The following is a 281,451-nucleotide window of genomic DNA, read 5'->3' as shown; positions in this document are numbered from 1 at the left end:
ATCGCCGCTTTAGCGGCAGTTTTCTGCCGCTAAACCGGCGATAACTTTTACCGCCGTCCTTGATAATATGCCACTCGATTCCTCATGTTATGTATAAACGTTTAAACGTTGGGACCCAGATTTACTTTGTGGCAGGTTGATGTTACTTTGTTTTTGCACAGGCCCAACGCAAACTCCAGGTTGTTATTAACAAACGCAAATGGTGGCTTGCATTGTTTTGTAACCAAAAGTAATGCAATGCAGCTCATCACTTTGAGTCAAGCAAGTGTTCTGTGGGTGGTGCATGGGAGTTTTGGTGCATACACTGATGGAATTGATTGCAAATACCTATCTATAAAGATTTGTAGACATGAATGTGTGCCAAATTACTGCACCTCCCTGAGGCAGGCATAACGAGGAGAAATGTTATGTTTTTCCTTGTTTTTATGGTCTGGCTTGACACCCAGACACTGATGTGATACTCATTTCCAGGAGAAGCGCTTTGACTCCACACACATGTTGGTAGTCAAGGGTGTAGTATTTGACTGGGCAGAAGTAGTGCTTTTTCACAGAAAAAGTGTTTATAGTTCATTCCTATTGACTCATTAAGGTTTCCATTACCATAACATGGCCACCATGTCAAAGCATAGTGAGTGAGGTGGTGGCAAGAAATGAAACTCCCCCCAAACCAGAAAGTGCAGTTTAGTTTACCATTTATAGTCCCTTCTGTGTAGGTGAATCAGGAATATATTGACTACAATCCATCATGCCCAGCACTGCCCCTACTTCAGTTGCCGATCTGTGTGCCAGCTTTTTCCCCACTTACGTTTTACTTTTATATTGCGCACGTCACTTGACTTTTCATGGAGTGAATTAAGTGATGTGCCCAGAAACTCAGGACATCAAGCTGGCGCTGAGACTTGGAACTGGTTTCATAGGTCTAAAGTCAGCAGCTCTGGCTGTAATGAAACATGCTCTCCACCACCCCCAACCACTGAGCAAAAGCACACTGTGGAGAGCATCGACATGAAGTGTTACAACAGAGTGGAACATCAGCATTCCCCTCTTATTCATTTTATGGACAATACTTTTATGGACAATACTTAATGCTCAGAACTCTCTCTCCCTTACTGTGCTATCTTTTAAATGTACAGTTTCTTCATCTTTCCAATTGCAATTCCACTCTCTTATTGGTTCTGGAAATCTCTTTGTCCATCACCAGCTCAATGTGTTTCAGCATTCCTCTCCCAATCCGTCTGTTTCTATGTCTCTTTTATGCTTTTTAGGTTTCACCTGCTCGGCGCTTTGCTGTACTTGTGAAATCTATTGTAATCAATATAAATCTTAAAACAGGCTTAGATCCCGCCCTTACTTTTCATTTGCTCGTGTGCTTGCCACTTACTTTTCCTTCGTTTCTGTCGGTTGTTGCATGCTATTTCCTGCTGTTCTTCATGTGCCTTGCTTATCAGTGGAACTTGGCCAAAGTACTACCTTTTATCCGCTTTCTTCAACCTACTCTGTTATTGGTGAGCAAGCGTGTTTGGTGGCACTTTTGTCCTCCGCCCTTGACCTAATGTCCCTGTGGCTGCCTATATTTGTTTTATGTTTTACAACCTCCCTCTCCCCTTGCAACATTTTTTATCTCTATTTAGCTCCTTCCTCCACCTCAAGTTAAAGACGCTCTAGGACAACTTTGATGACCAAGACCACAGCACCACCTCAACCCCCACCTCGAATGCTGCCACCCAACAGACCCTTCTCTCCTGGACCCCTCTCACCACAGAAGGCACATTAAAGAGAATGAAGAGCATCCACTCCAGAGCACCTTCTGACCCCTGCCAACCACACATCTTCCACAAGACCCCCATAGACATCACACCTGAACTACGCTGAACTAACAACTGCTCCCGCGAGACCACCACTTTCCATCTGGAAGCATGCCGAAGTCAACCTACTCCTAAAGACCCGACGGACCTTAAGAGCTTCAGGCCCACCTCACTCCTTCCTTTCGCAGCCAAGACCATTGAAAAGTCTGTCAACACTTAGCTAGCTCACTTCATAGAAACCAACGACATCTAGACACCTCTCAATCTGGATTCTGCAGCAACCACATCACCGAGACCGCCCTCCTCGCCGCCTCTGACGACATCCACATCCTCCTCGATCTATCAGCAGCTTTCAACACTATCTCCCACTGCACACTAGCCACCAGACTCCACGACGCCGGCACCCAAGGAAAAGCATTAAAATGGTTACGATCCTTCCTCTCCGGCAAAACACAGAGAATAAGACTCCCGTCCTTCCTCTCAGAACCGACAGAGATCAGCTGTTGAGTCCCCCTCAGCCCCACGCTCTTCAATGTCTACATGGCTCCTCTCACAACCATCATCAGACACCACGGGCTCAGCATCATCTCATACGTCAATGACACCTAGCTCATCCTCTCCCTCACCAAGGAACCTGATACCACGAGTCACAATTTCCAAGAAGGAATGGAGGCCATCGCGACCTGGATGAGCAACAGCTGCCTGAAGCTCAACTCAGAGAAAACAGACGTTCTCATCCTCGGCTCCACGCCCTCCGCTTGGACAACACCTGGTGCCCACCGCCCTAGTAAACCCACCCACTCCAATGGACCACACATTGAATCTTTGCACCATCCTCGACTACTCACTCACCATGAATCGCCAGATGAACGCGTATCCTCCGCATGTTTCAACAACCTCCGAGTACTGTGCAAGACGTTCACATGGATCCCCCCAGATTCCAGGAAAACCGTCACCTATGCACTCATCACCAGAAGACGGGTCTACGATAACGCCTTCTATGCCGTAATCAGTAAAAATCCTCCGCAAACTCCAAACGGTATAGAACGCTGCAGCCAGACTCATCCTCGATCACCTAACACCTCGGCGACCTTCACTGTCTCCCCATCAAAAGAAGAATAACGTTTAAGCTGCTCACACACACCTACAAGGCCCTCCACAACATCAGACCACAATCCCTCAATGACCGAATCTTCTACCATGTCCCCAAGAGAAACCTTCACTCAGCCGACCTTGCCCTAGCCACCGTCCCACACTATCACAGGTCCAGAGCAGGCGCAAGATCCTTCTCCTACCTAGTAGTCAAGTCCTGGAATGAACTCCCACTTCACCTCCGAGGGACCCTGACACTGCACTAGTTCAGGAAGGACCTCAAGACCTGGCTCTTCGACTAACCACAACGGAGCTGCCCACTCACTCCCCCAGCGCCTTGAGACCCTCATGGGTGAGTAGTGTGCTTCACAAACACTGATTGATCGAAGTGATTCCGGAATATAATTCATGGTTTTCCTTAACAGATTTATTTTACACTTGTTCAGATTTCTCCCTTTCGAATTGTACAATGACGAATCGAAGAACAGTGTAGTGGCCCCTCCATTCTATACCCAAAAAGCTCTACCCTACCTGTCTAATCCCGCCACCCAACCTCCTGCAGTAGAGTAAATCAAGTTTCCTTTCCTTGCTTACTGCTCAGTGAATGCATTTGTTGTTAATATGTGGTGGTGGGTGAGGCCACAGAGTAAAGTGGGAGTAAGTGCATGATTTGATATCAAGTTTGGCGTATGGGATACACAGTGATGAATGTGGCATAAAAAATCTATATAGCCTGTTCCTTTCCCTGTAGTGCAGTCCATTAGATTCATTTTCTTCAACGTCTCCTTACGGCAGACAGGAAAATATATTAAAGTCGTAATTTTGGATGTGAGGTGTGCAACTTAATATAATTATGGTTTTTGTAAATATTGTTGCACTGTGTTGTTTTTTCATGCACATTATTTATGTTTGAAAATCACTTTTTGTATCCAATATGTATCGTATTTCAGGCATGAAGTCAATGTTCATAAGAAATATGTTTGAACCAATTTTGAAAACAATGTAATTTATATACTATAAGCATATGAACCAAGTGGTCATTGTTTTTTCCGCCGAAAATAAATAGCGGTAAAATCGACAACCAGGTATTCCTCCTCTTTTGTAGTATTCAATATTCGTCCATACCTAGGTGGCTGAGGACGAGAACCCCCCTTTTTGTACACGTACTCATTAATGAGATGTAATTTATTTTCAACTCAAATTGTCTGACTCTGTTTAAAGTTACTTGAAAAGTCTTCTGAGCAAAAAAATTATCAGATCACTGTTTTCTTAATCCAGTGATGTTATTCTGACTGTGAATACTTTTCTGCCACACAGTCAGTGCTTTTTTATGTTTGGCATGTGTGGGTAAAACATAAAATTGGCCTTGTGACTCTCCTAATCATAATCACATCAAATAAATTCCAATGGCCCTAGGGGACCAGCAATGCACTGCTACTGTGCCACCCAGTAATTTAAAACATTGTTTGCACAGAGCATTAGTTACAATGTGTATTTTTTGTTTTTTTCAACATAGCTGCTCTTGCTGGTCCAGCCGAACCACACACCAGGCATGAGATAGTGGCCCATTTGCAGCGACAGAGGCTGGAGCATATGCAGCTGGAATACCAGCGACTGGTGATCCTGCAAGAGGAAGAAATGAACGCAGAACAGCTGGGCCCCAGTGCAGCCGGTTCCCCCTCATTCTCCAGCCTCCCAGGCATCCCATCGCCGCCAGCCAACTGCTGCCACCCTTACCACACAGACAAAAGGCCATTGCTGTGCCCCATCCTGCAGTGACTGAACACCATCAAGGGCTGCAATAGAACAGAGCCTGGACTAGCTCTGGACCAATATCCATAAAGCCCTCTCCTATCCCTTTTTAATTTTTTTCTTTTGGTGGGAGGTACTTGCTGTTTGTTGGAGCTGGGTGGAGAGGGTGGGAAGTGAGTTGGGACTGGAGAGACATTTACCATGGACATTTTGAGTTTTGGGACTTGGGTCAGTTTTGTTTGGGGAGACGAGTGGGCATGTTGTTTCGGTGGAAAGGGCGAGTTTCTTTGTAAGTAAATAAAGGTGAAACCTACTTTATTCAATCTAAATTTAAGCCTGAAGGTGTTTCTTTTAGTTTTACTTTGCACTGCTGCCTTCAAGTAGTTTTATGAAGCATGTTTTGATTAGTTTTCCATCGAGGCATTTAAATGGAAGTGGAAAGACTGTTAGTGGGTTATATATTTGTCAACGATTAACAAAGAATTGACACCACCTGAGTACTACATGATGCCTGATTGTGCTAAAATGCACACAATAGCAATATTAGTATGGTTTGGCTAATGTGGAGCTAGTAGTATTATTTGTAAAATCCTCAAGTTATAAAAAATGAACTCAAAGTCTAGAGTGGACAAGCTTATGTTAGGCGTTTATGGTTACGCAACACAAGGGCTGAATAATGATGCTGACGACTGATGTTCTTCATTCTATAATATGGATCATTTTTAATGCACAGGTTGGCAATGGGCTTGTGTGGGCTATTGCTTAGAAGATTCTACAGTAAGTTAATGTTGCTTTCACCACATCCGCCCACCAAGTGTGTGATCCATTGATTAGTGTATATTAAGACACACCTCAATAAATCAAACAGCCCGGGGGAAGAGGGTTAGGGGTTTGATGAATGGATGGGAACGGGGATTTGGGGAATGGTTTAACAAAGACAAACACAACAACAACAGGACCACTTTCATCTGGGCAATAAGCAGCAGCACATCATTCGTCATCAATCTTTTGATAGAAGGAAACAAAGGAATGAGTATGACAGAGTACAGATAAATGCATTGCACATAGTCCTTCTACACCCGAGACCCAAGTTATGTTCTGTCTTCTAGGTTGAGGAGTGTACCCTCCCACCAAGGATGGTTAAAAGAAAAATGATACTGTATTGCAAAATTAGTTGGTTCATCTGCATTTTCCAAGGGAATGTCCATTCTTTCGTGCCTGTCTGGAATGGTCCGGTAGGTAAGCAGGAGTATTGCTGAGCTCAGCAAGCTTTCGCCTTTCATTCATGCAGGAGACTAGAGGAAGGCCTGCAGATTGTAAAAGAGAAACTGTATTTTAGTGTCAAGGAGAAAGACAGAAGGACGGTAAGCTTCATGAGGCATGTATCAAGGAGACTCAGAGGCAGAGCAAAAAAACCAAGAGGCGGACTCAGAGTCTCACTTTTGCCACAAGTCCAAACCACACATCCAACCCACACACACACACACACAGTAGCATTTCACAAATGCACCTCTCAATATTCCACATAGCTGAGTACTAGGCCTCAGACTCTTGGTTTACATTTGAACTGAAGTCAATAACCAATAACTTCTTGCTTCTAGCTGTTGATGAGGTAGTCCTGCAGCTCCCACCCTGAGTTCTTCCATTATCCTCCTCCTGACTCCGAGTAACTCCATCTCAGACCAGTCACACGTCCTCATGATGACCCGAGCAAGATAGACGTGGAGTGCACTGTTGTGGACGAACATGTAGAAAAACAAAATTGCACTACTTTGCATAGGATTTTGTTTGTTAATTAAAGTGACTGTTCTGTTCTCTTAAGAACCAGAAAAAGAGGACAGCACGCTGCAATTAATTCTTGCTAAATGTGAAAGGGCTCCTTCACCTCCAGGGAAAAAAAACTGATTGCCCATCACTAAAAGCCCCAAACATTTCAAATCAATAATCATCTTAAGAAATTTACCGTATTACAGTTCAACACACCCTCCCTCACTTTCAACCTCCTTGTCAATCATCACAGTGACTCGATAATCTGATCACTTATTGTTGCAATGGTTACCTGTTCCACTCCAATCACGGTGGTAGGTGCACTATCTGCAAGCAACAGATTGGAATTTGTCAGTCTTGTAAATCAAACGATTGTCCTGGGCAGCCAACCTAGATGATGAAATAAAACAGAAGGATCATAGGAGAGGACAATACAGGTTAATTCATTTTCTCTAATTAAGTTTGTGAAAGCCAATCACCTCCAGGGAAAAAATGATCACCTATCACTCAGGCCCCAAACATTGCAAATCAATCATCTCAGGTTATTTGCCACATTACAATTCAACACCCTCCCCCACTGTATACCACCACATGAATCATCAATCATTATCTTCACTCACAGAATCAGTCAGTCACCATTGCAATAGTTGAAGTTATCTCTTCCAATCCAAGCATGGGTAGTTTAGGTATTAGGTATTCAATCGTCTTTGATCCAGGCTACACATTACAATTTGGTATTGGCAGGAATTCTTGTGGATAATAAATGATCTTATGGGGCAGACCTTCTAGTGCTTAGTGATGCAAAAATAGATATGAGTTAGGCAATAGGCATGCAAGGAGGGCAGGCATTGTCCCTAATGTCATGAAGGAAGTATGGAGCTTTCTTCAAAGCACACTGGTCTAACTGCAATCCAGCAATATATAGGACTAATAAAAAAAGTAAGAACTAAGTTCATTTCTATGGGGGCACTAACATACTTAGTCCGGGAAATAGAGTTTGTCCTCAAACTCAGGTGGTTCGCCCAGAAGTTGGTCAGCTAACATATTTGATTCAATTTCAGACCAATCACTCTTCTCCTCCTCCTGTGCTGCTGTTTCAGGAACGGTGCAATTGTGTGGTATACAATGAAGGTTAATTTTGATCATAAGACAATCTCTTCACATTTTGAGGCAAGAGACTGGTCTTTCTCACTGTAACAACCGCACCAGCTGCACTGAACTTACGTTCAGCAAACAGACTGGTAACAGGACGAGCCAGATACTTCATTGCCAATCTGCTGAGGTCTGGCCATTGGTGCATCTTTCAAACCATTACATCAATGGATTTCGAGTCACATAGACCTCTATTGGATCATCCAGACACTCCTGGAACATTCCGTGGATGGTCATTGATGCTTCCACTTGCCCAACTTGTTTTGCAATTGCCTCTGCACTGAACTTGAGCCCTGCCAATTGAAACCAATACATTGCACAGGTTTGGTTGGTCCTTCTTTTGCTGTTGTTGCCGGTGTTTTGATTAATGGCGTTGTTGGCTGCAGTGAGCCAAGACTTCCCTCTATGGAAGTTGAAGATGGCACCCCAGAACTGCGGGGCGGAACTCGAAGTTCCAGCCATTCTTCTTCCGAGTCTCTGGCTTGCTCTACAATCCACTTCTTGTATTTTAAAACATCTCCTTTAGAAAAAGGAATGAAAGTGGGCAGAATTTTTTTGTACGGTGGATCAAGTTGTGTGGCACAGATGTACTCTTTGGACTCAATGATGTCATGTTGCAGCCTTGTATTACAAACAAAGTGAAGGACTATGAACCCAATTAAGGCATGAGCTTCTGTGTTTTCTTTAACACCTGCAGGTGCAAACCTTTCAGACACCTTCTTTACCTGTTCTTGTAAGAGATGCAACAACGTGATAGCTTGGCCCATCGTATTATCCTCCTTGCTAATTTCCTGTGTGAAAACCTCAAAAGTGAGGTTTTCACACAGGACCTAGTCCCAGTCACACTGGCCTAGTCAAATGCCAGTGTGTCTGGCATTTGACTAGGCCCCATTTGTCTGCAGCCTTGGTCATAGCTTTCCCAACTGCATCTCCTATTATTTGAATAACATAGTCATTGATCTGTTTGTACTACTCAAACAGACATTGGAACATGTAAAAGGCTGAGTTCCAACATGTTGGCACCTTCTGTATCAGGGCTTTAGCTGGTGCTCTATTAATATGCTGAATAATCCTCAACTGTTTCTGGGCTCTATAAGAATGGCTGAAATGATTGCAGATTCTTCTGCAGGAGATAAGTATGTTGCTGACCGTGTCTTCCTTTTTGAGGAAGTCTCGCACTACCTGGTTAATGCAATGGGCGAACACAGGAACCTGAGAACCGTCTGGCATGGCCTTGACTATGTTACTACTATTGGCCTTGGCAATAAATCCAATTCTGAGACCTCTGGGTCACAGCCATTCATACACCTTGCTGTTAAATGCCTCCAAGATGTTTACAACTGTATGTGATTTCTACGTGGCAAACATGGTCACTGTTGCATTCCACCGAACGTTTTCAAGACTTTCTTCAGGGCCAAGATCTGAAGATATCTTTTGATTTACCCCTGCAAAAGAGATCCAGTGTGCAGTGATGCACATGTAATCAGTCGCCTGACAACTGGTCCACATGTCTGTCGTCAGGTGGATGGTGGGAACAATACTTTGCTGCAAAGCTTGTCCAACCAGCTGCAGCACATCGTGATGCAGCTCTGGAACAGTTACTCTGGCAAAATAGGTCCCACTGGCTCCTTTTCATTTTGGGCAGATGGCTGCCACAAATTGTAAGGATCCCACTCCTTCCACAAAAAAAAGGAGGAGGTCCAGCACTAACCTTTTTGCCAACTTCCCATTGTACAAATGTGCAGTTGGGTGGTTTCGTTCGTAGGGACTCTCCTGCCTAAACATGTCCGTAATAGTAGCCTAGACTTTCTTCTTTTCTTGGGTCACTTTTAAGAAGTAGATGGTTGTGGTAGACTCAATGTGCATCGCGGAGGGGCAGCTCTGTGTGAAGCTTTTTCCTTATCATCATCACCGTCCACTGTGAGTGGACTAATAGCTGATGTTCCCCAGGTCTCCTCACCACCATGTTCAGCAATTTGTTTAAGGTGCTCCTCCCATTTGATTGTGTGGTGTGTTTCATATGGGTCGTATGGCCTCCAGTACCATAATGTGTACCAGGCTTTCCTTGATAAACATTTGTATGGCAAATGGTGCATACTGCAATGTGCTCCCTCTCTTTGCTAACCATAAAAAAGTCCCAAACTGGGGCAGAGTATTTTTTTTTTTACTGTGACACTGCCAATGGCTGAAGAAGAATTGGAGGTAGGTGGGAGTATCGTCAATTGACTCTCTGCTTCTCCTGAATAGCAATGTCAGACTCCTCTGTGTCACCTTCCACCATGACTACCTCATCGTCATCCTCCTCATCATCCCCTTCAATAAGTCTAAGTCTTTTGAGAATTTTTCTTTTCCCCTGCCTCTCTTGTTGTCTCCTGGTCTCAGGGTTGTCCATTCGATGTCACTATCATCCTCATCATCAGAAGTGGTGCTGGGAGAAAATGGTGCCGTAGTACCCTTCCTTGTTCTTGCTGGAGATATGGGAGCCAATGATTCTGAAAGAGGAGATTCAACTTCTTGCTCACAAGGAAGCTCAATCTCCTGTTCTGCTCCAACATCAGACAAATGTACTGTTGCTGTCTGTGGCTGCTGTCCACTTTTCTCTGTTTCCTGAAAGTAGTATGTGCTACTTTGCGAAAGGGACAAATCCAATTACACATCAGTACTCGTTATCGTCGACATGATTGCACTGCTGCCTCACTGACGGACATGGTCCTGGGCTTAGGTTTGAAGAATGGTGCTGTTAATGCAGGAATTGTGCTCTCAGATTGCTCGCCAGAGGCTGGTGCGACAGGCACAACTTTGCCGAAAAAGGTTGTGGTTGGCAGGCCAGTGGTGGAAATCTGCTTCTTCTCCTCTCCACTAGCCACTTTCTTGGCAGCATCTTTCTTTGAGACCATCTTGAAGCTGTCAGTTGGCAGTGGCACTTAGCTTCACAAGCTGAAGAGATGCCTGTGTTGCGTACTCAGTCACTCATCACGTCTTGCACAGGCCTTCCGTCTGGCAGTACTGTGGGCGATGACTCTTTTCTAGTGCACCTAACAGCAAACAAGCAAGAAGAACATCAGCGAAACATGGCATTGTTGCAGTTCAAGTAGTATTACTAACAAACAATATCATTTAGTGCGGTTAGTTACATTATTTTATAGAATTAGCAATACAGTCTACCTATCCACATCAACATAAACCTTCATTGTGTGCAGTACGCTCAGGAAGAATCAGAAAGAGCAACAACAACAACATACAGATGTAACTTTTTGCTTTATGTGCATCACCTTGGGATGTGGCAATCAGGGAGGTGCAGGTGACAATGGAATAATCCTTAGACAATGAATGATGTTTTGCAGTGTACTTAAGCACAGCGCTAAGAGACCTGTCGGTGTACAAGCGCTATACAAAAATAAAATACATACATACATACATACTTATAGCAGTCATGGGCTTGATGCCAGAAGTTAAAATCTAAATTAAATAAAAAAAATGAAAATTAAAAAAGATATCTTTTTTTAGAAACAAATGTACAAACAACATTTAAAAAAGAAAAATTAATACAATAAAAACATTTTTTTTTAAATTTAAAATTAAAAGTAAAAAAATTAAAATTGAAAAAATTTAAATAAAAAAATTCAAGATATGTGAAATTATCCACATATTAACTTATTAAACTGCTATCATTCTCAACCATCCATGCAGGCCTATGGCAAAGGGCCACACTGTCTAGATGGCTTGGACACACAAAATGGCTGCCAGCCAGTGCCACATGTTTATCAACAACAACTAACACTGAGCAAGGAGGCATGGCCACAAACAAAGAAGACATGCAGGCCTATGGCAAAGGCACACTGGCTGACTACACAAAATGGCCGCCAGCCACGTGGTCACAACAACAAGCAAAAGGGCTGGAAAACAAAGAACACATGCAGACCTCTGAACACTGACTATACAAAATGGCCCTTGGCCACATGGCCCGGGTAACAAAGACAAAGGGTGGCCTATGGCACACACACTCACACACTGGCCAGACAAAGGAGGCATGGTAACACAGAGAATACAGCATTAGTTAAGCAATGCCAAAAACGAAAATTAGCAGGGCTAAAATGTTCACAATAACACACATCTTCCAAAGGCATTACCCCACCTATACACTGTTTGAATGGGGAAAAAGATGTGAAATACCACTAAAAAGCACATTTTGTATGTTAATCCAATGCCAACCATGGCCTAAATGATGTTTAAAATCAAAAGACACCACATAAACAGTTGTTTCATGCACCCATGACTAGTACAGGGCCTACTGGCTGGAAGGCCCATTGGCTGACTAGGCCATGTAGTGAATTAAATCAATTTTGCAAATGTATTAAAAAACGTGGAGAAAATGTAGTAAACTGGGCAACATTATTCCTTTACAAAAGAAGAAAAATTAAAGGCAAAAAAACAACGACAACCAGTAAGACAGCATGGCCACAACAAAGAAGACATGCAGGAGAATGTCAAAAGCACACTGGCTGGCTATACAAAATGGTCACATTAACAATCAAGAGGCCTGGAAAACAAAGAGCACAAACAGGCCTATGGCAATGACTATACTAATCGGCACCTGGCCAAATGGCATGGGGAACAAAGAGAAATGGTGGCATATGGCACACACAGTCACACTCACACACTGGCAAGAGAAAGGAGGCATGGTAACACAAGAATACAAAGCATTAATTCAGCAATGCCAAAAAAAAAAATTCCCCGAAGGCATTATCCCACTTATACACTAATTGCAGGGGAAACAAAAGGGTGAAATACCACTAAAACACATTTTATGTTTTAATCCAATGCCACCAATGGCCTAAAAGATGTTTATATTCTGCAGACACCACAGACACACTTGCTTCATGCACCCATGACTAGTACAGGGCCTACTGGCTGGAAGGCCTATTGGCATACTAGGCCACATAGTGAATTAAATCAATATTACAATTTTATTTGAGAAAATGTAGTAAACTGTACAACATTTTTTCTTTTACAAAGGAAGAAAAATGAAATAAAAAAAATAACTAGGCCCCTACTGAAACTGCTGGCCACACACCACAATACATTTTAAAAATCGACTAGAAGTACACATAAATCCAGGTGCATCCCCCAGTCAAACAAACAACACTCTTATACACCAGTTATTCTACTTACTGAGATCTCAAATACAAAGTCCTTAAATCCAATGGTATATATGCAACAGAGAAGGAGAGTGATCCTTCCAACTCCAAATCCCAATGAAAAGTGACTAGGAGAGGGGCAAAGCACTGAGAGGAGCCTGCTGGACAGGAACAGGAAGTTGCAGTCTCTGGGGCACTTCCTTTCTGTTTGAAATAAAAAGTTTTAAAAAATGGCTTCTCACACACAAAAAACAACTCCAACTGCCTCTCAGCTGTATCTCCAGAAGAAAAGTTGCTCGATCGCTCTATTTGCGATCGCAATAGTCACTATGAATACTAGATCGGCGCCATCGCGACCTGAAGCTGTGTGAGTGAGTGTGAAGTCTTGCGGGAGCTCACTAGCAGTGCAAGAAGTCTCATGCGGACTCGCAAGAGGCCGGAGACTCTTGGCGCTTGCGGTTGAGAGGCAAAGGCAAACTGTGTGAGTGGAGCAGAGTTTACCACCCGGTCCTACCCTCAATGTTTTGTGGAGTCAACGCTTACCGTACTATTTGGTGGCGAACACTTTTCCTCCACCTTCATAGTAGAAAGGGCACACAGGTCTTTAAGCCCATGCCCACTGCCAGGAGCGTCCCCTCACTCCATTGAGGCACGTTTCTTGAATTATTGGGACCTGGACACAGCTCTTTAAATGGCCCGTGAAAAGTCTCTCCTGCAACACCAAGCACCCATAGTATCAATTTATCCCGACTTCACCAGTGCTGTACAGGAGGCAAGACAGAAATTCACAGATACTAAAGCGCAGCTCAGGAAGCAAAGACTGAAGCACAGTATGTTATATCCAGCTAGACTCTGTGTGGAGTTGGAAGGCAAAGCATGCATCTTTGAATCCCCGGCTGATTTTCTCGCTTTCTGCAAGCTGCTGGGACGTGGCTCTCCCACACGGACCCATGCCACCCTGTAACGCTCCATATGTTAACATCTCTGCCAGTGCCAAACTTTTCAACCCCAGCTGAACAGTTTCGATGCCCCTATGTTGGATGTGACACTCGTTTTTTTTTATATTCGACAAAATGCTACAGCTTTTATATTACTCTACGCCTTATTCCTCACCGCAGACTGCTGGCTTCTGCCCTTCACAGTTAATTGTTGTATTTTCAAAAAAGAGCACTTAGTTCCATTGCATTGCCCTCTCCGCTAGGATGATCCCACTTTTTGATCAGTTGGAGACTTTCTGTGTGGGATGGGTTCTATTGGGATTCACTGGGATCTCTGCACATGGTGTGGGTGGGCTATTTTTTGTTTCTCTTGAACCGCTCTATTTCTCTTTTTGTTCGACGATACAGCTCCAAGTACTGCATATTGCATCAGACTATACATGAGAGGCACGATTTCACGAAACCCTGATGGGGACACTAAATGCTCGGCCGGCCTGACCCTCCGTACCTCAAAAGTATGTGGGTTTAATAACCATCAGAATGGCAAAATGGTACTATCATATCTCACAAGACATGGTGTCAAAATTGTATTCTTACATTAGACACACCTGCCTCCAAAGTCATGACCGACTTTCACCTCACCCTGGGGGGACCACACCGATTTTTTGCCAGCTATAGTTCTTACTCCAGGGAGGCAGCATACTCATTCATAAAACATTTCCATTAAGCACCATGCTACCATCACAGATGACCAGGCCATTACCTCTTGATGACAGGAACAATGCTGGGGGGGAGCTCCTTTTCCTACACTTATATGCCCCTAATACTGATGACTCCCTTTTCTATCAGAATGTATTCACTCTGTTATACAAATGTGAGGCCGATGGTTTTCATCATGGGTAGCAATCTGAAGATACTCCTAGACCCTGCCATTGACTTCTCCAACACTCGCACCAGTGGCAAACCCCACTAGTTCTGCATCCTTCAAGACACTATCCATAACTATGCTCTCAAGAACATTTGGCGCCATCACTATCCCACCACCCTTGGCTATACCTTTTACTCTGCACCACACACTGTGTGGACGCTGCTGGATTATTGCCTCCTCTCGGCATGGGGTGCACCCAGGGTCCAGGATATAATGGTGCTGCTGCACACTCTCTCCGACCACCCACAAGTTAGGCTACAACACACCCGTCCATATGGTGGGGGCTGGGAGCTACGTTGGTCCTTTTCTGATCTGAACTTCAAAGGGCCATAACAAAATACTTTGAATTCAACAAAGGCTCTGTCACCGACCACACTCTGGGCCGCCTTCAAGCCATATATTTGTGGTAGCGGCATTTCAAAACATGCAGGGGTTCTGCACGATATTCATGGCAGCCTGGCACGTGTGGAAGATGTGCTTATGGCTATTGATAGTAAGGGTGCCCCACACTCCTCCCCAGCATTTCTTCGTAAGTGCTCAGTTCTACTGGAAGAATTCCACAATTTGGCAAAGAGGGAGGTCTCCTTCCTTGTTATGGTGAGGGCAAATGCCCCAGGCGAACAATAGCTCACCTCCTGCAATGCCCACGAGACATGGGACACATTATAGACCTAGTCCTGGATGATGGCACAAGAGTCACACAAAATGAAAGAATAATACAAGAAATGGTCTCCTATTACAAATCTCTATACACTTCCATGGGTCACCAGTCCTACCTTGAGGAGATCGCCATGGCCTGGCCCACTACTGGCCAATCACAGTTCCTGAATGAACCATTCTCAGTGGAGAAAATAGTCCAGGCGATTGACTCTCTGGATGGCACTACAGCTCATGGCCTTCATGCCCTCACCATCATCTTTTGCAAAGCGTACAAAAACATCTTGATGCTCCATTTACTGGAGGTCTACATGGAAGCCCTTGAGAGGGGACCACTTCCCCCCACAATGCGTGAGGTGGCAGTCTCCTTGCAGTTTAAATCTGAAAAGGACCACACACACACGTTTATCCTATAGGCCACTCTCACTGCTCAATTTTGACAGTAAAATCCTTGCCAAAATGATGACTAATAGACTGTTGCTACTGCTTGAACAAGTGCTTTCGCCGGTGCAATGGGGTTGTAACACCCACACATCCACCTTGCTCAATCTCCGTACTGCCTTCTCCGTTCTGAACAGGGTGTCCCCAGGTGTTCCAGCATTGGTCGCAATTTTGGACGTGGAGAAGGCACTCGGCTCCCTGGAGTGGCCTTTCCATCATGCAACTTTACAGAAGCTCTCATCTCCTTGTTATACTCCAATCCCATAGCTCGGGTTTGTATTAAGGGCTCCATCTCCAAATCCTTTTCAATTTCACGAGGCACCAGTCAAGGCTGCCCACTTTCACCTTTTTTATTTATCATAGCCATAGATCCTCTGATACGCCACCTTCATGAGCGTCATATGCACGAGGCCTTCAATTTTATCCCGGACCACTCCTTATTTTAATGTATGCCGATGACATACTACTGTTTATATGGCACTCCTCTGAAAACCTGACCCCTGTGGTGCCAGAGATAGTCTTGTTTGTAGCCCAACCATGCCTCTGCATCAATTGGCTGAAGTCAGAACTATTCCCCCTCACAGCTAGCATAACTCCCCCCACATAGTAATACTAATTTAGATGGTCCGCCAACTCCACTAAGTACATGGGCAATGTTCCACATAGGAACAGGGAACAGGTCATCCGCCTAAATTATAGACCTGCGATGCCCAAGCTCTCAACACAGGTACATCGATGGATACCACTCCCCTTTCCATGGCAGGCCTCATCGCTATAATTAAAATGACATTTCTTCCTCGCATTTTGTATTTATTCACAAATATTCCTATCCTATTGACAAAATCTTCCTTTCTAGCGCTTTGTAGCCTACTTTTGAAGTTGGTCTGGGTTGGCCGTAGACCACGGATTGCATGGGAAACTCTCACCGCCCCCCATATGAGCATGGTGGCTTCACCGTCCCCAATTTCCATATCTCTTTCCTAGTCGCCCAAGCTCATTTTGCATATCATTGGTTTCACCCAGATGCCAGACTGCCCTATGCCAAACCGGAGAAGGACCTAGCAACCCCGTCGCCCTTGAATACCCTACTGCTGCGGGGTCCTTATTAGGACCCTACTGACATCCAAGCTGTCCACTACCTGCTGGGAATGGAAAAAACTCAGTGGCGTACCTTGCTTTGCCTTTCTATATTGTGGACTCCACATTCTATCAAACCCCTGGCTACCTTTAACAGTTGAAAAAAGTAGTACAACGCACCTTGACACGGCATGGTCTTCACACCTCTGGGGATCTTTTCCCCGACGGCCACGCTTTTGATACAGCACATACAGCTATCACATTTATGGATAGATTTTGTTTTAATAGATTACATGACACATTATGATCATGCATCCCTTCCTACCTCCCTCACCCCAGATTACTTTCCCCCTCACTCTCTTGATTAAGGACCTGGATGGATTACACTTAATCTCCAAACTATACAGTTCATGCATATATGACTTTAAAATACAATAATGACAGGAGGTGTAACGACATCGGGAGGAAGACCTGGGCCACCCCATCACTGATAAAAACTGGGCTTTCAGTTGGGCACAGATGAAATTAGTATCAACAAACCACTGCCATAAATTGTTTCACTTCTGATTCCTACATAGATCTAACATCAGTCCAGCAGGACTTGCCAAGGTATGATCCCTCCAGGCCATCACTTTGTACTAAGTCCCAATTCACTGAATCAGACTTCCCGCACCTGACCTGAACCTATCCAGCTATTGCGACGTACTGGTGAGAAGTGTTTGGTACCCTTTCTTGAATGATCCCCCGAGCCCTGGACCCCTCACCTTCCATGGCATTGATGGGCAATGCATCATCCATCTCTTTAACACATTGCCGCTTTGCCCCATTGCTCTCTTGTTAGCAATACAAGAGATCACAATGTGTTATGGCAATGCCAAGTGCACTACAGTCAAGGCCTGGCTGCGAAGCATGACATACTGTGATCTAACTAGCGAGGTTTATGCCTCCCTACAACCGCCCCTGTCCAGCCTAGGGACATTTGGTAGCCTCTCCATTCATATCTCCTCACCCTGGACTTGGACTCCCCAGAATCTACTCCATTAGCACTTACATCCGCCCTGTCCTCAGGTCACACTAACCAAGATACTAATGCATGACTCTTCATCTTCTGTTGCTTCCTCTTCCTTTCTTGATACATTCCCATCATTTTCCTAATCTAGTCCCCCTATTGTGTTTTTCTGGTTTTCCCGCTGTAAGAAGCTCTCTCTTTAAAGGATATTGCTGCGAGGTGGCAATACCGTGCACACAGTCCAGGGGTTCCCCAAAAGTGTACAGGGCTCAATGTAAAAGCCAAAGTGCTCTATTAGTGGTAGTGTGGGTGAGCAGCCTTAAGTCTAACACAGAGGAGTCTAAGACATTTATTGCACAACAGTGATCAATAATGGACTCACAACTCAAGAAGGAGATCCAGACCAATTTTTGAAATGATAGTTTGTTTGAACTTTAATTTAAGACCCAGTTCTTTGTAATAAGGTAAGTATGCTTTTAATTAAAACTACTTTTCACTTTGAAAAATCGACACTTAGAAATGTTTCAATACAGTCCAATGTTATCCTATGGAGAAAACAATATTGCGGTTAAACAGGTAAGTACTGAATTTACAATCCCAGTCTACAGAGCCACAAGTCATCAATGGCCAGGGGTCATGTGAGTACCAAAACTGTGCCACCCTCGGCACGGGCAGCTGGGTTCAGAGGTCAAAATTGGAGTTCGGCCCAATACTTTCCATTGGAGACCAAGGGTGTCTAGAGCCACTCTGCTTGCAGCTAAGTATATTGGTCGCAGGGGCCAAGCTTTGGGGGTTATGTTAAGCACAGAGGAGGCCACAAAGAAGCCCCAAACATACACCACCAGCGGCAGAGATGCGGTCGGGTGCAGGGTGCAATTTCAATGTTGGGCACCCAATTCTCTTCAATGGGGATTCTTCTTCCAGCAAAGAGGCTGATGGCATGGCACTGAAGGTAGCAGGAGGAAGAATAATGACAGCAGGAGTAAGTAGAGATGTAGGGGGTCTTAGGAGCACTGTTGGTTCAGCTCACCATGGCCTAGGCGCTTCATTTGCAGCGGTGCCTTTCGATGTCGGAGTCTTCTTACTGGAGCCACTCACGGTCGGTGGGAGCCTCTGTATTCACACTGCAGGCACAGTAGTGGAGGCCAGAAGCAGTCAGCCAATCCTAAACACGAGGTCAGATCGCAGTGGAGACCTCACTGCACAGTTGAGCCACTCAGACTCGGGCCTTGGGCTTCAGGTGCAGAGTGGGCAGGAAACGCGGATCATCCTGGAACCGAAAGCTTGGAGTAGGTTTCTTCTGGCCAGGTTTGCTGTCCATGGTAGATTGGAGTTTTTTTTAAGGCAGCAGTCCTCCCAGGGGTTTCTGAGGTGGCAGGCTGCAAGACAGGTCACAGGGTCGTCAGCTGTAGACAGGCCGGTAGGGCTGGGGCGAAGGCAGTTGTCTTCAGGCTTCTGATGCAGGGTGTCTTCATTCTACGTAGGTCATTGCAGGTCTTGGTTCTAGCTCCGGGGAGCCACCTAAATACTAAATTTAAGAGGTGTTTTAGGGGAGTAGTATGTAGGGCCATTGGGCACCATACCTGGGGTGACTACATCCTCTATTATGTCATCCTTCTGTGGGAGGGGGCATACTCCTAGCCCTGATTGGAGGGGTTCTCCCACCTTAAAGATGGCGGGGACTAAAATGTGTGCCTCACCTCACCTCCCCCACCTTAGGGATTGAGTTGGCAGAGGTGGGCACACCTCCTATTCTTTTTAAGTTTAACCACCAGTTTTCCAGTCCAAAGTGGGGTTGTAAGATGGGGGCTACCATATGCTGCTAGCAGCAGAGGCTGGGGCTCTCGATCCAAAGGTGGCAGGCCTTTGAAGCTCCCCTCTTTGAGCACTGGTCTATCCTGGGGGAGGGGGCATGACACCTTTGCCAGGGATGTGCATTGTTCCTGGTCCTAGAAAGCAGGGGCTCTCTATCCAGGGGTCCAGAAACATGTCTGGTGGTGGCTGGCTGCCTACAGATGGTCAGAGACCACACCAGGGTTGGCAGGTATTCAGGGGGCACCTCTGAGGTGCCCTCTAGGTACATGCTACAATAAATCCAACACGGGCATCTGTGTGGATTTTTTGAAAGGAGTAGTTTGGTAACAAACACTCCTGTATTCAGTAAAGCCACCATGATGCTGTGGAACTCGAGTTGTCGAGTTTCCAGCCCATGCACTGTCTATGGCTTCCCTGGCACTTACAATGTATGGGAATGGACCTCAATATTGTAGCCGCATATCTGCTCATGCAGATATGCCCTTACCTTTGGTATAGAGCACCCTGCTTTTTAGGGCTGTGAGGCGTGCTACAGGGGTGACTTACCTATCCCTTCAGGCAGCATTAGCTGCATGGCACTCAGACAGGGTGCCATGTTGACTTTGTTGTTTTCTCCCTCACAAGGGCATGCAAGCTGCAAGGGCAGTGGCATGGTCTCAGTGAGGGGAGTCCCAATGGACCCTCTTCAGCTCCCAGTCCCTGGGTACCCAGAGTACCATTTACTAGGGACTTACAGGGAGTCGAAGTCACAAATGGGGGTTTGTTTTTAGGGACGAATCACTGGCAAAGGGGACCTGGTTGGTGTATATTTGGTGCTGCTTTGTGTCCCCCCATGCTTGTCCTAACACCCAAAACTAGGCCCCTGTAACCTTTCCACTTACCTGCAAGCTGCATGACTCCAAGGACCCCCAGTCTCTATTAAAACGCATTGAGCCAAACTCCGATTTCGACCTCTGCACCAGACCGCCCCTGTGCCGCTCGTTGTGCAGTGTTGCCCACTGATGACCTTTGGTGCCAAATACTTGAACTGTACGTTGCATACTTACCTGATTAACAGCAAAACTATTTTCCCTATAGAATAACATTGAACTCTTCTGAGACTATTTCTAAGTAGCAATTTTTCAAAGTGCAAAGTGTTTTTAATTACAAATGTACTTACCTAAATACGAAGATCTTGGTCTTAAAATAAAATAAAAACAAAGTATAATTTTTTTTAATTGGTCTAAATCACCTATTTGAGTATTTATATTCATCACTTGTGTAACAAATGTCTTACACTCCTCTCTGTTAGGCCTAAGGCTGCTCGCCCACGCTACCACTGACAGAGCACTTTGGGATTTACATTGGGCCTTGTACACTTTTGGGGAATCCCTGGACTCTGTGCAGGTTTATGTGTTATGTCTGCCTGACATAGCCTTCCTTCATCAGCCCTTTCTGCAACTTTTCCATGGGTGTTGGGGATGGCTTCTTTGTTACCATTAGAGTAGTCATCAACTGGTACAATGGACAGGCCTTTTCTTGAAGCTAGATTATTAAACATTGCACAACAAGTATTATTTTCCATGCTTCTTCTAGGGTATACTCCAGAGCTCTGCTACTCTTGTGCAGGCACCTGAACCTACTCTTTAAAAGTCGAAATGAGCATTCCACTTCTGACCTTGTACACCAGTTTACTAGGTGAGGAATAACTGTAATAGTGTTCAGATTTGGGATGAGCAACAAAGGTCATGTGGTAGAGATAAAACATTTATGCCTGTTGTAACATGCACTGAAACATTTGGTGGAGAAATAATGGCACAGGTAAAGGATTTACCTAATATGATACCCTCACCATACTCTTTTATGCCAAATGATTGAAGATGCCATACTATGTCTGAACAAGAAGGAATCATGTGAACTTCCATGATAACAAGGCCTGTAATAATATAATCTGCCTTACCTACAACCTGGATATTTAGTGAAAGTTTAATCTACAAATATGGTATAGGATCTCCATTGCTTCAAATAGACAGATGAGGTCTTGTATACTATCTACACAACCTGTAGAAATTGTGCTATTGTATATAAATCAACTTTAATGTGTGCCAATTTGTAAACTGACTTTGAAAATTAATATGGTTTTGAATCCTTGAAAACATTGCATCTGGAAAATATAGAAAAATCCTAGAGAAAGCACTAATTGCCAAATGCCAATAGATGGAGGGCACATAACAAGTACCTTACATACTTAGGAATGGACTAGCTTCTGTGTGTTTCCCTTTCCAGTACTGCAACTCATGGTGATTTAAAATCTAATTTAGTAGTACATAGGTCGGCTCAGAAAATCAGAACTGATTTGGAAAAACTCTGTTCACAATTTGCAACCTCTTTTCGTACATCGATTCTTAGTGCCTCTGGGTCCCAGATCCTAAAGTTGAGGGATTCAAAATGAAAGTAACATAGCCAATCCATTTAAAAGTCATATGTATAAAGGCTACAAATACTGCCATCTGTTCCCCAATCTATATTTTACCCTCGTGTCGATGTAAAATAACCAAGTCAATATAAGCAAACCATGACTTTCTGTGGATATATAAACAATTAATTCTATTTTAAACAACTTGTAAGATTTTTATTGAGATACTGTAATAGCTTGCATCATTTATTAACATTCAGCATTGATGTCATTGCATCATACTCTAAAAGCCCAGCTACTTGGAATACAAATGCTCTGAAACTCACAAATACTTCATTCACAAAATCAATGCTATCTGCACAGACCTTCGCTAATGCTTCACCCAGAATATTGCACTCTCCCCTTCGGTACCTTGGTCTTGCCTAGCTTCTGTAATTCAGACACCTGCTTCACAGGGCCAGCTTTTAGAGCGGTGCGACCGGTGAGGCCACACTGTGCGCTGACATGGAAGAGGGGCACTGTGTTTAGCAATAACTTACAATTTAAAAACACCTGCTGCAGAGGCCCTTCTGCATCTAGCTTTCAGGCAGCTATAATACTGTCAAAGTAACTATTGTGATTAATGTTCCTGCTAGAGAGCTAGATCTGACTTTGTCTAGTGGCAGTTTTGACTTGCCATAAAGTAGCGCATAGGGTTAAGATGCCTTAACAGATCTATATTTTTTGTGGCTAGCTGAGTGGATATGTGAGCCACCCTTTACCAGTGCTTTAAAACAACCGAAGTGTATGTGAGAAAGGGGCTATGGAGAGATATGGGGCACTTTTTCAGGGTGGCAGTGAGGGATCCTGAGGAGGAGGTCATGGGGAGGGCGGGCTCCAGTGCTAAAGCTTGTTTCTGAACATGAGGACCTCTGTTTTGTCTGAGTTGGGTTTTAGTCAGTGCTCCTTCAGCCAGGTGGCAATGTCGGTTATGGTGTTACGGAAGTTGGTCTTGATGGTGTCAGCGTCTTCTGTGAGGACGAGCTGAGTGGCGTCGGCGTACGAGTTGATGTTGAGTCCATGCATGTGGGTGAAGTCTGCAAGAGGTGTCATGTAGGTGTTGAAGAGGATGGGGCTGAGGGAGGAGCCTTGGGGGGTGCTGCAGACAATGGGGCAGATTTACAAGCCCCTTGCGCCTGTTTTACGCCGCCGTTGCGTCACTTTTGTGACGCAACGGCGGCGCAAAACCAGCGCCATGCTGTGGGGTATTTACAACGTGACGCATCTGGGAGATGCGTCACGTTGTAAAGCCCTGCGCCAGAAGCAGGCGTTCTGGCGCAGGGGGGGTGTTCTAGCGCAGGGACGCCTCCTAAAAGTGGCTGAGTGAAATCTACAAGATTTCACTCAGTCACTTTTAAGGCCATGCTGCATCAAAACCCTGCGCCTGCTTGAAGCAGGCGTAAGGATTGACGCAGCATGTTAGGGATAGGGCACCCCCAAGCCTTGCTGGAGCTGCGTCGCGCTTGCGAAGCAACTCAAGCAATGCGCCGCCTTTCCGACAGGGGATGCGTCAAGCATCTGCCCATCCGAGTGCCACGGTGCGCCGCATTATAAATGCGGCACATCACTGGTGGCGCACGGGTGGGCAGATGCGTCGCAACTCTTCTGGCGCATCTCTGCTGATTAGAAGAGATGCGCCAGAAGTCATAAATCTGCCCCAATGTCTTTGTTTGTGGTGGAGAAGGGAGGCAGATGGATCCTCTATGTTTGGCCGGAGAGGAAGGAGAAGATCCAGTTCAGTACGTCGCCTTACATACGTCTCATCTTTTTAAACAACTCTACCAGATCCACCCCTGCTGTCTCCAACATACATCCACTGAATGCAGAACGCCATGCCACCATTTCCTAACACAAACTATCATCCTTTTGCACGCTCGCCTTGCCTGTTCCCTTGTAAAGCGCTCTTTTGTGCTGGAATGTGCATTTTTAAAATATATACTAATAATCTACCGCAAAATCTTTGAACTCTTAATCTCCTTTTTATCCGTTTTCCTCCTTGCTTCGATACATTTGAAGCACCGACTTGTCTAATCTAAGTGCAAAATTACGCGTGCATAGAGTACCAAGGTTGTTTACCCTACCAACAAAGACAGTGAGTGCATGGTCAGGCTGTGAGAATCTGGCATAAAGTAAGCATGGGTATCTCACGATGTTTTCATCCTAGGAGCTACAGTAGTTTGATGAAGCATAACTTACTTCTAGATTGAGACCATTTAACCTGCGCCATTTTGCTCTGGTTTTACACAATGTTAAACCGATTTTCTGCAGTGAAGGCCACGAACTGCGCATGCGTGCATATCATGAGTGCAATTTCTATGATTTGGAAGGGCACACAAAAATGCCGAATTGTGGGGCACGTGTCAGCTGCCCCGTAACTGGGCTCGCAGCTTCGTCGGCTACTGTAGAAGAACGGCAGGTGGTTGGATGGATCACGAATGTCATGCCAGCCCTGTGGAAATGCAGCTGACGTCTCGTGTATTCTTCCCACCAGCTTTTTTATTGTGCTCATCTGAGAAAGCGAGCAGGTGCAACCGACCATAAATCACCTAATATTTGATATGACTGGTAAAATTAACTAACGGTGAGATTTCTGGCTCTTCCATGCGTATGCTTCAGTGATGGATCATCGATCATCGAACCGGGCTCACATTGGAGCAGGGTTCAGCTTTGCAATTGATATTATAAATACAATTTTCCCTGCAAACTTAATTAAATGTAACGTGGAAGAATTAGTGTTAGAAAAATTATCACAAAAGACTTGGCGATAAAATTATCGCCGCTTTAGCGGCAGAAAACTGCCGCTAAAACGGCGATAATGGGCTTGATAATATGCTCTATGGAATTCCAATTGAAGCCCATGTTAAATGTGAAGGAGTCTAACATGGGCTTCAATTGGAATTCCATAGAGCATATTATCAAGCCCATTATCGCCGTTTTAGCGGCAATTTTCTGCCGCTAAAGCAGCGATAATTTTATCGCCTGGCTTGATAATATGCCCCTTGCTTTGCAACCCAGAAAGAGGTATGTATTGTGTGACGCAACGGCAGAGCAAAAATGCGGCCTATTTACAACGTGACGCATCTAGGGAGATGCGTCACGCTGTAAAGCCCTGCGTCACATTATACCTGCGTCAGGTGTAATGTATGCAGGGTGGCCGTTCCCGTGAAGGAAGGCCTCGAAAAAGTGAGGCAGTGAAATCTACAAGATTTCACTGCGCCACTATTAGGACGCCACTGCGTCAATACCTTACCCCTGCTTGAAGCAGGAGTAAGCAGTGATGCAGAGTAGTGGAAATAGACCTCAACACGCATTGCTGGAGTTGCGTCGTGCTTGCAACACGACTCCAGCAATGCGTGACGTTTGACGCATCTGTCAATCCTTGCACCATAGTGCGCCGTATTGTAAATACGGCGCATCTATGGTGGCGCAAGGGTTTCTAAGGGTGGCGCAGGGAAAGTGACGCATCTGTACAGATGTGTCACTTTCTTGTAAATCTGCCCCCAGGTGTATAGTATAAAAGACATCACAAAATATAACGCAATCATCCTTCAGGACTGAATTTGAAGGAGGGAACGAGGGGAATGGGCCATCGTGAAGGTCACCCTCCAACCACATGCAAACAAAAACAAAAGCAATCCCAATGCATTTAGGGGCATATCAGCAACACCAGGCGATAATTATTGCTCAGCGCTCTTAGCGTGAGGATAATTATCGGCGGGTAACGTGGATTTTTATCGCTGAGATAGTGTGTTATTAGCAACGCTTATCTCCTCAGTGATAAAAATCCTCACGCTAACTACCTAACCTGAGATTATCGCTGGAAACCCAGCGATAATCTCACGCAATGTGGCGTTAGCTTGCTGATGGGGACTCACAAACTTAGCCATGATATCCACCTTCCATAGGATATCATGGCTAAGTCAGTCCTGAAGCAGGCGTAAGGAAAGTAGCGATAACAGGGGTTATCGCTACATTTCCTGACGCTATGCTTCATAGAGTGGGGCTTGATGATAGGAGAAATGTCGCTTAGCGACATTTCTCCTGTCATGTTAGGTCAGGAACGCCCACTTTGCATCTCATTAGAGATGCAAAGCTGGGCGTTAAAAATCCCCACGCTAAAGCAAGGTTTCACGCGTTAGCGTGGCCTTGCTAATTAGGCGATAAAATTATCACCGCTTTTCAGCCGAAAACGGCCGCAAAAGCGGAGATAATTTTTTATCGCCTGCTTGTAAATATGCCCCATAGTTTGACAAGAATTTCTTTCAAAATTGTCCGTGTACTATATGAAATCCAATGTGTATGTTCAATAAAAGGTATAGGCAATTCAAGGAATTCTTAGATAAGCCCTCACACACATTACTGGTGTCATGCTTCATCCTCAGGCTTCCTCATTCCTTAAAAATGCTCATAATGAAAAATGGGTTTCTCGAACCATAAGTAGTACATTATTTGGAGGCAATGAAAGAAGGCGATTCGGAAATAAAAACCTCCAAGATGTCTCAAGTACACACTTACTTAGTGTTGCAGGGATTCTGTACATATACAGAACTACGCGCAAGAAACCAGGATCTCTGTGTACAGTGGTGTACCAACTGCCCACCTTTGTGCGCAGAACCCCAATCCGACTAGATATAGTGTCTCATTCGTTCTCCATACGACAGCGAAGCTACCAATGATTAGACATTCTAGAACATGTAACTCAGACTCTCTCAGTAATCACAGGAGCAAGAACACTCTCACTAACTCACTCATACTTGTCCACAACATAAGTAATCAGAGTGAGCATAGTTACAATTCCATAAAATATGAACAGGGATATAATTTTATAAAGCTAGTGGAAAAAAGGCCTAATGTGCCTTGCCACCCTCCCCGTGCTAGGAACTAGTTTATAATAATTATAGAAGACCTCTGGGCTTTGTCACGGGACCCCATACCTCCAGATTTAGATGCAAAGATTTACATCTCCAGACAAATGCAGCTCTTCTCCTCTGAAAGGTTTTCTTTGAGTGTCTAACATGCGTGCGATGCCATATTAAAAGCACTCGATTTTCAGTAGTACAGCTGTAGCAGTATTATATGTCTAACATGCGTGGGACTGACCAAGGCAGGTTAACAGAGCACATTGTTTTTTTACCTTGAACACGCTGTGCAGACGAAGACCACAGAGGTCAGCAAAAAACGTGAAAGTTCCCATGTGAGCGGGCATAAGCAGAGGATTCGAGAAAACAAAGTCATGTAGACAAGAAATGTGTGCAAAGCGGCAACATGGCTGCCAAGCATATACTAACTTATGGTAACTTAGCAATGCACTCATTGAATCCCATATCCTCACTACATTTGCAAGAAAATAGTAGCTGATGCCCAGGCGACAACTACTCCTGTCCCGTTCTGGTCAACATGTGCCTGCTTGGTGGCCCCAGCGGGGTGCATCGAATTCATCACCACCAGGATCAGTGTAGTATACCGATTTGAGACCCACAAATTCAAAACTACACTCATACAATTCAGAACGTGTGCATGCTAAATACCTGGATGAATACTCACAAATGGCAGTCTCTTGTGGAACCTAGAAAGGAATCAAGATACAAAGGGACAGACACACAGGACAAAATCATACTTTGAAATTAAATGTACATAAAAGCAAGAAAGGTATGCAGCATTGAAATCGTATGTATTGCATGCGGACACAGCAAAGTGCACACAATTTGATTAATTTGCATCCACTCATAGCTTAACCTACATAGCAATTAGCTCAGACCCATCAAGGTAAACATGGGAAACATCTTGTAGTCACACACTAGGCAGCGATAGGTAGAAATGCCAATAATTAATCAAAGAAACGGTAATCTTCCCAAGTTTATATAAGGCACCTGATCTAATTTAGATCCCCGCAGTCAGCACCCACTTGTGGGTGCGTCTTCTGCATATTGCTGTATGCCAGACAGCTCAGTATTTGTATTGCTTTGCTTGCTCGCAGGCAGTTGTGTGCTACCAGTTTATTTGGTTTTGCCTACACATATCATGCATAGAGGTTCTTCATACAAAGGTGTGATTTTAAAACACCGCAAGCGGAGGCTGAATGGAGTTCTCCCCCCTTTGTTCACAATTGTTGGACTTGGACCTCTTGGCAGGGTCTCCACCAAATGGTTTACCTTCTCTCCACCTGTTTTGCTGAATTAGTTTTTGTTGGCCTTGGGACTCCATGCACTTTACTACTGCTAACCAGCGCTTAAATGCTTGTGCTCTCTCCTTAAAACATGGTAAAATTGGTGCAAACCTGACGGGCAGATTTAGTTTAGTCCCTAGTAAAATGGTATACTATACAGCCAAGGTTGGTAAACTGAATGCTCCTGGTGGGCCCACAGCATCTATTGTGCCACCCACTTAAGTAGCCTCTTAAAACATGACTTAGGCCTGCCATTTCAACCTGTTTTTTCGAACAAAAGGGGCAACCCAGTAACCCAGGGGCCTTGGCTGTACAATTAATCTTAATAACGTGGTATCTATGGGGGAAGTGTAGCCCTTGATTTCCACTGTAATAGTATTACAATAATTAGAGAAGAAACAACTTCTTTGATGAGTTACTTTCAGTTATACGTTTAGTGCATTTATTTATACATCTTCCATTATCAAATGTAAAAATCCATGTTAACAGTATAGTATAGTATATATACCTTTCTAGAAACAAGCTGCTCCTAAACAGTGACGGCGCAATGAAAGTGATATATGGTGAAAAAAGTGCACTTGTGCTATTTACAGAAATATATACATGTGGCTGATAGGGACAATTTAATGTTTGAAGTCAACACCAGTAAAATGATTGTCAATATCCACATTCACATTATAAAAGAACACATTCCACAAACATTGTTTGACGACGTTTCGACCCCTGAGTATTGGTATTTAAAGCTGGGTCATAATCAGGACATAACATATATATATATAGGAGACACCAAAAGGATTGGGGCAAAGAGTGCCCCACTTTTATGTCCAATTTTTAAAAAGTATGATATTAAAAACAGGATTCAAGCAGTAAACCTTTTTTAAAAAATAAATACATGTTTAATTATTTTTATACAGAGAACAGTCGCAACAGCGGTTACAGGGTTATCATAGGTTGAAAAATTACCGTTTATACATCGGTGTTTATATAGCTAGCCCCCCATGTCATTATTTTGAAAGCGAGAGAAAAGCAGGGAGGAAAGGACAGAAAAATAAGTGGGGAAATAAGAGGTAGGGGACAGTCACTGAGGGAGAGGGAAAACATTTGCTGTACATTACAGGAGAAGTGTGGCTCAATGATTAGAGCGGCAGACCCTGATGCAGAGGTCTAGCACGGGACCAGGGTTCAATTCCCCGCCTCGGCGGGTCTTGGGCTCAAAAATTCCACGGACCTGATAATTCTCGCCTCGGTGCCTATTCCAATCATGGAGTCCCACTCTGCAACTCTGGGCAATAGCTTGCTTAATCTCCACAATGGCCCCCACAACGCTAAGGATGCCTGGCCTCCACCTTGGGTGTGCCCAGGAGTGGACGCCTCACAGGGTAAAGCCAGGATGGGTTACACAGCGGTGTTTGTACAAGCGCCTTGAGACCCTTGCGGGTGAGTAGTGCGCTATACAAGTATCAATTTTCAATTTTTACATCTGACAATCAGTGAGGATGTTTGAGCATGCATGCAGGCCCATTCGGACTAGAATTGGATACGCCCCTTTGGGTCAAGTCGATACATATGTCTTGGTGACCTTGAAGACTCATGGGGGATCATAGGGGTCGAGGTATGTAGCCAGAGAGCTCCACTTCCCTCTGGTAGCCGGTTTCCAGGGTGAGTTCTGTAGAGCAATATTGTCCGCTCCCCTGAGATGCATGATCCAGTTGATCCAGCCTTTGTAGTTAGTCTTGCGTGTGTCCTTCCAGTTGGCTAGGACCATTTTCACTGCTGCAGTCAGCAATAGGTCTAGTAGGTCCTTATCTTGTTCCATTCTCAGTTTCATGATCATAAATGCAGAGGTGAGGGTGGAGAATTCCATCGCTAGTGTGCAGTCAAACAGGTTATATATGAAACCGAAGACTTTCCCCCAGAAGACATTGAGTGCTGGGCATTAGAAGATAAGGTGTGATAGGTCCCCCTTCTCTTGTTACAGTTCCAGCATAGTGCGTCCTCCCTGAGTCCTAATGAAAATAGTCGTGCAGGGGTCCAAAAGGCTTTATGAAGCAGCCAGAATGTTGTCTGTGCGAGCACTGGGGTGATCTTATTGTGTGAGGTTGATGCCCATAGTGTAGCCCACTCTTGTTCGTTGAGTGGAGTTTTATGTTGATTATCCCAGTAGGCGACTGTCTTAACATTGAGTTTGGCAGTTTTTGGGCGAAGGAGTTTGTAGATCTGCGAGACTTGGTGTCCTAGTATGTTAATGTTTGACATGTATCGGACAATTGAGGATTGTGGGGAAGATAGTTTAGTTTTTGATATGGCCGATCTGATTTTCAGAAAGTTCTACAATTCTATGTCATTTAAGTGGTGTCTTGACTTGAGGTCTGTGAATGTAATGAGGTACTTTTCGTTCTCAAATTGGTAAGGGTCGTAAATACCTTTCTCAATCCATGTATCGAAGGTAATGCTTTTCCCTTTATAATGAACCCTACTATTAGCCCATAGTGATTCCATTTTGGACCCTTTGATACTGAACTCCAGCTTCTTGTCTACTTTTAGTAGTGCAATTGTTGTGTTTTTAAAAATGGGTTTCGATGCGTGGGGGTATCTATCTGCTGTTAGTGGGGCCAGTGGGCTCAGATTGTTCAGGATAGCCCTCTCTACCTGAAGCCATGCAAGTATGTACCCAGCCGGCGGTAAAATCCAGTATGAGCCTTGTTTTGCTTGAAAACCTAACTGGAATAGCCTAAAGTCTGTTAGATTTACCCCTCCTAGGGTTTTGTCCAGTCTTAGTTTCTTAATGCTTATACATGCCTTTTTCCCTCACCAGAGAAATTTTTAAATCAGGATATCGACTTTCCGGTGGAAGTTATCCGTGAGGAGGAGTGGGAGCATACTGATCACATAGTTAATCATTGGGGTGATCATCATTTTAATAGTTTCGATTCTACCCCATCACCTTATGAATTTTGAGGACCAAGAATCAAGGAGTTTCTTAATCTTTTCTAGTAGAATCCTCTCTTTGTAGTGTAGCGTGTCTAATAGATCACTACAAAAGTATATACCTAGGTATTTAATATACCCTGTCTGCCAGGCCAGACCCAACCCCCCAGAATGTCTTTTGTGCAGTGAATGTTTAGTGGTTTGCATTCAGATTTCTCCTTGTTTAGCTTCCTGAGAGCCTGTTATATTCTGCTATCGTAGTCATAAGGGCCCCAATTGAGGCCTTCGACTGTTCCATTACTATCAGTATATCGCCTGCGAAAGCATCTAATTTTATTTTGACGCCATTGATATTGACCCCCTTTATGTTATTGTTTGGGCTTATGTCCTGGATAAGGGGTTCTAAGGCCAGTAAGAATAGCCCGGGAGACAGTGGGCATCCCTGTCTGGTTCCTTGTTTCAATTTAAAGGGGTCAGAGAGTGAGCCATTGACTATGATACAGGCTGAAGGTTCACGATAAAGGGCCATAACCATCGTAAAAATCTCTCCCCCAGGTTGTACGATTGCATGCAGCGTTCCAGGAAGTCCCAGGACACTTTATAAAAAGGCCTTCTTGGAATCTAATTCTATAGCTACTGCTGGTTCTGGTTTGGTGGCCACCTGCTCCAATATATGGCAGAGGAGTCAGGTGTTGTCGTTAGGCAAACGGTTGCGTAGGAATCCGACCTGGGAGTTGCTAATTATTTTGGGGAGAACCGTGTTGAGTCTAACTGCCAGTATCTTTGCATAAAGTTTACAATCCACGTTAATGAGGGATATGCGTCTGTAGTTTTTTGGTGAAAGGTGGCCTTTACCCTCCTTTGGGATGACTATTATGTTAGCCTCTGACATGGATTGTGGAACTGCCCCTTTAGATGCGGAGAGGTTATAAACCTTTTTCATGATTGGTTTGAGCTGGTTCAAGAAGGTCTTGTAAAAATCGGCTGTGTACCCGTCTGGCCCCGGGGCTTTGTTACTTTTCAGTGATTTGACTGCCATTTCAATCTCGGTGTAGCTAATTTCTTGACCTAACCTGATTGTGTCTTCGGTGCTTAACTTCGGGAGCCCTATTCTGTCAAGGTATTTTGTACAGTCCTCTTGGATCATATTCTGGTCTTTTTTGTAGAGATCTGAATAGAACTCTTGGAATGTCTTAAGGATGTCTTTGTGTCTTGTGTGGGTTTTGTTGTTTGAGCCAATACCATGAGGTTGTTTAGGGGGAAGCTATCTAACGTGCGCGACACCTCCGACCAGAAGGATGGGTCATCTGCATTGGGGCTGTACATGTTCGCTACGTGGTTCCGCTCCTCCCCCCTCCTCAGATGTGTTACTAGTAGCCTGCCCTCATTATTGTGCGAGTGTGATTATATTGTTATGTTTGAGATTTCGGATATCAAGGTCAAAACCCCATGCTTCTTCTTGTCGGCTGGCACGCAAGCCATCTGTGAGATCCACTTACCTCTCACTAGTTTGGCATCCTCCATGGATAGTTTGGTTTCCTGTAGGAGGACTATATCACCTTTAGTTTTAGCTAGGTAGTCTATTATCTTCCAGCGCTTAAGAGGGTGGTTAAGACCTTTGACATTGAGGAACACTATGTTGAGGTCCGTTGAGAGGGCGAGTGTGTTACTAAGGGCCATCATCTATAGTGTAGTGCAGCGGTTCTGTATGACCATTTCTCCAGTACACTATCTCTGGGTATGAAAATTGGGAGTGGCCCTAATTGTTCTACCTCCCTATTCTTCCGGGTCTGTGTGTCTAAGCTCCCCAGGCGTGCTGCGAGCAAAACAAAAAATTCTCTCACCAGATGTGTGCGTATGAGAGGTTTCCCACACACGTATGTTATGATGATCTGCCAGATGCGATTTGCAGAGAAAAAAGGTGTGAAACAGGAAATGGAGATAGAGAGTATGAGAAGCAAAGAACTGAGAAACCCTAGTGCCAATTTCTCCCGACCTCTCCTCTCCACCAACCACCCCCCCCACCCCTCCCCATGTAAATATTCGTATGACGGAGGTGTGACAGCAGGATCGCCATTCCGCCTCATGGAGAATTACTGTCCGGTAGTTGTCCCACGGTACTCCCTAAGTGGTTGAGCCCATGCATTTAACAGTATATTTGTCTTTAAAGGATACGATGCTGTGCTTCCAGTGGCTTCCCTTCTTGATGTTGGTTGTCGACGTGGTGTACATGTTGGGAACTGTTGGTGTGAGCCGCTCGAGGTAGATGTTGTACTGTTGTTGACGTAGATAATAGCTGCAATATTTGGTAGTGTGAGGTAGTTTGAGGTAGATACTGGTTGTCGGTTCCTTCCTGAAGCCGCTGCCTTAGAGCGGCCTTACTAGTGTTGTGTGAAGCTCTGTTTCAACTGGTGTTGGGTGCCGGCGACTGACTTCTTTTATTGGAGCCGGGTTGAGACACATCCATGTCTTCTGCTGCCGGGCCGTCTAGGAAGGCCGATAGATCCTGGGGGTCTGTGAAAAAATGTTGTTTACCTTTGCCTGTTATCTTGAACTTTGCAGGGGCCACAAATGAGAATTGGATGTTTTTGTTCCTGAGCCTGTCACGTAAAGCAAGGAAACCCTTCCTGGTGTCGACAGTAGGCTTAGAGTAGTCCTGTGTGAGGATGATTTTATGGCCTTTCCAGTTAATTTGATGATTTTTGCGAGCATAGTTAAAAATGTCTTCTGTGTGCTGTGATCTCAATGGCTTACAGATGATAGGTCGTGCTGTCTGAGTTGTGTAAGGTTTAAAGGTGGGTACTCTGTGTACCCTATCTAGCTCAAACTAGATAGGTTTTAGGTTGGTAAGTTTGGGGATCAGATCTTCGAGGAAGGCAGTGCAGGAACCTGCTGCATCTTCCACGCCCTCCGGTACACCTAGAATACGGATGTTCCCGCTGCGACTGTGGTCCTCAATATCCGCTGTCTGTTTTTGGAGTGATGCAGTGATTTTGGATATTACTTTCATCTCCATACTTGAGCTGTGGGCAGAGTCCTCTACATCGCTGATCCTTTGTTCAGCTGCTGTGAGTCTGATGTTCACTGAGTTCAGGTCTTCTCTGATCGCTGCAATCTCGAGCTGGATTGCGTCCGTGGTGTGCTTTGTTGTCTTAGCCAGGTTGTGAACCTCACCCAGTCTCTTTAGGATAATTTCTAGGGTGCTGTTAATGTCCGGCTTTTGCTTGATCGGTGAGTCCGATATGGCTGACTCCCCTTTGCTCTTCTTCTGTTTATTGTAGTAGCCTCGATTCTCTGTCCGTCATCTTGTTTGTTTGCCTAGTTTACCTTGTTATCACCTTGGTGATCGTCAGTGCACCCCTCGTTTTGCTTGGCGTCCCCCCTCCTTCACTCCTAGCTGCTATCACCTTGGACTGGTTTGTTTCTACCTTTTTTCTGGTATCTTTCTGTGGGCGAACCTTCACCCTCATCGACCCGGCACCAGCCCCCCTCACCCTGAAATGGGCCACCAAGTTCCTGTGGCTTTCGTGAGGGAAAAAGGGGTGTGAAGAGACGGCAGTGTGCGGATCAAGAGCTGTGTCTCCTTGTGTCAGCTATCACTGTGGGAATGCCCTGGGCACTTTTGGGCCCCCTTAGCTATGACACCTTGCAATGTTAATCGGGTTGAACAGCATAACAGAGCACCTCAGAGATCGGTGGGTGCTGTCTGGCTTCTGCTGTATGGTGCTGGAGTTGTGCGTCTTTGGCTATTACTTGCCGGTTTTGCTTACTGCCATAGCTGTGTTCTTTTAGGTTGACTTATGCTCGTACATGTGGGCGGACACGGTGAGGGTAATTCCCCCTAAGCTTTTATTAGGGCGCCATTTTGGAGAGTGTGTTGGCGGAAATCGTTATCGTTATCACTGTCCCTGTAGCAGTTTCGTTTTTGTCGGGAGGTTCGCCCGTTATGGTGCCCCACTTCGCCCTCCTCTTCGTGCTGTACTCTCTTTGTTCAAGCTAGTTTTTGAGCTTGCTAACTTCGTACAGGTGAGGTAATTCAGTTTTAACTCCATTCTGTAATCTGTCGCCATTTTGTTGCCCTCACTCAGGCAGCTTGGTAAACCGAGTGTTTTTGCCCTTTGTACTGCCACGTGTCATATAACCTTCTCTTCCTTGTTGTGAAGCCAATTCCAGGAACTAGCCAGACTGACTAAATACCTGCCAGTACTTACTAATCCTTGTCCCTACTATTTGTTGGCCTTCAGTATTCTTTCTCCGCATTATCCTATTTTGCAAGTTGTCCTTTGAAGCACACAAACATGTCCTGCCATTACTGATTGACCTATAGGTGCTGTCATTGATTGACTTATGGGGTTGGGCAAAAACACGACTCAAGGGGGACGATCTGGTTACATGATGCCTTGAATGTTTTCCTGTTGGCTAATATTTGGCAGATCTTGTATGTCCTTATTGGCATTTTGCATGCTTGCATGAGCCAAGACTGCCCCTTTCTTTTGTGCTGAGTATGTAACCCTCACATATATAAGGCCCCAGTGTTCTGCTCTCTTTGGACTGCCTCATTCAGTTGCTGCGGCTTCTGGGTGACGTAGTCACACTCATTTTGAGTTTAATAAAGACGGTCTTTTATATTTCAGTTTCTGTGCCAATTTCTTTTTTTTTGTTAGTTTAACCCTGAGAAGGAGTTTTGAATTTCTTCAATTGGTGCCCTCTCTGAGGATCATCAGGAGTGGCTATCTGAGGGAGCGATCTTGTCAGGAGACTGAAATCTACTGAGGAGGACAGAACAGGACTCTACTAAGGAGGTACTCTGTGCACGGATATTCTGGGGATTCTTTGTCTCTGCAGCCCAGTATATTTCTGATCTTCCTGATTTTGATCCTCCACATGATATCACTCCTGACTGAGAACTTTTTTTTTGGCGTGAGTATTCTAAAAAAAGACCGTTAGGTCATTCAGAACTTGGCAGTTAGAATTTGGACAACCTTTTTTATTGGTAAGAGTGGTTATGAATTTGTGTTGGCCAACTTTGGATTTGTATTGGATTGATATGCAAATTGCAATTTGTGTAGGCAGGTCATGAGGAGATTTTTCTCTACTTTGTATAAAATTTGAACGGTGCAACGTACGGAGAGTACCTTAAGCACTACTTTGATTATAAATACTTGCATATTCTGCAGTATTTTTTTGGCATGCCTGTTTCAAGCTCACATCGAAGAATGTGTTGCTTTTTTTTTTTTTAAGGTACCATAGTGAGATGTGAATTAAATTAGCCGGCTCCCATGAGGGAATACCTAAATAGGTTTAGGTATAAAAACATATTTCTTCCTTGGTGATTCTGTATCCCCAGGGAATTAAAATATGGACATAATACATACAAGGATCCTTTGTTCTGCGCAATCTTATGAATGGAGTGTATTTTGGCTTCTTGGACATATAGCAGTCTGTTGGGCTGTTTTTTTTGCAGTTTTTTGGAACACTATTAAGAAGCGTTTCTTGTAAATATGACTTGCAACTAGTATTTACAAATGGTTTGGTTTAAGAACAGTCTGTGGGCTGTCCTTTGTTTCTGTCCTAAGTGTTGATCTGTGGGTTAAATGTGTGTTTCTGTGGGTTAAATATATGTGTCCTGAGTGTTTGACCCCTTTCTGTTTATGTCTGAAATGAGCTCAATGTGTGTTAGTGGTTTTTCTTGATGTTTTCAGTCTGTTAAGCAAAATGTCAGTTAATTAATATTAAGTAGAAATTAAATAAAAATCCAGAAATGAACCATGTGATATGCTAAATAGCTATATGTTGCTATATAATTTATAGAGTAAGCAATTATGCACATGTACAAACTGTTAAATGCTTAAAAAATAAAATTCAAATTTACATTCACTAGGAATACAATGGCCTCAAAAACGAAATTGTGTGTTTCGTAGAAAAATAAACTTATAGTATTTTTTACTTACATACATTGTATTAGATATTAACAGACAAACACTTCAGCTGAAGTAAATTTTTGCTGAACTCAAACGCAACACGCATTGATATGTCTTAGTTTGAAAAAGACTGCCACCGTGCTCATGTTACAACACTGAGAGACAAGCTTTTATTGTCGCTAAGCAAGCAGCTCTAATAGACAGGAATGTTTACTCAGCCAGGACTTCGCCCTCAGTTGAACACGGGTGAAACTTTGCATTTCAAAATGTTGTTTCAAAAAGGTTCCAAAACTAAGGTTCATTATTTTGTATTACAGGAAGACATTTCAATTAAGGGTTTCCTCTCTTTAAGCATTTTTATAAGAATATTTTTGGTTCTAATGTTAAAATAATTGTTCTGTTAAAAAAAAAAAAAAACGTGGCGAAGAAACTTTTTTTTGTCATGTTTTAAGTTAGGCTTCTGTGCTTAGGCTTATAAATGAATGCATCTAAAGTGATAGGCAAGGGATGCAGCTTGCTTTTATATGTGAAATTATCAAAAATGATTGGGTTTATCTAAAATAATTATTAATTATGAAAAATAATTATTAAAAATAAGTGCTTCTAAATTCATTTTTTTACTATTTATAAAGCTTAATACTCATACTGTAACCTCCTAGCATTATAATTTAATTTAAGTTGTGTTGTACGGCATAATGAGGACATTTGTATATGGAATTTCACTTGGCGCAGGCTTAAAAAAACTCATTTTTCTAAAGAATTTGCAAGAGATATGTCTAATGTCCAATATCTGCAATCTTTAAAGAACATTCTGAGGATGATTAATATGTAGCACGATTATAGGATATTTATTTTTAAGTGCCCCAAATATCAAAGTCGAAATTGGGTAAAATAGACTATTTAACAGCATTCTTGCCCTTTACAATAGCTTTAAAGTGCCTTAGGCTTCAGTAAATGCATATATTTAGGTATAATACAAATTTGCAGGTTGTTCCCATCTGGGGTTGCTTTTAATGTCTCAGTGAGCCAATGTGCCCAGTGCAGAGGTTTGGGTTTAATATCAAGATTGAAGGTTCTAACTCTAGCTAGACCTACTGAGACGTTCATCCTTTTAAGGCTGATGAACTAAGTACCGTTGCATAGGGTAGTAACAAACATTTGTTCTAAAGCTAGTATGTTATGTTATTATGTTCTGTGAGTTATTCATAGTAAATGTTTTAATAATTTAAAAATAGAAATAAATTGTAGCCCCTAAAAGAAATAATATATATAACATGTGTTTTTAAAAAGGGTTAATTATTGCAGGTTAGGAAGAGTTAGGAAGGTTTTTTTTGTCTGTGACAAGCTTCAGGGTGAGGAGAGAGACAGGGCTGAGGAGTGCAGAACGCGAGGCAGATTTTGACCTTGAGGTCAGTAAGGTGGGAGTTAGGAGTGAGTGTAAACAGATGGAGAAACAATTGCTTGGAAAAGCTTCTCTGACAAGAAGACATTAATGCTTGCACACTATAGGAACCTTGAAAAGTGGCGGGGACCAGGAAAGCTGGCAGAGGCTGGATAGCAGCCCAGAAAGTTGTGCAGAGGTGTTATTCTTAGCTCTTGGAGGACTGTGTAAGGTCGAGAAGTGCATTCCTGCACGGCCTCGCTCAAAGCAGGGCCTCAAAGGGGGTGATACATTCATATTTTTGCTTTTGAAAATACTGTCCATGTAGTTGCCTTAATTTAAGATGGTTGGTTACAATTGATATTTTGTGTGTTATTTGAAGTATCAGCAGTAAGTTGAAACAAGATGCTTTTTTTTGTATGACTTCTTTGAAAACAAAACAAAATGTTTGTGTGTTTTCCATGTTTTTGCATTTTGTCTTTCTATGAATTGTTCCTGCTGGTCCTGTGTGTCAGAAGCGAGACAGTAAGTTATATTTGACAGCCGGTCACCACTAACTGGTGACCAGCTGTCAAATGGAGGGTTAGGAAAGTAAAACAGTGTAATTTTCATTTTAAGCCTGACAAATTAAGCAGGCCCGAATATTGGGTTTTGGGCTGCAGGTTCATAGTGCATAAAGTACATGACATGGTGTTGTGAGGAACTGGAACATTAGCTGAGATTACCGTATATGGTGTAGGGGCCAGCGGTAGAGTTAAAATTTGTGTACTATTTTGACTTTTGTGTATCACCCATACTCTTGGTATTGTGTCACAAACTTAACTATCACCCGAGTAATTTTTCGTTCTTCCTATAGATTTTTCTTTTGCTGCTTCTCCCCTGATTGATGTTGCATTGTGCCTAGTTATTGGGGATTTTAGCTATGTCCTAGTCCCATTTCTCTTTTTCGAATTCCTTTCACCAGTCAGCCCTTTTTTTATTATTGGTGTATTGTTCAGGTTCACGTTTCCAGACTGTAGTAATGTACCAGGGACCCCCATATTATGTATAATTACCTTTTTGTATGACCAGACTGGTTTTTAGGAATTTTCTTTAGGCCTACTTCAATGTTTTCCAGTCTGACTGTCAGGGTAGTGATGGACTGGTTAACTTACTCAATACTATAGTAAGACAAGTTTTCCACCTCAATGGGAGATACCTTACATTTATTTTTTTGAACATGACACATTTTCAATGACTATTTTAATTTGGTTTTTTACCCTTTTGTTCCTGCTTCTTTAATTTTCGGTGGGATCAGATGTGTTCTAAATCATGGAAATACCAGGACTCTCTAGTTCTTGTCTTTTGTTTCCACATTTGATTATTAGCCTGTGTATTGCATAGTGCACCTGATGCACAGTTATTAAAGGGAGGTATCTACATGTCCCTGATAATCTGTATCATGTGATTTCTCTTTTGAGGTGTTCTAGATAAGGAATTTAGGAACACCTAGACGTAATCATTGGAAAAAAAAAGAATAAAAAAAAATGTTTACCCCATTAGGCAATGCCTCTATGTGATAGAATTCCCATGTAATTATCTACCCTCAGATGGCAGAGGATAATGAAGGGTACCGAAATTGAAGAGACTAGAAGTTCTGCCTTTGAGAATGACAGTGTATTCTAGACCAGAGTTGTCCTATGACGTATGGTCACTCCCTTGCAGATTGTAGGCCACCTGCTTGCAGTCCCATTATTAAATACAATGAACTGTTTTTATACTAAACTGAAGGAAACTAACAACTGTGTCACATTTCCTACGTCACTAGATTCTGCGGGAATTAAGTCATAATAACCTGCAGAACACTGATTTAAGCCTAATTCCCATCAGTGACAGCTAGAGATGAAAGACGGACGTCTTGGCCCTACAGTCCCAGCACCCAGAAAGTAGCAAGGCTGGACAGCGATCGCCAGCGCGCCATCAATGGTATCTCCAAAGCATCGTACTTGCTCCATCAGACGGCGTTGGACATCACAAAACCAGAGTTTCAGTGTAAAAGAGCGAAAGAGAAGGATCCCTGTTGTTGATGGCAGAGCTGGTTTGAGGCTACAGTTTTCTACCTGTCATGTGCTGGTAACCTCTGACAGTGTGCAGTCCCTTGAGCCCCTTGGCCTGAGTTTTGGCCACCCCCCCCTCTCTTTTCTTTGCTCCAACGGAAGGGCAGTGCACCTGAGGATCTAAGGCACTACATGATGAAAGGAAAATTAAATGAAAGAGCAGCCCAAACATCCTCTGACACTGAATAGCGAGTGTTGGAGCCTGAAAGTGTTGCTGAGCGTGAAAGTCTGTTGCTCTTTCCGATTAATAGTACTTGGGTCTGCAAAAGATGATCTGTGCCCATGACCAACAAAGAGCACAATATCTGTAGTGCCTGCTGCAGAGGAAATATATTGGTGCACTGCCTTGAGACATTGAGACTTTCGAGTAAGCTGTGAGTGTTTGCCAGGAGGGCACTCCAACGGATACTGAGAAGCACTATTTTCATGGAAGGCCTGAATGAAGAGGCCCAATGCGGAAGAAGAGAACAGAAGAAGATTTGATGGACGATAGAAGCCGACCAGAGAGGCTTAGAATGGACTTTGGCATAGTTATGGTTGCACACTCGGTTCCTGTGAAATTGCATAGAATGGGTGTTAGGAGACTGATTCTTATTGTTTTGCTGGCATTGTTTTAGAGTAGTATTCTGTTTAGTAAAAGCAGAATGAGGTCTATCCTCTGTTGAAGAGTATCCCCATTTCACCTGAGAGCATTGATAAGGATCGCCACTGTTTCACCTGAGTATACAATAGTCACTGAAATGCATAAGAGCCCTGAAAAGGTTCGCTAAATAATTTTAGGATTTGCTTTTGCCTAGGGTTGTGAAAAAATGATAATCCTGTTTGTAATAATGGTCATTACTTTCTTCTGCTATCTGAATGTTAATTATGACTCGATGCTTTGTTCTCTTTGTATCCCTGTTGATAGCTTACATATACCTGCTTAAATGAAATGTGTAGAATGGAAAATGCTCACCTAGCAATGAATTAGGATTTGCCTGAGTAATGGCAAAAGGAGGGTCTGAGGTAATTCAGTTTTAACTCCTTTCTGTATTCTGTCGCCATTTTGTTGCCCTCACTCAGGCAGCTTGGTAAATCTAGTGTTTTTGCCCTTTGTACTGCCACATGTCAAATAACCTTCCCTTTCTTGTTGTGAAGCCAATTCCAGGAACTAGCCAGACTGACTAAATCCCTGCCTATACTTACTAATCCTTGTCCCAACTATTTGTTGGCCTTCAGTATTCTTTCTTCGCATTATCCTATTTTGCAAGTTGTCCTTTGAAGCACACAAACATGTCCTGCCGTTACTGATTGACCTATAGGTGCTGTCATTGATTTACTTATGGGGTTGGGCAAAAACACGACTCAAGGGGGACGTTCTGGTTACACGATGCCTTGTTTTGAATGTTTTCCTATTGGCTAATATTTGGCAGATCTTGTATGTCCATATTGGCATTTTGCATGCTTGCATGAGCCTGGACTGCCCCTTTCTTTTATGCTGAGTATGTAACCCTCACATATATGAGGCCCCAGTGTTCTGCTCTCTTTGGACTGCCTTATTCAGTTGTTGCGGCTTCTGGGTGACGTAGTCACACTCATTTTGAGTTTAATAAAGATGTTCTTTTATATTTCAGTTTCTGTGCCAACTTCTATTTTTTGTTAGTTTAACCCTTGGAAGGAGTTTTGAATTTCTTCACAGGGGAAACACCAGCTCTGCTTGCCTTCGGAGGTTCCTCAGCACCGCGATGCGCTATAGAACAAAGTGCCTAACTTAGCTCACAAAAGGCGTTTGTCTGCCTGTTGCCTGTTACGTGCATAACCCTCACCCGACTCATATACCCACTCATAAGTGTCCGAAGTCTCTGCTTGCCCGCTTTGGGATCCGATGCGGCCTTTGTGTGGTGGCCGCCATTTTCTAGTAGCGTTAACTGGGGACCTTGTAGTTTCGATTTCAGTTCCTGTTGTGGGTCGGGAGCCCGCAATTATGCACAATAGTTTTATTTATTTACCCCCTTATTGCATCTTAAGGGGGTCGCGATCTGCCTCACCCACCTCTGGCTTGTGGCTTCAGTGCAGGGTCTCACAGCATTGGGACACGATTGCTGCCGCTGTTGCTGACACACACGGTCTCGCACTGTGCCACTAACTGCTATACGCATTTTCTTTCACCTGTGGTGCACAATGCTCACCGTTGTTGGTAGTTACTGTTCAGGTGGGGTAAGCAGTATGCCTTCGGTACTCACACTTATGTCTCCCCCGCATCTGTAGATGGCACCAACACTGCAGCAGGAAGGGGAGCCGCCATTTTTCACTCACTCGCCCTCACCCTGCACCGCATCTTTAAAGCGATTTTCCAGTTGGTGTCAGAGCTCGGGAGTAGGAACCATCATCTGCCCAGGCGTCTCAGATGAATCAAGTTGCCAAATCTGCCTCATTTGCCTCGGTAGAAGTTGGAGTATTTTAAGTTTGATTCTCCGTTCCGGTGGAGCAGCAGGATCAGGCAGCCATAAGCTCTGCCGTCCAAGCCACAAGCAGGATCAGACAACCATAAGCTCTGCCGTCCAAGCCACGTAAGCAGTAAACATTTTAGTGGAAATGATTAACCTAGACATAGCATGTTGCATGGGAAAATATATAAAAATGTTAAAGAGTCCTTTGAATGCATTGAGATTTGAGATGATCAGGTGTTATATGTACGAGGAGAATGAGCCATAAAAGAGTAGAAGCTACGTGGTTAGCAACACACTACCTTGAGGATTAAAATGAATTTGTGAGTTTTAGAAATTGATTAAAAATATTGTATATATCTTATTTAGTGAAAGTATTGTTAATAATTTGTATACTTTTATGGTTGTTAAAGACCGAATAAAGTTTCTATTAAACTGAACTGAGTCTCCCACTCAAGCGAGTGTCAAAAACTGTTTCATGGAGTAACTTTAAAATGGATAATGGCACGCAGGGGAATTATGAATGAATAACACATCACTAGGACTGATCAGTAAGTCTACCATGGCTCGCCACCCAAATGGAGTACTGGAAAAGAAATTAATCTAGTGAGTGTATTAATCCTATCAATAATGTAGATGTACACATGGGGGGCAACAAATAATTTTGGGTAAGTTCTGGCAGCAAGGGTCAAAGTACTTCAAGAAAACCCACGTAGTTAAAGATCTTGGCAACTGTGTACAACAAGTTGCTCCAAGTGTCATGATCTCCCATGAACCCATCAGGAAACTAACCTGTCAGGAACCTATGAACCCACTCTAAAGTATATGGCACTTGCCTAACCTGATGCCAGAAAGGGGGTCCGTAATTGAGGCCAGAAATAGACCCAACGAACAGTTCATCCCCTGTTAACCCCCCCCATCCTGTGCAAGCAGCACTACCTAATATGGCATGTTGTGAATAATGTAGGGTAAACCATTTCACGGTTGTAGTATATGTATTTGGTATATTGTAGTGTGATTGAAAATGTTACTGACATGTCATGACTATTGTATCTCTTAGCTTACTGAACTCGAGCCAGACGCCTTGTGGTCAGTATTGATTGCAGAGGGAAGAGGAATGGCCCTTAGTGACGCCACGTAATGCTATGCATACGTCGGCGTGGCCACCATCTTAGGTGTGGCAAGACTATTTAAGGCCAAACCTGATTCTGGAAGGTGCTTTGCATTCCGGCCTTTCAACCATAGCGATCCTGTACCCAGGGACGCTTACCTGGAAATTGATGCAGTGTTCATTCTTCAGTTTCCCGATCTCTGAAACAGTGCGTCATCCCCTTGGACATCAAAACCTGTGGAAAGACAAGAAAGAAAAGAGCTAAGTTTAATTTACAACTTTAAGGTGCCCATTGCAAGAAAGATTTCGTAACTGATACTCAAGTTCTAGAAATCTAAACTAATTTTTCGAAAAAGTTGGTTTTTAAGACACAATTCTGAAAATGCCAATTTTAGAAAGTTGGCATTTTCTTGTTCTAGCCGTTTAGTGCCTGTGAATAGCTTGGCAGTTGTCCTTTGTGCATTCCTCTCAGACAGTGAGACAAAGGAGGACTTGGTATTGGCAGGATAGGCCACCCTGTCAGGATAGGTAGGACATAGTTAGTCTCTGCCCTTCTCACATTTTAAAGCACTGCCCCCAGCACACTCCCAAAAGAACTCAACACCAGGCTTTTGTCACCCTAGACTACTTGGAGCCTGGGCAGGGGGAGGATGGACCTTTTCAGAACCATTTGTGGGAGTAGCCAAGAAGACTCCCCTACTTTAAAGTCTGGTACCAGGTGTACAATTTAGACCCTCAACCAACTATTCATTACACTCCTGGACATTTCCCAGAGGACTGCTCCGCTGCTAGAGGCTTACCTAGACCCCACTCCAGCACTGTCCTGTTGCTACCAGAATACTGCCTTGCTGTGGGAGGCCTGCCTGGAAACTGAGAGGATTGTTGTGCTGCTTGAGACCTGCCTTGCTGAAGGGGTATTCCCAGAAAGACCTTATTGACCCCAAGGACCAGTTTGCTGATCTCCTGTTCTGAGCTGCAGAGACACAACAAGCTCCAGAGGAGGTCCCCTTGCAACTGCCAATCCAAACTGCTCCAACAGGACCTGCCTGTACCTGCAACTGGTCCTGTTTGAGCCCTCCTGGCCTACGCTAGAGTGAGTCACTGATCCCCAAGAAGTGCATCCTCAGGTCCTGTACCCTTGACTGGCGTTAGAGCGGACTCCTCTGTGGAGACAGGAGAACCCCTGAAGTTTTGGTCTCTTCAAAAACAGGGCCATTCACACCAAAACTCTGATGGCTTCAAAGGCCACAAATGCAAATCTCTTGTGAACATGACTCTTTGTGCTACAGCAACGCAAGATCTGCACTTTGCATGACAGCAATGACAGCTTGCGGTGACCAGCAAATCGAAGCTCTAGCAATGACCATCCGCAACACATGACCAGATCTGTGCACTACAGCGATGACAGCGTGCTTTAGCAGGTTTGCTATTCAAGCTACAAAGATGACCATCCATATTTCTCTCCCTGCTCCTCACTGTCTCCTTCATGCAAACTTTGCACTGAACTTTAAGACGGTAATTTTTTCAGCAGGAAAACATCTAGTCCCTGTATGCAACCCGTGCTCTATCATGGTCGGTGTGAACGTGTGACTTTCTCCAGGTCTACCATGACCAGATGACCGCATGTGGGGCTTTGTTCTTTTAGGCACTATATCTACCTAAACCTTTTAAATCTAATTTCTCAGGTTCTACTGCTTGGATTTGTGTTGCTTTAGTATTCATTAAATCTTACTCTATGTATCTAAATTGGTTTGGGATTGTTCTTGTGTTGTGTTTTCACTTTATTATTATTTGTGTGCTGCATAAATACTTTGTTTTTTGCCTCTAAGTTCAGCTTGACTATTTTTGTGCCAAGCTACCAGAGTGTTAAGCACAGGTCAATTTAGAGACCTGTGTGGTTCACCCATACAAGGACTGTGGTTGTTGCTTGAGAAGGGTGTACACCCTTTCAGCCAATATCCCAATTTCTTACAGATACAGTTCCATTTGGCACTTTATTCTATGTCCCTTTCGGCATCTGCAGCATAGATATTTTCTTTGTCATAAATTTATGTTTCCCACAACCAGTAATGATGTCACAAAAAGTCTGAAACTCCGTGCAGACATCATCAACCACAGGATTATTCTATAATGTCTATCATTGGTGATTTTAGACATAAGCACTAATACACCTTTGTAAGAAGGCCTGCCACTACATAACATAACATAACAGAACAGAAAAGAAAAGAACAGAACAGAACAGAACAGCAGGACTGTGCAAAGTGAACTGTTTTTCTCTCTACACTGAATTGCCCCTTTAAACTCATAGATAGGGAATGATAGCTTGAGTTGGGCCCCTGGGGTCAGTTTGTTCTGTTTGATGGGTGGTGTTCATCTTGTTCCTTCTAGTTTCTTTTGGAAGTGGAAATGCCACTGTTGCCAATGAAGAAATCAAGTGAAGTCAGTGTTTCTCAAACTGTGGAGTTGACCCACTGGTGTGTCACCAGACGATTTATGGTGGGTCACCAATGTTCAGGCAATACACAAAGAAGCCTTTAAATTCTGTATTTATTGTGACACATTTGCTGTGCTTCAAAGACAGAGGTCAAATGTCAAGCTTTGTCATCTTCTGCTTATTTTTGTTAAATTGTGAAATGTGATAGAGCTAAAGAATTTAGTAGGATCAGAACTAACCAAAACACTTTATTTGGTGATGCACAAATAATAGATATTGAGTGAAACCCGATTTCCACACATCATCATTTGTGTGCAATATAGTTTTAGTTATAAAACTGTATGTATATGCAAATTTAGTGACCATTTGCAAAAAAAAGTGCTGTCTGAAAATAACAATATGCTATCCCACAATGCCTTATTAAATTAAAAATGCTCCGCCTCATCTCCATTAATGATAAGTGTGTTGCAAAGGTTTGTTATACCAAAAAGTGGGTGGTGGTTGTAAAACGTTTGGGAAGCACTGCTTTAAGTAAAGGGTGACATTCTCCTCCGTCGAGCTCTGAGAAATATACCAAAAATCATTCATCTATGTGGGTATGGATAAGGCTACTGCACCTACTTGTGTATGCGAGTGTTACACTTTATTTACTGGAACTCTACTCTGTGGAAAATTATCTTCTTAGACAGATGGGAATATCACAGGCATGTCATTGAAGTGAATTCAAGTACTAGCATATATTGTAGGTGTGGAGATATTGCCTGTATAGCATAAAAGATGTCTAACAATCACTGCAAAATGGAGGTATTTAACTAAATCACTAATGTTTTGAAGGTGGTTCGAAGCTTTGTGATTTCTTGGGAATGGATAATCAACTCTTCTGCTATCATGTTACCCCACATCAGGTGTCTCCAGCCAGTCAATCGTGATCTACCTGTAGCTCACAAACACTTTCAGAGTAGCTCTCAGCCGTAAGTTCATTTGTAAAGAGGCACTGAGTCAATAAATAAGTATTGCATTTTCCTTATAAAGTTAAGGGAAGGCTGTGTTTATTTTACATTATTATCCTCAGGCTGCAGATAGCAGGGCGTGGTAATGAGCAATGCTCAACTCAGCTTCATGTCCCAGGGTGGAGCACAGAGGTGAAGAACTGAAGGACTGCATTAACTCTTTAGTAAAAGGTCAACTCAATATAGTAGAGAATTAGAACAAAATGATGTATCAGAATGCTTTTAAATAAGAAAAATCTTAAAAGAAGTGTTAACTTAATGATAAAGTTAACTCTTCATTTTAATATTCTCCCATTTCAAAGTATCATATTTACAAACAGCAGGTATCTTACTCCAAGTGGGCTGGATTTCATATGTCAAGGACACCAAATATTTTCTGTTGAAACTGGATTCTCTAAAACTCAAAAGGAACTCCATCCTTTGTACAGTAGATATTAAATCTCTGTACACATCAATTCCCCATATAGCAGGCATGGAAGTGGTGGAATGGGCGCTATCACGTCAAACTTCTATTAGAGCGGAAACATTTTTTTTACTTGAAATCCTACATTTTTGTCTTTATCACAGTTATTTTCAATGTGATGATCATTTCTTTTTACAACAGACAGGAACTTCTATGGGCTTTGCGGGGGTGCCCGCATATGCCAATACCTTTATGGCAAAATTTGAGTCTGATTTTATGTACAGCGACCGTGAATGGAAAGATCACCTACTGTTATACTGTAGGTATATTGATGATATCTTCATGTTGTGGACAAGCAGCAGAGAAAAACTGGAAGAAAAATGGAGCAACTGAATAGATGTGATGACCAAATCCAGTTTACACATACCATTAGTGACAAAGCGATTTCATTTTTGGACGTTAGAATCGTGATAGCGGGATTAGAAATTCAAACTGAAGTCCACAGGAAGGAGACTGATGTAAATAATGCACTGTGTTACCAGAGTTTTCATCCACAAAATCTTAAGCAAAACTTACCGTTTTCACAGTTTTTACATATTAAAATGATTTGTTCAGAACCATGTGATTTAGAAATAAATCTAAATCTCCAACAACAGAATTATTTAGATTGAGGCTATCCCAAAGAAACAGTGGATTAAACAAAATAATGCATTTTAAAATTTGACAGCAGTGAACTGTTGAAACATAAATCAAAAAAGAGCACAGAGAGACAAGTGTTTGTCTCTAAATTTTCAACAAGCTCCCAGAAGATCAAGGGCATCATCAACAATCGTTGGGAATAGCTTCAAAATGTAACAGATTTTAAAGAGATTTTCAGACAAAGACCTTTGTTTGCCTGTACCCGGTCAAGGAATCTAAAAGAGCTCCTTCAAAAGGTCAGAAAAAAGATTACAAAGGAATGAAAAAGTGTTCCAATTGCGTACACTGTAATAACGTAATTATAATCACCCACAAACAGGAGAATCCATCGAACTGTTTCACAACTCAAACTGTACCGCAAACAATCTCATCTATTACATAAAATGTCCATGTGGCAAAACTGAGCGAAAGTTCAAAATTCGCATATCAGAGCACAAAAGCACCATTAGGAATCAGCAAAAAAACAGCAGTCTAGATGCGCATTGGATAGAGGCGAGGCATAGTATAGCTCAAATGCAGTTTTCTGTTATTGAGAGAGTTGTACAGTATCCAGGCATGGATCTGACTAGATCCATGCTCCAAAGAGAGATATATTGGATGAGAAGACTTGACACCCAGGAACCGAAGGGCAAGAATGAAAAAATTGATTACTCGTGTTTTCTTTAATTCAAGCAGTAACAATGTCTATATCAGATTTTCAATCGCAGTATACCCACTGTGGCATTGTATTTTGTGTGTACATACATCTAAGAGTATCTGTGTGACTATGGTTTTCAACATTTTTTTTGTTTTGAGCACCCTTTTATTTTGCACCATATTTTTATTAGGATGAATTAGGTGTAGTAGTACTTGCAGCTACGTTCGGTATTTCTAGTCAGTTTTATATTGATTGCTGTTGCGTGAGAGGAGGTGTCTACATATTACACAGTTGTTGATATCCGCTATGCTTTTAGATTTATGAGCATCAGAGTGCTCCTTCATAGTTTTGATCTTTGTATCGGAGTGTTACCACAGTGTTATTCCAAGATGGCAGCCGTTTAGCTGTGCCGTTCGGAGTCCATCATTTGTTTTTGCAACCAGCAGCAAGGAAGTTTGTTTCCAGGTTTAGAGCGGATTAATTAGCGGAGGCGGGAGTGCAGTGGTGAGCCAAGAAGGACTGTTGGGCAGTTGCCATTGAAGATGTATGGGAGGTCTAAGCTTCGGTGCTTTAAGAAGGTGAGAGGAGTGGGCAGTTTAGGCAGACATAGTGGTTTGAACTGAGGGGAACGTGTTGTTTATTTACAGTATATTGTTTTTGCAGAAATCGACTGTTTCTCCCGGCGATTAATACAGAGCAGGATTTTCATGAAGGTAGGTGCCGCACTGATGGATTGATGCAAAAACAACATTTGATGGACAGAATGCAGAACAATGTCATACATTCACCCCAGTACAGAGATCTGGGCCTAAATCCATCGTTTTTTTGCTCACCATGCCGTTCCACTTTCAACCCAGCCATATGCAAATCGGTCTTGACCCTGTGCCTCATGGGAACAGTCCAGCCCGAACTGCCAAGCCAGGTCCTCCCTGGACTGGAAACAAGCATCCTAGGACCGGTTTCGGGGCTTTACCCCTCTTCAGCCAGGATAGCTTGATTCCAGTGGCATGGAGAGCAAGGGACCCACGTCTGGGCATACCCTTCCCACTCGGGGTGACAAATGCAAAGACAACAATTGATGGACAGAATGCAGAACAATGTCATACATTCACCCCAGTACAGAGATCTGGGCCTAAATCCATCGTTTTTTTGCTCACCATGCCGTTCCAGTTTGAACCCAGCCATATGCAAATCAGTCTTGACCCTGTGCCTCATGGGAACAGTCCAGCCCGAACTGCCAAGCCAGGTCCTCCCTGGACTGGAAACAAGCATCCTAGGACCGGTTTCGGGGTTTCACCCCTCTTCAGCCAGGATAGCTTGATTCCAGTGGCATGGAGAGCAAGGGACCCACGTCTGGGCATACCCTTCCCACTCGGGGTGACAAATACAAAAACAACAATTGATGGACAGAATGCAGAACAATGTCATACATTCACCCCAGTACAGAGATCTGGGCCTAAATCCATCGTTTTTTTGCTCACCATGCCGTTCCAGTTTGAACCCAGCCATATGCAAATCAGTCTTGACCCTGTGCCTCATGGGAACAGTCCAGCCCGAACTGCCAAGCCAGGTCCTCCCTGGACTGGAAACAAGCATCCTAGGACCGGTTTCGGGGTTTCACCCCTCTTCAGCCAGGATAGCTTGATTCCAGTGGCATGGAGAGCAAGGGACCCACGTCTGGGCATACCCTTCCCACTCGGGGTGACAAATGCAAAAACAACAATTGATGGACAGAATGCAGAACAATGTCATACATTCACCCCACTACAGAGATCTGGGCCTAAATCCATCGTTTTTTTGCTCACCATGCCGTTCCAGTTTGAACCCAGCCATATGCAAATCAGTCTTGACCGTGTGCCTCATGGGAACAGTCCAGCCCGAATTGCCAAACCAGGTCCTCCCTGGACTGGAAACAAGCATCCTAGGACCGGTTCCGGGGTTTCACCCCTCTTCAGCCAGGATAGCTTGATTCCAGTGGCATGGAGAGCAAGGGACCCACGTCTGAGCATACCCTTCCCACTCGGGTGACAAATGACCTAATGACCAAATGACTGGGTGTGAGTGTTTGATTGGTTCTGATGCTCCGTCCATCACCACCCCCTTTTGTACCGCTTTGTTCGCCATAAGTTGGCAGGGTATGCTCAGACGTGTGTCCCTTGCTCACTTTGCCACTGGATTCAAGCAAGCCTGGCTGAAGACGGCTGAAATGCCAGAAACCGGTCCTAGGAAGCTTGTTTCCGGTCCAGGGAAGGCATGGCTTGGCAGTTCGGGCTGGACTGTTCCCATGAGGCACAGGGTCAGACTGATTTGCATATGGCCATGTCTGAACTGGGGTGGCAGAGTGGGTTAAAGAACGGTGATGGATCAAACCCAGATCTGTTGACTGGGTGTGAGTGTTTGATTGGTTCTGATGCTCCGTCCATCACCACCCCCTTTTGTACCGCTTTGTTCGCCATAAGTTGGCAGGGTATGCTCAGACGAGAGTCCCTTGCTCACTTTGCCACTGGATTCAAGCAAGCCTGGCTGAAGACGGCTGAAATGCCAGAAACCGGTCCTAGGAAGCTTGTTTCCGGTCCAGGGAAGGCATGGCTTGGCAGTTCGGGCTGGACTGTTCCCATGAGGCACAGGGTCAGACTGATTTGCATATGGCCATGTCTGAACTGGGGTGGCAGAGTGGGTTAAAGAACGGTGATGGATCAAACCCAGATCTGTTGACTTGGTGTGAGTGTTTGATTGGTTCTGATGCTCCGTCCATCACCACCCCCTTTTGTACCGCTTTGTTCGCCATAAGTTGGCAGGGTATGCTCAGACGTGAGTCCCTTGCTCACTTTGCCACTGGATTCAAGCAAGCCTGGCTGAAGACGGCTGAAATGCCAGAAACCGGTCCTAGGAAGCTTGTTTCCGGTCCAGGGAAGGCATGGCTTGGCAGTTCGGGCTGGACTGTTCCCATGAGGAACAGGGTCAGACTGATTTGCATATGGCCATGTCTGAACTGCGGTGGCAGAGTGGGTTAAAGAACGGTGATGGATCAAACCCAGATCTGTTGACTGGGTGTGAGTGTTTGATTGGTTCTGATGCTCCGTCCATCACCACCCCCTTTTGTACCGCTTTGTTCGCCATAAGTTGGCAGGGTATGCTCAGACGTGAGTCCCTTGCTCACTTTGCCACTGGATTCAAGCAAGCCTGGCTGAAGACGGCTGAAATGCCAGAAACCAGTCCTAGGAAGCTTGTTTCCGGTCCAGGGAAGGCATGGCTTGGCAGTTCGGGCTGGACTGTTCCCATGAGGCACAGGGTCAGACTGATTTGCATATGGCCATGTCTGAACTGGGGTGGCAGAGTGGGTTAAAGAACGGTGATGGATCAAACCCAGATCTGTTGACTGGGTGTGAGTGTTTGATTGGTTCTGATGCTCCGTCCAGCACCACCCCCTTTTGTACTGCTTTGTTCGCCATAAGTTGGCAGGGTATGCTCAGACGTGAGTCCCTTGCTCACTTTGCCACTGGATTCAAGCAAGCCTGGCTGAAGACGGCTGAAATGCCAGAAACCGGTCCTAGGAAGCTTGTTTCCGGTCCAGGGAAGGCATGGCTTGGCAGTTCGGGCTGGACTGTTCCCATGAGGCACAGGGTCAGACTGATTTGCATATGGCCATGTCTGAACTGGGGTGGCAGAGTGGGTTAAAGAACGGTGATGGATCAAACCCAGATCTGTTGACTGGGTGTGAGTGTTTGATTGGTTCTGATGCTCCGTCCATCACCATCCCCTTTTGTACCGCTTTGTTCGCCATAAGTTGGCAGGGTATGCTCAGACGTGAGTCCCTTGCTCACTTTGCCACTGGATTCAAGCAAGCCTGGCTGAAGACGGCTGAAATGCCAGAAACCGGTCCTAGGAAGCTTGTTTCCACTCCAGGGAAGGCATGGCTTGGCAGTTCGGGCTGGACTGTTCCCATGAGGCACAGGGTCAGACTGATTTGCATATGGCCATGTCTGAACTGGGATGGCAGAGTGGGTTAAAGAACGGTGATGGATCAAACCCAGATCTGTTGACTGGGTGTGAGTGCTTGATTGGTTCTGATGCTCCGTCCATCACCACCCCCTTTTGTACCGCTTTGTTCGCCATAAGTTGGCAGGGTATGCTCAGACGTGAGTCCCTTGCTCACTTTGCCACTGGATTCAAGCAAGCCTGGCTGAAGACGGCTGAAATGCCAGAAACCGGTCCTAGGAAGCTTGTTTCCGGTCCAGGGAAGGCATGGCTTGGCAGTTCGGGCTGGACTGTTCCCATGAGGCACAGGGTCAGACTGATTTGCATATGGCCATGTCTGAACTGGGGTGGCAGAGTGGGTTAAAGAACGGTGATGGATCAAGCCCAGATCTGTTGACTGGGTGTGAGTGTTTGATTGGTTCTGATGCTCCGTCCATCACCACCCCCTTTTGTACCGCTTTGTTCGCCATAAGTTGGCAGGGTATGCTCAGACGTGAGTCCCTTGCTCACTTTGCCACTGGATTCAAGCAAGCCTGGCTGAAGACGGCTGAAATGCCAGAAACCAGTCCTAGGAAGCTTGTTTCCGGTCCAGGGAAGGCATGGCTTGGCAGTTCGGGCTGGACTGTTCCCATGAGGCACAGAGTCAGACTGATTTGCATATGGCCATGTCTGAACTGGGGTGGCAGATTGGGTTAAAGAACGGTGATGGATCAAACCCAGATCTGTTGACTGGGTGTGAGTGTTTGATTGGTTCTGATGCTCCATCCATCACCACCCCCTTTTGTACCGCTTTGTTCGCCATAAGTTGGCAGGGTATGCTCAGACGTGAGTCCCTTGCTCACTTTGCCACTGGATTCAAGCAAGCCTGGCTGAAGACGGCTGAAATGCCAGAAACCGGTCCTAGGAAGCTTGTTTCCGGTCCAGGGAAGGCATGGCTTGGCAGTTCGGGCTGGACTGTTCCCATGAGGCACAGGGTCAGACTGATTTGCATATGGCCATGTCTGAACTGGGGTGGCAGAGTGGGTTAAAGAACGGTGATGGATCAAACCCAGATCTGTTGACTGGGTGTGAGTGTTTGATTGGTTCTGATGCTCCGTCCATCACCACCCCCTTTTGTACCGCTTTGTTCGCCATAAATTGGCAGGGTATGCTCAGACGTGAGTCCCTTGCTCACTTTGCCACTGGATTCAAGCAAGCCCGGCTGAAGACGGCTGAAATGCCAGAAACCGGTCCTAGGAAGCTTGTTTCCGGTCCAGGGAAGGAATGGCATGGCAGTTTGGGCTGGACTGTTCCCATGAGGCACAGGGTCAGACTGATTTGCATATGGCCATGTCTGAATTGGGGTGGCAGAGTGGGTTAAAGAACGGTGATGGATCAAGCCCAGATCTGTTGACTGGGTGTGAGTGTTTGATTGGTTCTGATGCTCCGTCCATCACCACCCCCTTTTGTACCGCTTTGTTCGCCATACGTTGGCAGGGTATGCTCAGACGTGAGTCCCTTGCTCACTTTGCCACTGGATTCAAGCAAGCCTGGCTGAAGACGGCTGAAATGCCAGAAACCGGTCATAGGAAGCTTGTTTCCGGTCCAGGGAAGGCATGGCTTGGCAGTTCGGGCTGGACTGTTCCCATGAGGCACAGAGTCAGACTGATTTGCATATGGCCATGTCTGAACTGGGGTGGCAGAGTGGGTTAAAGAACGGTGATGGATCAAACCCAGATCTGTTGACTGGGTGTGAGTGTTTGATTGGTTCTGATGCTCCGTCCATCACCACCCCCTTTTGTAGCACTGATGGATTGAAGCAGGGAAAGTTTCATAGGGTTGCAAATCTTTTAGCTTTTGTTCTTATTTTTTGGTTTTTAGATTCGGTAGAGTCATTGATCATAGTTTCCATAGTAAGTATAGACGTACAGTTTCAGTTGTGTCACCATTTGAGAGAGGTTCACATAATGGTGGAGGGGCCACAGTCCAACACCTGTTATGACTGTTTCATTTTGATTTAATCACTTCATGAGTATTTTCACGACCATGTTGTCATGGAGAATCAATGAGTTTGAACAAGTTGCAAAATAGGCAGTGGTTTTTGTATCTTCTTGCACAGAAAGACTCTTTTATGTATTTTTATGTTGCTTACAAGATGATGTTTTATGTACTCTAAAAAAACTTTATTTACATACATTTTGTAGATTCAAGGCCCCCGAAGAAGGGCCAACTGGGCCCGAAATGCATTGGGCATTCTGTGAAAGATTGGAATGATTTCCTGAACTCTTCGTATTGCAAAACGTTTATGTATATAATTTGTGAAGAATCGTTATATTTCATAAAGTGAAGCTGATGGAAATGCTACTGAGAGTGTATTGTTTTCGTTTATTTAACGTTCGATAAAACTTTGTGAATAACAATATTTGTAAAAAACATTCTTATGAACAGTGTATAATGTTTCAGTTTTCTGATGGTAATTGCTATTGCAACAGTGCGCAGACGCCAGGTCTTAGTGACTTGTGTTAGGTTGTATTGTTCTCTCCACCACACTCAAAGATGTTTTGTGAAAAATTTATGATTCTCTCGTATGATGTCGAACAAGAAAATTTGAATTAATTCTTGTGGAATTCCCTCTTTCTCGTTCTGCTAGGATTATTTTACATGCCCTCTCCTGTCACTTTTCCTCATTGGGTGACATTGGATTAATTGATTTGACTGGCCCTGCTGCTTCTCTCTTCGGAGTTCATGAGGGATCATGATTGTTTAAGGTCATCAGCATCTGTTGTCTGACATCTTTCAAATTGCTTTTACTTGTAATTTTCTTTTTAGTGGTTCACTGTTTTTTGTAAATTTTATTTGATTTGATTATTTATAGAGCATAAATATCACTCTAAAAGGAGCATCCTGACGCTATGCGGAAGAGAGAAAAGGAAGACTGGTCCATTAACTATATGAGTGATTAACAAAGTGCAAGTCTTCAAGGCCTTTCTGAACTGGGTTTCTGTTTCCATCAGCCTTAAGTGTGTTGGCATGAGGTTCCATGCTCTGGTTCCTAGAGCTGCTAAAGATTTACCTCCTTTCGTTTTGCACCTAAAGGCAGGGGTTTGTAAGAAGATTTTCTGGTGAGGCTCTGAGTATCCTAGATGATAGATATTTGGGTCCTAAGTTTCTAAAGGCTCTGAAAGCGATTAGCAGAACCTTGAATAGGATTCTCTTGTGCATAGGCAACCAATGGAGGGTTTTGAGGGCAGCTGAGGAGGAGGATCTGCGGAGTAGTTTTAGCACTATGTGGGCCACTGCATGCTGTACCACCTGTGATCTCCGTACTTTTTTTTTGTACTCTTGCGAGTAGGTTGTTGAAGTAGTCTAGTCTTGACAGAATGAGTGCCACCGCAACTGTCTTCCTCGCAGAGAACTGAATGGAAGCAAATACTTTTTTAAGGGTTTGATTATGTTGAAGCACGTCCCTGCCATCATCAGGGTGTGAGGTCGAAAAGAGAGTGAGGCATCAAATTTCACTCCCAGATTCTTAGCTACTTCTTCTGTGTTTGGTGGAGCGGCAGCGTCTTCCGGCCTCCATTGGCTCGGCTCAAAGGGATTGTCCTTTCCTATCAGCAGGATCTCGGTTTTGTCCGTATTGCATTTAAGGTGGTTGAGCTTCATCCAACGGATGACCTCTGTGAGACATAGCTTAAAGTTATGTTCTGCATTATTTGAGTCTTTGTCTAAGGCCAGGATCAATTACGCATCATCTGCATACGATGTTGTTTCAATGCCAAAAGAGGCTATCAATGAGATGAAAGGGGCCATGTACATGTTAAACAACAGTGGGCTAAGAGACAAGCCCTGTGGGATGCCCAAATATAATGGGCCGTTCAGCTGAAAGGACTGTTCCTAGGGCAACTGATTGCCTGCAATTGGTGAGGATGGACTTTATCCAGGCTAGTGCAGTACTGGATATGCTGCTGTTTTAATCCATGTGAAATTTAGTGGGCGCTCCTCCCTCAGCGGAATGACAGAAGACAATAGATGTTCAAAAGGCGATGTTTATTTTGAGCAGTATAGCAGAGGACCCCAGCCACAGATGTCGTCGTGAACACACCTCTCACGCTTCACGCAGGGAGCTCGACATAGAACGTTCGCCTCTGTGACACTCTACAACAAGTCACAGAGGTGTCAACGAATACAATAGCAGAGGGGACGTGAGAGGGAAGAATAAGGTACCCCCACAGCGGAGGACCCAACACCTCCTCCTCCTTTACACAATAAAAGAACATAGTACAAATGGGGAAAGGATAAACATAAATACAACTATTTGTCAACATAGTGTTCCAAATACTTTGGGTGGCAAACCTTCCTGCAACTTATCCTGGGAAAGGGGTTAGCCTGTCTAGAACACCCCGGCTCTGGCGTCCTGCCCCTTCTATGGATTCTGCTCTCTTTCTCCACAGTGTTGTTGGCGTCCACTGTGGGAGCACTGTACTTCACCACCCTCCCCAGGTTCCAAATTTTCCCTTCTTGGGTCTTGACGGCATTCTTGAACATTCTTACAATTTTTGTGGGCTCAGTAAACTTGGACCAACTCGCCCTGCCAGTGGGTGCTTTAATTTTGACCAGATCCACCTGGAATCCCATGTCCTTGACAGCATCTAGTCTATCAAATCTAGTTTTCCTATCAGTCATGGCTTTGCATTCTCTGTCCCGCTACTGTGACTCTTACAGTGACCTGTCCAACCTTTGTACCACTTCATCCACCCTGGTAGTAATCACGAGTTGGGTTTTCTAGCTTTGAGCAATTCGAATGGTGTCATGCCAGTGGTTTGATGAGGGGTCAGTCTGTATGCTTCAAGACGTTTCAGGACCTCGTCCTTCCAGCACAACCCACTAGCCCTCGCTAGATGGTCTTGTTGAATCGTTCAACCATCCCATTAATCTCTGGGTGATAGAGTGCACACCGCTTGTGTTCTATTCCATTGCACTCTAAGAATTTTCTCATTTCTTTTGAGCAGAGTTGCACCCCATTATCCGTCAACAAGCTACTTGGCAACCATTCCCTGATAAATACTTCTAGCAGGAAGTCTATGACAGCCCTCGTAGTGATTTCAGACACAAATTTTACTTCAGGCCACCTGGAGTAAAGGTCTATGAGTACTAATATGTAAGGTGTTCGATGTTCCACTGTCAATAGACCCACAATGTCTAGAGCCACATCCACCCACAGACCCACAGGAAGAGGACTACAGTGCATGGAAGGTGTGTGCTGTTTTAGAACCTTGTCGCTGGTGGAGCATGGTACACAGTCTCTTATTTTCCTCTCAATATCAAGATCCGTGCTGGGCCACCAGTAGTCTAGCCGCAACCGGTTTTGGTACCTCCCAAATGCCCCTGGGCTAAGTTGACCAAACTCTCTCTCAAAGTCCCTGGAGGGACCAACCTCGTCCCCTGAAAAGACAATCGTCAGCGATGGATAATTCATCTCTGATCATCCAGAATGGTCTAAGAGTCTCTTCCCGCTTGTCTTGGTCTATCCAGGCACCCTTTGACTTCTCACAAACTACCTGTAGGAGCACGTCAGCTCTCAAAGCTTCCTTCCAGCGTTCTTCTTCAATGGCTCCTGGGGGGATGAGGCACACATTATCCGCCTGCATCTCTTTGTCTGCCTCATCCTCCTCCACGTCGGCTGCTTCATCACGATCCTCGCTCACCAAGTGAGAGAGTCAGTCAGCAGCAAAACTCCTCACCCCAGGTATGTATTCAACCTCAAACGTGTACTCTTGGAGACTCACAACCAACCATCTGATTCTGCTTGAGATGGAGTCTAGCCCCTTTTTGCTGAAGACTTCGATCAGAGGCTTATGTTCGGTCCTCAGGTTGAACTTCATTCCCCACACAAAGTCTCTGAAATTGTTTATGGCCCAATGTGCCGCTAAAGCTTCTTTCTCGATCACCGAGTAGTTGAACTCGGCCTTGCGTAGCGAGCATGATGCAAATGCCATTGTTTCTGCTCCACCCTCTCCTACTTGCAACAGGACTGCTCCTAATCTTTTGAACTTACGTCGGTTGTCAGCACGGTCTTCCGGCCAGGCACAAAGGATCTGAGGTTAGGGGCTTGAGGTAGTGCCTTCTTTGTGTCTTCAAACTCCTTCTGGCATGCAACACTCCAGTCGAATTTCACCCCTTTCTTTAGTAAGTTACGGATGGTATATGTACGCCTGGCAAAGTTCTGCACAAATCTGCTGTAAGATTCAACCATACCCATAAAGGACTTGATTTCATCTTTGCTCTTGGGTGGTGTAAGGTTGATGATTGTGTTTTGCAGATCTGCCTTAGGGCGAATTCCCTCCGTAGTCACCTTGTGCCCCAGGAACTCTATCTCAGCACACACAATCTTGCACTTTTTTCTCTTCACCGTGAGTGCTTGTTCATGGAATCTCTTCAGGACCTGTCTGAGCCTGAGTTCATTTTGTGAAAATCAGAACATCATCCTGGTAGCACACAACTCCAGAAATGTCCTTAGGAGGTTGCTCATGATCCTTTGAAAGAAAGTGGCAGCGGACACTAGTCCAAACGGCATGCGCTTAAATTTGTCGGCCCCCATGGGTGTAATGAACGCTGTGAGTTCTTGTGAATCAGGGAGGAGCCTGACTTGGTAGTAGGCAGAGGTTAGATCAAGTGCAGTGAATACTCTTGCCCCCCCAAACCTGCTCCTCATTTGCAAAATGTTCAGCAGAGGGTACTTATCAACTATAACGTCCTTGTTTAGTGCTATTAGATCAATGCATAAACGCACTGCACCATCTCCCTTCCTGGCTGCAACAATAGGTGCCAACCACTCAGTTGCCTCTACTGGTTCGATCACCTCCAACCTGCACTACTTCTCTAACTCCTCTCTCACAGCTTCTTGTATCGAAATGGGAAGATTCCTATCCTTGGCTGAGACAGGCTTGGAATTCTCCTTGAGTTTTATTCGGTGGGCATAGTGTTTGAGGCATCCTAGTCTTTCTGTGAAAACATTCTTGAATTCTTCTTCAATCCCCTCCAGTGTTTTCCCCACCTCTTGTACCAAATTTTGGGGTTCTTGTTGGGGTTGAGGTAGATGCCTAAATCTTTTTGTACTTGCCAACCCAGGATGTTATCCCCCTTCTTGTACTCATAAATCTTAGAGACCGCCAGCCTGTCTTTGTAGCCTACAGTGCCCAAGACATAACCCTTTATCTATATGGGTTGCCCACCATAGCCTCCCGGTCTTACATCCATTCTTTGCAGGGTCAATTTACCCATAGATACTTTCTCAAAATCTTCTGCAGATATTATTGTCAGTTTGGAACATGAATCAAACATCGCTTCAATTTTTGTTTCCACTACTGCTTCGAAATCCTTAGGATTGCTCACTGACTCACCCTGAACCTGTAACACAATTTCGTCACAGACACGGGTAGTGTTATCTCTGTTATGTTTCCTGTAATTAGCATTGCTTCTACAGCATTGTCTAAAGTGTCCCCTTCTACCACACTTAATGCATGTAGCTTTCAGGGCAGGGCACTCCCTGTCATTCGCTAAATGTCCCGGTTTGCCACACCTGTAACAACTGCCCTTATTCTCCTTTTGTTCCTTTTTCAGACCTTTGATTGCAAGCACGTTTTCACTCTCAATAGATACTTCACTCACTTTGGCTTTGCTCTCGTAATCCTGTTTTATTTCGCTCACAAATTGCATCATGTGCTCTTCTTGTTTCGCTACGATGAGCACCTCACCAAGGGGTGGGTCATCTTTTAACCACAACTCCTCATGTATTCGTTCAATCTTACTCATTAACAGAAATTGATCATGTATCTGCTCCTCACAAGCTCCCCCAAACTTGCAGGTATGCAACAACTTTCGCAACTCAGAGACAAACTCCTCTACGGTTTCACCCTCCTTCTGCCCTCTCTTTCCAAAATGGAAACGTTCCATAATTGTGCTAATTTTAGGCAAGAAGTGGTTGTCTAATTTTCTCATGCTAATCTCATATTCGTTCAAACCCCTTGCATCACTTGCGTTCAATTCGGGGAGATGTTCTAGGATCTCTTGCCCCTCAGCCCCCAGATGGTGCAACAGCAATGCCACTTTCCTTTCTAGTCCCAAATTTGGACCACACACTATGGCATAGTTGTGGAAAACCTTATTCCACTTGTTCTATATCAACACAGGCTCCCCTGGATTATTCATGAAAAATGGCGGTGGCGTGACATTCTGCATGATGGTTAGGTGGGACTACAAGCAATACCAGAAGCACAGATGAAAATTATGCTTCCCTTGGTTAATCAGTCTGATGTGTAAGTTCCTTGTAAAACAGAACTCCAATATTCCCCTAGTTCTGACAGGCACAGATCCAGAAGGAATAGATGAAACGTCAGGACAAGAGTAACAACCCAAATGTGTGGTAGCAAAGCAGAGGTTAGAAGAACACAGAGAAGAGTGTAAAGCCTGGGATCCACTAACTCCTCACTCCCATGCACTGTAGGCCACAGTTGTGGCTGGGGTCCACTAGGTGGCGCTGTGCACTAAATGATCAGTTCTTGCTTTAACCAACGGCTCCTTTCACAGTCTGCTCATCGAGTTGGACTGCCTCCTCACTCACAACAGTACATGAACACGTACAAACCTCCTCCAAGGCTGCCCTTCTTGAGCAGCAAAGTCACATGAGACGCTCCTGAGCAAATGACTTGGAGCACTGTGGAAGGCGAGATGCCGGCTGTGCCAGTCAGCGTGACCGGAAACCGTAGCACACAGCCAGGAAGAACAGACTCCTCACTCCCTTATGTTATCTTCTATTTGGAGCTGTGCCAGTTAGCGCGACTAGCCTAGAATTTTCCTCCCGTTGCCTACTGCCAGGGGAAGTATGAGGCAAAAGGTGCCAACGTGGACAAGAACCACGCAGACTCCAACAACACGGGGCATCTGACTGAACCACGATTTCCTTCCCTCAATGTCTGCTGTAAATAGCGCAATGTGTGGCACATAAGACACGGCACGACTCACGGTGTCATTTCATCCGATACCCCGCAGCTGTTCCGCTAACTAGTGCACCAGGACAGAGTCAGGCAGTGCGGCAGGTGGGGAAAACGTTTTCTCCCAATAATCAGCTCTTCCAAATTGTACCACAGACATGATGGTCCCCTCACAGATCTGGCAGAGCACCTGTGGAGGAGTGTCCGGTGGGGGTGAGCGCTGATTGCAAGCAGGTACTTCTCATAGTGGACTAGAGAGGATCGTGGGTGTCTTAATGGGAGAATGTGATGACTTGGGGATCGCCGGTAATAAAAGTAAGAACTGTCGCTTTTCTCTCTGGAAACCACGTGTATTAATCATTTTGGGGTCATGAATGCGCATCCTAAAAACATTTACCTCAATTTGCCACACACAACCTCACAGGGACTGTAATGTGAACATGTTCACCATATCAAGCAGAGAGAGTTTGGTTCAAAGAGTGTCTTCTTGTAGGCAACTGTGTATAAAGGACCTCTACGGAAGATATGTGTAGGCAAAACCAAATAAACTGGTAGTAAATAAAATAACAAATAGACTGTCAATTCAATGTTGTATTGCCAAAGGTATGTTAATTGTTACAGATTGACATAACTTTATTTCTAGAAACAGCTCAGGAAACAAGTATGATTAACCTGAAAATTCTCAGATATTTGTGTTTGGATGGAGATCAAGTCACTGCATAAGGGTGAGAGTCATCGAAGAAAGGAGACTGCAGCTGCTACAGCCTAAGTGGTGCTTTATGCAACATGGTACATGCGTAACACAACCCTAAAATGCGATTTATCAAGTCATGCATGGCCCCTTTGCATGGCCCTGAGTGGCTTGATAAATCAGGAGTAACGCAATGCATAGCAAATCACTGAATTGTGTTACTCTGCCCTTAGAAAGGTATTCCATCGGCATTGAGTTGTTGTAACACCCATGGGGTTTGTTGCATTCCCAGATTTACCATTACAGATGGACCTAGGAATGCACCAAAATGCTACGTCTTCTCCTGTGATAATTAAATAGGAGAAATATCTTTATTTCTCCTCGCTACTTTCTCTTTGTGGTGGAGCCAACAGTTGTTTTGTTAATTGAAGGTGCCAAGATCTTCGACATTCTAGAGTGATCGTACATGTTCCAGGTTTGGGATCATGGTGGAGGTGGGGTTTGGGCCTGATGTAGATAGTGGATCAAATTATTGTATCAAAAGCCAAAGGAGAGGGCAAGGTTAATGACACCTGATCCAACCCATTCCACCTGGAGAAGGAAACTAGACAGGGTTGCCCCCTAACCTCTATGATCTTTGTATTTGCTCTAGAGCCCCTTGCATGCTGGACATGGAAAACCCTTTAGTAAGGGGACTGCAGTGGAAGCACACATGGGGCGACAAAATCTCATTTTATGCAGATGATTTACTCTTGTATCTGGCACAACCTAAGCTCCCAATTGACAGATTCCTATAGATCTTCACAATATCTGGCAAATATTCCAGAAAAGGGCTAAAGTGTGAAACGTTTCTGTTCATATCAATGCTCACTGACCATATCCCCAAGGGGCTTCAAGTAACGGGGGCTAAATATAACCTGAGAGCTGGAAGAATTCTTACGCCACAACATATACAATCTACTAGGCAAATTTAAAAACAATGAGCCTGATTCACAAAGGTAAACTGACATGAAAATCTAACTTTACGACTTCCAGTATTCACAATGGACATTTAAAAGTAGTAAAGTTAGACTTTTGTCTCAGTTTAACTTGAGTTTTGGTCTAAAGTTCAACTGAGACTAGACTTTTGGTGTCAGTTAAACTTAAGACCAAAACTTAAGTTGAACTGAGAAAATCTTAACTTTACATGAATCCATTACTCGTAAATATCTCTTAAATATATGACTCAAACAGGAACTGACATCACATGAAAAGACTCAACTATCTCTCGACTGTACTTAGATTGACAACCTCAGGCAGTGTCCCTGACCACCTTGGAGAGGGCAATTCAGTTAGACTTCTTCATGCCCCTTTCCTGTAGCTAACACCAATAGTTTAACACATTAAAGAGGCCAAGTTTGACATTGTTTCACCAGTTGAGAACTCTGCAGTCCTATCACTGCCCTTCCTGTCTTATGCCCCACACTCTAGGGGTGGGCAGAACTCACGGAGTTTCACTCTGCGATTACCTAAAAACTCTGAGAGATTCCACGGAAATCCATGAGGGGCAGAGTTTGGCATTTTGTGCTGATATGTAGCGCCAGAAGTTTGTCCTGATCTGTAAAATCACCATTAACCGCACAACGAGGCACACCAGAGAGGGCGTTGCTTCTTTCTGTCATTCCAGTATATTTTCTATTCAAGCTCCAGCTTCCTCAATGTGAGTGGCAGCTTTCTCAACACGTTTGGTGGCGACCTGCTGTAACCACCCACATTGAGAAATCTTTCCGAGAGGTGGTCTAGCGCACAATTTTCTCGCTCGTGTTTGGCAACTTAATGCTGGTGAGCCGCCCGCAATAAAATCCTCTACTACATAATAGTTGGTGGAGTTTTTTAGGAGACTCAGGATTGGCAAAACTCCGTTGGAGGAGCAGAGTTTACTGCACAACTCTACACTCTACATGAAACAAGGCTGCAGTATTAATGATGTATCATCTGCTGTAGCTGGAATTTGATTGGCGCATAGCACCCAGAGCCGCCGCATCGTGCTCGGACCTGCCACACTCCAGGACCGATGCTTTGCATACCACTTTCGTCAAATTTGACCCTGCTGTATTGGGATCACCAAAGCATCGCTCGGCTGCACCCTACCTCTGTCGACACAAACCTAGGATTATGGTACTTTTGCTTAGCGGGCCTAAGTGGGGCCCTGCATCTGGCCCGCGCGCTCTTGCTGACGGCCTGAACTCTTGATTTTGTCCTCGTCCAGTGCAACCTATGAGCCCTGTAAGCAATATTTGCTTCTAAGCGCTAATTTGACATTTAGTCCTTCAAACATTCATATCTCAACTCCTATAGATTGGATGTTTATCATTTTGTCTTGTTCTATTTATAAAATCATGATCTATTGTTCTAACTTGGTGTGGGTTCTTTTTGTGATGTTTTCCCCTTGTTGTTAAACCTGACTGCTTTGTGCCAAGCTACCTAAGGTTGAGCACAGGATAATTTAGGTTGTGTTGTAACCTACCCTGCCTAGGATTGTGGTTCCCACTTGGACAGGGAACCAGAATCTAAATTTCTAATCGAGACATTTTTAGATTCAAGACAGGTGTTGGCACCTTAGCACCTAGCTTGCCAACTGCCAGTGGCCTGTTGTTCCAGCCAGATCCAGTTGCCACCATTTGACCAAGTTACACCTCTGCAGTCCAGGTTTTCCCACTCTGGCTTTTCCCGCTCACTGTTACTCGAATATCAATTTACCTTGAAAAACCAAAGACAAAAGGCTTTTGACAAAACAGGAACAGTTGATTTAATCAAACACTAGGGCCTGGAGCAGTTACAGAGTCGGGTTCTGAGGACTGTCTCAAAGTACAATCATTTTTAAAGTCTTTTTACACATTTTTTAAGCATCATAAAACAATTTATAGATCCTCTTTTAGAAGTGGAGTGTGGGCCTAGTAACATAGCCATAAATTACTCCCACCTGATGACAAATGCAGGTGGGTCTCGTCCAATGTTCCCTCTAATTTCTTTCCTCTGTGTGTGGTAGTATAAGGTCTCTGTGCGCTGCAGCCAAGGTTATGTGTGTCAGGAACCCGTCCACGCATGTGGGTGCAGCGACAAATATCAGTGTAGATTGTGTGAGTATTTATGTTAATCGCAGCACGAGTATGCGATGCAATTAACATGAATACTTTCTCAGAGGCAAACAATATGCCCCGCACAGGGCCGTACTTAGCGCCCCCCAATGACCACCTCCGTCAGTGATTCCCTCACTATTACCCTTTAACAGTGCCGCTTAAGTCTCCATTACTCTCTCTCTGAGATGCACTTAATTTGTTTCACAGCGCCACTCATACCAGTGTAGGGTGTACTTTACATTGCACACATATTATACAGAAACAATCAATCATAGGTATGTAAATCAGTGTGTAAGAAATGTTACATATGACAGAGGACTGCAAGGTTAAGGAGTGATATGGCATTCATACTGGTAGGCAGTATAGTTAAAGAGTTCTTTGTCTGGAGAAGAACAAACTTGGAATTTAAAATTTAAAACCATGGTTAGGGTTTCTCTATAATAAGAATAGCTTTGTACCCAAATGAACCCTTTTTGCAACATTAGGATAATGAATGGCTGGGGAAAAAATCATAATGCTCCAATCTATACCTTGCAGTTTGCATGAAGTTCTTTGATGACAATTAATAGTTTACTGTTCTATATTAGGATTTTAACTTATAAACTGCAAGTAACAAAATTATCTCTCTGACAAAAGTAGTAACCTGCTAACCAATTTTCATTCTATGCACTTGGTGATCTGCATGGTACTCGATCTTTGCAGCCAGCATATTAACCCTCTGCGCTCTCTTAAAACTTCCACTAGAGCAAATTCCTATCTCTCTCCAGGCAGAACATTAATCACCTGAGTTATCTTTATTATTGCCTGAAAATTGCTGGAGGCAAGGAGCTTTGCAGCTAGTCCTTTTGAAACAATAATATACCTGTGTCCATTCGCTCTCCCCTGCAGCGAGTCACAGACGAGAAGTCCGTTGACACCACGGGACGGTTATCAAAGCACTTCATGCGTGTAGTCAGGGCCTTAAGTGGCATGAAAAAACTGGAGGGGCTCTCATAGGGGCGTGGCCAGTGTGATTGAGGGAGTGGCTTAAAACGCCTAAGTTAAAAATCTGTACTTAGCATAGTGTGCTGTCCCACTGGTATTATGTTGCTCAATCAGTAGGTTTCTTATACAGCTTAGTATCACACGCCGTCACCCAGGGCTTTAAGTGGGATGAAAAAACTGGGGGATCTCTTAAAGGGGCGAGGCCAATGTAATTAAGGGCCTGGCTTAAAAGCACAGTAAGCATAAAATCTGTGCTTAGCAAAGTGTGATGCCCGACAGGTGTTTTTACTGCTTTTGTAATTGCGGCCAAATATATAATATAACAAGTAAAATTGCACCTACAATAAGCCAGGCCTATTCACTTTGTCATGGTTGTTAGTTGCATAAGATAAACAGGTAACAACTATGGCTTTGTTGTATATAACATTGAAAATGCTTCAGGTCTGACATGATGAGACTAAAAGAACTATAATGAGTCTTTTTTTTTGTTACGTCAAAGGCAGTGAAGGGTGGCACTCCTGCGGAGTTAAGATTCTTTTTCATTCTGAGGCTGATGGTAAAAACAAGCAGGACCCTCCCCACATAAAGCTCTCCCGTCACCACAGATGAATTGCTTTATACTGGACGCAGGAAGATACATTAGCTTCAGTGAAACAGAGAAGTGTAGAGCTCAGCGAGAAGTGGCAGGAGGGAACCAACTGGAAAGGATGGAAGCAGAAAGTGGTGTGTGTATAAAACACGAAAGTTCTTCACACACTGACTCAAATGAAATCTGTTCATACACAAATATCAATTCCATCACAGGAGGCTCGATGAAGGAAGGATTACTAACAACCTATCCTGAAAGCACACGCCGTGATTGTAGACTTGCTGTCTTTCATTTGTTAATAGGGCACAGCTGCGTGGCAGATTGTGTGTTTTTGTGAAGGTAATCATGTTAATTGCAATGCATTATCGGGCGCTGCGATTAATAGGAATACTTTTACAAAGGCAGACAATCTCCCCCATGGCTGCGCCCTTTTAACGAAAGAAATGCAGCAAGTGCAGGGGGCACTTACTGCTGAATTTATCTGCCGCTGTGCGTACTTCAAACGCCACACTGCGCGCTCGAGGTGAGAGGGGTGCGTGGGCACGCAGCTTACAGGGAACAGTGGTCTCAACCTTACGTGGACACAATGAAGGCCAGTCTGTATCGTATCCAGCATGGGGGGCACATGATTACTGCATGTTGCATGTATCGTGTCCTGATTGGCTGAGTGTTGCTAACTTCAGGTTGCATCAAACTATATGTTGTTTTGGAAATGTGTCCCCACCGGCCATGTGTGTTTTAGTTGGGCCATTTTCCGAGCACCATTGTGGTGTCGCTGCCTATCTTTGGGACTCATCTGGGTTTTTCCTGTTTGCGTTTTTGTCCTGCCGGTTAAAAGCCATTCCCCCTTTGATCAGCCAATCAGTAGCCTCAGGCCTAGTGCCTGCCACACCATGTATTTCTGACACGTATCATTACGTACATCAACATCAATATTAACATCACCAACAGAGACCCCTCACTCACCAGGACATACTTAATGCTGGCCACAACATGACCGCATTGGTAGGCATCTGGGCACCTAGACTGCCACTTGCCAGTGGCCTCCAGTTCCTGCTTGTTCCAGCCTGATCCAGTTGCGGCATTTTGACCAAATGACACTACTGTTGGCTGGGTTTCCCCTCCTGGGATTTTCCCACTCACCGTTCTTCCCGCTAATAGAAGCCACATCCACCCCAGGAGCTACTTAATGCAAACTGCAGTATAACCGCACAGCTAGTGTGTTGCTGGCGTGCCAAAAGCAAACCCGTCTGTGCCCGTCCACGCCTGGATTGTGCCCAGCTCCAGGAACCCTGGTCCATGACCATCCAACTCTACACCACGGCCATCAAAGAAGCCAACGAATGCTGCGATTACTCCTTCGCCATCCTCTGTGACCGCAACAGCCAACACCAGCAAAAACGCTGCTGCTGCATTTCATGTGGTTACCAACCTAATTTCCTACACTACCAGAAGAGCCCAGTGCAGAAGAGTCTTAACATTAACGCTTCTTTCCAAACCAATGAGTAAAACTCCTCATGGTTTCCGAATAACCATAATACCCTCACCTGACTTTAATGCTGATCTTGCCATATCCCTCTACAATAATGGAAGCATCCTTATACAAGCTTTTGACCAAAATCTTGAATGTTTTGACAGAATACTTTTGAGGATAAAAAATACTTTGGATAACAGAGTCCCTGCTAGGCTCCCTAATCAACGTCTCAACCTCAGCTGTGGAACCTCTCGTATCATCCTCCTCTGTCTCCACCTACTCCACCTCCCTCTCACTCCCTCTGAGTCGGTTTGATAAATCTCCTGACACAGATGGTGAATACAATGCCAACAAACTTTACCCTGATATATCAACTCAAGTCTGCCTGCTCTACCTACTCTACCTACCCCTCATCTAGCCTCACACTCTAGTACTCCACCCTCTAAAGCTCAACATCCCATCTCCCCCCAATATTTGCCTCCTCATCCAGGGCAAAGCCACCTCGTTGCCCCCACCACTCCTCTCCAAGGACTGTCTCATCAACTAGTTACCCCTGTACCTGCCGTCCACAGTGCCAACCCTCTCTCCACGGAGGTTAAGTTGATGGACCTCAAATTGGATCCAGTCCCCTCCCTCAATACATACCTTTGCCCAAGTGAAGAAACCATTCTGCCTTCCAACACCCCTCTCCCTGTGGGTTCTCAGCCGCTATTTATTCCTAGACCTGCCGCTGACAGTGGTTGTCTGCCCTACATTGAGGATAAGTTGGCTGACCTCAAGCAGGATCTCCAAACTGTTAAGGAGAGCCTACATACCCTCTTACACTTCTCTTTGAAGATGGAGAAGCTTTGGAACTTCTATCCTACCATTGAGACTAATCAACCAAACCCTCTAGCAAGGGATAAACACCGCAGGAGGAAAAGGTCTTCTTCCAAAATCCCATTCAGTCCACTCTGGAAAACACTACCTCTATTTAATCACCACTCCAGGCCCCATAACTCTACTTATTTCTTACAACGGTTCTTGCAGTGTCTCCTCACAACCACCAATCAACATCCAAACTATTTACTCCAACCCGTTTAGAGAACCTAGTGTTAACCTGAGATCTGTGATCAAGAATAACCTACTACTGGTTGCCACTTCTCACCTAGAAGCAGTAGCAACCAACTCGCACATCAAATTGATGCTTCTCGACTGCAGGTCATCAGTGAAACATGCAGCAGATATTTCTGACCTCATCGTCCCGCAAGATCTGGACCTCCTGATCCTCACTGAAACCTGGCTTAATGACATCCCCTCTCTAATTCTTGACATCTTAGTCCCTCCCGAATATGACGTTATGAGACTCGATAGATCTGCTAAAGTTGGGGGTGACACTCTGGCATCTATCGTCCCTGCCTCACATTGAGACAGGTGCAAATTTCTATGATGTCCTCCCGTGAACACCTAGACATTGACATCTAGAACAATGGCAAGATTGTCTGTTTGATCCACCTGGTATACCATCCCCCTGGTGATAACCTGCTCTTCATCGAACAAATCATGGAGACCGTAGCCTCAAAATCTGACCAAAACCCCAACCATATCTTCCTCGGGGATTTTAACCTACACTGGAACATCACAAATGACTCCATTTTGTGCTCATGCAAGGTTTTCCTCTCCGACTTCAACTTCACCCAGGCCTGTAATGGTCCTACCGACAATAAGGGTTCCAGCCTTGATCTAATCTAAGTTAAAGATAACATCATACAGCTTGATAACATATCACCTTGTGGCTGGTCGGATCATTACCAAATCTCTTTTCACATCCTGGAAAAGGTCCTGGTCAGACAAGGTCAACGGCACAAAACCAAAAAGCCGGCTCGAAATCTGAGAGACATCAACATTAATGCTCTAACTTCCTTTAGTAATAATCTACTTCCTTCACCCCCTAACATGACTAACCAGGATGACATGACGGATCATTACATCCACACCATGACAACGCACCAAAATAACTCAGAAGGATACAGATCAAACAGTACAAACCCTGGTTTAATGGCTCACTAAATGAGGAAACTCACAAACTCAGGCTTACCGAGAGTTTATGGAGAAGCCATACAAACCTCAATCAGTTAAGCATGACTAGAAGATCATATAAAAACCTTATCCATAGGGCGAAAACAAATCACCTCAGGGGACAACTTGACAATGCCAAAAACAGACCTAAAAAACTATTGGAAATCATCAAACAACAAGCTAACCACTCAACCAACCAACTCTCTGCACCCGAGACCTCCTGCCCCAGTAGGGAGGACTTCTCAGCACACTTCACTGAAAAGGCAAGCAAAATTGAACTTGAGCTGCAACACGTGTGTTATGTTTTCACTTTATTACTGTTTGTGTACTGCATAAACACTTTATACATTGCCTCTAAGTTAAGCCTTACTGTTTTTGTGCCAAGCTATCCAGGCTTAAGAACAGGTTCTTTTGTAAAAACTTTTTGTGGTCCACCCTGTGAGGGATTGCGGCTGTTACTTCACCAGGGGGGTCATGGTAACTACATCATTGCAGAAGCTTGGGATAGAACTCAGAAAGATATTTGCGCCTTTAAGTATAATCTACAGTTTACAGTCCACAGGTATGGAACAATCCAACCAGCAAAGAACTTTCTATATCCCGCAAAGCTGAGAATGCTTGGCCTATAGTTAGCTTGATTATTATATACTAATGTGCATTAGATATAACTTTTCTGACCAATGCTGATTCAAATATTCTAACACCAAGTCGTTGGCAGCCAGCTTTAGCTTAGACCTCTTGAACTCACATAAGACATACTTGGTATAGGTCTATTCTATCACTCACTACTGTACCAGCCCATAAACCAGCCATCAGCAACTAAACAGGCCTAAAATACCTGAAGAAGTCTATCACATATTGCTAGACAATCTGAGGACTCTTTCTAGTCAACCATTGCAGATCCAAACTAGCAACACTCTTTTACTGCTCTTTTATATCTCACAGTGACATTCAGATGTGAAACGACAGTAACAAATCCCATTCCATAAGATGTCTCCCCCACCTCTAACCATACCTGCTCAGGAACAACAAAAAGAAAACAAAATATAAAGTTGGCCAGCTCAGTGCAGTACCCAGCTAAGTAGACTATTATCATAGGAAATACCATAAAGAGACTTGTAGAGATCCTCCTTCCTACCAGCTTACTGAAATCAATAAACTGCATGTCTTTCTCTCATACGTATTAATTCATCACACTGCTAATTTCTGCACCCCATAACATGATAACAAGCATTTGCAATGCAAAGGTCTCGTATTACTGAAAGTTTTAGCTAATGATGTTGCAAATAATAATTTTATTACTTTGTTTTTTGTTAACAACTATCCCAGCAGTAGCATAAGTAAGGGTGCAGAATCTTTTGTGACAAATAGAGGTCTCTTTTCACCTCCGCAGGGGCACTCAGTAACAGCCTGTGGTATGGCATCCTTTTCTTGCTTCGTGGATTCTATTGTATTACTTATGCTACTGTTGGTACATTTTTTTAGCAAAAACAGAAATCTAAGAAAAATTAACATTTGGGGAGTAGAGTAGTAATAAAACCCTTGCCTTACACAAACGCAGATGTAAACTACCTTTTATGAGGTTTGTGAGATCCATCAAAGTAAGAAATAAGCCTAAGCGCAGCTAGCATTTACTTGCAAGGAGTGGCACACCAAGATCCAAGAATCACCTTCCTCCAAACTCACTGAAGGCAATAATTTAGAGGTTAGCGGGTGGCTCAGTAACCAAAACTGCAGTGATTCAGGAATCTACCAGAATTGCCAAAAAGAGTTTTGAAAGGGACTCTAGCCTAGATCGCGCGCACATGAATTTTCTGGAGCAGTGATTTAGCATGGCTGAATTTGAAACTATATTATTAACGAGCTGCAAGCAGGATAGGGAGAATTTAGCAAGTGCTAACAAAAGTGCTGGCCTAGCAAGGAACTGACTGCTAAGCATCACTTTGCAAAGTATGAGCAGATGGAGTGAACAGTCTGCAACTTGTGCATCATTGAACGTAAGCAAAGGTTTTTACCGCAACCAAAGGGCAAAAGAAAGCTTCCATGTCTTCATGACTATACCCCTTACCCAAGCAGTTACTGCGTTCATTACAACGTCCAGACATCGCTCCCACTGATGTAACTGACTTGTCTCCTATGTGATCACTAAGGGACTGATTCCGATTCCGATCCGGGTCAGAAGGGCACCGAACGTGATCCGGCCGTAAAAACTACGAGCCGTATGCGTGTTTTCCGCCCGACTCGTACAGCTGTATGAGCGAGCAAGTACGATGCGAGGTACGTGAAATTCACCGACCGTGTCGTTTCCAGGTCCGAACAGCTACGTACGTCTCGTCGTAAGCTAACCGTGGTGTGCAATGGATGCGATTTACGACCGAGCCAGTACGATGCACGCGTCGGACAGCCTGTGCGAGCCGGAGCATCCAGCTTGCAAAACGTCCAGGTGGCTGTCTTTTGGGGTCCGCGTCGGACCCCCTGACACCCGCAGCCCTATGACTCAGACGCAGGGGGAGACCCAAGGGTCCCCCCAACACAGGCATGTACGATGCGGATGGCACCAACGCGTACCCACTGCAGGGGGCGCCCTTGTGCGAGACGTACCCATTCAGTCAATGTGAGTCCATGTACGCGTCGTACGACCGGCTCCCATTGACTTCTATGGGAGTCCGACCGAACCGAGTCCAGCAGCATACGGCCACATTGTTGGACTGCAGGACTCTAGCTCGGTCGGAAAACACTCCGGATCCGGCTCGGTCGGAGTGCTTTCCGACCCGGATCAGAATCGGCACCTATGTGTGAACATTTTCATTGTTTTAAAGTAGGTGGTGTTTGTCAGATTATGTCTAACATTTGAAACTGCCAGGGGTATATCAAAGAGGATAATCAGCATGTGGTGCAAGCAAATCAAGAGAAATGCTACACAAATGCAGTATTTAAGGCTCCAAATATATTCACGCGTGAAAAGCTTCCATAGTAATTGGGAATTACTGCAATATACTCACAGGTTAGTGGAACATACATCTTAACTAGTAAAATAAAAGTGGAAAAGTAAACCAGTCTGTTACAGCTGACATGCCTCTCTTTTGGAGTTAGTTTTTTGTTTCCCCGAGGAAGGCATTCTAAAAGACATACTAAATACTACTCTGTGATCTGCATGATGTGGTTGATGAGGGTGGTAGTGCTTAGGGAGACCTACCAAAAAGGTGATATAAGTGCCTTGGTATTTGTGTACCATATAAGGCGTGATTAGATTAACATTAACGGTTCGCTCTCTTCTGAGTGAATTCCAACACTGCTGAAGGGATCAGTGGGTGAACTTTCACCTACATATTCAAATTCCGGTAAGGCAGTCAATTTATCATTTGTTGATGGAGCTATTAATAGGCATTAATACATCTGATAATATAAAAGTGGAAAAAGCACCAATCTCACAAGTACAGAAAGAAACAAATGCTATGTTTTTAGCAGGCGCGCCAAACCAAACAAGCTATAATTACTATTACAAACAAACAAACTGCAGCAGGTGTGCAAACTCACTGAGCTATTATTGGTTTTGTAACCTGTGGATTACACGGGAAACAACCTTTACAACGCAGTCATTACATCGCACTACATTTACAACGCAGTCATTACACCCACTGGAGTTAGAATAGTAATTTTTACCCCTACACTATCCAACACTACCTTGAATGCAATGTAATGGTATGCGTTGTAATAGTATGCGTTGTAAAGGTTGTTTCCCGTGTAATCCACAGGTTCTAAAACCAATAATAGCTCAGTGTAGTTTAAAAAAATGTGTTGTAATGGCGTGCGATGTAAATGTATGTGTTGTAAAGGATGTGGCGATGTAAAAACTGCGTTGTAAAGGCATGCATTGTAAATATATGTGTTGTAACGTCATACATTCGGATTACACTTAAGTGCACACACCTGTAGCAAGTGCACAAATTCACTGAGTTGTTCTATACGTGATCTACACTGACATACAGATCTCTCCAGCCGGCAACCCAGTGAGCTGTCTGCTGGTAAACCAAAGAGAAAACCTAGCCTGTTAGTTTTTGGTGTGCAAGTGTGAGGAGAGGGTGGAGAACAATGCCTTTGTGCCCCACCTTGTTCCACTGGTTCATCAGGAAGCCCAATGAAGATTTTAGAAAAATCATTAATGAATATGAAATTATTTAAAAATAGTAAAAACTTGGAACCATGTCTGATCGGCGGGAGTTGAACTTCCCTTCTTTGTATATTGACAAAAGGCAGACATGGTATTTGAAAAAAACTGTTTGCTTAAGTCGTGTACAGCTGGATTGTAGGTGAGGCCTTAATTGTGCTTGTGTGTTTCGCACTGCATTTTACTTCCGGGAGGTGACCTAAGAAGAAGAATGAAAACCAGAGGCTGCAGAGGTCTAGAGAGGAGGACGCAAGTATATTTTGAATGAAATTCAACCACAGGTTATGTTTTTAAAAGATGCAAGCAACTACAGCACTGTGATATGTGAACATTGCGTGTTTGTGACGTGTGTGCCACTATTTAACATTGAAGTACCGAGGCGGCACATGCATGCAAATGTAAGTAAAAATAATTTTCAAAATTAGAACGGAGAGTGAATAAAAGGAAAAAGATCACAGGATAGGCAGTATGCCTTTGTTAAATCCAGGCGTACCTTGATGTTTTCAGTTGCTGTGTTTGTGTTGAAGGGTAAGCAGAAGCAACGACGCGCGTGGCTTCTGTTTAAGGGAAACCCTGTATTTGTGTGGGAAGGCGAAAGCAGCTACGGGAACCACCATTTTAAAATAAAGTTACCACACTCAGCTCTGTAGTCCAGCCATCCACTGCTCGCCTTTCACAGGTTTCTGCAGAGCTCGGACAAGTGAATAATTTTGTTTTCTGGAAAGCATGGAATGCGAGCAGTCTACACTGTGATGGGGGAACATCGCACTCGCATGTGAAGCACTGTTGTGTGTCAATTTAGATACCATATATAGGTTTCCCGATTTATGCCCTTATATAGGCACAATTCGCATTGCCCATATTTTAGGCATAGAAATCCTACCTTTATTTAGGAATTATTCATGCTAACCAAATATAGGCATGGCCACCTACATCCATTCGTCTACGTCACAACGAGTTCTTGGAAAACCAGACTCTGAAGCCTATAGGACTTCCCCTTGCTTGGATATTGATTTCTCCAACATCTATTCCTTAGGGGTTCATTCATGACGTTTTTCGGCCCGACTTTTACTTCAGTACTGGCATTCCTAAACACCTTCAAGGTATAAATAAACCTTCACTTACCATGGCAAACCACGATTTGGCTGCCTACTTACACGACACGGCTCACCACGGCAAGTTCGGAAGGAAGTCAAGTCCCCGCCTGACGCACTGACCAGACGCTGTCATCCTCCTCACGGAGAATCCAGCTCCAGTGTTTCTGACTCCCCTTGCGGGGTGTTAGAGATCGAGACTCGGAAAGAGATTCCAACCTCGCTCATTCCAAGGTATGGAGCGGACTAGAACCTAGAGGGACTTTTGGCAAATCTTGGCAAATATAGCTAAACTAGACTATAGACAAACAGCACCTACTTCTTACCTCGTCCTACACTTAGGTCAGGTACACTGGGGTAGAACTAGCGAGAAGCATCAGATGAGAATTACCATTTTAACCTGAGTTATTTATGTATGTATTTTTATGAATATCTGTCATAGCTATAAACCCTGCTATTGCAGTATTATTTTAACTTACTGCTGACATTGTACGTATTATACTTCGCATTCTGTCTTACGATTGTAGCAGTTCATATCTCTTGCACGAGAAATAAGACTGTTCAATAAACCCTTTTTATTGAAACGCCCGTCTATCTATTTCTGTATAACTCTGTAGAAACAAAGCATGCATTATTTACTGAGTGAAACTGTTATCTATTGTTTCCATGATTCTGAGATTATTCCGATTCTAAGGGAAACAAAGTTGTCGGGCCGATTCACAGAACTAACTTAGGACAAAATCCTAAACTTACTACTTTTGGTATTCACAGAAGTTAGGATTTTGTCTTAAGACAAACTTAAGACAAAATCCTAACTTAGGTCTGTCTTAAGTCTGTCTTAAGTCTGTCTTAAGTCTGTCTTAAGTTTGTCTTAAGTCTGTCTTAAGTCTGTCTTAAGTCTGTCTTAAGTTTGTCTTAAGTCTGTCTTAAGTCTGTCTTAAGTCTGTCTTAAGTTTGTCTTAAGACAAACTTAAGACAAAATCCTAACTTCTGTGAATACCAAAAGTAGTAAGTTTAGGATTTTGTCTTAAGTTATTTCTGTGAATTGGGCCCATAGTATTCACAGAAGTTAGGATTTTGTCTTAAGTTTGTCTTAAGACAGACTTAAGACAGACTTAAGACAGACTTAAGACAAACTTAAGACAAAATCCTAACTTAAGTCTGTCTTAAATCTGTCTTAAGTCTAGTCTTAAGTCTGTCTTAAGTTTGTCTTAAGTCTGTCTTAAGTCTGTCTTAAGTCTGTCTTAAGACAAACTTAAGACAAAATCCTAACTTCTGTGAATACCAAAAGTAGTACGTTTAGGATTTTGTCTTAAGTTAGTTCTGTGAATCGGGCCCGTCATGTTTATGCGGTTGTCAGAAACGAATTCCTTCTTGTTTATTCAAAACGTTTCTAGTGACCTCTGAGTTAGCTGGCACACACAAGTAATTAAGTTTAATTTACTCGATAGAGGCATACTGACCTCAGTCCCATGTCAAAACTATAGTGTATATTATTCAAATGCACAGAGCCTATCAGGGATATAGGAACTACACTACCTAGCGCCCAACTGTTTGGTAAGGCACTAATTTAACGCTAGATACTGAAGTAACTCAGTCGTGCTTTTCTCAGAGACCCCTACTCAATTCAATTCAATTCAATTCAATTAAGCTTTATTCGGTACAAGTTAATGACCATAAAAGCACAATACACAAACATGATAAGAAAATACAAGGGCAAGTTATAGTAGACATAAAATAAATTAATTAATACTAATTAAAAATTAAGAGTATTTGCACCCTTAATTAAAAACACATACTTTTCCTGGAATTGATGCATTTGTTTAAAAAGGTTGCAGTATAAAAACAAATATCCGCAGATTGCAAGTTAAAAATCAGTTTCATTGCATGCTCAACTGTCCGTGTTTCATATTTAACAAACATCGCTTTGAGAAGGGCAATACGAAAATTAGAATACAATTTACAAAACAGCATAAAGTGCAATGTACTTTGCGTGGAAATCCCGTCACATCTACAAGGCCCATATGGATGTTTTTTCATTGTTGGATGGGCTACCAAATGGTGCACCATTCCAAATCTGAGTCTTGTTAACACAAATTTATGCGACGGTCTTGTGACCAAGGTTAAGTAGACAGGAAATCCATCCGTAGATAAATATCGGTTATAAAACGTGACAGTGGACAGAGCTCCGGCGGCAACAGCCCTCTTTCTCTCACCATAGGCCAGAAAAACCCTTTTTAGCTCGACTTTGGGGATCAGTAAAACTGCTTTGGGATCATTTACAATGTTCAGGTTAAAAATATCTGAAAAACATACAATAATGTATTTTATCCAGGGTATTGCTACAAATTTGTCTAATCGCAGACAGTCCTGGATAATAGACCTAGTAAAAGACTTCTCATCCTTCAGCCAAATAGACCGCCAGGTCATCAAAGGCCTAAGGGATAAAAAGTCAAGTAGGTAATTAACAGATAATTCCTGATGACTCAAGACATTGGAGGCCGATGCGTGCAAGCATAGAAGTTTTTTAAGGAAAACATTTTCTTCCAGCTGCAAGTTATGGGCGCAACGATAACCCCAAATTCCTGCCCCATACAGTGCAATTGTTACACATCTGGCCTGGTAAATTTTAAGCATGTCCTCAGTCCTACGGTCCCCAATTTTAGCGGCAAATCTAAAGATGCCGTGGGCATTTCTAGCCATTTTGTTGCGTATAATATTGAATTCATGAGTCAACTTCTTATCACTAGAAAAGGTAATACCTAAATAACAGAATTTATCCACTTGTTGCACCTTTACATTGTCAATAAAATACCCTTTCATAGTCTGTTTTGGATTCTTGGGACCACAGATCATGGTATACGTTTTTCCTTTGTTAATAACTAATTTCCTATCTTTAATAAAGGATGCAAAGCTATCCATCAACCGCTGCAATCTTACAGGAGTTCTGGATAACAAAACAGCGTCATCGGCGTATAATAACACCGGCACTGAGACACCATTGATCATAGGAGCATCTGCGTTAACTTCCTTTAAAATAGCATCGATTCCATTAATAAATAAAATAAATAAAAGAGGAGCTAAAACACAACCCTGCCTTATGCCACGTTTGACACTAAAGTTTGGGGTACATTCTCCCTTCCTACCAAAACGCACACAAGTTTTTAATTTCTCATACATCCTGGCAAGAAAAAATATTATACCCTCCGGTGCTCCCAAATTCAACAAGGTTGGCCACAAAATTGAGTGGTCAACCATGTCCAAAGCGCTGCTTAAGTCAGCGAAGCATAGGTACATAAGGCCGGGTTTTGCATCACTGTACTTCCCGATCAACAGTTCTAAATTGACACATTGATCAAGCGTACCCCTGCCTTTCCTAAAACCATACTGGCTGTCTGCCAGAATACCATCCTGTTCCGCCCATTCTTCCAGTCTTACACGCATAATTCTGCTCATAACCTTTATAGAGGAGTCCAATAAGGAGACAGGGCGATAATTCTTTGCATCAGACCTGCTTCCTTTTTTGTAAATTGGGACGATAATAGACTCCCCCCAGGTTGGAGGGGGCTCAATACAAACAGCAGCATTGAAAACAACGGCCAGCAGGGGCCCCCAGACTTTAGGTGCGGCTTTATAGACATCAATCGGGACCCCGTCCGGGCCTTGAGCCTTCCCGCCCTTACTCGCCCGAATTCCTCTTTCAACCTCTTCCACAGAGATATCGAGTGGCAAAATAGGCCAACTAGATGAACCAGCATCGGTAATTTTACCAGAGTCAAAAATAGTCGAAAAATGGGTAATCCAGCCTTCGCTGGAAACATTAGCTGTTAACTCGGGTACACTGGCCTCTTTGAGAAATGGAGAGTTGACCGTTGCCCAAAATAGTGAGCAATTAGAAAATTCTGCAGCTTGGTTAAGTAAATCCCAAGCTTGCTGCTGTAGAACCCCCTTCCTAGATTTAATAGCGTTTTTATAATCTAACCTTAAGTTTATGACTAAGTTTTTATCCCTAGGCTTCATTGCTAAAGCCTGCTTAAGGCTAGTCAGAGCTGCCGAACAGGTGTGATCAAACCAGCCAGGTCCAGTTCTTAAACAACCCCTGTTACGACCGGTAACCTTAGCATCAATGGCAGTGTTGATCCCTTTAAAAGAAGATAAGACCCGCTCATGGTCGAATCTATTTTCTAAAATAAAAACAATGTCTACCAAATTCCCCTTTATTATAAATGTGGTCAATTCTGAAGCTTTCTCCCCGACCCACCTAAGTCTTACCCCGTTAGCCCGGTGAGCTTCTATATTATCAATTGTTGTCCCCACTTCTACATCACTCTCCTCCCACAGAGACATGGCCACAATAATAATATTGTGGTCACTTGTGACCGACATTTCGATTTCCAGTGGGGCAAAGCAGTCGACAATACTAGAAGATACTAACACATGATCAATCACCGAGTTAGAACGCCAATTTTTGAATGTAGGGATGGGCAAACCGTTTCCATCCTTACAGCAATCCAATATTTCTAGGTCATGACATCCCATTAAATTATTCAAGATTTCCCCATAAGTATCATGACCGAAGTGCGGTACCTCCCATCCAGCGCTATTAGTGACCCCACATGCCTTTAAAGGTAACAATTCAGACAACGTAGTGTTAAAGTCCCCACACCAAATAATATCAAATACAACGTTAGATTCCGAACTCAGAGTATCAATTGTATTGGCCAAGTCTGTTACTATTCTACCCCTGGTGCTGTCGAATATATTATTATAATAGTTGATCAGAAGGATATTACGGCCTTTGCCTTCAGAGATCCAGAGCATCTGAACAAGATCACCCACCGGTATATACTTTTTCCCCAATATTCGACTATGAACCGATATAAGTGTAAGTAAACCCCCCTTAGCTCTTCCAGGTCCCTCTCCCCGTGCTGGCAGATTATATCCCTCATAATCAACATCCCTTTTGCACCAGGTTTCTTGGAAACATAAGATGTCATACTTGTTCATAAAAGTTTCCCAACCTGGATCTCTACCCTGAGATTTTAAACCGGCCACGTTCCAGCAAACCAATCTGGAACATGCGCCTATTCTGGTAGCATTCCTAGTTACAGGGCCAATAACATATTCGGTAACAGTGGCCCCCCCAATAGATTGCCCCAAATTGCATGGATCCACAAGACCCTCATGGACGATATTTGCCTTAATCAAAAGGGGCGTGGGTGGTGTGACCGTAAATATAGTTTTATCAACACAGTCGTCTACACCAAACCCTTTAATCCTCACTGAGTACATCTCACTCTCTTGTATAAGTCAATCATTAGTGTCCAGGGAACTAAGGACATGAAATCTATTTTGGGTTGGAATACCAAAATGAGGTCTATAGGTAGCCGGGTGAGTAATGATTCCGCTACTCTCGCGTTGATTGCTATTAAGATGACTATAAAAGAAACCTAGCGATCGAGCGCATACATTGACATCAGAGGTTGGAAGGGATGCAGCTCTTAGTAGGACAGTGGCAACATGTTGTGGGTGTTTAAAATTTACAATCACACAATCCCCCTTCGAGCTTTTCTTAGAACTCCCTATCCATTTAACTCTCCTGGTAGTCAGGACTTGGTCAGAGAAGTTTAATGGGAAACCGCATTGCCTATTCAACCATGATAAACTTTTATTTTTTAAAGAGTCATGTGTTTCTTGGTAACCCCTACTTTCTAGTGGTGGGACATTTGTTAATACCACCACATATGGTGCACATTCGGGCGGAAGATTGGTAACGTGTCCTCTATTAATTTCTTCCCAGCCCTCGTTATTTTTAATAACAGTAGTAACCTGATTGTCACTATGAATTGGCACGTGAGGTGATATGGGGTTAGCTATGACATTTTCCTTACTGCCTGTAGCCTTAATAGCAAGAACGCCCTGGGTATTGCATTTACTATTAATTGTGGCAGTAGTTACTCTTCCTGGTTCTTCCAAGGCCTTTTTAAGAAGTCCGCCCAATCTTGCGACTTCTGCCGTTAAATCTTCAATTTTTGACACAAGAGGGTGTATAATACCTCTGATCTTTAAATCAATAATATCCGCTAAGTTCTTTGTCGTATCAACATCTAAACTAACATTGTTCGACTTAGCAGCCACATCTATTTCAAGTTGTTTTAATGGTGAGGCTACCCGTTTCCTTACAGTTCGTGTCCCCCCCTTTTTGTTTTGGGTTTTCCTACATGTTCTAACTGCCCGCACTACTGGGGTAGGGCAACATTGTAGTACCTTATCAGGACAATCCTCTAGATCCACTAAAATGGGGGGAGTCTGCTCAAGGTCGGGCAGTCCCTCAACCAAAACATCCACATTAGTAATATTAAATCGACTGTTCTCATCCAATGATATAGGAACTGACGGGCCCTGAGTAGGGGTTACCGGTGGTGGAGAAATGCTTAACCCTAATGACTGTCACCTTTCAGTATTTATTTTGCTCACCACCTGCACCAAGTAATTATCCATGGTACGTGGCCCAGAAGGAGCCTTCTGTTTCAATATACTGATAAGAGACAACAGCCCAAAACAAAGCTTGCTGAATTGAACTAATAGTTATACCATCAACTGGTGGAATTACATATGTAAAACAAATGTGACCTAAAACAATTTTCCACACACAATATAATGTGTCACAACTCACTGAGTATTTCTATCTTTCAGTCAGCAGTCTCATAGGGTCAGAGTCTCTGGCCCAGCCCAGCCTCTTCTGGCCTCTGAGGGCCACAGAGGGCCCGCCCTTTGCCCGGGCTTAGCCCGGCGCCGCCCGCGCGCGTCCCGCGATGCGGAGGGAGCCGCGATCTTTTGTGCGCCTCCGGGCGCGTGGGCAGCGTCACCTGGCGCTCAGGCGTCTGGGGGTTGAAGTCCTCCTCCCGCAGTGGCGCCGGCAGCAATGGCGAGGGAGACACGCAGGCCACAGGACCCAGGAGCGGTGACAAACACACAGGTAGGGCAGGACGCCACTAGAGTCCGCGAAGTCCCCCGAGCGCAGATGCAGTCCTCTGCGTTTTAAATTTCCCCCTACTCATAAATACTCCATAAGACGCCTGGATTGGGTAGGCATAATATCCGCCATAGCTGAGTAGGACAAAAATCCTATGTAGAGCAGACAGAATATAGGCGGTCTCGCTGGGAGAATTCACGGCTAAGGCCTTCTCCTTACCATGCGGGGTTCCACAGGGATCCTCCATCAGTCCCACGCTCTTTAATGTGTACGTAAAACAGCTAGCACCCTTGATAGAATCCTTTGGCTTCAACCTTACATCCTACGCAGACGATATCCAGATTGTGGTATCAATTCTACCTGATGCTTTAACTAATGTAGCGGAAGACTTTAAAGAGTGTATGACAGCAGTAGGCAGATGGATGACTCAAAACTGCCTCAAGCTGAACTCCAACAAAACTGAGGTGGTTTTGTTTGGAAATGATCCTAGTTTCTGGACACCTACTTGGTGGCCAGACTCACTGGGTCCACTACCTACACCTTGCAGGAAAGTCAAGAGCCTGGGCATTATCATCAATGATAAACTTTTGTTTAAGGACCAAGTTAATTCAGTAATTTCCTCTACATCTTTCATTCTGAGATCATGTAGGAAGATACTACCTCTGCTCCCCAAAGAATTGCATAGGATGGTCATTTCTGCCCTTGCCCTATCCAGACTTGACTACTGTAATAGTCTCTATCTTACTATTCAGGAAGGACTACAGAAAAAATTGCAGTTATTGCAAAATGCAGTGGCAAGATTGATATCTGGCATTCCGAAATATGCCTCGATCTCGGCTGAGATAAAAAAACTACATTGGCTACCAATAAACAAGCGAATACTGTTCAAGGCGCTGTGCATGACACACAGAGCCCTACATAATAATGGACCCCTCCATCTTATAAGGCTCTTTCAATGGTATTCTCCTGGAAGAACTCTGCGGTCCTCTAAGGCCAAATTTGTCGCAGTCCCCAAAGTAAACAAAGCTATCTGGGGAGGGCGCAGCTTCCTGGCAAAAGCCACCAAGGCCTGGAACTGCCGCCATACCTGAGACACATAACCAACCACCTAGAATTCAGGAAGGCGCTCAAGACCAGCCTTTTTACACCTTAATACCCCTAGCCGCTGCCATGACTCAGGAGGGTCTTCTGTTCAACAGCGCCAGGACACCTTCGGGTATTAGTCGCGCTCTATAAAACGGAATAACATAACATAACATACCAGATTATCTTTTTTTTTTTTTTTACTTTGAAGGATACAGTGTTCCAAAATATTGTGCACCTTATCTTTGTTCCCTTGAAACTTGCTCTGCAATTTTCATTAAACAAATGTCCCTAAACGGGGATATTAACACCAGTGGAGCTGTACCCAACGATGTTGCAGCAGCTTTTGATTATACAGATTTTAATGAAACAGATGAAAATGCAAAAATCATCGCTCCAAATTTAAGGAGAGCCATCACTCTAAAACTTATAAAACATGGCCTAACACCAAGAGGTGGTAGACCAGTTTTTGTGATAGAGGCAAATGAATCTCACCAGACAGAGGTATTCTATTCATGGATAGTATTCCCAGAATCAAATCCAGTAACTAAAACGTTTCACTTCTACAAAGAAGATAAACCAACTGAGGAATATATTCCTTTCGAGGATATTGAAATTCCACTCACATACCAGGAGCATGATCTCTGGTTTAAAGGCGCCCTAAAACATTACAATCACATTACCAGGCTCGGTCCACTAGGTTGACCAGAAGCAACAAGGCCGCTTTTAGCCGGCTACACACCTCATCCGGACATTGAAACAATGTCAGATGTAGAATTACTTAATCAGATACAAAATTTAATAGAATTACACAGTTAAACCACAATTGTCTGAAAGTCCTGTTAAGGCCTTTACTAAAAACAATCCTACCTCTTCTAAAAAGAAGTGGGAAAATAACAAACAGCATTCAAAAGAGAAATATTCTCAATCCCGAGGAAGGTCTCCTCAAAAGGATCCCTCTGAAAGGAGGTATAACCTCAGGAATAGGGATAATTTGAGAAAACCTGACAGGTATCAAGATACTGATACACGTTCCTCTCGTACCTTTCAGATATCGTCACAGACATCCGAAAGAAGAAGACCGTCAGATCAAAAAGAAGAACGCGTGAAGTCCAAAGATGATCAACACGGTCAGAAAAACAAACCAAAACCTAAATTCTCCAAGAAGAAAGTAGCAGGTCTGAAGATTAGACATGCCAAGGATTCTGAGAACACAGCTCAAGATTGGAGAATGGGCTCAGACAATGTTGGACAGCACAGCAGAAGTGTCAATAGCTCGCCAGAACCTGAAGGGACTTCGGGAGACAGTGGACTTGAATGAAGACATTCAACTTGAGACTGCAGACACCAGGGTTAGTTCTCCACAAAGGTTATATGAAGTAACAATCCGGATGGATGGAGACATACCAAGAAAAGTGAAAGCACTCTTTCGGGAGCGACTTTCAAAGGGTTATTATATACTTCTAGTAGAAGAGGACAGGCCACCAGAAGTTGTCAGAGAGAGCCCACATGGCGAAGACATCATTATGCCAGCCTTCTCTAACCGTGCTCAAGTACATTTAAAATATACTTATGCCAGGAAATGGGCAGTGGCCCAAGCCCCAGCATTATACAAAAATCATGTAGGATGGGATGAGGACTCACCTCACCATAAGATCCAGTTAAAAAATTAACCAACTGCATAAAGGCAGTATCCAATTAAGCAAGAAGCTAAAAAACAGGTCATGGAGATCTTAGGTCAACTTGAATATCAAGGGGTGATTGAAACATGCACCTCATCACTGAACAATCCTTTCTTTTCTGTTTCCAAACCAGATGATACATATCGTCTAGTTTTGGATTACAGAGACTTACACTCTTGTAGTAAATCATTTGCAGTGCAAAATGCACTTAGTACAGCATTAATGAATAACATTGTGCACAAAAAATATAAAACCACATTAGATATTTACAACGGTTTCTTTTGTCAAAACATAGCACCTGAAAGTAGGTATTTGACAGCTTTCTCAATAATGGGGACCCAGCGTCAATTGTGTCGTCTCTCTCAGAGATTCAAGAATAGTCCAGGGTTATTTTCAGCAAGGGTAACAGAGTTACTTCAAATTTATGATGAGGAGGCATTGTCATATGTCGATGATATCTATCTGACAGACGATGACCTGAACAGGCACTTGAACAGGGTGAATACCATTATACTGGGCTTCACCTCTGAAGGTTATAAATTCAATTAAAAAAAATCAAGAATTGCCCATCTCAACGTCCTTTTCCTAGGATATGAACTATCAAGTGAAGGCAAAAGCCTGGCAACCAACTTTTTAGAAAAGTGTGCGCTGCTCCAACCTCCTAAAAAAATGAAAAACTTACCGTTGATTCTAGGTTTCCTAAATTTTGGAAGAACATACATTTTAAACTACACAGAAAGTGTTAAATCTCTCTACGAATTAATCAAATCTGATTTTAAAATCACACATTGGACACAGGATCACACAGATATCCTGCATTCACTTCAAGCTGACATGATAGCAACAAAACATTTACAAACACGCGTAAACGTACGCAACTTAGTGATCCGAATCATTCCGGGTCAATGCGGATTCACCTACTTAACTTTTAACAAAGGTGAAAAAGTACCAATTGCATACAAATCACATTTGTATACGCAAGCAGAAATGAAATTTACATCGACAAAAAAAATTCTGACAGTAGTTCAAACTGCTGTAGCAAAAGAAAGACCCATAGCACACAGGAAACGCATTATGGTCATAACCTCTGTACCAGCCTTAGAGCCAGTTACAAAAGCGAGTATTTCGAATGCAAAAGCTTTACAGCCAAGATGGATACAATGGGTTGATTATCTTGCTGTAACTGATGTTGAATATGTTTTTGATCCTTATTTAAAAACACAAGCATACTTGCAATATGAACACCAATTTCCTCTGCCTAGTGAAATTCTCCCTCTTGACCAGTATGAATTTATAATTTATACTGACGGATCTGCACAACCCGCTACGGGGGTAAGCAAGCTTATAGTGCAGCATGCTCGATGGCAAATCTAGCAGAATCTACTGAACAGTTAATTCATAAGTCTCAGCATTAGTTATCCAACTGTATAGGTGAAAGCTTTAATATGCATAAACATATCATTATGGCTAGGAGGGTTAATAGGGTAGGACGAGCTCCCAAGACTATCAAAGGTGATTGCATTGTACTAAATTTTGATAACCATCATACAGTGGGTGACCTATTAACTATGTTACCAAGTACTCCATCATTTTATTCTGAAATGTGTGCCCTTCCACTGGGTTTCTTTTATAAACCTTATTTCTCACCACAGCCTCCTCGGCTTGTAGCACATAACACACAGAAGCCCTTTTGTTATCGGTTAAATCAGGCTCTTCCTCCCTTAGTTTCACCATTAACTCTTAGTAATAGATTTGCTGCATTGGAAGGTATGCCTATATGTGATTGACTGGAGGAACAGAGCCCTATAGTCAATGGTGATGGTGATATTACAATGTTAAATGGGTCTCTTACGTTTACTGTCCCAGTTGCAAATTCACAAGAATAAATAAGTACGCAGATAGACAGTCCAAATCTGTCCTTGACATCGACACATCACGAGAATACTTCAGGGTCTGTTCCGGTAATATCTTGGAACATTGCTGGTTATAATCAAAAAAGATCTAATATGGAATGATTGTCCTTGCTAACATCTAAAGATATAGTGTGCTTACAAGAGACTTGGGAACTTGAACCAATACATCTGAATGGGTATCGCTCATTTCAAACTCCTGCTATACCCTCACCAGCAGGTCGTGCTAAGGGTGGGTTATTGACTCTACTTTCTAATGCTTTCCCCCTTAAAGTGAAGTCCTTTTTAAACTCATCATCATAATATCATATCATTTTATTAGACTATTGTGTGGATCAATACTGGCTCCTTATTAATTTTCATAATAATAATTTTGGGAACAATCAAGCAGCTGTGTTAGCCCCCTTAGAAAGAGATATTGAATATTTGCAAAACAAATGTACTAAACCCTGTAACATAATCTGGCTTGGGGACTTTAATGAACATCCTTGTGATAAGATGAACTCCCTAGTATGTGGAATGTTGAATGACAATGGAGAGAGTGTTCCCCATTTTAGTCACTCTGAGTACCGTAATGCCCTAAATTATTAACTATAAATAATCTTGTGTTTTTAAATGCTTTTGAAATTGTAACTGGTCAATTAGGATATACCTTTTTTAATTGTTCTTTCTCCTCTATCCTTGATTATGTCTTGGTTTCTGATCCGACAAGACGGTTATTTTCTTATTTCGAGATTAATTCTTATGCTTTTAGATCCTATTCTTGACGATAACATGGTCTCAGCTTTTGAGCTCATTCTATCTGAAGCTAAAAATAACTTAATTCTTGTTATATGCAATGGCCATCGCAAGAAATATAGTTGGTTTGATAAGGACTGCGATAAATCACTAAGAAATCTTCACATGGCATTGAAGTCCAAACCCCGTAACTTACCTTTGGTTAAGTCATTGCGACAGGCATATATAAAAGCAAGGTTATTAAGGTTGAAAGCCTTAAAGGAAGAGTGATGGGAAAATTTGCAAAAGGTGGCTTTATTAAAAAGTTTGCAAGTCTTTTGGTCTGTTATTAACGCACCTTTTTTAAGAGACGAACAGTCTATTTCTACAGATACCCATGTTGAGCAGGAGGAATGTGTTACACATTTTAAAGGATCTAATGAGAAGGAAATTTCTCATCCTACCTCTGTAACCTATGTAGAATTAACTGGGATGGGAATTATGGTTAGTTTTACACTAGAAGAAACAAAGTATGCTGTAAACTAGTGTAAACGTGCGAAGGCGCTTGGACCTGATGGTGTCCCAATTGATCTGTTCCTGGATAATCAAGATCTCTGGGCCCCACTTTTAACAAATGTTTTAAATAAAATTTCCCAAATAGGTGCTCCCCCATCATGGAAAACAACAGTAATTGCCCCAATTTGCAAAAAAGGGAGATAGGTCAATGCAGAAAAATTATAGACCTATATCTTTGATAGATTCCACTGTAAAACTATTGGGTCGCATGCTTATAAATAGGCTTGAGAAATGGGCCCTGGAAAAGAATATTATAATCCCATGTCAGTTTGGCTTCAGAAAAGGGAAAGGTACTGTGGATCAGTGCCTGAACCTAAGCCTAATAATAGCAACATACACTGAAGCCACAAATGGTCATTTGTATCTTGCCTTCATGGATCTGTCAACAGCCTTCGACTGTGTGGCACAGTCTAGGCTGTGGCAGATCATGGAGGCAATGGGGATTGATTTACAGATTATTGACATTATCCGTGATCTGTACTCAGGTGCCTCAGCCTGTGTCCGTTATAGAAAGGGAGGTGAATGCACTACACACTTTAAAATTGCTAGAAGCGTGAGGCAGGGGTGCGTTCTGGCGCCCTTATTATTTGCACTATATACTGTATCTGCTGCCACTTACGGAGCGGCTGTCTTGGGCATCAGAGACTGCTCCCAACTGCAATGTATAGAAGACAATTTTTTTTTCAATTTAGTCTCATTACCAAAGTCATGCTCTAATTTTAAGTGTCACATGGAGCTAAGAGTCCCTTACATAAATGATAAAATTTGTGTGGCGCCAATTCTAATTTTGCATTCAGTATGGCGGAAGGAGACTCTTTCGCTCACTAGAGATATTATACATGACGTTTTGAAACTTGATGGTGCAGGTAATGTTAAATGGTTAATTAACCCTAGGCGTAGTTTGCGGAGTAGCGCTACGCGTAGCTACGCAAAGTGCACTTCGCACTACGCGAGCTACGCGTAGCACTTCGCGAACTGCGTAGTACCCTGTTTGCACTGTGCAAGATGTCATTTTCAATTATTGCACAGTGCGGACAAGCAACCGGCACTGTGCAATCATTGAAAACGGCATCGTGCACAGTGCAAGCTGTAGTTTTCTGCCGCTCAAGCAGATATTTACTTCAGCGGCAGCTTTCTCAACGTGGACTGGTAGTTTCTCATCGCGAGCGATTGCGAGCATACGCGACCACTCGCAATGAGAAACCTGACCTCCCTGCGTTGAGAATCTCGCCGGGAGGTTTATTTTCCACGCTCGCGATCGCCAACTTGATGTTGCTGATCGCGAGCGAGGAAAAAGTCTCGCCGGGATGTCATTTTGCTTGCTCGCTGTCGCCAACTTGACGTTGAGGACCGCGAGCAAACAAAAAATGACCGCTGCACTACGCAACGCTACGCTTCGCGTGTTTGCACTGTGCGACGCGCAATTAGCGTAGTGCGAAGTAGCACAAACTTCGCAAACTACGCGAGCGTAGCGTTGTGCTTTGCCCAGGCTTAGTTACGCTATGTCGAATCTTCTCTTCAAGAATCTGGGCTACACCATCTCTTTGTGGACCCTATATCCTGCTGGTCTATTTCTAAAAAAGATTTAAAAATTCATTTATTGTCTAGACTGCAGGCAAGACGGAATTATTTAAATAGTAAGCTAGAGCATTCCTGACAGGACCGAGCATTATGCAAATGGATATGAATTTAACATATCTATCGTTCGTCACTAATCTACATCACAGATATATATTGGTGAGATTTCGGTTAAACTACATCCCCTTGATGTTAGGCCTTCCACGTAATACTTATGCAGTTTCCGATCTCCCATTATGTGCATGTGAGGATCGATCTATTCAGAATGATTTTCACTTTCTGTTTTTTAGTAAACATTATTGTGACAAAAGTAAAAGGTTTATTGTCCCACTTATGTGTAAAATTCATTTTAAACAGTGTTGTGTGGCCCTCTATTTTTTGCAGTTATTATCTGACCCCTTTACATGTCTTTCAGTAGCGTCTTTCTTCTTATCTGCTTTAAAAAAGAGACGTTCAATTTGATGAACTTTATACTTAATATAGCAACTGATTTATTGAATTGGCACAATAACCATGCGTGTATATGAATTTTATCTTTTCTATCTATCTTTTTAATAGAATTATTTTAACATGTATTATCTGTTGGAAATTCCTGCTGTAAATTTTGTATTCTAAGCTTAATGCAATACTGATAAATGTTTTATATGTGTATACTTTTTATGCCTTCATTGTGATGGTGAAATAAAGTTATTTCTAACTGACTGAATATCAACTTGGAGTGCTACCACTCCTCTAAATTTTTCCAGCTGAACTGTGATTCATATTAGGACTATAGACAACTGTGGTATTTCCGACTATAGACATAGCATTTTCTATTATTGCCTCCGTTACACTGGAATATAGAATTTGGAACACATGTATTTATATTTTTTGTTGTTCATCTCTCTTTTTTCTTCTTGTTTTTTCTTCTTTTAAAACAAAGGTGCGTTAATTCAGTGTTATAAACTATCTAGAGTTTTCAACCAATGTGATTAGCGATTTGTTTTAAAGCAAATAACTTTGGACATATATTAACTTTCTAAAATCTCAGTGCAGCACGAACTGGTCTTAAGTTTGAAAAATAATTATCACGACATCATGTGTAGGATATGTCATTTGCCTGAATGTTATGTGTCTATATATTTTTTTTCTAATGAAATGTATTCTCCTTTTAACAGCCCTGAAGAAGTGAATTGTTTTCGTGAAAGATGTGTTGGCTTGGCTATATTTCTTTGTTTCTGTTAAAGAAGACTATGGGGCACATGCATCAAGAAATTTAGCGTGTCCTTAATTGCGAATATTAGGTAATCGTAATTAGGGACTCTCAAAGGCCTATGCATGTAGAAATCACTATTAAAATAGCGATTTCTAAACATTCCTTAATTGCGACTCGCAAATTGGGAGTCGCAATTAAGAAATGACTTCTGATTCATTCCTATGGGCCTGTAGCATGGGAAATTGCATGCTCAATTTGCGAGTACTGATAGTTACTCGCAAATTGCGCATGCAATTGCAAAGGTGCAAAGGTGTCAAAATGACACTCTGTTGCACCCCTTAAATTGTGATGTGCACCCATGTTGCCCAAGGGCATGTTTTTGTGTAACCTGAAACCTTGAAAAATGCACTTAAGTGCATTTTTTAAGGTTTTTGGAAAATACAGACCAGAGTAATTTCTCTGTATTTTGCGGCCCCAAATAGCGAATGCGCTATTTCTAAGGGGTACATGCATTGCATTTAAGGAATCGCAAATTGCAATTCCTTAAATGCAATCGCAATTTAAGAAATCGCTATAAATTGTGATTTCTTAAATTGCAAGTGCTTTACACTTTGATGCGTTGCAAAAGGCCTTTTTGTGGGCGCAAATGGCCAATTCTTTGCGAATCGCACTGCTTGCGCTTGCAAACACTGTTGATGCATATGCCTGCAAGTATCAAATTTATGATTAAAAACAACAAAGATGAATTCAATCGAATGTTTTGAACACGGAGTGAATAGAAAGAATAAAAAATTGTTTAATGGACAATTTTCGTTGTAATTGTATCTCTCTGAGTACATGATCCACTTTAAATCCCTGTAGAGTAGACAAATCTAAATAGGTGTTGTAACTAGTCTCCTCGGTCTAAACTCCTCGTACAACTACAGATTCTCTTAATGACTATTCTGCAGTCGTTCCACCCTTCTTCCTCTCTCCCTTAAATAATCCTCCGTTTGCCTTGTCCTCGGCCATTTGTATGCTCTTAACATTCTTAGGAAGATGATAACACAGACCACGACAATTATTATTGGCTTCAAGATATATAAAAAAATCCCTTTCCTAGGTTAGCAAACCAACTTCCAACTGCTCCAAATCCTTTTCCAATCTTATCCCAGACTCCCTCAGTTGCCAAGTCATGAATCTCATGATGTATCTCAGTGATGTTCCTTATATATAGCCTCAGATATTTACTTTTATCAGGAATGTAATTACAACACTGTTGAACATTCAGCATCCAACAGTCTTCGCTCTCTTTTGCTAATGACACATCCAAAGCAAGATGGTTGTGCATCACCATTGCCCTTATCAAAACCATTTCTCCATCTCTGAATAGCAATGACTGAGTGAGCTGTGTTAACCAACAATTTATCCACAATGGTAGGCAACCTTCTAACCTTGATGTCATTCAACACCACACACTAGGTATCATCACTCCAAATATGTCTCCCACAATTTGACCAGCACTCAGTCCACGTTTTTCTCTATGGTTTGATCTTCCCTCCAAACTCTCCAAATCCTTCACATGATATATCTTTGAAAACACAACTGCCACATAACAAGTTCCATACCAATTATTCGGAAGCCAAACATATACATTCTTCCCACACACACAATATACTCCTGGCACCACTAACACTGCTTCTTGGAGGAACTTCTTTGAAAAAGCATCAATCAGATGGATATAATCACATACAAGCTGTTCCACAAAAAGAGTGTCATATTGGGTATGTACCTGTCAAATGCAAAGCTTGCCTTATTGTTCCCAATCTAGTGCTTTAGGACCATAGCTTCCTTTAGTCTTGTGAGCTAGCTTCTCCTTGGGCCATTCAAAGCCTCTATGTGTATCCTCTACTTGATCAACAAATTTCTTCTCTATGTCTGTTAATGTGCAAGTTAGATTATGTCTATGTGCATAAGCAGTGTCTAGTGTTACTATGGGTACAAAATACTTTCCCATTCTCTCTTCTTACTTGTAATAATCATATCTGTTTGGGTGTTTATAGACAGGTATCTCTGAGAGTACCAAATCATAAATCGAGAAAGAAATAGTACTCTTATTGACCCTTTCCATAAAACATGCTAAGGAGCAAACTCCATATAATGCCATATGTCAGAGGTAGGTGATGATACCTCATCGCCTCCTCAACCAAAGCAGGCAATTGCATACACATGTAACAATCTCTCACATCCATAGTATTCACATATTTGTATAACAGCTTAGCAGAAGCATTCAGCGAGTATTCACGTTTAGACAAATCTTCATGCAGAAAGCAACTCGTTTGCTCTATTAATCCTTTATCAGATCCTAATGTACCCTCCTCCGAGACCGCAGTTGTAGGTGCGATGGTCCAATGTACACCCACTCCCTGTTCCTCAGCTTTATGTGCGCTTCAAATGGACTCAGTAATGACTACAGCTATTACTCTGATTACCCCTACGATAAGTGCACCTATAATACATTTATGCCCACTAGTTGAATTTCCTGACTCCCTTTTTAAAGTTCCTTGGATTGTAGCTGTAAGAGGATGAGCACACAGAGTATCTTTTCTCTGCCTCTTATTTTTGCGCAGCAAAAGTCTTTGAGCAGCTTTCTTTAGGTTCTTGGAATATTCTTAGCAGTCTTTGTCACAGTATTTACACAGCTGGAAGACTTCCTTAGCCCTCTTTCTTCTTCTGAATGAAAAAGTCTCTGGTTTTAATCTCCGTCCACTCGGGCCTAAGTTATCTTCTTTCAAGCTATTTTTATTTACAGTTCAAAAGTTCAATTTACATCCCTTATGAGATCATAGAAAATTTCCTTAATGACTCATTGTAACAGTTCAGCTCTCAATGCTGCATTATCTTGAGGAGATAGTGGAATTGTGAAGCTCGGAAATGTAATGTCTTCCAGAATCAGAATCCGTATTCACTCAGCCTTGGTGGACAAGGCACAGTCAATGACACGGTTGCATTAGCTTCTATTCCAGGAACTCTCAGTAAGATATTGACAATCCGTATCAAGAACTCGTACCTCACTCTCCTCGGCATTGGTAACCAGATAAGTACACTCAGGAGAGGAATATCTCCGACACAGCACTCTTGTTCTCCTTAATCTCCTTACACTTCCTGGGCCTTGCTCTGACTCACTCAGATCAGACTCAGATGATTCACTTATTGGTGCAAGTTCTCTTTCAGATGCAAGTCTCAAGTTTCTTCTTGTCCGTCTCACAGGTGACCTTTCATCTGCGCCATTTTTCTTTCTTGTCGGCACAACCTCGATTTCCACAGCAGTCTCCTCTGCTGAGTTAGACTCAACACCACTTGCAACATTACCGTCTCCCTCAGAGTCTATACCTGGGTCTTGTGTAGCTTGACCCCCCTCATCTTGATCTAGCAGGTATCCAGCCTCATCAGAAACACCCACAGCTTGGCTTGCCATTTCCTGTGACCCTTCAATAACATCTGGAGCTACTTCTGGGAGAAGAGCTGTTTCATAGGCGCGACCTATGACACGTCGGATATGGGAAGGGTGAATCCAGTTCAGCACTCCTCCACACTTCACAGCAGCATTTGTCACCAATATCACCTGATATGGTCCACACCACCAAGAGTCAAGACAGTTATTCCTTACATGCTTTTGATTGCACCAAGACGTGGCAAAGGTCTTTCGATGTTGGTGCAGTTGTCGCTTCAGCCTGATGAGACACAGCAGGAACCACATCAGCCAATCCTTTACAGTAGTCAAGGATCAAGTAATCTGTGATGCTTATCAAAGTGGTCGCTGGCACTGCAGGTAAGCGCATCGCTGTTCCTATCAGAATTTCATGCAGTGATAACCCAGTTCTCCTGTCAGGAATGCTGCGCAATCTCATTAGAACGAAGGGCAACACATAGGGCCATTTCAAAGATGTTGAAGCACACGGTTTTGCCAGCCTCGCCTTTACAGTCCCATTAACTTGCTTCACAATGCCTTATACCTCTGGCATGTAACAACAATGCAGTCTTTGATGCACAACAGCTTCATGATCACACTGTGGAAGTGATTTCCTCTATCTGACTCCAGTGTCGTTGGAAATCCGAAATGAGGTATAAGCTCCCTCAACAATAACTTTGCCACTGTGAACCTGAAACACCTTCTAGTTGGATAAGCTTACACCCACTAATAAAAGATGCACAGAACAACCAAGATGTATCTCAGTCCATTACACACAGGCATCTTAACAAAACCAATTGGATCCAATTGAATGGACCCCCTGATCTGCCAATGTGACTCAGAGCAACAACAGTTTTCTTTCCAGCATTCATCGGTTCGCACGTGACACACCGCTGACACACTGCTTCTGCAATCACAAGAAACCTCAGATTCAACCACATCTGCCTGAAAAATCTCATCATTCATCCCTTCCTGTGTGAGCCGCTCCTTTATTCTGTCTTGCCATTGAGTTTAACAGACAATCAGGTAACACTGCCCTACCATCAGTTGAAACCCATATGTCACTTTCTCCTTTCTCACAACCTGCTCTGATCCAACCCGCTTGTTCCTAATCTGTGTCTTCCATCTGCAAGCGGCTAACTCCCTCCCATGTGCCTGCAGCAGCTGGCATCATGCTGAGTTTGGTGTTCTCTGCACTCTCGCCAACATATTCCGCATTGAAAATGCATGTATGTGTAGCACAAAATTGAGCAACATCATCCTCATAGCGGTTTCCCGTCATGACAAAGTCATCTCCCTTCCCATGGACAATGCATTTAATGACCGCCACTTCCTTTGGTAACTTCAATGCCTTCAAAAATTGTCTCAAATATTCCCTGTTTCTAATGGGAGAACCTGATGATGTTAGGAACCCTCTTTGTGACCATAGCTGTCTGAAGTCATGAACTACACCGAAACCATATTGGCTTTCGGTATAGATGGTGACTCGGATCTTCTCAGAGATAAGACATGCATGGGTCAAAGCAATGATTTTGGCTACTTTGTGCAGTGTACTCCTGTAAACAAACAGCTTCCACAACTCCAGAAATAGTATAAACAGCAAATGCTGCTCTCAGATTACGTTCATTGTCTCTTAGAAATGAACTATCAACAAAAAGGACTTGATCGGGATCAGACAATGGTTCATTGACTATGTTGGGTGTCGGCTTGGTTCAAAACTCAGTAATGTCCAGACAGTCATGGGCTTCCACAATCTTCCCCACCAACATTTGGAATAAGTAACAAGGTAGAAGGATTTAACACAGAACAGCGCTTCAGAGTGACATTCTCTGTAGCACGCAACATCTGCTCATATCTTGTTAGCCTGTTATTAGTCAAATGCTGTGTTGTGGTTCTCGTCATCAGGAGTTCAACTGAGTGCGGTACATATACAATAAGTGTATCGCCCATCACAATGCTCCCACATCGTTGAATACTGACACCTGTTGCAGCAACAGACTTGAGATTTCCGTGCAACGCTGAAGTTACAGGATCGTATGTAGCTGAGAAATGGGCCACTGGTCTGGGGGCACAACTGTTGTGTCTGGATGAGTACAGAAAGAGCACAGCCCTCCCTTTAATGAAAGGACAGCGAAAACACTTTGTTGTAATAAGGCGTTCCTAAATCTGGAATGCAGCAAAGGCAGTCTCTCAGCTATAGGAAGGCAAGTGAGCAGTCGTTTTCCCAAGGTACTGGATCACTCACATCCCTGTGGGTCAGAATCTGCAAAGGTTTTGCCATCAAGGTGAAATTCAGAATCCATTGACAGCAGTAGGCAACAATTCCCAGAAACATCCTGACCTCTGTCTGAGTAGTAGGCGGCTTCATTTTCATTATCGCCTTCACTCGCTCTGGTGACACCTTAATCTTGCCTCTCTCAATTAGAATGAGGAAATATGAATTTTGTGATCAGTTATGTCCCCTATCGTAGACCCCAACGGCTCCATGTACATGCTATACGTACATGTATGTTCCCTCCTGCTCCAGTTTTGAAGACGCAAATATATGTGTGTCCACCGTCAACATGTCCTCTTTCAGATCCACCATGAATGGGTCAGATATTCCTTTCCTAAGTATGAAAGGCCACCGACTTTATGTGGTTCACTTTCCACATTTTACAGATTCAGGCGAGTAGGCCCGAATTCTGTCATCAAGCCTTTTCCTGCCTTCTGCCTCTGAAAGCTCCAGTCTGAGCCTGCATCTGTGACCATGAACTTTGTCTCACTCCCTGCGCGGCTAACGGTGCCTGATCCAGCCCGTCGCCTGCCAAGAACTGTATTTCACCTTCAAGATTATCTCCTCCGCCCCTCATCCGATGCATTCCTGTCTAGCAGTTTAAGTAAACATTCCTCCAGCTACCGTGCAAAGGGGCCAGGCCTCGCTGTCCTCATGCAAGTAATTCATAACCCTGTTACCATGGAATATTCCTACCCCCTCGCATCTAGTGTAGACACTTAGACGCTTGTACACGCACTAGTCAGTATAGTCAGTATAGAATAAGATTCTATCCTAAGAGACCTCTCTTTTTGGATAACACAGTTCTTTAAACATAGGATATTAGATATGATTTGGGATTAGGTTGACATAACCCCAGACTTTTGTCTCCACATGTAGAGCTAAATGTCAAGTCCCTTTCTCCCTCTAGTTGCACGTCAATCACACGTCATGCGGCTGCGCACGCATCCCTGCCAAATATTTCTGCTGACATTGCAGGATTCTCTTATGGATCCACCCACTTATGACCTCATGTATGATGACGTTGTCTAGTTACGCCTATTCTAGTTACGCATGCATAGTTTATTTTTCTTATCAGTTGATACGCCTACTGCATCTGTTTTACTGTAATGCTTTTTCTATAAAAATGATTACCTGTCAATAATATATGCCCTTCCTTCCTGAACTTTCGTGGTGATGGAATAGAACGCCAACAATTCGAATTGTGTTCCTTTGTATAGGAATAAAGCCTTTTTAAACCTCTAATACCACGGATTTTGCCTCTCATTTTACTGAGTTATTTTTAATAGACTTTACCGCATAAAAAATAGTACCGGTAACGAAATATTTACCACAAGATGACCCAAGTACTGAACGTCAGTCAGACAGTACTGCAGTTTGCTCGGAGACACCTTATGCACATTGTCAGCCAGATGGTTCAGTAAGGCAATAGTATCATCCCTGCAAGCCTCCCATGTTTCAAATGCAATGAAACTTGTATTTGTGTAAATTTCCAGAGCAATCATAGTGCTTTAATGCGGCATTGGTAAAATGATTTAATATGCACTTTTCTTCACATACTGAATGGGAATCTACTGTGAAATATATTAAAGTTTACAGCACATTTGCATTTGTTGTTATGCCTAACCCTTCGAGTATATACCAGTTTGAAGCAGTTGGGTATATTCTAAGTGCTAGCATGCTGAAAACAGTGACTTATTAAACAATCTTGAGATATCTTGCAAAGTGTGCCCTGGTCATTCCCTGTCAGTGGCTTGCACATAATGGCCTTAATGGCTTTCCCTTTATGATTATTGAAGGTGAAAGTTATTAGTCCATTTTCTAATGATAATTGTTTGGTAATTATTTTATTTTTTCCTATATGAAATAAAGAGATGAATAGAGCTATACAATTCAAAACATTTAAATTCTTTTAAACCACTTAATAAAACTTCTATTAAGAAATATTTTACTCTGCAATGTGCAATCATTTCATGTGTGGTTCAGACATAATGGGCACTGTTTTCAGAACATTTGCTCTCTTGGGGAATGTAAGAAAATGGGTTATTAGTTGGAGAGGATGTGAGTCTTTCTCAAGAAAGAAGTCCACATTTCTGCTGTGTCCAACACACAACTTCGAAAAATAAACCTGGGCTCGACCCTTGGTAGCTATGACTGGGAGCAGACAGGCTTAGCTTAAGGAAAAGGGTGCAAAGTATTTGTCAGTATCAAAACTATTAAAAAGGCAAAGCACAACAAAATATAATTCCCATGACTAATGTCTAAAAATAGAAAAAAAGAAATATGAAGGACACCAAAAAAACTAAACACCAATGAAGGGAATGAGTGATATGGAATTTTTAAGTTTTGGGTCAATAAGCGAAAACAAGAGTTAAACGTGACTTTCCATTATTGATCGGGTCTTTGACATGGTTTTAGGTTTACTACAATGGATAGGAGGTGAGTTACCCCAAGGGGCTAATTCGGGTCAAAGATTTTACCTTCTCAATAAGTCTCTGAAGTTATTGACAAAATAATCCAGCTGAGCAAGGCTGCAAGCTGTATCTGGTTACGTTTTCTCAAAGTCAGATAGCCATTGGATGAGGTCACACTGAAGCCTTTGGTTATGTAGGAGTTCAAAATCCTCTAGTGCTGCGATCCAGTATCCAATGAGGTCATCTCGAAGTCCAACAATATTTTATGTCCCAACATTTCAGCCTTTCTGGAAATGTTTTCTTTGGTAGTTCTAAGGCTCTCAGAACCACAGGCTGTCCCTGAGGTAGCAGAGTCCATCACCAGGGTCCAGTAATGGAGGCCAGCAGCAGGGCCCAGTCCAGGTCCAGTTGTTACTTGTCAATTAATGCCTCCAGTAAAAATGCCTCTTGCAGCATGTTATATTCCTGTAGCCTCACAGGAGTCCTGGGAGTCCATCTCTAAGTCTAGGGTACAGGCAAGAACAGGTCCAGTCCTTCAAGTCACCTCATAGGTCACAGACAGCAAATCCAGTCTTCTTCTGTTCTTCCACAGATCCAGATGTGTTCTGATGACCTGTGGGTGAATGTTGGACTTGGCCCTTCTCGGCAAGTTCACCCTCCACTTTTTGCCTTTTCTCTGACCTTGTATTAGTGGTTTTAGGCCTCTGGGTACTTTAGCACTGTGGGCCAGTGTTAAGTGCGTGCGCTCTCTGTGTTACATTTGTAAGGTTGGCCTGCCCTCCCATAGGAATGCATTGGGAATTCCCTGATCAGTGTGTGTCAGTGGTAATTCCTGTTATGAGAGGAGCAGTGTGGTCAAGTCTGGTATGTATGAAATTGTGTGAATTAATGCTGCGCAATGGTGTGCACAGATTTATTGTGGTTAATTTAGAAATGACACTTTTAGAAGTTGGCATTTCTGTGTGCTATGTGTCTGCCTGCCTGATGTGAATTGCATGTCTGGCTTGTGAGTGACAGGATCTGGAAGGTGTGTGTGACTCCAGGAGGGGCAGGGTGAGTCAGCGCTGGGATGAATAGGATGTCTGGGCTGAGAGTAGTGGGAGGGGCAATCCCCTGACTCTGAATCGGCGTGTGCCTGCCCTGTACAATGCTGGCTCCGCCCCCTGTGGTGTCTCTGATCACCTAGCCCCCACCTGACAAAGGGGAATGGGAGCTTGGAAAACAAAGTGCTCCAAAACCCCCCTGAACCAGTTGCATCTGGTTCCCCCATGCTCTGCACTAACAGACAAAGGAATTCTGGGTATAAGTATAGGGGCTGTGACCCCATGAGGTTGTTCTGTATTTGTTCCTGAACCTGCGGGGTGTGCTGCTGCTGGGGCCCAGGAGGAACCACCATGAGGGCTGCCTCCTTGGGCCCAGCATTGCCCCTTCATCTCAAAGGACTTTTGGGCTGCTTCTACTGCCTGTGAGCGCTTTTCTTTCCCAGTCCAGGAACTCCAAGATTTTTGCTGCCTTTCGCGCTCTGAGAGCGCTCAAAGTTGGCTCATGGAGGAGCCTTGGAGCTTCCACCGCCGAGCTGCATACTGCCCTGAGGGAATCCCCAGCGTAGGGATTCCCCCGAATTTGCTGGGATTGAGCGGGTGCCCACCCTGCTTATTTTCATATATAGATAGTGGGTGCCCATCCCACATGGTGCTTTATGTTTATTTTTAATGCAGGTGCCCACCCCGTGTTCTACTTGTGAAAATCACCGCCGTGGCCCGAGCCGCTAAAGAAACATTCTCTGGGCTGCTGCTCAGCAAGACCCGGAAGTCAGGCAAGGTTGTGCCTGTCCGTGGGCGGGGCTTCCAGGAGGAAAGGGAAGTCCCAGAGCCTCCCAGGCTCCATGTCGAAGTCCCGGGTCCCAGGAGGGGGGCCCGGGTGAAGTAGCGGAAGAGACCGGCAGGCGGGAGGCTGCCCATCGTAGCGCAGCTGATCTGCGGGGCTCTCAAGTCCGGAGAGAGGCCCGCATGCTGTGCTGAGTCCCGCCTGCCACAAGAACAACGAGGGAGGCAGCGCAACACAGTTCGGGCTCCCGTGAGTGGGGGGAGCCCCACGGCCGCCGAAAGAGGAGACTGGAGGAGTCCAGCAGACCCCGGTGAGTAGGGGTGCATTCCCGAGAGCCGGTGAGTGATGGCTCTTTGTTGTTGAGGCACAAAGGCTGAGCGGTCCCGCCAGGAGAGCAGGCCGTTCCAACGTTGCTGGCACAATTGATATAGAGCGCCCAGAGGGGCCCATGCTTTTCCCCGTGCCCCTACCAGTTTGGTGGCATAATTGTTTATAGAGGGCCCAGAGGGGTCCATGCTTTTCCCCGTCTTGGCCATTTGTCTACAGCTGCCCCGCTTGCAGCACAATTGTTCTCAGGGCATAGGCTGTGCCAGTGCCCCATACTTGAGATTCCCAGCTGCACAGCAATTAGTGCCAGCTGCAGCGTTTAGGCCACAGTTCTTTGAGGGCCTTGTGAGAGAGACTCCATGGCCCTAGCGCAATGGCGCACTTTGAATTCCGCTGCACAGGCAACAGCCCTGACATTCAATCAATCAATCAATCAATCAATCAATCAATCAATCAATTTGTAAAGCATGCTGCTCACCCGCTAGGGTCTCACGGCGCTGGGAGGGGGGTGCTGCTACTGCTCGAAGAGCCAGGTCTTGAGTTGCTTCCTGAAGGAGAGATGGTCCTGGGTCAGCCGTAGGTGGGTGGGGAGGGAGTTCCATGTCTTGGCCGCTAGGTAGGAGAAGGATCTTCCCCCGGTGGTGGTTATGCGAATCCGTGGGACAGTGGCAAGGGCGAGGCTGGCGGATCGGAGCTGGCGGGAGGGTGTGTAGATCATGAGGCGGTTGTTGAGGTATTTGGGGCCCATGTCGTGGAGGGCTTTGTGTGCGTGGGTGAGGAGCCTGAACGTGATCCTCTTGCTGACGGGGAGCCAGTGCAGGTCTCTTAGGTGGGCGGAGATGTGGCTGTGGCGGGGGATGTCCAGGATGAGTTGTGCAGAGGCGTTCTGTATGCGCTGGAGTCTTTTCTGTAGTTTGGCTGTGGTTCCTGCGTAGAGGTCATTCCCGTAGTCCAGTCGGCTGGTGATGAGGGCCTGGGTGACCGTTTTTCTGGTTTCGGTGGGGATCCACCGGAAGATTTTTCGGAGCATGCGCAGGGTGTTGAAGCAGGATGATGAGACGGCGTTGCCTTGCTTGGTCATCGTGAGGTAGGAGTCCAGGATGAAGCCCAGGTTGCGTGAGTGGTCCGTGGGCTTGGGGGCGGTGCCCAGAGCAGGGGGCCACCAGGAGTCGTCCCAGGCGGAGGGGGATGGTCCGAAGATGAGGACTTCCATCTTGTCCGAGTTCAGCTTCAGACGGCTGAGCTTCATCCATTCCGCGACGTCTTTCATTCCTTCCTGGAGGCTGGCTCTAGCGGTGGCGGGGCTATTGGTGAGGGAGAGGATCAGCTGGGTGTCGTCAGCGTAGGAGATGATGTTGAGGTTGTGTTGGTGTGCGATGGCTGCGAGGGGGCTCATGTAGACGTTGAAGAGGGTGGGGCAGAGCGAGGAGCCTTGAGGAACGCCGCAGATGATCTTGGTGGCTGCTGAGTGGAAGGGAGGAAGGCGGACTCGCTGGGATCTGTCGGCGAGGAAGGAGGTGATCCATTCCAGGGCTTTTCCTTGGATACCGGCGTGGTGGAGGCGTGTAGTTAGGGTGCGGTGGCAGACAGTGTCGAAGGCGGCCGAGAGGTCGAGCTTGGACCTGATGTCGTCGGTAGCTGTGATGAGGGCGGTCTCGGTGCTGTGGTTTGCTCAGAAACCTGACTGTGATGGGTTGAGGGAGTCGTTTGTCTCAAGAAAGGCGGTTAGTTGTTTGTTGACGATCTTCTTGATGACTTTGTCGGGGAACGGGAGGAGCGAGATGGGGCGGAAGTTCTTGAGGTCCGTGAGGTCCGCGGTGGGCTTCTTCAGGAGGGCGCTGATCTCTGCATGTTTCCAGCTTTCTGGGAAGGTGGCGGATGCGAAGGAGGAGTTAATGGTGTTCCGGAGTTGGGGTGGCATGATGGAGTCGGCTTTGTTGTAGATGTGGTGTGGACAGGGGTCGGCTGGGGAGCCAGAGTGGATGTTGTTCATCACGTGGGTGGTGTCTTCAGTGCTGACGGGGGTCCAGGTGCGGAGGGTGGTGGTAGGGGGTGTTGGTTCAATGGATGGGAGCGTGGTGTGGGCGCCGAAGCTGTTGTGTATGTCGGCGATCTTGCGGTGGAAGAATGAGGCGAGTGAGTCGCAGAGGTCTTGCGAGGGCGTGATGTCGTTGTTGCTGGCTCTTGGGTTGGAGAGTTCTTTAACGATGCTGAAGAGTTTCTTGCTGTTGTGGGTGTTGAATGCCGTCTTTTTGGTGGTGCGGATCAGCTGGTGGTGTTTGCGGGTGGCGTTCTTCTGGACACAGGGCATTTGAGCCTCTTTTGAAAAGGCCAGTTGGCCAGGGGGACATTTAGGTTTATAGGGCGCCAGGTCCTAATGTGATTTATGTGGTGCTAGGAAATGTTATTTATATGCTGTGATTTACGCACCCTGATTTATGCATCTAAATGTGTTTTTTTATGATTATGAGGTTTTTGCATACTGTGTTTATGTTTGTGTAATTCTCTACTGTGGTTTATGCTAGTGAGATTATTTCCTAATGTGAGTTATACTTAGGAGGTTATGGTCTAATGTGTTTAGGCTTATGAGGTTGGCGCAGAATATATTTCACGCCTTATGTGATACAGTGCCTAATATGATTTATGTTACAGGATGATGCTGAAAACAGTGTTTGCCAGTAATTACTGGTTGTATTCTACGTTTATTATTATTATCTTTACTAAGTGAGGATTCTGACTGTGGCCCACGTGGCCCTGTCATGTGTCCATAATCCCCTGTAAATATTTCCCAGTGCCAGTTGGCCCAGTGTATATTGTGTGATGACTATTCTCATTTGTTTTATGATAATACAAAGGCTATTTTTGATATAACCTTGTGTGGAGTTCCTTTTGTGGTGTGCTTAGTATGTTGTTGCTGTGGGTGTTGCACAAATGCTTTACACATTGCCTCCGGGATAGGCCTTAATGCTCGTGCCAAGCTACCAAGGGGGTGAGCAGGGGTTATCTTTGGCGTGTAACTCCCTTGCCGTGACTAGAGTGGTGATCTCTGCCTGGCTTTGACGCAAGCCTTAGCCAACCAGAGATCCCATTTCTAACAGTGAAGTTTTACTTTTCTTTTGTTAATAACCACATTTTTATTGTTTTTGTGTTCAAACACGCATGTACACAAGACCTGCCTCTGACAGCAAACAACTTTCCCCCATCTGTAGCCCATCCTACATTGCTGCATATCGCATGACCAAACAGCACCCCCCAATCGTAGCCTAAACAATTCCCACCACTAGCCCCTTATGTTAGAATGTTTCTTAGAGCACCATTTGGCCTGGTAAATATTTCTCTAGTTGCAAGCATGTATCCATTGCCCTCCTTCACTCGGCTACTGTAGGAAGATCTGAGGCTTTCCATCCTCGTGCAATGTCTGTCTTGGTCAGAACTGTTGCTAGCCTCACCAACCTGCACTCCTCTCTCAGGCCCCCCAGGTTGTCCATTAAACCTAGCAGTGCCTATATGTGGGTCAATTGGATGTGTTTGTCCAACACTCTGCTAAGGGATTTGGCAATTCTGCTCCAGTATTCGAAGATGACCGGGCAGATCCATATCATGTGAAAGAAGTCTGAGTTCAGGTGCGCGCACTTAAAGCATTTGGGCTCAGGAAAGTTGCCACCATGCCACAAGTGCTGTGGTGTAAGGTAAGTCATGCACATTTAATCCAACTAAATAAGCCAGATTCTAGTGAATATGGTGGTTTCATGTGGTCCCAACCACTCGATCTCCTCCAGAGGTCCCAACCATCCCACTCATTTTTGTTTTGGTGTGAGAACCTCCAGAGGTCCCACCCATCCCTCTCATTTTTGTTTTGGTGTGAGAACCTACCAGATGCATTATTTATAAGTGAACAGTACAGCCTGGAGATGCCTCCATGGCCTAGACACTGAACTCTGTTCTCCAGCAGCTCCAAAAGCTCCGATCAGTAAGGTACCAGTGTGTGCCAGATTTGTAAATATTTGTGAAATTTGGAGCGAGTTTGAATTGCATCTGCAGGTCTACAAAAGTATTCTTATGGAAACCTGCCCACAAATCCCCAGAGTCATAATCCAAATATTGTTCCATTGGCCAAAGTCCTATAAATTTGAGGTGTGATGCAGCCAATGACCAGTCCATGATGGATTTTGCTGGGTCAACTGCCTATCTCACGCTGTTAATCTGAGTGCTACTCGCTTACAGAGGAACACCACTCTTGTACACTCTGGGAGGTGGGGTGTCAAATTGAAAGTGCAATATTTTATCTAGATCCAGTAGCACCAGTTCCAATCTGTAGGTCTGATCACTCTGTGCATGAGTCAAAAAGTAATTAATTGCAAAGAGCTGTGAAGCCCAATAATACAGCTGTACGTCTGTTACCCCCATCAAATATCAACTGACAGCAGTTGTCCCAGGTGATGGGGGGGCCCGCCCACCCCATAAGGTGAATCACATTAATGCCATGAGGTTGGCAAATCATGTATTAGGAATTGCTAATGGAAATTTTGCAGTATATACAGAAATCATGGAAGCCCCATAACTTTAAACAAAGCACTTCACCCTCAAATATATAGTAAATGCCCTGACCAGTTCTGCAGATCCCTCTTTCTCCTATTGAGAAGAGGCATGAGTTTGAGATTCCACATCAACAGCAGAACCACTGACACATAGACTCCAAGATATTTTGAGCATAAAGGCCTGATAGAGATGGTTGTTTGCCACTCCACTGAATCCCCGTCCCCTTTCCACGGGACCAGGAGAGATTTATGCCAGTTTGTGCATAGGCCCAAAGCCTCCTCAAAGAGTTCTAAAATCTGTAGGATTCTGGGGCCAGTCACGCTATGGATGGTGAAGTAAAGGAGGATATTGTCCATATAGAGGGCTTTTCTATCTTCTGTCCCCTCCTCCCAGCACCAGTCCTGCACCTGGACGTCACATCTTATGATCCTGGCCAGCCATTCAATCGCCAAAGTGAAGAGGAGAGGGGATAGTGGACAGCCCTGTCTGGTCTCCCTACAAACTGCGAAAGCCTTTAAACTAATCTCATTAACCAAAACCTGGGAGCTGGAGAGATGAGGGGGCCGAATCCCATGTGCTGGTTGATATGTTGGACATGTTGGAGGAACCATTTCAAAAGCTTTTTTGAAGTACACCAATAATAATGTGCTGGTTTCAATACTCCTTGCTGGAGGGCCAGCAATACATTAACTCCCCTAATGCATTGCCATGTTACCCTGAAGTGCAAAAATAACAGATTATGGAAGGAATGCTGAACAAATCAAACATTCACCCCAGCCACAGATCTGGGGTAAATCCATAGATTTTTTTGCTTGCCAGCCATTCCAGTTTGGACTCAGCTATTTGCAAATCATTCTTGACCCTGCTTCCTATGGGAACAGTCCAGTCCAAACTGCCAGGCCAGGTTCCTCCTGGACCAGAAACAAGCACCGGGGACCAGTTTCAGTGTATCACCCCTCATTAGCCAGACTACCTTGAATCCGGTGGCCTAGCGAGCACAGGACCCACGTCTGGGCATACCCTTCCCACTTAGGGTAACACATTCCAAAAGAACAGACAATGGACAGAATGCTGAACAAATCAAACTTTCACCCCCAGTCACAGATCTGTGTTAAATCCATCATTTTTCGCTCACCACGCCATTCCAGTTTGGACCCAGCCGTATGCAAATCAGTCTTGACCGAGCGCCCCTTGACAACAGCCCAGCCCGAACTGCCACGCCAGGTCCTCCCTGGATCTGAAACAATCCCACTGGGGCCAATTTCAGAGCACCCTCACTCAGCAACCAGGCTAGCTTGAATTTGGTTGCAAAACAAGTTCAGGACCCACATCTGGGCATACCCTCCTCACAAATGTAAAACAAACAGACGATGGATGGAATGCTCAACAAATCCAATTTTCACCCCCAGTCACAGATCTTTGTTCAATCCATAGTTTTTAGGTCTCGCTGAGCCCCAGCGCTTGCGCTGGCTCGAAGAGACATTTTATATGTGGGATTTTCAAAGTGCTGCCTGTGGCCTAAAGCTTGAGTGCACGTGAGCGTGCACGCGCGCAGCCGGCCGCCAGCAGCACTTTGAAAACTCGTGTGCGTCATCGCGATCACTTTCGCTTTCAGAGCGATCGCGATGACGCACGCGCACACACAACTCCTCCCCACCACATTTTTCGTCTCCGGCCGCTCGCGCGCGGCCAACGCTTGTTTAATCATGTTCCCGCCCCCCTCCCGCTGTCTCCCAGCTTATGGGCCATGGACGAGCTTGTTTTTTTTTTAATTGCAGGAAGAGTGCTTCAGAGGACAGCGTGTTCTTTTAACAGCTCTCCCACAATTGTTTTTCCACCATGTGGCATGTGTATGCAAAATAAAAGAAGCATTTTTTCTCATTAGCACAGGCACAGTTTTCGCCCTTCCACCCGTCGCAGTTTATTTTTATTGCACCGCCCTCTCTAACTATTCTGGAACTGCAGCAATGGTGCTCGTGCTCGCTTCTCGAAAGCAGAGCTATGGCTGCGCCACTGCCGCTCCTCTGCTGCCTGCAGTCTGCAACTCTCTCGCCACGGAAGGGTCCACCACATTACTGCCGCCCTTCATTGCACAAACCAGCTGCTTCAGTCACGGGGCTTCCTCCTTCTCTCAATAGGTGACTGCATCCTACAGATGGCAAGAACAGCCTGGCACCGGCGCTGATGTGCTCCCAGTTTCTCCACATTAGGTGAGTGCATTTAGTAATGCTCATGTTGTTTTCACCTTCCGCCCGTGACAGTTTATCATTTAGCCGGGTACAGTTTAATTTACACGTCCTGCCCGCTGCTTTTCATTAGATTATTTTTTTTTTTTAACTTATGAGGTATTGTACTTCCAACTAACTTTCCAGCAAGCACTTTGTCGCATGGTTATTTAAAATAATGGCCCATTCCGGAGAGAATGAAAATAACCATATGCGTTCTCGATTTTATTAAGCTATTTTACTATTAGTCCCGTTCTAACTTTTATTCGCCTCCACTCATTGGCTGTTTTTCTTCAGATCGTCACTCCTCTTCTTCACCATCTGCACTGCACTAACTAGCCTTAGTATTCGTTTTGTCTTCCTGTCATGCCGCCTTTCTAACACATTTATATTCTTGTATCAGTCTGTGGTGTAGAGTGAAGCAACACGACGTTGAGCGCAAAGGTGAAAAATGCAGAGGCATCGAATTAATAGTTTGTTCAGTGGTGCGTGTTTCAGAGCAGTAATTGATTTGTGGCTTGCCGTGGGAAAATAACCTGTCACGGATTCCTACGTGAATGAATACGAGACTGCCAGAGTGTACGCCCGGGTCCCAATTCAGTGTCCCTCATTAGCAAATCAGTTAGCTAAAAAAAGCATCGCACATTTGTAAATCAGGGCAGTTCGAAAATCATGAAGACCCACTACATGTTGTAATGGACGAGAGACTACACGCATTTGTGCTTGCTGCAGGCAATGTTTGTTGCAGTTTCAGATTGATCAACTGGAAAAACCGCCCCGATCATACAGGGCCACAAACAGCCCAAAAATACAAACTTAAAAACCAGCCTCTACACTCATCACCCCTTAAGACATTGCCAGATTGTCCTAAAGGCCAATACGTCGCTGTCTGGTAGTTGTCGATTTAACTCTATCTGGTTACGTAAAAAAACAGCATATTGTCCATGTTGCTATTCGCTCATTGCTTATGGGGAAGATTAGCTTTCACTACTGGCTTTGCCAAAGCTGTTTGAGAATGAATTTGCATTTTTACTCGCCTGTAATGCTGGTGTCAGGGTACTCTGAGTGGGAAGTCTACTTCTGTGCTGGGGATGGGCAGAATAGTACAGCAAGTTAGAGTCTCAGCATCGGTTCAACATCCTGTGATTCTGGTCAAATCATGTAATCTCCCTAGTGTAATGGGTCTCGCATTTGCAAAAGATTGAGCTATTGGCATTGTGAATTACAATACATTTTATTTATATGTTGTTTTACAATAAAGATAAATAAAAGGCATTGTCATTTACAATGCCAATAGCTTAAACTCTCGCAAATGCGAGACCTATTGCATTGCAAATGCTTGTTTTGCTTGCCATGCCATTCCAGTTTGGGAACAGTCCAACCTGTCTTTGCAGAAAGTTTCTTTCTTTGCCATTCTTGTAGATTCTTGGTTCCATTAGGGAAAATAATAGTTCACTAGCTCAGTCCAACGGTTCAGAGAGTCTGTATTGCCTCTTGGGTGTTAGGACTCTATTTCCCACAATGCACCTGAACTGTCCAGGAAAACTCCAGTTGCAGCTGGTTAGCTGGGGTAATTCTCTCTTTGGCCTTGTGCGTGACTTCTTCCAGCTCTGTTGCTGATCAGGAAGTCCACTCCTTCCCCTTTTGAGTCAGGCACAGGCATTTATTTGTGGAACCTTGTGAGTGCATTTCAAGGGTCCAGAAGGGCAGTGCTTCTTCTTTTGTTCCAGGCAGTGTTCTGAGGATCTTCTGCAGCTCTCCCATATCTATCCTTTGTTCGGGCTGGCAAGAAGGGGGACCTCAACCAATAGAGGTTAAGTTACTTCCTTCTGCTTTGACCATTTCCTGTGAAGTGTGGCATATTTAAAACCCAGAATGAACTGTTCTCCAAAAATCAAAATGGAGAAAATCTCTCCTTGGTGTGTATGTCTTGGTAACCCAACCCAAAGGTGTGGCTAACATCTGACTACACTTCCCTTCCCGCCCCTCTCCTAATCTAATTAGAGGTCTTCCCATCTGGTTGGGGATCAAAGAAGTAGGGGATGGCCTGAGTCCTATGAACATATGTACTCTTCCCTTGAAGTCCAGCTTATCTATCCAGATGCTTTCTCTCCCTGGATTCTCCAGGAAGCAAATCTTCTCTGACCAAATGGCTGTATTGTTTCAGCCCAGGCCTCGTCACACTTACCCAGGATAGGCTTTGCTCAGGCTATCAAAAGCTGACCAATCAGTAGAGGCTGCTACAGGATTGCTTTAGGTAACTTCAGGATAGTAAGTTCTGAAACACCTTTCCCGTAATAGTTATGATAAATTCGACCTTGGCAAGTTCTTCGATTTATTGTAACCATTATTTTGATACTTTGAGTGACAATGCTAGGTAGCTACAATGCAAAGATATACTATATTAAGTTTAAGAAAGCTCGCCCCATGTTAATCTGTGGGGCTAGCACCACTATAATAGGGAAAAGGGAACTTTTGGCTCTTTTTCCTTACCAGAGCATATAAAACATATTTTATATTGTCCCTGGTGTTTATAGCAATGCACCCTACCTTTGGGGTATCTAGGGCAGACCTTAAGGGTGACGTATATTTATTCAAAATGTAGTTTATGACTTTGGAAGTACTTTGACTTCCAAAGTCAAAATTGGGCATAGTTTTATGCTAAAACCAGTCTGCAAGGCAGGCCTGTTTTAAAATACCACCAGACACCACAGCAGTGCACATTTAAGTGCATTAAGTCCACTTGGGTCTCTAAACCTACATCCCTTACCATATACTAGGGATTTACAGGTAGGTTGCCTTTGCCAATTTGAATTCTACCAATTACCGTATACGTTTAGAGGACAGAGCACTGGCGTAAGCCCTGGTTAGGAAAGCGTAGGACACTTTTAGAATCAGTAACTACCAGCATCGGTCAAAAGATGTGGGTGATCAGGGAAAAAGGATGACCCCTCGACAAAAGGTGATGGCCAACTAACCTACACCCTGTCAGTCCTCATCATCTAAGTGGAACAACCTTGAAGGCCCTTCTGTGTTGGCATGGGCAGTCCCAGGTCTATGTTCCACTGTGAACTCCATCACCTGTGGGGCAATGGCCCACCTCAACAATTGTGGGGTTTCCCTCCTCATGAGGCATGTTATGTTATTTAAATTTAATTGGGCACAACAGCTACCCAAAAAGTGTTTCCCGGCGCCAAGCCAGAGAAGGAGCAGGAAAGGAATTACTGATTAAACAACCAGGTTTTTAGTAACTTACGAAAGTGCGTGTAACTGGTTTCATTCCGGAGGGGTAGAGGAAGAGCATTCCACAGAGAGGGGCCCAGGTAAGCAAAGTAGCGACCACCAATACAGGACAGCCTAGTCCTAGGCACCATGAATTTAGCCTGGGTGGTGGGTCGAAGAGTGAGTGATGGCAAATAGGGTTTGACTAGATTTTGCAAATACTGAGGACCCGTACCCTGCTTAATCCTGAACATGTAGCTCAAAGCTTTAAACTTGATCCGGCTCTCAACTCTCAGCCAGTGGAGGTCTCTCAGAGAGCCCGAGATGGAGGCTGTTCTAGGAACCTGACAAAGCAATCTTGCAGCAGAATTCTGCACCTGCTGCAGCTTGCATGTCACGTCTTTATTGGCTCCTAAGTAGAGACTGCTACCGTAGTCCAGTCTAGACGTTACCAGTGCCTGGACTACGGTTCTCTGGGTGGAGTTTGGCAACATCTAAACAATGTTTTTCAACCATTTCAAGATGATGAAGCATGTTGCAGCCACCTTCACGGCTTGTTGACACATAGATAGTAAGTCGTCAATGATAAAACCAAGGTTCCGGACGTGAAGAGACGGGCGAGGTAAAGCACCCATTTCTGCCGGCCAATGGAGAGGTCCCCAGAGATCTTTGTTTTTTCCCAAGATCAGGACCTCAGTTGTTTCACCTTTAAGTTTAAGAAAATTGACCTACATTCAGGATGCAATTTTGCTCAGCCCAGACCGGAGAACAGATGGGTCCGCCTCCTTACCCGTAGAGAGAGAGAAAATAATCTGGGTGTCATCGGCGTAAGAGAATAATGACAACCCAGCGTCCTCTGCAATCGCTGCCAGGAGTCTGACTTAGATGTTGAATAATAAGGGACTAAGGATAGACCCCTGGGGAACCCTATAGGGAGAGGAGTGGATGCTGGAGGTGGCTACAGAAGAAAAGACCTGAAAAGTGCGGTTAGTAAGAAATGAAGTTAGCCATCTAAGTGCTGAGTCAATGATTCCTAGAGATTGTAGAGCCTTTATTAACACACCATGGGACACCGTGTCAAAGGCCGCACTTAGGTCAAGTAAAATAAGAACCACCGTGTCTCCGGCATCCAATCGATGATGTAACGTTTCAGTGACGCCAAGAAGAGTAGTTTCCATTGAGAAGCCAGCTCTAAACCCAGACTGTGATGAATTAAGGCATTATTGGGTCTCAACAAAGTTGGATAACTGCCCATTAATGTGCTTTTCCAAACCAAGAGATTGGCCAAAAGTTTGAGGAAAGGGTAGGGTCGGCGTTGGCCTTCTTTAGTAAAGGAAGGACCATTGCATGCTTCCAGTCAGAGGGAACGATGGCCTCCTTTAAGGAGGAATTAAGAAGCTCCATCATTATTTTGAGACAAGGTAGTTCAAGCTGCCGTATGTTAGACCCGGCCCTCGTAACATAGCTAGACCTGACCCCTGCACCTCACACCAGCCCCCAAGCCCACGGCCTAGCCGATCCTTCCCACCAGAACACACACGCACCCAACCCGGACTTCCCCGTCCGTGGCCTTCCTCCTTTCGGCCACACCGGGCCCGCGTGCCCACTTCATGCACCAAGATGGCCGCCCGGCCCCAGCGCGACCCTGGCCTAGAGGCGCCACTCCGGCTGGAGAACATCGCGATGAGAAAGGGAGGAGCAGTTTCCATCACACCTCTGCGCTTCCCTGGGAAGGTGGGTTTCGATCGACCCGCCGGCCTCCCCGAGGGCTGGCTCCACGCCTGCTGGGTGTCTGGGACTCCTCCCGACCTGGCCCTGAAAGGATCAAAGGACATTGGCAGGAAACCCCCAACAAGCGACCCCCCTCCTCCAGCGTCTTTCCATATTTTTACATTTTGTTTTCTCAATTTTTAACTTGTCTGTAAACCAAGGGGCTGCGGGGCGGTGATTATTCACCCTCTTAATATAGGGTGGAAGACTGACATCAATGGCTTTCTAGATCCAATTCTGAATGGCCACTGAGTCAGAAATAAACTTTTTATTAAGGGTGGGGACATTAGTGGATAGAAGTTTGTTAAAGGCTTAAATGTCTAGCTTTCCCCGGTTCCTAGTTTATTTTTGAGTGATAGGAATATCTGCTGGTAAGTTGGCTGATAACTCTAACCTGAAGCCAACCCAGAAGTGGTCAGACCAACAGAGTGGAGTGGCAGTGAAGCAAACAATATTAGATAAATTAGAAAAAATGAGGTCCAATAGATGACTAGCTGTGTGATTGGGACCTGAATTATGAAGCAGCATATTCATTGCTGCCAGGTTCGAAATAAAGGTGTTACTTATTGCGCAATGGGGATCATCCAGGTGGAGGTTATGATCCCCAATATGGAAAAATTGGCAGAACTAAGAAGGAGAGGGGTTAGTAGGTCCAGAAAAGCTGTGACCATGGCCCTGATGGCCCCGGGGGCGATAGATCAGTATCCCCATAGAGCTAAAACGAGGAGTTAATGTCAGTTTGAATAAGGAAGCTTCACAACCAATAACAGGCAAACTCTCAAATCTGCAGCTATAGGAATTGTTGTAAATTATATATTTCCTTTATTGCCACCACAGCATATTCAAAGCTTCTAGACTTAATAACTTAGAACATTGAAAACAATCCAAATAGCATAAAATCCCCCAGAAACCAGTCCACTTCCCTCTTTTATTTCTGCTGCTCACTGAGATAAGTACATTGAATTGATTATCTAGGATAATTTGTCTGATGATGATTGGAATGTGCCTTTTTGGGAGTGTGTTGTTTTGAGACTGACTGGGTTTGATTGGTTATCTGGTTGATTGTTTCTCTATGTGTGGAATATGGTCTGTTTTAGCAACTTTTTAATTTACCACGTCACTTCGTGCTTCCCTCATTTGTGTTGTTTCTTTAGTTGGCGCTTGTGTTTCTAGGCAGTAATAGTTTAATTTAGATAGTTTTGGCCATCGCTTGTAGGTTCGTCTTCGAGAGCCACAACCGATTTTTTAAAAGTTGAAGCTTGCGGAGATGTTGCCATGGGGTCGGGCAAGCACGCTCACCTTGTTCTGATGTGGAATCATTTGTGACGTGCCAGCCTCCTGTGCGGGACTCTCTCATGATCCATGCTCTCCGCGCGGGTCCTTTGTGACGGAGTTTGAGGCTTTGACTCGTGCATTGGATGCCACTCGCTGGCGAGCGAATGCACAAGCCTTGTGCACACTCTACTTTGATGTTCTATTTTGAACTTTATTTCTTGCCGTAGTGGACACTCGCTTCAGAATGTTTGTTTCTGAAGGGATTGTTGTGACAGCTCTTCGCTCTGCAAAATAGGATCTGTTTCATTCAGTGCTCATCTCGGAGTTGGTAAACTAGTGAATCTTTATACTATTTTGGCATTTTGGTGAGCGGTTGAATTGGGAATCTGTGCTTGTTAAATTTGGAAAGATTCTATGTAAATATGGTGAGCGATTGATTTTGGCCATTTGAGTTTGTAAATTTTGGGAGAATATTAAAATGTGGTTTATTATATTTTGGTGATTTGAGTAGAGTGTGAGAAGTGAACTGGGAGAGGGCTCTGTGTAGATTACTTTGGAAGAGAAACTGAACAGAGCAATTGAAATGATTACATCAGAGGTTTCACAAAGAATGGAGAGAAAGTTAGAGTTACTCACTAAAAAAACAAGTGTTCATGATGTGGAACAATTCAGGTCTGCTACTGAGGCTGAGGTAGCCAATAGATCAGCAAGGAAGGCTTCACGTAAAAGGAAGCATGTCTCAAGCAGTGATGGCTTGTCAAAGAGAATGAAGTCTTCCAAGGTCATGTTTGCTGTAGAGACAGCCATATGGAAGATGTCGCGGGCATCAATGATGGACAAAATGAAGGCCCACAAAGTGGTACTGTTAAAAAATTTAAGGGTTGTAAGCACAAGGTTGTGATTTGCAACGAGTCGTCCAGTAGTGCGGAGATGAAACTCAGTTGTTTCTGGGATTTTGATTCAGATGAGGAGGTTTGTTCTGATGTGGGTTTGGAAAAGGAAGGAAAATTAGATAAAAATGATGGATCTATTTTGGATCCTTTTGGTCATTCTATGTTTGAGCCTCTCCTGATTAACCATCCTTTGTCACCCGAATGGTCCCCCTCTGAGCATGTCACGCGGTATATTGAATATTGGATCCGAAGGGACATACTAAAGGAGGTGCGGCTCAGATTGAGATCTGAATGCCCCAGACCCTCCGTCAACAAAAAGGTGGTTGCGACTCCAGAATTGGATGCTAAGATCATAGCATTTATTGTAAAAGGGGGATGCGACCCTAGGAAGGGTTGTGATCATGCCAAGATAGGCTTTTGAATGTTGTTGCACCTTTAAGTAAAGTTTTTGACTTGGCAGAGGAAGCCTATGTGCATAAGAAAAATGTTGACGTAGAGGAGATTTGCCAATGGATTCAGAGAGCTATATGTCCTCTGGGTAATGTCAATATGGCCTTATCTATTAAGAGAAGGAAAAGCATTTTATTAAAAATTTACCCAAAATTGGCAGGATTAGCAGGGAAGGAAGAGGGGAGATGCTTTTATTAAAGATCTCTCCAGATATGTTGGTGCTTTTAGTTCCTTGCAAAATTCCCAGAAAGAAATTAAGAACCTTTTTCAGAAGCATGTTTTTGGTTCGGCCAGGCGAATGAGGAGTCGGTTCCATGGCCGTGATCAGGGCATAACTAGAGGCTCATTTTCACAAGGTTTCCAAGGTTTTCAAGGACAACAATCCAATTGTTGAGGTGTATTCTTCACGCAGAGTAATAATTTTCATGGAAGATACATGTCGTGGGGAAAGGAGAGGCAGAGGCTCAGTTGGTAAGTCTAGGCTTTTCTGTTGTCCCCTTAAAGTTGGACAGCAGACTTGCCCAATTTCATCTAAATTGGTTGGTGATTACAAGGGATTCTTGGGTGTTGGAGACTGTTCGGGTTTTCGGACAGAGTTTATTGGAAATCCAATGCAAACAAGTTTGCCCCAGAAGTTAGTCTTTCAAAGGGATCAAGAGAATTTGATACATTTAGAAATTCAAGAATTGATTGCAAAAGGGGCTGTGGTGAGAGAGTTGAACTTAGCAGAATGTTTTGTGAGCAATATTTTTCTGGTTGAGAAAAAATACAATGGAATGAGTCCTGTAATAAATTTGAGAGATCTGAACGATTGGGTGGTGTACCATCACTTCAAAATGGAGGGGATGCATATGTTGAAGGATGTGTTGCAGAAGGGAGACTGGATGACTTGTTTGGATTTGAAAGATGAGTATCTGACAATTCCTATTTGGGTGGAACATCAGGGGTTTTTGAGATTCTAGTGGAAGGAGGGCTTGTGGAAGTTTGTGTGTCTACTATTCGGTCTATCCTTGGCACCTTGGTTCTTCGCTCTGTGGCAACTTATTTGAGACAGAGGGGAATTTGTCTGATTATTTGTCTGGACGACATCTTGATTATGGATCAGAACAAGTCAGATTCAATTTCCAACACAAATCTGGCTGTGAGACTGTTGACATTTTTGGGTTTTGTAGTGAACAGAACAAGGTTTCAATTTGTGCCAAATCAGCAAACACAATTTGGGGGTTTTGTTGTAGACACTGTGGAAGGTTTTTTGAGGTTACTAAAAGAAAAATTGAAAAGGATGAGGAAGAAGTTAAGGAATACTCTGAAGTTGGATTGTGTTTCATTGAGAATGTTAGCCTATACTGTTGGCCTACTCCCTTCTACTATTCAGGCTGTTTTCCAGCCCCTTTGCATTACCGGGCCTTACAAAGGTTGAAAGCAAGTCACTTGAGGAATGGCTTGAGGTACTCAGAGAAAGTTTGTCTTTCTTTGGAAGCAAGACAGGAACTGAATTGGTGGTTGAGGAACATGGAGGCTTGGAATGGGCGTGCAATTTTTCAGAGAACGCATATCTTATTAAAGAATAAGATGCAAGCTTGGAAGGTTGAGGTGCAAGTTGTGGATTGCTGAGAACTGGTGGTCATTGGACAGAACAAGAAAAAAGTTTACATATAAACTGTTTGCAGTTGTTGGAAGGATCTTTTGCAATAAGATGTTTTACAGAGAAGAGTGTGAAATGTTCAGTAATTTCAAGGATGAACAATGTGTTGGCAGTTAGTTCGTTTTGTCAACAGGTTGGTTGGTCCAGGTTCAGAGGGCCTGGTGGATATTGCAAAAATCTTTTGGGAGTATTGTTTGAAGAGAGGTCTGTCTGTTTAGGCAGAGTTTATTTCCAGTTTGTCAAACTCAGTTGCCGACTGGTTCTCAAGGAATATCAAGGACTCCAGCGATTGGATGTTGGACAGAGGTGTGTTCAAGAAGTTGAACAGTATGTGGGATCCATTTCAAGTGGAGTCACTTGCAAACAGGCTAAATTGTCAGTTGGAGAGGTTTTTCAGTTGCCGTCTGGACCCAGATGCAGCAGGGATAGATGCTTTCCTGCAAGATTGGAGGAATCTCTATGCTTATGCATTTTCATATTTTGCTATGATAAGCAGAGTATCAGGGATGATTTGCAAATGGAAGGAGACAGTGGTCACTATGACGCCGTTGTGGACTTCGCTGGCCTGGTACCCATTCATGTTGGAGATGAGTGTAGATCTTCTAGTTCTGCTGCCAGTCTTTCAAGGGATCCTTCATGGCCCTCATGGGGAGGTTCACAGTCTTGTGGAAGTGAACCAGCTTCAGTTAGTGGCTTGAAAACTTTCAGGAGAGTTGGAAAAAGCCAGGACTTTCAAAGGAAGCTTCAAATCCTATTGAGGAGTCATGGGCCCCTGGGATAAGGAAGGCTTATTGATTGGCCTGGGAAAAGTGGAGTTGCTGGTGTGTTGAAAGGGATTTGGATCCCATTTCAGCAGATTTAGTTCAGGTTTTGAACTTTTTGTTTGAGTTATTTACTAAAGGTTTAGCTTACAGAAATGTGAATTTGTATAGATCAGCAATTGCAGCAGGTCATGTTTTGTTAAATGGTTTTTCTGTTGGACAGGACATTTTGGTTAGAAGGTTGTTAAGAAGTAATAGAATTGCTAAACCCCCTGGGACTAATTATTCAGTTTTTTGGGATGTTTGGAGAGTTTTGTTATTTATGGATTCATGGAGTGAAGAGATTTATCGATTAAATTGACCACATTGCTGTGTCTGGTTTCTTTTCACAGGGTTTCTGTTGTTAAGGCACTGGAGGTGTCTTTTAGATCTTATAGACCGGAGGGGATTTTTTTCCATATTGAAAAGAGGACTAAGGCAAATTCGTCAACAATTTTTATCCTTATTTCGATGAGAGAAGGAGTTGTATGTGGTTCCTTGTGTTAAGGAATATGAGAAAATAACATTACTTGCTAGATCCTCTGGTATTGATCAGTTGTTGATCTCTTTCAGACATACAGATAAAGTGGTCTCTTCTCCCACATTAGCTAGATGGGCGAAGGAAATGTTGGTGAAGTGTGGAATGGATGTGAGTATGTTTGGAGGGCATTCTGTGAGAGGTGCTGCTGCCTCAAAAGTTTGTTTGGTTGGAGGTAGTCTCCAGGACATTTTACACTGTTCTGATTGGTCTTCTGATACTGTGTTCAGACGTTTTTATTTCAAACCAATTGAAAATTCAGCTACCTGTTTGATTAGTAAGCTTTAAACTTGCATAATATTAGCCTCTGGGTCTTGCCATAAAATGTAGATTTTCCACAGCCTTGATGGGCTGAAAATATGGATTTTATTGAAGACACAGAGGCCAATATTATCCCACCCACAATGTTTTTTAACCCAACCCTAATGTTGTTTTTTCTTTTCACAGCTGGTCAAGTCTAAGAGGTCTCGGAGTACTTCGAGGAATGTTCTTTTCTGGAATTTCTGGGAAAGAAGAAGCTTTCACATCATTTGAAGGAAATGTATTAAACAATTTCTCATACTTCCAAGTTCGCAGTTAAATAAAGAAGGAAGTGGACTGGTTGCTGGGGGGTTTTATGCTATTTGGAATGTTTTCAGGGCCCGATTCACAGAACAAACTTAAGACAAAATCCTAAACTTAGTACCATTTTGGTATTCACAGAATGCACTTACTACTTCTGGTATTCACAGAATGAACTTACTACTTTTGCGATTCACAGAATAAACTTACTACTTTTGCTATTCACAGAATGGATTTACGACTCCTAACTTTACGTCCGCACTCGGGACGGAAATTCCGGGCCGGAGGCGGAGCTTCCGGCCCGGAGGTGGGGATTCCGGCCACCACTGGCCGGAATCCCCCACCTCCGGGCCGGAAGCTCCGCCTCCGGCCCGGAAGCCCGCCTCCGGCCCGGAAGCCCCGCCTCCGGCCCGGAAGCTCCGCCTCCGGCCCGGAATTTCCGGCCCGAGTGCGGACGTAAAGTTAGGAGTCGTAAATCCATTCTGTGAATAGAAAAAGTAGTAAGTTTATTCTGTGAATCGCAAAAGTAGTAAGTTCATTCTGTGAATACCAGAAGTAGTAAGTGCATTCTGTGAATACCAAAATGGTACTAAGTTTAGGATTTTGTCTTAAGTTTGTTCTGTGAATCGGGCCCAAAGTTCTTAAGTCTAGAAGCTTTGAATATGCTGCTGAGTGGTGGCAATAAAGGAAATATTGCATAATATTGGCCTCTGTGCTTTGATAAAATACATATTTTCAGCTCATCAAGTCTCTGGAAAATGTACATTCTTCTTTAAAAGATGGTTTTGCCAGGAAACCAGATAATTCACTGCCTGTGCAGAAAAGTGACAGGAAATTAAGTGCTGTGGCCTGACTTCTTTTAAAGGTGGCTTTGGTACCAGTGACACCACTTTGTGTGGAGATGGATAATGGAAAATGCAGTGATGTCACTTCCTGTGCAGATGTAAAGTGTGACATCCAGTGATGTAACTCCCTGTGCAGAATGAAGTCCTCTTTCTTTGGCATCTTCTTTTAAAGACTGTTTTGGTGGGAAACCAGAGATGTCTTTGAAGGAATTAACCCCACACAAATTAAACTTTAATTAAAATAAATGTGCAGGATTATGTGGCAGAAAATAAATGTGCAGGATTATGTGGCAGGTGCCATAATCACTTCCTATCTCTCCCACTACTTGAGTTTCCAATCTTGTATAGTATGGATTATAAGAGCACTATTAATAAAAGGAGCACATTTTATCTACCCTAATACAATTTTAATCAGATTTAGATTGAGACCCCCCCTCTTTTCTTCAGTACACGCTATGCATCCGAAAAACTTCAAGAGTTCTGGGTGAGCCAGTCAAGCACTTAGTTGGTGCTGGGGGAAGGAGTAACCCCGATGATGATGTATGTCTCTACAAGTGGGTAAGGGGTTATAATCTTTTTAACAATAATGTAATGACCTTTTTTTATTAAAAACAAATAAGTATGAGCATCACATGAAAACTTGGACCTTTAAAACTCAATGTGTGTCTCTTAACAATCCTGAGCCCCATAGCCTTTTAGTTCATTTCATGGATTGTTATGGATTGTTAGGAAGATACTTTTGTGTTAGACTCATAATGAATCATCTTATTCTCTCCTGTGATGCCTCACTTTGCATAGTACCAATTCGCCTCTTTGCGCCGACTTTCAAAGGCTAGAAATATTTTATTAAAATTCTTCCGAACCTCAGTAATTTGATTCATTTTGGTGGAATATTGTTCTGAGTCCTGATTTTGCCATGCCCTATTACTTTCTACAGGGGTGCAGCAGACAGTGGGATTTTAGGTGTGAAATGAAATGTTATTTTCTTTGAGAACTCAATTCTTTGGGGTTTTCTGAAAAGATGTTAAATGGGGTTGGTTCATCAAGTCTGGAGTCAATGTGTTGTAGGGAGGGGTAATCAAAAAGGGATACTGTGTTATTTTTCTGATTAATAGGTAAAATAGAAAGGCAAGTTATATGCTGACCAGAACATTTCAGTAACTTTTCTAGACTGGCAGACTCACTTCTTTTGGACATCCAGCAATCTGTTCTTCAGACAGGTAGGAAACTTTAGACCTTGAGAAGAATTTAATAGCAATTCAAAAGAGTGTAATTTCCTGTTGCTCATTAATCATTTACGGAATTATTTCAGGAGACAAGTGTAAAAGTCGATAAGGGGATTGGGAAGTTAATCATTGATCCTTCTAAAATATATTTGGGATATAGAAGGAAAGCCTTAGAACTAGGGACCAAATTATTATTACAACTTTGCAGCCATGAAGGGCATCACAATTACCATTCTCCTGTTGAAACTAGCAGGTAGGAAAATAGATGTGCCACTCTAACTAGATGGAATTTTGTGAGTGCTGTTCAGGGTATTTTTAATGTATTTACTTTGGATTATAGGACAGTGTGAAGGTTCTACATGACACTGTGGAAGTCTTTCTAACTTGTAAAGATAACTGATTGAAAAACTTCACAAAATACAGCCAGAGAACTGCTGAGGATATTGATAATAAGACAATGTGCTTGGTTAGTCTTGCTTAAGGCCATCCTACTGCATTGTGGAAGGTGTTGAGGAAATATACATCTTGTTTAAACATTGACGTGCTAATTGATCAAACACGGGCCAGGTTGTGTGCTTGTTTGTACGTCTGGATGTAGTAAAACACGGCCTAAGCTCTGGGCATTCTTCTAGATGATTTAATGCAAGTGATTGTGAGCACACTGCTAGCTTCAGTAGACTATCTGGCTAAATCTAACCTGTTGGAACAGCAGACGCTGTGCAGATCTTTAAACTCACCTACTGACCTCAGGGATTTACATCTGTCATCGACGAATGGATAGGTTTGTAGAGCCATGTACACATTTTTTTCTTTCTGGCTTCTACTTTTTCTTACATTTCTTCAATCTAATTTCCTTCATCCAATGAACCATTTTTGATAATGGTCATATCTATTCAATTATAGGTCCATGTTAGTTTCAGCTATATCATTTTAAACATATTAGTCCTTGTGACCCTTTTCCAGCTGACTTTCTTCTTTAAGCCTAGGTTATGTCATGCTTGCATGCTAGTAAATATTGGGCCCTAAATTTGCACTATAATTGTTATTGTATTCATTCTGTTTTCAATGACATTTTCTCTGTATTGCATTCAAGTGTGTCAAATTTTCTGGTCCATATTATAAAGAAACAAGGGAACCCACGTAAGGTCTGCCAGGGACCTTGGAAATTAAGCTATATAACTTGTCCGGCCGGACAAGTTATACAAATATAGTACTGACTGGATCTATATTCATTTCCCCCCCCCTTTTTACTGTTGTTTCTCTAGGGACCACTGTTCTTAAAAATAAATTTACTGGCCCATCATAATTAGGAACTGATTAATCACTCCCAACCACACCACAATCTATGTTGGGCTTTACTTGTCTTGCTTACAAGACCACCCTCTGTTTCATCCACTATGTGGTTGTTTTACCCTGTTGGCACTTCATTATGATACTCTCTTGATACTCCTTTTGTTCAATCTTTGACCTTGTTTGAAAATTCATTGCTGTCTTACTGTTATTACTTGAACTAGTATGGTGTTAATATCAGGTTGACTTTGTTATTTTATTTTGTTCTATTCTGAAAGTATTCATGACATGTAGCTGTTCATTTAAGTGTAAGCCTTTTGGATAAAAGAGTTACATAGAGAAATACATATGTATGAGGAGTCAGTGCTTAAAGATTTTAGGCTAGACACAGCTTTTAAATATTACATATCTTTACAGGGGAGCAGCTGCGCACACCGTCTTGTTCTAAACTCGGTGATAAGAGCTGGAATCTTTCTTCAACAAGTAGTGAGTGAAGGGATTCCAGGGTTGAAGCATATGAAAAATTGGGTTATTGGTTGAGGGGTATGTAAGCCCCACTCAGGCAACAATCACAGTTCTTCTCAGGGTGAACCAGACACATAACTAAATTAATTTGTGCTTAAAACTCTTGTAGTTTGGCACAAAAGCAGTCAAGCATAACTATGAGGCAATGAGTGAGTATTTATACAGCACTCAAACAGTAATAAAGTAAAAATACTGTCCATGAAATATCCATCACTGACTTAGAAAAATAGATTAACATTTTAAAAGTTATTTGAGACCAAAATGATATAAATTCAATAATTAACTGGAGATATGCAATGATAACGGTTCACATTAAAGTAGGGCGAAAGGGCGCAAATCACCACCTGAGGGTATCTGGTCATGCTAGACCAAGACAAAGTCACAAGTTGAGGCCAACCAAAAAGAAGCAGAGGTGGGTCACAGAACCAAGTTTGGCCCACTGAGGATTGTGCCTTATGTTCTCAGTGTGTGCACTACTTGGTGTTGATTTGCGAAGCTTCGTGTCCTCCTGCATCAGTTTAGATAAAACTGTGCGGCAAGGCTTTGCAGGACATTGCATCGCTTTGTACCACATTGGGTGGAATCTTCAGTTAGGCCAGGAGGAGCTCTCTCTCATACCGCCAAGACCTGGTAAGGCACCAATTGGACATCAGTAACTCACTCCGGCAGAGGCAAGCAGGGCTCAGGCAACTCCAGTTGAAGGTACAGGCAGGTCCAGTGCAGCAAGTCAGCAGGGAGACCTCTGGAGCTTGTTGTATCCTTGTAGCTCCGAACAGGCGGTCAGTCAACGGACACTTGTAGTAACTCAGCCTAGGATGAAGGGAGCAGGTCCAATCTTCCTTTTCAGCAAGCAGGGCAGGCCTCAAGCAGTAGGGGAACCCTTCTAGTGTAGTATCCACAGGGCCAGGCGAGTACTGAAGAGTTGGTCTGAGTGTCCTAGTTTTATAACTGATGCCCACTTTGAAGTGGAGGAAACCTTTTGAGTCTTCCCCCACATATGTGTATGGAATATCCTTCCTCCCTGCCCGGGCCCCTGTTAGACCTGGCAAAATAAACCTCTTACCAGTTCCAAACCTTCATTTTTAATACATACAGGTCACCCCTAGGGGAGGCCCCGGACAGCCCAGAAGTCAGGGTGCCATGTATTTAAAAAGAAGGACAAGTACTTTGAAGTTTTACATGCCCTGGTAGTGAAAAAACATCTATGTGGCCTATCTCTGCCATAGGATAACATTGGAATTGCCTTATTACATTTCATAAGTGTAATTAAAAAATGGAAAGAGATAACCAGTTCATGTTTGGTGTCTCCGGAATAACAATTTAAAATCCTAACTTATGGTGAAGGTGGATTTTAAATTGCAAACCTAAAAATGTCACATTTAGAAAGTTGCCATTTTCCTGCCTGATCCATTTAGTGCCCGTAGTCTGTCTCTGGTCATATGACTCGATGTAGTTGACAGTTGGACTTTGTGCATTCCTCCTATTTAGCCACACCGAAATAGGGAGTTTAGGTGTGCCCATATGGGACATCACTGGCTTGATGGGAGGAAAGAGCTGTGCACACCCCATTTACACCTGAATAGGCTGTGTCCTGCCTCCACACAAAGGGCTGCATACACCCAATAGTTAGTCTGTAGTCAAGGCAGGGGACAGGATGCCGGGGGCCTTCTAAGGGAAATCGTTTGAAGCTTCTTCCCCAATTGATATGCAAAACTTGTTACAAATACTAGATCTCAGACACCAGCACTTCACCACTCTTCTGGACCTGTGGATACTCTGCCGGGAAGAAGGACTGTTCTGCTGCTGAAGGTCTGCCACTCTGCTGGACTGTACAGGACTCCTGGTTTACTGTGCTGACCTGCTGCGGACTGCACTCTTGCCTCGGCGTGAAGGACTGGACCTGGATCTATTGAAGCCAGAAGCAAGAGTGACTCCATTGGCTAGTTGGCTGGCCTCCTGATCAGAAGCCTCAGGGATATCACAGGCTTCCAAAAACCTTGAATCTGCACCTGGACTCTGCCATCTGTAAGCCTCCCTTGCCAAGTGGCGCCACTCTAACACTGGACCTTTGGAAGTGGGCTCAAGGTGCTCTGCCAATCTCTGTGGATACAGCAGAACTGATGCATCCACTCTGCTGCGCAACCCCGAGCAGAATGGACCCACATCTGTGGCTGATGGATTGGACCTGTCAAAGAGACTCGCCTTGCAGCCACCTTGCCTTTGGAACCCATCGATGCACAGCGCATTTTGGGCGCAGGCCCTTGTATTCCTCGTCAACAGCGGCCTATACAATGACAACGGCTTCCGCATTGCAGCCTCGCAGGTCTTCGAAACTGACACATCTCCCCGGCTGCTCACCAGACTTCACATCACACTATCCATCGACTGCTTCTTTGGCACTGACACAACAGGCCCTCGCACCACAGTCTCGCCATATATCTGAACCATGGCATCACCTTGGTTGTCCAATACATCTTTAAAGCAGATCCAAGCAACACTCTGCAAACCAAGTTTTAAAGTGCTTTTGTTCAGTGGGCCTAACTGAGTATCTGTAGCCAGCCTGCCTTCCATCACAGTCAGCCTGAACTTATGACGTTGTCCCAGTCCAGTGTAACAAAATATGCACAGCTGGAACTCTACGCCTATTGGCGCTATTTTCTCTAAAAACATTAAAAATTCATATCTCAAGTTCTACTAATTGTATTACTGTCAATTTAGCCTCGTTTTATTTATTAAAAAATACTCAATCTTTCTAACACTGTTATGGACCCCTTTTGTGGTAGATTTTCACTGTGTTACTGTTTGAAGTGCACAAATATTTTACACATTGTCTCTGAATTAAGACTGACCACTGAGCACAGGTTAATTTAGGATTTGCTTGCGACTTCACACTGGGAGTAATTGTGATTGCTGTTTAGGAAGGATTTCACCCCCCACACTTAACCAGTAACCCAATTTCTTACAGCCCAAGATTGTTTAGCGTCACAATAGACTAGTGTGAAATCCTTTGTGAATGTGCTGAGGCAGCTCCTTTGATATACAAGTGTGGTAGGTGACAGCTTCGCCATCCATCATCCTAGAGATGGCCAGTCCTGCCAATATATAGTCCTCCTTTGTGATACTGTCTGGGAGGAATGCACAAAGGCCATGTACACCTAGCCATGTGACCCAGGAAACAGGCTGCAGGGCAGGCACAAAATGGTCTGGACAAGAAAATGGCAATTTTCTAAATGTGGCATTTTCAGAATTGTGACTTAAAATCTGACTTTACCACTAAAGAGAATTTACAATTACACTCTTTTAGAGACCAAACTCAAAATTCCTACCTATACTCAATCAAAATGTATTTCTTATTAAATGAAAGTAGATAGCTAACACAATGTCATCCTATGTGAGGGGAAGGTCTTGCAGTATTGAAGAGAACAAATGTAAAAGTTTTTCACTACCTTTTAAATTCACTGCACCCTGCCAAATGGGCTGTTTAGAGTCTACCCTAGGAATGACTTATTTGTACTAAGGAATGTTTAGGCCTGACAATAGGTTTATTTTGCCAGGTCAAAATGGCAGTTTAAAACTGCACACACAGGCTGCAAATTCATGTTTAAAAAGGATACTTGAATGGGTGGCACAATAAGCGCAGCAAGCCAACTAAAAGCACTTAAATTACAGGCCTTGGGTACATGTTGCACCACTTTACTAGGAACCTGCAAGTAAATTAAATGTACCAAATGGGTGTAAGCCAATGTTACCATGTTTAAAGGAGAGAGCACAGGCAGATTATCACTGACTAGCAGTGGTAGTGTGCACAGATTCTTTTGGCCAACAAAAACAGATTAAGCAAAAACAGGAGTAGTGGAGGCAAAATGTTTGAGGGACAACCACCCAAGGGTATCAGGTCCAACAGTGTATATGAGGTCATGACATTGGAGAACCAAAATGGACCCTGCATGGTGATCCTAGAAGCTATGGTTTATCACAAGATTTTTTACTTGAGTACAATTGGGTTGTAGACGTCTAGTCAGTCAGCCTTCAATGCATGCTTTACTTGAGCACCACTTGAGTATCTGCTTTAGTGGCCCTTTGGTGACCCTGCTTTTGAATCACAGCATAGGAGGCCTAGCTCTCAGTGCAGGTAGACTTGCACTTGAACTGACAGTCTTTCACCAGAAACCTGGTGAGAAGGTGGGCTCATTCAACTTGCTTGCATGAAACCTTCAGAGCACCTTGCTATATGACTGCTTAACATGATCTGCTCAGAATATGATGAGCAAGGTTAGCCTGGGACAAAAAAGAGGCCCGATAGCTAAAAAATATTCCTGTTTAGAACTTGTAAAGACGAGTTCTGCGAGGTATAGGCGACTGAATGCATGTATGTTTGCTGAAGGGAGTTTGCTTTAATATCCGAGAAATCAACAATACAAAATTGGCCCAACTGGCCGTAAAACAGGCCCACAAACCGCTATGAACTGGACACACACTGACCTGTAGGACGAGCCCATCAGACACTGGCTGATTGCCTTAGAAGCCAGTCCGACCCTGATACTCGGTTACTCTCCACGCATTTGTCTAAAGGTGTGGGAAAGGTGTGACGTTACACAGATGTATTCCCTGTTAATCGTGTTTCAGTAAATAGATGTGAAGGAAACCTGCATGACCATGGTACAAAATTCCACTCCAGGCGCAGAGAGAATACAATTTGGCTAGCACGCCCATGAAAGCTTTTGGTGTCGTTATGAACAGTCAGAGAATATCAGATTTTGTTTCCTATTGGATTGATTATCGGAAAGATGCTAACACAGCATTAGGGAAATGCAGCCCTGTAATTACATTCTGGGAACACACTTTTCATTTAGTCTTTTTGAATTTATAAAGAAAAATAAGTTGGATATAAATAATGGTTATTTGTATTTCTATATGGCATGGGATCTCTATTCTATCTTTGATAAAGCACTCCAAAACAAATGCATCGTGTGTGCTTTGCAATATGCTAATGACAAACAATTAATAATTAGTTATTTTTGAAATTTTACATTTAAATCGTCCTACTATTTTGTCCACAATATTCAAATTAAGAAACACCTAGGATTTACTAGAACATAGTCCGACAATGACCTTTTTAAATGTACTTGCATCTTGATAGTAAGTAGGGTATTTGCAAAGATTGTCAATCTCTTCAAATTGGTTATAGATTTTTCATACCTTGATGTACAAATTGTGCAAAAGTTGTGTTTCTATCTAATACATTTCAAACTTTCATAGATTTTTAGAAAACTATGATTGAATTTTTGGGAAGGACCATGTTCTGAGGATTACAAAGAGCCACTTTCTGATGCGATGATGATTACTTTTAAAAAGTGGAATGAATTTTACCTCTGATAACTGCACGAAGCAATATCCCCGAAAGAGCTATGTGTCCATATCAAGATAAAGTACTGAGCTATATACTATTAAATATAGAATTGCACTGGCTGTCTTTTGTTTGTACAGGTTGCTTAGTATGTCTTGGATTTGATTGTGTTTGTAGCATTGTAATAACCAATTGCACAGTATATTTTGTATATTACTCGTGTGTATCTTTATATCTCGTTCACTGGACAGATAGGTAGGAGCCCAAAAGAGAAGGTGCATGTTGGCTGGTAGTTAGAGGGCGATATCATGAGAGGAAAGAGAAGGAGAGAGAGAGGAAAAGAGAGGAAAAAAAGACAGAGAGAGAAGAGAGTGGACGAGGGTGAGAGAAAGAGGGGCAAATGCTTGTAACAAGTATACTTATGACCAAGGACGGACAGGCCCTTAATTCCACTGGGCATTTGCTTGGTGTGCTGAAGCCCAGGTCTGCTCACGGTGCCTCTGTCAATTTCCGCAGCTCCCCAAGGTTAAGTGCAACAGGTACAGGGAGGCCTCAAAAGAGAGCGTAAGAGAGGAAGGGAGAGTTAAGGCAGAGAGAAAGTTATGATGAATACTTTATTGTTTGATTAATAAAAATCATTACAATGATGGACGTACAACAATAAAAACATTTGCCAGAGAGTTGCTCAAATATTTACACATGTGGGGCAATGGAAAAGAGTGTTACCTGAGCTTCTGTATCTTTACTTACATTATTTCCTCATGCTCTTTTAAAAGCAAGCCTATATGCGGCCATTTAATCCGTCAATAGCGTCACATATAAATAGCTGATAATAGGGGGATATGACTTTTAACAATAATAGTTCTTTTAAAACCTAATCAGCACCAGTTGGAAGATACTTAGTCTCTCTAGGTTCATGCTGCTTAAATATGGACTGCATTTAAATGAGGAATCCTTTTGGTTAAGACATAGAGAGAAAGTTATCAGAAAGGGAGTAGAGTGAGGAGGGAAGAACTGAGATAGAATGGATGGTTGGAAGTCTGATTCTAACTATGACCAGCTCAATCACGTGAGTGCCCCTCTGCAAGATTCCCTGGCATGCACTTTGCTGAAGGTCACCTTTGCTAAACTACCAGATGGTGGTGGTGTCTCATCCAAAAAGATGCCAGGATGACTCTAATAGTGGAGCCCTAAAATGAGGCATACAATACAGGCGAGAGATGATAATGCTTGGGATCGTTTTTGGGCACCTTCAGAATGGGTGGAAGAATGCCAGGCACAGACCCCTATTTGTTGCACTATAGAATGGTTTCATGATCTTAGAATGCTAATGGAGATTGAGTAAGGTCAGCAAGGCATGTCTGCAAGGGAAACGGGAAAACAGGGGTCCCGTAGGATGAAATGCAAAAATATTGAAAGCAATGTCTTGTCTATTTGTCTGACACATGGATTAGCATGTTTTACTTCAAACATTTGTTCTGCATATTACATGATCAAAACAATCGTGATGATATAGTGTGCCATGGCATGTATTAGGTGTTGTGGGCCAGTATGATAGCCCACTAACAACTACCTCTGATACTGTCTACCTCTGTTCTGACCTGCTTAATATCTGGAATTTGTACTTCTTCCATGAATGAGTCACACTAATAGAATTTCAACTACTGTAATCTTCTGCTAAAGCAGATTTAAGTGATAACTCCCAGTGCCCACCTTTTAAAATATAGCCTGCAGCTGCACGACAGGGGTAAGAGGCCATAACTTAACTTAGCTCTACACCAACATATGTGTACATGGATCAAAACAATGAGTGAGGGACACTATTTTCTTACTCAGGCATGTTTCTGTGCCCGGTGAGCCTGTCAGAGATGGGACCCAAAATAAACTTGCAATAGCCTATGCAGGCCGTATAATTTAACTGGGTATCAAAAAGAAATGACTCATAGGTTTGGTCCTGAGGAATGCCATGAACCTCTTGGTCTATACAGGCAGAAACATGTTGACCAGATTATAGTATAGGGTAATATCCATATCCCTATCTCACTTAGCTTGTTTTCAAGTCTTTCCATTGGGGGTACCAGAATAAAGGTTGCTTTTCACCCATCATGAGATAGTTTTAAACTCACACGTTAGTCTTTTGTTTTGCACTCTGCCCCTCTCTCCCCTATAATATAGAGGAAACTCATAGTTTGAATGACAAACAAAAACTCCCGCTCCTCTCCTATGGGAGAGTTGTAGCCCACACTGGATACCTTGCGGTCCCAGTGTGAGGAGGGGACCCCAGGATGAAGTATGTCAAGCTAGCGTGAGAGACGGTTCCCATCTTAACACGGAAGTGCTTCCAGATTTCACCCTTTTTTCTTTCTGTCACGCTTATTTTTCTGTGGCTACCATCCTTGTACATAAATGTGAGCTAGACAAATAGTGAACAAACAGAACTCTGACATCATTACCTCAGAGGTTCCCTTTGAAATCTTCAAGGAAAGGAACCTGCTTTGCAGTGTCAGCTAGGGGTGAAGCTAAGGCAATCTTGTTGCTGCCATCTTGGAAATACCCATGAAGCTGAGCAACGTGCCAGCCTGCGGATTGCCCTCTGGAAATGTCTATTAGTGGTGAAGAGGTGATGTCACATCTTTGAATTCACCAGACAGGAATACCTTCTAGAACTCTCCACTTCTACTTTCAAACTTTGCACGAGGGCAGAGATTTGTGAAAAGAGGAAGTACCACAAAAGGAAGGACAAACCCACTATGCCCATAAACCCCTGACTGGAGAGGGCTCCAGGCGTGTACTGTTTTGGTGCTCTATGAACTCTGACCCCAGAGTCAGTTGCAATGGACTCCCTAGTCCCTCTGAGTCACTGTAAAGGATTTCTAGGGACCCTGAAAGAGAGGATTTCATGGGACTTTTCTGGACAGGTCCTGGAAGAGCTCCCATCGACTTGTGCTACAGATTCATATGTTCTGCAAGTAGCCATGGGGCAATGGGGCATAGGGAGTGCAGGCAGAGAGTGGAGGCATAGAGTGGAGCCCTCATTGAGGGCTGAGGAGTGCTTCTACTGGAAGACCTTGGGGCAGGGAAACTATCAGGTGCTGGGAGCAAGATGGCAAGTTCCAAAGGCTTTCTATTGGAAATATATTCTAAAAATGCACTTAGGGATTCATTCTGAAAATGCACAGGCTTGGAAGCCCAACAAATACACTCTTTGTTGCTGTAGAATGCTCCTAGGAGCCAGAGGAGGCAAATCTCATGCAAATCTGCCCATCGTGACACATTTTTCATAACCGTGAAGTGCAGTGCATAAAATAAAATATTTTCTTTTTCTCACTATTAAAATGTCTGTTTACAAAAGAAAAGTTAAAAGGTACTTGTCTTTTCCATAGAATAATTTACACTTGTCCTTAAATTTCATGCATAAATATTGAGTTACTCTTTTCGATTTTCATGATAAATTAATTACTTTGTAGTTCGTAAAAACTGTCCCTTTGTGTGGCCCTTTGCTATTGTGAATCCGCTTTTCTGAGGGGGTTGCTTATGCTTGAAAAGTGTTTACCCCTCGACAGAGCAGTATGTTAGATGTGCCATCCAACCAGCTGATTACGGCTTGCCTGCAGGTGCGGATGTTTAGTTCATTGAAGATTGCTTTAAGGAATGTCTTTCTTAAATCCGTGACTGCGGGGCTTATGGATTCTTTACTGTTTGCACATAAATGGCAATTTTCAGTTTGTTTTTTGCCTTTCCATGTTGGCAGCAAGTCCTTCGAGTCATGCGTTCCAAAGTGTTACTAAATAAAACTCCTTTTTATGTCTAAATGAAAGTGCTCTGATAGGTAGCCTTGCGGCTTCAGGTTGTTGTAGGCGTTTATTACTGTCCATGCATGTTGTCGCTTGGCCAGGATTTGTTTTGCCAGATGAATATTCATTTATGTGTAAAAACGTGTGTGAGTTGCTGTTTAGGAACCGCTGATGGAGCCCTGTGCCTCGGGACACATGCAAAATATTCAAAGGTAGCCCATCATGCAGTGGGTTCCCAGCCATATGGTCCCAGCCAGCTCTAAATCACCATGGGGCATATTATCAAGGACGCGTTAAAATTATCGCCGCTTTAGCGGCAGAAAACTGTCGCTAAAGTGGCGATAATGGCCTTGATAACATACCGCAGAGAATTCCAATAGAAGCCCATGTTCACACTGGAACATGGGCTTCTATGGGAATTCTCAAAGGCATATTATCAAGCCCATTATAGCCGCTTTAGCTGCAGTTTTCTGCCGCTAAAGCGGCGATCATTTTAATGCCGCTTCTTCGCCTTGGGAGCTGCTGTGCCCAATGCCCATGGCCCCTGTTCAGCACAGTGCCTCAGAAGCTCACTGAGGCATTCACTCTTCTTTCCTGGGCCCCTGTTTAGTGGGAGCCTGACAGTGGAACTAGCCTAGCTCTCTGTCAGTGGTGTCTCCCAGTGCTGGGTTGTGAACAATAGATGGAAGCACAAGGGAAAGTAGCCCCTTCGGGCAGGGAAAGACCTAAGGTGCCGATTAGGATCCTGGAAAAAATTTCCCCAACCCAATTGAATCTGGACTTTTTTCCGTACAAATGGTAAAAGCGCCGTACAAACTGCCAAGTACGATTCGTATGGGAAAAAGTCCATACGAATCGCATTGGGAAAATTCCCCCACACGTCCTCGGGTCGGGAAAAGTCTCCGACACGTCCCCGGACATTTTTACGTACAAATGGGAAAACTGAAGTCCCAATGCACAATTACGATCCGTCCCATCCGTCCGATTGTACAACTGCATGGAAAAAAGACCGTCCGGAGCGAACTCCCATAGCATCCATGGAGATGTCCAAACAAGTGCCCGGTACGCGCCGTACCCCCCCCCAGCCCCCCGTATGTACGGAGTGTACCCACCAGCCCCCCATATGTACGGAGCGTACCCCTGTACCCCCCAGCCCCCCGTATGTACGGTGCGTACCCCGTGGGGGTCCGCACTGTACATACAGGGGGCTGGGGGGTACAGGGGTACGCCCCGTACATACGGGGAGCTGGGGGGTACAGGGGTATGCCCCGTACATACGGGGGGCTGGGGGGTACGTCCCGTACATACGGGGGGCTGGGGGGTACGCTCCGTACATACAGGGGGCTGGGGGGTACAGGGGTACGCCCCGTACATACGGGGGGCTGGGGGGGTATGCTCCGTACATACAGGGGGCGGGGGGGGGGTACGGCACGTACCGGGCCCCCTAATCAGCTCGCATCGCCGCGTACTTAGCTTTTCCGGCACTTTTCGGGTGCCGTAAAAATATTCCCATCCGGACTGCAGTCGGTGCGAATCGTAATTGCTGGTATGTAAAAACATGCCTAACTCCGTCCGGACGTCACGTCCGCTGTGTCCTGGATCACATTTGTATGTATTTTTCTGTCGGTTGGTCTTTTTTCCGATTCGTACGGAAATGGTGTTTCCGTACGAATCGTAATTGCATGTTTGTAAAGTTTTACAACCCGGTACGAGTCGGACGGAGAAAACGCTCCAACCCACGGTTTGTACCGGGTTTTTCCAGGATCGTAATCGGCCCCAGAGTGTTGAGAAGCAAAGGCACCGCCACTGTTTAAGGTTGGCTCTAGGAGACTGCGTGGGTAGTGATTAGCTTCAAAAGACCCCCTTATTGCCTTTTTGTCTGGACACCCTAAGACCCCTCAGGTGGAACAATCTATGAGCCAGGAGAAATGTGTTATAATTGCAAGCATTCCTGGCGCTAGAGCTTTTCCCTGTTGTGTAGGGGCCCCACTGGGTTGATGACAAAAGGACACTGATGCTGGAATGTCAAATGTTACAAGAATATGCGAAAATGAAAGTAAACAATACTGCATATTTTTCATCCCAAAATATCAGCTACATTTAATGCATATTTCTAGAATCAACTGAAATACTGTAATATTTAGTTATATTAGGGTTGGAGGGCTTAGGTTCTGTATTTGCTTGCTGTGGCGATGCTCTGGTATAGCTGTTTGGAATGGCCTTTTATCTCTGCTCCCTTCATGTCGGTTAGGCACAGTAGGAGTATTGTGTTATTAGAAGTCGTGGCCTGCCCAAAAGAGGTGCTTCCAGCATAGTAGGACCAGGGTACCTTTAGCGAGCTACTTGACCAGTGTGACCGTTCCTTGTTATGTGCACCCTGATGATTATGAGACCCTTTAGAGGGTGCTGCCATAGGTATTTTTTACAGCCATTAGTAAATTTTTATACAATTTGAAAATGATGGCTGTGGACATGGCGCACACTCAATACTGGCACAATTGGAAGTCCGTAATTAAATGTACATATATTTCAGTCGGTGCTCGGGAGGAGGGAGAGCCATCAAATCTTCTTCAAATGGAAAAGAAACTTCTCAAATGTTCAAAATGACTCCAAGCACTCAACAGTCAAGAAAACGAGTGTGATTGTATGTAGCAGTATCCAATGTTCTGTAGAACACCAGGAAGACCGCACACGGCGGGAGTACTCTACCGATCGATTTGCAGAATGGCAAAATAGCCGCTTTACTCTTAAATATGCCTGGACTGATGTCACATTGGGGCATATTATCAAGACAGGCGATAAAATTATCAGGTTAGATGTCCTTCACATCTAACATGGGCTTCAATTGGAATTCCATAGAGCATATTATCAAGCCCATTATCGCCGTTTTAGCGGCAGTTCTCTGCCGCAAAAGTGGCGATAATTTTATCGCCTGTCTTGATAATATGCCCCTATGATATTTGGATGTGTCGCAAGAAAGTATTATGATCAATTCTCAAACTGAAAAGGACGATAGAAAACACAGATTTGCCCTGATGAAGTCTATTTGTATTTAACGGACGAAACACCTGTTGGCAAGGAGCTGAAGTGATGTCATGGAATGACATGTATGGCGAACTATAATTCCAAAGAAAGCATGGATGTCTGAATAAAAGACATTGGACACTGCTACATACAATCAAACTCGTTTTCTTGACTTTGAGTGCTTGGAGTCATTTTGAACTTTAGTAAATATTTGTTGATGTGTGAATAGCATTTGGTACTTTTCATAACAAAAATCACGGATTAGATAGCGATTTATTGATATTTGTTTGTTGCAAATCTCTAGTGTACAGCACCTTCCCCAAGTAAGCCTTGGACTACTCTGGCTTATTACTCTGAGATTCAAGCGTTAAATAGGCTGCTTTGTTCTCAATTTGGGGGTCTTTATGACACCACAGGTGAAAAAGACATTTTTTGTAAGAGTCTAAAGCCCAGTTACTTCTGCCAACTCTCAAACCCTACGACCAAGATTTCTTACAGATTAAGTCGCTTTCACTTGTTCTGCACTTCTCATGACTCTTCTGTTCCACAAGAAGTCATGACATTAACTAACATGCTCTTGTCTTGAACATCTATGCCTGTTTCTTTCATCTGATATATTGCACCTGATAAATTCCGATGTTGGATGTTATCAGGTACAATAAGTATCATATTTGACACCGGCGCACTAACAATATTGACCTAAGTCATGCTTTTAATGCTCAAAATCCACCAGATTTGCTAGGCTGAACACTGTGGAAATACAGGGCTCCATGGGGACTAATACATTTTTCATGAACTCACAGTAAAAAAGATGTATTTGCAGCATAAGTCCCCGAGCTAGACATACTGGGGGCTAACTGATGGCGCACCTTTCATAGGGCAACTTCAAAATCTTTTCCTTATCCTGGCCCTCTGGATATCTCAAGACCGTGTCCTGGTCCTGTGAAGATCTAAGGGGAACATTTAGAGTTTGGTGGAACAAGGAACTACCATAAAAGGGTGCATCAGTTCCATTGTTATTTTATTCAGAACAACATCTTTGATGAACTGGCATTTTAAACATGGCACACTACAAAGTTCAGTGCCTTCAGTGGAGCTAAGGGTTCCTTGGCCTGAGGAGCAAAGGTCATGGCCTCCACTGATTTAGTAGCACTCTACGTCTAAATGAGGCCGTTACTCACAATATTTGCTTGTTCTAGGAAAGACACTCTTAGTCTCTCCTTCAATCCCCAGTTCCATAAGGCAGGCTTCAAAATGCCCACGGCCCGAATACAAAGCAAACCTTTCCCTGTTTGCACCACAGTGCACCTTCAAACAGGTGTTCCAAGCACAAACAGGGACATTGCACTTTATTATGATGAATGTGCTGCTCTGAGGGCAACTGCAAACTCTCACTCCTTGGTGGGGGAGCACATTCAGTGAAATATGGAGTAGCGTCTGCAAAGCCGCTCTGTGTTTCTCGCTGTAGGTGGAAACTTTCCTGCACTTTGAAGAGGCGAGAGAGACGCCCTTGGAGACAGGTACCGGGACTAACTGCACCCACCTGCAGATGAATGTCTGGAAGTGAATATTAGAGACTATCAAGGTTCAAGCACTCATGCAATTCTAGCATTAAAATGACCCATACCATATTAACAATACATGAACGGGCAATTATTGAAGTTTCCACTAATTTCATAGCCCTTTCCAACAGAAGGAAAATTGTGTGACCTGTTGGTTACTACAAATATAAAAACATAAGGAAGCATAACTAACTATTTTTTCCATCACCCATCGGCACAGGAAGTGACATCACTGGATTTCCCATTATCCATTTGCAGAGTAAGTGACATCGCTGATTTCATCAAAAGCATCTTTAGTAGAAGAAGCCAAGCAAGAGGACTTCATTCCTCATCACCCATCATCACAGAAAGTGACATCACCGGATCTTCCGTCAGTACAGGAAGAGACATCACTGGATCTAAACACAACCCTGGAGGATATCAAGGACTCTCTGTACCCCACTATTGGGTCATATGGGCCCCATTGAGGAAGGGCTTAGGACTTCCTTAGGGAGGAAGGAGTGAACACAGTCAGGTTTACCGACAAGAACGCACCTTTGATGAAAGTGTGACTACAGTGGTTCCTAAGCCCTTCCTCCATGGGGCCCAGATGACCCAATAGTGGGATACTTAGAGGCCTGGTACATTAAGGGTCGACAAAGGTCAACTTTGAAATGTGATTAGTAGCACATGCATGTGCATCTGCCATGCCTGGATCCCGTGTTTCTATCCTGAAGAATGCCACAGACTTGCATGAGCCATCAGAAAGAAACATGTTGACAGTATATGTGGTGATGGAGTACTAATTTCCACTTTCCGCTTTTTAATATCAAGAGTAACCTCCTGAGAATTTAAAGGTCTGTTTACGATATCACATTTGTTTTTAGTCTTTATAGTTCACTGGTCCGTTCTTAGGTAGAAGTGCCTCTCTTACTTCAGGTGTAGGCCAACTCTTCATCAAACTGGGTTTTTGGAGAGCATGAGGAGTCCTATAATGAAGCATGACATCTGGTGGTGTATGAGGACATCCCGTCACAATTTTGGGCATGTCCAGTAGTAGATTGCTCTAGGTGGAATCTTGTTGAACACATAGGAAAAATAAAATTATGGGTGGCTTTGTTGTGTTACAAAAAGATCACTTGATCTCCCATCATCCAGCTGCACAGGAAGTGACAACAATGCCCCCCCCCCCCATGGCATCATGCACTCCTCCCAGCTCCCAGGACCAAATTAATGGCAGCTGCAATGCGGACTTGCAGAGGATGCACACAATGGGTGTGCAGATGACACCAAAGGCAAGCCCATCTGTACCTTTATGGGCCTGACCACACCCAGTGCCAGAAACCCTGGTTCTTCTCCTAGCTACTGCTACCAAGCCGGCCTACTCAGTGCTCTAAACCCCTGCCTAGAGTCGCTGCACTGCTTCCACACCGCACCATAGAACATGGGAGGAGCATTCACATGGCCCTCCTGCAAGCTGCAAGTTCTCATGCACTGCTCCATGCCCCAGGCCCACCACTTCTGATCCTACTGCACCAAGCACCCCATACATTCATACGTACGGAAACCAGCCACCTGCTCTCACTTACACAGACACTACACCACCCACACAAAACGTTACACTTTCATGCATGCTCCTCAACACTCACTAACTCACTAAACATGCCAAGGATATATAGGACCTACTGAACGGCCATGATACAGACTTGGGGCAATTTTACATATATAGTGCACTTTCCCTGTTTGCGTCATGGCGCATCTTTAAAAAGGTGCCCCATGTGCAAACAGGGAAGGGGCATCCTATTACCAAAAATGCGCTGCCGCTAAGGCAGCCACAAACTTGTGGTGCCCTGGGGGGTAGTGCATTCAAGTAAAATACGGAGCTAATGCTTCAAAGTCGCTCCTTGTTTCACGGTGCAGGCGGCAACCCGCCTGGACTTTCAAGGGGGATGGCAGATCTCCTTGCAGGAGGGTGCAGTGACTGACTGCACCTGTCTGCCAGGGGATGTCTCGGGGGCTCATGGGACCTAATTTCTCCCCTCAAGAGATATTATGGACGAGGGCAGAGAGGTAAACATGCCTAGAGGAGGTGCAGTGAAAGTGAGGCCCCTTTTTATGGTACACTTTTAGTACACCTCCTCTAGGCATGTTTGCCTCTGTACCCTTGTCCATAATTTAACACAGGGTCAAAAGGAATGTGATTCCCTCATTTGCCTGGGGCCACACCCTAAATGCGAATGAGGGAAAACCCTCTAATGATAGCTCTGGCACTACATGTGGGCCAGCACTATTTGTATTACAGTGCATTACGGCCATTTCTGTAATACCAAAGTGCCCTAGGGGCACACACAGCGGGCGCACATGCCCAATGGGGCCCCAGCACACACTCTGTAACACGGCCCTTGATGTTTCTCATGGAAACATGGCTAAACATAACCTCTGTACTGGAAATTGCTATAACCATCCCCACCGGCTACATCAAAATGCAAGACCGTCAGCACAATCCCAGAGGTGAATTGGTGGTCGCCAGTAGGTAGTTATAGTTAGGACCTGATTTCTATTAAAAAGCTGTTTTTGATTTGCTAATAACTTTGGCGTCATTTGACGAATCTTCACAAAACGTTCAAATCTAATTTGACACTCACTTCAGCTCCTGTCTTGAAAGTTTGAGGGTGATATATCAAGCGGGGGCTGAGATAAAGGGGGGGCCTTAAACGCTTTTTCTCCATGTTAATTGCCATAAAAAGCTTTAGACACGGCTACAGCCTGTACTGCTGAACGGCATTACACAAAATTTGGAAAAAGGTATCTCTTGGTCCAGAAAGCACACTTTATGTTAAATGGTGTAAATCCATTCAGTAGTTCCTGAGAAATGTAAAGATTTCTCAGATATACAACTGTGGCTGAGGTGGATTTGCGACCCCTACCGATTCTCTAGCCTGAGATCTGATTGGCTGCCAACACATCAAACTAGGAAGTGTTAGCAGCTATCTTGTGACTCGGTTTAACCGAGTCACAAGAAAAATTGTGGGAAAAAAAGAAAAGGGGGCAGAGTAGAAACAAACCTGCCCCCCTAGGCCTGTTCAGAGGGTCCCACAAGGCCCTCAGGGCCAAAAAAAGGCATTGGACCCACGAATCCTGCCGATTTTTTTTTTTTTAAATGAAGCCCGGGTGGCCACACTTTGTTTAATTAAGCTCCCGGGTGGACCGAGTCATAGGGCAATAAATAATAATGACGGGGAGGCCCGCGTGGGCCCTCTGCAGCCCTGGAGACCGCCAGCCCCCAGGGTAATGCACTAGAGTGCAGGAGGGCATGCAGCCCCCCGCAGCCTCAGGGACCGCCGTCTTCTCAGGCCTATATTTAAATAAGGTGCATGGGGGACTCTGGTCCCCCACGCAGCCCCAGGGACCGCCAGGGGCTAATATATTGAAATGAGGAGAGCCTGGTGCCCCCTGCTGCCCCGGAGACCACCACCTCCCTGGGGATATTTTAAGATGGGAGGGGATCCGGGATCCGTAAATGGCCCTGGGATAGCCAACCCCCAGGGCCGGCTCCAGCAATCTCCCTGGGTGCCCACCCCCGGGACATTGCAGTTTGCTATGGGATCCCACAGCAAACAAGGGTGCTCTGCTTTGAACAAGCGAGAGAATTTTGCCCTCGCTTGTTCAGAGCGGAGCCAACTGCTTTTTACACCCAGGGAGCTGCATGTCAGTAGCTCCCTGAGTGTGAAAAGCAATACTGGCTCCCCTTCCTTTTTTAAAACTAAAAAAGAAATGGCAGGGTCCTGGGGATGGTGTCCACTGGGCCAAAATTGGCCTGGGGCGGGCCTAGCCCTGGGGGGCAGGGTCCCTGAGGCAGAAATCAACCTTGGTGGGGGGCCACACAATCCCCCTAGCATTTTATTTTATTTAAATGTAAAGAAATGGGTTGAACCCCAAAGGGGTCAAGAGACGGGGGGCCTCACAGCCCCCTTTCTTAAAATTTTTTATCAAAAGCCGGCAACTCGCCGGAGGCTCCGCCCACTTTCTCTACTACTATGCAAACACGCCTCCTGGCATGCTCTAAGTTGGGGGATGAAGTCCCATTCGCTGCTGAGTACTGAGGGTCCATACGGACCAACTTGCCCACCTGCAACCTCCAGTAAGCCCCAAACAGTGGGATTGCTGCGAGGTGGTTGCAGGCCACGCCCTTTTCTTCACCACTCTGCAAACGCACCTCACGGTGCACTGCTGGTGGGGGGATGAGGTCCCCTTGCCTTCTGAGGGCCTTAGGACTAAAGTGGACTTCATCCCCCAAGCAGCAGTGCATCAGGAGGCATGTTTGCAGAGTGGTGGAGAAAGGGGACATGGCCTCTGACCACCTCTTAGCAATCCAGTGTTGCAGGGATTCTGTACATATACAGAACTATTTAAATAATCCCATGGCACTTTACCCATCTTCAGAGTTTGCAAAGTCCAAGCAAACTGCATTACTGAACGCAATTGATTTTGACCATGATATAACACAGACACATCATCTTAAACAATATCGACAACAGATGAACAAATATTATCCAATGTGTAAATGCGGGATGACAGTGTGTTAATACTGTTATCAATGACAGCAAGTACCTTTTCTAGATTAGCTTGATCTATTTCCCTTAAGAGTGATGCAGCTTCAATTTGAGGATAGAATGGAGAACAATGTCATACATTCACTCCAGTACAGAGATCTGGGCCTAAATCCATCGTTTTTTTGCTCACCATGCCATTCCAGTTTGAACCCAGCCATATGCAAATCAGTCTTGACCCTGTGCCTCATGGGAACAGTCCAGCCCGAACTGCGAAGCCAGGTCCTCCCTGGACTGGGCAAAAGCATCCTCGGACTGGCTTCAATTTGAGACAACTTCCAAATTTCATTGTAAGCAACGTAAATAAATCTTTTTCTCCTAGGACCCGCAGGTCCCTTAATAAAGTCGGCCAAATCAATGTTATTGGATAACAACATAAATGTTGTTTCACGGACGATATGGATGAGTGCTGTAACCAATTTTGACATAACTTACCTACAGAATACGTGGTAACCGAATGTGTATTTGAAAAAGGTGGATCAGGTCTAACTTGTTTGTAACCAGGTACTGTGTTATGGAAACGTAATTGGCAGGCATCAGAAGTTGTCTGCCAAATTAACCACCCTAGTAAGTCTAAACTGGAGACAATAGATGTTATATTCTGACATAAAGCTTGCAGTTCCTCAATGGAGTAATCAGTATGCAAGCTCCAGTTATGATATGCAGCCAGAGTAGATATGGTAGGGGCACTCATCTGTTTTGTAGTGGCTAGGCCAAAACAGGTTGTTTGATATATGGAATCATTCAAAAACAGAATTTGTGTTGAGATGAGGCACACGCGATGTAAAGCTTCAGTGCCGCGAGCCTGCCAGGATCTGGAACCCCAGACAGATTTCAAATCAACAGTGGCCTTCCAATGTTCAGAGCCACCCACTGATAAGCTATCTATAAACGAATTGTAATACAACAATTTTGTGTGAGTAAACATCACTTTGGGAGTTGATGTTATATTTAATTCAATATAAAAGGACTCTGGGTTGGACCTATCAAAATCTGTAAAATATGTACATTTCTTTAACAGGGTTTTCGAGCTGCCTTCTAATGGAGTTTGGCAATGTTCCCATTGTGTGTAATTAAAAACATTTCTAAATGTATTAGATTAATGCAGGTAATGGTGTCCAAAATGCTGGTAACAATATAAATCGGCATAATTAGCTGTATTTAAATACAAAACTTCAGCATCAAAGGCAGCATAATACTTCAAATCTGAAAATAAAGACTGTACATCTTGCACATCCCAATCATCTGAACGTATGTTCTGTTTCACTACATCACCCATTGATACACATTTGGTACATGAATAATCTCTGTTGGGCCATGAATTTGGAAATCCACTGCATCCCAGACTATGCCATCAGCGACTGGAATGGCGGAAATGTTGACAAAAGTCTGGTCTCATTTCATGATGTGGGAAGACGAGTGCGGAGCCAAAGTTCGAGTTACCAACTGAACAGCAGAGCGTTCTGGCAAGTAGTGACCATTGATGAGTAAGAAAAAAACTGTCACAAAACCAATGGACATGAACAGAAAAATTAGGATCAGCATCAACCAGATGTATGTCCAAGGAGGGACCAAATAAGTCTGTTTAAACCAGGAGACAAAAATACTGAATTTCGTAGGCCAAATGATGAGATGGAAGTAGAGTCAAAAGAAAAACGTGATTGGTTCAGCGTAGTTGCTTGCAAAGCAGGCAAAGACTTGCTTGTGGGTTAAGCATATTCAGTTTCCTCAGTACAGGTGGAGGCCGGTGGGATCAGCAAGGGATTAGTAAAAGAGTTCATCTCGATGGCAGTGTCGTTTTGCACGGTGTCTGATGCGCCAATCACAAGAGTCCTTGAAACCCCTGGACATGATGCAGCCGGCGTTAAACTATTCAGAATCGGCCAGATGTTGTAGCTTGACATTGTCCACTGAGATGTATCTGTAGTCTTTGCGACCAGGAAGTGGTGGTAAAATGACTGTACGGGTACCCTTCACGCCAAGCACTGGAACCGGTGCATGATAAGAGGGACCAAATTCTTTTTGGTTCTCCACCTTCTCTCGGACCAGATCTCCAACTATCAGAATCTGTAGTACAGCATCAGTGGCCGAGGGTAAATGTTCTTTTGCAAGACTGTCACGGGTCTCTTGTAAGTCCTGTATCATAGTAGAATGATTATCTATGTCAAAGGTGGTAGCTGCTCCCGCCATGTCTAGACCATCAAGGTCTGGAACAAAAATGTTGATCTCAAAGAGCATTTTGTATGGGGTTCGCCCACCCAGAGATCTTCTAGGGAGATTATTTAGTGCACGTTGCACGCTATACAAGTGGGATAGCCAGTTCCTGCCAGTACCCAAGACTCTAGCTGTCAAGGATTGCTTAAATCACGGTTTATTCTCTCCACAACTGAGTTGCCCTTAGGCCTGTATGGAGACAAAAAATTCACCAGCACCCCCAAAGACCTCATCGCATCCTTGTACGCCTTAGGGGCGAACGCTAGACCTTGGTCAGATCGGAAGGTGCCACATGCAAAAATTCCCACAAGGACACGCAAATCCCTGATGACATTTTGAGCGTCAGCATTGCGTTAAGGCCAAACCCACACGAAACGTGTGCACGAATCAACTGCAACTAAGATGTATTTATAAGCAGTATCTGAAGAATATGGACCGCAGTGATCAAGATATACACAGCCAAAAGGCTTATTAGAAATGCAGAGCTGTGTCTGCGGTGGACGTGTAACCGTAGATGGTTTAATCTGCTGACAAATGTCACTAGAAAGTACATAATTACGGGTCTGTTTATATAAACCATGCCACCAGTAACGTTGCTGCAAAATAGAAACCATCGCAGACACGCCAGCATGTGCCGAAGCCATGCCTTCGTGTGCGGCTGTTATCAAAGAAAGTCTGCGGTCCGCGTTGGGAACTAACCTGTCACCAACGTTATTTATTCTTACATAAGGAACTCGGTCGGGACTTAAATGATAAGAGTACTTGGAAGGGAACCCTTCAGGGTAATTTCCACCCTTCTCAGTAGCAGCAACAGCTGCCAAAATGTAATTATCAATATGAGTCATGGATCTTGAAACGGCTGCAACTAGACACGTGGCTACTGCTGATTTGGCTGCTTCATCAGCCAAATTGTTACCAACAGCGTGTGTCCCCACACGCTGGTGGCCAAGAGTGTGAATCACCTGTGTGAGAGGCAGACGTTCTTTAAGATTTGCCACTTGAACCCAAAGCAATTTATGCTTAATTGCGCTGCCCTTGGAATCATGATAGTCATTCTGAGACCAAAAGAATACGTTGTCATTGAAAGACTGTATTAGGAATCACTCAGAATGAGAGTAGTGACATTAGGATCAGCAAACTCGAGAGCAAGCACCAAAGCGCGCAGCTCGGCCAATTGGGCGGTACGGTTACCGAGCGCCTGCGTATGTATGACACTGGACTTGAACTCACCGTTCACCATGGTACCTGCCACTATAGCACAGGCTGCCAAATAAGCATGCTTAGACCCGGTGTCCAGTTGTGCCGAACCATCGGTGTAAATGATACAAGCGTACTCCTCAAGCAGGCGCAGTGACAGAGGAGGAGGATGAACAAACTCATACTGCAAGAACTCCTGAGTCTGAAGAAAAGTGTCGAAGATAAATGTGACATCCAGAGACGTCAAAGAAGTCGCCCATTGTATCCAACGGGGATGCAAAGCCTTAGAGTTCGGTACACTAGCCTTTGTGACTGCTTCAAGTGCAGGGTAAGGTGTCACCACCAAAATGCGTTTCCCCTGTGCCAGTGCACGTTCCTTCAGGATCGCCATCTGTGCAGCTGTCAAGACCTTTTCAACAGTGGAAAGCCGCAACTGGGCAGAAGTGTATACATGTGATTTGTAAGCAATAGGTACTGTGTCACCTTCATTAAACGTCAAGTAAGTGAAACCAACTGCGCCTGGAAAGATTCTTTTTGCCAGGTTTGTGTGGTTATCACGTGTTAACAAGTATTTAGATTCAAGAAGATCAGACTGCAAAGATCGCAGGATAGTTGAATGTTACGGAAGCCAGAAGGCTTTAGAAAATGTTGGTTGTATCAAAGCATAAAGAGGCTTGATACCCTGGGCATATTCAGGAATATAAGTACGACCGAACTTCAACAATCCCAACAATGATTTAAGTTTTTTAGTGTTGTTGGAGATCACAAACTTGGGCATTTCTCCAGGAAGTGAGGCGCCAAGCCTCTACCTTCACTATTGAGCTCATAGCCCAAAAGCAACACTGTGTACCCTGCAATATGTGATTTTGCAAAGTAACCGTAGTCCGCAAACAAAATAATGATGCAGTCAACTCGGCACAGAGGCGGCCATAATTAGTCGTCCGTGCGATAAATATCATCAAGGTACGAGTTTGCATCTGGGTCTCTGCTGTCTAGCAAAGAGACAACACGGACGGCTAAAACTCCAGGGCAGTTCTTGTAGCCCATAGCTAGTCGCCTAAATTGTTTTTGTTTATCGCCGGCCGTGAATGCGGTCCATTGACTGCATGCCGGAGATAGGTTGTGACTGAAAAAGCCATTGGAAATGTTAAGTGTAGTTTTATATTTTTTTATTATTTTGTTGTGTCTACAAGTGCAGAACTATGGATATTTTGTACAGCAAACGTGTGACAATGAGAGTTCAAATGCAGGTAATCCAAAACTATGCGGTATGACACATCAGGTTTTGTAACTGTAAAAAGAGGGTTATTCATCGGTGACACACATGTCTCAATGAGTCCCTGATACTCTAAGTGTGTCAGAATCTTAGAAACGGCACACTTCGTTTCCTGCCGGAGGGTATTTTTGGGGTTGAGGCTGTGGCATTGACCGCAATGGTATCTCATGGGGTGGAGAATCCTTATCCCAGCCCAAATGAGTACGGTACTGTGCCGGTGCAAGCAGCAAAGCCCACTCCTCTGCATGCTCATTGGAGACGTTATTAGAAAAACTCGAAAGTATCACCTCCTCCCCTTTAGGAGCTGCAAGAACAAAAGGTGGGGGCCGCTAATAAAATGACGTAAGAAGAGGTTAGATTTCCCAAAAAATCCCTTTAATGACATGCTGTACGTCACCTTCAATTAAAAGAACTATGTCATTTAGTCTGTCAGGAGGAGCCACTCAAGTGTCAGTGGTTTCAACTGTAATGAAAGTTTTAGTTGCTGTCGTCCCCAGAAATGGACGTAGTGCTTGCCGCACTATGGTAACTTCCGCTGCGCTGTTGAGCAGAGTCACTGCCCATGTTAAATTCAAGAGCCGGGTTCTCACCGTCTGTGGCATATCTCGCTGTTAAAGCTGCAACTTTCTTTTTCTGAAACTGAGGGTGCTGACGCGGAAAATCGTCTTGTTTCCCCTTTCCGTCAGTCTGACGAGGTTGCTTACGTCCTTGTGGTGCACCCCATCCTCTGCCGCCATCCTGGCATTCCCTTCCACTGGCTTGAGAGCCTGATGTTTCCTGCAAAGAACGAGGAGAACGCTGATCAGGAACCTGAAACCTATCAGGAGACCTAATTCTTGCGCAGTCGCGCGAATCATAAGTGCGCTCAGAAGACACGGGTGTCGGTGATGCAGCATGCGACCGCTGTTTCTGTTGCTGCTTTCCCTGTTTTTTAGTTCTCCAATTTTTCTTAGAAAAGATTGGACGCTCGTCCTTATCAGACTGAGACTTTTGTTGTGTTTGAGTTTGAGGTGTGGCTTAACACCCAAACTATTGTGGCCAATGGCTTTTTAAGCCTGGGCAATCATTTTTGGTAATGCGCATGGCTTCTCATTCTCTGGGATGAGAGCTAAAGCATTAGCTACTTGCAAGTTCACTGCATCTCCCTTCATGTTTGCAAGGATGAGATAAGCAACCACGTCAAACACCCCTATCAACCACATCCTCAATTCAACTGCCGCTTCAAGGCTGGCTCATCTTGAACATGTTTAATCATGGAGGGGAGTACAGTCATTGAGGGAGTGCCGAAACACTTCACATATACTGCTGCGAACACCTTACCCCAATTGTTACAATCGGTTAACTCGGGGAATAAGTCTTTCTGCAAACTAATAGTCAAAATCCTGTGTTTTTCCACAGGAGAGGTATTCGTAAATACCGCCTCCAGCTGGGCACATTTTTCAGCAAGCCAATAAGGTAAATCATCCTTATTCTGTGGTCGCTTGCCCATTACCGAATTAACCATAACTGGACTGATAGTCACTCTGCCAGGTCCAGCTGGTAGCGCAGCAACTCCAGGTGGTCCCACCTGAACGTTGCGAGAGACATATTGTATACCAGCCCTGTGCACCCGAATCAAGGAGGTGTGCAAGACGCGGAGCTCCACTATAGGAACTGTTAGATGCCGTGGATGTGGTGTGTACCCAGTGAAACTGGCCAAGTTGATGAATACAGGCCCCAGCTAGGCCCGCAGGACACAAGGGTTCGCTCTCCTGTAATGGAATCTATGAGGAAGTTGGCACGGAAACTGCAAAGTATAAAGACAGCATTTATTAACCCTTAAGGGTGGTCCTACAATCCACACAACACTCTTCAGTATTGCATAGAGTAGCACACAGAACTTACGTACATGGTCCCCTTTTATACACAATAGAGGGGCTCATAAGTGGGTGGATACAACATGAGGCCAAAGAACATTACCATTTATGGTCATTTTCGATACTGAATCAATATGTGGGCGGAGCTAACACACTCCTTGAGCCCGCGAAAACATGGTCAAGCAAGGCTAACTGATAACAGATGTGGTCAAGTCTGGGCATGCGCCAGATGGACAAAGGAGCTATTTATAGACTGTTACTAGGCAGATTACAAGAGCAACTAACACAGAGGTTGGACTCTTCTCGTGGGGAACACGTGGAAGCATGACAATACAAAATGGAGTCCGAACTTCGGTCAACATAACAAAGGAAACATGATCTAAAGTAAGGGAATTAATGTCTTTAGTAAATGCTTAATCACATCGTTGTTTCAATTTACAACAGACGACCCTTTCAGCATTTACTGAAGACATCCGGTTTGTTAGGATAATCATCATATATGTCAATTGTCATCATTTCTTCAACTTCTTTAGCTAGACGTTTCTGGTGAGCAACATCGGCAATAGCTTTCTTATCAGGGATACAGAATGATACGCATAAGGAGCAGAGCAGGGGACCACATTGAACACAGATACAGCACGAAAACAGAACTGCTACAATAATACAGAGACCAGTTAAAACCTTCCATCCCCAGGCAATAATTAATGCCCAAAACCATCCAGAAAAGGACCAAGTGCCGTTTTCTGTATGGATTTCAGCTGCAATTTTATGTAGTTTGTTGATGGCATTATAAACTGATGGCGTATGATCAGGGATAAACCCACAACAGCTACTTCCAATAATTTTACATGCTCCTCCTCTGTCAGCTAGCATAACGTCTAATACCATACGATTCTGCAGTGCAACAATTCTAGTAATTTGCAATTCCTCCGTAAGATTCCCAAGAGCAGCAGCAGTCTGATTTGTCACAGCCTCTACCACTCTTGTTAATCTTCGGATCTTCCTACTGTTCAGGGCAGCTCCAACAAAGAAAAACAGTCCTAAGTTAAAATCAATATACTGTTGCAGACTGGTATCAGTCTGATCTACATCATCAATTGATAAAGTACGTTTATACCTATTTACAGTCACATTATTCAATAATTTCAGATCCTTATGATAAGATGCGGGTGCTAGGAATACAGGAGGTAATAGAAATGATACATAGCATACCCCAGACCACCCAGCCGGCAGACGGTAATAACCTTTATTTCCACACACAAAGTACGTATTATGGGAGGCTAAAAAGGTACTATTGTTCAACCCATCAATGTTCAGAACAGTAATACAATCACTAACACCAACAGGAATAAAACCCACACTCTGGACACACAGGTCCGCTTGAGCTTGTGCTACTTGAATCACAAATTTGTCCTTTCCCACAGTGTCTCTTGTGTTCGTGAAGATGTAGGGAATGGATTCATTGTCTGGTCGGTACTCTTCCCACTCCCAAATTGTCCCATTCGCTTGCGGATACCCATTTTTATCTTGGTGGCATTCTTTATTGAGTCTGAAGAGCAATCGTCCCACTGTCGGTTTCCGAGTGGCGAAAAGCAAAGTATACCATGCTCTACAAGAGCCATTATGAGAGAAAGGAAGTGGTATAAATGGCGTTCCTCCTTTCTTCTGATGGGCTGGCATCATCCCACATATCCAACAGTTCGTAGCGTTCGTAGCAACGTGGGTATGATGCAACATCTGGATGAAAGTGTTATTCAAATAAGACTGTCGATGCTTCAACTCTTGATACGGTAATGTATAAAAGTAGTGCTCCTCAGGCACCGGAGTTGTCAACACAAGTATTTTCCGAGCGGGAGTTACATCCTCCACAAACCATGTGGTTATCCCAACAATAGCTACTGTCAACATAAACCCTAATGCACAAAGGATTTTCTTTTTCTCCATGTCAAAAAAAAAAAAAAAAACAATATCTTCCTGAAACTAAAAGTCTGTCAGAACTCTTCCCCTTGGGCAGCGGTCGATTTCTTCACCAGCGGGCCAAGACGGGTGTCGCTACACTAATGCAGGGCTGATCCCCCCCCTTGCCTCATCGGCTCTCCGTTTCACTAACCCAAGGGCCGTTCTGACAGTATGTCCCGGTACTGGAGAACTCACTTCCTTGGTCGAAGATGATATCGCCTTCCTCCAGGAGTCGCGTGGTCCGGAAAGAGCTCCTCAGTGGCGTTTGGCTCCGCAGCACGGCCTGTCTCTGCAGCCAGGATTTCTCGTTGATCGGTCAGCACGGCAGGTTCCACCAATCCGGGCGGCACCTTCCTACAGTGCAGGGAATGGATCCAATTCTTTCTGTTGGAGACTCGCACAGCCGTCCTCGTTGCAAGGAGGACCTGCTCAGGACCCACCCATCTCGGTTCCAAGCTGTTTGTTCTGTCAAAGATTTTTACCATCACGTGGTCACCAGGTCGGAGACCATGTCCTTCACCGGTGGACCGATCAGGGAGCGCCTCTCGGACCTGTTGATGAATAGAAACCAAGTTATCCGTTAACTGTGCCAGATAATCGTTCATCATTACACAAGGTACATCATACACAGCTTTAGGTTTTGGTGGACCCCAAATATTCATTGGGCGTCCAAAGACAATCTCGTACGGTGTAAGGCCAGTTCGAGAGTGTGGTACCGATCTAATTGACAATAACGCCAGTGGTAGAGCATCTGGCCAAGTCAAAGACGTCGAAGCTTGAATTTTAGCGATCTTGAGCTTCAGTGTACCATTATACTTCTCGACTAGTCCCGCAGACTGAGGGTGGAATACCGCGTGAAACTTCTGGGTGATGCCCAGGCCCTTCAAGACATACTTTATAACATCCGCTACAAAGTGAGGCCCATTATCACTCCACAGAAGTCTACAGACGCCATATCGAGGGAAGAACTCTTTCAGCAGCAGCTTCGCAGTAGTCATTGCAGTATTGTCTTTCGTAGGGTACGCTTCAACCCATTTACTGAAGGCGCAAACCACTACTAGAACATACTTCAAATTGTTACAGCGCTCAAGCTGGATGTAATCCATCTGCAAAACCTCGAAGGGTGCAGTGGGTGTCACGAATCCTCCTGCTGGAGTTCGAGTACCCTTTCCTGGGTTATACCTCAAGCAGATCATACAAGTCTGCACCACCCTCTTTGCCGTGCTAGCAATCTCTGGATGCTCCCAGACTTGGGTAAGCAATTTTACAATTACGGAAGCTCCAACATGTGCTAGCCCATGTGCCATCTGAACCATAGGCTGTACAAAAGCCGTAGGTAATTTCCATCTATTTATCTGCTTATTTCTCCAGCAGCCCTCATCATCCAGCTCTCCGTCACTAGCCCATTGTTCCCGCTCTTTGTCAGAAGCGGTCCTTTGCATTTCCCGCACTTCCTCCTTCGCATCATGCCATCTTTCCACCTGTGACTTTACTACATACATGGCAGTAGCACCGGGCTGCATCGCAGTCTCCCGTGCTACTCGATCTGCTAACGCATTCCCTTCTCCAACTTTGTCAACTACTTTCCTATGGGCGCTACACTTAACGATGGCAATTTTCTTTGGGTATGTCAATGCAGTTAAAAGATTGTGAACTAACTCTCCATGCATTATCTGTACTCCATGTGACGTTAAAAACCCTCTCTCCTTCCAGAGTAGGCCGAAGTCATGCGCTACTCCGAAGGCATAGCGGCTATCTGTATAAACATTCACACACAATCCTGTACTGAGCTCACATGCTCGTGTTAATGCTATCAGTTCCGCTGCTTGAGCTGATTTCTGTGGTATGCGTGCAGTCTCCACTATCGTTTGCAACGTGGTAATTGCATACGCTGCTGAAGTCGTACCATCTGGTAGCTTCAGACATGATCCGTCCACCCACAGTTCTCCATCTACATCTGGAAAGGGCGTATCCTGGAGATCAATACGACCCTTTGTTTGTTCCTCAGTCACGAGAATACAATCATGTGCTCTCCGCGCCTCAGGCTGGGTTTCGGGGTATGGCAACAATGTTGCCGGGTTTAACGTTACGCACCTTTTCAACGTAATATGAGGAGCCAAAAGCGTCAACTCATATCCCGTTAAGCGGGCACTGGTCAAATGCTGCGTCTTTGTTTGATTAAGCAGGGCATCGACAGCATGGGGGACTAATACCAACAGCTTATGGGATAACACAATTCCCTCACTTTGGCGTATTGACACAGCTGTCGCCGCAACCGAGCGAAAACACCCTGGTAATGCTCGGGCGACAGGATCAAGTACAGCCGAAAAATATGCACAAGGGCGCTGCTTATCGCCGTGCATCTGCACTAAAACTGACAATGCACATCCATCTTTCTCATGCACATACAACGAAAAGGGTTTTGCATAATCAGGGGTCCCTAACACTGGTGCTGAACAAAGGGCCTGTCGTAGTTGCTGAAAAGCAGTATCACACTCATCTGACCAAGGGATTGGGATAGGCGTGTCCTTTGTCAAGAGGGCTAACAATGGCTTAGCTATATGTGAAAACCCCAATATCCACTGTCTACAAAAAGAAACAAGACCCAAAAATGCACGCACGTCCTTCTGCGTGGACGGTCTCGGTGTGTCCAAAATTACTTGGATACGATCCGGTGTGAGTGCACGTCCCTCCTTAGACAAAAGATGACCCAAATAAGTCACCTTTGGTCTACAGAATTGCAATTTCTTCCTAGATACCTTATGATTGTGGGATGCTAAGAAGGAAAGTAAGGATAACGTACTTTTTTCACACAGCTCCAGGGTGTCAGCCGCCAGCAAGATGTCATCGACATATTGAATGAGGGCGACCCCCTCGAGCAGAACAAAGGAATCCAATTGTCTTTTCAAAGCCTGACTGTAAATGCTAGGGCTTTCTGTGTAGCCCTGGGGGATCCTACAAAAACGATAAGATCTATTATTTAATGTAAACCCAAAAAGATATCGGCTATCAGGGTGAATGGGAATGGAAAAGAAGGCATTCTTCAAATCAATCACTGAGAACATAGTCGCCGTAGGCGGGACCAAAGTAAGCAATGTCGTGATATCGGAAACCACTGGGTACTGAGGTATCACGATCTTGTTTACTTCTCTCAAATTAATTATAAACCGATAAACTCTGGCATCCGTATCCTTTTTCAGTATGGGAAGAATCGGACTGTTACAAATGTTGTAGGGGACTTCCTCCACTACCCCTACCGCCATCAAATCCTGCACTATCTGTATGAGAGCCTCCTCGCCCTCCTGGGAAATACGGTACTGTGGGAGGCGTGGTAACACCGCCCCCTCCTGGACACTAATGTGGACCGGTGGAATCACCATTTGTCCCACATCAGTATCCGACGTTGCCCACAAAGCACGAGGGAGGGTAGCTAACAGCGCATCCTCTGACATCACACACATCCGTTCAGACCGGGGGTAATTGTCATTCAATATTACCCGCACACCAGCAGGGGAGCAGCGGATCGTAGCCCTAAAATGCTTTAACATATCAAGGCCCATAATGTTGTCCGGTGTGTACGGGGCAAGCAGAAACGGACAGGGTACAGAAAAGGAATCGACCTTAAACATGAGGGGCTGCGAAAGAGGGCTTCGGGAGAGTGTACCGTCAAACCCTACCGATGTGACCATTAAGCCGGATGGGGGAGCCCCCGGAACCAGTTGCTTAGACAGCGCACTACGTGTCGCTCCTGTATTCACTAGGAACTGATCAGTAGAGCCCAAAACCTCAGCCGATTCACAAGGACCCTTCTGATCGACCGGCACCTCAACTGATTCTAACCCCCATCCAACGCATTCCTATGCATGCTGAGAATCATGGTACCCCGATCGGTCAATCCCCGACACTTGATACTGATGCTGGCGATCGAAAACATTTGATCTATCTCGGTGCTGCCCAGCAGAGTCAAAACGAGCCTGTTCGTTAGAATTCCCTCTAAAGTTCGAGAAACCCCCTCTACCTCGCGGGCCACCCTGAGTATGCCCCTGACGCGAAGCATGCAACACCGGGCAGTCCCTAGCCCAATGACCCGATTGCTTACAATACGCACATTGGTTCCTATTCAAATCAGATCGGCCAGAGGGAGGACCATAAGATCCTCCCCTACCTCTATTACTATCCCGTCGGGGCGGGCCATATACTTGTGCCAACATCACCTTTGTTTTTAAATCTTTCGATTTCTTTTCCTCCTGACCCTTTGCTTCTTGCTCCTGACGCTCATAATACTGGGCGATAGTCAGGAGGGCCGTCGGTGTTGCGGAAGACCAAGAACTTTCGCTCGCTTTTAAACGGGTCGCAACTGCCGGCAGCAGATTAGCCACATATTTATCCGCAAAGAGGTGGCGACCCGTATCATCAGTAAGCGACTGGCCACTAAAATCATGAAACGTCTCCTCAAAACGCGTAAAGAAGTCCGCAACTGACTCGTCAACTTTCTGTTTACATGAAGCTAACATATTCCAGTCAATCTTTTTAGGGGGGATAATTGTCTTCAACTTAGTCAGAATAGCAGCAGGGAGGTCTAAGATACTCTGGGGTGGTTTCTGCGCGGGCTTCCGTTCCCTATCCTCATCCTCAAGGTCAGACCACCGAGCCTTAAAGGCAACTATATCATCTACCTTTCGGACAGATCGCCACATATCCGGTGGTAGAATAAGGCCAAAGAACAGGTCTATATCTGCTAAGGTCATAACGCAAGAATTCAAGGCCCCCTCGACTTCTTCGTAGAAGGCCGCTGGATTCTTGCGGGGATCAGGCAACGCATTCTTTAAGGCCATAACATCAGCTCTATGCCAAGGAGTATAAACCCAATTATACACAAAATATCCCTTGGCATCGGCGGAGGTAATGTCCGAGCTAGTCCCCGCTCCTTTAGGAGGAACATACAAAAGCGCCGCCTCTTGCATTGGTTTAACATGCACTATGCCATCCTTATCTGACTGGGAGGTGGATGAGTGGCCTTCTGCTGTACATGGATCCGACTGCTTCACCTCCCCTGCTTGTTGGCGCGCTTTTCCTTTAAGGGTCAGCACCGCGTCCCGCAAAGCGAACAGCCGCCGAGCCGTGTCAGGAGCCTTAGAGGGAGAGAAAACACCATTATGCAATGCTTTAGCATCCAATGTCACATCATCAGGCTCAAAAACACTGGAATATTTCCGGTAAGCAGCAGTCACTTCATCAGCAAAGTGACCCAAAAAATACAATTTCTCTCTCTCCTGCCACGGCCCCCAAGTATGGAACAATTCATCCAGGGACACCTTGCCCTTAAGTGCACGGAAGGAAACTTGCCGAAGCTCAGCCATTTGCTCGGCCGACAGCATGGACCGCGTATCTACCTTACCCGGAACCGGGTCAGAATCTTGTGGCCTCGGAGCAGATGCGCCCACATAAGGGGGCGGAGAGCGATCTAATAAATAAAAATCATCATCAAGATTATTAAGGACAGGATAAAGTGGCTGCCGAACAGCATATTGACCCGAGACTTGCAGCCTACGCTCTTTCTCTTGTCTCTCCGTTTGTTCTTTGTCCTCCCGACGCCTCGCTTCCTGTGCTCGCACATGATCATTCTTCCGTTGTTCTTTATCAAACAGCGCTTTCTCACGCTTCTCTCGCTCACGCACTTCCTTCACCCACAACCGCACACACTCAAACATATCCTGCCGAGCACGCCGTTTACACATACACTGTTCCACATACTCAATCTTACGTATATCAAACGATCCATACAAAGGATCTTTCTTAGTATATTTCCTCCATACTGTGCTGTACATTATGGAAGAAAGACCATGCTTCACATACATATCCCTATTAGGAGTCCCCTCTGGGGGAGCCGGAGCAGATTCCTCGAGGTTCAACCGGTTTCCAAAGCAGCAACACCACTGACGGAGTGCGCTAAAAGCAGGCATGCTCAGAAATAATGCAAAATATGCAATATTATAAAGAAAATGGCACTTAATCGTTGCGCCGTTCAAGGTTACACAGCTCCAGAGAAATCTCTCCACATTACCTGCCTATATGTGTTGCAACGCATATATTTTCACAAAGACAAATACAAAATATGACTAGTCATCACAAATCAAACTCAAATAGCCAGACCAGGCTTCAAAAACTCGGAGCAAGTACCGTACAACGGTTCTTACCAATCAAGAGTCCAGATTCCAACTGCCAAGCTCCAAAATCGCCCAAACGGCTTTCACGGCAGGACCGACAGAAGAGGTCTCAGTCGAGGACCGGCGCCACCCAGACGGTCAGCTCGGAAGGGAAGGAAGAAAAACCCTCGGGATGCCAGGGCTAAGACGCCGCTGGCAGTGATCACGTCCCTGGCCAAATTCCTCACCTTCGTCGCGACCAGTCCTTCGAGCATCCGAGTCGCCGATGAGCCCCACGTGACGGGCGCCAATTGATGAATACAGGCCCCAGCTAGGCCCGCAGGACACAAGGGTTCGCTCTCCTGTAATGGAATCTATGAGGAAGTTGGCACGGAAACTGCAAAGTATAAAGACAGCATTTATTAACCCTTAAGGGTGGTCCTACAATCCACACAACACTCTTCAGTATTGCATAGAGTAGCACACAGAACTTACGTACATGGTCCCCTTTTATACACAATAGAGGGGCTCATAAGTGGGTGGATACAACATGAGGCCAAAGAACATTACCATTTATGGTCATTTTCGATACTGAATCAATATGTGGGCGGAGCTAACACACTCCTTGAGCCCGCGAAAACATGGTCAAGCAAGGCTAACTGATAACAGATGTGGTCAAGTCTGGGCATGCGCCAGATGGACAAAGGAGCTATTTATAGACTGTTACTAGGCAGATTACAAGAGCAACTAACACAGAGGTTGGACTCTTCTCGTGGGGAACACGTGGAAGCATGACAATACAAAATGGAGTCCGAACTTCGGTCAACATAACAGAGGAAACATGATCTAAAGTAAGGGAATTAATGTCTTTAGTAAATGCTTAATCACATCGTTGTTTCAATTTACAACAAAGTGGCCCCATCTATTGATAAAGAGCCTAAAAGGATCGGAGTCACTGGGTTAGGGAGGGCGCCATTAAACCAAATGTGGTGTTGCCATGCCGACAACGGAACTTCAAGAGTCCTATAAGCTCATATACATTAGGAAGGGCCGTAGGAGTGTATACATGAAACAAATTGTCAGTTCCATCCACAACCGGAAATGTGACCCAAGAATTAAATACCTCAAAGTGGTAAGCCGGGTCAGCTCCAACCACAAAGATAAGGGCGATACCTGCGTCTGGCACTCCATAACCGGTCAGATGACGATGAAGCGCAGTGCGGCTATGCACCAGAATATCAAGTTCAGCCATGAAAGCAAAGAACGTATAAAAACCTAATGCGTGGGAGCGCAATATAGGGTTAACAATGAAAAGAAAACACCTTTTAATAATTCAGCTTGAAAAAACCTATATAAACATCAATATAGAAGGTTACATCGTCACAGCTGTTTCTGGAAAGGGATTTGAGGGGATTGTGGATAAGCACAAGCACTACTCAAGCGTCTCGCAGATAAGAATCAGACCAAACGTTAGGTGCGCCATGCTGCAGGGATTCTGCACATATACAGAACTATGTACAGGAAACCAGGACCTCCGTGTATAGTGGTGTACCAACAACCCACCTTAGTGCCCGGAACCCCAATCCGACTAGCTATAGTGTCTCATTTGTGCTCCGTACTACAGCGAAGCTACCAATGATTAGACATCCTAGAATATGTAACTCAGATTCTCCCAGGAATCGCGGGAACAAGAACACTCTTTCGTTCACTCACTCATACTTGTCCACAATGTGAATAATCAAAGACACTGTATAGTTTAAAATGTTTATTTTAACTAACGTGCTCTATAATGCAGTATACGAGACAATATTAGCAGCAAAATGCATAAACACAAGATAGTAAGCATTTTTACAATTCCATATAAAATAAACGGGGATATCATTCTATTAAGATAGCGGAAAAAGGACTGCTGTGCCTTGCCACCCTCCCCGTGCTAGGAAATAGTTTATTATAGAAATAGAAGACCTCTGGGCTTTGCCAGGGGAACCCCATACCTCCAGGTTTAGATGCAAGAGTTTACATCTCCGTTCAAGCACAGCTCTTCTCTATGGAAAGGTTTTCTTAAAGTGCCTAACATGCCTGCAATGCCATATTAAAAGCACTTGATTTCCAGGAGTGCAGCTGTGTGTGTATTATGTCTAACATGCGGGGGACTGACCAAGGCAGATTAACAAGGGGCATTGTTTTTCTACCTTGGACACAATGGGCAGACAAGACCCACAGAGTACAGCAAGAAATGTGAAAGGTAGACGTTCTCATGTGAACAAGTACAAGCAGAGGATTTGCGAAAACAAAGTCATGTAGAAACGTGTGCAAAAGCGGCAACATGGCAGCCAAGCATGTACTAATATATGCCAACTTAGCAATGTCCGCAGTTAATCCCATATCCTCACTACACCAGCTGTGTGGAACTTAATGGAGGTAACAGGAGGGCTAGTTGGCCACTGAGGACCCTCAAGAGCTTAGGGGGCTTAATCTCCCAAATGGTAGTGCGCCATGAGGTGCGTTTGCGGAGTGGAGGAGTAAGAGGGCATGGTCACCGAAAACCTCTCAGTAAACCCACTGTGTGGGACTTGCTGGAGGTAACAGGAGGGGTAGTTGACCCTCTCGAGGACCCTTAATAGCCAAAGGGAATGTATCCCCCTTCTAGTAGTGTGTCAGAAGGTGCATTTGCAGAGTGGTGGAGAAAGGGGACATAGCCTGCTATCAGATCTCAGCACTCCTGCTGTAATGGACTTACTGGAGGGAACAGGAGGGGTAGTTGGCCCCCAAGGATGTCCTTGCGGGCCAACTACCCCTCCCGTTCCCTCCAGTAAGTCCCACACTGAGAAGTTGTCAGAGGCCACAACGCCTTTCTCCACCACTCTGCAAACATGCCTACCAGCGCACTACTAGTTAGGGGATAAAGTCCCCTTGGCTCCAGAGGTCCTCCTGGTACCTGCTGTAAGTCCTACGCAGCAGAACTCCTGAGAGCTGGTCCGAGGCCCAGCCCCCTTTCTCTACCACTCTGCCAACATGACTGCTAGTTAAAAAACCTTAGAAAATAAAAAAAGGAAATGTTACAGGGAAATTATAGTTAGGAATTAGCATTTAAAAAATCTTTGAAATTCACAAAAAAAAACAAAGGTTACAGGTATCTTATAGTTAGGGTCAGACATTACTCATACAAAACCAGAGAAATTCAGACCTTATAGTTACCTGAGTTAACTATAACTTGCGCCCCCGCAAAGCACTGCTTATGACCTCACATATTACATCACTCATGACATGGTCAGTGACATCACTGATGACATCTCAAATGACATCACTGATTACATTATCCGCAGGATCTCTGATGTGCCCACTCACACCCCTATAGATTCTTTTATACACCCACTGCCACTCCCACACAACCGTTCACAAACCCATTCACAGAGCCATAACTTTACTTACACACCCACTCATTGATTCATAGATCTACACACACATCCACTTGCTCGTCCAACTCACTCACTAATACAGCCATTGACATATCCACTCATACACCCATACAGGCACTGATACACTGAGTGACTCAGCCATAGAACAACTCACACACCTAGACACTCACCCATACAGTCAATCACACAGCCACTTACTCACCCAAACAGTTACACATACACCCACTTAATTACTCATACAAATAGTAATACATACTCACTCACTTATACAGTTAGTGACAGAAGCACACACTCATCTATATAGCCACTCTCATATTCACTCACTCACACATACATTCACTCAGATACCCCGTTACTCACCTATCCTGCCTTTCATATACTCAGTTATTAACCCATACTGATTCATGCACTCAGTCACTGACACTACCATGCAGACACTCACACAGCCATATGGCTTCTGAGACACACACACAGTACCCCTTACAGCCACTGACTCACCCACTCACTCATTCATACAGGCAGCCACATACCTGCCCACCCACACACACAGATACCCAGACAACCATAAAGGTAGTAAGACAATCAGACAATCACCTGTACAGCCATTCATGTACCCACTAACACACTCATACACCCACTTTGACATCAAGTGATAGAGAGATACACTCATTTACATAACCAGTCACTCACCTATACATTCACTGAGACACCTAATCACTCACTTATACAGTCAGTCATGCACCCACTGAGTAATCTATACACTCATACACCCACAAAATCACCAATATATATATATTTAACACTCATAAACTTCTTAAAAATAGTCACAAGATGATGTTATCACTGATGTCATCAGTGATGTCATTTGAGATGTCATGAGTGATATCATCAGTGATGTCAATGCCCATGTCATGAGTGATGTAATAGGTGAGCTCATAAGCAGTGCATTGCGGGGCCACGATTTATAGTTAACTCAGGGAACTCTTACGGCTGAATTTCTCTGGTTTTGTATGAGTAAAATTTGATCCTAACTACAATGTCCCTGTAACCTTTGTTTTTTAGTGAATATATATATATATGTGTATATATATATAAATATATATATATATATATATTTATATATATATATATAATTATATATTTAATGGGGTCCCCAGGGCCAGTAAATTAGAAAAAGAAGGGGGGCCACACAGCCCTCCTTCTTAAAAAAATAAATACAAAACCGGCATCGCGCCGGAGGCCACGCCCCCTCCTTGCAGCACTCTGCAAATCGCCCCCTGGCCAGTTGTAAGTTGGGGAATTAATTCCCCTTCAATACTGAGGGTCCCTGAGGGCCAACTAGCCCAACAGGTATCTCCTGTATGCGCCAGGGAGCCTCGTTGCAGACAGGTGTTCTGAGGCCACGCCCCTTTTTACACCTCTATGCAACGCAGCTCTGTGGCGCTTACCGGAGGTACCTAGTGGGCTAGTTTGACCCTAGGAACCCTTAGGATTCAAGGGGACTTAATCTCTCAACTTAGAACAGCCACAGGGCACGTTTACACAGTGGTGAATGGAGGGGACGGGGCCTGAGGTGACATGTGCAAACACGCCCTGTGGCACGTTTTAAGTTGGGGAAATAATTCCCTTTCAATCCTGAGGGACCCTGGGGGCCAACTAGCCCACCAGGTGCTTCCAGTAAGCGCCACTGCTCTGCGTTGCAGAGAGGTGGTGCAGGTCGTGCCCCTTTTTACACCTCTCTGCAATGGCGCTTACTGGACGTACCTAGTGGGTTATTTTGCCCCTAGGGATCCTCAGGATTCAAGGGGACTTAATCATCAGTGATGTCATGAGTGATGTCACTGACCATGTCATGAGTGATGTAATATGTGACGTCATCAGCAGTGCATTGCGGGCGCGCGAGTTATAGTTAGCTGAAATAACTATAACGGAGGAGTTTCAATGGTTTTGTATGAGTGAAAAGTCCAGCTAAGTATAACGCCCCTGAAACCTATGTTTTTTTAGTGAATTTCTAAGGTTTTTTAAATGCTAATTCCTAACTATAACGTGCCTGAAACCTATGGTTTTTTCAGTGAATATATATATATATATATATATATATATATATATATATATATATATATATATATATATATATATATTTCAAAGGCAAATTGGAGTGCTAGAAGATTATTTTAGAAAAGAAAATGCCTGCTCCACTTCAGCTGACAAATCAAAAGCTATTCCTTTCTGTATTAGTAATGGGCATCATAATACCAGAAGAGTGATCCCCAAATCTCATAAAAAAATTGGCAAAGCCCAGAAAAACTATGATATACCTTACCTAAAGTGAGTGTAAGTCTTTGCAGTATGGCAGCTACTTTCTTTTCATCTATCTGGATACCTTTAAGATGTAATGATGTCCACAAAAACTCCACAGATGTGGGTTAAAAAGGAATGTATCCATATTAGCAAAAGGGTGATTTGCTATTAAGCATTGCAACACAGCTTTCATATGAGAGATGTAAGTTTGAAAATGTCAGGGTAGATCAAATAGTAATCTACATTAAAAATATAAAACGCATATAAGAAACCCTTCTACACTTCATGGATAAATTACTGAATGCTGCAGGTGCATTGCAAAATCCAAATCCATGACTTAGTATTTAAACAACTCAAACTTAGATGAGAAAGCTGTAGGAAATTGGGTTATAATTTGTGTGGCCGCACAAGTAATAGGTCCCAAATTCTCCATCGACCTTGAGACCAAGCACCCCATTGTATCACTTGACTCTCTCATGGTAGCAAAGCAGGGCAGTCCAGGGTCTATTCAGAGGAGGTGGTCTGGGCTAATATTCACCGTTATCTGGCAGGCAATGATAACACTCAATGAATGATTGTCCAGTCAGTGCTTTTTCTTTAGGAAAAGAAAAAATACATTTATAACACAGATACTGCTAAATACTATGCAGTATTTTAGAAATACGTACATTTGCAGATCCAACTTACTATGGATGGCATGGCATAATCACCTTTGACCTCCCTAATGGCGTCACACAAGTCTATAAAGTAAGTCTATTGGCGTGGGCAAAGGATCAAGATCAGCAAACCACATGTTAAAGACATCATTTTGTATGTAAATCATCAATTACAATAATCATGTGTAAATTCACCTATTACTGTTAATAAATCATATTCACAGTGATCTATAAAACTAGTACTATCTCAACAGAGCATTTAAAATGAACAAAACATGTGTCTGTGTTCTTTCTGTAGACTTTTAAACCATGGAAGTGCAATCATAAAGACAGCCCCTAGCGGGCAACACATTTTTATTGCATAATCCTGCAACAATAGGCTAAGCCCCCAAAGGACGCTGTACAACATGTACTCTTCTCCAACCTCTTTAGGCCACAGTAAATGCAACCATATACTGAGCCCCTAGTGGGCACTGCACTCCCAGCTGTAGAGCAGAAGCTCCAGCCTTAGGAATGCTTTAAATGGTTGTTAACATTTTGGCTTCTGTGGAACCCCACTGATCATTATTGGAATCAAAGGACCCCCACTGAATCATTACTGTAATCCAGGGACCCTCACTGGGTCATTATTGAAAGCTGGTCGTTTGGACTAAGCAATTTCCATGATTCGAACTTTAAACCAATACACAAAAATGTAAAAATAAATATAAACCAAACAAATGCTCAGATATTGAAATACTCTATTTAATTGACCATCAAATATAGAAAAAAGTGTTCACATTTCCAATTTTGCTTCTTAGCTTGCATATATTTTATTTTTAGTGTGTTCATTTAGTTTAGTGACCGAGACATATTGATATGTTTGTTATTCTTGTGAATGATTGCTATCCCTCCTGCTATATGACCATCTCAATCCAAGCATTTGATTGAGAAGTCTGGGGGGATGAGTAGGTCTGATAACAGATTGGCTGTCGGAAAGGTAATGTCAATTTTGTGAGTTTGAATTGTTTCCGCTGTTTCAGTGGTGTGTTTGACTGCAGATCTGAAATTGTGTAGCATGCACTTTAGATGTGGTTCTGTGGTCTTGCTGACTGTAACAGGAGTGTTTTTATTTTAGTGCAGTGCGTAAGTGGTCTACTGGTTTGCCTTGTTAGATTGCATCTGCTGATACTGATGAGTACGGGTATCTTAGATGATGAGATTTGAGGGGACTGAGTGGTGTTGATATTGTAAAAATCAGCTTCTTCTTTATGTAGCGTCTTGCCTGCTCACAGCAGTCAGATTGGCTGGTGACTTTGGGATAAGGTAGGCAATGGGTGGTATGGCTTACTTCGTTGTTTTTCAGTCCTGAAGTTTGGATTCTATCCAGTTGGTTCATATTCAGAATGATCCTGTATGTAAGGCAAGGTCATTTTTGATGTTCTTTACATTCTTTTTTAAACCATACATTTTGATTTTTACTCAAGCCACAATAGACGGGGGGGTAATTCATAGCAGAGTAGGTTGAGTGCTGTCCTCTATATTATGGGTGTGGGTCTGCAAGGGGCTTGTTGCATTTTATGGAGATCTGGCTCTCCGCCTAAGGTTTTAATGATTGAGATTTTTTGTTCCCGGGTAGTGTTAGGTTCTCTAGGATCCTGGTGAGTTGGCAGTGGGACCATTTACTAATTTGCCATAATCAATTATATGTTCGTAAGGCTACTTGTGCAACGCAGGGGGTTCAAGTGCATTCTGTTTGATGAATGACTCATGAGACTGTGATGTGAGTGAGTGTTTGGAGTGTAATGGAGGATTTGTGCGAGTTTGTGTCACATTGGGTTAACGTTGCTGGATGTGCTGTCTATGGGGTAGTGTTAGCCTATTTATTATGGATAGAGTATTGATAGGATCAAGTTGACCATGTGCCCAGTGGGTTCACATTGCTCAGAAAGTTGATCATGGTCTGTTTAGAAGGAGAGCTGATTGGATGTAGTTGTTGTTGGAGTGCTCTGCCATATACAGACATGTGAAGTGAGTGGTGTTATCAGTGTATCACAACTGGTTGTTGTGGGTGTGGTCCATGTTGATAGAGGTGCTTTGAGATCTGAGGTGAGGTGAGTTGTCAAGATGTCCAATAGGTTGATAGAGCTCTGACAGCAGTTAGTGGGCTATAGGGTGAGCGATCATAGAATATAGTTCAATGCTGTGCCATGTGAGGTCATGTGGAGGGGTGTTGGTGCTGTGAAGAGGTTGATGTGGAGAAGTGTTGGCAGTGTGAGGTGGTTGATGTGGATGGTTGCTTTGGCTATACATGTTGGTTAATGATTAACATAATGCGGTGTAGTACAGATCAAAGAATAAAAGGTTGTGGTTGGGCAGCTGCTTGTACCAGGATATTTCCATTTCTGTCGATGGAGATGACATCATCTCCTCTAAAGTTGCTGGAAGGGGCTATCACTAGTTTGGGCATAGATCTTTCTACATTAATTGTGTCAGTTTTGCTCTAGTCTATTTTGTTGTAGGCCCATTAGGATCTAGTTTATATTTACAGGTTGGATCCATCAAGCTTGAAAAGGGTGACTATGGGGATTTGTCTGTATTGTTGGTTTGTGTGGCAATGTGCAGATATTGTTTATTAGTTGGGGGAATTCATTCAGGTTTAACCATAGGAAGTGATTGTTCTGCTGCACAAGGTGATTGGGTTTGTGCTTGAAGGGTTGTGGAAGAGTGTGTTTAGTTTGTTGGAGAGCTTTCTGTCAAGCCGTCAGTTATGCAATGCAGAGCAAGCATGTTTTGTTGTTTCAATTTGTGGTGGTTATGGGTCCAATATAACTACTGTCTTAGCTAAGCTTAGGGTGGAGGTGTAAGGGAGAGACTCACTTACCTACAATGAGGATTTAGGCATTGAATCCTCTATCCAGTCGGCAAAACAGTACTCAAGCATCCAGCTGAAATAAGAAGGCCTCTCAATACTTAATTTGAGTCGATGGTTTCTTGTGATCAGCATCGGCACTTAATCTCAACACTGGCACTTCAGCACCTATGATAGTCTGCCACATGTTGGTGCTCTCAGCTGTTTCATAATTTAAAATACATTAAATATGGATAATGCCTGCTGCTCACACCATGTTTATAGCGTTGGGAGGCATGGAATTGTCTGAATTGTTTCACTTGTAAGAGTGTGATGGCTACTAGTTTTGTTGGTACTACTGTTGGATGCCCTGGCAGGGAAAATGCTTGGCACAAGCTGCAGTGGCCTCACAAGAAGGGCTCTGGCACTCACAGTTTTACAAATTAAGCTCTGCAGCCACTATTAGTCCCAGTAACAGTTGTGTCTGGGTACCTCCTCAGGAATCCTCAGGACAGCTGAGTCTGCCTAGTCCTGGGTTAGTAGTCATGCCCTTTCCAATCACTGCCTTTGCCAAATGCCTAGCTCCAAAGGTTATGTCACTAGGGAATATTTCCCTATTCATCATGCTTTTACCATCTTTATCTAGTAGGCCTTCCTTGCTTTCTGTTGGACTGTGAGATACTTTGTGGGAGCAAGCACTTGCCAGTGTCCCCAGTGAATTCCATTCCCTGTGGAGCTCTGACGATCAGACAGAGAGGGTGAGGACACTCTTATCCATTGTAGGAAAATCATCCTTTTTGCCCTTATTCCCCTTATTTATTTGACCTATGCTGTTGCTTACTTATTCATATTTATTTATACATTTGTAGAGCGCATGGTTACACCACCAGTGTCCCCACGCGCTAGTAGCTGTAAACTAGCAGACAGTAGGGTTGAGAGTCAGACAGGATAGATATTCCTCGACTAGTCTATAACAGGAGGCATTAAGAGAAATATTAACTAACTGGTGGGAAGAGCTATGTCTTCAGCTTTCTCTGGAAAGTCGTTTCACAGGGCTCTGTTCTTATTTCAACAGGTAGTGTATTCCAGTGTTTGGCTGGTAGGAATCTAAAGGAACGACCGCCCATCCAAGCCTTTTTCATTCTAGGAATCCTTACTAACGCTTTGCCTCAGTGCACTCTGAAAGTGCACTGGGCTCTACTAACCAGACCAGGGGCCAGTGCTCTGTCCTCAATATCTATATGGTAATTGGTATAATGCTAATTGGCCAAGACAACCTACCTCTAAGTACCTAGTATATGGTAGAGCATTGAGGTTTAGAGACCCCAGTCAACTTACTGCACTTAAGTATACACTGCTGTGGTGTCTGGTGTTGTCATGTTCTTTAGGCTAGTCCTGTCAAGTATACCCCTATTGCATACATTTCTTCCCATCCACACAAAATAATGATTCGAAGCAGGTGACCTTTTATCTACTAGTTTGCTCCTGTCTCTTTGACACCAGGCTCTAAGTATTCTATCATAATCCCTGTACCTGACGTACATAAACATGCCCCCAGGCACGGCAGAATTATTCTGTATAAGGGTCACCACTTTTTTTTCATCCTTGACCAACAGCCAGCTGTGCATGATTACACCTGTTTAGAAAAGCATCAGTGATTGTTTTCAAAACATTTATGATTGTTTTCAAAACATCCGTGATTGTTTTAAAAACATATTGATTCTAGAAAAAACCCTGGAGTGACCACTTTAGTATAAAAGACCCTCACTCCCCCCTACAAATTGGAGGAGAATTCCTTCCAAGATGGGAAGGGTTCCTGCATGTTGAATTTTTGACACTCAGCAGTCTGACAGCCCTTGTGGGGTGTCATCGTCGATACAGAGATGGGGTCCTTTGCTCGCAACCATCAGGTGAGGGGGCTGGCTCTTCCCTAGAGGTTTCCTGGCTACATACCTACATACAGACATATATATGCACATATACATGCTACACACACAGATCTAGGCTAGGTACATTTTGGCAAATTACTCAGGTCGTGCATTTTAGAAATATGCAGGTGCTACTGTTTTTATCTGAACTGCTTATGTTTATCTTATTAGCACTATGGTAGAAATGTATCTACTATTTACTATATTGGTACTAGATATCACTTTTGTATGCTTCTGTCTCCTGCTTGTCGCAGCTTGTATGTTTTACACAAGGCTGTCACAGGACCAATAAATACTTATTAAAACGTCCTATTTGCCATCCTGTGTATTTTCTGAGAGAAAGCAAGCACGACTGTCTGAGCAAAACGTACTGTACTGTTTTCCACGATCCCTGAGGAATCAGGGTTGTCATGTTCAGTGGTTGCCAGAGACTACCTACACCACTGTAAGATACAGGGGGGTGGTTATGGCACTGTAGAGCTTGCTGGTCTAACGGCTGACATGTCCTGTGGGGGTGTCCGGCAGCAGTTGGGACATAAAGCCCTCATTTTAGGTCATCCAAAACGTGCAGGTCCTAGGGAACTCCTAGGAACTACAAGACATGGCGTCGCCAGCGTTGGTTTGGTTCTTATATTAACAGTGAAAATCTGAGTAGTTCAGTTGTGCTTTCTCAGAAAGCCCTACTTACACTTTTCAGAGACGTCTGAAGTGAGAAGGGAAATCTGCCTCCGCTGAGCAGACATACTCTGTTTATTGGCTGAAGGTTCAAACAAGCTGTTAAAGATAAAAGGTTCCCCACATTGTGAGAAACCTTAAATTTCTAAAAACATTCATTCTTCTCCATTTAAGAATGACTGAGTCATTGAGTGGTGATTCAGGCTTGGAGGAAGACGAATTGGCTAACGCTCTTAACATCACAGAGAACTGCAGATATGCAGTTACTCTTATGTAATTGTTAGAACACGACATACCAGCAACAGGTGGCTGTGTTACCTTCGCGATTGAGCACACAAGGTGTTCGGATCAGAAATATTCTATTCTTGGGTTCAGTTCCCATCTGGAAATCCGGTGACTAAATTGTTTCACAAATACATTGTAGTTGAACCACCAGATGAATACATTCCATGCGAAGACATTGAAGTCCCGTTAACTTACCAGCAGCACAGAAACTGGTATAAAGGTGCCCTCCGAAAACACATGACATCTGTACGCTCAGCATAGAAGGAGTGACCTGACCAGTCTTAGCGACATATACTCCACATCCAGAGATAGATACACTACCAGTGGATGAAGTCTGTACAATATACAAAGACTATACAGACACATTGTCCAGTTTGTCATGCGAACATTGACAGTCCAACCTGCGAGAAATGCTCCAGCTGATCCACATCAGACCCCACCTACTATTAGCTCACAGACACTGAAATCAATATAAGGGACTATACCTTCCAAAGTGGCGCAAATTCCGTTCTGCATAGCACAAAAAATTGCACAGCTGGAAGCAGTATGTTCCATACAGGTCTGCGGGAAAAACACAGAATGCTTACCATTTGCTTGCCCATGGGGATGGTTCCCTCGATTGAGGACTGTACCACTTGGGAAACAGTCTTTGCTGCTGTTTACGTCAGAGTACATGGTACCCCTTCCTTAGCAGTTGTTCCTGATGTATTGAAACAGAATGAGTACGGGGCAGGACCTGCCCTGGACTTGGAGATGAAACTGTAGGGTAATGTTGCCTAAGTCTCCGCAATCACTCTAAGAAACATAAAGGTGGAGGCAGCAGTAGTGGCCATACACAGCCACTTAAGAAAAACAACTCCTATCAATAGGAAGCGAGACTTACCAAAAATTATCAAAAAAATCTATGTTGCATTCGGTAGAGATAATTTGGGAATCTAAGCCAGGAAGCCACAAATGGCCGGTAGTTCTGACAAAGACAACTCGAAGCAAGCACACACTTCTTCTAAAAAGAAATGGGAAAACAAAAATTCTAAAAATATTAATTCAGAAAAGAATTCACCATGAAGGGGTGGGTCTCCCTAACAGGAGTCCTCTGAATAGAGGTACAACCTTAGGAATCGTGATAACATTAGGAAACCTGATAGGTATCAGGACACTGATACACAATCATTTTGTTCCTTTCAGGGTTCATCCGAAAACTCAGAGAGGGACAGGTGCTGAAAGACTGAAGACTGAAGATCAATCAAAGACAAAAAGGGAAACACATCGGAATTCAGATTATATAATCTTCTTCTTATCATCTTTATTTCGGTCACTAGGACCATAAAAGAATGCAACAGATGTACAATTAAAAATTAAACACTTTTAAAAAAGAAGAAGATTTACACACATGGTTGAATTTTAAAAAACAGTTGTAGGACAATCAGGCTAAAGTCGTCAAAAATATTTATTCAGCTATATTTAACTTAATGCATCGGTTACGGGTAAACCACATTGCTGTTAAAAATGTTGCGACTGCAAATACAATTGGGGCCGACAAATCTGTTTTCAAAATTCTGAATGCTGGGAAATGCTGCCTAAAACCAAGGTTTTTGAGGAGTGGGACAAGCCAGTAATTCCTTGCTCTTTGGTATGCTGGACAGAATAATATAATGTGCAAATCAGTCTCTCGCGGGTGAGCGCAAGCTGGACATTGCGCTGTGGGCTGGAAATATGTCCAGCGATCTGTGTATGCCCTAAGGGGAAGAGTACTATATCGCCATTGCATATATAGCTTCCTAGTGGTAGGAGGGCCAATATCGTCAAAGGCGAGCTCAAAATGATATGAGTCTTTAAACCTCAGAAAATATTCGGATAGGGACCCCTCCCGTACACTCTCAATTGAGACACGTAAATTGTGCTCGTAATAAACCTTAGAGATAGATTTGCGTGAGATCCTGCAGCATGCATTTCCTGTATCAAGCCACAAATCCGGTCTTCCTAGTGACTCACATGTTTGTTTAATATATTTTAGCCATGGGATTTGTGCAGCTTGAGGAAGACGCAAAATCTCTAGAAGCTCAGCTCTATAATTAGATAATTCCGGCGTGCTCCATATTTTGCGCCAGAAAGTTATGGGTTTAAGTCCCAGCTCCTCTGTAATAGGTCTTAGGCCCAGGTCTAAACGGAGTGGGAGGAGTGGGGTACTAGACGGTAAAGCTGCCAATTGCCTTATAAAATTATTCTCCGTTACCAGCAATTTCTGGGCGGCAGTATGCCCCCATAATTCACCCCCATATGTCACTGCCCCTCTTGCCTGGATTTTATAAATTTGAAGGCAGGGACCAAATGGCTTATAGGTCAATCCTCTTGTCATCCTAAAAATGCCACCCGTCAACTGGGTCAATTTCAAGTTTGCCTTGGTTCGGTGTGAATCCCATGTCATGGACTGGTTAATTGTTACCCCCAGGTAATCGAACGTATAAACCCTCTCGAGTCTGGAGGACCCTATCATGGGATTCGCGCTTGTTGAGGAGGGCGGGTTGAAGATCATATACTTAGTTTTAGAAGCATTAATCTCCAATCCGCGCTCGACGCAGAAATTCGCAAATCCGTCCAACAACCTTTGTATGCCCATGGGGGATTTGGAAAGCAGCAGGGTGTCATCTGCAAACATAATGGCAGGCACCCTGCTGCCATCCAGCCTGGGGGCATCGATATTACTCAGCCCATTGAGATGGTTAATGACCCCGTTGACAAAGAGGCAGAAGAGGGTCGGTGCAAGCACGCAACCCTGTCTAACCCCCCTGTCAACGGGGAAGCCATCCGGAAGGGTTCCTCCTCTTCCACACCTTACCCTGGCAAAGTTTCCCTTATGTAATCTTGTTATAATTAGTAAAATGTCGGCGGGGACCCCTAAGTCCGTTAAGACGGCCCAAAGTTTATCCCTGGGCACTAAATCGAAGGCCACACGCAAGTCCACGAACACCGTGTACAAGCTGCCTCCCTCAATTAGCACTGACTTCCAATATAGGAGATTCAAACGGAATATCTGGTGGATAGTAGAGATACCTCTTCTAAACCCTGCTTGATATGGACTCAAAATTTCGCAATCCTCAATCCAATCCTGAAGGCGATTGAGCATCAGTCTACCGAATATCTTTTGTGAAACATCGATGAGACTGATGGGTCTATAGTTGGCTGGGAGCAGAGGTGAACCCTTTTTATATATTGGGACAATCTCTGCGCCCAGCCAAGTATCTGGCACCTCCATACCCCCCAAAATGGAATTGAATAGAATCGTTAGATAGGGTGCCCAGACATCCAGTTCTTGCTTAAATAGGTCGCCCGGCAGGCCATCCAAGCCAGGTGCCTTGCCTGATGCCAACCCAACAATAGCCGCTCGCACCTCCCTTATTGTGAGTGGCACCCCATTCGGAGTGATACTAACCGTCTGGGTGGGATTAGTCCTATCCCCTTCGGGTAACTTATATAGAGACTGGAAATGGTCTTGCCATACCTTGGCCGAAGTGTTGGGCTCAATTGCAGAGATCAGCTCCTCAGCACCTGTATTCGCACAACGCCAAAATTTACGCGAGTCCCCACATGCAAGGGAAATGGTAAGTGTTTCCCATTTTTGGAACTCCCATTCGCTTTTAGCATTGGTGATCAAAGACTTGTAGGCCGTTCTCCTGGCCCTAATTTCCGCACATCCCTTCCCCGCCATAATCGAGGTCAGGAGATCAGTTTTTGCCTTGCGGCATGCAGTATTGTACCAAAGGGGACCAGGGACACGTCCATTAGTCCTCTTTGGTACGATAATAAGGATTTCAGACACCGATTTGGCAAGATCATCATGCAACTGCCCCAGTTGTTTGTAAGCACTCTGGGTAATACCTTGCACCTTTAAAGCCTGGACCTTTTCTAGTATAGGAATTACCCGGGCATACAGCTTGGAAATCTTCCCTGGTTGAGTAGCTAATTTCTCCCACTTCACTCTGCGTCTATTGTTCGTAAGACCTAGCCCCACCTCAGAAGCCACCCTCTGCTTCCCCGTGACCTCAAGACCAGGATGATCATAATCCAGTTCCAATGCGTTGTGGTCGCTATCTTCCCTAGATGTCACCCCGAAGTCTCTAATAAGTGACCACGAGGCCAGTGGGACCAGGATGTAGTCTAGTCTTGACTCCCTGCCCAATCTATTGTAGGTGCATCTTGGAGGGATGTCGGATTTTGTCCTTCCATTACAGGCCCGGAGACCATATTTCAGGGTTAGGGATGTGATTTGTAGGGCCAAAGGGGTCCAAGCTCTTGGAGCCGGTGCTTGCGAAGGAGGTACAGACCAGAGCAAATCCTCCTCTTGAGCCAAACCATCCAATAAGCCCGGAAGGGGCTCAAAATGGCAATTAAGATCACCCCCTACTAAATAAGGAATGCCCTCGGGAATTTCATTTAGGGCAAACGTAAGCTCCTCAATAGTGCGTGATTCCTGCGTAATGTTGACTGGCCTGGAGTAAACATTTATCAACAGAAGGGTCTGTGAATTTGGCCATTCCAGGAATACAGCTAGAATATCCTTCTTATTCAATGGAAAGACAGCGGCCCTGCATCCCAGGTCGTTAGCCACCCAGATTGCGAGGCCTCCCGATGGTCGCCCTCTGCCCCCCCATACTGCATGTGTGGAGAATGCAGCAAAGCCTATGTGGGTGACTTCTTCCCTCGCCCAGGTTTCTTGGAACAGGCATATATCTTTGTCCTCAATAAAGGAGCTCCAGGCCGGACAATTCAGTTTGTTACCCAGGCCTGCCACATTCCATGATAGTAACTTGAGAGAGGAGCAATTGGTTCTCTCTGTTAGTAAATTTGGGAGTGCACCCGTACCGGAGTGCATCCCCAGTGGTGGGTTAGTATCCAAGCTGCCCACTTGGACAGCCATCACCTCAATTGTCTTGTATGAAGAGCTATGGGTCTCTGCACCTACCTCTCCATTTGCAGATTTCTGGTCAGGGTAAGCCTTCTCCATGGGGGTAACTGGTCGTATTTTAGGTGTAGGGGTCATATTGGGGCCCAAATCCTCCCCACCCCCCGTCTTACTCGGTCAATCCACCATGTCAAGGTTACTAAACCTATTATAGGTGGAAAAATGGTCATATTGCGGAAATCTGGGAGGAGGGTGACCCCCTCTTTCACTTAGACCCCATCTGCCTCCTCTCCTATGTACTAGTTCCCAGCCCTCCTCTTCCTGCTGATGGGATGAGGATGGGTAAAAAAAGGATAGAGGAAGGGATTGGATAGAAGTCCCCTGGGCATGGTATGGCCAGCTACATATATGTGAGACAGTGGAAGGGTCCCTAAAATTGATCAGAACACAATCTCCATGGATAGATTTCCTGGTGTAGCCCAGCCACGGAACTCTCCTCACCATAAGTACCTCACTATGCATTCCTTCGGGAAGGGGCCTGTTAGTAGAAAGCCAGTGGATTACCTTATTTTTACGGGCGTCCACAGGTTCCCTAGTACGTGGATTTAGTTCAGGAATACCTGTTAAGATAACTGTATACGGAATGGCCTCCGGAGGCAAATTAACTGGCCTGTGTTTTATACCGTTAGGATGTACCCCTATTGCGGGCACAGCCAGCTTCGCTTTAGGACTTGCAGTTGCCACGCAAATTGGGGCTTGTGAGTTTAGGCCTTCTAAAGTTGATGGTGTAGGAGGGTGTGTTTGTATCAACTTAGAAGGAGGGGGCCCTTCCTTAACTGGAGGCGCTGGAATAGACTTCTTATCTCTGTGACCCGACCCTCCGCTTGTGAGTTGACTAGCTTTTTTTGGGACGTCTGCTAGTTGTAAGATTCCCTTTTGGATGTTCAATAAACACATTTCCATCTTTTCTAGGCGGTCTTCTAGGGGATTTAGCATTTTCCTCAGGAGAGTACGGATATCCGAAAGAGTGAAAGTGAAATCCCCCTCCCCGAAGTGACATTTGGGCAGGGAGGGGTTTGGGACAGGATCTGGGAGGGCGGGGCCCTATTTTTTTTGGCGGGTTTGGCCCCTTATTCACTATATCATGTTGATTGCCCTCACACCTAGGGTTACGCTTTGGGATCTTGGGCTTTCGCCCCCCTGTAATTTATGCCCCTTTTTTCCTTTTCGGAATAGCTCCCTCCCTCTCCCCCTGTGATGACTGCACAAGCTGCTGAACCCTGTCAGTAGTTACATCCTTATTAAAGACACTCGCTTTGGCAATAATTGGCGGTGGAGGGGGCTTAGGTGATGGAAGAGGTAATATACTAAGCTCTACGAGGGCAGAGATATCACAATTGGTAGTGGGTATGATAGAGCTACTTAGGTCAGATAAAACAAGCGTGCCATTTATCCCCCCTGGATCTGATAATAAACAGTCCGGCGTTTGTTCTGGGGTAGTAGCATGTGCAAGGGGTCCCAAAGAGGATCTCCTGACCCAGTCAATTTCTTGCGAAATACGCCTTTCGAGAATAGTAATTTCATCAATAAAAAGAGACCCCGCCTTAGCAAAATACGTGTCCAGAGTACCTTTTGCCATCCCTGCGGCCAGTGTGGTTTTGCTCCTCGTTTCTCTTGATGTCATGATCCCGAGCTAGGTTCCAAGATTGTAATATGGAGTCTTGGGCAAGGGGGAATGGCCCAAGCCCTAACTCTCCCGTTCTCGAACGGCCTCAAACGGCCCGCTCTTTGCCCGGTCTTCACCCCGTGCGTCGCTCCGCGGGCGTTCCGCTAGTGCGTGTGCACGGGACGTTTTAAATGGTGGAAAGAACCCGAGGAGGAGTGGGCGAGAAGAGGCCCCAGCTGCAGTGGTGATGGTAGCGCTGTGCAGGCTGGTCCTCGCAGTCCCACCGGCAGAAGGATGATGTAGCAGAGGCTCCCCAAGGTCCAAGAGAGTCCGGGTTGTGCCGGTCAACGCAGGAGTCTCCAGGAATGACGATGAGCAATGTTTCAGACAGGAAGAGCAACCTAAAACAAAACCTCAATTCAAAAAGAAAAAGGTAGCTGGCTTAAAAATTAGACATGCCCAGGTTACTGAGGACTCAGCTTCTGAACAGGGAATGGGCTCTAATGATGCTAGACAGCACGGCAGAAGTAACAATAGCTCGCCAGAACTTGAAGGATTTTCTGGTGACAGCAGTATTGAATGAACACATCACGGTGGAATCACCAGATGCCAGAATTAGTGTCCCGCATAGATCGCATGAAATTATGCTCCAAATAGAGGGAGACATCTCAAGAAAGGTTAAAGGTCTCTTTTGGGAGAACTTAACATATGGCTGTGACATACTGCTAGCAGAAAGAGATCGGCCGCCTGAGTTTGTGATAGAGTGCTCAAAAGGGCAAAGCATAATTCTGCCTGCTTTCTCTGACCTCATTCCAGAATCTTTAAAACATTCATACGTGCAGGAGCGGGCACTAGCGCTAACTCCGGTTTTATACCGCAACCATGTAGAGTGGGACATGGAGTCTACCCACCACGAAAACCCACTAAAACCTACTCCAAATCCACAGAGACAGTACTCTATTAAAAATTATGCATCAAGACAGGTAAAAGAAATTCTAGACCAACTTGAATACTAGGGTGTAATTGAGACTTGCACCTCCCTGATAAATAATCCTTTGTTTCCAGTAATGAAACCTAACACTACATATTCTCTAGTTTTAGTTTACCCATATTTAAACACATGCATGCGAACATTTGCAGTACAATATGCACATAGTGCCGCATTAATGAATCACATTGTTTGGAAAAATACAAAACAACATTAGATATCGCGAATGGATTCTTCTGCCAAAATACAGCTCCAGCAAGCAGATATTTGACAGCATTTTCTGCCCTCTACACTCAGCAAGATTTCTCTTGTTTGCCCCAGGGGTATAAGAGCAGCCTGGGGCTATTCTCAGCAAGAGTGTCAGAAATATTACAAACATGCGATGAGGAGGCGGTGTCCTATGTAGATGACATCTATCTGATGGACGATTAATTACTTGAACACTTGAGCAGGGTGAACAACATAATTGTGGGATTTGCCAATTTAGGCTACAAATTTCATTTGAAGAAATCAAAAATTACCCATCTCAACGTCCTTTTTTTGGGATATGATCTATCAAGTAAAGGCAAGAGCTTGACAGCCAACTTTTTAGAAAAGTGTGCGCTGCTCCAACCTCCAAAGACTCTCAAATGCTTGCAATCAATTAGGATTTCAAAATTTTGGCAGAAGTTACATTCTAGATTATTCAGAAAGATTGAAACCTTTCTACAACTTAATCGGACCTGATTTCACACCACATCAGTGGACGCAACAACACACAGCTACACGTGTGAATACCACTAACTTGGTCACCCAGGTCGTCCCGGGTTTATCAGAGTATACTTACATCACTTTCAATGAAGATGAGACAGTTCCAATTGCAAACAAATCATATTTGTACACAAATGCTGAAATTCGATTTGCAGCAACTGAAAAAATACTGATAGCAGTACATACTGCTGTAGAAAGAGAACTAGCATGGGGAAACATACATTTGTTGTAACCCTGGTTCCAACTGTAGAAGCTGTTACCAAAGCAAGCATTTCAAATACAAAACCACTACATCTGCGATGAATACAATGGGCTATTCTCTCACTGCAACAGATGTAGATTACAGATATTATTCTACATTAAAAACGCAAGTGTTCCTGCAGTACAAACAAGAATACTCTCTCCCGAATGAAATCTTGCCTCTAGAGAAATATGAATACATTATTTATACTGATGGATCTGCTCAGCCTGCCGTAGGAAGTAAACAGCAATATAGCGCAGCATGTACTATAGTGAAGGGTCTTATGTGGGATGGTAAGTTCCAGCCCAGCAATAAGACTACTCAATCTCAAGGAGATTGTACCACGCAGCTGGCAGAACTAAAAGCCCTGATACTGGCACTACAGTATGCAGTCCTACAAAGAATATCTTCATTACTGAGGCCAGAATGGGTATAGAGATTCCAAGGGTTGCACAATTAAACATGTTATGGGAACAACTGGCAAAGCTGAAAGCTCAGTGTGTAACGGCAAGAACCCTTTCCTTCTATGTTTTGCAGTCACAAGTAGTTCATTGCAAATGTGCTGATAAGGTGAATGAAGTCCTGTTGCCCTGAAGAAATTGCCGTAAAAGTAAGGCAATGAAACATGTCGGCTTATTGGCTTCCTGCCTGTTAAAATACAGCACTCTTTATTTTTGAATTGACCCATGAGCAAAGAATAAAATTATGATGGCCATGGCTCTTTATCAATTTTAATTCAGGACTATGGTGTGTGTTGTTCACATACTTTCACCTTTTTTGTTGTTGGTCGAGTTATCCAATTTTCTTTGAGCAAGGTGGCAAGCTATGATAAGAAACGTGGCAGTACTGGTGATGATCTAACCAGTGTCAGCCCGCTAAGGTGTTGCGCACGTGAGGTGCTACCTTGTTCTGCACATATTTTTCTTCACTGATATTCACGGTGTGGGGTGTTATATCCCTGTGATTGAACTGTTTTTTTCACACATCTATATAATTTTTTTGAATATAGTGACTGCTACATTGATCTAGGGTTCTTGCAAAACTTTTTTATAACTTAGTACAGACCCTGGTAAATTGGGAATCCACCTCACAAATCCAGACAATTGGGGGTGGTTCTGAAGAGGCTAATTTGATACCTCTCGATTCCTTCTGTTACACAGCGTTTAAATTATTCCTGTACTTAATAGATTGGGTCCTTTTGTTGGAAAACTGTTTTGAGTGGGGGATGACCCAGTCTTTTTCTTTTCCCCTTTGGCTCCTTATTGCTATGCCAAGCTGAAAGCATGCCTGCTACCGGCTCAAGTTATTCACACCTTGTGTCATCAGCATGTTGATGTACACATTGAATGGAGTTCACTGGCTGCTGCAGACGCTAAGGCGACAGTGCAAACAGCTGCCGTTGCTGCAATCACTCGTTCTAGCATGAAGATAGACGGAGACATACTGATAGCTGTCAACGCCTCAAAGAACAGCGCTACCGTTCCTAAGGGCTTTCCACTCAAATATTCATATAAATTAGATGCGCAAAACACACCATATGCTCAAATTCCTGGAGTGGGGGATTGAGTTATACCAAACACTGATTGCAGATTAGGTTTAATACTAGCTGCACACAAGGGTCTGGGCTCCGCACATGCAGGAGTCACTACTACAGTTTCGTTACTGAAGCGTCGATTCTGGTGGCCAAGTTTGTCTAAACGGCCAGAGAGAGAATCTCTCTGGCCCCTGACTATCTTATGCCATCCTCCTCTGGCCTACCAGTAAAAAATCTGGGTGTTTGGTTCGACGAGCAGTTGTCCTTCTCAACCCAAATACAAAAATTGGCTGGGAGCTGCTTTGGGGTATTAAAATCCCTTAAGAAATTCCTTCCACTGCTTCCGAGGACAGCGAAGGAAACAGTGACCCGGGCACTGATCCTTTCTCGCGTCGACTATGCCAATGGATTGTATATGGGCCTTCCTGATTATACTCTCAGAAAACTGCAGGTGGTACAGAATGCGGCAGCTAGGCTTGTGTTCAACATTCCCATTAGAAAGAGCGTCAAGCAACATCTGTGAATTTTGCACTGGCTACCTGTCACAAAATGTGTTAAGTTCAAGGCCCTGCTCATAGCGCATTGTGCTCTGCATGCTGGAGGGCCTGAATACCTCAGGAAGTGCTTTGCTTTTTACACACCTGCCAGACACTTGAGGTCAGCATCTCAGCTGCTTGCACAGATACCTTGTGTGTGCCTACAAAGAATAGGGGGCAGGTCCCTGGCCATTATGGCAGCCACGGCCTGGAATTCTTTGCCCTTTTCTCTGCGTGGATCTGGGGCAGTTTAAGAAACAGCTCAAAACGTTTCTGTTTTAATCGCTTCCTCTACCAGCATCTCACAGGCTCGCGTCGGGACACTCCCAGGAGTAGCTGTGCACATTATAAAACTCAATAACATAACATAACATAAATGCTTATGTTTCAAAGTGCAACATCTGTCTGCAGATGAAAGGCTCCATCGTAGCACGTCCACCAATAATACCTTTACTCATTACAGACAGACCTCTAACATTTGTCTATTTGGATCACTGCGGCTGCTTAAATTCATACGGGGCTTACAAGTACATCTTTGTGGCAGTGGATTCATGCTCGAGATTTCTATGGGTTTGGCCTCAGCGCTAGGCTGACGATTGAACTGTTATAAAGGATTTGTGAGTCTTCATTGGGACATACACAATTGGCACATTACATTCCAGCCATGGCCCTGAGTTTAGCTCTCAGGCTTACAAGGAAGCCATGGAAAGTATGGGCGTGGCCTTGCTGTACTCTCCCCCTACTATCCCAAGGGAAATTCGGTGGTGGAGAGGAAAAACCGGGAGCTAAAGCAATCCTTAACAGCAAGGGTGTTAGGTGCGGGCAGTTGTTGGGTCAATCACCTAAATGGTGTCCAGAGGACACTAAAAATTATGCCAAGAAAATCCTTGGGAGGACGTACCCCGCGATGAGATCCTGTTTGGGACAAGAATGTGGGTACCTGACCTCAATTGTGCCAGCACAGTGGTGAATGTAAAACCATTTGAATTGAATGATCGTGTGACTGTTTTACAGTAGCTCAATGAATTCTGGGCATTTCAAAGCAACGTCCAAGTAAAACGCACCGCCACTGGGGAAGTAAAACTGGTTAAGGCAAGACCTTTCTGTGTCCCAAAAGTCAGGGACCTTGTCAGAGAAAAGATCATGGACAAGAAGGAGTTTGGGCCATACTACAAAACACCTGTACCTGTCCTGGCAGTTCAAGAAACAAGAACAGTACTTCTTTCACCTCTTGCCGGCAAAAAAGAATAGAGATTCTTCTCCATTCATCTGATCAAACCATACTATTTGGCCGATTCTCAACAGCATGCCATGTGGAGTCCTGAGTAGCCGCAGATCTCCTCTTAATTTTAATACAGTAAGTTCACTTGGAAAGACTAATAACGTTTCAAGACTCCTCTGCACAAGATGCCGGAGTAGCCAATTATGGAATGCAAATTACACCTTTTAAAACTGAACAACATCCAAATACTACTGAAACGCAAATTACAATTCGGCCCAACAATGAACTTTACATCAACGTGCCTTCACAAGAAGCAACTGCCAGTTCTACAAACACTGCTGCACTCCCAAATATAGATTGAACTGTGTCTAGCTACTTCCAAGATCCAAGTGAACCTGAGCAAATGCCACCCATCTCTAAAAAAGAACAGCTTGTAAAAACATTCCTGGCCTATATGGATACGTACTGTAGAAACTGAGCAGATATACCCTCCCAAAGGAGAGACAAACACACCAAATACAGAAATACTGAAATGATATTGCTGAGCATGCAATGGGTGTATGTTGCATTACACCATTAGATTGAATTTAAAGCAAAGAAGGGTGGCTCCCTGTGGCGCAGCTAGGAGGGGTGGGGGGCGGACCGGCCCAGGTGGCACTATTTTGGGGGTGGCGGCAGCGCGGCAGTGGTGGCCCATTGCGGTGGCCTTTATAATTTATTTGGGGACAGACACTCACTGTCTGACACTTTACAGTAGTGTCAGTCAGTGTCCCCAGTCCCCAAATAAATTATAAAGGCCGACGCAATGAGCCACCAGTGCCGTGGCCCCGTTTGAAGTGCAAGCAAGCTCACTTGCTTGCAACTGCTGCCTGCAGCGCACGCACGATGCACGCACCACCACCTGGCATAGTGGTGGTGGTGTGGTGCGTGCACAACTGGGTCTCCAAGGTCAGAGGGGAAAGACTCCGCTCCAACATTCTTAAAATGACACTGTTTTGATACTCGTGCCCCGCATTGGGAAGGCCTTGTATCGCCGCAGAATCGACATTCACGGCCACACATTACCCTGGGTAAAGGGAGCATCTCTGGAGTAAAATCATCACACACGTCGCTCACGCTGATGTAGCTTCCGCGTTACTCGCTCCTGCAACAACTAACTGACTGGGGGCGGGTACTGGTCATAACCCTCTTCAATAAGGAAACACAGAGGTGCATAATAGATTTTTTTAACTGAACATGCAGTCTCCTGGGCAATGCCAACCTTCCACGCACTGCCGGGCGGCATGCTGCCTATTTTGGCGCCCTGCCCCTCATGCTCGGTAGGAGCGGGGCCGGTCTGATGCCTTTGACTCGGCATATTGACAGTCAGTGCAGCAATGACTGTCAATATGCCGAGTGTAACAAATCTTTTTTGCTCTCCCTTTGTTGGTGTCACCACTGTCACATGCCTCTCATTGTTTTTTAAGACCTCCTAAATATTATGTTCACTTTGTAGGCTATGATCACCTCACTGGGTTCTATTATATCTTTTCTCACCTTTTCACCGTTTTTCTTATGTGCCTGAAAAATATAAAATGTTTGTGATATAATTGTGATTTATGTAATAAATTATATTTACTTCGGCTGAAGTAAATAAGCTCTCCAGGCTAATTAAGTAATTGTTTTCTTTGGCACAGTGAAATAATTCTTGGTATACTCTTTTGTCTTTTGATTAAATCAGCTGTGAGTATAATTTCTACTCCATATTACAAATGTACTATTTTGAATAAGTTCCTTGTGAACATTTTCTTACTTAACAGTAATACCCAGTTCACAGGGACATATGGGTGGCTCTTGTTTTTTATAAATACTGACTGCAGATCGGCAGCACAAGGGACAGTGGGCTTCATCCTGTGTGAGAGTACAGCAGAGAGAGAAGAGGAACAGATGGCAGAGCACGCAGTCAAAGTTTAGCCAACCACGGCTGAAGACTGGCGGGGAGGTGTGGGCTGGGGTGCGTCACTCCGAGTCCCGCCTTATTCACTACGCCATTCCCTAGTTCAGATGTGACTAACTCTGCCTTCCTTTATGTGTGGCCTGTTGTTAGCTGTACTTTCGGTGCCAGCTGCGCCCCTCGACGTGCACAAACCATGACCTGAACATTGTAGGCATTGCCCTGCAACTGCAGAAACGTAGACATGGCCGCCGGTTGTACAGTGGGATGTCGCAGAACATTCCATAAAGTATAGAACCCTGCGAATGCTGGTAATTTCACCGTTTTTATTTCTTTATTTGAAATTTTATATCACACGCAGATGACGATAAAATGCTCACAGTTTTTTATTTTACAAAAAAATGTGAGAAATGATTCCAAATAATAAACATACATATTTATAAAGAAATATTCAGGGTGACGTCAGAGCATTTTGCAATTTGTAGATACATATTTTGAGAAATGCATCTAATTCATATAAATCCATGTTAGCAAAGACGTGTTGTCTTATAGTGAACGTTAAGTCGTCAGTTTGTTCTTCACGCTACAATATTTAATTTAAGAATGACCCTGCATATGTGGCGGTGCAGGTGCTGGAGAGAGCTGCAAATAAATGTCACAAACGTAAGTGTTAGTATTAGGTGTTATGATGCATGACTATGGAGTTTTAATAGATAAATAAAAATTCCATATTCTGGGTGCTGTTATTGATATGGAGTAAGGGCCTACTTTGGAGTTTGACCGATGGGATACTCAGACACAAATGTATTACAGGTGCATTGTAACCTATAGCCTTTGTATACAGAGCACAGGATATGTGCCACTGTGTGGCAGAGTAGTCCATTCACCAATCTCTAAATAAGGCCATACGATTTTTGATGGTTGAATATCAGAGCTACAAGCATCAGTGCTTCTTTGTTTCTGGGGTTTCTGTTTTGCCCAGTGATGTGTAATTGCTGATGCTAGGTAGGTTGGTGAAGGGCTTTGAAGGTTATGCACACCGTTCTGAGTATGCAGTGTTTCTGTACTGGGAGCAAGCTCAGGCATTCTCGAACTGATGAGCTGTGGTCTGCCCTTTCCATGTTTGCAGTATGCCTTGCTGCTGAGATTAATAATAATGTTGGGGAAGCCAGGCTCGATAGGCCAGTGAGTAGGGCAGTTTCACATACCTATCTGATGACATCTAGAGACTGGACTAAGGTTTGCAGATCTTGTTTTTAACATAAGGCACCACAGCATGCACAAATCTTGCACTGAAAAAAGATCTACTATTCTCGAGTTAGGGCATGAGATAGGGGTTGCCTTAAAGCTGGTATTAGTGTTTGAGTTGGAGTGACATTTAATATTAGTGTTAGAAAGAATTAGGTTACAACTAGGATGAGGGTGATGGTTAGATGAATGGGATAGGGGTGGAACGAGGACTGGAATTATTAGCATTGCTTGGATTAATAATAGGTTTAGAAATAAATGTATGATTATGCTTAGATTGCGGGTTAGCTTTAAGGTGGGGATGAACACAAGTGTTTCTATTGGGTCTTACCGCAGGTTTATGGTTAGGGTTTGTGTTCTAGGTTTAGAGTTACAGTTAAAGTAATTGAGCTGACGAGCTTGTGGAGATGCACCTGTGCGCCTGTGAGAGGTATTGAAAGGATTGTGGCAGATTGCTCAGTTAAATTTGGTTTTACTTTGCAGTTTTAAAAGCAGCCGCATTACAGCTCGAGACGCTGGGAATGGGTGTGAGCAAAAGCAGCGCGTGGCTAACAGGGCACGACGCTCTTTCTCTGCGCCACTGCAATGCGTCATAGGACGCCCTTGCGTGTTTAAAAAAAACACGACCTCGACCACTAATAACACGGGACATGCTGCCACTCAGAACCTATGCATGCCTGTGGACTGTGCTGCCTATTTTTATGACCCTAGTGCATGCGTTGAGAAATACCCTCTTTTTCTTCAAAATTTCAGTTTGGCACAAATATTTTCTTGTCTCTTTATTCAGTGATTTTTCGACTGGCTTGACTAGAGTGTGTCAGTGTGGCACTAATTTGGCGAATCTGACAAACAAACTAGGTATCACCTACAGCTCTCCTGTCAGGTTCCGTGAATCTTACTGCAACCCCAGGGGCCGATGTGTCACAATAACTCTACCATACTCTAGTAAAAGATTATATCAAGGAGATAAGACTAAATGGTGCTCATTAATGTTGTGCCAACGTATCATGTCTTATAAATGACAGGAGGATAAGTAACAGTTTAAAAAGGAAACGCAAAAGAGACCTGAGCACACCAACAATTGTGCAAGGAGGAATACAGACTGCTTAACACCCAGCCTTAGCACAAAGGCCAGCAATTTACAAATAAATATAGAATTGTCAGAGACTGTATCGAACTCTGAGAACTATAAAGGGTCTACCACAGCAGGCTTCATTTTTGGCCACTCTGGTGAGACACTAAAATCACACACAACATGCGCCCTTTCTTTAAAAATGCAAATGAGTAAAATATCTGGTTACTACATTATCAGGACAATACCTGCCTTAATAATGTCCAGAGGGCTTGTGACACATTCATATAGGAGGGGGACTAGAATTTCCTTGAGTCAGAGAAGGTAATAACCAAGAGAAACAGGATTGGGAACACCCAGTGGTGCTCGAACAATTTTCAGAGTGGCGTCGCTACCATCAATGCTTCATCACTGAACTCACAATGTTGCAACTATATCATTTACACACGGTATGTTCGCGCACTGTCATTTATAGACAGCACAATCTCCATTGAAGGGGTCACTTAACTTGCAAAAAAAAACAGATTTACAGATAAAACTAATACAGCGCACAAACGATGTGTGGAAATCGGGTTTCAATCAATCAAACAAACAGGATTTGCATAGTGCTACTTATCACCTGTGAGGGTATCTAGGCGCAGGGGGTGGGGGTGGTGCTGCTGATGAGGGACGTTAATCGGATAACCATGTTTTTAGGCCCTTCCTGAAATCCTGCAGGGTGGCAGTCTGTGAGTTCTCCTTTGTACTGCCGGTCACCGGTGTATTCAACTGTGTAGCCTTGGACCGTGTCATGTATGTGCAAGTAACTTGCATGATCGAGGTAACTATTATTCCCCCAGCACCCCTCTTGCCCACCCCCCAGGGGCGGCAATCTGAGGGATAGCCCCAGGCGCCACAAGCTTTAGCTACGCATCTGGTGGCTCCACAAAGTTACCTTCCACAGACGTCTCAGGTGAACTAGAGAATGGTCTCCAGCACCCCCTGTGTCCTCACTGAGCAACTTGCCCCCAGGCTCTAGACCTCAGAACACTGCTCAAAGAGTACATGCCCTGTCGCTGCCTTGCATATATAGGTATGTAACAGTGTAGCATTAGGACTCCGCTGATGAATCAAGGCACAGCACTAGACCTGCAGAAATGTACCCTTGCCGTAGCCACCTTTACTCCATATCTTCTTCGTTGGCTTCTGTAATAGTGCAGTTGAAGTTCACTGCTTTACAGCAATCAGGCAGGCACGTGCAGATGGCTGCCAGTCCTGTCAAGTGGCATTGCTGGGGTGAGTAGGAACGTGACTTATGATTCTAGGTGTCAGACAGGCTTCTCTTTCATGACTGCAGGAGCCGCACTGGTGCGTAGAACTCGTACCATACAAGGAGTGACCCCGGGCTGACCCATAATTTTAGGTAGAAGAAAGTGTGGCACATAAGAGACTGTGGCCCGGAAAGTTCTGAACCGAGCTGCTTTTTAGGTTTGACCTCTATCAATTCATTCTATTATTTCCCTCTTTCATTTCATTTGTTAAAATGTTGCTGTTACATATCGGCACTATACCAGTAGTAACAACACAATATATTGCCTTTTTGTACATAAACAAGTCATAACACTTTAACTGACTTTCTGTAACGTATATTGTACAACTACGCAGCAAGCTACAACTTACAACACAAACAGCTTATTATTAAGCACTTAGGCAAAACCTAATGTATTTTCCAATGCTTGTTAATTGCCAGGAACCATTGCTGCCTCTGCAGTCATTAAAAAAAAGGCAGTTCAGCTAATGAGATGCCTGACCCAGCTGCAGAAAACATCCGTCAGAGCCTGAAAAACAAACATTGGCAAAGTCAATGGTTTTTAGCTGTGCTTTACAGAATTCCCAAAACTGAGCAGCATCGCTAAATAAATAAAAAAGGCCATTGCATCATTTTGTAGACACTGCTTATGAACATACCTACATAAGGAGAAAGACACGTTGTATTTTTATTTGACAATCCAAATTGGATCGGCAAATAAAAAGAAAAAAGTGCAGAAACATTATGGGCAGGGGATTGAAGCAACATGGAGGGCATAGATGAGGGAAGCAACAGGGAGGGCATGGGGAAGCAAATAGGTCAGAAGGGAGCTACGTGGAGCTAGGAGGGAGTAGAAGCAGAAAGGTAAGAAGGCAAAATGGGGAGGGGTAGCACACGAGGGCAAGCACATCACAGAGGGGCGGGAAGAAGCACACCAGCGAGAGGGCAGCATGGAGAGGGCTAGTGAAGCACATTAGGATGACAGCTGGAAAAAATATGCCCTCTCTGGGAATGCTTAAACAAAAAGAAAAAAATAGATCCTGAAAAGTTAGCAGAGGAAGGACACATGTAATGCATCCATGCTCCTGGGGTGGGACAGCCAGTGTTTAATTTGAGCTGGTGGTTTCCAGTGCTCGGCACCGGCACTCAATTGTCAATACTGGTGCTTGTGACAATCTGCCACAAGGTAGCGCTGCCTGACTAATTTAGACTGGAACACAACAGTTAAATATTCATTACATATACATTAAAAATGACTAATACCCGCCGCCCAAGCCAATCATATAGCTTCGGGGGCCTGGAATAGTCTGAATTGTCACACTTGTAGAAAAGAGAGGGTTAGTAGTTGTATCATTACTCACATTGACAACATGGAAGGGGCAATATGTGGCGCAAGCTGCAGGGACCTCATGACGAGCCCTGGCACTTATTTTTTTTAACAAATTAACCCCTTCCCTGCTCGTGACGGAACCGTTCCGTCATGAGCCACGGTTGCCGTGTGCTCATGACGGAACGGTTCCGTCATGACACGCCCGTTGGCGGCCGCTCCGCCTGCGCGGCGCTGTTGCCCCGCCTGTGCGGGGGGAGAACGCAAATGGGCGGAGTCATGACGGAACCGTTCCATCATGAGCACAGCCCAACCGTGGCTCATGACGGAGCGGCTCCGTCATGAGCACAGCGCCACCGCGCTGCCCCCCCGCACTCCCCAGCACCGCGGCGGAATTCCGGCCGCGGTGAAAGGGTTAAGCACTGGTGGACAACACAAAACGAGGAAGCGAACGAATCAGAAACAAGCAAATGATAGTGACAATGAAGCCAATCAATGATAAGCAAAAGGTGGACTCTAAGTGCAGTGTATGCTGACAATACGCAACAGACAGCACAAGCGGGGAGTATCCGCTTGACAAAATACCAATGCTCCAATCTGGATAGAAGGTTTGTTTAGGAGAGAGACAGCTGGGTGACGAGAAGAAGAGAGAAATGCGACAGGCGCTCCAAAGACGAAAGACTGAAGGCTAAGATCTAACTGATGATGAATGTGGTGAACGAAGGAATAGGGTGCTTTCACCACCCTCAATAACAGGCAAGCACCCATTGGGTGCTTACCACTGCTCGAGGTACTGCAGACTGGGCTTAACCATGCGGTACATGCTCTTACCAGCTCTCGGTCACCTGTGAACCGCAAATCCCATATGTAGTGCTAAATTCAGAGCATGCAGTCTGTGAATTATACATGCTGCGCTCCTGTTGATCATAACTAGGGCTCCCAGTTTTCCATTGATACTGATTTTTACAGATAGAGGCTAAAAACTATGTATTTTCCCATCTGTATTTATTTTTAAATTCAGAACAATACAGAAAATAGGCCTTCTTTGGATGATTTTTTTCTACTGTCAGTCAGAAGTGCAAGGTCAGTGGGTGTTCAGATTGAGAGGTATGGAGGATGAAAAAAGACGATAGATTTCCTAATTAAGCTTCATTAAGTGTAAATCTACAGTTATTTATGCTATTCTACAATGCAACTATTGCACTGTGTACAGCTGAAACCTTTTCGACATTCAAATGCAAGTATACATTTATCAGTTAAATACATGTGGAATAAATACCCACTGCAGATTCAATTATACAGAAAATGCAACAAAAAAATGGATAAATACAGAAAAAACTAGCAAAAAATAAATATGAATAAATACAGACGAAATATCGAAAAAAGAAATACCATAAAACCGGGAACCCTAATCAAAACGCTGTATGCACTGTGGGGTGTCGGCTGTTATTAAACACTTCTCACATCTCACATGATACCACTGTAGTAAACAACAGCTACGAATGTACCCAATCTGTGCGATATCTCACAGCGAAGCGCTATCCGAAAATATCAGAGCTCCTTTGGAAAACATAGTGCCCATTCCTAGTCGAATAATATTAAAGTTACATTGCATACTTATTTGCTTTGAAATATAGTCATTGATATAGCTAGCTGCAAAATATTAATAGTAAAACGCTTGTTCATGTTCTTACCAGAATGCTCTCTGCATGAAAAGTATTGCTCAGCGATGTCTGTGATATACAAACGGCTCTGTGAGCAGCAATAGACCACTTAAAGCTCTATGAAATCCTTATTTTCAAGAACGCCTGTTTTTGTAACATTTATTTCTGATTTTTACACTTCTCAGTTGTTCTAATTAATGTTATACGCACTGCTGATGGTAGCTGGTTTTCACTATGCGTACAGGCAATGCAACACACCACATAATACTTGCGAAATGCGAACATTGAAGCAGTAGCCTTTGTACTAGGGGTCCATTGAAAAAAAGTAAGTGAAAGCATTCGCGTTTGGGTGCATGAACAAAGAATTATGTGATATAAGCTACATTTTAGGTACCTCTAAGGGGGTGTTGAATGAATAATGTATATGAACATGAAAGCTACCTGGGTAAGGTTTCTCCGTACGGACTTCACTGTTCATCTGTTTCAAATAAAAACGAAACTTGAATTCTTGCACAAAAGTTGCTGAGTGTTGAAGCACTTAATTTGTGTCTGTGGAGATAAAGGCCATATAATCCTCAACTTCACATATTATTTTTCACAAGCATCTTGCTCCCCTCAGGACCCATCCACATCCAGATGAGCTGGAAGGGTTTATTCAGGAGAAGTGGGGGGGGGGGGTTTATGCTAAAATAGCAGCAGTAATGGGCGATCAGTAGTGAAAATGAGTGTGTTCTAATCTGAAATTTAGCTGACAAGACCCCCATCTTATTTTCCAGTTGTCACCTCTGAAGATGAGAAGATAATTGGAGGGTTCGAATGTGTGCCACACTCACAGCCCTGGCAGGTCTCACTTCAAATTGTTGGCAGACACATCTGTGGAGGGGTGCTCATTGATGCTCAGTGGGTGCTAACAGCAGCTCACTGCCTCGAGAAGTAAGTGCGATGTGATAGTACCTGTGCTGATGAATGAGCAGCGCGCCTGTTTACGTGGATTAAATGCAGAGCCATCGCAAATACACCTGCTGCTGCCTCTTCCAGAGATGTGGCCTCATTTAGAAGCAACCGCTGCAATAGCTGTTGGTATTTGAGATAGCAGGGACAAACTTGAGCATTAGTTCTGTCAAGCCATTTGGGTCCTCTGATAGTCCCTAGTCTTTTTTTTTATACATTTTCATTGGACACTGTTATTGTGCAAACACAAACAGATTTACAGCTTCAAAGGTCCTGCCACAGTTATCATCTCCTTTCCTCCACCACTATTTACCTATCTGAAACAAATATGCGATAAACTACCACAGCCAAAGCTTATCAACATTCAGTGTGAGGAGGGGGTCCCTTCCAACATCCTAAGAGGACAGCAAGTACACTGTCAAGGTGTCAGGGGCCATATATTCTTGGATTTCACGGTCCTGGCAGCTCTTGAGCGTAAACCTACATTTATTCTTTAAAGCAGAGATCTTCAAACTAAGGGATGGGCTCCCTAGGGGGCCTATATTAATTTCAGAAAAATGGCAACTTGTGGATTTTATAGGTGGTGGTGCACAAATTTGTTAGCAGAGTATAATGCACAAGCGTAGCGAAGGAGCTTGAAGTGTCTACTTCTTATAGCCACACGCATGCACCACCCACCACATATAATACTTACAACATGCAATGACGTTTTGACACCTCATACCATATTGTACTATACAACGACAGGCCACACCATACCATAATATACGACAGGCCAAGCCATGCCATATCATACCATAGGACAGGCTACACCATTTCATACCATCACACACAATGAGAGTCCATACCATGATATACAACGTGGCTGAAAAAACATTGCTAAAGCTTATAGATCTTGCATAGGCAAGACCTATTGGCTTGGCCAATGTTTCTCTAATGAGAGGTGGTAGAGCCAACAAATTAATAGGGAGAGCTGAGTCAAGGGTTTTCCCTGGCTCTAGGAGCCCATCCACAAGCGGAGCTTCGAAAATATTTAACATGTAAAAACTTCATGTTAGAATATGAAAAGGAGTTTTCAAAATTCATGAAAGTATGTTTCACACAGTAAAGCATTTTACCTTGCTACATCACATTATATATCTGATTGAGAAGTGTTTCTTAAAAGTAAACATTTTCAGCAAAGAACTAGGACACAAACATTCCTGCCCCTGCCCTGATGACAATGCTATTACTAAAAAAAAGAGACAGGTTGTTAGAACTGGGGTCACCAATTCCGACACGGTAGCTTGGCGCGAGGCAGGAAGGCACCCGAAGGCAATGTGTAAAGCAGTTATGGAGCACTCACTCACACAGACTCAGTAATGCGCACACAATGAAAAGACACCACCCCAAGTTGGTTTGTAAAACAAGATCCTTTATCTAATTCAAGTCATGGCGAATAAATTAATTTCAGTAATAGCGCAGATAATTTCAGGGCAACAATAAATTCATTCAAGTAAATGGAGCAGTTAATCTCAGGGAAACAATTAATTCATTCAAGTAAATAGAGCAGATAATCTCGGGGCAACAATTAATTCATTCCAGCCCAAAACAGACGCAAATGCATTTAGGGACATCAGGGTGTGAATATAACATCACAACATTGCCTAGGTAGGGGGCCATCAAGGTATCATGCCCAACATTTATGCAGTCCTTATCCCATAAAGGTAGGTCTTCCTGTAAGCATGGTCCCCACAGCCTATTTAGTGCACTCTGAACAGTACATGGAACCAGGGCTAATTCAGGTTGCAGAACGTCTATCACCCAAGCAGTCTTATGCCCTATCCGGCCCCAACAGCTTCACATTATAGGTTTAAATGGGGCCTTCAGGGCCCGGTTGCAGTTCCCTGTGGGGAGGGGCAGTCACAGGGCTGCCACTCTGATTCTGAGAGGCTCCTCGGCAGCCCCGCTATCCCCTGCGATCTCCGCCCTCCCCCAGGGGGGTTACCTTGGTGCCCCTGGCCTCAGTAGGCCTGCGCTGCTCTGTCCTGGCCTGCGGGGGAAGGTCGGGGGCTTCCGCTCTCCTTGGAGCCCCCTGGTCGGTATTCAAAGTTGGCTCCGGGCCTTCCGGGTCTCTCCTCGGCCCGGGAGCCAATGGGGTTGTGGCGTTCTGGGGGCCGGGCACGGGAGACAATTGGATGGCGGCTTCCAGAAGGCGTGGCCACAGGAACCAATGGGGCCACATCTGCCACTAGACGTAGCCGATGACGTCTCTCTCCAGGGCCTAGCGCGGCCTTCCCTACTACCGTGGCGGCCCTCTCAGGCTTCGGGGGCCGCAGCAGAGATCTTCAGCGGCGCCTGGGCCGCGGCGGTGAATCGGGGTGCAGCGCTTCTCCTTGACCCAGCGCTCACAGGAGGATGCCCGGCCAGCGGCGGTGAGTCTCCCGCGCTTCTCCTCTCTGTGGCGCGGGGGGGAATCGGGTGATCTGGGGCACAGGGCGCGGACTGTTCCAGCTCCAGGTGGCACACTTCGGTCCTGGGCCCACAGCGCTTCTCGGCACCAGCGCTTGAGAGTTATAGCAGGCAGGGGGGCACAGCAGCAGTTCGGCGGTGTTGTGGCAAGATAGCACTTAGAGGCAACACAGCACTTGAGAGTTATAGCAGGCAGGGGGGCACAGCAGTAGTTCGGCGATGTTGTGGCAAGATAGCGCTTACAGGGTACACAGCGCTTGGGGACAGTGGCAGGAGCCTGGTAGCTTATCATTCAGCAGGCACGGAGCTCATTACCTTGTGATCCCTGTCAGCAGCGCTCACAGCAGGCAGTCCCCTTCTTCCTTACAGCGCTGAGTTGGTCCCCTGGGCTCCCCCTCACTGGGCAGGATCAGCAGGCTGGCAGAGTCCCTCATCTAACTTGGGTACAGCAGGGCCTAAGCTCAGTCAGTCCCAGTAGTGTAGGTTTCTCCCCTAGGCCCAACCGCCTATGCTCCGGCAGAGGATCCCCCAGGTCCAGTGGTGCCCCAACTGACCAGTTCAGTTTCCCTCCTTTCCCCTTATACCCCTAGGTCAGGTGACCCTCCTGTAAAGGCAGCAAAGCATAACCCCTCTTAGGACTGGAAGGTTCCAGGAGCTTCCACATGTTGGTCTATGGGACAAAAAGGCGGGACGGCAAAGATACAGTATCAAGATGTCCCAGCCTGCTCCTAACTACTAGTGCGTGTATTCAATGGCCACTCCGCAGTAGCAGGGACCTGTGGCAGTCATGTTATTAGGAGAGAGCACCTGCACCTCAGCACTGTTTGGCAGTGGTAAGGTGCGCAGAGGCCTAGGTCCAACAAAAAGATGGTGGCAAAAATGAGGCGACAAGGGCAAAAAAACGGAGTAAGACCACCCTAGGGCTGACAGGTCTAACACAAGTGTACACTATATTTCTACACTACGGGCCTCATTATGATGCTGTTGGAAATGGGTCTGACCGCCAGTTGGAATGCTGCCCGTAATCCCAAGGGAGGCTCATTCTGCCTGTGGGATTACGATGTCGGGTTTCTGCAGCCTTTCCGTGCCGGCCGGCCCCGACACAGAAAGGCTGTCAGAACTTGACTTTGGGGGCCCCCAGCAGGGCCCTATAAAATGCACAGCTTTCGGTTGGAAGCCGAGTGCCCCCCTGTTGATCCCTGCACCTTCTTTTTTACAATGGGAGCATGCATTCCAGACGGAATACATGCTCCTATTGTGAAGTATTGGAATGCGACTGAACAGTGTTCGGTCGCATCATAATTAGTCGGTCTGGAACGCTGCCTGGGGTTCTGTCAGTCCCATGACCGAGACAATGTCGGGCAGAGGAAACTCCCCCCAATATCGTAATAGGGCCTGTTAGAAATGGGATTTCTGGTTGGCTAGGGCTTGCGCCAAAGCCAGGCAGGAACCACCACTCTAGTCAGGGCTGGGGAGTTACACGCCAAAGATAACCCCTGCTCACCCCCTTGGTAGCTTGGCACGAGCAGTCAGGCTTATCCCGGAGGCAATGTGTAAAGCGTTTGCGCACGCACACAGCAACAACACCCTAGGCCCACCACAAAAGAAACTCCACACAAGGTTATATATAAAAAATAGCCTTTGTATTATAATAAACACATTAGATGATAATCACATAATTTACACTGTGCCAACCGGCACTGGGCAGAATTTTACAAGGGACTATTTACACGGGACAGGGCCACATGGAACACTGTCAGAATCAGCACAAATCACCAATTGTACATGTAGAACATATACTAACTGTAACACAAATTATCACTGTAGAGCACAACCAGTAACTACTGGCGCAATAATGACCTCAGCGTCATCACACTAGAATCAGGTATAAATCCTATCCTGCATCCATCACAGGGGCATAAACACATTATGCAATTTCTCATTAGTCTAACGTATTAGACCTAACCACCTAAGTATAACTACACTAGGGGCGTACATCACACAGGGAGGTATAATCTCCCTACCCACAACCTAAACAGGTAAAGCAACCTCCTAATCATAAAATACCTCTTTTAGAGGTATAACACAGGGTGCGTAAAACATACTACATTAATTACATTTCCTAGCGGCACATCACATTGATATATGAAGCACAATAACACCTAAATCACATTAGGGTCCAGGTTGCGCCAGAACCTAAACGTAGCAGCTGCCCACTACTTGCTGGGCAGCTGGGGGCAAGAACAGGGCCTAAACGCTGCAGCTGGCACTAAGTGCTGCGCAGCTGGGGAAGTAGAATGCGGCATGGGCTCTCAATGGCCCTGGGAATAATACCCAAAACGTTGGAGCCACCTAGGCTCTAAAACAAAATGTCCCCCAGTACTGCGGAGCCACACGGGGCTCCTCTGGCCCTGTAAATAAGTATGGCCCACGTTGGAGCTCAATAGTGCTCAAGACAAGCAGGTCCCAATCGTTGGAGCGGCCCCCCCCCTCAGGCAGGGGCCACTCAGCAAACCGGCACCGATATGGGGCCTTAACATGTAGGGGGACACAGGCCCCAAGGAATAAATCATGTCCCAAGTTGGAGCGTACTGGCGCTTGAAAACATATCTGCCCCCAAGTTGGAGCTGAAATAATAAGTTGATGCGGGGGCCTGGCACATCTGTGCCCTTGGCGTTAGAGCCACACACAGGCTCTAAAAATCCAAACATGCCCGCCTCGTTGGAGCGGCCCGCTGCACAAACGGGGCCGCTCTGACCGGGTGCCTCTGCCAGGCACCCTCCACCGCGAGCCCCACTCACCTGGGCTCTTCGTTGGGCTAGGCAGCAGTCCTCTCTCTGCGGTGGCAGTGGGCGGGGCTCTCTTGCTCCTGAGAGCCCCGCAGGTGATCCGCTGCACCACTCCTCACCCGGGCCATGCTTTACCCGGTCCCTCGTCTCGAGACCGGGACATTGGATATGGAGCCCATGAGGCTCCGGGCTGGTTCCTCTTCGGGGCTCCCCTCAGCTGATGGGAGCCCCGCAACTCTTGCGCCGCTTCCGCCCCAGCCGCTGGCCCCGCCCACGTCACAGGCAGACTTGCCTGACTTCCAGGCGGCCGCGGCTGGGCAGCAAGTAAAAGGGTCCCAAACAGTCCTGCAGGCATCCAGGGGCAGGGCAGGGCCCAGGGAGGCAAGCCTTCCCCTGAGCCCCAGCAGCAGCACGCCCCTGGTAGATTCAAGTCCAGAACAAGAACATTTTCATGGGGTCACAGCCCCTCTTTTATACACCATTTCCCTTTGTCCCAAGGTGCAGGGAAAGGGCGAACCAGATGCAACTGGTTCTTGAGCACTTTGTTTTGCTCAGCCCCTCTCCCTATTCACAGAACAGGCCAGGGTCATCAGTCGCACCACAGGGGGCAGAGCCAGCATTGTGTGGGGAAAGCCCAGCCCTATTCAGGTCCCAGGTGTACTCCTCCCTGCCATCAACATGCAGATCTCTCCACCCACCACCGGGGCAGACCCATCCTGACTCCTGGAGACAGACACACCAGCCAATCACAAGCCAGACAGTCACTGCACATTTATGCCAGCGTCTAGAAGTGGCACTTCTACACTAGCCCTAGTAACGCCGCACACATCATCGCGCAGCATTCACTCTCACGAGTTCGCACATACCAAACTCGGCCCTGCACTCCCCACGCATCAGGAACTAACATGGTCACTCAGATCCCCTATGCATTCCTATGGGAGGGCAGGTCAGTTTCACTCAATGTAACCCAGAGCGCACGCACTTTACACTGGGACACAGTGTTAAAGCGCCTAGAGGCCTAAATCCACTAATACACCATAGGGAAAAGGCTAGGATAATGCAAAAAGTTCTAGGGGTGAACTTGCCAGAAGGGCCAAGTCCAACAGGGCCCAACACGTCATGTTTTCACTGTATTTTGGTCTAGAGCTCTATTATACATGGTTCAACCTAATACTAGCCTATTAAATCAAACACAAGAGAGGTTTCTTTTGTACAGCACACATCCTGAACTCACATATTTGAAGTTGCTCTCATATGTGGTAATGAACAAAAAGAAGACAATGAAATAAAGTACTGCCTATGCCTAGGATCACACAACATGATCTAGCATGGAAGTCAGGATTGAGCCTCCATTTTCCAGTTTCAGATTTCACAATTCAGCCACTATAAGCCTATCACTTTCTGACATCAAAGACAAGGCTTTTTCTTAACTACTGAAGGATGAGTTTACAGACTTTGTGACAGAAACCTTGTTTTAGTTTTAGAAAATTAAAATTGCGCAAACCTTGCAGAAGGAAACAAGAGTACTTCACAATGGTCAGCCAGGGATAGAAAGTGTAGAAGTACACAACTAATAGCCATTGGCAGTGCTTATCTAAGGTGAGCAGCGAGTATAAAGGCCTAGGTGAAACTGAGGTTTCGTCCTCTGTGGCTGCACTGCTCGCTCAGGCTGGTAAGAGGTACGGCAAAGAGCAGCAGGGTCAGCCCAGGCAGCAGTCAGAAGTGGCGCATCAAAAGCCCCTGCAGGTCCCGTGATGCAGGGGGCCCCCAGGCTCCAGGGGCCCCCTCTGGCACTGGCAGGTCGCTGTCCTGAAAGCCCCAGACTGGGTCCGGAGCATTGTTAGACCAGATTTTCACTCAGCAAGTCAAGGATTTTACTGCCACCATATCTGCTAAGTAGTTTAATCCTAATTCCTCATGTACAGAAAATGATGGGGTACACTGAGGAACCTTTAGAATTTGTTTCAGAAACATATTTTCTGGGATCTGAAGTTTGTTGGTCGCAATATAACCCCAATATAACCCCAAACCTTTCTTCCGTACAGAGCCTTGGATATGCAGAAATACTGCTAGAGCTTTATAATGACGCCAGGTACCTAGTCTGTGGGCATAACTAGGAATAGCTCCAATGAATTTGTTCATATCGCCAACTTTCCTCTCTAGCAACTGGTTCCAATTCAATTTTTCATCAAATAAAATTCCCAAGTAAGGGAAGGCCGGGACCATGGTAAAGTATGGACACCTACTTTGAATGTCTTGGAACGGGTCCCCCGAGGGCCAACTTTCAAAATGGACAACTTTGTGATGTTGGCTGACAAGCCTAACCCATTCATAAAAGGCAAAAAATCCATCAATCAGGGCCTGTAGGCTCATCGGTGTGCGTGCAATCAACACTGTGTCATTGGCATATATAAGACCTGGGAATGCTTCCCTGCCCACTCGAGGGCAGTCTGTCTGCAAAGATGTCAGTGCTGCCTCTTAACAATTAATATATAAGGTAAATAAAAAAAGGGGCTAAAATGCACCCCTGACGTACCCCACTGGTACAATTAAAATGATCATTGAGTCCTGCCCCCTGTGAGTGTCTAACTGCATCTGTGGTGTGGGCATTGAGGGTCCTTAGTAGATTTACAATGGCAGGCTCAACCCCCAGGGAATCTAGTATGGTCCATTGTTTTTTGCGGTTTACCCGGTCGAAAGCAGAGGTGAGGTCCAGGAAACCCAAAAAAAGGGCACCAGGTTGAACAAATGTATATTTAGAAACTTTTAAATAGAGGTTTAAGCATTGCTCCGTGGTTGATTTCCCCATTCAGGAAGCCATACTGTGCCTCAGAAATCATATTATTCGACTCGGCCCACTCAGAAAGCCTATTAAGTAAGACCTGCCCCAGGACTTTGACTGTGGAGTCGATGAGAGAATTGGGGTGATAACAATAGGGGTTATTCTTGTCCTTCTTCTTAATGATCAGAACAATCGTGGCAGTATAACACGAAGGTGGCAACATGTTCATTACATTTAACACCCTCGTCAGAACCGGGCCCATACATCAGTATTATCCTGTAATAAGTCTGGGGGGACCCCATTAGGTCGAGGGGCCTTACTCCGGGCCAGGCCCTCAATGTCCAACCACACTTTATCCAAGGAAAATATTATAGTGGTGTCAGTCTGGGGTAACCCTGTCTCATGAGTAAATTCCTCGCTTTGTCCAAAATTATAAACCCCTTTGAAGTGGACGATCCATTCTTCCGGGGTGATATGATGACATAAAGTGGGTTTCAGTGAATTAGAAAAACAGGGTCCATTTCTTACTTGCCATAATAACATGCTATCCCGCTGCTCACTTGCTGTGGTTAATTCGTTCCATGTCTGCCTTTTTAGCATTCGTGTCCGGTCCTTGAGGGCACCCTTGTAGTTGATGCGGCTATTGGTCACCCCTTCTCCATCCCTGGGGGTCTGTTTCAAAGCCCTCTTCAAAAGTCGAAGGGCCTGAGAACACTTTTTATCAAACCATTTTGGATGTTCAGGGATGGGCTGGGTTGCAGGAACTATTAATAAACTAGCAGTTGACTGCGTGATGGCAATACATGATTTAATACTCTCCTTATCAGATGCTGAAGGCTCTAGGCAGGTTTGAATCTCCTGTTGTCGAGTTTTAAAAAGAAAATAATTAAAAACCTTAGGGTCTACCTGAGACCAACGTAAATGCCTCCTCTGATCAGTTAAGGACAGTGAACCCGCAGATGTACTAGAATGCTTCGGCCTGTTACCCGCCCTTTCAAGCACTAGTGTCAGGGGGTTGTGATCGCTATATGGACTATGTAGGGTCTTAAAACAGAGGGAAGACCCTCCCAGCGAGGCAAAAACAAAGATATAGTCAATGATCGTTGCGTGACCCCTGCCTTTATATGTTGGGGTAATAACAGTATTAAAAGGATCCGGCCTCTTATCCATGGTAAACACTAAATCATAGAAGTGTAGAGATCATTCAATTCAACACCTACTGGGGAGTGCTCCATATGCAGTCCCTCCCTAATCATACATGTTTGTAAACTTTGTTGAAGTTGTAATGAGTCAGGTCAGAGATGGCATTTAAAATCCCCGGCTGTGATTAGGTTATCTAGACAGAGGCCCTCTCCCAGTATTGTGTCTAGGGCCCCTCTCAGGTCCCTTTTTGACATTATAAAAATGTACTATAGTCCGGCGGAGCGATGTTCCCACCACTCATTTGAAGCCCTGGAGCACTTTGAAATCCCACTTCAGTTGCTTCACAGACCCACCAAGATCAAGAGCTACAAAAATAATAAGACCTCCTCTCGCTCTGCCTGCTCTGGAGCTTACCGCTGGGAGGAAAAAGGTTTTAAAGCCCTCTGGAAAGAATTTATTCGCAACCTCCTATCTTTCTTGGAGGCAAATAATAATGAATAATCTGATCAATGAAATCTACCCTGCATCTGCAAACATTGCAGATAACCCAGCCATGTTCCATGAAACAAGGCTTAACTCTCCCACTACCCTGACTATGGGTCAGGAGAGGAGTTATGACACCTTCTGGCTGGGTTATGGCGACTTCAGTGGAGAGCCTGCGTTTGGATACAAAGGAGCTTCGTAGTCTGCCAAAACCTGTAAGGGGGACCTTGGGGAGGGGTGTATTAGTAAAACATCTGGTGTCATCATCTGTGAATCAGTCCAAATCATTAAGGTCTGCCAAGGGGGCATAGCGATTAAACAATGCATTCCATCCACCACGGGCACAATCTTCCCCCCTACAGGCAAAGAGATGCTCCCTAGTTATGATGTTGTTAGGGGGCTATAGAAAAAGCCCAGCGGTAATATTTTAATATTAGATTGGGGAAGATAGGACTGGGATGAATGTTTCAGGATATTGCATGCCAAATCAAGGCATCTGGGAGTAATGATCATACAATCTCCTTCTAGACTCTTCCTCAAGGTCCCTATCCAGGAAATTCCTTCCCAGCTACGAGGGTACATGACAAAGAGCAATGGGTAGTAGGAACTTGCTGCTTAAAACCGGTCTCAGATGATTTAAGCCTGGAAGGGATACTCTGGCAAGCGAGGCCCACTATCACAACAGTATTGGTATGGGTCGGCCTCTACTCAGATGAACTGTAAGAGGCTGTTTAGTGCATTTAACTTGGGCCTGAGGGGTTGAGGGTAAGGGAGCTTTCGCAATTTTATCTAAAAATTGGGTCATTAACTAAGTCAATGTCTCTATGATTTTCAGTTGTAGAAGATACCCAAACTCTTTAATGTCCAATGTACATATAATCAGTCCCAGTCCCCTTCTGAGCAGTTTGCATTATTTCACATTTTTTAATCTTGCATTTCCGCTTAGAGGGTGGAGGCGTTACTGAGTCCTTTCCCACTGGTGAAGCTGGGATAACCAAACTGTTATTAGGACCAAGAGATGGGAGGTTAGAACTGGGTCTAGCTAGGTCCATCATCATGTCCCCTCTGTCAGGCTCCTGCATGATCTCAGATGAGGCAGCCAAGTGTGGAGCTTCCCTAGACAGTGATAAGGATGGGTCTTCAGATCTTACTGGATCAGCAGAGAGCCTCCTCAGCTCCCGACCAATCTCTTTTGAGATGCCCCCACCACCTTCACTAGGAACAAATCAATGGTCGATCCCTTTAAACCGATGGGTGACGTGGGGGCCACAGCTTTCCTTTTCCCCATTTTTACCAGAATGCTAATGACCTGGGAGGGGTGCAGGAGGAGTGTAGAGGCACTCGGGTTGGACCACAGGAACATCTGGCCCACCGAACTGTGCTAAACTGATTGTGAGATCTTCTGGTGTGTCTGTTGCTAGCTTAGCTCCTTATTTCAATCCAGCCCCTCGAGTTTAAAGATGCAGGATTTTTCCAGCAGGACCAAGAGAGTAGGCCCAGCCCGGCCTCCTCTGGCCGCTGACATGGTCTTACCCACGCACGTCCTGTGCAGCGGGAGTCCCAGGCCATTTTAGTAGGTGCCTCTGGGCATGGAATAGCTGGCGCAGGTTGCATCAGTTGCCGTTAGTACCACTGGGGTGTGTAGTCCTGCCCCACCTCCTGCTGTTGCAAGCATCCTGCGCAGCGGGAGTCCCAGGCCATTTTAGTAGGCAGCTCCACGCATGAAATAGCTGGCGAAGGCTGCGGCGTCGGTTGCTGCGAGTAACGCTGGGGTTTGTAGTCCTGCTCCCACCTCCTGGTGTTGCAAGTGTGTGCAATTCCAGCTGCTCGGTCTTCTTTTTATTCTTTTCTGACTGCCCTCAAGATGCCATGGGCCAACACCCTTTTAGCCTATTAACAGACGCCGCTCCAGTTTTAAGAGAGGCGCCAGTCTCTGGCCATGAGAAGCATCATGCAGATAACAATGCTGTTTTAAGAGAAACAATGAGTGGCCGTAAGCCTATCTGTCATCTGTGACATATTTTGTAATGTATATCCTGGCTGGGAGTGCGTGACAAAGGGAAAGGGTCCTCAAATATTACTCAAGCCTCTTCCCCACCATTTTTGATAATCACCCTGTGGATATTTTTACACTTTAAAGTCTGCCTGAATAGTATGTTTGGCAATCATGTATTTTTAATTGCATTTTTAAAAGGGGTAACATAACTTAACTGTAACGTTTAAATATGTGTATGCATATTTAAAACATTTCCAATTTAATGGGCACTGGGAAATACCTTGTTGGAGATCAGTGTACAGGCAACTTGCAGTAATGGAGAACAAGCTGCACCTAAATTAATCAAATGGTGTGCAGGTGAGGCTGTAGGCACGTCTGAAATTAAATACGCTTACATGCAATGGTTTTTCTTGTGTTCCAAGTCCTTAATCTAGTTAAGTATACATGTGTTATGGCCAGACACAAAGTTGACGTGTTTGTGGCATGAAGAAGTGGGCAATGACTCTGCATACAATTCCAGCTGTTTGTTGTACTATATGAGATCACTTAGTAATTGGTCTTGGTTGGATGCTGGACCACAGCCCCAGCACATTGCGATCCTACACTTCCCAAGCAACAATGCTATTGTGATGAATTTCCTCAAGCCAGCAGAAACCAGCTTAACAAAGCCTGAACTGCACAAATTGGGCTCTAGTGGGATATAAAACCCATAATTTCTATAGTTACCCCAGTAATCATGAGCAAGTATTTGAAAACCTAATGACAGCCCTACTACAAATGAAAGAACCCAGCATCCTCTGCTATACATATAGAGTGCTTTTCATCAAACTTAACATAGTGTTCTAAATTCTATGACGAAACTTGAAATGTAAGATGTGTAATTTGCTATTGGGCAAGAGGACACCAGTCTGTGAACAGCAGCAGGCCCAGCCTACTTTTTATAGTGGATTGTCTATTTGAAACATGGCCCCTTTTTACATGGTCACCTCCATTTTTCACTATATTTATTGCTGGTATTTTAACGCCTCACACAGTGGCACTGCTATCCAGTGCCCAGTGCATGTGCTGTGACCCTACAATGTCTAAAATTGGGCTAATCCCAGATTAGCATATTTATCTCTTCTGTAAAGACAAAGTATATGCTGAGGTGAGTAAAACTAATGGACTGGAAAGTTAAAATATCACAACTGGACTGCAGCACTTATATTGCTATCCACTAGTGTCACGAGGAAAACATGACTTCTGGTCTACCATTGCAGCCAGACTGCCACAGTTTAAACCTGCCAACCATTCAAAATAACACTTTTAACAGAGGTAACACCTTCCCTTTAAATCTTATTAAGTCATTTATTTTGTTTCATTTATTAGTCTTTATTTCGACCAAATTGATCATAAAAGACACAAATATTTACAATATCACAAGATAAAAATCCGTTATTCCTTTGGAACTTTTACAAAGGTATAATAATACATATATTAAAAACATGTTAAAATCAGTTAGGATCCACTCCAAAGTAAACCCAGAGGAAAATGCCAAAGGGAGCTTTACTTGGATTAGAAAATACCAAGATGCCCCTGTGCAATTATACAAATATAAACCATTTAAAAATAAGAAATCACAGTTTTATCTATTTTAACAATATCAGGTAAAGAAAACTAAGCAGAAGACAGATCAGTAGGGTTTGCTGTCGCAGTCTGCTTGTTATTTTTCAGCTGTTGTCTTATTCTCCATGCCCATCCCAGAAATTTCGCTATGACTATTACAATTACCTCTTGGGTACTAGACTTTAGTATTTTTAGGGCAGTCGTACTGAACCTGGTACCAAGCTTCTGACAGGTTTTAGCCACGTCCTTCTAGGAGAACAATATGCTGGGCACACAAAAAATATGTGGGAAGTAGTTTCATCCATATTTTTACAAAATAAACATTTACTGTCTAGGGTCGAGTACCATGATTTTGTAAAAGCTTTGGTGGGTAATGATCCTACCCTGAACTGGAAATAACATTTCCTATCCAGTGGCTTAGCAAGAAAATCCCAGAATTCTTCGTAATGTGGATCCAGCTTATGTTCCAGGAAGGCACTGGTCAATGATATAGCCCCAGAATGTCTCAGTATACCTGATCTAATCATTGACCAGTACGCATCCTTATATTTATTTTTTGACAGAAATGGATTGCGGGCCGGATCATCCCATAACTGTCTCATGCCCATGTCCACCAGGGATCTTTTAACCTGCTGTAACCAGCTGATCTTATGGGAATTAACATTTCCTTTCATATCCAGAAGGGCTGTGGCATAGTGGGCTAATTCCGGAGTAGACCATAGCCTTCTCCAGTAAGCCAATGGTTTATATCTTGCAACCTCTGTAAACTGATGGCAAAACAAATCAGAATATAAGGGAATTAGGGGGGTATTCTGAGGGAGGCCTGTCAGACCCCTCAAGAAGTTGTTTTGGGCCTGAGTTAATACAGACAAGTTTTCGAACCCCCACAATTCTGCCCCATATAAGATGGATGCCATAGCTTTGGCCTGATAGATCTGAAGTGCGGGGCCTATTGGCTTTGTTTGGCAAAGCCTATGTTCTTTCAAAATCACCCCTGCTATTTGTGAATGTTTGAGTGCCATTAGTTTTATTTGGGGCTTCCAATCCATTTTTCGATTAATGGTTACTCCTAAGTACGTGAATATGTCAGTTTGTTCGAGGGGCTCATTATTCATTAGAACTCTTGACTTTATAACTTTATGGTTATATTATTAAGTCACCACTAGTTATTCCTTGTAGCTCACAAGGTATAGTACATGGTATTTTACAAGTAGGCTAGGTACAAATTTAGGGCCAGATGTATGACTGTCTTCAATGGTCGCAAATGGGAAATTAAATTGTTAAAAAGGGTCTTAGCATGTACCTAACCTATTTTGCAAGTCGGTAACCTGGGATCCAGCGCCAATACCAATAATTGTTCAGGGATCGATACTCCACAAATCGCTACAATGGCCCATACACATTCACCCAGTATCCCTGATGCGCTGGGGTCAATTTGTTTTCTTCATCTCTTATTTCTTTCATAAACATCCTAAACATCTGATAAAAATTCTACTATTGATATCAACTCTTCCTCTACTTGGACCAATTCATTGAATAAAAGATGGTAATGATAAGACACTAATTTCACCAAACATTTGTCAAATTAATCACAGCTCTCTGTAAAGTTCATAAGTGAGTTTTATTTTAGGATTCAAGGTAAATGCTCATCTGGATTCGGTCGCAATTACAAACATCAAACCTCACGACCAGAGAAATTATGGAATTTACATTGACTCAATCTGCAACGACATTATGCAATGAAGGAGTCAATAGAGTAAGAGACAAAAGGGTTCAGCAGAATGATTATGCCAAACAATATATACCTAATAGAGGAACAGATGAAGAGACAACTGGTTCATCATAAAATAATGCATATTAATATATTTTTGACAGAGTGGATAGGTGGAGAAACAAAGGTTTCAGAGATAAATGCATTAATGCTAAGAATGACATAGGCTAGATACAAACCTATTGGTCTGTACGAAAACCACCCCCTGGACCCAGGAGATTTAGGAGGTTCCCCAAAAGGTCATCAGGAAACCCAGGAAATCTCAGTCAGGAATAGGACAGGCTAAAAAAAAAACAGCTAGGCCTCTCTGCAAACCGACGGACAGGGACTCATCTCCCCCTTCTGTCCTGCCAGCCAAAGCTCTAACCCACACCCCTAAAGGCACCCCAGATATACCCTAGAAGTGATATGACCAGCCCACTAATGTTGCATTCTTCACTCAACTCACACAGGGATTGGTGGGTTTTGAGGGGTGGCATGGTCACGCCACTATGACTTCGCATTTAATTGTGTAAGAAGGTTCACATGGTCCAAATTTTAGTTTATTCATGCGTTCCCCATATATTGATACGTTTTATTACAATTTTCATTCATCAGTCAATATTTTAAGCAAAGCACGTTCCTTCACTCCTTCATGTCATCTGCGATGCTCAGCACATCTTGCTGGTCTCATGTCAGAACAGACTTGCTCTGAGGAAACTTCCCCCTCCCAGTTATGTCAATCTTTAAAAATGGAGGCTTCATTCAGCATGCTAAAGTAAATGAAAACAAACATTTATTAATTATAGGATAATGAAACCTTCACTGTTTTCCACCCACCTTGCATTATTTCGCCATTAACGTTACCTAGCATAAACCTAGTTCAAAAGCGGCACTAATAATTCACTTTTAAAGCAGGGTGCAACGTGCAGAGCACTGATATACGTGCGGCCTACTCATGCAACTTCTTTGTTTACTTTCAAAACGCCAGGTTATTACCATATTATTCATTTCCGTGTTATTTCAGGCATGCGCAAAGCAATTCCCCTATGTTTATGTGGGTGTATGTTAGATGTTATCACATCTACTTACTGTTAGTATATATTATGGGGGTACTCGATTTGAGCAGGTTTCATTTATGCGAAACCTGTTCCATCAATACCCCTCTCTGATGGCTTTCATTTCTTCCAACTCTATCTCTTCTCTTGTTCTCTTTCTTGCTCTTCTTTTATTCTTCAACTCTGTTATTTCTTTTCTTTCTCCTCTCCACTTACAACATTTATATGCTGTTATTATTACTAAAGCTATTATTACTATTGAGACTATTGGCATTATTATTTTCCCTAATAGACTACTTCCAAAAGTATAAAAACAATTACTTATTGAGGAGAAACTCTTTCCAAGTTTCTCCCAAACACCGTCGACCTCCAGTTGGTTCAAATCCGTATGTAACTTAGTAATATTCTTTATATATCCCTCAAATCCTTTACTTTTATCTGGGATGTAGGTGCAGCGATGTTGGACTTTCAACATTCCACAGACTCCACACTCTTTTGTCAAAAAAATATCAAGGGCAAGTCGATTTTGCAAAACTATCGATCTGATTGCAACCATTTCCGTGTCAATCATCAAAAAACCATCAGCAGTATCTGCAGACAATCGATCAACCCCTGTGGACAATTTTTGAATTTTTTGAGACTTCAGAACGACTCCATACTGAGGGTATCAGTGCACCAAAAATATCACCTACTATTTCTGAAATACTCGCTCTTTTGTTACATGTTAGTCCTTACTCTATTTCATTCAGTTTGTGTTTGCTTTGGTCCATGTGATACACCTCAGGAAAGACAATAGCAAAATAGAAACTTCCATACCAATGTGCAGGCAACCTACAATATGCTTTCTTGACACACATATAATAAACTCCGGGAAAGACAGGATCGGTTCCACCCTTCAATCCCCAACCTCCAGTTATTTGAAAGGTATGCTCACATTCACTTGAACCAATAAAGTAGTTATTATAATTGGTCTTAGTTCTAACCAGACAAATCTTCCCTTTCTGTGACCAGTCCGGAGACATTGCAGCATATTTTTCGTCCTTTTAATAATTTCCTTCCCTAAAGTCCCATGGTGGTATTCAGGACTTTTGTTCAACAGCTTTCTTTTGGAAACTTTTTCTTCTACTTTCTAGCATTTCTACGAATACCTTTTCTTCAACCCTTAAACTGCGTTTTAAATTATTCTTATAGGCAAATTCTATGTCTAAATTTTTAGTAATATGAACAAATTCACCCATATATCATGCATTCTTAGCACTAAACACCTTATTCAATTCTTTAATAACAGGAATTTCAGAAAATACTAAATCTATATTGGAGTAATGATACTCCAGTTTCCCTGTTACATAGAATAGGCTGGTAAGTACACTACAAGACACACCATAAGTTAACAGAATGTGGTGATATGTTACTCATTCGGAAACAGACAAAGGCAGTTGCATGCACACATAACAGTCACTCACATTCATAGTTTCTACATACTCATAAAGTAACTTGTTAAATACATTTAACAAGAAATCACTAATTGATTTATCATAATGGAGAATGCTTCTATTGAAGGGTACTATTTTAGTATTTGGAGTTTTGTTAGTAACATCATTCATTCTTCCTCTTGTTACATCATTAGTAGTAGTTCATTTGTAAGTTACCATTAGTATGGGCATAAGGATAGTTAATAGTATCCACATAAATGTTAATAACAAGACACTACATAAGCAAGCTTTAATACACGTACGTTTTAAACTAGATTTTGGAAGTTTAGTCACTTCTGCTTCAACCATTTTGTCTCTATAAAAATATAAAAAATGTAGCTATGCCTCTAAATTTCTAAAAGATAAAGGAAATAAATAGTAGTGTAAATCCTTCACTTCAAGGCTTTTTTCTTTAACCCCTTTCTTTTTAAATCTTTTTCTTTAGTCTGTTTTGAATTTTTATTTCATTTGCATCACCAAGGTTGCACCTTCTCCCGCTATGTTCTTCTCCGCAGCAGCAAATACTCTTCTGCAACTTCTCTCAGAAGGGGTATCCGACCATGTGGAGACCTCGTCAGCTACATCTTGCAGCTTTGTCCCACTAGGACAGACTAAGGGCCATATTATCAAGAACGGAGATAACATTATCGCCGCTTTAGCGGCAGGAAACTGCCGCTAAAGCGGCGATAAGGGGCTTGATAATATGTCCTAGAGAATACCAATAGAAGCCCAGGTTTGTGGTCCCTCACACCAGAACCTGGGCTTCTCTTGGAATTCTCTAGGGCATATTATCAAGCCCCTTAATGCCGCTTTAGCAGCAGCTTCCTGCCGCTAAAGCGGCGATAATGTTATAGCCATTCTTGATAATATGGCCCTAAATCCATATGAAGAAATCGTCACAGAGACTTTGTCCAGCAGCTCCACGACAATGGCGCCTCCTACTGCAACACTGCTGGCTGTCTTGTTCTGCTGAACTTTACCTTCTCAAACATTTTTCTTTGAAATTTCCTCTAAGTACGAACGTAAGAGGAGACTGTGCCCAATCCACTTTTTGTGTCCCCTCCATCGCGTTCAGCTTTATCTTTTGACTTTGCCCTGGTCTTACTTGCCTAGATATCTAAGGTTGGTGCTTTGATCTTTTAGGTGCTTATTTCTTCTTTAAAAACTCAGACATCTGGTTCTACTGATTGTATTTTTGTTGTTGTGGTGTTCTATAATTTATTAAAATTTGCTACATTTACTAAATTGGTGTGGGATCTTACTTATGTTCTGTTTTTATTTTATTTGCTTTACTTTATCACTGTGGGCTGTATACATACTTCACACATTGCCTCAAAACTAAGACTGACTGCTTTTGTGGCAAGCTACCAGAGGGTTAAACACTGGTTCATTTTGTGAGTTTTTGTGGTTGTCCCTCACAAGGATTGTGGTTGTTGTTTGAGGAAAGCCCCCCTCCCCCCAAATGAATAACCCAATTTATCACACAGTATTTGAGCTCAGGTCGAAATTACCGTAACCTTTGACTGGATTTAAGTGGTTTGTAAGTGTATTACTTGCTGTATACTTGCATCAACACCAGTGACTAATTCAATTTCTTACAACTGTAATATGAGATTCTAATTGTCTCTGTGGGATGACTTAGTAGTGGGGCCTATGTCTGCATAGAATTATAAAGGCGCTTTATGAAACCTTTGTTGGTTTTGATAGTAAGAATGAGGAGAAGTGGAGGTTCTAGATGAAATATGGGGAATGTAACTTTTCAGGCTGTGTTCAGTCTGTATTAAAGGAATGGCACCAGTGGGGTGCATGCAACAGTGCTACCAAGATTGTGTTGCAGAATAAAAGTGCCATCTAGAAATATGTTTATAAAGTTATTCAGCTCAAGTGTATTTAAAATACTCAAAGATTGTCTTCACAAGCTGCAGAGGTTGAAGTAGAAGACAGCCTGGGGAGTAATTAAGATTTAATTGGGTTTTTAAGCTGCAATTTAATCCTCTCATATTATTATCATGAAGGTGATAGTGTCAAATTGAGCTAGCTTGTTAATCATCTTTTTGTATAGCATGGCTTTGAGAGAATTTGGAGATTTTGAATAGTGGGTCCTAAAAGGAGAATTGGAGTACCAATAGTGGGCATCTTGTCTTTGGGCACAAGGGTAGTAAAGTGTCAAACCTGGGACATGAATGCCTCCCTAGTCGCAAGGCAAGGTAAACACTTTCCAGGTAAGTTATGGTTGCTTGCAGGCCCAAGCAATCTTAACTAGCAAGGACCATATAACAGTAAACAGCTGTTTGGCAAGAGGTAATGGAGTACTGTTGAAGAGATATACAATTTTCAGAGGGACAAATTCATCTTCCTCCATGCTACCCTGCACGCCAAGGATAAAGAGAAGATCAACAATCGTTTTACATGAGTGTCGAGCTATGTAATAGCTACACTGTCATTGTCTATAATAATGGAAATAGGACCCTGATTGATTCATATACTAATATATGTTACTGAGTTAGTGCATAAGTAGGTAGTCTAGTGGGCATTCCTGAGTGACAAGTGGAGGAGAAAGATGAGAAATGTGTTCCTGTGTATGTTGAGACCCGACATGAAACAAAGTTTTACATATTCCCTAATAATGGGGGAGAGGTAGTCCCTGGGGTTACAACTGTACCTCACCATATCATCAGCTCATAATGATATAAGCAGGCTCCAGTCAATGAGAATTAGGGCATTATGTGGGTAGACTTGCCCTAATCTGCATGTAAGGGGCTCCAATGCTAAGGCAAATGGAACTTGTGGGAGAGAGCACCGCATCTAGTCCCATGGGCGCAGGGTTGGAGATTGAGCCATTCATACTAAAGCAGAGGAGACAATATAGAGTAGCTGTATCCAGCTAATAAAAGACTTCTGCAATTCCACTGTCTGCATTATGGCCAATAAAAGTCCTACTCCAGCGTATTGATTACCTTGGTTGAATCTGACAGTACCACTGGGGCCTCAAGACATAGGTTGGTCTTGTTGGAGTAGCGTCAAATTGCTTGGGCAGCACTAAATGTGGGGATAGTGATCATAACCTATTTGCCTCTGTTTTCTCAAGTGTTTTGACATCTGTGTTGATGAGAGATAGTGATTGGTAGAATTCCCAGAAATGACCTGGCTCACTTAGTTTTTGCAGAGTGTTTACAAGAGCCTCCCTCCTTGTTGGAGGGAAAGCACATTTCTCACACATTCTTCCAAAAGGGTCATTAGATAAGGAGCTAATATTGGGGTACTCCTTCTATAGTTTATCTGGCATGCTCTCTGTGCCTGGCGCCTTATTACCTGGTATATTCCAGAGAGTTGCTACTGCCTCAGTGGTAATTTAGTGTGTTAGAAATTCCTGATGCCCATACCCCAGCCATACTAGAGCAATATTTTCTGGATATTCAAATATTTACTACTCCCCCGCATGAGGCTTACATTAATATTTCAGTATAGTAGAGAATAAAGGCTCACAGGATGTTTTTAGTATTGTGGCATGGCTGATCATTTTCAGAGATGATTGAGACGATTGAATTGGCCACACAAGAATGGTCGGGCATAGCCACTAGGGATCTGCCTGATCTCTTCCCCTCCCCCGTAGGTTAGTCCTAGTGTGTCCCTACCCAAATGTTTAACTTCTCTGTCCACATTGTTGTCATAGTCTGTAATTATTAGTTGCACATTGATCAGGGTCTGGGTTCTGCTAAGCCTCGAGGTCATGTATTTCATGTTTGAGGTTTTTCATGCCAATTGCAAAGGGATTTTAGTACTCTGATCTGTTTTGCTACTCAAGATCCCCCAACAACCACTTAAAATGTTTCCTATAGCATGCACAGACTGTTAGATGACACCATATTATTGCAAAAGTACTCCATTATTTTCTCTCTAAGTTTTTCTCGCAACACAGGATCAGTCAATGCTGACACTCCACGAGAAAGAAGGGCAGTGAGGTCTCAGAACCCAAGACACAAGAAGACAGAGGAGTATCCAGAGAGTCCCTTTATCAAATGCTGTACTGTCAGTGTCCATTAACTTACATCCCCTAAAGCCAGGTGGAATCCAGCTGTAACCAGGATTTATATACAGAGGATAAGAACATGTAGGATGACTGATTCTCAAAATATCCTCCAAGTCATGCGCCCCAAGAATGTCATTAAGTGCTGCAGCAGTTGCTCTACAGTTACCACACTGTATCTGTCTTTTGTAGGGTTCAGTGTTGTATTGAGCTCACCCTCTTGCAACCCACACTCAATGAGTAAGACACAGTGCTGAAGGAGTGGTGACCACAACCACTGATTTGCGGAATCAAGCCTCTGACTGGATCGAAGTAGCAGAGTGGTGAGAAAAGTGCACCCAAGTATCTCCTTGTCAACGATAGCCTCAAAGTCAAGTCGTATCTCAAAGTCAAGCTGATAAGAGTGCTAAATCTATGAGTCAAGAGTAGTTTCAGTGAACCAAGACAGTGAATCAGTGAATTACATTTCTGATCCAGAAGAACCAAGCAATGTGACCGCAGAAGAGAAGGATGACCAAGAAGTCATGAGAAAATGAGTGCAATTGTGTATGCAAAACATATCTCAAAGAATGTCAACGAGGAGACTCAGCCAACTGAACAAAGTGACAGTGACATTGAACATCTAGTAGTCAGAAGATGAAAAAGAACAGGGGTACTTAGTCAAAGGTACTCAACTCCTGAGTGGATGTACTTTGCTGAAAGAGAGCTTGTTTTGGTCTTTTATAAATTGGGTGGTAGATGGACAGTACCTGCAGAACCACTAAATAGAAGGCTATATCACAGTGAAGATTGCTTGAGTTTGCATCTTTGGACAAGTAGAAACAACAAGCAGTAACCATTCTTTTATTTTCAGCTGTACTTTTTCTAATGTGTAAAATGTAAAGAAATCATGTTAATCCTTTTGAAAATCCAACATATGTGTAATGGTGGTTATAGTGCAGATTGTCATTATTATTTTCATGATTTGTCTATAGGTTTAAGTTCCCCTGAAACTAGTCCTATCAAGTCTAACCCCAAGCCCACGCCCATTTATTCACACATAGTAGGGCAGCACAATAATGTATTTTTCAACATGCTACGAGTACACCAGTTTAATGCAGGCCAAGGACTGCTATGTGTGTAGCCATTTACCTGCATCTGTGGCAGACGATATGACTTACCACCACATTCTGCTTATTTATGGTATTTCGTATAGTATAATCCTTAGTTTGCTTTACCATGAAGGTCATTTTGAATAATATTTCTGGAATATGATCTGGTTTTATCCAAAGTGCCTATGCATAAACATGTTAAACTTGACACTGTCTGTGTCCATAGAAAAAACTCAGCTTGTCAGAAGCCCTGCTTTGTGAATTTGTACTAGGAAAACAAGAAATGGGTAAAAAACATTGGTGCCTGCATGTGATTCATCCGCGCTTATGTGCAATGGTGCACTCTGGGATGCATGGAAAGTATTAAGCAAGTGAGAATCTCTAAGGCCCTCATTATGTGTGGCCGAGTTGGAAATTTGGGGCCCGATTCACTGAACTTATCTGAGACAAAATCCTAAACTTACTACTTTTGGTATTCACAGAATGTACTTTCTTCTTTTGGTTAAACTTACTACTTTTGGTTAAACTTACTTCTTTCGGTTAAACTTACTACTTTTGGTATTCACAGAAGGCATTTAGTAGTAGCAAACTAACTTTACTACTACTGAATGCCTTCTGTGAATACCAAAAGTAGTAAGTGCCTTCTGAGAATATCAAAAGTAGTAAGTGCCTTCTGTGAATACCAGAAGTAGTAAGTTTAGGATTTTGTCTCAGATTAGTTCTGTGAATCGGGCCCTTGATATTTATTCCCTTTTTTAACATCCAAAGTGCCTGGGATCGGAATTTAAAAGGAGGTCATTATCACCTATTATAACTTGTGTCCTTCAAAATGGGCAATAACATGTGGAAGTTGGTGCTTTGGGCACCAAAACCCATGTGTATTGGTATTTACCACGCATTTTCGCCTGTAAATTCACCTGGTGAAAACTGCAACGATGTGGTGATTTCCACAAAACCTGCTGTTAAATCGTAAGCAGGTACTGGAAAAAAGGCTCACTCGTACTGAGGCCCTAACTATGGTGGGAGTGTAATTGGCCAGGGGAACCAACATAGGGCAGGGTCACCACTGGTCTAGCGGGTTGTCCTCCAAACACAGAAAACAACATAGGGATTGCTTTCAGTGCAGAACTTTACTTTGCTCCCTCGGTCAAAGCTGTGTTCATGGGCTTCCCATGCTCTGCAATAGCTTCCCTCTTCTTCAATCAAAGCATAACTTGGAATGAACAGGAGCCCCGATAATGGCGCACCTTCATTACGGCAACATTATCCACACTGGTCATCAAAAGAATCTCAACTACAAACAATAGAGTGGAGGATCAGGCAGCTAGACAGTGCCTCGATCTCTCAACAAAACCTGTCAGACCTGCTTTGAGATCACTCTATCTGTGCTTAATGGGATCAAGGATTACCTTCAAGATCCTGTGATCCATATGCAAAGCCTCCTAAAGAACGTAACACTAATCTACTTATTAAAAGTGGCACCATATTAAAGCCCTGGCAGAATACTCCATTCAACTATGGGGAACAACAAGGTTCCAAAACAGGGAAGAACACAAGCATGTATGAATAAGGAATCTCCCGAAAATGCAAGCTTTCAGGTTGACTGGTTGAGGTTGGATTGGTCATTTGTGACTTCTGGTAGTAACTGCAAAATACAGAATATGGACCCGCCATTGCATTACAATATAGATCTCTTTTGTCGTGTCCTGTTGTCCTTCCTTTCCTAGTTAATTTAATGGAATCATAAGGTGATCCTGATGGGCTGTATAACATTAGTTAAATATATCCGAAAGTCTACATGAATTGCTCTGCACAAAGTTCAGGGAATGCTATGTTCATTAATTGGAACAGGCTCAAATGTGGTGAGGAACTCGTTGAAGTAATGTGCTTTCTGTGTTCTTCTAGAAGAAGATATAGTTGAGAACCAGATGATTGGTGGGGCAACTATGACTGAGAACTACTAATAGGTCTTTGCCATGTCAAATGAGGAGTGGTCCTAATGAATAATCACATCGAACCACAGTATAGCCTTCAAAATGAAAGATAAAGCTATTTTCCTAGCCACTGTGTAAATAGGCAATTCCCATTGCTATTTATCCGACTTGTATGCTATAGTTTGTTTGGAAGACCATTTATGTTGTGAATGTTGATATGGATACCATAGTAAACACGGATTTTTTATTTATTTATTTAGTGGCCTGCAGATCGTATTAGGCGATCATCATATTAAGGAATACGAGGAGACTGAACAGTTCACGTATGCAGAAGAAACGTGTGCTCACCGTGACTTCTGTGCATATACCTTAAAAAATGACATCATGATGCTCAAACTAGCAACTCCTGCTGCCTACAATGAATATGTACAGGCGATCCCATTGGCCAGCACCTGCCCACCCACAGGAACTAACTGTCTTGTGTCTGGATGGGGAACTATTACCAGCCCTGCAGGTAGGAAACATACAATTATTGAAACCTAATCACAATCACACCTCCCTGCTAGTCTTTTGAATTCCCTTTCTATGGTTGAATAAATGCACTACTCAGAGTAGAACCCTCTTCTCATGAATTGTTGTCCAATACCATTGTCCTGAACAATATGGCCATGATTTAGAGTTTGGTGGACGGGTTACTTAGTCACAAACATGACAGATATCTCGTCCACCTTATGACAAGTGCAATATATGTAATGGGACTTGTAATAAGGCGGATTGGATATCCGTCATGTGTGTGACTCTCTACCTAACCTGCCAAACTTTAAACAAGGCCCCAAATCTCCTCTTTGTTTAGTGGGCTTAGGGGCCATGATGAACCACCATGGACATAACATTCCTAAAGTCACAATTCCTTCTAACAAGACTACCCAGACACTTCTTCTCCGCAGCACCCCTAATCACACACATCCAACGCATACACAGAACTAGATCCGGTGGATGGGCATTCTCTTTCATCGTCCCTAAAGCGCGCCACTGCCCTCCACTTCGCATCAGAGCCTCCTGCTGAAGCTGAAAACCTGGCTTTTTAATGAACCAACCTGCAATAGGAAGGGCCAGGCACACACATACTCAGTGCCAGGATGCCCTTGTGGGTGAAGGAACGTGTGCTTTACAAATACACATAACATAACATGGTGGGCTTAGGTTCTCGGTGTAGGTGAGAGCGGATATTTACTCCTCACCATCTTCACACATCTCCAGACACTATTACTGTTTACAAATGGTGTACATTTAGCCAGCCTGATGTTGCAATACTTCAATTCAAATTAACTGTCCTACTTCTTTGCATTTAGAAACTTACCCTGATGTCCTACAGTGTTTGAATGTGACCGTAGTTTCGGAAGAAGTCTGTGCTGCCGCGTTCCCTGAAGATGTCATTTCCGATGGGATGCTGTGCGCAGGCGTGATGGAGGGCGGGAAGGACTCATGTCAGGTATGATACAGGCTCATGAACAACTTTTAGGAGTTCCTTCAAATGTCTCATTTATTGTGCCCACAATTGATTTAAACACCAGAACACAAGTCCTGGTAAAACACACGAGATTTAATTGTGGCAAAGCATACGTCTTGTACATTGGTGTTTCATGTAGGTATAGAGATGACAGCTGAAAATCCGTAGAACCAATATTGGGGAAAAGTACTCCTTTCTCAGTGTTTAGAAGTCCTTTCTGAAATAAATCGACAGTGGGGTGTTGGCTTATTATAGGCTAGCATAAACAATAGGCAGAACTAAAAAAGCTATCTTGGAGGTGTTGATTGGGTGAGGCAAGTTGGCTGCATGCTAGAGAAGATCTGGGGCTGGGCTTACCTCTGCTTATTGTAGGGCCCGACTCCACAAAATTGAAACAGGAAGTAGGGCAAGCCGCTACCGACCTGTAAGCGAGCATGGAGATTATGCCTATAAAATAAAAAGACTGAGATTGAACTCAAACTCGAACACTTTATTAGATTTAGTCGCAGTAAATCATAGAAGTGCATGGTCATAAAATGCATCAGTCAATTAAAAACATTTTAAAACAGAAACTCATATCACAAATCAGAATGAAACACCCTTGCCAAGAACCATGATGCATAAAAGCAAACATGAAGACTGGATAAAAATTGCAAATATAACAAAGCTGGCCGTACTTGAGTAAAATCCACTTACAGTGATAGGGGTTGAAAATAATTATGTCGTAGATTTGGAAATTTAGGACACATAAAAACTATTTGTAACGTATTCAATGCAACGCCCATTTCACATGTTCGTTTCGGAAGGTCTGAGGGTCTGTGCCATCCTACTAACAACTGGGGAAATACACTCAGTTGGAAGTTGGGCAATAAACCCCTGTCTGTGCAAAACTGGCATATGTAAAGTCAAATACAACTCTAGTTTACTCATGGATTGTATCATAACATAATGAGCACCAGATGTTTTAGACAACATGCATTCAGTTCATATTTCTTTTGCTCTAAATGCTTCCTTGACCCACACAACATCTGACCTACCGTGATTCAACCCAATGCCGTTACCACCTGCTGCCACTCAGGCGGGCACCTGGGTAAGGTGGAAGACCTAGCCATACAACGCCTGTACCGAGAAAGACACTGGCTTATCACAATGGACCGCTGCGGGCTGGAAGCCAGCATCCCTCTAAGGATACAGTGAATCTGCCATAGATCGTCGCACAACAGAGCCCGACAGCAATTGTGGGGGCAGCAGGGGAGTGGCCTAACGGACACACGGATGAGATACAGCCTAGCACACACTGCGTGATCTGACAAGGCAGGCCGGCAGCGTGGAAACCTAGGCCCACTGAGATCAATCGACAATCATCGAATGTTTGACAGATCATCTTTATCAAGGCGACCTTCGGGTGAAAGTCTGCTCTGACTTTATCTGATATGAAAACAGAACCTTGTCCTGCAAACATGCATACATTTTAGAAGAGGAAAGCGGGAGGTTTTAAACAAATATTCAGGAGAATACATTAATCCCACTGACTACTCTTGAAGCAGGACTTTTTTAGGTGGGGGATCTTCCAAAATAAATCCATTGTTGGCATAAAAAATTGAGAGTCTCCCACCAGAATCATGTCTAATGGCAGGCCCGCCTCTGCATCATCCTCCAAACAATGCTCCTGGACCGCCACAACTAAAAGCCAATAGTGCGCTCTAGGGCTGAAACATGAGCGTAAGAGCAGTGTTTCTACGGCCGAAGTGCCAGAGCTGGAAACTTTAGTGTGGAACAGTACCCACACAGACTTTGGTAGTAACTTGAGCAGGCGCCCCATGGTATGCAGCAGCAGTAGCGCAATGCAACATAATGCCCTGCAGAATGTGATGAGAGGCCTCTGAGTCTCACATATCTCAGACATCTCACAGACTTAAAAAGAGCCCCCCTGAACATTCGGGGTACCCTGAAGTATTGAAGGACCCCCGTGCCACAGGGCCTACAGTGGCCTGGGTAGCAGAGGCAGTATTAGAAAGGAGAGTCCTGTAATCTTGCAAAGAGATGGGTGACCTATTCTACTACTCTGCTTACAGAGGCTTGTCAGGCCCTGAATTGGAAGAACTGTTTTCACAGATGCCCCAAAAGACAGGATGTTAGACTTGCTATCCTTGGCGTCATTTCCCCTGACTTTTTGCCTCTACCTCCTGCATTTTTGATGCTGTGATGGATTTCGTTTTTGCCGGCTTAGATGATTTGGGAACTTTGCCACTGCAGATCAGTGTCAAACTCCAAGTGCTCCCTGTCTAAATTGTATTATGATTGGCTAACCATGATTGGCGTATTTGATTTACTAGTAAGTCCCTAGTAAAGTGCACTGAGTGTGCCGGGGCCTGTAAATCAAATGTTACTCGTAGGCCTGCACACTGGTTGTGCCACCCACATACATAGTCTTTTCAAATGTGACTCAGACCTGCTACAGGCTGTGTGACTGGAAATCAAACCATTGCCTCTCCTTCCAGTAAGGAACTGGCACATCATCTCCCCTACGTAGCGGTAAGGAACCGACCCATCACATTCCCTGGCAGTGAGGAACCGACGCATCACCTGCCCTGGGAGTAAGGAGCAGACATATTGCTTTGCTTTCCTGGTGCCTCACCTCCCCTGCACCTGTATTGCCTTTAAACTTTGACTCTTCCAAGATACTGTCCAGGTATAATAATGCATCCATAGATTTATATGAACCAAACTTTAACAAAGTGATATCTTTACATGTGTAAGTTGGATTTTTGTTGTTTTGGTCTTGTTTTATTCAGATAAATATTGGCTATTTTTCTAAACTAGTGTGGACTTATTTTGTAGTGTTTTCACTGTGTTACTATGTGTGTATGTACAAATTCTTTACACACTGCTTCTGAGATAAGCCTGACTGTTTGTGCTAAGTTACCAAGAGGGTGGGCAGGGGTTATCATAGCTGTGTGACTCCCTTACCCTGACTAAAGAGAGGATCCCTACTTGGACAGGGTGCAAACCACTGCCAACTAGAAACTCCATTTCTAACAAATCAGAGAACTGAACTTAAGACCAGAGTGGGTTCATCACATATGGGAAATGCGGATATTCCTCTGACAAAAGCTCCTCCAAAAATCTTTCCTGCTCCTGCCCTCCATCCCACAAAAGTGCCACTTTAAAAAATGAAGTGTATCAGCATTTAAGAATGTTGAACTTTTCATTCTTAAAAAATCAATTCACTTCATAATTAGCTATATGACTTGATGTGTCCTTCAGCATCTGAACTGAGCAAGGCAAATCCAGCAATATCAGTGCCAGTTTCCTTGCTGGAATGAGGGAGTAACCTAGCATGGAGCTCATGGAAGGAGCTTAGAAGTGCGAGGAAGACTAACTTACATAAACGCTACGCCCCTTAAATCTCAATCATAATAAACATCACTTTAAAATCACTTTACATAACACATTATGTACTCCAGATTCACAGAGTTCTTGAAAGAGGTGAAATCTATAAGGTTAGATTTGTCCTCCTATCACACCTGCCCTAGTACAATGGCAATAAGGGATATCAGGGGTAGAAGTGGGGTTGGATTGTGTACCTGAATGGGTACCAGAAACTTGGGAAATGAAGCGGTAAATCACAGATTTATAAGATAGAGCTTGTAGGGACAATATCAGATTGTATAGATTGCTTGAACACATGATCACTGTTGGACTTGGCCCTTTTTGCAGAGTCATCCCTGAACTTTTTGCCTTCCTCCTATATTTTTTCTGACCTGTTGTTGGCTGTTTTATGACTTGGCATCCTTGGCGTCATTTACCCTGACTTTTTGGCTCTACCTCCTGCATTTTTGATGCTGTGATGCTGTGATGGATTTCGTTTTTGCTGGCTTAGATGATTTGGGAACTTTGCCACTGCAGATCAGTGTCAAACTCCAAGTGCTCCCTGTCTAAATTGTATTATGATTGGCTATCCATGATTGGCATATTTGATTTACTGGTAAGTCCCTAGTAAAGTGCACTGAGTGTGCCAGGGCCTGTAAATCAAATGTTACTCGTAGGCCTGCACACTGGTTGTGCCACCCACATACGTAGTCTTTTCAAATGTGACTCAGACCTGCTACAGACTGTGTGTCTGGAAATCAAACCATTGTCTCTCCTTCCAGTAAGGAACTGGCACATCATCTCCCCTACGTAGCGGTAAGGAACCGACCCATCACATTCCCTGGCAGTAAGGAACCAACGCATCACCTCCTCTGGGAGTAAGGAGCAGACATATTGCTTTGCTTTCCTGGTGCCTCAACTCCCCTTCACCTGTATTGCCTTTAAATTGTGACTCTTCCAAGATACTGTCCAGGTATAATAATGCATCCATAGATTTCTATGAACCAAACTTTAACAAAGTGATATCTTTACTTGTGTAAGTTGGATTTTTGTTGTTTTGCTCTTGTTTTGTAGTGTTTCCACTGTGTTACTATGTGTGTATTTACAAATTCTTTACACACTGCCTCTGAGATAAGCCTGACTGTTTGTGCCAAGTTACCAAGAGGGTGGGCAGGGGTTATCATAGCTGTGTGACTCCCTTACCCTGACTAAAGAGAGGATCCCTACTTGGACAGGGTGCAAACCACTGCCAACTAGAAACCCCATTTCTAACAAATCAGAGAACTGAACTTAAGACCAGAGTGGGTTCATCACATATGGGAACTGCGGATATTCCGCTGACAAAAGCTCCTCCAAAAATCTTTCCACTTTGACACTCCAAACTGTCATGAGATACCAGTCACATCACCAGTAATATGAACTGGCTACAAGATGCATGGAACCGATCCACCCACTGACAGCGTCAGAGAATGAAACCTTACATAGTCACAGCCCCAGGCACACATGACTTCATTAAAAGCAGGATGACAGCTGCTCTTCTAGGAAGAAACTTCAGGAGTGTGTCACCATGACAATGTCAACCAAAGACCCTAAAGGTCCAATAGCAGCCTAAGCCATAACACTTGACACATTGATGACACGGCTGTAGAACATTGGTACCTCCATAAGGGAAATTGTAATTGTAATTTAATTTACATAGTGCGTATCTCCCTTGACGAGGCATTGAAGCGCTTTGCGGTGACTAGCTCGCTGCTCCAGAACCCAAGGTTACTGGTTAATCCAGTGGTTATTATTGGTTATTATTATTAGTCATGTGCTTTCAAGTATAAATTGCATGCATTTACTCCAGTTACTTTGTGATAAATGAATATGAGGTATGTTTGATCATTTGGGTGGCTATGGCGTGTCAGGCGGAAGGTTGGTGAGATAGTCTGGCTGAGATTAGGTGATGTTAGATTATAGGGCTACAGATTTAAAGAGGGGAGTTTGTGATTTATGAAAAAACGTGTCAGGCAATTGCAGGGTTGCACTAAAAAGGATTGAGGCAGATGGGCATGAGGCTGAGAGGAGGCTATTCTAACATACAGAAGGTATGCAGAGGATGGTAGGTAGGGTCACTGAAGAAAGAAAGGAATCAAGTGGAAGTACATCAAGGTCAATATTTCATTCAAGGTTTTAGGATAATAGTGGGGGAAGGCTTTCTGAGTTAGCAAGCTATCGGAGAATGTAAGTTATAGAAAGAGACAACATTATACATTGTGCTCCATATCTGGGGCAGTCAGCTTAAGCATGTGATTCCAAGTGTACACAGCATGTAAACATTAAAAGCCCTAGCCTGTGGTGTCCCAAGCCTAGGACAGCCCTTTTAAACATAGTCTGGAGTATCCCAACCTTGGTACAGGATTTGTATGCAACACAAGGGGAGTTGGCACAGAAAACAGAAAAGGTCCCATTTAAAGATCTTCCCACACTACTCTGTACATTAAAGTTTTTTTCGCTCACTCACAAATTGTTTTTTATTTTGCACTGGTTGAGAAAGTCTCACCAACGGACACTCAGATTTATCACCTAATCTCGTACAAGTGCATGTTGTGTGTGTTTGTTAATGTGACTATTATAATATATGCACTGAGGGGCAAATTTACAAGCCCCTTGTGGCACTTTTGTGCTGCAGAGTAAACAACATTCCACGTTGCGGTGTAATTTATAACGTGACGCATCTAGGGAGATACGTCACCTTGTAAAGCCCTGCGCCCCATTATACCTGCATTAGGAATAATATATGCAGGTTGGGCGTTCCCACGCAGGAAAGCCTTGTAGATGTTACGCAGTGAAATTTGCAAGAAATCAGTTCGCCACTTCTAAGTCGCCACTGCATCAAAACCCTACGCCTGCTTGGAGTAGGGGTAAGGAGTGATGCAGTGTATTGGGAATAGGCCTCCCTGTGCATTGCTCATGTTGCATCGCGCTTGCGACACAACTCCAGCAATGGTTGACTTTCATGCCAACAGATGTGTCAGAATTTCTGGTGCATCTGTCAACCCTTGCGCCATGGTGCGCCGTATTGTAAATACGGCACATCCATGGTGGCACAAGGGTTACGCATGGAGGTGCAGGGAAACTGATGCATCTATACAGATGCGTCAGTTTCCTTGTAAATCTGCCCCGTATGTATAAGCACCGCAGAGTGATTAAGCCCTGTGTGTTCTATTTTGGACGTCCTAGATCTTTCTCTAGCATTGCCACTGTGTTGATTGAGAGGGTGAAGGAGGTGCAGCATCAGAGTGAGAAGGGTCTTTTTGATAAAGCAACCCTTTTGTCTCTTTCCTGATCACTTTCTTGTGTCTGTGCATAGCCAGGAGCAGATAGTTCAAATCTCTTTGTGTCTCTGTTGTGGGTGCTGGAGACTACCCTGATTTGGGGAGCATCCCACTAGACAAAGTCTGTGTCTACAGAACTGCATAGAGAGGTCATTGAAAACGAAGCCAACAACAGCAGAACTCCTGCCTGCTCCCCTTTGTTTAGATCCAATTAAAATCCCTGTTTATCCCTCATTTCGAGGCAAAAAAAGGATATCCATTAACTCATTATCCCTGGCTGCATTTATCGTTCACTCATCATTCAAGAGCAATTACGCCCCACCTCGTCCTTCCTTGTCTCCAGATCTCATTTTTAACATTCCATTCACACCTGGCTGTCATTTTCTTTTCATAATGCACAAAAAGCTACACGGTCACAAATTGTGACACATCGTGGAACTGCATTCCAAAATAGCAAGCATTGTGAAAAATCCATTCATTGTTAACAACCGAGTATCCACATTTTCCGCTAAAGGTGTGGGGAGAGGTCCTCTCCTATGGTGCCTTAAAAAATAAACACAAATCTATCAGCAGGCATGCTACGCCAAACCACAGAGGATCGCGGGCTGTCATCTTAGAGTGTCTCTTTTTTTATACTGCAGTTTGCAACACATACCAAGTTCAATAAAAAGCCAAATGTGACAAAAGCTCCTGCGCTCCATCCCACAAAAGTGCCACTTTGAAAAATGAAGTGTATCAGCATTTAAGAAAGTTTAACTTTTTATTCTTAAAAAATCAATTAACTTCATAATTAGCTATATGACTTGATGTGTCCTTCGGCATCTGAACTGAGCAAGCAATATCAGTGCCAGTTTCATTGCTGGAATGAGGGAATGAGGGAGCAACCCAGCATGGAGCTCATGGAAGGAGCTTAGAAGTGCGAGGAAGACTAACTTACATAAATGCTACACCCTTTAAATCTCAATCATAATGAACATCACTTTAAAATCACTTTACAGAACACATTATGTTAAGTGGGGTTGGATTCCTCCTATATTTTTTCTGAACTGTTGTTGGCTGTTTTATGACTCTGGGCACTTTACCAATGCTGATCAGTGCTAAAGTGCATATGCTCTCCCTATTGTAAATTATTGTACAAATTAGTGATTCCATGATTGGTTGGTTTGGTTTACCTGTCAGACCCTAGTACAGTGCACCAGTAGTGCCCAGGGCTTGTAAATCCAAATACTGCTGGTGGGCTTGCAGCACTGGTTGTGCCACCCACAGAAGCAGCCGTTAAAAATGTGTCTAAGGTCTGCCATTGCAGAGCTTGCATGCAGTCTGGTACTGTCATGCTGACTGGGCAAGTGCACCCACTTGCCAGTCCCTAAACCTTCCCTTTTCTTCATATCAGACACCCCTATGGTAGTCACAAGGGCAGGGTGCATTGTAAGGATAAGGTAGGACATGCCCTGGTGTGTGTGGCATGTTCTAATAGTGAATTACATCCATTTTCGTTTTTCACTATTGCAAGGCAACTTGTTCTCCATAGGCCAGAATGGGCAGTTTAGTTATTACATTTTATAATCCTAACTGACTCAGGGAACATGGTAGAAATTCGAATTTAGTATGCCTGAACTCAGAATGATAAAATACATCTTTTAGTGAAGTTGGTTTTAACACTCTGTGTTTGAAAATACCACTTTTAGAAAGTAGGTATTTTCTTGTCTAACCATTCAAACCTGCCTCTGCTAGGCTGTGTATTCCCTGTCTGGAGTTTGAGTGACAGGGCTGGGGAATTCCAGGAGACAGGGTGAGGTGTCCCAGTGGTGAATAGAGAGATCTGCATCTAGATGGGTGGGAGGAGTTGCACCTGGGACCTGAATAGGGATGTGCCTTCCCTCCACAATGCTGGCTCCACCTCCTGTGGTGCGTCTGATGTCTCTGCCCTGCACTCTGAAAGGAAAGAAGGAGTCGGGTAAAAAAAGTGCTCCAGGACTGATCAGAACCGGTTTGAACAAGGCAAAGGCCCCTCTGCCCTCAGAGGACAAAGGATTTTTGGGTATAAGTATTGGGACCCTGATCCCAAGAATTTATATCACTTTGGGAAACAAGAAGAAACTCTGCTGAGGAGAGGAACCAAGAAGAAACTGAGGAGAGACTATCCCTGAAACTGAGGGATTGGCCTGCAGGGGTTGCCTACTGCCAAAGAGAGAAGAAAGGAACTTTGTGTGTACTTTTGCTCAACTTGTGAAGGATCTCCAAGGGCTTGGAAAAGAGCTTGCCTCCTGCTGAAGTCTCAGGAACAACAGACTTCATCCCCCAGCTCCCCAGAGTTCTTTGGAAGTGCCTGCTGCTGTTGTTGGGCCTTCTGAGGGACTGCGTGTCGCAAGGAGCTGGAAGCGCGACTCAAGAAGGAGAAGCGTGCCGCTGTCAGAGCTGTTTTCGTCGCATCTCGTAAAGTGTGTCACCGCTGCAGCATCGCATCGAGCGGAAGCGCCTCGCATCATCCAGGAAGTGTCTCGCAATGCTGAAGAAGCGTGTCGCCATCGCAGCCATCGTAGCTGAAGCATTGCACCGCATCAAGAGAAGAGTCTCGCATCGAGGAAGAAGCGTGTCGCCATCGCAGCCATCATAGTTGTCGCATTGCACCGCATCAATAAAAGCGCCTCGCATCCATGGAGAAGCGTGCCGCCATCGGAGCTGCTGTCGTCGCATCGCGTAAAGGGTTGTCGCCGCTGCAACATCGCATCGAGCGGAAGCGTCTTGCAATGTCGGAGAAGAGTGACGCTGCCAAGGCCGCTGTCGTCGCATCGCGTAAAGTGTGTCGTCGCTGCAGCTGAAGCATCGAGTCAAGTCTTCTTGCAGCATCGGAGAAGTGTACCGCATCAGGAAGTTCTTCACGTCTTTATTTCTTTGCACCAAAATCTTCGTTGCATCAACATCGTTGCGACACTTTCGTTGCCTTGCGTGTCGCTTCTAAAAGGTACATTGACTTAAAGTGTCACATTTAAGAACTAAAGAGAACTAAACAAAATTCTACTATCTAAAGTAACAGTATTGTGTATTTTTGTTGTTCCATGGTCTTGTGGTAAATCTATATAAAGAATACTTCTTTTATATATAAAACCTGTGTTGTGTCCATCTGTAGTGTTGTCACTTGATTACTGTATGTGTTCACAAATGCTTTACACACTGCCTTTGAGATAAGCCTGTCTGCTCGTGCCAAGCTACCAAGGGGGTGGGCAAGGGTTATTTTAGGAGTGTATCCGCTTACCCAGATTAGAGGCGAGGGTCCCTATTTGTCACAAGTGCATACCTGTGCCAACTAGAGACCCCCAAGTCTATTATTGGTGGTCAGCGGTAAGGATTCTGGACTTGCATTTGTGACTCATGTACAGTGATTGGTGAACACTACTTAGTGAGTGCAGACCATAACACAACCAATACTTGTTGGTAGATTTCTTTTTGGGATTTTCTATTTTTGATTACTGCCAAGCTTAACCATGGTGGAGAAAGCAGCATCCATAGCATCTGATGAATTTGAGTGGTAAGAGGAGAAACTGGGATGCTACAATGTAAGGCAGCTTGTTAGAAATGAGGGGGCTCTGGTTGACGCTGGTGTGAACCCACAACAAGCAGGGACCCTTTACTTCTTGTCAGGGCGAAGGATGACTCCCCAGAATAACCCCTGCTCACCCTCTAGGTGCGTGGCGCGAGCAGTCTAGGCTAAGTCTCAGGCTCACACGGTTAAGCAAATGCAATTACGCATACAGTAAACCCCTTGCATGCACCACAAACGGACACCAATCCGGAAGTATATAAAAATAAGCTTTTATGTAGATTCAGCAGATTCAAATACAAGGCCCAGTAACGTTGAACTGATGGGGCCACAATTCTTAGGAATATGGTAAAGTCTCTTTGTTACGGAAAGTTCTTTAGGCGGGCACAAGGTAACTGTAGGCCTCAGCGCACTTCGTGCTGATGCGGCGACCGGGAAGCACACGGCAGATGACAGGGAAATCAGAACGTTGCGGACCCTGGATCCGATGCGAGCTCGCGGTCGAGTTCATAAGCACAGTACCTTGTTTCTTGACGCGAAGGCGGGTGCAGGATTTCAGCGGCTCTTCGACAGAAGGGCGAGGCGGCGTCCGAGGCTCCCACACTTCACGATGGGGGTCTGATCTTCAGGCTCACAACAGGAGCGGGGTGTTGCAGGTGGCGGGTGAACAAAGCGGGGCAGCCGGGCACGCAGGTTACGTCCGGGCCGTCAGAGGCTTGGAGATGCTCATAACGCTGATTCCGGCGGGAGGGTGAAGGTGCCCAGCGAGCCTCCAGTGAGCGAGGTGACAGGGGCAGCCCAGCACAGCGTAGGGGGAGCGGCTCTGATCGAGCGAGGCTCTTCCCAAGGCGGGGGCGGCTAAGCAGTCCTGGTCACGGCTCAGGGAGGGACTGGGGCACGAGGGTCACAGCTCCGGCGAGGGAAAGGACACCACAGTCCAGCGGCAGGCGAGTGAAGATCAGGTAGAGCCCAATGGTCCTGGGGCTCAGTTCAGGGGGCAAGCTCAGTTCCAAGCCCTTGGAGATCGTTTTGGAAAAGCACAAGTCTTGAAAGTAAAAATAAAGCAAAGTCTTCAGCAACAGTTTCTCTTCTCCCCTTTGGCAGCAAGGTCACCACTGCAGGCCAATCCCCCAGGATAGGGACAGTCTTCCTCCTACAGCTTTCCCGGTGCCTCCTCCTCAAGCAGAGATTCTTCTTGGTCAAAAGCGGATCTAGTTTCTTAGGAGCAGGGCTCCTACATTTATACAGCAAATCTTTTGTTCTCCCAGGCCAGGGGGGCCCTTGCCTAGTCCAGTCCGGTTTCTGAGCACTTTGTTTACGCGATGCAGGCTTCTTCTTTCAGAGTGCAGGGCAGAGTCATCAGACGCTCCACAGGGGGCGGAGCCGGCATTGAGGTGGTAGAGCACTGTCCTATTCAGAGCCTAGGAGCACTCCTCCCACCCATCTACCTGTCGATCGTCCTATTCACCACCAGGCTACCTAGCCCTGCCCATCTGGGTTCCCCCAGCCCTGTCACTCACACCAGCCAGACATCAGATACACATCACGCAGAGGCGGGCTGAAATGTTTAGGCAAGCAAAGGCCAGCTTTCTAAAAGCGGCATTTGCAAACCCGGAATATTAAAATAAACCTTGCGAAAAGATGTACCTTATTATTCCGAGTTCAGGCATACTAAACTCGATCTCCTACCATGTTCCCTGGGTCGGTTAGGATCATAGGGTGTAACAATCCAGGCCGCCCATCCTGGCCTATGAGAACAGGGTAGCCTTGCAGTAGTGAACAACAAGATGGCGGTAATTCACTACTAGGACATGCCACGCATCTAGGCTTGTCCTACCTTAGGCTCACAACGCACCCTGCCCGTGGGCCTACCAGAGGGGTGACTAATATGCAGCTAAGGGAAGGTTTCAGGGACCGGCAAGTGTGGGCACTTGCCAGTCAGCATGTCAGTACCAGACTGCACGCAGGTTCTGCATTAGCAGACCTTAGACATATTTTACCGGCCGCTTCTGTGGGTGGCACAACCCGTGCTGCAAGCCCACCAGCGGTGTTTGCATTTACATGCCCTGGCACTCCTGGCGCACTTTACTGGGGTCTGATAGTAAATCAAACAATCCAATCATGGAATCCAACCAACATATACAATTTACATAGGGAGCACTCGCACCGTGACACTGGTTGGCAGTGGCACAGCGCTCTGAGCGGCCAACACCATAAAAACACATGAGGCACAGCGACAAAAAGAGGGAGGGAGACTCACGCCAAGGTGCCAGGTCTAACACGTGTCCCCTCCAGCTGAAAAGTGGGGAGAACTACCCTTCCCCCGGGAGTTCCTCATCACTAAGGCGGAAAAATCTGGACAGACCGTCAGCATTGGCGTGATCTGTACCCGGGCGATGTTCCACCGTGAAATCCATACCCTGTAGGGAAATGGACCACCTCAACAGCTTTGGATTCTCACCCCTCATATGCATCAACCATCTGAGGGGCCTGTGGTCCGTCTGAACCCGGAAGTGAGACCCAAACAAGTAGGGTCTTAGCTTCTTCAGCGCCCAGACCACAGCAAATGCCTCACGCTCAATAGCATTCCACCTCTGTTCCCGTGGAAGTAACCTCCTGCTAAGAAAGGCTACGGGTTGATCTAGGCCCTCCTCATTAATCTGTGAAAGAACAGCCTCCACACCATGCTCTGAAGCGTCTGTCTGAACGATAAACTCTTTGGAGAAGTTGGGAGCCAAGAGCACGGGCGCCGTGCACATAGCAGTTTTCAAGGCCTCAAAAGCTTTCTGACAGGTGTCAGTCCAAATCACTTTCCTGGGCTGCTTCTTCGAAGTCAGTGCTGTCAAGGGGGCAACCATGTTGCCATACCCCTTGACAAACCTCCTGTAGTACCCAGTGAGACCTAGGAAGGCTCTCACCTCTGTCTGGGTTTTGGGCGCCTCCCAATTCAGGATGGTTTCTATCTTGGGCTGAAGGGGTGCCACCTGGCCACTCCCAACTTGGTGTCCCAAGTACACCACGGAACCCTGCCCGATCTGGCACTTACTTGCCTTGATCGTGAGGCCTGCCTTGCGCAGCGCCATCAACACTTCCCAGAGGTGACGCAGGTGTTCTTCCCAAGTGGACCTGAACACTGCGATGTCATCCAGGTAGGCTGCACTGAACGAATCCAGCCCAGCCAACACCTGGTTGACCAATCTCTGAAAGGTGGCAGGGGCATTCTTCATCCCAAAGGGCATAACCCGGAACTGGTAGTGCCCATCTGGGGTGGAAAATGCTGACCTCTCTTTGGCCCCCTCGGTCAAGGCGATCTGCCAATACCCAGACGTTAAATCAAACGTGCTGAGGTAATGGGCAGCCCCTAGCCGATCTATGAGCTCATCAGCTCTGGGGATGGGGTGTGCATCAGTCCTAGTGACTGAATTGAGTCCTCTGTAGTCCACACAGAACCGGAGTTCGGGTGTGGCTCCCGGCGCTGCAGCCTTTGGGACCAAGACCACTGGGCTGGCCCAAGGACTGCTGGACGACTCAATTACCCCGAGTGCAAACATCTTGGAGACCTCCTCCTTGATGCATGTCCTCACCCTGTCAGTCACCCTGTAGGCCTTGTGCCGCACAGGTGGACTATCCCCAGTGTCCACATCATGGACGCACCAATCAGTGACACCGGGAACCAGGGAAAACAGATCAGAAAATTGTCCCAGCAACTGGCGACAATCATTCTGTTGCTCAGGGGTCAGGGTGGAAGAGAGGATGACACAATCCACTGACCCATCTTGCTCCTTGGCTGACAGGAGGTCAGGAAGAGGTTCTGTCTCCTCTTCCATCCCAGCATCTGTTGCCAAGAGCATGCCCACTTGGGACCTCTCCAAGTGGGGCTTGAGGCGGTTGACATGTAGGACCCTTAAGGGGTTCCTAGGAGACTTCAGGTCCACCGCGTAGGTAACAGGACTCTTGCGCTCCACCACCTCAAAGAGACCGGTCCACTTATCCTGGAGCGCACACGGCTCCACGGGGGCCAAGACCCATACCTTCTGTCCAGGCTGAAGCTCTACCAGAGTGGCATTCTGGTCGTACCACCGCTTCATCTCCTCCTGGCTGGCTTCCAGATTTGCCTCAGCAAGTTGCCTGAATCGCCTAGTCTAATTCCTGAAGGCCAGCATGTAACTATATACATTCTGGGGAGGTTTCCTGGGAGATTGCTCCCAGCCTTCCTTGACCAGACTTAGAGGTCCTCTGACTGGGTGACCATACAGAAGCTCAAAGGGACTGAACCCCAGAGACTTCTGTGGCACCTCACGGTAAGCGAAGAGAAGGCATGGTAAGAGGACGTCCCACTTACGCCTCATGAGTCCTTCCAGGCCCATTATCATGCCTTTGAGGGTTCGGTTGAATCTCTCAACCAACCCGTTTCCTTAGGGGTGGTAAGGTGTGGTGAACTTGTAGGTTACACCACACTCTTGCCAAAGACATTTCATGTACTTGGACATGAAATTGGTACCTCGGTCAGACACCACCTCTAGAGGGAATCCCACTCGGGAGAAAATACCCATCAGTGCACGTCCCACCACGGGGGCCGTCACTGTCCTCAGAGGAATGGCTTCTGGGTCCCGGGTGGCATGGTCCACCAGGACCAGGATGAACCTATTGCCCATCACTGTCCTGGGGTCCAGTGGCCCTACAATGTCAATCCCCACTCGCTGGAATGGGGTACCGACCAAAGGGAATGGCTGGAGTGGAGCCTTCTGCTTCCTTCCACTCTTTCCACTTGCCTGGCAAGTCTGGCATGTCCTGCAGTGTGTATCTGAACTCCTGCACATTTGAGGCCAATAAAAGTGGGTGACAAGCCTTTCAAAGGTCTTGTCCTGCCCCAAATGCCCTGCAAATGGCACATCGTGAGCCAACCCCAGTAGGAAGGCTCTGAAGTCCTGGGGTACCACCAGCGCACGGGCTGACCTAGGCTCATCAACCTTAGGCTCTGTATATAGGAGGTCGTTCTCCCAGTAAACGAAATGTGATCCTGACTGATCACCTGCGGCCTGGTCTGCGGCCTGCTGCCGCATACCCACGAGAGAAGGGCACTCCTTCTGCGCCTTACAAAAGTCCTCCCTGGTGGGACCCCCTTCCTGCTGCCAATGGGTCAGCTCCGGCAGGTCTCCCAGTTCAGCTATTTGTTCCCCTGTAGGCTCCAGGGCATCCCCCTCAAGGTCTGCTTCCTCCTGGACCGTGGGAACTTCAGGGACAGGCTTCCCGCGCCCCTGGCTCCTTCTCTCTGAGGCCGGTTCCTGGGCCTCCCTCTCAGGCTCCAGGACCTCTTGAGTACCTCTACTGGCTGCCATGGACCGTGTGGTGACACACGCCCAATCCGGCATACCCAACATCTCCAGGTGAGCACTCCGCTCCACCTTACCCCAAGGTGAGCTCTCCAAATCGTTCCCTAACAAACAGTCTACAGGCATGGCGGGCCTCACAGCTACCTGAAGAGTACCAGAGACCCCCCCCCACTCAAAGGGAACCTGAGCCACCTTGCAGTGCCTCTCTGTGTTGTCAACGGCAACAACGGGATAGAATGCATTGGGGACCACCTGCTCCTGAGACACCAGGTGACACCTGACAGCTGTCACACTGGCTCCTGTATCTCTAAGAGCTTCCACTCTATGGCCATTTATGGTCACCCACTGCCTGTACTTCTTAGTGTTCTCAGGCAGCCGGGTTGGAGGGACCACTTCACGGTCTCCTAGCGAGACCAGGGACATCTCTGCGGGACCCCACCCACCTTGGACATCCCTCCCCTCCCCCAAGGCTACACTAGTCACCTGCCGGGGTGGAGCACCAGTGGGTGCTGGTTTACCAAACAATGGACACTTTATATCAGAGGCAAAATGCCCCAAATTGTTACACCTGTAACATCTGACGGGCCCCTTCTGAACAGGAGGACCTGTCGGGGCCCCGGTCGGTTTCTGGGGTGGGGGAGGCTGAGAACCCTTCCCTTGGTTCCCTTGGGGACTACTTTGTGGCCCTTTTTGGAACTGCTTCTGTTTACCCCTGTCCCCCCCACTCTTCTGCTGGGGACCCTGCCCACCTTTGGCGGAATCTCCCACGGTACCCTTGTGGACCCTGGTACTGACCCAGCGGTCCGCCTCCTCAGCAAGCTTCCTAGGGTTAGTCAGCCTACTATCTATCAGGTGCTGGAGTAGCTCAGGAAAACAATTAATGGACAAGTGCTCCCATGCCATTAAATCAAGAAGCCAAGAAGCCCTTGATAATCATTTACCTTACTACCCTTTACCCAACCATCCAGCGCTCTGCAAAAGAAAGTCACATACTCCACATACGTACTATTGGGAATCTTAGTGCAACCCCTGAACCTCTGTCTATATAACTCCGGGGTCAACCCATACCTAGCCATCAATGCTTCCTTCATATGGGCATAAGAATTATGAACATCAGCGGGTAAATCTAACAGTGTGTCCCGCCCTTCACTCAGGAACCGTCCCCACAACCCCGCTCCCCAATCTCTCTCAGGGACCGGGTGGGAAGACATGGCTACCTCGTAGGCTCTGAACCACTGCCCGATGTCGTCATTCATTCTTGAAGAACTCCTTCACTACATCCTTGGGAATATAAACTCTTGGTTCCGCCGGTACTGGCGGTGTGCTGCCACCAGAGGGATTAAGCTCCAAACTTTTTGCTTTCAGCTCCAGCTCCCTCAGCTTCATGTCATGCTCTAATTGTAGTTTCTTTTCTTCCACGGCTAATCTTTGTTTTTCCATATCCATCTGCCCATGAAGTTTTGCCATCTCCACTTCGTGTGCCCGGGTTGCTGCCCTGTCTGCCAACTCTTCTGGTGACAGGCCTCTGCCAAACTCATGGACACTTTCTGGTGGAACCATTTCCACCTGATTCTCTGGTGCCTTTGACTCATACCAGGCCCTCAGCGCCTTCACCAGTTGGGCCTTGTTTTTCAATCCAGTTTGGGCAATCCTGAACTTGGAGCAAAAACCTTTAAATTCTTCATTGGTATGATTCTGAAGTGCGCTTTCTTCACAATCTATGTCCTCAAATCCAGAGATTATAGAAGCTGCCCTTCCGGCGGGAAGTGAACCAGGCATGGCTCTAACAACGGAGATTCTTGGCAAAACAAAAACAATTGCTAGTCTTGTGGCTGTGTTACTGGTCTGCTCTTACTACGTGGTGATCAGTGATTCACTATACGCAAACCACAAATGCAAATCCGTAAATCCTCACCGCTGCCACCAATGTTAGAAATGAGGGGGCTCTGGTTGACGCAGGTGTGAACCCACAACAAGCAGGGACCCTTTACTTCTTGTCAGGGCGAAGGATGACTCCCCAGAATAACCCCTGCTCACCCTCTAGGTGCGTGGCGCGAGCAGTCTAGGCTAAGTCTCAGGCGTACACGGTTAAGCAAATGCAATTACACATACAGTAAACCCCTTGCATGCACCACAAACGGACACCAATCCGGAAGTATATAAAAATAAGCTTTTATGTAGATTCAGCAGATTCAAATACAAGGCCCAGTAACGTTGAACTGATGGGGCCACAATTCTTAGGAATACGGTAAAGTCTCTTTGTTACGGAAAGTTCTTTAGGCGGGCACAAGGTAACTGTAGGCCTCAGCGCACTTCGTGCTGAGGCGGCGACCGGGAAGCACACGGCAGATGACAGGGAAATCAGAACGTTGTGGACCCTGGATCCGATGCGAGCTCGCGGTCGAGTTCGTAAGCACAGTACCTTGTTTCTTGACGCGAAGGCGGGTGCGGGATTTCAGCGGCTCTTCGACAGAAGGGCGAGGCGGCGTCCGAGGCTCCCACACTTCACGATGGGGGTCTGATCTTCAGGCTCACGACAGGAGCGGGGTGTTGCAGGTGGCGGGTGAACAAAGCGGGTCAGCCGGGCAGGCAGGTTACGTCCGGGCCGTCCGAGGCTTGGAGATGCTCACAACGCCGATCCCGGCGGGAGGGTGAAGGTGCGCAGCGAGCCTCCAGCGAGCGAGGTGACAGGGGCAGCCCAGCACAGCGTAGGGGGAGCGGCTCCGATCGAGAGAGGCTCTTCCCAAGGCGGGGGCGGCTAAGCAGTCCTGGTCACGGCTCAGGGAGGGACTGGGGCACGAGGGTCACAGCTCTGGCGAGGGAAAGGACACCACAGTCCAGCGGCAGGCGAGTGAAGATCAGGTAGAGCCCAATGGTCCTGGGGCTCAGTTCCAAGCCCTTGGAGATCGTTTTGGAAAAGCACAAGTCTTGAAAGTAAAAATAAAGCAAAGTCTTCAGCAACAGTTTCTCTTCTCCCCTTTGGCAGCAAGGTCACCACTGCAGGCCAATCCCCCAGGATAGGGACAGTCTTCCTCCTACAGCTTTCCCGGTGCCTCCTCCTCAGGCAGAGATTCTTCTTGGTCAAAAGCGGATCTAGTTTCTTAGGAGCAGGGCTCCTACATTTATACAGCAAATCTTTTGTTCTCCCAGGCCAAGGGGGCCCTTGCCTAGTCCAGTCCAGTTTCTGAGCACTTTGTTTACGCGATGCAGGCTTCTTCTTTCAGAGTGCAGGGCAGAGTCATCAGACGCTCCTCAGGGGGCGGAGCCGGCATTGAGGTGGTAGAGCACTGTCCTATTCAGAGCCTAGGAGCACTCCTCCCACCCATTTACCTGTCGATCGTCCTATTCACCACCAGGCTACCTAGCTCTGCCCATCTGGGTTCCCCCAGCCCTGTCACTCACACCAGCCAGACATCAGATACACATCTCGCAGAGGCGGGCTGAAATGTTTAGGCAAGCAAAGGCCAGCTTTCTAAAAGCGGCATTTGCAAACCCGGAATATTAAAATAAACCTTGCGAAAAGATGTACCTTATTATTCCGAGTTCAAGCATACTAAACTCGATCTCCTACCATGTTCCCTGGGTCGGTTAGGATCATAGGGTGTAACAATCCAGGCCGCCCATACTGGCCTATGAGAACAGGGTAGCCTTGCAGTAGTGAACAACAAGATGGCGGTAATTCACTACTAGGACATGCCATGCATCTAGGCTTGTCCTACCTTAGGGTCACAACGCACCCTGCCCGTGGGCCTACCAGAGGGGTGACTAACATGCAGCTAAGGGAAGGTTTCAGGGACCGGCAAGTGTGGGCACTTGCCAGTCAGCATGTCAGTACCAGACTGCACGCAGGTTCTGCGTTGGCAGACCTTAGACATATTTTACCGGCCGCTTCTGTGGGTGGCACAACCCGTGCTGCAAGCCCACCAGCGGTGTTTGCATTTACATGCCCTGGCGCTCCTGGCGCACTTTACTGGGGTCTGATAGTAAATCAAACAATCCAATCATGGAATCCAACCAACATATACAATTTACATAGGGAGCACTCGCACCGCGACACTGGTTGGCAGTGGCACAGCGCGCTGAGCGGCCAACACCATAAAAACACATGAGGCACAGCGACAAAAAGAGGAAGGGAGACTCACGCCAAGGTGCCAGGTCTAACACAGCTGGAGAGGCCATTGGGCCCAGGAGGGAGGACAGCACCTTCCCCGGCGGGTAGCAGTGTTTCTGCCAGAAGCCTGTCTCCAGAGGAGTTGGAGGACAGGGAGAGTTGGAGGATGCACGACATGGAGCTGACCAAGCTCAAGTTAAACGGGCAGTTGGAAATTGAATTGCAAATTAGGAAATTGGCCCTAGAAGAAAATAAAATGGAAATGGAGCATGAGTTGTGTGTGAGGAAGCTTGACTTAGAGCTCGAGAGGCTTGAGGCCATGCAACAAGAAATGTGTGTAGCTCAGAGATTGAGCTTTGCTGAGTGGGAAGAGGAATCCAGCTCAGATGGTGGCAGCAATATTGAATTTCCTAGTGCTGAGAGAGTAGTACACACACCCAGAGATGTGGCGGCTGACTTGAAGGAGGGGGTTGTTTTGCACCAGGAGGTTCAAGGATATGAGGTAGCTCCAGTGGTGCGCAGTCTTCATGAGGTGAATTGGGAAACTGGCACAGGGGTTCATAGTCCTAGTGGTGGGAGGGATTCCCCCATGGTTGAGATCCTGGTGTGTGAGTGGGAAGACTGCCCAGAAGAGTGTGGGTTGAGTGACAGAGACAGTCAGATACTGTCTTCCAATCTCAGGAGAGGGGTGTGGAGTATGTGTGCAAGGCACTGAATGGTGAGGTAAAGGATAGTTTGGTAAACCCTTGTAGGTGGCTGTGTAATCCCATTGTGGGAGAGCATATTGTAAGTTCCTGTTTTCCAGAGCTATGCCAGCACCTGTGGGAGAGTGAGTTCTCTGACCGCAGGGAGCTCACATTGGAGGTAGACCTTTTGGTGGAGTCCAGAGTGTCTAGGAAGGCATTGGGGAGTGATCCCAAGATGAGTGGTTCTGGTATCTTCAAACCCAGTGTGGTAGAAGTGGCTCAGAGTAGCCCAACTAGGTCTTGTAGTAGTAAGAGGGGTGTAGGGCCTCACGTCCTGTCTTTAAGGGGAAGGAGTGAGAATGGGTTATGTCCCAGTAGTGCCCAACCTCAGTGTCAGAGTCTGGATGGTTCTTTAAGGGAACACCAGGTGGGGAGCCTAGCCTGTCCTGAGGGGCTGCCACATTGTGCGCGATCCCCTAGTGTCTGGTGAATGGGGAGTGTCAGTAAGCAGGCCTCCCTCCGTTCTGTTGTCTGGCAGTACCGCTCCAGTTGGGAAGGTGCAGAAGTCCAGATTGAGGGGTGAGAGGGGGAAAGAGTCCCCAGTGGAAGAACCCGTGGGTAAGGGGCCAGCCAGAAGGGCTGCGTCACCAGTGAATGACCATGGTGACACCACTTCTGTCCTGGGGGATCTTCGCCCACTGTCAGATCGACAGGGGTCGGGAGATCTGCACCAGGCAGACTGTCACACGACACATGAGTTATGTGTCACCCACCGGGAGGGCATGCGTGCTCCCCGGGAAGTCCTGGTGCACCAGGCAAGTGTTCAACCACAGTGGGTTGGTCCCAGGGTTGGGAAGCCAGGTTCAGGTGTTGACTGACCTGGAGGAAGGGGCAACTGTAATCAGTGTCCTGACCGATATAGCTTATACGTGTAACACTCCAGGTGGGAGGGTAGATCACTCTGGAAGGGGGTGCAGAGGGAGGGACTCCTCACCTTTGACCCCGGTGCAACCTGAGGGTTTAGACCCTAGGATGGAGAGCCAGGTTCAGGTGTTGTCTGACCTGGAGGGAGGTACTACTGTAAACAGTGTCCTGACCGGTTGGTCATATAGGTGTACCACCCCAGGTAGGAGGGTACAGTACTCTGGAAGGGGGTGCAGAGGGATGGAGTCCTCACTTCTGACCCCGGTTCAACTAGAGGGTTTAGACCCTAGATTGGAGGACCAGGTTTGGGGTTTCCCCCCCTGACCTAGGTGCCCAGTTGCAGGATAGACCTCTGAACTGGTGGGCGAATTGCGCAGGACACCTGCCACAGGTGCCATGGCAATTCTGGAAGGGGGTACCAATTCAGGTGGCAGGGTGCAGAGCCCCAAGGAGGAGGAGGAGGACCAGGTGTGGGAAAGCCCACCCCAGTCTCCTGTCCAGTCACCGGGTACAGGCCTGGGGCTGGTGGGTCAGTGCCAGGATATCATACCTGACCCAACAGGAGGGAGAATGGACAAAGGGTGCCAAGCACCTGGGGCTACTGCCCCCACTCTCTGATGCCACAGAGGTTTGAGAGCCCTGAGAGGCATAAGGCCTGGGTCTCATCACTGACTACAGTCAGTGGCCACTGTGGCTTGCTGTCTGTCTGTTGGGACACACCTGTGAGCAAGTTAAGGTTAGGTGCTGCACAGGTGGTGTCCACAGGTGAGGAGAAGGGTTCCACATGTGTTAGCTTGGTGGGCCCTGAGAGTATGGACAGAGGAATTGAAATGGGTTCAGATTGGCGTAGAACTGGAATATTCCCCTGCAGTTGCGGGCCTGGTCCAGGTTCTATCGCCTAAAGCAGGGAAAGCCATCAAGGTAGTGATTGGTCTACCCTGCGTTTTGGCTGGAAGGGGGTTGTGTTGGACTTGGCCCTTTTTGCAGGGCCATTCCTGAACTTTTTGCCTTCCTCCTATATTTTTCCTGAGCTGTTGTTGGCTGTTTTATGACTCTGGGCACTTTACCACTGCTGAGCAGTGCGAAAGTGCATATTCTCTCCCTATTGTAAATTATTGTACACATTAGTGATTCCATGATTGGTTGGTTTGGTTTACCTGTCAGACCCTAGTACAGTGCACCAGGAGTGCCCAGGGCTTGTAAATCCAAATACTGCTGGTGGGCTTGCAGCACTGGTTGTGCCACCCACAGAAGCAGCCGGTAAAAATGTGTCTAAGGTCTGCCATTGCAGAGCCTGCATGCAGTCTGGTACTGTCATGCTGACTGGGCAAGTGCCCCCACTTGCCAGTCCCTAAACCTTCCCTTTTCTTCATACCAGACACCCCTATGGTAGGCCCAAGGGCAGGGTGCATTGTAAGGATAAGGTAGGACATGCCCTGGTGTGCGTGGCATGTTCTAATAGTGAATTACAGGCATTTTCGTTTTTCACCATTGCAAGGCAACCTGTTGTCCATAGGCCAGAATGGGCAGTTTGGTTATGACATCTTATAATCCTAACTGACTCAGGGAACATGGTAGAAATTCGAATTTAGTATGCCTGAACTAAAATAAAATACATCTTTTAGTGAAGCTGGTTTTAACATTCTGTGTTTGAAAATACCACTTTTAGAAAGTAGGTATTTTCTTGTCTAACCATTCAAACCTGCCTCTGCTAGGCTGTGTATTCACTGTCTGGAGTTTGAGTGACAGGCCTGGGGAATTCCAGGAGACAGGGTGAGGTGTCCCAGTGGTGAATAGAGAGAACTGTATCTAGATGGGTGGGAGGAGTTGCACCTGGGAACTGAATAGGGCTGTGCCTTCCCTCCACAATTCTGGCTCCACCTCCTGTGGTGCGTCTGATGTCTCTGCCCTGCACTCTGAACGGAGAGATGGAATCAGGTAAATAAAGTGCTCCAGGACTGACCAGAACCGGTTTGAACAAGGCAAAGGCCCCTCTGCCCTCAGAGGACAAAGGATTTTGGGGTATAAGTATTGGGACCCTGATCCCAAGACTTTATATCACTTTGGGAAACAAGAAGAAGTCTGCTGAGGAGAGAAACAAAGAAGAAACTGAGGAGAGACTATCCCTGAAACTGGGGGATTGGCCTGCAGGGGTTGCCTACTGCCAAAGAGAGGAGAAAGGAACTTTGTGTGTACTTTTGCTCAACTTGTGAAGGATCTCCAAGGGCTTGGAAAAGAGCTTGCCTCCTGCTGAAGTCTCAGGAACAACAGACTTCACCCCCCAGCTCCCCAGAGTTCTTTGGAAGTGCCTGCTGCTGTTGTTGGGCCTTCTGAGGGACTGCGTGTCGCAAGGAGCTAGAAGCACGACTTAAGAAGGAGAAGCGTGCCGCCGTCGGAGCTGTTGTCGTCGCATCTCGTAAAGTGTGTCGCCGCTGCAGCATCGCATCGAGCGGAAGCGTCTCGCATCATCCAGGAAGTGTCTCGCAATGCCAAAGAAGCGTGTCGCCATCTCAGCCATCGTAGCTGACGCATTGCACCGCATCAAGAGAAGAGTCTCGCATCGAGGAAGAAGAAGTGTGTCGCCATTGCAGACATCGTAGTTGTCGCATTGCACCGCATCAAGAAAAGTGCCTCGCGTCCATGGAGAAGCGTGCCACCATCGGAGCTGCTGTCATCGCATCGCGTAAAGGGGTGTCGCTGCTGCAACATCGCATCGAGCAGAAGCATCTCGCAACGTCGGAGAAGAGTGTCGCTGCCAAGGCCGCTGTTGTTGTATCGCATAAAGTGAGTCGCCACTGCAGCTGAAGCATCGAGTCGAGTCTTCTCGCAACATCGGAGAAGCGTACCGCATCTGGAAGATCTTCACGTCTTTATTTCTTTGCACCAAAATCTTCATCGTATCAACATCGTTGCAACTCTTTCGTTGCCCTGCGTGTCTCATCTAAAAGGTACATTGACTTAAAGTGTCGCATTTAAGAACTAAAGAGAACTAAACAAAATTCTACCATCTAAAGTAACAGTATTGTGTATTTTTGTCGTTTCATGGTCTTGTGGTAAATCTATATAAAGAATACTTATTTTTGATATAAAACCTGTGTGGTGTCCATTTGTAGTGTTGTCACTTGATTACTGTATGTGTTCACAAATGCTTTACACACTGCCTCTGAGATAAGCCTGTCTGCTCGTGCCATGCTACCAAGGGGGTGAGCAGGGGTTATTTTAGGAGTGTACCCCCTTACCCTGACTAGAGGCGAGGGTCCCTATTTGTCACAAGTGCATACCTGTGCCAACTAGAGACCCCCAAGTCTAACAATCACCAAGCTACAAGATCTTGCTGGGCAATGTAAGTTTTTATAGATTTCTTGACAGAATCAGGTGGAAGCAATGGAACTCCTACTCAAAATTCACTCAAGATGCTGGCTGGAGACTTGGGGGCATATTAGCAACGAAATGCGCTAATTATCGCAATCCCAGTTTAGCAAGGTTTTTCTTATCGCTGGATTACATTCCCCGTTAGCGGCGTATTATCAACACACCACCAATAGGCGATGTATAATCCAGCGATAGGGGTGATAACCTGCGATAGTGGGAGAAATCCTGCGATAAAAATATAGCGATATGAAAAAGCTTGCTAATACATAGACTTAACCCATCAATCCACTTCCCATTGGAAAGATGGTTAAGTCAGATTTTCAACAGGAGTTAAATTACTGCTATAACCGTGGTTAGCGCGAGTTTTATTATCGTTTGGCGGGTCAGGGGCCGTATTTATAATAGGGTGATGTTGAGTTTGCGACTATTTTCATTGAGTTTAAGTAAGGAACACCGACCTTGCATGTTATTAGCGATAAATATCGCTGACATGCAAGGCGATGAAAAAGTGCCCGAAAGCTTGCACGCATGTTAGCGCTGGCTTGCTAATAGGGCGATAAAAATATCGCCAGTTTTTCGGCAAAAAGTGCCGCAAAAGCGGCGATATTGCCCTTGATAATATGCCCCTTGTTTCCGAAGAAAATGCCTCCAGGACTTGATTTTATTTTACCTGTAAAATAGTTTCTGCTCTAACTTGTTTCCTGTGGTGGAAAGCCGCAAGCAATCACGGAAATTGGGGAATGTCCTAACAGTCACCTGCGTAAAAAAGATCTCCAGCCTAGAGCTGCCTCTGAGCATGTCCCAATGATCAGCGTTTCCTGTTATGTTAGCGGACGTCAATGGCGTTGTTTGTAGTCTCATTAGGTCTCGCTGAGCCCCAGCGCTTACGCTGGCTCGAAGAGACATTTTGTATGTGGGCTCCAAAAAGTGCTACCAGGCCAGCCTAGAGGTACAGTGCATGTGCGCAGGCGCGCGCGCCGCGCTTACTTTCACTTTTGCGACCGCACGGCCGCTTTGATCGCGATCACGGCCAACGCTTGTTTTTCATTACTACAAGCTTCCTGCGTCCCGCGGCCAATGCTTGTTTGGACTTGGACTGCCGAATTCCAGACTTAAGCTCATGTGCGCAGAGGTGCCAACATGTCGGAAGAAAATCGCTCTAGAAACTCGTCCCAGCGATCCGGTTACATTCTCTGCAGACCCGCAGGGCTGTGCCAAGCGATCTCCGTGCCCTCCTCACCGCCTCGCTCTGCCCAGCATTGACTTGTAATGTATTCTGGTAAGACTCCCCGGGCCCTTTTAGAAGCATTGTGCGCGTTCAGTTGTGTCTCGCGCCGACTTGTGTGGATTTAATCCTGCGTTTTCGAGAGAGCGCTGTGTGAATCGGATTTCCGCTCTCTACTAAATTGCTGACCTTAAAGACCTGGGTTTGAACCCGAGGTTAGGCACTTGGCAACGATAATGACAGACTTTAAACATCACTTTATATCCTTGTGTTTCAAAATGTAAATAATGCCTATCGTTATAAATCATCTATAAAGTGAAACGCCCCAATGACACAATTGCACATTTTCTTATCCTAATTTCTGCAACTCTTTCTGAAATATACCCCACACTCCAAACTTGTTTATGAACAGCACTTCAAGTCAGAAGTGCCCCTACTATAGTGGAAATGCCATTTGTAAAGTGCACGGATGGTATCCTTACAGCCAGGTCTGCAGATCTAGCCAGTACCCACCAATAACAAAATAATCCCCGATGCAACACAATCGGGTCCTTCGATTCAAGAACATTATTCTGACGTGTAATCCTAAAAAGGCCCCCAGATGGATTCTCTTTTATATATATCGCGAGCTTTGAAGTATTAACATTACGTCTCATGCTCTCCAGGTTGTAGTACGCAATGTATAGTGCAGTTGCATTTGCAAATCATCATTGTACATCTACTATGTAATAAGATTTATATTTGTTACATTATTTTTTAAATGGTCAGTTTTTCATCTGTAATGCCTTGTGGTTATCTGCTAATGGAATTTATGGCCTTTCCAGGTGCTGCCGCCCTGGATTAAACTAGTATCCTGTTACTAATTGATTTCCGCCCGGATTGAAATGCTTGTTGTAATTGAAAGCAGTCCCCAAAGAACCTTTTTCGTCACTGTTTTTGTCCTAGTTTATTAAATAATAATACACAGCAGAGCCGTGTGCCATGTTTTACAACAGCAGTAATGAAAATGTTGTCCTGAGCACAAAAATCAACTTGAAGAATGCCTGAAACTTCCCTCTCGCAGTTGTTTCAACACAAGGTACTCGCGGTATGCTATATGGCAGTTGTGCAATACGCCGCGCTCTCCATACAGGGGCTTAATTTCACCCGGTGTTTCACGGTATGCACCAAAACATATTAAAACATAAAAAAATATGGCTAATATGTATGATATGCTATAGGGCATTTATGCAGCGCGCCACTCTCTCCATACAGGGGGCTTAATAGCTGCATTCCACGTGTGATGTTAAGCACCGGCTTCTTGCTGCGCAGAGTTTTGCCTGCTTTTAAGAGATGACGCATTATATTGGCCAGGGTGATGTAGTAAGCACTATATAAAACGCAACGTCATGGTGTTATATAACATTATGTAAGTCAGTCGTCACTGTCCCATTCATTCCCACCCAATGGCTTAGTAACCAGGACGCAGCGTGTGATGTTAACCACCGGCTTCTTGCTGCGCAGTGTTTCTGGTGCAAATAGTCCTTTTTGAATTGTTTACATTTAAATGTTTGAAAGCGCTGTACAGGTTTCAACCCTATGAGTTATATGGGGTGCTGGAAACTCCCGGGAGACTCAGTGAGTGCTGTGGATGAGTCGCACAGTCAGTCCTCGACTAGTGTTTTTGTTGCAAGAGACAATACCTGTGCCGTCCATTAGGGTGCAACAATGAGACCGGAAGCATCTCTACTCTTTTCTGCAAGGAGAGAACTCCTTCAGTAGGAGGGAAGTTATAGTACATCTCAGCAAACCTACAGTGGATGCTTTCAGCCGGAGAGTAGAGCAGACCTGCAATACTCACTGAAAGAGTAACTGCACTTCTGAGCAGAGCTGCAATACTGTCAGTGGGACAGTAACTGGACCCCTCAGCAGACCTACAATACGCTCAGTGGGAGAGTACCTGCACTTCACAGCAAACGTGCAATTCTCTCAGTGGGTGGGTAACGGCACTTATAAACAGACCTGCAAAGTTTTCAGTGGGAGGGTACTGGCACTTCTCAGCAGCCCTACCATGCTTTCTGTTGGAGTGTAACTGCACTTCTCAGCAGACCTGCAATGCTTCCAGCACAAAAGCACTTCTCAGCAGATCTTCGGTGCTTTCAGTGGGAGGACGCCTTCATTTCTCGGAAGAGACACTCATTTCACCAGGGAGCACTGCTTGGCAAAGGCAATAGGTCTGGATTTAATGTGCTACCGCAAATACAGGCATGCACCACCGTGCCCCAGGGGTGTAACACAGGCCCCCGCATCCCCCCGTGGTGCGGGGGGGGCCTGAGCTGAAAGGGGCCCCCTCAGCACAGTACTAAGGCCTTAGAGCTCCGGGTTAAATCCAGAGCGGGGCCCCTCTGTGTACCTTGCAGGGGGGCCACCTCTGCTTTTGTTACATCACTGCTGTGCCCAGATGACTCTTGTTGTGTCTCTGAGTAACCTGTCTCTTCCTGTGCATCCCATCTGTGCCTTTTAAAAAACAAGCATTTGCAATGCAATAGTTCCGCATTTGCGAGAGTTTAAGCTATTGGCATTGTAAATGACAATGCCTTTTATTTATGTTTTAAAAACCAACACGTAAATAAAAGGCATTGTCATTTACAATGCCAATAGCTCAAACTCTCACAACTGCGAGACCTATTGCATTGCAAATGCTTGTTTTTTGTCTGGGGCTCTGTAGGACGCAGTCTCTGAGCATGAATTAGCAAGGAGTGCTTCGCTTTGTGAGCGGCTTTGCCTGGTTATGTTTTCCAGGAATTCGTGTTTCAGTGTTTGTGAGAGTCATGCCTGCCAGGAGCTTTTCAGAGAATGTCTGTGAAATATTTGTTTCTTGTTCTTGGCAGGTGAACTGCATATTTGTTTCCTAATATGATAGGCTTTGTTTCACCAATCTTCTGTGTTTATCTTTTTTTTATTGGGTTTTCATAAAAGCAGCATACAACGGGCCACAACGTGGCAGCACACGATACACCATGATAATCATACCCACCTACCACCTCAACATCCCCTCACCCCCACAACTCCCCTACCTCCAAACCGAGACGCGCCCCCAAGGCTGCAAGTCAAGTGTATCTGCTCATTACTTGTCCCACCCAGCAACCTAAGCTGAGCATTCCGCCACATCCTGCTTCTTCAGGCCATGCATCCGCAGAACCATGCTCTGTCGCACAAGTATTTCGAATCAGGGGCCTGAGCCAACTACCTGCCACTGTATGCCACTTCTGATGGGGGTCCTGGATCTTTCATACAGTTCACCAATGTCTCCCAGGATCTAGCCATCTCCAGGGAGCCGTGACCCCGTCTCGCCTCTCAGAGCAACACTCCACTCTCATGCCTTGCCCATCTCTCCCTAGCAGCCTTCCAATTCTGTGTAATTTCTTTCTTTGCCAATGTAATGGCCAAATCCTGGAATCTGCTGGTGACCTTGGTTTTGCTTGGCTAGGGAACAGGAGATCTCCCTCAGTGTAATGTCAGTGAATGTGCTTGTGATCGCCTCCAAATAATCTGCCAAGGACAGGCAGGCCCACAAAATATGAAAGAATTCCGCCCGAGTACCCCACATTGTGGGCATGCTGCTCCAACTGTGGTAAAAAACCGGGAAACATCGTTTACATCGCATTCAGTACAACGCGATGCTGTTACATCGTGGTCGTTACAACGAACGCGATGTAACCACGCGATGCCATTACACCGCAAGTCTTTACATCGACTTGCGCTAGATGGCGTGCTAACATTACAAATAGTGTAGTTTACTATCCCAACACCTACCCTACTGTTAAGTGGACTGGAGTTGGAATAGTAAATTACGCTTTTCTAATGTTAGCACGCCATCTAGCGCAAGTCAATGTAAAGACTTGGGTTGTAATGGCATAGCGTAGTAACATCGCAGTCGTTGTAACGAATGCGATGTAACTGCACGCGTTGTAATGACTCGCGTTGTTACGTCATACATCCTAAAAAAACTATTGACTTTCCCTGGGGTAAAGTATGCCCTATGAAAGACAAATAAACTCTGTTTTTGTATGTGTAGTGATGTGTGAGTTATTTATGACGGAACCTTTTTGACTCCTGATGTACTCTGTAGAACTGTGACGTAAATGTTAGAGCGAAGTTAATTTAATGCAGATTTAGAATGTTGAGTTTGCAGATTCATGCCAATGATTAAAGACGTGTAATACCAAGCTCCGTGTCTGGCGTAGTCAGCATCATCATCACTTTATTCGATCTAAAAAAGTAAAGATCAAAACAAAATATTAATAAAAGCAATCCAATAAAATACATTTGGGTCTAAATATGTCAGTGCCTAATAAGGAAATAATAACAAACCACCATCCTGTCTCGCCCTACCCCACTTCATGGGGTCCAAATAACAGCTTTGCGACATAGAGAAGGAGCGCAAAAATCTCGGGTAAGGGTCCGCTAAGCGCTCCTACCTACTTAATTATAATTACCGCTGATCTGTCTTACTTTCTATAATTTTTCCTAAAATCCAATGCATTTTGACAACAAATGTACAGTAAAACCATTCATATTACATTAAAAATAGGTACACTATGACATATTAGATAACTAGGGCAATAAAAGCATAACATCATTCTAAGTGAATATAAGGAGAGAAAGTGCAAGTGCAAGGGTCGGATTGCTATCACACTGAACATTATAGAGATTAGTATTTCACCCTCAGATCTACGGTTGGGATCTCCTGTGCTTAAGTGAGAGCCATAGGAAGGAGCCATAGGAAGGATGCTGTGCAGTGACATACAAACAGATCTGCCGCCATTTATAAGAAGTATAATGCTGGGCGGCATTGCCTGAATTTATATTTGCACATGAGGGGGAGAATGAATCTTTTCCACCGGGCCAAATAAAATTTGCAAAAAAAGATGATAGGCAAGTCTGTTTGAAATGATGTTCCATCGCACGGGCAGGGCGACAAGGCTTAAATCGAATGGATGCCCGTGGGATGGCCCATCATAATCGGAAGGTGATTTAATCGGAATCCTCCTAGAAATCTATGTCAGGGATTTGACTCAAAGGTTAAGCATGAATTTACATCGAACGTTATTGTAGGGGCCAAAATATATATTTTTACCATAGGTTTGCTACAATTATTTTCCAATCCCTCTCTCTCCATCTTTCTTAAAAATAACCTTTTGATTCTCATTTTAGAGAATGTCAAGCAGTCACAAGGATTGTGAAACAGAACCTGCAAACCGATGAAGCGCAGAGTATTTTTTTACATATTGTAAACATATGTGTGTAATCAAAGTTGAAGCAATCCCTCATAATGAGCTGGGGCAGGTTTACAGTCTCCCTTCTCCGCACTGAGTGCCACAGTATCTGTTATATACAGTGCCTCAGCCTCAGTGTGACAATTAGATTTGAGCAGCTTCTGGGAAGGGCTACCAGCTTCTTGACGAAAATCTCCTTAATATGCTGGAGAGCAGCTACTTCCGCCATGCCCCACCCATCTGCGCCGTATGTGGCTACAGAGATGGCTTTGGCCATGTATATCTTTTTTATTTCCTTGAGCGGGTTGGACCCCAGCTTTTTAATGAAGGTAAATAAGGCCACAATCCTTTTTTCCTATAGAAAGCCTCTATTGGCTACCATGTGATCCCATGTGCGCATTCTGTCGAACAAGACCCCTAAATAGCAAAAGGTTTCTGTCAATTCCAATTTGTGGCCAGCTATATGGAAGAATGGGAGTTTCTTTGGCCGCTGCCCTGTTACTAATATAAAGGATTTTTCTTCATTAAGCTGAAGGTCAAGATTTTTCATGAATTGTGCATACTCCTCTATAGGTTTCTGCAGTGCCAACCCAGTCTGGGCCATTATCACTGCATCATCTGCATAGAGAAGTAATGGGACACGTGCTGAGTCCACCTGGGGAACGTCTAGAGTGGATCCTAATAGAGCTACTTCCACACCATTTGTGCAAATTGAGAACAGGAAGTGTGCAAGAATGCAAACTTGCCTAAATCCCCTTTTAATGTGCAACTGCCTTGTACATTCCCCATGATTTCCACACCAGACACAAGCTGTTGCTTGAGAATGCAAAAAGAACAATTGATGGACAGAATGCAGAAAAATGGCATACATTCACGTCAGTACAGAGATCTGGACCTAAATCCATCGATTTTTGTGCTCACCATGCCATTGCAGTTTGGTCCCAGCCATATGCAAATCAGTCTTGACCCTGTGCCCAATGGGAGCAGTCCAGCCTGAACTACCAGGCCAGGTCCTCCCTGGACTGGAAACAAGCATCCTAGGACCGGTTTCAGGCTTTCAGCCCTCATCAGCCAGGATAGCTTAACTCCAGTGGCATGGAGAGCACAGGGTCAAGACTGATTTGCATATGGCTGGGTCTAAACTGGGGTGGCATGATGAGCAAAAGAACGATGGATTTAACCCAGATCTTTTGACTTGGGGGGTGAATGTACGATTTATTCAGCATTCCGTCCATCATTTGTTTGCGTAGCACTTTTCACCCTAAGTGGGATGGGTATGCCCAGACGTGGGTCCCTTGCTCACTGTGCCACTGGATTCAAGCTATCCTGGCTGATGAAGGGTAATACATAGAAACCAGTGCCAGGGTGCTTGTTTCCGGTCCAGGGAGTACCTGGCTTGGCAGTTCGGTCTGGACTGTTCCCATGAGGCACAGGGTCAAGACTGATTTGCATATGGCTGGGTCTAAACTGGGGTGGCATGGTGAGCAAAAGAACGATGGATTTAGCCCAAATCTTTTGTCAGGGGGTGAATATATGATTTATTCAGCATTCCGTCCATCATTTGTTTGCATAGCACTTTTCACCTTAAGTGGGATGGGTATGCCCAGACGTGAGTCCCTTGCTCACTGTGCCACTGGATTCAAGCTAGCCTGGCTGATGAAGGGTGATACCCAGAAACCAGTCCCAGGATGCTTGTTTCCAATCCAGGTAGGACCTGGCTTGGCAGTTCGGCCTGGACAGTTCCCATGAGGCACGGGGTCAAGACTGATTTGCAGATGGCTGGCTCTAAACTGGGGTGGTATGGTGAGCAAAAGAACAATGGATTTAACCCAGATCTTTTGACTGGGGGTGAATGTATGGTTTATTCAGCATTCCGTCCATCATTTGTTTGCATTGCTTGAGAATACAGCTGTTGGATGAAAATTATTATTGTCTCCTCTCGCCCATCTCTTCCATAACCAATAGGTGGGAATGGGAGACACAGTCAAAAGCTGCTGCTAAATCCATGAAAGCCATGTAGACTTTGCCTTTTTTGGCCGCTGTGATTTTTTCTATTATTAGGCTCAAATTTAGGCATTGATACAGTGTACCTCTCCCCTTCTAAAAACCGTACTCTACAGGTATTATGATATTCCTCTACTTGGCCCACTCCTCTAATCTGTTCAATGATAATTGCCCCATCAATTTAGCTGTTCCATCTAAAAGGTATATAGGTCCGTAGTTTTTTGGCATTTTCCAGGAGTCTGGATGCCCCACCTTACCTAAAACATTGGTCAAAAATGGTACCCAAAGTTTGGAATTGAAAAATAGAAATCTATGGGTGCCGCATCTGGGCCCGGGGCCTTAGCAGAACTGCACTGTACTAACCAATGTCTGACCTCAGCCATTTCAAAGGTAATATTACCTTTTAGCTCTAATATTCTATTAATCAACAGAGGTTCTCTAGCCTCAGGTGGCAATCAGAATATTTTACAGAAGTGGGCCAACCCCCATGTGTCTTCATCCACATAGGTGTCTAAGCTAGGATCTGTACCATCTTTTAGGAACGTGGCGTTAATTTCAGACCGGAGTTCCCAAGATTGTTTTTTTAGATAGCTGCCTGACGCAGGTTATCCAATGCCTCCTCCTTTTGGGTTTTAAGTCTAGTCTTCCCTGCTTCTTTTTATTGATATTGTGAGTTCCTAACTAGGAGCCCGATTCACAAAAGTAATCTTAGAAAAATCCTAACTTTACGACTTTCGGTTTTCACAAAAGGCATTTAGGAGTAGTAAAGTTAGGATTTTGTCTGAAGTTTGTCTTAAGTTTTGGTCTTTAGACAAAATCCTAACATAAGTTAAACTTAAGTTAAACTTAAGTTAGGATTTTGTCTTAAAACCAAAACTTAAGATAAACTTAAGAAAAAATCTTAACTTAAGTTTAACTAAAGTTAGGATTTTGTCTTAAAACCAAAACATAAGACAAGCTTTCGACAAAATCCTAACTTTACTACTCCTAAATGCCTTTTGTGAATACCGAAAGTCATAAAGTTACGATTTTGTCTCAGATTATTTTTGTGAATCGGGCCCTACGTCCTTATCTCGTGGGTCTTTTCTAAGGGCTGATGTAAATCTTTTAATGTATTTGTGCAAGCTGCATCAAACCAGCTTGGGTACTATCGAGAGAGACTGAGTGGGTCAAGTTAGTGCTTACTTCACCCAATAAGATCTCAAATGCTGTCACTTCACTACTGGCATCTATATGAGGGTCTAGACAGCACATTACCTTCTTTTGTTTATTGGCTATAATCAGGGGGATAAGTTCCTCCTTATTAATCTTACCCCATTTGATGACAATTCCATTCTTCCTTGCAACGTATGGTTTTAATACTCTGGTCATCAAGGGTTTGTGTCTTCCTTCCCAGTGCAGTTGGCAAGATAAGCCTGTGTGATCGCTAAAAGGCAAAAACATTTGTTTCAATATTAATGAAGTGATCTTTTTGGGCTGAAAATACCACTATATAATCAGTGGTGGAGTCCTGGGTACTAGTATCAAAGGTTTTCACTGACGATCAAGTGCGGGCATCAGCGGGCATTGGCTTCATTAATTATTCCTAAGTTACATATTATCAGCAGTCTGTTGAGGGCAGTACCATAGTCATTATGCAAGAAATGCAGTGTTACTTACCCCTCCTCATCAAACAAGCCACACACCGGTTTGACCACCTTATCGAAACTATAGGCATTAAAATCTCCCATCCAAACGATATTAAAACTATTATGATGTGCTATAGTGATAGATGCAGTTCTGTGCTGAAGTGAATCCGCCACCCGTGACATCTCCCCTCCAAAATTATTGTTATAGTAATTCATTAGAAGCAAATTGCTCCCACCATGTCCCACGCATGGGAAAATGTGATAATTTTGGGAATCATTAGAAAATCCAACAACTTTGAGACTTAGTGTGTTTCTCATCAAAATCAGGATGCCCCCTCTTGCTATGCCCGCTCTTGAGGGGATTGTTGATGTATGGAAAGAACGAAAACCGTCAATATGTCTTGTATCTGTTTCCCAGATTTCCTGTACACATATTAGATTATAGGCGGCTACATACCCAACCCAATCTAGATCAGCCAACTTCAACCTTAAACCTGCTATGTTCCAAGTAATTAATTTATGAATATCATTACCTTTCTTATTTATATCTAAAGTCTTCTTTGAGTTAAACGATGCAGCTCCTACATACTAGCGGGTTGTACAATCTTCCCCAAGTCAGTCACATGCCTCAAGAGCTTCCAGTTGGTAAATTGGTTGCTTGTTATTATTGGAGCACTATCTGTTTCATTAATAGATTCGTGGGTGGTGGGGTAGGTTATGAAACTGCCCTAGCCCTGTGCCCTTAGATTTGTCCTTAAGGTTTATATAAAAATCCCAGTGGGAGTGCGTAAATCTGGGTGTCAGATGAGGGATAGTTAGGTAGTGTGTTCAGCAGCTCCCCCACTAAGTGGCGATTATAAAGTTTAACCACTATACAATCCCCACTTGCTGTTTTAGGGTTGTGTCCCACCCATGCCACTCTCCTGGCCATAATAATATGTCTTGAATGGTCGTAACCCCCTTTACTGTGCTTCGACATCCAGTTTAGACATTAATTGCACCGTGAACTCTGTCTGAGATTTGCCTAGTTCCAGGGTATTCGCCGAGATGATATCATATGGGCAGGCTGCTGGGGGAAGGCCTAGCCTCATGTGGGATTTAGCCCCATATGACTTCTGCTTATTTCCATCCTCCCGTATGTCATCCAATATCATCCATCCCACACTAGTTTCATCATCCACTCTAGATGATTCAGAGACCCTCAATCCTCATACAGTTAGGATGTCCACTGTACACTATTTGGCCTTTGTGAGGTTTGGGTGGATTGTAGGGGTTGTGGACACTGACTACAAGTTGGTACTGCCCTTAGACTGCTCTTTACCGAGGGTTGGGGGTTGGGATTAGAGCAACCCACCCTGCCCTTGGCCCCTCTATGGGTAGTTACTCTCTGTTGAGGTATTTCAGAGAGGCCAGTCAAGCCGGGGGACCAGGGAGAGGAAGGTATATTGACCTCTGACAGTGCCTGTGGGACCCCAATTGCTGACTTGCCCACATCTCAATACCCCACCTCTCGGTTAATGAGGATGGCTAGTGTTTTCTTAAATTTTAGTCAGTCTGTCAAGGACTGGTTGCAGCAATGATGCAAGGACCTGCTCCATTCTTAGGCATAAGACATCATTATCATGAGTGGTTCCCACTGTTGTCCCAGCCTTAGTTAATATATCCACCCTTACTGTTTTATTAACAGCCTTAGTATTCCTTGTGCTGCCTCTGTTCCTCTTGACTGGTGCTTCCATTGGGGAGCCACTTTCCTCCCTGTGGTATATAAGGGATTATTACTGGGGATTATTGTATTGTTACATTGGTAAACAAGGTGGTCATCATTCAAGGTCAATGTAGCAAGGTTTGTGAGGTCCACTGTTTGTGGCAGTAATCTCACCTCACCAGTTGAGATCTGCGTCCCTGGTTGAAATAATGCTGACTGCTGCTCAGTGTGCAAATGCCAGCTGCTTCCACACAGCGGGGGCAGCAGAGCAGCCTGCTGCTTCAGGGAGACCAACCCCTCACTGTCAACTCGACTCTACACATGCTGTCCACTGCTGCTTCATAATGCAGAGTCACCACACTCCTCTGCACACCTCTGGAGACCTCCGGGCCCCCAAGCTTGATGGGCCAGTGCAGACTAGAATCTGGTGTTGTACTCCTGTGGAGGAGAAATGATGCAAAGTTATGGACTCTGGTCTCCGTTGTCTGCTCCTCAATCTCCTCGCTCACATTGTCGCCAAATCCTTTGGGACCGCTCTTCCCCAATCTCACAGGTGCTGACCTTGGTCAACTGTCGGGCTGAAAAACACGGGCCGGCTGGACATGCCTGGCAGCATCGGGCAGGGGGTTGGGGATCGGGCCTTGCCAGCTCTGCTCCTCTCCACGGCAGCAGCACTTCCTGGGGTCAAGGTATAATGAACCTGCTACGGATCGCAGGGTGATGGAGGTTTCTGCGACATATCTCGCCCTCTTGGCCTTTTCTCAATGCTAGCTGCTCTCTCTCTTTCTGTGGCATTTTAGTTGGCATTTGGGGCATTAAAGAACAGCATTTTGAAGTGCTTTAGTGCAGTCCGGTGTCTTCTCCCAGTAATCTATGTGGTGAGGGACCAGGGCAGGAAGCAGTGCTGTATGGGAAATCAGGCAATAGGACCAGTTGGGTAAACAAAGCCCCGCCTGCGGGTTCATGATCCACAGGTCCCTGCTCCCACAGCACCCAGCACACTTCCTTGATGTCCCCTGACCATAGGAGAAACAACCGCTGCCAACACGCCTGCAGTCCGCCGGCCACCTTCTCCCGCCAGCTCATTGATCTCCTTGTCATTAAATAGAGACCGACGGCGAGCAACTTCGTAGTCATTGGAGGGTACCCAGGCTGGGGAGGATGCCACACTGGTGACGAGATAGGGGATAAGTAACCTGAAAATCAACAGTGCCATGGTCCAGCAAACTACTTGTGCGTGCCACATCTGCCTCAGTCAAAGTGAAGAATCGACGTTTGGCATATGTGGAACCAAAGCGATTGTGAAGTATTTGAAGATAACAAAAGCTTTACTGAGAAATCTACACATCATTGGCTGAGAACCTGCCTGGAAGGCTGTAAAGAGAGGTACCATGCTACTACGCAACCTAAAGCTAGTCATCATTTGGAGTGATGAGGTTAAAGGTGGCTACAACCAGGTTTTGTAAGAGAAGCGAACAGCGACAGCAAATTGCAAGATAATGCTTCAATCAGAAGCGCTGTGAGGCAGAAATCATCAAGGTGGCAGACAGTATAAAGAGACGCCTAAAAGCAAAGCATTTCAGATACAAGAAAAGGTCATCTGCTTACCAGAACTGATCAGAGTGAGTCATCATACAGTGTTGGGTGAAGTGGCCCCAGAAGAAGTGCCCAGGGTTGTGCTTATGGAGCCGTCCATACACGAACCAGCACACCACCAAAGTTGCCTGGTGGTGGCTCAAAACAACTCCAGAGGTCTCCAGAAAAGTGAAGGGTTCAAATGGAGACCAAGAGGGAGGTCATGGTTCCCCAGACTGTCCAAGGTGACCCAAAGGTCTGTCCAGCTCAGGGCCTTAGAGATGGTACGGATTAAGCAGGTCCTAGCAGACAGCAGACCGTGTCAGAGACAAATCCACTCTCAGTGTCAGCCAATCTCATACATGGTTACAATGTTGCCTTCCTGGAACCACCATCACAATTGGATACTGCAAAAAAGCTGAATATTGGTGACAGATGGACTGCTTGGATTGAGACATTTGCTGATTTAATTGATGCACTAGAAGTAGAAGATAACAAGAAGATGATCAAATACCTTAAGAATCTTGCTGGGGAAGGTGTAAAAGAAGTCTTGTAAAGAAAATACAGTGAGCTGACAAAGTATACAGTCAAATCAAAGAAGCCTTGAATCTCAAATTCAATCCAATGAGGAATGTAGATTATAAAAAGTACACTTTCAGTCAAGAATGACAAAAAGTTGGGGAAACCATCAATTTTTTTTAGAGACTGGATACGCTCATCAAACACTGTTAGAATTTAAGGATGAGGAAGCTATACGTTTCAGAGTTATTCATGGATGACTTTCAGATTAATTTAGATTACGAATGCTGAGAGACACTCCTAGCTGGAGTGAGATCTCATGACTGCCAGAGATGAAGATTGTGCGCGTTGACAAGCTGGTGACATGGAGGCCAGAGATGCCAAGAGTGAGTCAGTCATGGTCATGAAAAGTAAGCAAAGGTACAAGGCTGAAAGACACAGAGTGATGCCTTCACTGAAAAAGAAAAGAAGTTGTGCTTCAGGTGTGGGTTTTTGTTTCCACACAAAGGTAAATGTCACACCATTAGACAGATTTGCCAAGGATGTGGGAAGGAGAACCATTTTGTAACAGTTTGCTAGGCGAAGGAATAAGTAACTACGCGACTGTGCAAAGACAAAATGGCCACCTAAATGTTTCACAAGCGATGTCAACCACACGCCCAGAAGTCCAAGCAACACCAGTTCATGCAAATCGAGACTAAATGAAGTAGATAGTCATCTAAATCATGGTCAAACAGTTCTTCGGTATCAATATCAAGTGAAAGTGGAGAAGATGGTTGTATAGTGTCAATGTTTTCCCCAGCGAAACATGCGCATGTTGGACTCGCTGCTTGTGAACATAAATACAAGTCAAAGAAAAGTCAACATGAAACAGCACCAAAGTCATTCAAACACTAATAGTAAATGGTTGCCCAATACATTTTATTATCAACAGTGCCACGACATATGCCATTGATAACTAAAGTGTATACATGAGCTGCATCTATGCTGTCAAAGTTCATTTGTAACAATGATGAAACACAGGAAAACAAAAGTACAAGCACCCGCTCATGTGCTTCAAGGTACAGCATCAAGTACCTGTTTAATCAGCTTTAGCACTAACCCTGGGTGTTATACTTTGCTCCGCCAGTGGAGTGTGAGGAGATTTGCCCACTCCACGCCCCACGCAGAGTAAAGGGAAAAACTCCGACTCCGCAGCGGAGCAGAGTTAGCCAGCCCCCATGAAAAGTACAGTTACTATTATAACATTAAATAAAAACACACCTGTACTGTGGCGTCCCCAGGCAGCCCTTCTCCTCCTCGCCGTCTCTCTCCTACATGGGGTACATATTAAGAGAACTGCACATGCAGGAGGAGGAGGGCAGCCCGGGGACCCCGCAATACAGGTAAGTGTGTTTTTATTTACTTTTAATGGAGGTGGGTGGTGGAGTGGAGCGGAACTCCACGTAGTCTCACTACGCCAGCTCCGCCCAGGGTTATTTAGCACAGCTGCTGATATGGGGCTTATCTAAGATGAATGCACATCACAAAATAGTAAGTAAGTTCCCTTCATTGTTCATGGGTTCGGAAAACTCAAGACTATGATGCTACAATTGCAGATTAATGATGACATTTGTCATGTTGCTCAAAGACACAGACAAACTGCATTTCATTTACAGGAAGCTGTTGAAAAATAATTTAATCCTTGCTCAAAACATAACGGGCCCGATTCAAAAAGGTAAAGTTAGACAAAAGTCTAACTTTGCACCTTTCGGTATTCGAAAAAGGCATTTACTACTTGTAAATGCCCTTTGTGAATACCGAAAGTCGAACTTTATGACTTACAGTACTTCCAAAGGGCATTTACGAGTAGTAAATGCCCTTTGTAAATGCCAAAAGTTAGCTGTCTAACTTTACCTTTGTGAATCGGGCCTGATATCTGTGATCGTTTCACTGGTCCAAAGCCATGGCTTTCTCTCCATAGTGGACAGCGATGAAGCAGTAGGCATCTGTGTTAATATGCATCAAGTGAACAAGGCAATTGAAAGAGAACAACAACCAGGTCTGCGCATTGCCGACATGATAACACAATTGAATGGTGTGAAGGTCTTCTCTCGCCTTGATTTTAATAAAAGATATTATTAGTTGGAACTCGAAGAGAATTGCAGGTACATTACAACCTTTTCTACATATATTGGTGTGTTCCAATATAAAAGACTAAGGGCCTGATTTATATTTTGGCAGACGGGATATTCCATCACAACGGTGATGGAGTATCTCGTCCGCAGCAATATAAATCCCATAATGTCCTATATGATTTGTATTTCGGTGGACAGGATAGCTGTCACTGCTGTTTCCTAAGTTACAGAGTGTCATCAGCTGCAGAGATGTCAAGATGTCATTTGATGAGTTAAACAGACTGTCATGAATGCTTTCAATTATAGTGATGACATATTGGTTTTCGGAGCTACACAGAAGGAGCTCGATAAAGCTCTCACGTAGATGTGTTGCTTATTTGCTGATGCAAGTTTAACTGTGAGTGCTGAGAATGTGAGTTACATAAAACAAAGATAAAATTCCTTGGCCGTATCTTGAGCCAGTGAAAGTGCAAGCAGTGTCAATTGCCAGTCCCCCACAAGATGTTCCGTTCATTCCTGGGCATGGCCATCCACTGTTCTAGATACATATGAGACTTTGACACCAGAAGTGCTCCGTTGAGAGGCTTGATGAAAAAGAATGTTTCATTTCATTGGTCATGTGAATGCAAGCAAAGCTTCAGGAAAATCAAACAAGCTATCACGAACGCTACTAAAATGACATACTTTGATCCAAAGCTTCATACAGCGGTTATTGTTGATGCTAACCCAGTCAGGTTAGGTGCAATCCTTGCACAGCCCAGCGGACACCCAAATGCTCGAAGACATATTATGTCATATGCAAGCAGAAGTTTCTCCCAAAGTGAACGTGCTTATTCGCAAACTTAGAACATGTTGCAGTTATATGGGCTTGGGAACATTTCCACGCATTCTTAAAAAGGAAAGCCCATGTTCCTCATTGCTAATCCGGCACTGATGTCAATGTAAAGCCTGGGTCTGAAAGAACAATTGAAAACCCCCGGAGTGCTGTTGTTCCAGGATCGCCAATGCAGATCACAGACATTTTTGCTGTCTGTTCCCAGTTTCTGAAGACACGTTCAGAATGTGTGATCAGAGCGACACGAAGACTCATTAAAGAGCTATGATTGTATATATATTAGCAAAAAAAAATCATCTTTTATTTATCGGAGGGGTAGATGTATTGTCATGTGAGCTAGCAATGATGGAACATTTTTACCTCCTGATGGACTCCCTAGAACTGTGATATAAGTGTTAGAGCGTAGTGAAGTAAAGGAAGGTTTAGAATGTTGAGTTTGCGGTTACACACAAACGAATAAAGATGTGTAATGCCAAGCACCGTGTGTGGCGAAGTCATTGGGGGGTACCCAGGCTGGGGAGGACACAACAGAATGAACTATGTAAAACTGCCAAAAATAAAATGTTGAGGCCTGTCATGCGTTCTAATCTACCCTCCCAGAATTAGGGACAATGCGTTAACTTTTGGTGTCAGCTGTAATTCTTGGAGCGAGAGATAGGAGCGTGCATGACAGGCATCAACATTTCACTTTTGCCTTGTTTCCATCAGAACATGATTTGGGTATCTGAATTGTGTTTCTGCATGCAGGAATAAGGAGGCGGGAGACTATCCTTGAAATCGGAAGTCTCCCGCCTAAATCAGGAGTGTTGACATTTATGATATGCAGATGATGTTGACAACATTAAAAACTGATCTGAAACCTTAAAATGCTAGATACTTAAGAGAGTTGCTAAGCACAAGTGCTAAAGAATGGCAACTGTTGGCAGTTCCCTACATCAGCTCTTCCTCAGGCCACAGGGAGAAAAATGTATGACCATCCTTAACATGTCAACAATGGAAGATGTGAAATAATGTCTCAAGAGTGGAGGAATTCAAGGTAAGAAATATGAGATTTGTAACGGAAGTACATGTGGTTGTAAAAAAGTTGACTTGGTTGAGAATCATTATCACTGTGTAGAGTGATAGATGTAATTTGCTACACAGGCTTACATTGACCATTACGTGCTGCCATTGGAGCTAACAAGTATTCAATAGTATTGCCGATATGTACTGAAAGTGGACTACAATAATAATGAACATTGACATTTTGATGTGCTTGTCATTATTTGGGATAAACTGTTGATGTGTCTGCCTGGAAAGTTGACAGAGATTTTCACCAAAGTATGAGCAAGGATGCTTCTCCGTAGGATCATGCCATTTCGGTTTGATCCAGGACACACTTCACAGCAATTTATTATACACAGGTCCACAACACACAGCATTTCCACATTAAGAGTATGTGGAATTTCATGATTGCAGTGCAGCACATTTGTTTGTGTCCACAGAGAACACCAGGTGTACATGAATGCAGGCCCAGACAGGGAACCAAAATCACCCCAGGCGAAACTGTTCAAACTAGCCCTGCTTCCTTCCTCCACGCTCATATTGCAATTCTTCTCTCACTCTCTATACTCATTCTCTGTCCACTCTCACTCTCTCCTTTCATCTCTCTGTCTCCTAAAGTCCCCCTCTTGCCCTCGTGCCTGCTGTAATTCCCTGGGGAAGCTGGAGACTGTGGCAGAGGTGACATTAGCTGCCCCATTCCTTGAAACTGGCCTCCTAAGGCTCCAGCTAACAGGGGGAATGCCAAGTGGAAACATAGGGAATCCAGGCCTGCATAAGTGTAATCAATTGACCCTACGAAGTCAGGCAATCCATCTGCAGCAAGAACATTTGCTTTGCACACGTTGACTGTGTCGACATCAAAGGGGAACTGTATATGCTGTCTACTCACTGTCTGCAAAGTATCCATTCCTTATCAGAGTATATTGCTGAAGGCTGACTGAGAAATGCCATGCACCAACCCTATTCTCCTTTGTGTGGTGCCTATTGCAAAGAATTCTGGCACTGCTACTGTTTGCAGGAAGGAGGGATGGCAGAAAATGCCTTTGTTGTGCTGCAGAGTATCCATAGTAATGAAAATATATTGTGAATTGTGCCCATATCGTGCCTGTATATATTCTGAACCTCAAGCTGACTCATGCTTAAAGGTTCCAGCCTTACTTAGTCAAACCTGGCTCATCCTGTACTGCTGTGCTATTTGAGGTCAGTGGTTGGTGGCCTGTTTTCCATCCTCACACTGCACGATTTATTATTAAAATTACTTAATATTATTTTAAGGTATTTTTACACTAAATTGTGTTTAATATTCTCCTAAATAATTATAAACATTAGTCATGCTCCCTGTACCTTTTCAGTGGTAGATCACTGCCACAGCAGTTACTAGAAATAACTTTACACACGTACTTTCAGTCTGAGATGTTTTTACCCCCTGACTTGAGCTGGGGAAGACAGATACATCTACATTTAGGTGTAAATCTCCACTTAGGAATGGCGAATAACAACATTTTTCGTTTACACCTGGTAGCAGAAACACATTTAAATGTGAGTAAATTTACATTTGTGAATTTGTGTAATACCCAACAACTTTCCGATGTAGTATTGAAGGTTGGGCAAACTCATATTGTGGCTAAGGTTTCATTTGTTATCGGGTAGCTCTCCATATACCAATAACCAGTCAATCTCATATGACACCAGCTTTGATCTTCAGTGAGGCCGCTGCTGTGCACCTAAATGGACACACGTATGAGTAAAGCAGCACTTTGAATATGCATTTTCCTTACATTATGCCCACTATTACAACCTGTTGGAGAGTGGATTATTAGTAGTGGTAAATATATATCTACCACTGGCAATAAGGCCACTAGCACAATATAGGGCTCAGAATAGGTCTCAGAAAATTATTCACATGCGCAACCATTGGTAGCTTGGCTGCGAGCAAGCAGGCTTAGCTTCAGAGACAGGCATGTAAAGCATTTAAAAATAACAAATCAGTAAATAATTAAGACACAACTCACAATAAAATGCCAACACCAATTTATAACAATAGTAAATAGTTTTACTTTTAAAATGACACTAAATTGAAAAATATCCAATTTAGGGAATCGGAGACATGAATTTTTAAATATTTAGCACTATATAACACATTGAAACCTATAGCGCCTGTCTGGACATCTGGTTGCACTAGCCCCGGACAAAATCAATGTTTCACGATAGGCCCACGCTCAAAGTTTTTACCTTCTGACTTCGAAACTTTTCCAGAGCTTTTTCTGCCAGGGTCCCTCGGAGCTCTCCACCAGTCCAGATCCGGTGAGGGATCGCTGGCTTGCCTTGTGATGAGCTACTGGTCAAACCTATGGAAGTCAGACCTCCGGAGCTTTCCAGCAGGACAAACCAGAAATCCAGGCAGGCTTGCGCTGCAAGGTGGGTGGCTTGACTCTCTGTGTAGGTCCCCGTCGCCTCTTCTACCTTCAGAGTTAGAAACCTTTACAGAGCTTTTTCTCCCGGGGTCCCTCACCAGGCTGGCTTTTGTGAAGGTTCGCCTGCTTGGGTTTTGACTAGCTCCTGGTCAAACTCTGGAAATTGTATCTCCAGAGCTTTTCCTCAGGACAAACCTGGAGGGCAGGCCGGCTCATGTTGAGGGTCGGCAGCATGGCTGGCCAGGTCAGGTCGATTCACTTCTGGAGCTTTTTTCCAAAGTTGCTCCAAACTTCAGGAACTTATTCCTGAAGTTCCCCTGGCGGCCCCAAAGTGTCCAAAATCTAATATAAGGGTCTGGAAGCCCCAAGAGGGACCTTGAAAGTTTTGGAATTCAATTCCCAGAATCCACTTGGACAAACCCCTTACAAATCCACTGGAATCACTCCAGATTGGGGATTCGTTGTGGTGATGGTCCAGGTGAGCTCTTTCCACCTGTAGATTGCAGGGAGTCCACTCTTTAGTCCTTTTAAAGTAGGTTTGATCCACAGGGCTGTAGTTCTAGATTGTGTTGCAGGTGCAGTCCAAGTGCAGGTCCTGGTTGGTGCAAATCAAACGTCCAGCATGGACCCTTCTTCTTCTGTGATTTCCAGCAACAGATCTGAGAGGCTCTGCCCCTCTCAGATACTTATTTAGTGTTCTCTGGGGTCACACAGGAGGATACTTCTGCCAAATGCAGTACAGGTCAACACCCCAGACCCTGACCATTTCCTCCAAAGCATGGCACAATGGTCTCTCAGAAAGCACTATTTCTCTAAAGTTCACTATGGCTGAAGTCTCAGCAGAGAGGCAAGAGCTGGATAAACTAACCTCCAGGGTGGCCCATCTCCATTGTCTCCCCCCCCCCCGGCATCTGCACATTCCTTCCTTAAGCCTGCCATCTGGCTGGGATCAGAGGGGGTGGGCATAGATGGACCTGGCTTTCTCTGCCTGTCCCCCTAGGCCTTTGAAGCTCATTGTTTACAACCGCCCCCCCTTGCTCTGGCATTCCTATACAACAGAACACTCTCCTCCCAGAATAGCTCTTCACCCCAGGTGCCACTTATCACTTCATCAAATGTGCTCGCTGGCAGTGTGGAGGGAATGTCATGCTGACAAGTTTGTTCTTTTAAATTGCACTTACTTTTAACATTGTAAAATCGTAAAATTGTCCACGTACTCACATTTCTGCATCACTACACCCCTCCCCGGTCCACTGCGAGGTTAGCTCATTGGAGTGGAGGGAGGCAGGTCTTACTTCCGGGCAAGAGGGAGGTCAGCGCTCTAGTGGCTCAACCCCCAATACAAAACCGTATGCTCTCCTTGTCGCGCGGCGGGCGTGCCGGCGCACCAAAGGCAAGCCCGTCTGCGCCAGTCTGCGCCCGGGAGTCGCCAGGAGCCAGGGACCCCGGCCAATCGGAACCAGATAATGGCCCCCCACTGAGATTGGTGTACTCCACTAGAGAGCTGTTGGAGATAAGACCTAAGCCCTGCTCCGCTGACCGGTTTGGCACCTGGCCACTCCGGAGGTCCCTTTTGCATGCTTAACCTGCCAGTTTCAGTGCTCTCTGGGCGAGAAGCCACCAATCCCTCATGCCTCTGCCAACACACAATCTTTTGGCTTTCAACCTGCTATTTTTGAATGCCCTAATGCAGGACTTGCCACCACTAACACAAGTAAACGCCCTACTAATTCTCAGCAAGGTTGGAGAAGTCTACTATGTAATGTAAGATCTCTTCCCAAGCACTCTGTCGAGGTTTGGGATCTCCTTTCCTCTGTGCAGCCTGACCTTGAGTTTCTGACCGAAACCTGGCTGAAGCCCCACTCTGTCCCCTCCATCACCCTCGCTTTGCCCGAGGGATATAGGCTCGCTCGTATGGACAGACAATTCAAGATGGGGGGTGGAATTGCCATAGTACACAGAGACAGCTTCAAGGTTACCATATTAGAACAACGAAGTGAAGTGACTATGGAAGTCATGGTCTTTCGTATAGACCTCTCGCCCCAAACAAGCTGGAAGGGGGATCTTGTCTATCGACCCCCTGGCCCTTTAACGGAATTTTCTTTACAACTCTCTGAATTAATCGCTCCACACGTGACCGCGAGCAGCAATTTTTTACTGCTGGGCAATTTTAACATACACAGTAAATGTGCCTCCAATGTGGATGCAAGGACACTCCTGGCGGATTTAGCCGTATTAAGGTTATCCAAGCTTAACGAGGGCCCTACGCATACAGCTGGACACACATTGGATATAATTTTTTCTAATTCTCCCAATGTCCTTTGTGAATCTCCACAGCCATTGCCTTGGTCTGATCACGCATCAATTTAATTTTTTATTCAGGCCCTTAGGAAGATAAGCAGCCTTAGCCATTCTACCCACCATTGTCGTCGACAATGGAAGAGAGTCACCTCGGAGGGCTTCCAAGCCTCTTTTGTAGAACCACGGATCTCAGATTTAGACAACATAGAAGATACCCTCACCAAATACAATCTGGCTGTTTCTAGTGCTATTGACCAGTTGGTCCCTTTGAAATCTCTTCCCATCATCCCTAAACGCCCTCAGAATGCCTGGTACTCTCCCCAACTACGCGTACTGAAACGACTTTGTAGGAAGCATGAAAAACGGTGGCGTCTTACCCATGATGAAAGAGACAGAGGTCGGTTTTATGCCTCTCTGGCCAATTACCATGGGAAAATTAGGGCAGCACGTAAAGCCCATATAATACTACAACTGGATCAGGCGCATAATGACCATGAAGTGCTTTTCCGCATTCTCCAAACCTTTACTAATCCTATAGCCTAGGAGAACCCAGTAGCTCCTACGCAAAAATTGTGTGATGACATTGGAACTTTCTTTACACAGAAAATAGAGCTTATCTATGATAAACTAGTTTTGTCAGGGAGGCATTTTACAATCATCTCACCACCTGAGATGCCCGCGCAGATAGCTACTCAACCACTAGAGAGTTTCCCCCCGGTTACACAGGCAGAGGTAGAGTCACTGATTCGTATCGTAAAATCAGAATCCCCTCGGGACACCATTCCGGCTAAGATCATCACTTCCCTTGCTTGCCATCTGTCCCCTTCAATCTCTCCCTGAAAGAGGGCCATGTTCCTTTAGAATGGAAAGCAGCACAGGTCATGCCTATCCGCAAGAACACCAAGGCCCAGTGACTGAGTTTTTCTATCTCCGTCCTATTTCCCCCCTCCTATTCCTGAGCAAGCTTTTGGAAAAGCACATAAACACACATCTCTCCAATTATGTTGAACGGACGGGTAGCCTTGACTCTTCCCAGTCAGGTTTTCGGCCTAACCACAGTACAGAATCAGCCCTTCTAGCGGTCACCGACAACATCAGGATGACCCTAGATAGGGGCCATTTCACAATTCTGGTGCTGTTGGACCTATCCGCCGCGTTCGACACAGTTTCCCATCAGACACTTCTCAGGAGGCTGGAGGAGATTGGACTTAGAGACTTGGCTCTTCAGTGGATGACGAGTTTTCTATCTTCTCGTTCGCAGGCTGTCAACCTCGGCCCATATCGTTCAGCCCCAACAGAATTGACCAAGGGTGTACCTCAGGGCTCTTGTTTGAGCCCGCCTCTGTTTAATATCTACATGGCTCCCTTGGCCAACCTGTTAAGGAGTTGTGGGTTTATTCCCATCTCCTATTCTGACGATACTCAGCTGCTTTTCCCGTTTGCAAAGTTTACTCCATCAGTGCAGGAAACCTTCTCTTCGGGAATGAGAACTATTTCTCAATGGATGAGGAGTAATCTCCTTCAGTGCAATGTGGGAAAGACGGAGATCATGCTTTTTGGGGAGGCACAACTATTGGGGACCCCTAATTGGTGGCCAACTGATGTGGGTACCCCCATTCCGAAAACCTGCAGCAAAAATCTTGGCGTTTGCAGTGAACAGACCCTCACTATGAAGGAGCACGCTGCTCAGACAGCTGGCTCCTGTTTTCAAGTGTTGGGTCTGTTGCGCCGGATCCTCCCTCTGCTCCCTGATTCGACCCGGAAGACACTGACCCAGGCACTTATCTTAAGCCGTCTGGATTATTGCAACAGCATGCTGGCCTCCGCTAATGAGGCCGCCTTTGACAGACTGCAGGTTGTCCAGAATACGGCGGCATGCCTGATCGTCAACGCCCCCCCAAGGACTGCCTCCCGTCCTTTGCTTTACAAGCTTCACTGGCTCCCTATACGGGAGCGAGTGAAGTTCAAGGTCTGTTGTATTATACACAAGGCCTTGGCCAATTCTGGCCCTCCTTACCTTATGGACAAATTCATCCTTTACATGCCTCGGAGGTCTCTCCACTCAGAATCTAAATTCCTACTTGAGGTACCTGGAATTAAAAAGGCCCGATTGGGTGGCAAGTCCCTTTCTTATCTGGGCCCCGGTATTGGAAGACAGTGCACGGACCATCTCCATTTTAGGAAGCAGCTCAAGACTTCCCTCTTCTGTTTTTAATTTGTAACAGACTGTTCACCATATGCCGCCCGTCCAAGCGCAGAGATACCCCTTCGGCAGTCGATTCTGGCTCTCTATAACTAAATAAATAAATAAATAAGCCTGGCTAATCCACTTAACTCTGACCAATCAGGACAGATCACTGGAAGGCTGAATTTTGGCTTGCAGACAAACTCAGGATAAATTCAACAACAGCTTACTGTTGGATTCATCAATACCATTTTCCTAAGTCCTTTAATGATATTTGTTTGCAAAGCCTAGCATTAGTTATTAAATAATAACTGATTACCATGTTAACCTATGTGGCAGGGGATCTACAATGGGAAAAATTAACCGCGCAATTTTTCCACCACCAGGAGTTTATAACACATCTTTTATAAGGACCCTGCCTATATCTACAGAGCCCCCACCCTGCAACACCTAGTGGAGACTTAAGAGGTTGTGAATATGTAAAAATATTGTAGATCCTCACTCCACAGTGACTTAGCACAAAAGTTGATTCTGGGAAGGACTTTACTATAATGAGGGAAGGGAAATGTGCAATTTCACAATCCCCAACGCATATAAACCTCTTTTGTAAAGGTCCTCCATTATGTACCTGACTCCCACCCTTGGGACACCTAGGGGAGACTCTGGGGGAACCTAATCTGCCAGAATATTGTACTTTATCAGCTTTTAAATGCTACAAACACCAAATTCGAGTTTGGGCACAAATAACATGTTAAAAGCAGTCCTGAAACACAGGGCTGCTTTAAACTGTCCTCAGGCGTCAACAGTGCACACATACAAGTGCAGAAAGGGCTGCTGGACTCTAAACTGCCATGCCCTTCTATTTACTAGGGACTTAAAGGCAGTTTTAATCCCCCTGCCCTATTAAGTACTAGGGCCTTCTAGGGGAGGTAATGCCAATCATAGGGGTATCCTAACCCACAGTGTACCCTAGTGCATGTAGGTGTTTCACTGTATTCTAATTGTGTTTTCAGCATAGCACTGGCCCTGGGCCTGATTAGGCAGAGCCAAGGGACAGTCAGAGTCAGTTACCACCAGTATCAGTCTGCAAAAACAAATGGGGCTGCCCATGGCACAAGGATGACTTTGAAACACAACCACAGTACTTTTAAAATAGAGAATAACCAGCACAGTCAACAGACCTGAGAAAGTTCTGCCAATGTACATGTAGCCACGACTTCCAACATCTAGTGGAAGTTGTATTATTTGAGTCGTTTGTACCTCATGAATTGCCATGAAAATGGTGAGCAGAAGGGTCACCACTTTGCACAGTACCATAAATGGTTAATAACGTACCTGTGATACCTTCAAACAAGGGGGCAGGGTGGAGGAGACATTTTGGGCCCATTACGATGTCAGGCAGAAGGCCATCTGACAGCTTATCGTTGGCATTCCACCTGACCTTTGAGGCATCAGTCCGACTGCCATATTATGATATGGGTGGTCCGACCTATACCTGCGGGAGGAATCGGGGCGAAAGGTGGTTCATAATCCCCCAAATGGAGTCGGTGCCTGCTCCGGCTCCACCTTGGAGATCACAATGCACATTTCCGACAGCCTTTCTATGGCCTGTGGTCCCCCCCTAACATCCATGCATGGATGTTTAATAAGTGTATCTTTCCTATTGCAGCCTGTGATGCAGCCCGCAGTATAAGCCGTAATAGGAAAGATACATTTTCTGACCACCGGGAAGGTGGTTGCATCCTAATTTGGGAAGCGGGACCGCCATCTCCTTGTAAGGTGGTCCTGTTTCCAACATGATGCTGGTTGGACGCTTGTCCAACCAACATCGTAATGGGCCCATAATATATTAGTAATAGGCTCAGCAATGTATATATGGTGATATTGCTGGTATGTGTGATCATGCTATTAAACAGATGAGTGGTGTGGTAAGAGGAGCTGACTTTAAGGTGAAAGTTAACACATGGGCAAATTATTACTTTAAGAAAAGTGTGATGAAAGATGGCATTCTCGTGGTCGGTCTCAAATACACAGCAGTTCTTCATTGCTAAGGACCGTGCACAACTTAGTTAGAACACCCTTGCACTCTCATGCACTGATATACAGATGCCATGTCCCACTCGATACAACTGAATATGCATGCTACGCATGTCATGTCTCACCCCTGTACAGCCCGTTGCCCAGGTCGCGTCCACATCCTGTGATTCTGGGCAAAACACTTAGGAGCATATTAACAAGCTGGCAATAAAAAATTATCGCCGCTTTTGCGGCCGTTTTTAGGCCGAAAAGCGGCGATAATTTTATCGCCAAATTAGCAAGGCCACGCTAAAGCGTGAAACCTTGCTTTAGCGTCAGGATTTCTAACGCCCAGCTTTGCATCTCTAATGAGATGCAAAGTGGGCGTTCCTGACCTAACATGACAGGAGAAATGTCGCTAAGCGACATTTCTCCTATCATCAAGCCCTACGCTATGAAGCATAGCGTCGGGAAAAGTAGCGATAACCCCTGTTATCGCTACTTTCCTTATGCCTGCTTCAGGACTGACTTAGCCATGATATCCTATGGAAGGTGGATATCATGGCTAAGTTTGTGAGTCCCTATCAGCAAGCTAACGCCACATTGCGTGGGATTGTCTCTGGGTTTCCAGCGATAATCTCACGTTAGGCAGTTTGTGTGAGGATTTTTATCGCTGAGGAGATAAGCGTCGCTAATAGCACGCAATCTCAGCGATAAAAATCCACGTTACCCGGCGATAATTATCCTCACGCTAAGAGTGCTGAGCGATAATTATCGCCGGTTGTTGCTGATATGCTCCCAAATCTCCCCGTGCCTGAATATATAATGTAAATATGGTGCTCATGTACAGCGCTCCAATACCTTTGGGTCGAGTTTGCGCTATATAAAAGATGCAAAAAAAAAAAAAAAAAAAAAGCAGCCACTGCAATGCAACATAAGAAAACAATGGTTCCTGTGGATAAATAGAACTAATTGTTGTTCTTGTCTGGATAAATCAATTTCTTAGTCAGCAGCGTGTGTCAGCTGCAGTGAGGCCTCCCAAGTAGGCTCCGGGTGCAATGACCGTGTACATAATAATTCACTTTGTATATTCACTTATTGGTCCCATTTCTTCACTTGGGGACACAATGCACAAACAGTACTACTTTTGACTGAAAGAAGTGTACCTATTGTTTATTTATTTATTTATTTTTTCATGAAATATGTTATACCGAGCAAACTGTGTATAAAGTTTTTCTTGCCCTCTGACATTAGATGGTCCTTTTATTGCGAATGTGCACAAGTATTTCAAATATTAGTTCTATTTATCCACAGGAACCATTGTTTTCTTATATTACCCTGGTTCCGTCGTGAGTAGGGTTCCCCTGTTACTTCCTTAGACTGCAATGCAGCAGGCATACATAGGAGCGTGCATTTTGCAATGCAGCACTATACCTATTTTTACCACTTCAATAGAAGTTAATTCTACGGCAGGTGCTGATACCCTGAGAGTGGCACTTAGAGCTTGTCATCAGTACTGGTGTTTTGCAAGCCTACGGATGGACATCACCCTTGCCACCCCGATTGAATTAGTAGGTGGGCATCAGATCAAAAACAAAATATTCCGAATTGGGATGGTTGAATCTAGTGTATTTCTTTAGTTACACTAAATGCAGCATGTGACATAGCAAGAAGTTTGTCGCATGTTGATTTGTTTGTCAGCAGCTGCATACATGCAAAGCATTCTGTGAAATGGCATTGTGTTTTTTGTCTCACTCGCAGGGTGACTCCGGTGGGCCTCTGGTCTGTAATGAGGAGCTGGCTGGCATAGTTTCTTGGGGACACATACCTTGTGCTGAACCAGGCAAGCCTGGTGTCTACACCAACGTCTGCAAATACAAGGAATGGATCGCTGGCATCATAGCAACTGGAATCTGTCCAGAATAGCAGTCTCCTTCCTGGCATCACATACAAATACTGTGCCTAACATATCAATAAAAAGAACTGCCATATCATATGCCTGGGTCTATGCATTCGAATTGGTATCTAAAATTGCTTTTATACGTTTGAAATGAAGGCCCTGATTACAATGCCGGCTGGACGAGTGTCTGACCAGCATCGTTGTAGTAAAGGGACTGGCTGAGCAGGCACCGCCCTCATTGCATTCCGACTGCAGGGCCGATGGGCTCTTTGAGCCTGTTGAAACCGCAGCGGTTGGTCCCTCACCCATGCGGTCGATTTGACCACCTTGTAATGCAATGGTCTGACTGCTGCTTCAGGTGTTGGTGGGTCCGACACCGACGTGCTGTCGGTGTTGGTCCCACCAACATCATAATGAGCCCCTAACTTTTGATTCAGTAGCCAATTGTATTGGATTTTTAGAAGCCTCTAAAAAATACAACTCTTCAGAATATGCAATGTAAGTTGGAGAACACCATGAACTCTTTGTGATAATTTAAGGGATTACGTGATTCATAAATAAGACAAATGATGTTTCTTAAATTCTGTTTTTAAACACCTTTACCAAGCATAAGATATCCTACAACTTTCACTGTATACTGCTTAGGAAACTGTAGGAGTGTGGCCATGAATCTGCTCTTTATTGTGATAACAGAATATTTGCCTCTCTGTAGCCCTGTTACATTTGAGGCTTTAGTCCTGTAAAGGTTTGCTCAACCTAATTATGTTTTTGTATTTTAAGAAAATTAACTCTACAGAATGTCTAATATACAAGCCTACATTGGTTACATCAAGGCAGAATGTGTATTACCTCCTGTTAAGCTGAAGTTTACCCTTTAAACATGTATGTAATATACAGTAACCTCCTTGGGCCACAGTGAGAATGAGACAACCACATGTGCAAAACCCGCCATCCCCTGCCAATCAACTTGAATTCTAGTAGATTGTTTGATTTGTGGATGTTTCTGATTATATGCTTTAGCACATTCTTAAAAACAGGCCTAAAACTAGGCCTGCACAACATTTGCATATTTTCTCATGTGAAAATTGAGGGAAATTCCAGAAAAGTATCCATAATGCTGATCTAGCACTTTGCACTATTTTCTTTCAGCATGAACTGCATTTTTGCATATTTATGGGGGGATTCACGTTCTCATTTCACACTAATAAATACCAATAAATCACAAATGATACCAACAACAGTCAACCGCCTTGTCTGTTTGTGTTGTTTCGGTGCTCTCCAATAAGTATTTCTGCCCAAACGTAATCTCAATTATGCGACGCAGTGAAATTGTATTATCTCGGTCCTTTAGCATAACAAGCGTAATGAGAAATGCAAGAATTTGCACAAGTTTACACCTCATAATTGCAATTTTGCCAGGCCCTACCTTAAACAAGTGATTATTAAATATTGTTTTTACTTATTTAAAATATTATTTCTTGGAGTTTTGGAATATGTCTAAAGAGTAGCTACTTAATCCATTTATGTGAATCAGTTTCTCGCTATTAGATGAATGTAGATGTGATCTTTTGAGAGTATCCACAATTGATTTACACATTGGTGCCTCAGGTTAGGTGAATTATTATGTCCACATTGTTGCAATTGTGCGTAAACCATCTATTTTAGGACATACCCATTCCTTACTCCTCATCTCTACTTCTCATCCATCATCCCTACTTTTCATGCCTACTTCTTATCCATCATTCCCACTTCTCATCCCTACTTCTCATCTATAATCCATACTTCTCATCCATCATCCCTACATCTAATCTCTACTTTTCATCCATCATCCATACTGTTCATCCATCATCCCTACTTTTCATCCCTACTTCTAATTTTCTAATCTATCATTCATCATCCCTACTTCTCATCCATCATCCTTACTTCACATCCCTACTTCTCATCCATCGTCTATCATCCCTACTTCTCATTTCTCATCCCTCAGTGATACAACACACTTTCAGTGTTGTGAAACACCCCTCCACACTGCTTGGTTAGCAAAACAATCAGCATTCTATGGGTCTAGTCACTGAAAAAGCAGCCGTCTCATTACATATGCTGGTTGAGTACAGATAAAGGAAATACAGTTGCTCTATGGTTCCTGTGAATGCAAGGCTGTACAACATTTCTTTTTATTTAGGTAAGTGCTTTTTTGTTCACACAGGCCTCTGTGAAACCTCTGTCCTTTTGGGAAGATAAGGGGCCTTTGGTCTGGGCCATAAATCAACACTTAGGGCCTCATGTAGGAAGCCAAATACCGGTCGGTAACGGCCGATTTTCGGTAATTATACCGTTACCGACCGGTATTTTGGCTTTTGGTATGTAGGGGGATCATTTTTGTATTCGGTAATTTACCGAATCGGTAAAATTACCGATTCGGTAATTTTACCGATTCGGTAAATTCCGATTACAAAAATGAGATGTAGGGGGAGTGTGTGTGTGTGTTTTGGAGTCGGTATTTACCACCAACTATTAGTTGGTGGTAAATAATGAATGGATGTGTTTAAGCGTTTTAAAGCGCTTAGACGTGTGCAATGTGGCAGACATACATGCCCTTAGGGCATGTATGTGTGCCACATGTGCACACATGGCCGTCTCAGGGGTGCAACAGGGTGTCAATGTGACACCCTGCCACCCTTGCATGTGTTCCCCTAATTACCGAATCGGTATTTACCGATTCGGTAATGAGGCATACCTTCCCATCAATGGGAAGGTATGCCTCATTACCGAATCGGTAAATACCGATTCGGTAATTACCGACTTTTACCGAATCGGTAAATAATACCGACTCATTAGCTACATATCATTTACCACTTCATAAATACCGAATCGGTAAAATTCGGTATTTATGAAGTGGTAAATGGGTCCCTACCTACATATGGCCCTTAGAGAGAGGACTTGACAGCTCATTAGAAACCTTTTCTGGTTTTAGTTTAATATGTAACAACTCTGTCCAGGCTTTGCTCTTCCTGGTTTTCAACACAACTGAATCTAAACCAGGCCTGAAATATGCAAACTGCAAGGAAAGAAAAAAAACAGCTCTCAGAGTTAAAGGTAGTCTCAACTAAAACATGTTCTTTGTTACACATAAAACTAAAACAAAAAAAGGTTTATGATGAACTGTATTACCCTGTCTCGAAGAGATGATTTAAATAATGTTCTTTGTTACAATATTAAACTGGAACTTACAAGGTTTCTGATCAGTGGCGTAACAAAACTTGACGGGGCCCCCCTGCAAAAAAAATTGAGGGGGCCCCCCCCACGCTCCAGGCTCAGTCAGGAGCTCTCAGATCAGGGGCCTGCTGCCCATGCACCAGTGGCAGCTGGTGGATCCTAAAAGAGGTGAGGCAAAAAGCTGAGATCCAAGTTGAAGGAGCAAGTGAGTACACCAAGCACACCAAAGTGAAAGAGGATGGTTCGGGGTTGGCCTTACCGAGTGGAACAGGAGTTTGATTGGTGCATTTTACAACACAAGGTTCAAAACAATTAATTAGAAGGAAGTCGCAAGATACCAAGGGCATAATACTGAATAGCCTGGTTTGCAAAATCCTGTCCCTTCATGGCTCAGTACAGAGCTCTTACTCATAGGACACCCTTCTGAATACAAATCTCCATACATACTTATCAGAGTGCAGAGCTCTAGTTAGGATAAAGCTCACATCCCAAGATACTCGGTATAGGACTACTCTGCTAAGATGAATGAATGAAGGGGATTTATAAAGCGCAAAACAGCTGCTCCAGCAGGAGCGTCCTCGCGCTAATTGAAGTCCTATCTGCTCAGTACATACTACATGTAGGTTCAGAGCTCTCCACTCAGCAATTAACAGGGCGCATTGCTCAGCACAGAGCCCACTGAACAGTATGGGCCCCCCTCTTCTATACAAGACCCCCTTACTCACTAATAATTCATTGGTGAGTGCAATGCTTCCAATCAGCTCGGAATGGTCTTCACAGCTCCAGTCTCCATGCACAATCCTATCTCTACATTTGCTGGTTGCTTTATGTTAGGCTTGGTTTCGTTTGGTTTCCCCTGACTTTTAGCCTCTTCCCCCTTCATTTGTGACTGTGTACGTGATTTTGTTTTTGCTGGTTTAGATGCTTTGGGCACTTTGCCACTGCTGATCAGAGTCAACGTGCAAGCGCTCCCTGTGTAAATTGTGATTGGTCATCCATGATTTACATATTTGATTTACGGGTTAATCCATGTTAAAGTGCACTGAGAGCGCCAGGGTCTGCACATCAAATGCTATTAGTGGGCTTGCAGCACTGGTTGTGCCACCCACATGAGCAGCCCTGTAAATATGTCTCAGACCTGCCACCACAGCGTCTGCATGCACAGTTTTAAACTGCCATGTTGACCTGGCACGTGTCTTGCCAGGCCCAAACTTTCCCTTCCCTTACATGTAAGGCACCGCTCAGGTAGGCCCAAGATACCCCCATAGGCATGGTCCAGTGTAGGTGAAAGGTAGGACATGTACTGGTGTATTTTATATGTCCTGATCAAAAATAGTGTGTGTTTCGTTTTTCACTGTTGAAAGGCTGTTTATCCCATAGGTTAACATGGGAGCTGCCTTGTAACATTTTACAAGTGTAACTTGCCATTGGGACAAGATAGAGAAATGGAGTTTAGGCTCTCTGAACTCAGAATTTAATAACTCACCTTTTAGTAAAAGTTATTTTTTAATTTTGTATTATTAAAAGTTACACTTTTCAAAAATGAGCATCTTCTTGTTTAATCATCCTGTGTGCCCCTGCCTGTTTGTGTATTCACCTTTTGGTTTTTGGAGTGACAGGAGCTGGGGATGTGCATTCACATTAGACAGTCACAAGGGGGTCTGAGGTGTGCCCTGCCTTGCCTGGGTGTCTCATAGCCAGGCTGAATAGACCTTGTCTGCATTTAGAGTGCTGGGAGGGGTTTCACTAGCACTTGAATAGGCGGTGTCTCCACCTTCTATGGTCCAGCTGGACCAAGGAGACCAGGACTGGTTTGGACTGGGCTCACAGACCATTGCCACAAAGAGACCAATGAGAAAATGGGGTATAAGTATTGGGCTTTAAACACCAAGAATTTAGATCACTTCAAGAAACAAGAGGACCATGCCAAGAAGAAGAGCTGTGTGAGGAGCGCTATTGTTTCTGCGTGAAGGGTGGGTTGGCCTGCAGTTGCCGTTTGTCTGTGGCAGAGGAAAAGGTCTGACTCTTTTTGATCTACTGTGGTATCCTACTTGTGAAGAATCTCCAAGGGCTTGTGTGTGCTTGCCTCCTGTTTTGGAAGACTTAGGGACATCAAAGTCTTGTGTGTGCTTTAAGGGGAATTTCCTTGAGCTTTGCATGGAAATTCCCTTTTGCTTTACTGACAGCCACTCAGTGCTTTACTCATTTGGGTAGTTTTTCTTGCGTTTCCCTTCGCTCCTTGGAAGTCGAGTGAGCGTTTATCTTTCATAAAGTTCTGGGCTGAGCCACACCCCCTGTTGCAGAGGCCAAGTTCAGAGAAGATCTGGAAGTGCAAATGTGGCCGCTCATCAAGGAAACCAACGCAAAGGAGTCCTCAGCGTTGCCAGGCAACCGCGCAGCCGACAGGAGTTCCCGGCATTTCCCAGCAACACCCTGGAGGCCGAAGAAGACGCTGCGTCATCAGCGGTCGCCCAGCCAGCCAGCACTGCTGATTGGAGCCCCTGGGGCGAGGCTGAGCGGGATGCTCTGAGCGTGACTGGAGCATGAGCCCGGCCCTTGCTGCACCAGCCGCACGGAGCCAACATGCCCTGCACCGCTACAGTAGCGGCGCCTTCCACCTCTGTTCAAATCCGTTGGGGGCATTTTCTTTATTTGTCTGCATTTTGCTTTGGTGTTCAGGCAGGCGGCTTGATTACCAGAAACAGCACCCATGCACCGGAAAGGTGTTCTAAAAGATCATTGTCACCATAGTGCTAACAACAACGCGGTAATCCTGGTGTTGTTCCTTCACTACACCTGGTCATTGTAGATGGTAATAAGTGGTATTTACTTACCCCTCCTGAAGACCATAGAGCATGTGTCCTTTTTGCAGGCCCTTCCTATAATGTGCAGTGGAAGTGATTTTATGAAATAAGCAATCTAAAAGTGTGTATTACAATGTTCTAACTGTTATGCTTATGACAATTGCCTAGTTGGCAAACTGATTGAGATTTATGTGATTGTGTTGTAATGTGTTTATATACAATATAGGTGATATTTTTATATACTACTGTGTGGAGTCTCTTTTGTAGTGTGTGAAGTATGTGTCACTGGAATGTGTGTGTGTATTGCGCAAAGACACTTTGCACATTGTCTCTGGGATAGGCCTGACTGCTTTGCCAAGCTACCAAGGGGGTGAGCAGTGGTTATCTTGGGTGCGTAACTCCCTTATCCTGACTAGAGTGGTGGGTTCTGCCTGACTTAGGTGCATACCTTAGCCAACCAGAAACTCAATTTCCAACACTTCATCTCGTAAATGTTACACCTATTCATTAGGAAGTCTTTCAAGATTTAGGAGAAACAGAAAAAACAATGAAACACTTCGCACAAATGAACTTCTAACCTGACAAGAGAGACATACATGCACAATGACATACGCACAGAGAATAGCACATCTGTCTATGGAGAGAAGCAGCTTCCGAAAGGAAGGAGGAGACTTCAGAGCCCACATTTGGAGGGATTCTGGCACAAGGAATATCTGTCTCGATCTGAAGGGACATGTTCGGAAACATCCTAAAGTTTTAGGTGACTGAAGTGCAGGGGGCACAATGGCTCTGGTACAGGGGCATAGAAAGATACCCATCATGAAAAAGACACACTCTTTCAAAGAGAGGAAGGAAAAGTGCAAGTTCAAGGGGAGTGATAATGTCAAATCAGAATGAGTGTGTTCTAGTGCAGAAGAGATCCAGTGACATGGGTGGAATATCAAGGAGCATGTCTGCAGAAAGTGAGGAAAGGTAGGCATAGAGAGAATGTCAGCTCTCAGGGAACATATCAGTAGAGAGGGGATGGTTGCAAGGCAAGTGAGCATATCAAGTGAATCAATCAGTTGAAGAATGTGAAGACAGATGGATCAGGGAGATGCACTTTCAAGTATTAAAGAACATGTCCATGGTGAGGGAACATGCGCAATATATGAAAAGCATGTGTCTCGACACCTGTGACATCTCTGAAGGTAATGGCGATAGGGTTTGTGTTTAGGCGTGTTAGGTAAATGCATGGATTGCAAAAATGGATTGGGAGGGGAGAGGACCATCAAACTGGATGAGGGCACAGAGAGTATACAAGATTTCAAGCCCTAGGGCCTAGCTTAAAGTGATAACTGCAATCACACACTGCTCTTTAAATAATTGTGTGTCACACAATACACAAAACTCTACAAATGCACACACTGTAAACTAGTCTGTAAATGCACTGCTGCCATGCTCAACTTCACACATCATTCTATAAATGCACTGCTGACATGCTCTGTATCAGTGTCACTGCTACTCAAGCACTGAAACAGTGGCATAGCTTGTGTAATGTACCTCAAGAAGCCCAAGTTGAAACAAGTGGTACTAAGGCCCAAGCAAAGCTCAATCCATTCATCTTTTGGCCTGTAGCACCCACTGATTTCAGAAAAACCCCTCCGCTCCCATATAGACTCCCAACATCTGGGAGCTCCCTTGCTAAGCAGTACCTCTTTTATTATATTTTAGTGACCGATGGCCACAGGTGTGCAGTGTGGGCCTTCACAGGAATGTGGGAGTGACTGTAAGTTACACATGTAGTGGAGGAGACCGATTGAGAGAGAAGACACTGAGGACGTAAAGGAGTCATTGAAAAAAGAAAGAGAAGTCAGGATGGTGTGGGAAAGGAGTTCTCTTTCATTTACATATATAGATAGCTACAGACAGCTACACATGGACACACACCTCAGCCGTGACCAACTCATGTGTCACAAATCTTCTATTATTTAGTCACTCCTGATTTAGATTGATGCTGGGACTCCGCTACGAATCTTAGTCAGCATAGCAGGTGGCATCAAGGTAATCTGCGTAGCTTGCTGTCACCTCAGAGTAGGAACGGGGTCTAGTAAGTGTCAGAACTATAATCATGGACGGGGGCAGTTTTGTGAGGAGACCTATTATATGTAAAGTGCCAGCCAGCAGTAAATTGTATTAAAAAAATCTATATTGTGCACCTCCCTCCAAACTTGAAGCATATTTTACTCTGGAACTCGTTGGCTTATGGTTATCAAAAAAATGAAATACTAAGTCCAGATATGCAGATTGCTAATGGCCGAGCAGGCTGCTATAAATAAGGTATTGCAGGTGTCATGAGATCACTTTACATTTCTGTGTTCTAACATCGGACATGGAGATGGGTAGTTGTCTCTTGAAAATCTAATTTCAAACCTTAGTACATGATTGTAAAGTTTAAAAAAATGTGGGCAACAGCAGGTAACATTAGGCCTCCTATTGGGTTTCAAATTGTGGGCAATGAGGGCGACTTCACATAGTGATAAAGGAATTTCTCACCTGACTTCACATGGACATTCACACCTCTCCTAGACTCCAAGCTGCCGCAGTGCCAGTTATGCACTGCAGGCTTCAGCAGCTCTTAAAAGTGACTTAATATTCTTGTGGTGCTCTCCCACTGTTCGATCATCGGGAGCAAGGGAATGAAGGGGGGTGTGGCACTGCAAATCTTTGACGGTCTTCGAGTTCCCCATTCAGCAGCAAAGTCTTTTTTTTTTCTGCAGATTTATATAGCGCAAACTCGACCTGAAGGTATTGGAGCGCTTTACACGATCACTGTTACATTACACAAGGACTCATTCATTTTTTGGTAGGCGTGGGGAGATTAAGTTATTTGCCCAGAATCACACGGTGCTGAGCCGACACCAAGGCTCGAACTTGGTTTCCCAGTTCCAAAGTCGGCAGCTCTGGCCATAAGGCCACATCCTCTCCCCAAGTCTCATCTCATCCTCTCAAGTCTTGCACTTGCTAGGCCTTTCAAGCAGGATAAATAACAAGACACCAAAGTGCCGACAGAACAATAGAGTGCACACTCAAGTGGCCCGGCTCTGACCAAAGGGCCATACTGCACGTGCGCACAGAAGTCGCTGCTGGACGTCTCCTTCAGCTTGTCCTGTCACAGCAATTAAACCGTAAGGTATGTGGAGACTGCTCTATAAGTGTGCCTGCGTTTGCCACCCTCTACATTGACCTTCCTTGCCCTGCCTGTCGCTTTGCTGTACTTATACCGCCCTGGGCAAAATCAGCCAATGCCACAGTACCAGCATAAGAAGCCACGCTTCCAATGGCCACGCCCACCATTGTGACATCAGTAAGCCGGACTGTGCCTCAAAGGCGAATCACTCCATATGCCTGCCTGGCACGTACGTAGCTGACCCATCCCCCCCAAAACTCTAATTATTTTCTGTGATGAGCATCCTTCCGGTATTTTACTTTTGCTACTGACTCCCACATAATTTTTAGAGGAATGACCCTTATTAGCAGTCTCCCATTTCATGCTTGAGGGGGCCCCCTGAAGCTTGCCCCGCACCGCGGGGTCTGTGGGGGCTTTTGTTATGCCCCTGCAAAGAGATAAAAACAAACCCTTAACATGAGGTAAAACAAAGAGATTAGCCATTCACTTCTTGATTTGTGCAAAGAATTTCCCACTTAAATTGTGTGATCTTAGGCAAATACTTTATTTCACCAAAACTTTTTTTGCTTCATTATTGATGCATGAAAATAATTCCAAAATATGTGAATTCAGAATGCCATTTGTACAAAAACCTATTGAGCTTGATTTATTAGACTATTCAAATACGTGAGTGGAAAATACCAGTTGTACAAAAACCCACTATAATGTTGCTCTAATAATCTGGGCCAAGTACAGGGCTTACGTGATAATTGTCTTGCCTCTTAGTTCCCTAATGGTTCATATTTTAAAACTATCACGTTTAATTAAGTACTTCTGTGTGCAGTGTTATAATGTGACACATTAATTTCAAAGCTTCCACATGTTAAAGAAATAAACTATTAGAATTTTGAAGAAGAGACTTTATTATATATTTGTGGTATGTTTTACATATCAAACATGTACAGGGCTTGGCTCGTGCGCGGGCTCTAAGTTCAAGTCAGACTGTTGGGTCAGCTCTGGTCCAGCTCTCCCTATTAATTTATTGGCTCCCCTGCCGCTATTACTCACTGATATATATGTTGTATTTATGTCGTCCAAACCTAGCCAAAATGCCTGAGGAGTGCTGGTTAGTGTTTGATAGCGAAGTCCATTCCTGAGTCTTCAGTGACACACAGCCTTTAAGGACATTTCTGGAAATCATTATGATCCTGTGAAACATCATGTTTTAATCAGAAAGTTGGAATATGTCCTACCATGGTGACCTTTCTCCTCGTGCCCGGCTCTGGAATGAACACGTTTCTTGACGTCAGCTCTACCTCCCTGAAAGACAATAGGCCCTCGTGCTGTGACATATCGGCCCCCTGGCTGGAGGCAGCAGATGCAGGGCTGCGATGGAGAGATTGGCCCAGTCTGTTATCTCCTTCCAATTATCTCATTAACGTCACTCTGCCCCATCATCCGAACCAAACCTCGTTAGTGGCAGGGGCGGTGGGTGAGATTTTAAAGTGGTGGGGCGCAAACGAATTAGCATACAGCACCGTAGCGAGCGAGCGCAGCGAGCGAGCCCGAACCCCAAAAGGGGGGTTTGGGTGGATTACCCCCCCCAAGAAAATTTTGAAAAAAAAGAAGAAAAATCGTGCATTTTCAAGCAAATTTGAGAAAGCAGCAAGGTTAATAAAGCAATTGTGAAAGTGCAGTTATTACATTAATAGGTGGCATAACATAGGTAGCTGCTTATTCAGTATTACCACAGAGCTTCATACATTCTGTCCTATTATGCTCAGGTGCTGAATTCAGACTATAAGACTCATGGAAATCTCAGCTCTAAGAGTAGAAGAAGTTGCACAGCAGTGTAATGGTTGCCAGGCTCGTTCCGCAGACACTGCTTGAGGGCCTTGAGAGGGACCACATACATAGCTCTAACTACGATGTAAAAAAATATATAGCATCAGTTTCCTTACCTTTAACACTGGTGTTTGCTGGGTTGTAGCCGGGGTCGGGTGAGAGCAGCAAAGGAGGTTGGGGTCCTCTTGTTGTTTGCTGGAAAATTGCCCCAAAATGCGGTAATGTTTCAGGTTGTCAGGTGCTGAAAATGAAAAGATAATTTATTTTTGAAACAGTAGGGTAATGAAACAAAGACTGTGGGGAAAAAACATAACGCTCCAATTTTTTCCTTGCAGTTTGCATCCAGCTCTTAGATGACAGTTAATAGCTTTCTGAGAGTCCGTTGTATGTTAGGATTTTAACTTAGAAACTGCAAGTACCAAAAGGATCTC

The 281,451-nt window shown here is 44.6% G+C and overlaps 1 protein-coding gene across 1 annotated transcript; it reads left to right on the top strand.

Annotated features, from left to right (window-relative positions):
• Positions 1-122,510: 122,510 nt before the first annotated feature.
• On the top strand, positions 122,511-271,250 carry LOC146809259 (trypsin-like). Its single transcript, XM_085616081.1, has 5 exons — positions 122,511-122,594; positions 190,360-190,516; positions 215,376-215,629; positions 216,468-216,607; positions 269,872-271,250. Exons 1-5 carry the CDS (start codon positions 122,552-122,554, stop codon positions 270,034-270,036), a joined length of 759 nt encoding a protein of 252 aa, XP_085472207.1. The 5' UTR covers positions 122,511-122,551; the 3' UTR covers positions 270,037-271,250.
• Positions 271,251-281,451: the final 10,201 nt, after the last annotated feature.

Source organism: Triturus cristatus, chromosome 7, assembly GCF_964204655.1.
Source record: "Triturus cristatus chromosome 7, aTriCri1.1, whole genome shotgun sequence".
Classification (NCBI taxonomy): domain Eukaryota; kingdom Metazoa; phylum Chordata; class Amphibia; order Caudata; family Salamandridae; genus Triturus; species Triturus cristatus.
The sequence above is the reverse complement of the archived record's forward strand: the minus strand, read 5'-3'. Positions and strand labels throughout refer to the sequence as shown.

Coding starts and splice junctions, on each gene's coding strand:
- LOC146809259 (XM_085616081.1), top strand. CDS start 122,552: ATGAAGGGCATCACAATTACCATTCTCCTGTTGAAACTAGCAG. Junction 190,517..215,375: donor GCAGCTCACTGCCTCGAGAA/GTAAGTGCGATG, acceptor TTATTTATTTAG/TGGCCTGCAGATCGTATTAG. Junction 215,630..216,467: donor AACTATTACCAGCCCTGCAG/GTAGGAAACATA, acceptor CTTTGCATTTAG/AAACTTACCCTGATGTCCTA.